Raw genomic sequence first — 288,358 nt, 5'->3', positions numbered from 1 at the left:
TTGACCCAAGTTAAAAAATTTAAAGGCAATGCTACCAAATACTAATTGAGTGTATGTAAACTTCTGAGCCACTTGGAATGTGATGAAATAAATAAATGCTGAAATAAATAATTATCTCTACTATTATTCTGACATTTCACATTCTTAAAATAAAGTAGTGATCCTAACTGACCTAAAACAGGGAATGTTTACTAGGATTAATTGTCAGGAATTGTGAAACTGAGTTTAAATGTATTTGGCTAAGGTGCATGTAAGCTTCTGACTTCAACTCTATCTGACGCCCTGTGGCTGGAGACATTTGAATGGAGTATCTGATTGTGGTTCATTGAGTGGAACAGAACAGAGGAGGGGACTGTCCTCTCATTCCTCCCAGGGTTCCAGGCTACTGAAGCTAGTCACTTCCTGTTCTGGCCTAGCGTGCTCTGTGAACAGTGTGACCGGGCCCATACATCTAATCTCAATCCCTCCACTGTTGCTTGGGAGTAGAGACGGGAGGGTTATCAGTCGAAAGGTCTTGTTTGGATTTTCTTCTCACTCCCACCAGTTCTCTTCACAAGAAAAGGCTCCTTTTTATTCAGAGAGATATCTCTCTGTGTCTCTGCAGTCACAGCTGGGCCACTAAGTCAAGTTATATGACTGCATGACTGCTTGCTGATTGCTTCCTCGGGGCCAAGGCTGACTTGAAAAAGAGACTCCTATCTCAATGGGACTCGCCTGGTTAAATAAAGGATTCATGAACATTGATATTCATACTCAATCCTCTTTGAGATGCTGGACCAGCCTTGATCTTTGTTCCTCTCAGGGTCCCCTGCCTGAAAATCACTATATTGAAATGGGTTTTATGTAAATGTTGTATTGACAAAATGACCCCCTCAAGTTGGACTTGCTGTCCTTTTCCCTGCAGATGTAATCTAATTGAAGGCACAACACTTTTTGTGTTTACTGATCTGAAGTACCATGTCATTATGAGTACAAGAGGATGTAGGTAGATGACACCATCTCATATCCTCTCATTTTCAAGGGAATGGAAACACACAATTCTCCTTTCTGGATTGAGAGTGTGGCTTTAGTGTCTCTTGGAACAAAAGACAGACGAGGACTGCATGAATGTGATTCCCGTGAGGACTATGAGTTGAGAACAACCACTACAAGGCAGGTCAGGGAGAAAAAGGTCAATGGGAATTTTGTGTGTAGGAGGTCTAGGAATTTAATCACTAATGCTTGAAGAGTAGCCTCTATTTTTTATTTTACTTTTATTTAACTAGGCAAGTCAGTTAAGAACAAATTCTTATTTACAATAACGGCCTAGGAACAGTGGGTTAACTGCCCACTGTTCATGGGCAGAACAACAGATTTTTACCTTGTCAGCTCGAGGATTCGATCTAGCAACCTTTCGGTTACTGGCCCAACGCTCTAACCATTAGGCTACCTGCCGCCCCTATCCATCTTAAACTAAAAACCTTTTCCACTCCTCATAGTCCTCACATGGCTGTCAGGCAGGAGCAGTTTTCCTGAGCGGTGGCCGTAGTCCTCCCTAATGCTTATCTGTGAGTGTGAGAGCCGCTCCCTGGGTTCCTCTTCTTCCTCATCAGTCTTATCGAGGGTGCAACTTAAGGTGGCTGAAGACATTCTGCATGCCGTCCTGGGTCCTCTCCAAATACTACCGCTACACCATCGAGAACGTCACGGCCTAGTACGGGAATTGCTCCATCCACAACCGCAAGGCCCTCCACCTGCCAGCGGGTGGTGAAGACGGCCCAGTTCATCACTGGGACCATGCTCCCACCCATCCAGGACATCTACTTGAAATGGTGCCTGAGGAAGGTATGCAGCATCATCAAGGACCCCCACACACCCCAGCCACGAGCTATTCTCTCCCTTACCGTCGGTCAGACCACGCTCAAAAGTCGCTTAGGTCACTCGTTTTGCCCATTCTAACATTCAAGCGAACAGTAACTGGATGCCTGTCTGCTTGCTTTATATAGCAAGCCACAGCCATGTGACTCACTGTGTGTAGGAGCAAACCATTTTTGTGTTGGTGTACCTAATAAACTGGCTACTGGATGTACATTCATGCAGCTGCTACCAGACTCTTATTATACTGCTCAATATATACACTTGCCCCCCCTCCCCAATACATGTGTAAATATTGGACTATTAATTGTCTTCTCTTGTATTATACTTAGGCTAACATGTATTATTATATTTTACTGCCATTTATACTGAACAAAAATCTAAATGCAATATATACAAAAGCTGTCCATAACTTGCGAACTGCTTTTTATACTGTTCAACATACCTTGTGTCAATTGAAGCTTATCCTCAATACTGACAAAACTAAACTAATGGTGTTTTCTAAAGCAAGAAATAGACCTCTGAACTTTTCACCTATTATTACCTGTCAGGGCAATGAGATTGAGACTGTAACCTCATATAAATATCTTGGAATTTTAATTGATGACAGCCTCACTTTTAAAATGCATATTCAACAATTTACAAAACAAAAAAATTGAAGCTGAAATTGGGATTTTATTTTAGGAATAAAGCCTGTTTTACTTTTGAAGCCAGAAGGAGGCTAGTATCAGCTACATTTATGCCTTTACTAGACTATGGGGATATTTTATATATGAATGCTTCCGCTCAGTGTTTGAGATCAATTGACACCCTTTACCATGGCACTTTGAGATTTATTTTAAACTGCAAAACCCTTACGCACCACTGCACTTTGTATACCAGGGTTGGCTGGCCTTCTCTAGTCACTCGTAGGCTCAGTCACTGGTATACTTTTATTTACAAACCCATTTTGGGTTTACTACCTTTTTATTTGGGCATTTTTATTGTTCAGAAATGTGGTGGGTACTCTCTTCGTTCGCTGGACTTTATCCTGCTAACTGTTCCAAATGTCCGAACTGAATTTGGTAAAAGGGCTTTTTTGTACTCTGCGCCATCGTCTTGGAACGCCTTACAAAATACTTTTAAACTGGAGGAACTTGTCTCAATTGGTATTTTTAAATCACTGATGAATGATCTTGAGACTGATTCCCTGACCTGTCAATGTTTTTGATTTTGTTATACTCTAGTGAATTCTATGGGTTTTACTAGATTACTTGTAGTTTTTAATGTTTTGTCTGTAATTTTTGTAATGACTTGGTGCTGCCTATCTTGGCCAGGACGCTCTTGAAAAAGAGGTTTTAAATCTCAATGAGCCCTTCCTGGTTAAATAAAATATGAAACAATTTCAAAGATTTTACTGAGTTACAGTTCATATAAGGAAATAAATAAATTAGGCCCTAATCTATGGATTTCACATGACTGGAGCCAGGCCCAGCAAATCAGAACAAGTTTTTCCCCACATAAGGGCTTTATTACAGACAGAAATACTCCTCAGCACCCCCCCCCTCAGACGGTCCCGAGGTGAAGAGGCAGGATGTGGCGGTCCTGGACGTACTGTAATATTCTCTAAAATGACGTTGGAGGTGGCTTATGGTAGAGACATTAACAATAAATTATCTAGCAATAGCTCTGGTGGACATTCCTGCAAGTCAGGAAAGGGGGACACCTAGTCAGTTGTACACCTGAATGCATTCAACTGAAATGTGTCTTCTCATTTAACCCAAGTTAGCATGCCAATTGCACGCTCCCTCAACTTGAGACATCTGTGACATTGTGTTCTGTGACAACTGCACATTTTAAAGTGGCCTTATATTGTCCCCAGCACAAGGTGCACCTGTGTAATGATCATGCTGTTTAACCAGATTCTTGATATGTCACACCTGTCAGGTGGATGGATTATATTGCAAAGGAGAAATGCTCACTATCAGGGATGTAAACAAATTTGTGCACAACATTTGAGAGAAATAAGCATTTTTGTGCGTATGAAACATTTCTGGGATCTTTTATTTCAGTTCATGAGACCAACTTTACATGTTACGTTTATATTTTTGTTCCGTTTACTTTATCTTCATATTCTTATCTGTTATTTCTTATTGTATTTTCGAGAAGGAACCTGCAGGTAATCATTTTGTTGGATCATGCGTATCCTGTACATTCGACTAATAAAACTTGAAATTTGAATTGTGTGAGCTGAGCAGCAGCAGCCACGCCCTGTGGACTGGAAGCTATACAGCTACAGCTGCATGTTCTGTCCTGTGAGGAGGGACTACATGCCTGGGGTGTATTCGTTAGTGCACACTGAAGCAAAATATTTTGCAATGAAAAACAACCAAGCGTTTCTTATTGAGTAAGACCAGGTAGTTCCTCCCTGTTTGTCTGTTTCCTTCCATTTAGTGCCTAATGAACACAATCCTGCTGTCCTCTAAGCAAATTAAGTTTACCCTGGTCTTCACCTAGAAATCGGTTCATTGATGGGGCCCTCGCCCTAAAATCTGTTATGAAAATGCTAGCCTCTGCCGAGGACCCAACAACCGGATGTTCCGGTTTTCAGGGGAAATTAAAAGAGAGCCTGTGACACGACTTCCGCTTTTGGATGTTAACAAAGCCAACACTCTTAACCTCTCCTCCACATTTACTGGATTGGTGCAGAAGAGAACCTCCCCTGACAGTTTTTTAAATTCTTTTTTATTCTTGTAAAGACCAGTATGTAGGGGATCTAGTTTCAGGCCTTTCTTTTACGCTTGCTATGTTAGGTTATGGAAATAGGCGTGGAGGAGACCTGTTATATTTTAATGATCATGCGTGACGATCACATTTGTTTCATGTAGGGAGGGCCTCAGCTGTTGTTTTATTGTCATCTTGTTTATCTACCACTGACTCTGCTGGAGAAGCATTCCAATCTGTTACAAAGTGCTGAATCTATTGACAAACATTAGAAAAGTGTGGTTCAGCATCTACACCATCAAATGTAGCCATATTGGCTTCCCCCTCCCCCAAATATGTTCATTGTACAGGTCCCAATGGTGCAGTTACTGGCAAGAGAATAGGTCAGGGCTCTCCAACCATGTTCCTGGAGAGACTACCTTACCGTCCTGTAGGTTTTCACTCCAAACCTAATCTAGGTCACCTGATTTTAATAATTAGACATGTATAGCTTTATCTTGGTGCAAATCTATAATGAATGTTTGTACTTTTGTAGAAAGGTAATTTATGTTTTTCTGACCTCTTCTATTCTGCTTAAGGATAGTTCTTGTCTCACTGAGGAAGTGCTCTTGGCAGCCTCAAAAAGGGAAAATATTAAGGAAATGTTTAATATTTCCAGACAAGTGACGAACCAAACACTGTGTCACCTGATTCAGTCGATTCTAAATCCAAACATCCACTAGCCTGAGGAAGTCTGTTGACGAGAACAACAATCAATCTTCTTTTGGTTTAGTACTGCTTATTGGTTTCAGGAATGGAAACACTAACGTCTTTCCTAATCTAGGTTGTTGTGAAACGTCCCTGGCTGACGGTGCGGGATGTTAGGATGTTCTGTGATTGAATCTGTGGCCTGTGGCATCATGAACGTCTATCCACGTCCTGGGTGTAGGGTGCCTCTACCTGCTCTCAGAACATTCCTCGTATGGTGTGTGAGATGGAGTGGTGTCAGGACTTGTCTCATTCTTCACTCTGCATTCCACAGACATGACTGGGGCTCACACTGAAATCACAAACCTGAGTGTACAGACACCTGAGAGTACACATACAGACATGCACATACAGTGTTCCCCTAGGAGTTTTTCCAAAAGCAGTAGCAAAGTTAGTGTGTGTGTGTGGGGCGTGGACAATGGGGCCATCTTCTTGGCCACAGAGACAAAATGGTGCGGTTTTAATGCACATGTTCTGCAATTCTACACATTTTGCCATGGGGCTTAGAGAAAAAAAAAATGTGCAGATAATTTCCTGCATATCTACACATCAGTGACTCAAACGTTATAACAAAATCAATGTGGGACCCATGCCATTCCATTTTTTTGATTTTTGATTATCCGTGACTGCCTAGTTTTTATGTTGGTGATTGTTAGTTCTCAAAGATGGTCTTATTTAAAAAATATATGCTCCATTACTTTTCTATATACTGTATGTGATTTTAGACGTTTAAGCTTGCACTGAAAAAGTTATTTATTTGTTTATCTTATGGAGTGGTGGCAACGATTTAGCAGGGCGGCCCGCTACTGCTAAAGGACTATAGGGGAAACACTGACACGTGCGCGCGCACACACACCAAACCTCTTCAATACACACACACCTGCTTGTCGCATTCCTCATACCTGTAATGGAGACTAATATTTGGACTTGTGTTTACACACACATGATTATGTTTAGAGTTGCTGTGAACTGCCATTTTACATCTATATGGTTTCCTGGTGGGGCCTTAGATTTCAGAGGTACATGGAGTTTTCTTAAATGGTAACAGTACTAGGCACTTCTGCCTAAATCAGAAGTTAAACAGTCAAAGCCCTGAGTTGGTGAAGCATGCAGCCCTCCAGTCTCGGTGGATGCTAGCTGCTTAGAAGTTCCCTCTTTTTAAAATAAGATTAAGAAGAAGGGTCATTGAAGGGCTAGGTTATACTTCAAAGCATCTCAGTGCTTTGTGTAGGTTTTTACACAGAGATTTTGACTGGTTCTCTTCTTTATTATCCTAGTTTCTGCCTCTGACATTTGTTGCATAGTGATCTCATTTTAATCTGATCTGACAGTGTTCAGAATGTGAACAAACAAAACTATAGTGATGAAAACATGTTTTACTTTCAATACAATTTTAACCCAGTGAGTTCCACTGGTGTGATTTAGGACTTCTAACACCTTTTTAAACATGGTTTGTTTCAGCTCCAGACTTCTGGGTTGTACCATTTGGATTAGACTATTTCTTCTGCATCTGTTGGTACCATTGGTCTGTGTGATTAATGGGGGCTGCCCTAGAGCAGTGTTTTTGAGACAAGGGCAAGATCCCGAAGGGGCCGGGACTTTTTTTACAGAAACGTATGTGGAGTCAGAAAGTGTTTTGGTTTGAGCTACAAACTATTACTCTATGAAAAGCTGAGACTCTCACAAACACGCACATGTAACATGTTTTGCTCTATGACGCTCACAAGCTACATGAGTCATTTGAAGGGAAGGGAATGACATGAGTCATTTGAAGGGATGATAGGAAATCCCAGGACATAGTGTCTATAATACTGTAATAAGCTCACATAATTGCTGTCACAAACTCCACACAGTTGGATAATTGGATATTCATTTCCCACTGAGAAAACAATTTATGTTTCTTACATCATTCATATAAATTCACTTTTATCAGATTTTTGCTCTGGCTGACCTAATTGTTTTAATTGACATTTGCCAATAAAACTCAAATTGTTTTGTGTTCTATTTGTAGCCCTGGTTGTCCAGAAAAGAAAACGGTAAAACACTTCATTGTGAGGCTGGATCAATAAAAGTCAGACAAATGAAAATATTTTTGGGGGTGGGGATTTCAGGGACTGATTTAAGAGGATCTGTGTGTTTTCCCAATACTTAGGATTGACTAGTTCAATAACATTTTGGAAGCCGGGAAAGAGGATTTTTTTTTTTTTTTGTCATGTGCCATCATAGGTTGTGGAAGGAATTGGATTATTTTATTTCCATTTGGAAATCTCCTGAAAGGATTGGAGAGGGAGAGAGCGAAGGATAGAGAGAGAGAGAGAGAGAATGGGAGAAAGCTAAACCCTTAGAGGATTATATTTTTCTTCTGTCGCTCTTGCTCTCTATCTACTTGTCCCTCAAACACATGACCATATTTAGATGAAGGGAAAGAGCTGGGAAGGAGATGTGATCGTTTGGGGGGTAATGGCAGAAGAACATAGGGTACCCAAACATTACACAGTTATGTTAGTTCTCAAAGATGGTCTTATTTAAAAAATATATGCTCCATTACTTTTCTATATACTGTATGTGATTTTAGACGTTTAAGCTTGCACTGAAAAAGTTATTTATTTGTTTATCTTATGGAGTGGTGGCAACGATTTAAGGCTTCCAAGATTCAAGTGTGAAGCTATGGCAAAGCAGATTTCAACAATAAATCAACCATTGTATTGTTAGTCTAAATATACCATAGTGGAACAATATGGCGCTTCTTATGGTCTCTATAGAACATAATACACACGCAAAGGTCACTGCAGTGCAGTCACATTGCTGAGGCCCAGATGCTTAAAGAGACAGTTCAGTTATAAATTTCGATGAACCATCCCTTTAACATCTCTCGGGGGTGTGGGACGTAACCGTCCCACCTGGCCAACATCCAGTGAAATTGCAGAGCGCCAAATTCAAAAACAGAAGTACTCATTATAAATATTCATGAAACATACAAGTGTTATACATCTTTTTAAAGATTAACTTCTTGTTAATCCAACCTCGGTGTCAGATTTCAAAAAGACTTTACGGCGAAAGCAAACCATGCGATTATCTGAGAACAGCGCCCAGCAGACAAATCATTACAAACAGTTAGCAGCCAAGAAGAGGAGTAACAAAAGTCAGAAATAGTGATAAAATGTATCACTTACCTTTGATCTTCATATGGTTGCACTCCGAAGACTCCATGTTACACAATAAATGTTTGTTTTGTTCGATAATGTCCCTCTTTATGTCCAAAACCCTCCGTTTGTTGGTGCGTTTTAGTTAAGTAATCTATTGGAACAAAGCGCGGTCACAACAGACAGACGAAAAATCCAAAAAGTACCATAAAAGTTCGTAGAAACATGTCAAACGATGTTTAAAATCAATCCTCAGGTTGTTTTTGTCATAAATAATCGATCATATTTCAACCGGACAATAGCTTCTTCAATAGAAAAGGAGAAACAAAGGTGCGCTTCCGGTCATGCGCTAGACTCATGTCTGGAAATTTCCACTGTCCTCTCATTGAAAGTGCTGTATCTCCCTCATTTTTCAGAGTAAAAGCCTGAAACAATGCCTAAAGACTGGCCACATGTAGGCGAAGCCATAGGGCTCGTGAACTAGGTCATAAGTCTTTGTATGGTGAATAGGCTTTCAATGGAAAAACATCCTTTGAAAAAAATAGGGGAGGTATTCACCTGCCATATCAGTTCTGTTATACTCACAGACATTATTTTAACAGTTTTGGAAACTTTAGAGTGTTTTCTATCCAAATCTACCAATTATATGCATATCCTAGCTTCTGGACCTGAGTAGCAGGCAGTTTACTTTCATCCAAAATTCCGAATGCTGCCCCCTACCCTAGTGAGGTTAAGATCCTTTTACTTTCAGGCAGGAGAAAGTGACTTAGGCTTCGGTTGCTTGCTTCAGTCTCTATATTTATCTGAAGATCTATGGCCAAGATGGCAGCCATGAATCCTGAGGCCAGGACACCGAACACGCTTTTGTATTAACACGGTTTCACAAGATAACTGTAACCTAACAACTGCTCTTTATAACTGTCATTTCTCATATGTAGGAATGGCACAACTGCTCTTATAACGGCTACTTCAAAGCTGTCCTTTAACACAACAAGATGATGAACTGGTGTCACACCTCCCCATTGTCTTCCTTACTGTTAAACAGTAGCCTCTGCTAACTGTAATCTATTTTTAAGAGAGCTGCTGCTCTGAAGCTGTCCACATAAGTTGTTTTTGTTTGCTACCTTTTTATTAGTTCAGCAGTGATTATCACTTTTGGCACCCTCGGATTTATCTCTTTCATAGTCTAAACAGTTTACGCATCATCAGAAAAGGAAAGAGTTATTTACCAAATCCACATCCCGAACTTGTGTAAACTAACCAAGTTGAAGCTGAGGAAAGGATCTTAATTCTCCATGTCTGTCTCTTAAGAGCCTCTTATAAGCCGCTAGGAATGGTACAGCACAGTCTGGGTTGGGATAGGTTTAGGCCTATGGCTCAGTCAGTCAAAGTTGCGTGGGAAACGGTGCTGTTTAACATGTGATTTGACATGCCCACAGAGGTCTAATCTGTGGATGATTCACACACACAGCTGATGTTAGACTTGTTTGTGATTCAGATCAGATGGGCCAGGCTGGGCTGGGAGGCTCACTGCAGAGATGGAGTGAGCCTGGTGTTCTGCACTCTGCTAGCTCTGCTCTGCTATCGTCTTGCCACACTCTCTCATGTTGTCACAGAATAGTTTGAATTGTCCTCTACTGACTTTGCTATGTCTCTGAATCATGGTTGCAGGGAGTGTGATAGAAGTTGCTTTTCTCTGCTCTCGCTAGACTCTCTCATTTTGTCACATGATACTTTGTGATTAAGTATTTGATGTGTCCTATATAGAGGTCGACCGATTATGATTTTTCAACGCCGATACCGATTATTGGAGGACCAAAAAAAGCAATGCCAATTTTTATTTTTTGTAATTGTCATTATTACAATATATATATATATATATATATATATACACACAGTGGGGCAAAAAAGTATTTAGTCAGCCACCAATTGTGCAAGTTCTCCCACTTAAAAAGATGAGAGAGGCCTGTAGTTTTCATCATAGGTACACTTCAACTATGACAGACAAAATGAGAAAAAAAAATCCAGAAAATTGCATTGTAGGATTTTTAATGAATTTATTTGCAAATTATGGTGGAAAATAAGTATTTAATCACCTACAAACAAGCAAGATTTCTGGCTCTCACAGACCTGTAACTTCTTCTTTAAGAGGCTCCTCTGTCCTCCACTCGTTACCTGTATTAATGGCACCTGTTTGAACTTGTTATCAGTATAAAAGACACCTGTCCACAACCTCAAACAGTCACACTCCAAACTCCACTATTGCCAAGACCAAAGAGCTGTCAAAGGACACCAGAAACAAAATTGTGGACCTGCACCAGGCTGGGAAGACTGAATCTGCAATAGGTAAGCAGCTTGGTTTGAAGAAATCAACTGTGGGAGCAATTATTAGGAAATGGAAGACATACAAGACCACTGATAATCTCCCTCGATCTGGGGCTCCATGCAAGATCTCACCCCGTGGGGTCAAAATGATCACAAGAACGGTGAGCAAAAATCCCAGAACCACACGGGGGGACCTAGTGAATGACCTGCAGAGAGCTGGGACCAAAGTAACAAAGCCTACCATCAGTAACACACTACGCCACCAGGGACTCAAATCCTGCAGTGCCAGATGTGTCCCTGCCCGTCTGAAGTTTGCTAGAGAGCATTTGGATGATCCAGAAGAAGATTGGGAGAATGTCATATGGTCAGATGAAACCAAAATAGAACTTTTTGGTAAAAACTCAACTCGTCGTGTTTGGAGGACAAAGAATGCTGAGTTGCATCCAAAGAACACCATACCAACTGTGAAGCATGGGGGTGGAAATATCATGCTTTGGGGCTGTTTTTCTGCAAAGGGACCAGGACGACTGATCCGTGTAAAGGAAAGAATGAATGGGGCCATGTATCGTGAGATTTTGAGTGAAAACCTCCTTCCATCAGCAAGGGCATTGAAGATGAAACGTGGCTGGGTCTTTCAGCATGACAATGATCCCAAACACACCGCCCGGGCAATGAAGGAGTGGCTTCGTAAGAAGCATTTCAAGGTCCTGGAGTGGCCTAGCCAGTCTCCAGATCTCAACCCCATAGAAAATCTTTGGAGGGAGTTGAAAGTCCGTGTTGCCCAGCAACAGCCCCAAAACATCACTGCTCTAGAGGAGATCTGCATGGAGGAATGGGCCAAAATACCAGCAACAATGTGTGAAAACCTTGTGAAGACTTACAGAAAACGTTTAACCTCTGTCATTACCAACAAAGGGTATATAACAAAGTATTGAGATGAACTTTTGTTATTGACCAAATACTTATTTTCCACCATAATTTGCAAATAAATTCATAAAAAATCCTACAATGTGATTTTCTGGATTTTTTTTTCTCATTTTGTCTGTCATAGTTGAAGTGTACCTATGATGAAAATTACAGGCCTCTCTCATCTTTTTAAGTGGGAGAACTTGCACAATTGGTGGCTGACTAAATACTTTTTTGCCCCACTGTATATAAATCGGCCGATCAATCGGTATCGGCTTTTTTTGGACCTCCAATAATCGGTATCGGTATCGGCAGTGAAAAATTATAATCGGTCAACCTAATATACACACACACATTTGTAATAATGACAATTACCACAATACTGAATGAACACTTTTATTTTAACTTAATATAACAATCAATTTCGTCTCAAATAAATAATGAAACATGTTCAATCTGGTTTAAATAATGCAAAAACACAGTGTTGGAGAAGAAAGTAAAAGTGCAATATGTGCCATGTAAAAAAGCTAACGTTTAAGTTCCTTGCTCAGAACATGAGAACATATGAAAGCTGGTGGTTCCTTTTAACATGAGTCTTCAATATTCCCAGTTAAAGCAGTTTTAGGTTGTAGTTATTATTGGAAATATACAATTTGTATTTCATATACCTTTGACTATTGGATGTTCTTTATAAGCACTTTAGTATTGCCAGCCTAATCTCGGGAGTTGATAGGCTTGAAGTCATAAACAGTGCTGTGCTTCAAGCATTGCGAAGAGCTGCTGGCAAACACAGGAAAGTGCTGTTTGAATGAATGCTTACGAGCCTGCTGCTGCCTACCACCGCTCAGTCAGACTGCTCTATCAAATATCAAACAGACTTCATTTTAATATAATAAAACACAGAAATACGAGCCTTATGTCATTAATATGGTCAAATCCGGAAACTATCATTTCGTAAACAAAACGTTTATTCTTTCAGTGAAATACGGAACCGTTCCGTATTTTATCGAACGGGTGGCATCCCTAAGTCTAAATATTGCTGTTACATTGCACAACCTTCAATGTTATGTCATAATTATGTAAAATTCTGGCAAATTAATTACGGTCTTTGTTAGGAAGAAATGGTCTTCACACAGTTTGCAACGAGCCAGGCGGCCCAAACTGCTGCATATACCCTGACTCTGCTTGCACAGAACGCAAGAGACGTGAAACAATTTCCCTAGTTAATATTGCCTGCTAACATGAATTTCTTTTAACTGAATATGCAGGTTTAAAAATATATACTTGTGTATTGATTTTAAGAAAGGCATTGATGTTAATGGTTAGGTACATTGGTGCAACGACAGTGCTTTTTCCGCGAATGCGCTGATTATTTGCAACGCAGGACAAGCTAGGTAAACTAGTAATATCATCAACCATGAGTAGTTAACTATTGATTATGTTAAGATTGATTGTTTTTTATAAGATCAGTTTAATGCTAGCTAGCAACTTACCTTGGCTCCTTGCTGCACTTGCGTAACAGGTGGTCAGCTTGCCACGCAGTCTCCTCGTGGAGTGCAATGTAATCGGCCATAATCGGCATCCAAAAATGACGATTACCGATTATGAAAACTTGAAATCGGCCCTAATTAATCGGCCATGCTGATTTAATCGGTCGACCTCTAGTCCTATAATGAGTAACTTGACTGAGTAATGTCTGTGCCCTTGAGCAAGGCACTTAACCCTAAATGCTCCTGTAAATCGCTCTGCATAAAAGTGTCTGCTAAATGACTAAAATAAAAAAGTAAATGATTAAAGAAAGCAAAAGGAGGAAAGTAGGGAAAGATGAAAATGGTGAGAAATATCCTAACCTTTTTGTTGCTTGATGTGAAGTTAACTTTGAGACTTCAACATTCACTTCTGTTTTGGTTCATTCAGCACTCCCTCCCTCCACGACGCTCCTCCCTCCCTCCATGACGTCACAGGAACTGTCCTCTAAACAAATCCCCTCCTAATACAAAATGGACTAGATATTTTCGAGTTGAGCCTCAATTCCAAAATGATTTCATATGTGTTGCAGTGAGATTCGGCACCGGGCATAACAGGCCTTTAGAAAAACCATGGACCTGGGAACCCTGCCAGACCAGTGGCTCGTTTGTTGATTTTCAAGTCGTAAATATGTAACCTGCCTGTGGAGGGAGAGGGTTTTAAGACAAACCAGCCTCAGCCTTTTTTGAGGGCAGTTTGACTTTTTTATGGTAACACTGAATGGATGTTTTGTTTTGAAAACAGTTAGTGATATGAACTTAGATTGGGTAAAGCAGAAGTATCAGTGCTGCTGACACACACACACACACACACACACACACACACACAGACACACACACACACTTGAACAGTGGAAGGGATCAGGACTCACAGGCTCTGATCCTATTAAGAACCACAGTACAGTAGTCTCCTAAGAGTGAAAATGAAAAAAAGGATAAAGGCTGTGTTTTTCTCTATCTTAGAAGCTTGCTACCATTTTCTGCACGTTTCTCTGACGAATAAGTGTGAGCGTACAAGTGCATCAGAGCTGTTGCTTGTGGAATGCGAGGAATCACCTCCATGGCAACGGCTGGTGTGTTCTGTGTGGAGAGGTAAATATTGGCTCCACTAACTCCCCATCCTGACCTGGTGTCTCTCAGTGATTGGAGAGCAGAGGAGGGTCTCTTTCTGGGCTGACAGCCCTGCTGTCCTCAGGTCAACACTCACTAGGAGCCAGTGTCCTCCTCTCCCTGTGGGTGGATGTTTACCTTTGGCCCTTCCAAACATGGGACAGCTATTTGGCTTTGAGTGTTCCTGGTTTGACTTGATACACACACACTATCATATGAAAAGAGTTTGAACACAACAAGCTTGAGAGTGTTAAATGGTGTGTGTGGATGGACTCCATTGAAACTACATAGAAATAATTAGCCTATTAATGGCTTACTGAATAGGACGCGTGCATAGTGGAGGTAGGCTAGGTCTTGTTACCGAGGTGTAGGTTGGCTGAATCGAATAGAGGAGGGATGTGTAAACACTGCGTGACATTTAACCATTTCAAATAAAATAAAAATTGTCACGTGCTTCGTAGAGTAACAGTGCAATGCTTACTTACGGGCCCTTCCCAACAATGCAAAGAGGGGAAAAAATGAGAAATAGTAGAAAAAGCTTCTTGTTTGTGGGGAAAATAACGAAAAACCCACATTCTGTAACTGAACTTTGTTAAGGGCTATGAACCAGAGCAGCTCTGTCTGAGCAGGATAAGCACGACTTAAGTTACTTAATGAATTCTCTGACTGAGTCCAAGCTCTGTGGAGTCTGTAGGGGAGATTTACTGTAGGGTGCCTGCGTGTATTTAGCACACTGCAGCAGATGGATTTGTCTAGGCAGGATGAGATATGTGCTCGGCTGCAGTAGCTGCCTGGAGTGAGTATTCAGACCCCTTGACTTTTTTCCACATTTTGTTAGGTTATTCTAAAATTGATTAAATTTGTATTTTTCCTCATCAATCTACACACAATGCCTCATAATGACATATCAAAAACAGGTTTTGAGAAATGTTTGATACTTAATAGAAAATAGAAATCACATTTACATAAGTATTCAGACCCTTTACTCAGTGCTTTGTTGAAGCACCTTTGGCAGCGATTACAGCCTCGTCTTCTTCGGTATGACGCTACAAGCTTGGCGCACCTGTATTTGGAGAGTTTCTCACATTCTTCCCTGCAGATCCTCTCAAGCTCTGTCAGGTTGGATGGGGAGTGTTGCTGCACAGCTATTTTCAGGTCTCTCCAGAGATGTTCGATCGGGGTCAAGTCCGGGCTCTGACTGGGCCACTCAAGGACATTCAGAGACTTGTCCCGAAGCCACTCCTGTGTTGTCTTGGCTGTGTGCTTAGTGATGTTTGCCCCAGTCTGAGGTCCTGAGTGCTCTGGAGCTGGTTTTCATCAAGGATTTCTCGGTACTTTTCATCTTTGCATCGATCCTGACTAGTCTCCCAGTCCCTGCCACTGAAAAACCATGCTTCACCGTAGGGATGGTGCCAGGTTTCCTCCAGACGTGATGCATCAGACCACAGTTTCATCAGACCACAGAATCTTGTTTCTCATAGTCTGAGAGCCTTTAGGTGCCTTTTGGCAAACTCCAAGTGGGCTGTCATGTGCCTTTTTACTGAGGAGTGGCTTCCGTCTGGCCACTCTATCATAAAGGCCTGGTTGGTGGAGTGCTGCAGAGATGGAATGTTATCCCAGCTCCACAGAGGAACTCTAGAGCTCTGTCAGAGCAACCATTGGGTTCTTGGTCACCTCCCTGACCAAGGCCCTTCTCCCCTGATTGCTCAGTTTGGTTAGACGGCCAGCTCTGGAAAGAGTCTTGGTGGTTCCAAACTTCTTCCATTTAAGAATGATGGAGGCCACTGTGTTCGTGAGGACCTTCAATGCTGCAGAAATGTTTTGGTACCCTTCCCCAGATCTGTGCCTCGACACAATCCTGTCTCGGACAATGTTTAATACATTTGCAAAAAAATACATTTGCAAAAAAACTTTGTCATTATGGGGTATTGTGTGTAGATTGAGTTTAAAAAAAAATTGATTTAATCCATTTTGGAATAAGACTGAAAAGTAACAAAATGTAGAAAAAGTCAAGGGGTCTGAATCCGGTCCTTTAAAATGTATTGTAACCAATGTTGTTCAGTTACATCTAGTCCTGACTCCCCAGATGGAATGTCATCACGGCATATCCAAATGCAATTACGGAATTGATGTTGATAATCTGGGGAGAACAAGCAGCTGGATTAGGGCTGCAATCGGTGGGCAGTGACGCAGGGAGGGCCAAGGCCAAAGCCTCCCACTTTTCCTGCTTTCCCTGGAGTAATTACATAGAGAGCATTAAGATGAATGAATACTTCAAAGGCCTGATTTGAGGGCTGGGTCTGAAAACATCAAATCCTTGTTTCCTCTGTCCTTGTTTTCAATTCCTCTCAAAGTGCTTTGGATGAGGTCAAAGGTCACTCCCTCGGACCTCATCCAATTAACTTTGAGCGTGCAATGGAGGAAACAAGGACTGGAGAAAGCAAGGATTTTATGGTTAGTAAACTTTTCTGACACAGCCCCACTGGGGTGTTCTACGATGCTAGCTAGATTTACTTAGGATTCTATAAAGCTAGCCAGCTTCAGTTAGCTTCACATTCCTGCTCCAGCTTCATCCATTTTATGAAGGTGGATATTGATCCTCCAGCTGCCGTTACATCCAGTCAGGCTTGTAACTGCACTTGCATGTCACACGTGGATAAGCCCAGCGAGTCAAATGCTGAACTCTTCATTGATCCAATGCTGAGGAAATTACCTTGATAACAGCATATTCGGCTGTTAAATGCAACATCAAAGCACGTGAATGCATCCAACTGATATTTACAACTTCACAAGTGGTAAATTCCCACCTTCCACTTGGTTACGAATGCAGCATTATCCCCGAGTTACCCTGCCCCGGAGCAGGTTAGTTCTGAAGGATTCGTTGCCACTTTCGTGTCAAATGTTATCCCGAGTTGAGTTGAACTCAGAGGAGTTAGAGTTCACCAAAGTTAGCTCGCTATCTCGTGTCATAGTACACCCCTCAGGTTTAATGCGGCCTAGTCTTTGTTCACTTGATGCCCTCCCCCTATGTTTACGTCATTTAGCAGATGCTCTTATCCAGAGCGACTTACAGGTGAAATTAGGGTTAAGTGCCTTGCTCAAGGGCACATCGGCACATTTTTCACCTGGTCTGCTCAGGGATTCAAACCAGAAACCTTTTGGTTACTGGCCCAACACTCTTAACTGCTAGTCTACCTGCTCCCCCTCAACTCTTCTTCTCTATAAGTTGATGTGTACCTTCCGCCTAAATAAGAACATTGAGCAATGACATGAAACCTAACCCTCAGGGATATTTTACCTAGGATCCGATTGGTCGATTCTTGATCTACAGTACCTCCGTTTTTGATATGTCTTTCTCTGAATTTTATTCTTTAGCATCCCTGTTGAGTATATCTGTGGCTCAGACTTGTCTCCAGCTGGTAACGATGGTAGTAGCCTGGGATGCAGGTCACATGTTATGTAACGGGACAGAGTCATTCTGTATGTTGATTTGTTGTCTAGAACCTGTGTGGTTAGATGTACTATAAGTTGCACGCCAAGAGAAGGAAAAAGCACATCTAGAGTACATGTTTGTTTTTCCTGGCCTGATCCTAAAAGCCTCAGTACAGACTGCAGAGCTGTCCAGGGCTCCGATGCATACAGCATATTAAAACAATGTTTCATGTCTGACTCATGCAAATGCAATATAAATGTGATGGCTATCTCGCCAACCTGTTGTTCTGTCACAGGTGTGATGGGAGAAGTCACTACGGAAGGAAGGCTAGTGGATAGGATGGGGCTTTAATGTCAAACCTCACCACTGATGTCAGACTGACTGTCACAGCAAGGCCACAATGACAGCTTTTTTTGCGGGGGGGGGGGGGGGGGGCTCTCTTTGAAGTTCTGTCTCTATTTTCCCACAGGTGATTCTCCTTTCACTGGAATGAGAGTGCAATACTATGTACATATTGGCTTAAACATTCTCACTTACTGTCAACAGCCTATCATCATTATAGTTGGCTATAGTGTTTCAATCTTAGCCTGAACAAATAGAATCAAGCCTGTATGCTGTTTTATTACTTTCATAATATAAGAATATGCCATATGCTATTTTCTCCAAAGCGACTTACAAATGTGCATACAAATTCATTTGGGTGCCCCGAGCGAGAATCAAACCCACAACCCTGGCGTTACACAGGACCACTATTCATGAGTAAATGAAGACTGCTTGATGATCAAAAAGGGGATTCAGGTTTATTTTACAGAAACATTAACTGAATTCATCAGGGAAATGTTATGAATGTGTTATTGAATTAATAGGAAATGTTCAGACAAAGAAGCGATTTAATGCACCGTCTTAAATAGATGAATGACACAATAGCCTTTGAATTGTCTGTTTCACTTTCTTATTCAGAGATTAACATTGTTATCCTTTCAGAAGAAACATAAAAATGAGAGTGGGGAAAAAAACGGAATATACAGAAGACAACCCGGCAGCTAAATTAAAAGATGAATCCCCCGTTCAGCCAAAGCCCATGAGACTTGAAGGATTTTGTATCCGTTGCTGGTTTCTTGTGCATAATTAAGCAAATCCATCATCCCCCCATGCCTTGTTGCCAGAGGGATTTTGCTGGGTTTATTTCTGCCTTGTAGTGGGTGGAGCAGGTGCTGAGTGCTTAGTTACCTCAGGCTTATTAGACCCAATGAGGCACAGACTAGACCTCACTGGTTTATCACACAGAAAGGCAGAATCTGGGTGGTATAGTTCTCGCTCTCTCTCACCCTTTGTTGTCTCTCTCGCTGCCTCACTCTCTCTCGCTGTGTCTCTCTCTCACACGCACTCTCTCTCTCTGTGTGTTTCTGTCGCTCGCTTTGTCTCTCTCGCCGTCTCTCGCTCTGTGTATGTCTCGCTATCTCTCTCTCTCTCCCTTTTTTTCCCTTTTCCCGCCCAAACATGGTGGTCGCTTCATGACTTTAATGATCCATTTCCATATTTCCCGGTGGCTGTCATCCGTGGAGAGGCGGTGTGTGAAGAGACGGTTTGGTCGACCTCAGTCCGTAGCAAGCACAGTGTCTTGCGCATGAGCACAGTGCAGCCTGATTCAAACCATACAGTAGGGCCGAGCCAGCACAGTGCAGCCTGATTCAAACCATACAGTAGGGTCGAGCCAGCACAGTGCAGCCTGATTCAAACCATACAGTAGGGCCGAGCCAGCACAGTGCAGCCTGATTCAAACCATACAGTAGGGCCTAGCCAGCACAGTGTGGTTCGGGTAGGATGTATATGATGTGAATCAGGCATATTGTGTTTGATTGCAGGGTTTGCTGTGAGTGTGAGCTGACAATAGACTTGTTTGTTTGACCAGTAGTGTAATCAAGGATGGGTGGAATGCCCCAGAGCCAAGACTTAGAGACTTTACTCAGCTGTCTGAGACATGGGTAGATTTGGTCAGATCTGACAAACAAGCTTTGTTGGAGTTTTGTTTAGGAGTATTGTGATAGAACACCACTGGCTAGATATTAATGGGATGAAATTCTGTTTTATTTGACGGAAAATGGGGAGAAAGAAATGTAATCACATGGTATTTTAAGCAGCTATTCATGTTGGTATAGTCTAAATTTGATTTAGTATTGAGAAATAACATGGTTTCAGAATATTCACAAGCTATAATGTATATTTAAGCAATAAGGCACGAGGAGGTGTGGTAATGGCCAATATACCATGGCTAAGTGTTCTTATGCACAACGCAATGCGAGTGCCTGGATACAGCCCTTAGCCGTGGTATATTGGTCATATACCACAAACCTCTGAGGTGTCTAAACGCTATTATAAACTGGTTACCAATGTAATTAGAACAGTAAAAATGTACGTTTTGTCATACCTGTGGTATATGGTCTGATATACCACAGCTGTCAGACAATCAGCATTCAGGACTCGAACCACCCAGTTTATAATGCTGAATAAATACCTGCGACATATCGTTCAAATAACAACTCCATCATAAAAGTGCCAGTTGTGTGAAATATGGAGGGTTTATTTGATATGGTGAGATGGGAGAGGAAATGTGTTATTAACCGTGCAACCATTCTATTGGATGAGACACACAAAGACCAGCTTGCTGTGCCACCCGTCCTCTTTGTGTCTGCCTGAGTGTGCTCTCTAACCTGACCAGACTGTTAGCTACTTTACAGTAGAACTATCCCGTTGTACAGACATACCCTTGGGGGACATATCGACCGCCTCTCTATCCTCATTGACCCCCTCTCTCTACCCACCAGCCCCCCTTCCCTCTCAACAACTAGTCCCCTCCCACACCCTGACGCCGGCTGGGCTAGAAATGTAATGAGCCCCGCTGGTTCAGCTTTTCTACCTCATGAAAAGTGTCTGTGTGGGTGTTTGTGAGAAAGATGGCGGATGACAAGCTAGATGGGCTGCTGCTGTAGTGTAATTCTGATCCATATGAATCTCCTCAGCTGTTTGATAAGCAGCAAGAGGCTGGGGGCCTCCGTCTCCAATCTCCGGGGGCCTCCGTCTCCAATCTCCTGGCTGCCTGCCAGGTGTGTGTGTGTCCTCCGACAGACGTGAAGCATGGATGGGTCTCACAAATTGAGAGATGGGTGTTATTCTTTGTGTGCCATACATTTTTCCAGCATGTGTCTTCAGTACATTGCAACTCTCTGGGAAGCTGACTCAGCCTTGCTGTCTTACGCTTCGAACACACCAACAGCGTCATTGCATTTTGGTACACCAGAATTACATTAATTTCCAACGGAATGCTGCGTTTTCCTTGCAGCATTGCATTGCAGACGCAGTGCGTTCTGTATGGCGCATACGTTGGATTTATCGAACGTATGCGTCAAACTGTATGTGTAGACTGCTTGACAGAAATGGTAGCAGAAGGTGAATGTGTAACTTTTGTTGCGTACATATCCAGATGATGCTGCGTACTATTTTGCACATTGATGCTGTCTTGCTGTCTCAGCCTTGCTGTTTCTGTCTCAGCCTTGCTTTCCTGCTTTAGCTTAGCAGGCTTCCAGTAAGACATATGTCCGTCTGTTGAATGAGACCACTACCACACACTGACTGACTCCATAGTTAGATCCACAAAACTGAAAGTAGCTGTAGTAGGGCTGGCACAATAACCGTGTAACCGGCGGTTACAGATGAAGGCTGTCATAAAATTAAAATAAAAACTGTGTGGCACGAACAGCTGACTGAAAACGGGGCGGCCGGGCATTCGTGCGGTTAAGTCCGTTTCTGCTGTAAAAAATAAATAAAATGCTATTCAAAAGGTTATTACGGTGACCCCCGCGGTCATTTGGCTGACCAATAACCGTCATTTAAAATTCCATGACTGTCACAGCCCTTGGCTGTAGTCTCATTAGTATGAATAGCACTAGTAATGAATAGCACTAGGAGTGGCAGGGTAGCCTAGTGGTTAGAGCATTGGGCCAGGTTGCAAGATCGAATTCCCAAGCTGACAAGGTAAAAATCTGTCGTTCGGCCCCTGAACAAGGCAGTTAACCCACCGTTCCTAGGCCGTCATTGTAAATGAATTTGTTCTTAACTGACTTGCCTAGTTAAATAAAGGCCCTGGTGGTAACAGGGCTCATTAGCCCACCTACTGCTACCATAACCATAGAGATGTCTGTTCTAGGTCATAGAAATAGCTGATCCCCAGACAAGCAAAAGCAAAACAAGACGCTACCAGTAATTACCTTATTTCTAGTCAACATGACACTTTCTATTTTAGGTGACTACTGCTAGGACTTTGAAAAAAACATCCCAATCCCTGGCCCTGCCTCTTCTCTCCAAATTAGTATCTATCTGTAGCAAATCCCCACTGCTAGGCCTATATCCATCCATGACAGTAGTGGAGGGTTGGGTCCCTAAATTATCCTGGTGTAATGATTTTGTGCACTAAACTGTGTTTAGAGAAGACTGAAATGCTTCATGTGTTTATAACTGGAGTCTCTAAGAATACAGGCAGGACCCTGAGGAGGAGTAGAGAGCAAGAGTCTTCAAGTGATCTTAGCACCTTACTTTGGGAAACTTCTGTATTTTGGCAATGACTATCTACTTCCCCAGAGTCAGATGAATTCGTGGATAACATTTTTATGTCTCTGCGTGGAGTTTGAAGGAAGTTGCTAACTAACGTTAGCGCAATGACTGGAAGTCTAGCATGCTAGCAGATACCCAGGGACTTCCAGTCATTGCGCTAACGTTAGTTAGCATTAGCTTGAGAAGCTGCCTCTAACTTCCTTCATACTGGACACAGAGACATAAAAATGGTATCTACGAGTTTATCTGACTGGGGATTTTTCTGAAATCCTGATGTATCCCTTTAATTGTGTGTTAAATAGTGTAAACACTCCTCAGTTGTCATTGGTATACTCTTGTCATTGAGAACATCTACTTTTTTAATCCAGGTTATTCTCATTGAGAACATCTTTATCTCAATAGATAACTGTTTTGTGTACAGCTGCTACAGTACTTATACGCACTGATTCAGCAACGTGTAAATATTTATGCTCAATTGAACTCTAGCCCTTTATGTTTATGAGCCCATATGTAGCCGCATGGCCAGATGGACTTAGTCACCTTGGGCAACATGATCACAGCATTCATCTGGAGCAAATGACCTCGAGCGATGACACAGCACCAGGTCACACTATTCACTGGGTGGTAGGAGGGTGTGAATAAGGGGTTAGGTTGGGTACCGTACTGTACAACCAGCCCTTTGATCTGACTAGGAGGGAGTCTATTGATCCTGACTCATTAATAGGCTATCGAGGACGGCACCCTGTACCATCGACTAGTGTTGTAGTGCCACTGCAAAACCATGATGGCGGAGAACAATATGTGCTCTGCCACTGAATTCTGGAGGCCACACAGTGGCACAAAGCTATGATGACAGCCATGATGGCCTACACAGCCATGTCCATATATACAGTGCCTTGGGAAAGTATTCAGACCCCTTGACTTTATCCACATTTTGTTAGGTTACAGCCTTATTCTAAAATTGATTAAATTAAAATAAAAATCCTCAGAAATCTACACACAATACCCCATAATGACAAGAAAAAAATGAAGGGAAAAAAACGATACCTTATTTACTTAAGTATTCAGACCCTTTGCTATGAGACTCGAAATTGATCTCAGGTGCATCCTGTTTTTATTGATCATCCTTGAGATGTTTCTACAACTTGGAGTCCACCTGTGGTAAATTCAATTAATTGGACATAATTTGGAAAGGCGCACACACATGTCTAAATAAGGTCCCACAGTTGACAGTGGATGTCAGAGCAAAAACCAAGCCATGAGGTCGAAGGAATTGTCCATAGAGCTCAGAGACAGGATAATGTCGAGGCACAAATCTGGGGAAGGGTACAAAAACATTTCTGCAGCATTGAAGGTCCCCAAGACCACAGTGGCCTCCATCATTCTTAAATGGAAGAAGTTTGGAACCACCAAGACTCTTCCTAGAGATGGCCGCCGGGCCAAATGGAGCAATCAGGGAGAAGGGCTTTGGTCAGGGAAGTGACCAAAAACCGATGGTCACTCTGACAGAGCTCTAGAATTCCTCTGTTGAGATGGGAGAACCTTCCATCTCTGCAGCACTCCACCAATCAGGCCTTTATGGTCGAGTGGCCAGACGGAAGCCACTCCTCAGTAAAAGGCACATGACATCCCGCTTGGAGTTTGCCAAAAGGCACCTAAAGACTCTGACCATTCTCTGGTCTGATGAAACCAAGTCTCAACTCTGGCCTGAATGCCAAGCGTCACGTCTGGAGGAAACCTGGCACCATCCCTACGGTGAACCATGGTGGTAGCAGCATCATGCTGTGTGGGCGGGAACGATTTTATAAATTTTAGAATAAGGCTGTAACCTAACAAAATGTGGAAAAAGTCAAGGGGTCTGAATACTTCCCGAAGGCACTGTACTTTAGTAGCTGAGTTTTTGCTCTCTTAGCATGCTCTTGACCATTCTGTCATTTCTGTAACACATGTCATGCATTTCATTTTCAATCATCTCTCTTGGGGGGGAAGAAACCTCTCTGTTTGCTATGCTGGGTTGCGTATTTAGTTGTGGGTGTGGTGGCAGGGGGTGGAGGATGGGGGTGGGACAGGTGAGTGGAGGATGGGGGTGGGACAGGTGTATGGGGGTGGGACAGGTGGGTGGAGGATGGGGGTGGGACAGGTATATGGAGGATGGGAGTGGGGCAGGGTCTCATAGCAATGGATTCCTGTGTGGTAGCTAAGGAGTGGCAGCTACAAGCCCATCCTTAGGGAAGCTTAGGTTTAGCATGTATTATTACTGCACATGATAATGCATTGCTGTAGTTAGAACATAGGAACTGTATGACTTCACATGTACTTCAGTTTCCACTCTTGGCCCTGCCCTCTGCTAAGCTGCCTAGGAGGGGAGCCTAGTGTGAGAGGGTAGATGGCAAAAAATACTGTAGCTATTCTAAGCCTTTACCATCCATGTAGAAAGGAAAAGAACTAGGTTTAACTAGCGAACTGTGTTCTATTTCAATAGACACTTTAGTATATATTTTTTTATTGAATTGCAGAAGCTCATTCGTCTCTCTGTTTGTCTTATAGGTCTAGGCCATGGGGGGAACCAAAAGCAAGCCCAAAGACATCAGCTCGGGAGGAGGGGCTGGCAGCCTCAACTTCAGCCCTGCCCAGCACACCCTCACATCCAATCGGAACCCTGCAGTGGACGGGACACGCCAGCCCACTCAGCCCCTGACCAATACCCCGGAGCTGGCCCTGTTTGGGGGTGCAGAGTCCACCAGTAGCGTCACGTCTCCTAACAGAGGGACACTCGCAGGTAAGACACTAGGGCCCAGATACCCCACTAATAACCTAGTATGGCATAGAAATACATTATTAAATCATTTAGTTTCACTAAAGGAATGATTGTTATATAAAACGGCTCAAGCTCCATTGGATGCCATATATTTGATGCTACTGACTAGTATATGCAAATCTTATTTAGTACAATTTGAAACACAGTTTTCGGGGATATCTGAATTGTACATATGGTGTATTTTTAAACATGGTATTGCTATATCACTTAATATTTCATGACCCTCTCCCTTGAGATAAGTGTCTGTCTGCTCTCTCCCCCACAGGAGGAGTGACGACGTTCGTGGCGCTGTATGACTACGAGTCTCGCACTGCCTCTGATCTGTCTTTCAGGAAGGGCGAGCGGCTACAGATAGTAAACAACACGTGAGGCAACACCACACACACACTGGGATGAGGATAATGTCACACCTACATGGATAGACGCATATCAAATTGTATTTTTTACATGCGCTGAATACAACAGGTGTAGTAGACCTTACCGTAAGATGCTTACATACAAGCCCTTAACCAACAATGCAGTTTAAGAAATAGACTTAAGCTGGTGTTTGGAGGATATATTGGAACCGTGCCGATATATCCTCCAAACACTGGCTTCAAGGGCATTATCACTTATACAACAGGTTACCAACATATTCAAAAAATGATTGACATATTTTCATTAAAAGTGATAATTTATTCATACTATTTCATCCTTCCACAAGATATAGTCCCGACACATCTAGGGTTGCTACCCAAGCCGGCTGGTTGTTCTTCCTTCTATCCGTTCGGTTGCCAGATACGCGACCCAGTCGTTAAGTGTTCTGTATCTGGACGCGACCCAGTTGTTCGTTCTAAATGTTCTATTGCCATACTGGCTTGCAACGTTCTTATACCCTGCTTGCTAGCTAGCCAACTACGGCTAACTTACAGTCCCATCAAACAGTGCAGACAGAATAACAGTAGCTGCATTTGCATAGGCTGTTTTCTAGTGACATTTATTTGGAGACATCCATAACAATGAGCTAATGAGGCGTGATTTCACCTGGCATAGAAAATGTGCTCTCTTGTCAGGACGTTGTTGAGAGGAGCTAGCCAACAACACAGCAAACTGAAGCTGGAAAGACTGCAAACTAACTGCACTTCAAAAAGCTGCCTGCCTGTCTGTCTCATCACGTTCATTACTATGGGACAGTTGGAGATCAAATTTGAATATTGAAACAATGTTGCAAATGTTGTAGAGACAGACAGCAAGGTTTATACAAATCTCCTCTGTTGAAAACTAAATGTTACCGGAGTGCCAAGTCTAGGACAAAAAGGCTTCTCAACAGTTTTTACCCCCAAGCCATAAGACTCCTGAACAGGTAACCAAATGGCTCCCCGGACTATTTGCATTGTGTGCCCCCTCTTTTTACGCTGCTGCTACTCTCTGTTTATCATATATGCATAGTCACTTTAACTATACATTCATGTACATACTACCTCAATTGGGCCGACCAACCAGTGCTCCCGCACATTGGCTAAACGGGCTATCTGCATTGTGTCCCGCCACTCACCACCCGCCAACCCCTCTTTTACGCTACTGCTACTCTCTGTTCATCATATATGCATAGTCACTTTAACCATATCGACATGTACATACTACCTCAATCAGCCTGACTAACCGGTGTCTGTATGTAGCCTCGCTACTTTTATAGCCTTGCTACTGTATATAGCCTGTCTTTTTACTGTTGTTTTATTTCTTTACTTACCTATTGTTCACCTAATACCTTTTTTGCACTATTGGTTAGAGCCTGTAAGTAAGCATTTGACCGTAAGGTCTACCTACACCTGTTGTATTCGGCGCACGTGACAAATAAATTTTGATTTGATTTAGTCTAAAAGAAATGTGAGATAATGTCTAGATGCTTTTTATAATGGAGATCACATTTATAAGTTGCCTGGCTGGGCTGATGAGACAGTGGATTACGCAGTCAGATGGAACAGAGTAAATAGGCATTTGAACGTCATAGATTTAGCCGGTGGTAACTTGTGGAATAGACACCGGCTGGAATGCCCTTTTAACCAATCAACATTCAGGATTAGATCCACCCATTGTACACACACACTGTACTCTGCATGACTGATCTCTCACTGCGCTGGCTGGCTGTTCTGCCCCCAAACCGCGTGTCAGTCCCCCCTCTGTACAGCCCGTAACCATAGGAACAGACTCCCTTCATAAGGATCTGTTTTGTGTGAGCTGACAGGGTTTTGTTGTAGATTTACTTTTTTCTCATTCACAAAAGCACAGCTGTATGTCTCACTGGTGCTTCTACTTGGAGGCTGATATTTATTTTGTTGCAACTAGCCCCTTATTTTTTTACCTTAGTTGAATGCACTGATTGCTTGATAAGAGTTTCTGCTAAATAACTAAAATGTACTTGTTCAAATGATAAAAATGACTGTTCATTCATTCTGATAATGTAACCAATCATAGGGAGTCAGTCTGTGATACGTCTCTGATCAATAGAAGTGCAGTGGACCATATTATTCTAGTGAGCCCCCAATACTGCAGCTATAACAAGTGTTGACCTAGAAGGCCTGAGCTGAGGACAATATAATGATAGTTTGTTGTTGTTATTATAATAATAATAATATTTACCACTGAAGCTGATGCAGCTTTACTCTTTGTGTTTACATTTTTATATTTTTGTCATTTAGCAGACGCTCTTATCTAGAGCGACTTACAGTAAGTAGTGAGCGCATGCATTTTCATTCTTTTTCGTACTGGTCCCCTGTGGGAATCGAACAACATTGGCGTTGCAAGCACCATGCTCTACCAACTGAGCCACACGGGACCTACAGTGTTACCAGGTCAAACACATAAAACTAGTGAACCCCCCCGAGATTATAAAAACATAGATAATGTTTCATTATTATTTCTTATTTATGACCCAAACCCATTGTCTTAGCTTTAGGTAGCTTAGGGGCGGCAGGTAGCCTAGCGGTTAAGAGCCAGTAACTGAAAGGTCGCTGGATCAAAATTGGTTGATGTGCCCTTGAGCAAGGCACTTAACGCTAATCGCTCCTTAAAGTCGCTCTGGATAAGAGCGTCTGCTAAATGACTAATATGTCAATGTAAAATGTTATGATTTCTGCACTTGATATGTATCATTAGGCTTTCTTGAAATTGATATTAGGTCTACACCACATTTTTGTGCTTCGAATCACCTCTTCTGTTCTCTGTTTTAAATATCGCTGCTTTTAATCTCTTCTGTCTATAAAATCAATGAAAACCCTGCTTTGATGTGAAAGCTTTAGACCAACTTCTGGTTTAATGGTGAGCTAGGCCTATAGCTTCCTCTGTAGTGTTGGGATGAGGGTGTGGTGGATAACTACTGTTGTAATGATTCTTCTGTTCTGTTCACTGTATCTCTACAAATCGACTTTGCTAACACACTTTCTGTCTCTTTTTTTAACCCAACCCACCTCCTTCGCATCTCCTCTCTATCTCCCCAAACTATTTCTCCATCGCATACCTTCATAATTGTATTTAGGAGAAAGTTGAACAGCAGGTTAGTGATGCTTCTGTTGTCTTTGTGTGTCCATGTAAATGTACTGTGTGTGTTTGTGTGTCCCATTGTGAATGTACTGTGTGTGTTCATGTCACTAACGCATCATAGTAGCTGGTTCACATGATGATAACTTCCCTGCATTTGGTTAATTGTGTCACAGTGCACTTTGGTGTTTGAATCCCTTGTGAATCCATACCATTAGTATTCCTAGTAGTTGTAGGGCTGATTTCCTAGGACCAGTCCTGGAAACCTCCCTGTAATCTATGGATATTGTAAATAATCTCCTCCTGTTGTTGAGTTTACTCATGAGGAATGTGTGTTCGTTTTTCACTGAGTCCTGTCTTTAGAATCACTCCAAGTGAAATAGAATCCCTCTGTGTAAAGTAGAACGTCAGTGATATTCTGTTATCCTTGTCTCCACAGAGAAGGGGACTGGTGGCTGGCTCGATCTCTGACTACGGGAGAAAGCGGTTACATCCCCAGCAATTATGTGGCTCCCTCCGACTCCATCCAGGCAGAAGAGTAAATCTCTCCCTCTCTCTCTCTTATCTATTTATCCTTCCCGCCTTTTCTTCTCTCTCTATGTATTTAATTGAAAATGGAATGCACCTTGAAGGCGTACATACTGTACAAGCTGACATGCATAGACACACATTCCAATGACACAAACAAACTAACCTGTGTAATGATTCCATTTCTCACCTTTATCCTACCAGTCATCTCAGATTGCCTATGGCTTCCAGGTAAGGGGCAGTAATCAGAATGCAATACTTATTTGATTGGGGCATGCACAGAAGGAGTTTACAAGTCACTTATTTTCAGAAACCAGCACGGGCGGTTCTCTCTCTCTCTCTCTCTCTCTCTCTCTCTCTCTCTCTCTCTCTCTCTCTCTCTCTCTCTCAGAAAGACACACCTTTTCCCCTCTCAACCTGGTCCCCGTGTCTCGTGCTCTCTCCCCTCTCTTCCCTAGGTGGTATTTTGGGAAGATCACACGCCGCGATTCGGAGCGGCTCCTGTTGGGTCTGGAGAACAGGAAAGGAACGTTCTTGGTGAGAGAGAGCGAGACCACCAAAGGTGAATGTCTAAGGCTAGCATCTCCAGTGGAAACACATCACAAAGCGTCTCTACTGACAATTAAGACCACATTGAAATGCCGGCCCATTGGCATTGTCCTTTTTCTTGAGATGAAGCGGTGTAGCTGTGTAAACATGTTCTTTTAAAGGTGCTGTTTGCAGCTTTTTTTATCAATAAAAAAACTCTGATTTGTAAGATAAGAATAGAGATTGGGGAAGCACATCTTAATTTAAAATTGACAAAAATGAAAAAAACAGTGCACTGTCTGATAAGACATTGTTCATCACTGTTCTAGTTCTTGTGCCTTGCTGTGCTGTTTGCTTGATGAATGCTGTTTTAGACTAAAGTGAAGCATTAGGGCAACTGGGGAAAGGTTAGATGTGATGCCTCTGATACTGTACTACCATGGTAATATTACACACTCTCCATGGGCTGTGTGCGTGCGTGGCCAAGCTCAACGGAGAGAGGGAGGGTAAAAAGGGGAACGGGGGGGATACCCTGCCGGTAGCTGAGTGGGAGCAGTGGGGAGGCCTCGGTGACTTAGTGGGACAGAAGTAGGTCATTGTAGACCCAGGGGCGTGTTCAGCAGGGAAAATGGAGGGGAACAAGCGTTCAGATAGAAATATGTTATGTAGAACAAACATGCTTCGCGATAACATGTAGAATAAGGAATCATGTTGGCTCTGTTCGACAACCACAAGCCCTTCCGCCTAGTTCAAACAGAGAGGGAAGGAGGGGAGAATTCCCAGGCTTTGAGTTCAATCATCAGGCTGGCTCACTGGGCTGGTGCTGCCCTCTGGTGAGAGACTGGCTACTGCTTAGTTTTTGTGGGATTTGTCACAAGGGAAAGGAACTTGTCAACACAAAAGGACCCATTCAAACTACTCTTCCTTTGGAACTCAGGGAGACTAGAAGTCGCCTAAGGCATCAGCTAATGGAATGAAGAATAAAGGAGGAAGCAATATTTCCACTCCAAGGTTATCTTGCTTTCTTTACTGATTTCCTCTCTTATGTTCCCCTCCCCAGGTGCCTACTGTCTGTCAGTCTTGGACTATGACAACACTAAAGGGCTGAACGTGAAACATTACAAGATCAGGAAGCTGGACAGTGGAGGGTTCTACATCACCTCACGCACTCAGTTTAACAACCTACAGCAGCTTGTCGCACACTACCACAGTGAGTCATTCTTTCTTAACAAAAATAGAAAATGGAGACTCTTTACTGCTGTACATGTGTGAAGAACAACTAACAGTAACACTACCAGAAGATGATATTGGAACTCAACATGTTTCCTTCCCTTCCTCTCAGAGCATGCAGACGGACTATGCCACTGTCTGACAGAGGTGTGTCCCGTACTGAAGCCTCAGACCCAGGGCCTAGCGCGCGATGCCTGGGAGATCCCCAGGGACTCCCTCCGCCTCGACCTCAAACTGGGACAGGGATGCTTCGGAGAGGTCTGGATGGGTAAGACAGTCTCTCTCCACTATCACTACTGTCTTTGGGATTTAATCAGCTACTGTAGGAATCAGTGTGATTCTCCTGATCTTCAGCCGACTCCCTAAACCGATCTGACAAAGCAGGGCGTATTGCCATGTAGAGGACCTCAAATGTCTATGGATTGCATTTATCATTGCATTAAAAAAAAAAAATCCTTGGCAGTTGGCATTATTTTTAAAAACATGATCTGATGACAATTGTTACTTCAACGACATAACTGTGTAACCTTCGTCTGTGAAGGCACGTGGAATGGTACGACGCGGGTAGCAATCAAGACCTTGAAGACAGGTACCATGTCCCCCGAGGCCTTCCTCCAGGAGGCTCAGGTCATGAAGAAGCTGAGACATGAGAAGCTTGTCCAGCTCTATGCTGTGGTGTCTGAAGAACCCATCTATATTGTTACTGAGTACATGGGACAAGGGAGCTTATTGGACTTCCTGAAGGGAGACATGGGCAAGATGCTCCGCCTTCCTCAGCTGGTAGACATGGCCTCACAGGTAAGAGTTTAGATATGGAAAATACTGTCTAGTCAAATTATGTACCCCTCTCTCTCACACACACACACACATACACACACTGTCAGCCAAAGCTAAACCTGTGTCTCCTCTTCAGATTGCTTCAGGGATGGCGTACGTAGAGAGGATGAACTACGTCCACAGAGACCTCAGGGCTGCCAACATCCTAGTGGGAGACAACATGGTGTGTAAGGTGGCTGATTTCGGCCTGGCCCGCCTCATAGAAGACAACGAGTACACCGCCAGGCAGGGTAAGGCCACTAGAGGGCGTTGATTACCATCTCTCTCTTTCTATTGTCTCTCACCTCACTCTTAATCTTTCAGTTTCCAGACAAATTGGAATGCTGTCCTCAGATATTACTGAGATGTCTCTAGTTTAATGTGTGTCTCTCTTGTTGCAGGAGCAAAGTTCCCCATCAAGTGGACAGCCCCTGAAGCTGCGCTGTATGGCCGCTTCACTATCAAGTCTGACGTCTGGTCGTTCGGGGTCTTGCTGACCGAGCTGGCCACTAAAGGCAGAGTGCCATATCCAGGTAGCTACCATGACTCTTCTATAATGTCACTTAGTTAACAGATACCATATTTGATCGAATTGCTTATCCCTCTCGGAGCACGTTCCTTGACTACTTGCCAAAGACACAGTGCTGGCAAGCAAGACTTCCTATGTGATGACACTGTTATCCTTTGAAACCATGAAGGTTGACTGAGTATCTTTGGGGTCATCATTCTGTGCCTGCTAGTGTCCCTGTATATTGATCTTTGTGTTCTCCTCTCTCCCTTCACCCTCTCTCTCTGTCTCCAACTCCCTCGCCCAGGCATGGTGAATCGGGAGGTGTTGGACCAGGTGGAGCGTGGTTACAGGATGCCCTGTCCAGCTGAGTGCCCTGAGTCCCTCCACGACCTCATGTTGACCTGCTGGAGGAAGGACGCTGAGGAGCGGCCCACCTTTGAGTACCTGCAGGGCTTCCTGGAAGACTACTTCACCTCCACTGAGCCCCAGTACCAGCCTGGAGAGAACCTGTAGTGCTGTAGCAGGGCTCAGGGTGGAAGAGAGGAACAGTGCTCTGGATACAACCACACTAACCTCTGAAGCTCTGACCGCTGTTGTGCACCTGGAACTGAACTACCAATTGCCACACACACACTCCTGACTACCATTAGCATTACTCATTGTGATGATATCATGATTTAGTTATCTTATTGATATCCTTCTGATTTGAAAAGAACAGTAGGAATCTACTGGTTTATTTGGAGTTATGTTCATGCCTGTCAGTTACTGTATGCTCCTATTGACGTTGTGCGGTAACTCCAAACGCATCATCAGACATTTGACATGAGTAGCCACCTACTGTATGCACCACTTCAATGCATCTCTTTATAGCTACACCTTTGGAGGGCTAAATAATCGACTGACTTCTCATATTCCAATTGGTTCCTTTCTATAATGAGGATGTTTTCTTGTTGTGGTATGCTGGACGCTGTCTTCCAATCTATACCCACAGACTGCTTGAGAAGTAACTCTGAGGGGTACTTTTTTCAGGATATCACTTACAGTATGTTATGTTTTTGATTAATTTAGTTATCAAACCTGAATTAACTGGAATATTTGACATTATTATCAGGTCATAGGCATTTCAGGTGAATATTTCTCCTCTACATTGTAGCCATTCTTGACTAAGCATTTATGGTACTACTGACAGTTTGAGAAGGTGGGCGGGACTTCGACTTCGCAGAGACTTTCTATACATGGAACACCTCTTCAGGCACTCCTAAAGAAGAGGAGATGGGAATGATTTGATTGTTTATTTGCATTCTCTACAACTTTTCTAGAAGAAGACAAAAGGCTACTGATGAACACAGTCTCCTCTCAGGACTGGGACCATGAATCCTGCTGCAATGTTTTTGTGCCAATGATCAAAACAACTATTTTCTACTCTCTTCTGTTTAAAGTGTATTTTTATTACTCTTGATTAACTTTTATATCTACAAAGTTCAATAAGCGTTTTTCTGTAGTTATATACTTCAATGATAATCAACTTATTTGTGAATCATGCTCAAACACTTGTGTACTGCATACCTAATAATACCTTCCATTTTCCATCCAATATCTAAGGAATGCATTTTACGTTTTTGGTTGTTCAAACATTCAGATTAAAACCCAGTAAATGTTTTGCAATGGTTTTCAGTTATTTTCAGTAAAGGAGTAACCATAAGACCTTTCACAATATATTCTTTGAAAAGTGTTATCAGTGCAGCTGCTGGTCATTTTGGAGGTAATTAATGTGGTTTTGTTTTCATTGAATGATGGAGAGATGATTCTGAAGATATGAGGACTGAGCTTTCCAGTTGCTTGGGAAGCTGAATTGGCATTTTGAATATCCACTGTCATTGGGAAATTGTACATAAATATCCTCATTGCTAATATTTTTGTATATATCCTGTTGGTAATTTATTAATTTTAAAGATACTTTTGGTTTGTCTTGTCTATTTTCAGCATCATTGTACCACTGGCCATCATGTCTATGGTACATCTTTCACTGAAGAAAGTGGTGTATTTTCTTTATATAATTACATCCTTATTTGTTCCACTTTTATCTTTATACGTTGTGTTCATATTGTGTCCATCTATCTGTAAAACTAAGCTCTGTGGTACTCTGCAATCAAAAAAATAAATAATGACTCGTATTGAAAACAATCTCTTCATCTTGTCAGAATAAGAGAACACCTTTTTATATAACCTATAAAGGTGTGTCTGATTATATTTTTGCTATCAAAAACTGTAGTCAACTCAATTGCTCAACTGCTATCAAAACTGAATCATACAGTTGGGACCAAATATATTGGCACCCTTGCACTTTTCTTAACTTATTCCCTATTTCTTCCTAAATAAGTTTAAATTGAAAAAAAGATTTGTCTCCACAACTTGTTATTTTCAACATTGCAGAACCCATTTAATTTTTGCAAACTTAAGTTTACAATTTTAATTTAGAAAATAAAGAAAAATGGAATTGACAAAATTGTCACCCATAGCTAGTACTTGGTTGCACAGCCATTGCCAACAAAGGCTTCTTGTAGTTTGCTGCATCTATCTACTGGCAATTTGGCCCAGTCTTCAGCAGCAAACTGCTCTAATTCTTTCATGTTTGATGGGTGCCCTCCAACTACTGATGATTTCAGCTTTCGCAGTAGGTTATGGATGCGATTCAGACTTGGGACTCTTGACTGACCACTCCAGGGCAGTCCAGTGTTTCTTCTTGGTGCTTTTTATGTGTGTTTGTTGTGGTTGTCATACTGGATGACCCACAACATTTAACAGAGAGACAGTTTTTCAAACATTGCACTCCAAAACACCTTGATTTCATGATGTCTTGCACACTTTTAAGTCCCCCAGTACCAGAGACCGCAAAGCAACCCCACAGTATGATTAAACCTTCCCATATAATTGATATTAGGGAGTTTTTTTTTCTTTGAATGCTTAATTTTTGTCATTGGTAAATATAGAAAGACCCCACTGCTGAAAGAGACAAAAGAAAGCCCTATTGAACAAAAACCCACCTAAACAAGCATAAATCCTGGGGGAAATGTTCTGTGGACCAATGAAACAAAATCGGAGCTCTTTGGCAATAGAGATTATCAGGTGTTTTTTTTTTTGTTCCACGTTCAACCCATTGTCCAAAAACTGGGTCTCCATTGAAGGTTCTGGGTCTTCCCAGCAGGACAACAACCCCAAACACCCACATCAAAAAGCATCCAGGAATGGTTAAGGGATGCTGAACTGTTCTGGAGTGGCCAGCGAAGAAGAGTCCAGATCTGAAACATCACATACCTATGGCAAAATCTGATTGAGGGCACCCCTCAGCATTTGGTTGAGGGTTGAGGGCATTTGGTTGAGGGCACCCCTCAAATATTGAAGAATTAGAGCAGTTTGCTGCTGAAAAGTGGGCCAAATGACAATTTTGTCGATGCCATTTGTCTTTATTTTCTCAATTAAAATTGTAAACTTAAGTTTACAAAAATATGATTGGTTCTACAATGTTGAGTTAGTGGTTACTAAATGTTTTTTTTTTTTTTTTAATTGAAGAAATTGGGAATTATTTAAGAAAGTGCAAGGGTGCCAATATATTTGGCCACAACTGTACATTTACATGTCGACATCTCCTATTTCTAAGGACATTGATGGGGAGGCTGGTTTATGAACTGTTCCTCTGTTATTGTTACAATGAATGTCAGTGTTTTTATAGAAGACATCTGATGTACTATGGTACAGCATAGTGTATATCTAACTTTGGATAGAAGACTTACATTATAAATGCAACCTTTTTTATTTAGGTAAGACCAACTCCTGGAGAATGCCAAGATTTCCTAAACCACTATAAATGCATACACTGTTTTTCCTCAGACATGAATTATTAATCTTCTATAAGACTGCTATTATTAATCTGACTTGTTATTTCATGTCCTGTGAACATATGGAGCAGCAGATTGACTAGGCTGTTGTCTTAATCCTAATGTAATCCCTATTGTTCCATCATCGTGAAAACCAAGGACATGTCTCCATTGGGTTCTTTGGGTCTTTCTCCTCAACCTATGCAGTTTTAGGATTTGTGATATTCCTGTGTATATTCTTTTTCACTGCATTCAGTGGAACATTTTAGAATTTCAGGCAATGTTTTTGCTATTGTATAAATACTAATGTACATTGTTTAAAATTCAAATGGCAATGTTGGGATAACATTTTTAAATTGCCAACTGTAATCTGTCACGTTGTAATTTGTTGAAAACGCAATAAATTATGTTTCTTATATTGATGGTAACCGGACAGTGAGTCAATTGATGCTTACCCATTGACAGGAAATGGTGTCTAGCTACACATGGAGAGAAATAGTAATGGTGTATTTTTGTGGGCCCTAACTCTGCCATGGTTTGTTGTACAAAGCCTATAGGAAAATACTTTTTTTGGAGGGTTTTTAGATAAACTCAGAAAATAAGGTCTATGAGAACACAGGCTTATGAGATCTTATACGGTTTGTTCTATGAGATCATTTTTTATCAGTTACCGTCACTTTTTGTGAATTTGAAAGCATTTATGTAATTTTAAAAAAGCACATAAAGAACATAATTCCTAAAGGTCATGATTGATTATCTCATAGAACAAAACATATAAGATGTCCTAAGTCTGTGTTAACCTCAGACCTTATTTTCATCGTTTATCCCAAAACCCTATTATTTTCCCATTCATTTTCCCCGTAGGAATGGCTGAAAGAACCAGAGGTAACTCATTTCCAGTTTTTAGGACTACAAGCCGGCGAGCTCTGTTCTCCTTATCCATAACAGACTGGATGGCAAATTGAACTTCAGGCCTACAACTCGAGCCCATTAGGCTTTCGTTTCAGTCTGAAGTGATGGCATCCTTTCAGTGAGCTTATACAGGGTGGAGGTAAAGGTGCAGTGACTCACTGTCATTATATCCTAAACTTACTTTGAGCTAGATTGGTCTAATTGCATATCTTTGAGATACTAACCTGATATCATTTTTAGAGGTTTTGAACATAACATTCCTGATGTCATGTGTTGTAAACATTTTAAACAAATAATGTGAAATACATATTTTATGTTATTGAGTAGCCTAGAATAGATATTATAGTAGGCTATTGTAGGCCTGTTTGTCACATCTTCATTCAATATACGATATGATAGAGAACAACATAAAAACAATGACGTGAAAATTTTAGTGTTATATTACTTTAAGTGAAGCAATACCCTGACATTGCATAATTGGCAGAAACTCACGGAAAAGTTATCATGATATCTGCTGGGCGCGCGTACAGCCGTAGGTGAGCAAATGAACGATTTCGGGTTTTCACTTCCTGATTTCAATGGTATAACCAATGAACGGACAATACACGGACCGATTTCTTTCGGAAATTAACCTCCACTGAACAAAAACTGATTGACCGAACAGTTCTAACTTCATGATTACGCTCTATTTATACCTTTACTCGACAAGGTAATGTATTCATCTGTTTTTAAAATGTGTCAACACGTTGTGTTGATGCATTTTATTCGAAAACGTACTGACTGAATTCAGGGATAGACACAACCGAGTCCAGTAATTTGGGGCGGCAGAGAGCCTAGTGGTTGTGCGGCAGATAGCCTAGTGGTTGTGCCATTAACCGAAAGGTTGCTGGATCGAATCCCCGAGCTGACAAGGTAAAAATCTGTCGTTCTGCCCCTGAACAAGACAGTTAACCCACTGTTCCCCGGTAGGCCGTCATTGTAAATCATATTTTGTTCTTAACTGACTTGCTTAGTTAAATAAAGGTTCAATTAAAATTTTCAGATACTGGGCTATTTATAAATAGTAATCAGAATGTTCTGTTGTGGAGGATTGGCACACACCATATTATTCAGCAACACCATTAACTATTATTTTTAATCTCTCTCTACCCCCCTATCTCTCTTTACCCCCCTATCTCTCTTTACCCCCCTATCTCTCTTTACCCCCCTATCTCTCTTTACCCCCCTATCTCTCTTTACCCCCTATCTCTCTCTACCTCCCTCCCTATCTCTCCCCTTCCTCTCGCTCTCTACTGCCCCCCCTTCCTCTCTGTCTTTCCCTCCCTCCCTTCCTCACCCCCTCTTTCCCTTCCCCTCTCTCCCCCTTCTCTTTCCCTCCCTCTCCCCCCTCTCTTTCCCTCCCTCCATCCCCCATCTCTCCCTCTCTCCATCCCCCATCTCTCCTTCTCTCTCCTCTCTCTCTTTCACTTTCTCTCTTGAATTTATATTGTGGCTACTGTTCTGCTGTCATGGCCCTTTCTGGTTCCAACTTTCGGCTGCTCTGTCATGTTACAGAGGCATCCAGCATCCTGACAATATACACAGCATTGGCAGACCCTTTGTTCTCAGCCGACCTTGTGACAGGGTAAGTCAACAAACATTTTCCACTGTTGTTTTCTCAAAAGTATTGAAATAACTTGATCATTGCTCTGTCAGTCTACTTCATAAGGAAGATTCTTCCTCACTCTTCAGGTTTTTTCTCTCTTGGCTATGTTCATATTTGTCATGCCAAGATGTGTTTCAGTAGAACCTGTAATGGTTAATTCCTGACTCTAAATGGTGTGTTTGTACCAGTCAGATTCTCTGTGTTTTGTAGTGTAGAATTCTTACCCACATCACCACAATAGTTAAGAACAGGTAAGACCGGTCTGCTTTTTATCTTCCACCACAGTAGCCAACTCTACATTGAGGATATCATCTGTCTTTCGACAGTATGAGCAAGTATACTACTGCTCTTCTCTCTTAAATTATATAATCCGGATATTGAGTATGAAGAAGAATGAAATAGCTTTATCAAATCAAAATCAAGTAAAATTTGATTGGTTACACTGTATTTAGCAGATGTTATTGGGGTGTAGCAGAATGCTTGTGTCCCTGGTGCCAACTGTGCAATAATATCTGTTAGAAGTCTGCTGCATGACCAATAACAAGTACCACAATATGACATCCCAAATCAGGCTGAGCAAACAGTCATAAGAGTGTGACAGACACATGACTGAGAGAAGATGAGATGACGATGAAAAGCTGGGGACAGTAGGATGGTAGGACATTGAAGTTGCACACCACTATTTACTGTTACTGTATTTGACACACTTTTTTTTATTTGTTTCCCTAAGGAGGTCTATTGAGAGATGGACTTTAACCTAGACTTTTTTGCCCACATGCAAGCTGTTAATCATCAATGAAGCATTAATCATTGTCTGAACACGACCATTTCATTTACATTTACATTTAAGTAATTTAGCAGACGCTCTTATCCAGAGCGACTTACAAGTTGGTGCATTCACCTTATGATATCCAGTGGAACAACCACTTTACAATAGTGCATCTAACTCTTTTAAGGGGGGGGGGGGGGGGGGTTAGAAGGATTACTTTATCCTATCCTAGGTATTCCTTAAAGAGGTGGTGTTTCAGGTGTTTCCGGAAGGTGGTGATTGACTCCGCTGACCTGGCGTCGTGGGGGAGTTTGTTCCACCATTGGGGTGCCAGAGCAGCGAACAGTTTTGACTTTCAGTTTGTGTGTGTGTGCTTCTCGGGTAGTGCCAGCTGTATGGCATGTACCAGTGTGATATACCAGTCACTACTGTTTTAATGCATGACTTGTCAAAGAGCTTTTTGGTTATGAATTGAATCATTACTGGGTAATGATGTTGGTCATGATTTGATTGTGGTTAGTCATCTCCAGTGCAGCAAGTTCCTGAGTAATTTGATAGATGGCATTTCTTTCTGTGTGACTGTTGGTCACAAAACTGAAGATGTGGATCTGACAGCTATAGGGTTTCAACTGTAAATTCTGCAGTCATTGCAGTGGAACTAATAGGTCATTTTTTGAATGCAAAATCTGACTTCAAAGTCTTCTTTCTCGACAGACAGCAATTTTTGATTATCCATGATATATTCTGATCAACTGGCTTGTTCTTGTGTCAGGAAACTAAATACCACATTAATCAGATAATATACCTGACCATTACAACCGATCAAAGATTTTGACTAAATTCATAGTTACTGCGTTTTGCCTTTTGTAGGGCAGTTAATTTACTCTATGTGTCACGATCGTCTTTACGTGAATGAGTGGACCAAGGCGCAGCGTGAGAGAAATACATCTTCCTTTTTATTTGACGAAGACGTAACACGAAACACTCTTACAAAACTATAAACGACCGTGAAGCTATAAACGAAAGTGCACACACAAGCTACTAACGTTCAACATAGACAATTACCCACAACAGCCCAATGCCTATGGCTGCCTTAAATATGGCTCCCAATCAGAGACAAATGAATGACAGCTGTCTCTGATTGAGAACCATTCAGGCAACCATAGACATACCTAGAAACCTACACTCAACACAAACCCATACACTCTAACAAAACCCCCTAGACACTACAACCACCCAAGACAAGACAAAAACACAAACATCACCCCTGTCACACCCTGACCTAACCAAAATATTACAGAAAATAAAGATAACTAAGGCCAGGGCGTGACACTATGCTAGATCAATAGATAACATCAAGCTGTTGACGAGCTGTCCTTTAGGTTTCAAACACGACACACAGCTACACAGCCAGACCAGTTACACATAGGTTGGCAGGAGTGGGACTGTTGTCGGATATATTGGCCAGTCAATTGCAAGTCATCTAAGCTGTGAACAGCAGTAATAATTTGATGGTGTAAAATGAGGCAGGGTTGAGGACAGGCCATGGTAGTTAGATTTAGCTCTATGACAGTGCAACTATATGAGGGCCAAAGAGAAATCAGGAAAGACATGGTTGCCCTGTTTCTAGCACCTAGCCAACAGCATGTTTGTTGTTGTTTCTCACATTATTTACTCAGAATGTTTTTTGCATTATTACCTACAGCCGAAAATAACTTTTGGATATTAGATCGGCGGTCAATAGAAATTCTACCAGAAATTAGACTTCTCTGAATTGGATCCTGTGTTTGAACTACCAGAGGCAGTTCCATTCATCCCGGGGGCTGCACTAAAACCCTTATTCTGGAGAAGAGGAATAAGGAGCTCCTAGTCAGACTCGGGAGGCGTGCATACCATTCACTTCTGCCCAGCATATTACTCGCTAACGTTCAGTCCCTGGACTATAAAGTACACATTCTCCAGGAGAGGATCTCCTACCAAAGAGACATCAAGGACTGTAACATACTCTGTTTTACTGAATCATCTCTCTCCCCAGATATATTTTCTTGTCCATTCAGCCAATAGGGTTCTTTGTCCATTGTGCGGACAGGAAGAATGAACTCTCCTGGTGTATGTTTCATGATTACCTACTCATGGTGTGATTGTGGTAACGTACAGGAACTCAAATCCTTTTGTTCTCCCGATCTGGAATACCTCACCATTAAATGCCGACCACATTACTTCCCCAGAAAATTTTCTTCGGTCAGCGTCACCTCCGTGTATATTCCCGGGGTCTGCAGGGGTGTGTACTACGCCACTGCTTATAACTATAAGTTAAGTATAACTATAAGAAATCTAAGATGTGTCAAATAAATTATATCCAGCTTAGGGCTCCAGCTATGCATTTAAAATCAAATCAAACTTTATTTGTCACATGCGCCGAATACAACAAGTGTAGACCTTACCGTGAAATGCTTACGTACAAGCCCTTAACCAACAGTGCAGTTCAAGAAGAGTTGAGAAAATATTTACCAAATAAACTAAAGTATAAGAAATAATATATACAGTAGGGCAAAAAAGTATTTAGTCAGCCACCAATTGTGCAAGTTCTCCCAATTAAAAAGACGAGAGAGGCCTGCAATTTTCATCATAGGTACACTTCAACTATGACAGACAAAATGAGAAAAAAAATCCAGAAAATCACATTGTAGGATTTTTAATGAATTTATTTGCAAATTATGGTGGAAAATAAGTATTTGGTCACCTACAAACAAGCAATATTTCTGGCTCTCACAGCCCTGTAACTTCTTCTTTAAGAGGCTCCTCTGTCCTCCACTCGTTACCTGTATTAATGGCACCTGTTTGAACTTGTTATCAGTATAAAAGACACCTGTCCACAACCTCAAACAGTCACACTCCAAACTCCACTATGGCCAAGACCAAAGAGCTGTCAAAGGACACCAGAAACAAAATTGTAGACCTGCACCAGGCTGGGAAGACTGAATCTGCAATAGGTAAGCAGCTTGGTTTGAAGAAATCAACTGTGGGAGCAATTATTAGGAAATGGAAGACATACAAGACCACTGATAATCTCCCTCGATCTGGGGCTCCACGCAAGATCTCACCCCGTGGGGTCAAAATGATCACAAGAACGGTGAGCAAAAATCCCAGAACCACACGGGGGGACCTAGTGAATGACCTGCAGAGAGCTGGGACCAAAGTAACAAAGCCTACCATCAGTAACACACTACGCCGCCAGGGACTCAAATCCTGCAGTGCCAGACGTGTCCAGGCCCGTCTGAAGTTTGCTAGAGAGCATTTGGATGATCCAGAAGAAGATTGGGAGAATGTCATATGGTCAGATGAAACCAAAATAGAACTTTTTGGTAAAAACTCAACTCGTCGTGTTTGGAGGACAAAGAATGCTGAGTTGCATCCAAAGAACACCATACCTACTGTAAAGCATGGGGGTGGAAACATCATGCTTTGGGGCTGTTTTTCTGCAACGGGACCAGGACGACTGATCCGTGTAAAGGAAAGAATGAATGGGGCCATGTATCGTGAGATTTTGAGTGAAAACCTCCTTCCATCAGCAAGGGCATTGAAGATGAAACGTTTCCTGGGTCTTTCAGCATGACAATGATCCCAAACACACCGCCCGGGCAACGAAGGAGTGGCTTCGTAAGAAGCATTTCAAGGTCCTGGAGTGGCCTAGCCAGTCTCCAGATCTCAACCCCATAGAAAATCTTTGGAGGGAGTTGAAAGTCCGTGTTGCCCAGCAACAGCCCCAAAACATCACTGCTCTAGAGGAGATCTGCATGGAGGAATGGGCCAAAATACCAGCAACAGTGTGTGAAAACCTTGTGAAGACTTACAGAAAACGTTTGACCTCTGTCATTGCCAACAAAGGGTATATAACAAAGTATTGAGATAAACTTTTGTTATTGACCAAATACTTATTTTCCAATTTTTAATTTGAAAATAGATTCATTAAACATCCTACAATGTGATTTTCTGGATTTCTTTTTCTCATTTTGTCTGTTATAGTTGAAGTGTACCTATGATGAACATTACAGGCCTCTCTCATCTTTTTAAGTGGGAGAACTTGCACAATTGGTGGCTGACTAAATACTTTTTTGCCCCACTGTATATATATATACACTGCTCAAAAAAATAAAGGGAACACTAAAATAACACATCCTAGATCTGAATGAATGAAATATTCTTATTAAATACTTTTTTATTTACATAGTTGAATGTGCTGACAACAAAATCACACAAAAATGATCAATGTAAATCAAATTTATCAACCCATGGAGGTCTGGATTTGGAGTCACACTCAAAATTAAAGTAGAAAACCACACTACAGGCTGATCCAACTTTGATGTAATGTCCTTAAAACAAGTCAAAATGAGGCTCAGTAGTGTGTGTGGCCTCCACGTGCCTGTATGACCTCCCTACAACGCCTGGGCATGCTCCTGATGAGGTGGCGGATGGTCTCCTGAGGGATCTCCTCCCAGACCTGGACTAAAGCATCCGCCAACTCCTGGACAGTCTGTGGTGCAACGTGGCGTTGGTGGATGGAGCGAGACATGATGTCCCAGATGTGCTCAATTGGATTCAGGTCTGGGGAATGGGCGGGCCAGTCCATAGCATCAATGTCTTCCTCTTGCAGGAACTGCTGACACACTCCAGCCACATGAGGTCTAGCATTGTTTTGCATTAGGAGGAACCCAGGGCCAACCGCACCAGCATATGGTCTCACAAGGGGTCTGAGGATCTCATCTCGGTACCTAATGGCAGTCAGGCTACCTCTGGCGAGCACATGGAGGGCTGTGCGGCCCCCCAAAGAAATGCCACCCACACCATGACTGACCCACCGCCAAACCGGTCATGCTGGAGGATGTTGCAGGCAGCAGAACGTTCTCCACGGCGTCTCCAGACTCTGTCACGTCTGTCACATGTGCTCATGTGCTCAGTGTGAACCTGCTTTCATCTGTGAAGAGCACAGGGTGCCAGTGGCGAATTTGCCAATCTTGGTGTTCTCTGGCAAATGCCAAACGTCCTGCACGGTGTTGGGCTGTAAGCACAACCCCCACCTGTGGACGTCGGGCCCTCACACCACCCTCATGGAGTCTGTTTCTGACCGTTTGAGCAGACACATGCACATTTGTGGCCTGCTGGAGGTCATTTTGCAGGGCTCTGGCAGTGCTCCAACTGCTCCTCCTTGCACAAAGGCGGAGGTAGCGGTCCTGCTGCTGGGTTGTTGCCCTCCTACGGCCTTCTCCACGTCTCCTGATGTACTGGCCTGTCTCCTGGTAGCGCCTCCATGCTCTGGACACTACGCTGACAGACACAGCAAACCTTCTTGCCACAGCTCGCATTGATGTGCCATCCTGGATGAGCTGCACTACCTGAGCCACTTGTGTGGGTTGTAGACTCCGTCTCATGCTACCACTAGAGTGAAAGCACCGCCAGCATTCAAAAGTGACCAAAACATCAGCCGGGAAGCATAGGAACTGAGAAGTGGTCTGTGGTCACCACCTGCAGAACCACTCCTTTATTGGGGGTGTCTTGCTAATTGCCTATAATTTCCACCTTTTGTCTATTCCATTTGCACAACAGCATGTGAAATTTATTGTCAATCAGTGTTGCTTCCTAAGTGGACAGTTTGATTTCACAGAAGTGTGATTGACTTGGAGTTACATTGTGTTGTTTAAGTGTTCCCTTTATTTTTTTGAGCAGTGTATATATATAAAATAAAAAGTAACACACTAACATAACAATAACGAGGCTATATACAGGGGGTACCGGTACCGAGTCAGTGTGCGGGGGTACAGGTTAGTTGAGGTAATTTGTACATGTACAATTGAAAAATGGAAGTTTACATACACTTAGGTTGGAGTCATTAAAACTCGTTTTTCAACCACTCCAAAACATTTCTTGTTAACAAACTATAGTTTTGGCAAGTTGGTTAGGACATCTACTGTGTGCATGACACAAGTATTTTTTCCAACAATTGTTTACAGACACATTATTTCACTTGTAATTCACTGTATCACAATTCCAGTGGGTCAGAAGTTTGCATACACTAAGTTGACTGCTTTTAAACAGCTTGGAAAATTCCAGAAAATTATGTCATGGCTTGAGGAGCTTTTGATAGGCTAATTGACATAATTTGAGTCAATTGGAGGTGTACCTGTGGATGTATTTCAAGACCTACCTTCAAACTCTGTGCCTCTTTGCTTGACATCATGGGAAAATCAAAAGAAATCAGCCAAGACCTCCGAAAACAATTGTAGGCCTCCACAAGTCTGGTTCATCCTTCGGAGCAATTTCCAAACGCCTGAAGGTACCACGTTCCTCTGTACAAATAATAGTACGCAAGCATAAACACCATGAGACCACACAGCCGTCACACCGCTCAGGAAGGAGACGCGTTCTGTTTTCTAGAGATGAACGTACTTTGGTGCGAAAAGTGCAAATCAATCCCACAAAAACAGCAAAGGACCTTGTGAAGATGCTGGAGGAAACGGGTACAAAAGTATCTATATCCACAGTAAAACAAGTCCTATATCGACATAACCTGAACAGCCGCTCAGCAAGGAAGAAGCCACTGCTCCAAAACCGCCATAAAAAAGCCAGACTACGGTTTGCAACTGCACATGGAGACAAAGATCATACTTTTTGGGAGAAATGTCCTCTGGTCTGATGAAACAAAAATAGAACTGTTTGGCCATAATGACCATCCTTATGTTGGGAGGAAAAAGGGGGAGGCTTGCAAGCTGAAGAACACAATCCCAATCGTGAAGCACGGGGGTGGCAGCATCATGTTGTGGGGGTGCTTTGCTGCAGGAGGGACTGGTGCACTTCAAAATAGATGGCATCATGAGGCAGGGAAATGATGTGGATATATTGAAGCAACATCTCAAGACATCAGTCAGGAAGTTAAAGCTTGGTCACAAATGGGTCTTCCAAATGGACAATGACCCCAAGCATACTTCCAAAGTTGTGGCAAAATGGCTTAAGGACAACAAAGTCAAGGTATTGGAGTGGTCATCACAAAGCCCTGACCTCAATCCTATAGATCATTTGTGGGTAGAACTGAAAAAGCGTGTGCGAGCAAAGGAGGTCTACAAACCTGACTCAGTTACACCAGCTCTGTCAGGAGGAATGGGCCAAAATTCACCCAACTTATTGTGGGAAGCTTGTGGAAGGCTACCTGAAACGTTTGACCCAAGTTAAACATTTTAAAGGCAATGCTACCAAATACTAATTGAATGTATGTAAACTTCTGACCCACTGGGAATGTGATGAAATAAATAAATCATTCTCTCTACTATTATTCTGATATTTCACATTCTTAAAATAAAGTGGTGATTATAACTGACCTAAGACAGGGAATTTTTACTTAGATTAAATGTCAGGAATTGTTTAAATGTATTTGGCTAAGGTGTATGTACACTTCTGACTTCAACTGTAGATAATAAACAGTGAGTTGCAGCAGTGTACAAAACAAATGGGGAGGGGAGGATATAATAGTCTGGTGGCCATTTGATGAAGCTGTTAAGGAGCATTTTGGTCCTAGGCTTGGCGCCCCGGTTCCGCTAGCCATGTGGTAGCAGAGAAAACAGTCTATGACTTGGGTGACTGGAGTCTCTGACAATTTTATGGGCTTTCCTCTGACACTGCCTATTATATAGGTCCTGGATGGCAGGAAGCCTGGCCCCAGTGATGTACTGGGCCGTACGCACTACCCTCTGTAGCATCTTAAGGTCAGATGCCGAGCAGTTGCCATACCAGGTGGTGATGCAACCGGTCAGGATGCTCTCGATGGTGCAGCTGTAACTTTTTGAGGATCTGGGGACCCATGCCAAATCTTTTCAGTCTCGTTAGTGATGTGGACACCAAGGAACGTGAAACTCTCAACCCGCACCACTACAGCCCCGTTGATGTTAATGGGGGCCTGTTCGGACCCCCTTTTCCTGTAGTCCACGATCAGCTCATTTGTCTTGCTCACATTGAGGGAGAGGTTGTTGTCCTGGTACCACATTGCCAGTTCTCTGACCTCCCTATAGGCTGTCTCATCATTGTCGGTGATCAGGCCTACCACTGTTGTGTTGTCAGCAAACTTAATGATGGTATTGGAGTTGTGTTTGGTCACACAGTCGTGGGTGAAAATGGAGTACAGGAGGGGACTAAGTACACACCCCTGAGGGGCCCCAGATTTGAGAATCAGCATGGCAGACGTGTTGTTGCCTACCCTTACCACCTGGGGGTGGCCCGTCAGGATGTCCAGGATCCAGTTGCAGAGGGAGTCCCAGGGTCCTTAGTTTAGTGATGAGCTTCGTGGGCACTATGGTGTTGAACGCTGAGCTGTAGTCAATGAACAGCATTCTCAGATACTGTAAGTGTTCCTTTTGTCCAGGTGGGAAAGGGCAGTGTGGAGTGCGATTAGATTGCATCATCTGTGGATCTGTTGGGGCGGTATGCGAATTGGAGTGGGTCTAGGGTATCCGAGAGGATGCTGTTGATGAGAGCCATGACCAGCATTCATAGCACTTCATGGCTACCGGTGTGAGTGCTACGAGGCGGTAATCATTTTGGCAGGTTACCTCCGCTTACCTTAGCTTCCTTGGTTTGCTTCCTTTGATTTAAGTGGCTAGATGTGAAGATCAAGCTTCTTGGTTACAGCAGAGATATTCAATCGCCTCCTGCATCAAGGTACCTGTTGCCTAAATAGTTTTGTGCGTCACCCCCCCCCCCCCCCCCCCCCCCCCAAAAAAAAGATAGCACCTCTTGTGTGCACTTCTGGTAATACTGTATATGGTACAGAAATGGTATGACAGTAGAGGTCGACCGATTATGATTTTTCAATGCCGATACCGATACCGATTATTGGAGGACAAAAAAAGCCGATACCGATTTAATCGGCCGATTTATATAATAAAAACATTTTTTTAATATATATATCATACACACACACACATTTTTGTAATAATGACAATTGCAACAATACTGAATGAACAATGAACACTTTTATTTTAACTTAATATAATACATAAATACACACACGCACACAGCTCTGAAGTGACAATGATACTGAAGAGTCTGCTTAGGAGACAAATACTCTCAACTGTTTGAATAAAAATAGAGTTTAAGTTACCTGTGATGAATGTTGAAAACAAAAACTTTAATTTCTATATGCAGGAAATCCTATTTTAATAATGGGCATGGTAAGAATTGACAACCAAAGTGCGAGTCATAATTCCCATGACACCTTCTAGCAAAATCTGAAAAGCGGTTCCTTCATTTATTCCATAGGATATTTTTAGATTCACTTAAAATAAGGTCTGTGTTTCGTGTAGGCTTACATCACCGTGCCAATTTTATAACTGTGTAGATATCCATAGGACAAGGTACCTCTGATCAATATTGGCTAAATATAAGCGAAGATAAACTTTTTTGTAGAGTGGATTTATGAAAATATGTTGACAAACGTTACCTTATCCTAGTGAGATTTACACGGGTATCAAAACGTCGAGGCGGTTTAAGCCTGCACGAAACACAGACCTTATTTGAAGTAGATCAAGACATTCTCTATGGAAGACATGAACGGTAAAATAACGAAGGAACCCCTTTCAAATTCAGCCGCAAGTTATTACAGGAATTATAACGCGTCGACTATTTCTCTCTAAACCATATACCTTTGACTAATCCGGAAACTATCACCTCCAAAACAAAACGTTTATTCCGTTCCGTATTTTATCTAACGAGTGGCATCCATGAGTCTAAATATTCCTGTTACATTGCACAACCTTCAATGTTGTCATAATTACGTAAAATTCTGGCAAATTAGTTCGCAAAGAGCCAGGCGGCCCAAACTGTTGCATATACCCTGACTCTGCGTGCAATGAACGCAAGAGAAATTACACAATTTCACCTGGTTAATATTGCCTGCTAACCTGGATTTCTTTTAGCTAAATATGCAGGTTTAAAAATATATACTTGTGTATTGATTTTAAGAAAGGCATTGATGTTTATTTTATGGTTAAGTACACATTGGAGCAATGACAGTCATTGATTGATTGTTTTTTATAAGATAAGTTTAATGCTAGCTAGCAACTTACCTTAGCTTACTGCATTCGCTAACAGGCTGGCTCCTCGTGGAGTGCAATGTAATCAGGTGTTAGAGCATTGGACTAGTTAACTGTAAGGTTGCAAGATTGGATCCCCCGAGCTGACAAGGTTAAAAATCTGTCGTTCTGCCTCGTTGAAAATAAGAATGTGTTCTTAACTGACTTGCCTAGTTAAATAAAGATTAAATAAAGGTGTAAAAAAATAAAAAAAATAAATAAATAAATCGGCAAATCTGCCCCCAAAAATACCGATTACCGATTGTTATGAAAACTTGAAATCGGCCCCGATTAATCGGCCATTCCGATTAATCGGTCGACCTCTATATGACAGTATAAAAAAATGGGGATGCCGCCCAACCCTAAACTGCACTGGACTTTGTGCAGACTGGAAGCTGCATACCATGAGGCCGCATTTATTTTAATAAAGGAAATCTGAGGAAAACGCTACCGAAATTCTATCAACACATCTCCTGTGCCACTCGCGCATTGAACACCCTGGATCATTGCTACTCCTTGTCCCGGGTTGGCTCTGAGAATAGTATCGACGTACACTATATATACAAAGTATGCGGACACCCCTTCAAATTAGTGGATTCGGCTATTTCTGCCGCACCCTTTGTTGACAGGTGTATAAAATCGAGCACATAGCCATGCAATCTCCATACGTAAACATTGGCAGTATAAATCCTTGCTGAGCAGCCACACACAAGCCTAAGATTACCATGCGCAATGTCATGTAAATAAAGTATTTCTGTTTTTTATTTGTAATAAATGTGCACATTTTCCCCAAAAAATGTTTTCGCTTTGTCATTATGAGGTATTGTGTGTAGATTGATGAGGAATTGTTTTTCTTGAATACATTTTAGAATAAGGCTGTAACGTAACAAAATGTGGATAAAGTCAAGGGGTCTGAATACTTTCCGAATGCACTGCAAATTTTTCTAAAAAACGTTTTTCACTTTGTTATTATGGGGTATTGTGTGTAGATTGCTGAGGAAAACACATTTTTTTAAATAAATTTTAGAATAAGGCTGTAACATTGTAAAATTGATTAAATCATTTTTGTAATAAGGCCTTAACGAAACAAAATGCAGAAAAAGTCAAGGGGGCTGAATACTTTCCGATTGCACTGTAAATTCTGGACACTGACTGATCATTCTGATGTTTCTCAATTTTTATTTTGGGGATTTATATTACTGCATTGTTGGAGCTAGAAATACACGCATTTCGCTGTACCTGCTACATCTGCAAATATGTGTACGCAACCAATACAATTTGATATGAAAAAGGCTACAGTATAGAGTTAGAGGGAGTTACTGTACAGAGAGGATGAGGATTTTCCACTCAAGGCCTACACACATTAGAGTAGAGCCTGTGATATTACCCTATTCTCTACATCCACAGAATTCACATGGACAATCTCAGTCCATTGAATGAATAGCTCTTGGTTTATGTTTGATTAACAGTAGCCTATATTTCTCTCACAAGCACATCTTTTTACAGCTCTCTGTGGTTTTAAAAAGCCCTTCACCCACTCTGACCAATAGGGTTTGTCTATCTGTCTCAGGTGTGTAGCAGATGATGCTGAATGTCATGTCACAACCAGGAAGTTATAGTATGTGTAAATGTTATCTCATTGACATGTCAATGTTTTTCCAGTATGTGATACTAAGGAAGAGCTTTTCAAATCTCTTGACATCACTCTGTTCAGAGCAAATGTGATTTATTTCTAACCAGTTGTTTAAATAGGGCGGATAGCTTCTGTATAGTGTGTGTGTGTGTGTGTGTGTGTGTGTGTGTGTGTGTGTGTGTGTGTGTGTGTGTGTGTGTGTGTGTGTGTGTGTGTGTGTGTGTGTGTGTGTGTGTGGCCAGTGAGGCTGAGTTTATCACACATCTGATCAGTGTGATGTGGCTAACCACTTTTGTCTCTGTTCCCTCTGGCAGATACAAAAGTGGTTGGACCACAGATACAGGAAGTGTTTATTTTAGAGTAGTATCCTCACAATTGAGAGAGAACACTTGGCCTGAGACTGATTGGCACATGTCCTCCATTGTACTGTATATTTGTCCTCAAAGTGAATGTTGTGTTTTGTTCGTACAGTGAAGTGGACAGGCAAAACATCTAGAGTTTCTAAATAAAATCAATTTGTCACATACACATGGTTAGCAGATGTTACTGCGAGTGTTACGAAATGCTTTTGCTTCTAGTTCCGACAGTGCAGTAATATCTAACAATAATATCTAACAAGTAATCTAACAATTCCCCAACAACTACCTAATACACACAAATCTAAAGGGTGAATGAGAATATGTACATGTAAGTATATAGATGAGTGATGGCGAAGGTGCAATAGATGGTATAAAATCCAGCATATACATGTGATATGAGTAATGTAAGATATGTAGACATTATTAAAGTGGCATTACTTAGAGTGCATTGTATAAAGTGACTAGTGATCCATTTATTAAAGTGGCCAGTGATTGGGTCTCAATGTAGGCAGCAGCCTCTCTGAGTTAGTGATTGCTGTTTAGCAATCTGATGTCCTTGAGATATAAGCAGTTTTTCAGTCTCTCGGTCCCAGTTTTGATGCACCTGTACTGACCTCGCCTTCTGATTGGTAGCGGTGTGAACATGCAGTGGCTCAGGTGGTTGATGTCCTTTTTAGCCTTCCTGTGACATGGGGTGCTGTAGGTGTCACAGAGGGCAGGTAGTTTGCGCCCGGTGCAGACCGCACCACCCTCTGGAAAGCCTTGCGGTTGAGGGCGGTGCAGTTGCCGTACCAGGCTGTGATACAGCCCGACAGGATGCTCTCAATTGTGCATCTGTAAAGTTTGTCAGGGTTTTGGGTTACAAGCCAAATTTCTTCAGCCTCCTGATGTTGAAGAGGCGCCATTGCGCCTTCTTCACCACACTGTCTGCGTGGGTGGACCATTTCAGTTTGTCTGTGATGTGTACGGCGAGGAACTTAACTTTACACCTTCTCCACTGCTGTCCCTTCGACGTGGATAGGGGGGTGCTCCCTCTGCTGTTTCCTGAAGTCCACAATCATCTCCTTTGTTTTGTTGACGTTGATTTCTACTTGTGAGGTTCAATCCTGAGCAAACCTGTTTAATGCAATAACAACAAAAAGATCGGGTTCATGTTTTGGATAAAGGGACGTATTTTACTTTCAAATGTCCACTAACCACTATCTTAGTTGTGTGAAATATATTGTCACTAAGTTCAAACACCCATCATGGTATCATTCACAACCTTAGGGAGGTGTCATAAAGACCACAAATGTACTGTACACAGAACACATGTTTGGGGAAGTTAGTGATGATGTGGACTCAGGTGACTTTGAAAACATCTCATTTCAGTGTTATATTTTCAGACAGAGGGAATTGTCACCAGTCGTGTCTGTTATTTAGACCTCAGGAACACCTCCATATATAACCTCAACGGCAATATTGCAGGACTAATCTTTCATTATATTAAGTGAGATAACTGAGCTCAGTTATTTTTTCTTCAGAGGACAACTTTATTACTATAACAAATATAATTTTTATAATATATTTGTATTCACAGAAAAGGAAAGATGACTACAATATATATTGTAGTTTTCTCATGGTGTTGGTATTTGCTTTCTCCACAGTAAACTCCAGAGATTCTGAGCCAAGGCACCGGTGCGCCTCACCATCCACTACCATGGCCAACCAGGACTCTACCAACCCGTCCCATGCCTTGTTTGAGCAGTTCGTCCAAGCCCAGACCTGTAAGGAGGTGCAGCGTATTTTCTCAGAGCTTTGCCACCACCTACAGGTGGACCCCAGGGACTACCAGAGCTTCTACACCAAGCTCAAGGAGAGGCTCAACTACTGGAAGGCCAAGTCCCTCTGGGTCAAGCTGGACAAGCGGGCCCAACACCAAGACTACCAGCAAGGCGAAGTCTGTGCCAAAAACAAGGCGTGTATTTATTTATTCTCATTTAAGAGAAGAAAAGAAATACTCAGGAAGTTCTCTGAAGTAAAATATGTTTGTACAAGGACGGTGGCTATGTAGTGGTTAAGGTTTCTACATCAGTGTTGTGGATCTACTTTGGCAGAGTACCGTCTCTCCTTTTAATACTGTCAAGGTGCATTCATCCCTGCAGAGCTTAGTCTCTCCTTCCTCATTTCTTCCTCCTTTTTTATTTCTCTTCTGTCTCTCCCCATCTCTCTCTCTCTCCCCTCTCCTCAGTGCCTGGTGCTAGGTGCAGGGCCGTGCGGGCTCAGGACAGCCATAGAGCTGGCTCTGCTGGGGGCTCATGTGGTGGTACTAGAGAAGAGAGACTCTTTCTCCCGGAATAACGTGCTGCACCTGTGGCCCTACACCATCTATGACCTGCGTGGGCTGGCTGCCAAGAAGTTCTACGGCAAATTTTGCACGGGAGCTCTGGATCACATCAGTATGTCCACCAGTACCATACGAGATCAACCTGATTTCTTGGTGTCATAATGCCAATCAAATTTCTTTATTTATTACGTATGACTAAATCAAACCAGTCTCTAATCAGTTTGCTATGATGCTATTAAGGTTCTTGAACATAGTGTCTGAGTATGTCTGTATTATCGTACATCAGTCAACTGTTTGAATTGAAGAGGATTGTTTTAATTCCCTGTGTGACAATATCATACATATTTGTACGCGTCTGTATCTTTCAGGCATCCGTCAGCTCCAGCTGATACTGCTGAAAGTGTGTCTTCTCCTGGGGGTGGAGGTTCAAACAGGGGTGGAATTCAAAGGATTTGTGGAGCCCTCAGGAGCCACAGGTACATCTAGACCCGTTCCCCCCATGTATTAAAGGAATAAAATACAAAATATTTCTGTGGTAGTAAAAGCTTGTAGAGCAGTTTTAAATATTTGTCCGGAGTGTCCACTGTGAGTGGAAATATACCTTAACTCTTTGCTCTTCCTGTCTCTCTCCCTCTGTCGTTGTATGTCTCCATCAGGCTGGATGGCAAAGCTGTTTCCTGACAATCACTCTGCTGGGAAGTTCCAGTTTGATGTCTTCATATCTGCAGGAGGAGGAAGCTTTGTCCCGTATGGTGAGGAGAGAGGACACACTCACACTGTCCTCCTACCGAACCGACTGTACACACTTTAGACCAGTATGTTATCATATGACTTCATCCCTGATGGTGAGGAGAGAGGACACACTCTACTGTAGCTCCGATAGAACAGATGTATTCAACCGAAACACTCAATTATATGAACCTGATTTCAGGCTGCATGTGCTTCTGTCCTTGTCCCCACTCCCCAGGCTTCAAGAGGAAGGAGCTGCGAGGGAAGCTGGCCATTGGCATCACGTGTAACTTCATCAACCGTCACACTGCAGCCGAGGCCCAGGTGGCAGAGATCAGCGGTGTGGCACGTATCTACAACCAGAAGTTCTTCCAGGACCTGCTCACAGAGACGGGTAGGATTCTATTCTATTCTACGTCCCGGGTTTGGGGCTACGAGTGCCAACACTTCTACTGGTGGTTGCTATGGTGTCAGCGACTGGGGATCGGAATAAAGAATAACATACAGGCTGGGTGGGCATGGTGACAGAGAAGGAGTGACAGTGCTGTCTTTTAATTGCTGTCCCTCTTCCTCTTTTTGTCAATTTCCTGTGTTCCATTGCTGTTTCACTTGTCCTGTCATTGTCTTGTAACTAGTTTATTTCACTCATTCAGTCCCTCTTTATCCTCCTCTCAATCACTCTCTCTCTGTGTCTGCTCTGTGTGTGTGTCTCTCTTCTCTTTCTCTCTCTCTCTTTCTTTCTCTCTTTCTCTCTCGTTATCTCTTTCTCTCTCTTACTCTCTCTTTCTCTCTCTTACTCTCTCTTTCTCTCTCTTTCTCTCTCTCTCTCTCTCTCTTTCTGTCTCTCTGTCTCTCTGTCTTTCTCTCTCTGTGTCTTTCTCTCTGTGTGTGTGTCTCTCTCTCTCCCTCCAGGTATTGATCTGGAGAACATAGTCTACTATAAAGACGACACCCACTACTTTGTCATGACTGCCAAGAAGAAGAGCCTGTTAAAGATGGGGGTCATTAAACAGGTGAGGAAAATGCATCCATTAGTACCAGCAGCAGCACCTCCATACTAGGCCTCTAGAGGTCAGATAGCTAGCAACAATGACAAGAATCTGCCATGTGGGGAATCATAGGTGGCTCATATCTTGTTATTGATACCGTGTCTTGTTTTGACTGATGTCACATCTATGCTAATATGGCTAGAATTCGCTAGCTAGCTAACCAACAACTATAACGATGTATTTGAGAGACAACAAATACTCATTGTGCAAATGTATTTTAGACTAAATATAGTTTACATGTTGTCAACAGTCTAAGCCAGCTCCGTCTGTTTTGCCCCATAGTTGCTCATGTCGGTTTTATTACTAAACCACCAACCCATCTATTTCTCTAGTCTATTATCCATCTCTGGCTCCTCTGACCTTTGGTTCCCAATATAGTCCTCCCCAGACAGGCTGGGGGCCTTTCCTGCTGTAAGGGATTAGATGCTAATAAACACTTGTAATGGAATGGATGTCTGTGCAGCACAGGGTCAGCACTGGGTCTCCCCAGCCATGCTACTGTATACCTGCTCACTCCCTCTTCTCACACTACAAGTCTGGAGGGACTAAGCTAGATCATCTTGTTTTGTCTTCAATGATTAGAGCTCAAACTGACTTTCCCCAAAAAAATATATATATTTCCTCTGTGTCCTCTTGTTCTGCTCAATAACTGTTTAGTAATCATTCTATATACAGTATTTGTGCATGATTATGTTTTTATTTTTTATTTTTTAGTTCTTGTCACTGTTCCATTTTGTTTAAAAAAAGCATATTGACATACCAGTAGAGTATTCTATTTTTTCCAATTGATTCACTGTGTATGCTAATTTCTTTATGTGGAGCATATAATGCTTGGCTAGACTACGTGGAAGGATTATACCCAATGTTTTCACATAAAGCAGCATCTAGATTCTAGTCAGTGATAGACATCTCTCAGATGTGTGCCACCACCACCCCAGTGCTTGAATTAGGCCTGTCTGTTTCAGTTGTACAGAGTACCAGCTCCTCCAATTTTATTCTGCTTGAGTACTGGCACTTCTTATAGATTATTTGCTAGTAACAACACCAGTACTGTAAAAATGTAAATGAGTACCAGCCCCTAAAATAAGTACTGGGTGGCAGGTAGCCTAGTGGTTAGAGCGTTGGGCCAGTAAACAAAAGGTTGCTGAATCGAAATCCCTAAGCTGACAAAGTAAAAATCTGTCGTTCTGCCCCTGAACAAGGCAGTTAACCCACTGTTCCCCGGGCCTTGTGGATGTCGATTTTAAGGCAGCCCTCCACACCTCTCTGATTCAGAGGGTTAAATGCAGAAGACACATTTCAGTTGAAGGCATTCAGTTGTACAACTGACTAGGTATCCCCATTTTATTCCACTTCAAGCACTGACCACTTCCAATATGTCCCCTATAGAGATGTATTCATTTACGATTTCTATTCTATTTGATGATATGTTGTTCAGTGGTGTAAGAAATACTTTAAAGTACTACTTAAGTCGTTTTTTGGTGGTATCTGTACTTTACTTTACTATTAATATTTTTGACAACTTGTACTTTTACTTCACTACATTCCTATAGAAAAGTATGTACTTTTTACTCCATACATTTTCCCTGACACCCAAAAGTACTTGTTACATTTTGAATGCTTAGTAGGAGAGAACATGGTCCAATTCACACACTTATCAAGAGGACATCCCTGGTCATCCCCACTGCCTCTGATGTGGCGGACTCCGTAACACAAATGCTTTGTTTGTAAGCAATGTCTAAGTGTTGGAGTGTCCCCCTGGCTATCAGTAAATGTAAAGAAAACGCAAACATTGTGCCTACTGGTTTGCTTAATATAAGTAATTAGAAATGATTCATACTTTTACTTTTGATACTTAAGTATATTTTAAACCAAACATTTTTAGACTTTTACTCAAGTAGTATTTTACTGGGTGACGTTCACTTTTACTTTAGTCATTTTCTATTAAGGTATCTTTTACTTTTACTCAAGTATGACAATTGGGTACTTTTTCCACTACTGATGTTGTTCCCTCTGTGACCACCATAGATATAAAACAGTTATATATCTCTTTGGTGACCACCTCCAATATGTTCCCTCTGCCTCCAGGACTTTAGTGATGCCGATAAGCTTCTGGCCCAGGTAAATGTGGACCAGGAGGCCTTGTTGCGTTACGCCTACGATGCTGCCCAGTTCTCCACGGGCCACTGCCTGCCCGACATGCAGTTTGCCCAGAACCACGCGGGCCAGCCTGACGTGGCCATGTTCGACTTCACCTGCATGCACCGAGCTGAGAACGCCTCTCTGGTCAGGGAGAGAAAGGGCAAGAAACTACTCATGGGCCTGGTGGGAGACTGCCTGGTAGAGGTGAGAGGTCATGTCAGTGTGTTGTAGGACTTGATTCACTTATGCGTACACATGCTCCGGCACAGACATGGACGTGTGTGTGTGTGTGTGTGTGTGTGTGTGTGTGTGTGTGTGTGTGCGTGTGTGTGTGTGTGCGTGTGTGCGTGCGTGCGTGCGTGCGTGCGTGCGTGCGTGCGTGCGTGCGTGCGTGCGTGCGTGCGTGCGTGCGTGCGTGCGTGCGTGCGTGCGTGCGTGCGTGCGTGCGTGCGTGCGTGCGTGCGTGCGTGCGTGCGTGCGTGCGTGCGTGCGTGCGTGCGTGCGTGCGTGCGTGCGTGCGTGCGTGCGTGCATACAGTTGAGGTCGGAAGTTTACATGCACCTTAGCCAAATACATTTAAACCCAGTTTTTCACAATTCTTGACATTTAATCCTAGTAAAAATTCCCTGTCTTAGGTCAGTTAGGATCACTACTTTATTTTAAGAATGGGAAATGTCAGAATAATAGTACAGAGAACGATTTATTTAAGCTTCCCAGTGGGTCAGAAGTTTAAATACACTCAATTAGTATTTGGTATTATTGCCTTTCAATTGTTTAACTTGGGTCAAACATTTCAGGTAGCCTTCCACAAGCTTCCCACAATAAGTTGGGTGAATTTTGGCCCCTTCCTCCTGACAGAGCTGGTGTAACTGAGTCAGGTTTGTAGGCCATGCTTTTTCAGTTCTGCCCATACATTTTCTATGGGATTGAGGTCAGGGCTTTGTGATGGCCAGTCCAATACCTTGACTTTGTTGTCCTTAAGCCATTTTGCCACAACTTTGGAAGTATGCTTGGGGTCATTGTCCATTTGGAAGACCCATTTGCGACCAAGCTTTAACTTCCTGACTGATGTCTTGAGATGTTGCTTCAATATATCCACATAATTTTTCTGCCTCATGATGCCATCTATTTTGTGAAGTGCACCAGTCCCTCCTGCAGCAAAGAACCCCCACAACATGATGCTGCCACCCCCGTTCTTCACGGTTGGGATGGTGTTCTTTGGCTTGCAAGCCTCCCCCTTTTCCCTCCAAACACAATGATGGTCATTATGGCCAAACAGTTCTATTTTTGTTTCATCAGACCAGAGTACATTTTTCCAAAAAGTATGATCTTTGTCCCCATGTGCAGTTGCATACCATAGTCTGGCTTTTTTATGGCGGTTTTGGAGCAGTGGCTTCTTCCTTGCTGAGCGACCTTTCAGGTTATGTCGATATAGGACTTGTTTTACTGTGGATATAGATACTTTTGTACCTGTTTCCTCCAGCATCTTCACAAGGTCCTTTGCTGTTCTGGGATAGATTTTCACTTTTCGCACCAAGGTACGTTCATCTCTAGGAGACAGAACGCGTCTCCTTTCTGAGCGGTATGACGGCTGCGTGGTCCCATGGTGTATATACTTGCATACTATTGTTTGTACAGATGAACGTGGTACCTTCAGGTGTTTGGAAATTGCTCCCAAGGATGAACCAGACTTGTTGAGGTCTACACATTTTCTCTTGAGGTCTTGGTTGATTTCTTTTGATTTTCCCATGATGTCAAGCAAAGAGACACTGAGTTTGAAGGTAGGCCTTAAAATATATCCACAGGTACACCTTAATTTGACAAATGATGTCAATTAGCCTATCAGAAGCTTCTAAAGCCATGACATAATTTTCGGGAAATTTCCAAGCTGTTTAAAGGCACAGTCAACTTAGTGTATGTAAACTTCTGACCCATTGGAATTCTGATACAGTGAATTGTAAGTGAAATAATATGTCTATAAACAATTGTTGGAAAAATTACTTGTGTCATGCACAAAGTAGATGTCCTAACCGACTTGCCAAAACTATAGTTTGTTAACAAGAAATTTGTGGAGTGTTTGAAAAACGAGTTTTAATGATTCCAACCTAAGTGTATGTAAACTTCCGACTTCAACTGTACACTGTACAAAACATTAAGAACACCTGCTCTTTCCAAGACATTGACTGACCAGGTGAATCCAGGTGAAAGCTATGATCCCTTATTGATGCCACTTATTAACCTCTAACGCCTCCCTAACCCGGATCCGGGATCCCCCCCCAACACAAAAGCTGACTAGCATAGCCTAGCCTAAAGTTACAGGGATATCATAAAAAAAAATGTTCATGAAATCACAAGTCCAAGACACCAAATGAAAGATACAGATCTTGTGATTCAAGCCATCATCTCTGATTTGTAAAATGTTTTACAGGGAAGACACAATATGTAAATCTATTAGCTAACCACTGTTAGCAAAAGACAACCATTTTCTTACTGCATCAGTAGCTATCACCAATTCGGCCAAATAAAGATATTGATAGCCACTAACCAAGAAAAAACCTCATCAGATGACAGTCTGATAACATATTTATTGTATAGGATAGGTTTTGTTAAAAAAATGTGCATATTTCAGGTATAAATCATAGTTTACAATTGCACCCACCATCACAACTCGACTAGAAAAAATACAGAGAGCAACGTGTATTCCCTAATTACTAATCATAAAACATTTCTTAAAAATACACAGCATACACTAATTGAAAGACACAGATCCTGTGAATCCAGACAATATTTCAGATTTTCTAAGTGTCTTACAGCGAAAACACAATAAATCGTTATATTACCATAGCACATGTGCAAACATTACCCCAGCATTGATTCACGGCAAAGAGAGCGATAACGTTATCATCGCCAAAATATATTAATTTTTTCACTAACCTTCTCAGAATTCTTCAGATGACACTCCTGTAACATCATATTACAACATACATATAGAGTTTGTTCGAAAATGTGCATATTTAGCCACCAAAATCATGGTTAGACAATGAGAAAAGTAGGCAAGCTGGTCAGAAAATGTCGGGCGCCATATTAGACAGTGATCTAGTCTTATACATAAATACTCATAAACTTGACTAAAAAATACAGGGTGGACAGCGATTGATAGACAATTTAATTCTTAATGCAATCGCTGAATTACATTTTTTAAATTATCCTTACTTTTCAATACAGGTTGCGCCAAGCGAAGCTATACCAAACAAAATGGCGGCATAAGCGTTTAACATTTTTCGACAGAAACACGATTTATCATCATAAATTGTTCTTACTATGAGCTGTTCTTCCATCAGAATCTTGGGCAATGAATCCTTTCTCCGGTCTAATCGTCTTTTGGTCGAAAGATCTCCTCTTGTCCGGTCGAAATGGTCACTAACGTTCACCATGCACTCAAAGTGCCCAGCGCTTCAAAGTGTATTACACAGAAATGCCATAAAATCGCCCTAAACGGATATAAATTGCTATAAAACGGTTCAAATTAACTACCTTATGATGTTTTTAACACCTATAACGAGTAAAAACATGACCGGAGAAATATTACTGGCTAAACAACAGCTTGGAAGGAGGCAAGTCCGACGTCCTTCGTGCGTCAGGCGCAGGCAGCAAAAGAAAGCTACTTCCGGTATTTGGTGTTTTATACAGGCCCTGATTGCGCAATCGACTCCATTCAAAGCGTCACCACGTACTGACATCCAGAGGAAGACGTAGGCAGTGTCTGTTTCTCCATAGCATTTACAGGGACATTACAACCGACCTGGGAACAGGGGCCAAGATGTCTGAAATCTCACTCCCTGTCATGAAAAGTGCTGTAGAAGGAGTTCTGTTTCACTCAGAGACAAAATTCCAACGGCTATAGAAACTAGAGAGTGTTTTCTATCCAATAATAATAATAATATGCATATTGTACGAGCAAGAATTGAGTAGGAAGCCGTTTAATCTGGAGCCCGATTTATGCTAAGTCGAAACAGCACCCCCTATATTCGCAAGAAGTTAAATTCACTTCAATCAGTGTAGATGAAGGGTAGGTTAAAGAAGCCATGAGACATGGATTGTTTATGTCTGACAAAATATTGAATTGCCTTTGAACGGAGTAGGTGCCGGCACACCGGTTTGAGTGTGTCAAGAACTGCAACACTCCTGGGTTTTTCATGCTCAACAATTTCTTGTGTGCATCAAGAATAGTCCACCACCCAAATTACATCCAGCCAACTTGACACAACTGTGGGAGGCATTGGAGTCAACATGGGCCACTATCGCTGTGGAATGCTTTTGACACCTTGTAGAGTCCATGCTCCGACGAATTGAGGCTGTTCTGAGGGCAAAGGGGGGTGCAACTCAATATTAGGAAGGTGTTCCTAATGTTTTGTACACTTAGTGTACACCGTGCATTCGGAAGGTTTCAGACCCTTGACTTTTTCCACATTTTGTTACATTACAGCCTTATTCTAAAATGGATTAAATGTTTTTTTCCCCTCATCAATCTACACGCTACCCCATAATGACAAAGCAAAATTGTTTTTTTAGAAATGTTAGCCAATTTAGAAATAAAAAAACTGAAATCACAATACTTTGTTGAAGCACCTTGGGCAGCGATTACAACCTCGAGTCTTCTTGGGTATGACGCTACAAGCATGGCACACCTGTATTTGGGGAGTTTCTTCCATTCTTCTCTGCAGATCCTCTCAAGCTCTGTCAGGTTAGATGGGGTGCGTCGCTGCACAGCTATTTTCAGTTCTCTCCAGAGATGTTCAATCTGGTTCAAGTCCGGGCTCTGGCTGGGCCACTCAAGGACATTTAAAGACTTGTCCCGAAGCCACTCCTGCATTGTCTTGGCTGTGTGCTTGGAGTTGTTGTCCTGTTGGAAGGTGAACCATTGCCCCAGTCTGAGGTCCTGAGAGCTCAAGGATCTCTCTGTACTTTGCTCCGTTCATCTTTCCCTCGATCCTGACTAGTCTCCCAAGATCTTCCGATGGAAAAACATCCCCACAGCATGATACTGCCACCACTATGCTTCACTGTGGAATGGTGCCAGGTTTCCTCCAGACGTGACACTTGGCATTCAGGCCAAATCTTGGTTTCATCAGACCAGAGAATCTTGTTTCTCATGGTCAGTCCTTTAAGTGCCTCTTGGCAAAATCCAAGCGGGCTGTCATGTGACTTTTACTGAGGAGTGGCTCCTGTCTGGCCACTAGCATAAAGGCCTGATTGGTGGAGTGCTGCAGAGATGTTTGTCATTCTGGAAGGTCCTCCCATCTCCACAGAGCAACTCTAGAACTCTGTCAGTGACCTTTAGGTTCTTGGTCACCTCCCTGACCAAGTCCCTTCTCCCCCGATTGCTCTGTTTGGCCCAGCGGCCAGCTCTTGGAAGTGTTTTAGTGGTCCCAAACTTCTTCCATTTAAGAATGATGGAGGCCACACAAAATATTTTGGTATCCTTCCCCAGATCTGTGCCTCGACACAATCCTGTCTCTGAGCTTTGCGGACAATTCCTTCCACCTCATGGTTGGTTTTTGCTAAGGTACCTTATATAGACAGGTGTGTACCTTTCCAAGTCATGTCCAATCAATTCAATTTACCAAAGGTGGACTCCAATCAAGTTGTAGAAACATCTCAAGGATGATCAATGGAAACAGGATGCACCTGAGCTCACTTTCGTGTCTCATAGCAAAGGGTCTTATTTAAATAAGGTATTTGTTTTTTATTTTTAATACATTTGCAAACATTTCTAAAAACCTGTTTTTGGTTCATCATTATGGGGCATTGTGTGTAGATTGAGGATTTGTATTTATTTAATCAATTTTAGAATAAAGCTGTAACGTAACAAAGTGTAAAAAGTCAAGGGGTGTGAATACTGTATGTGTGTATACAGTATATAGACACAGAGCTCTGTTAAGAAATGGGTCACTAAATCAACTTAATGCAGCAGCTTGTGGGTATTAAATCAGCACAGAGCATCATACCTTTATTTCCTTCCTTTTAAATCTGACAAGTTATCATGTCAATTAATAATTCTAAAGGGGGGGGGTGTGTGTGTGTGTGTGTGTGTGTGTGTGTGTGTGTGTGTGTGTGTGTGTGTGTGTGTGTGTGGACGTGTTTAACTATTCTTATGGGGACCAGAAGTCCCTACAAGAATAGTAAACTAACAAAAAGTTGACCAGCTGGGGACATTTTTTTAGTCCCCACAAGGTCAAATGCTATTTCTAGGGGGTTTAGGGTTAAGGTTAGAATTAGTGTTAGGGTTAGAATTAAGGTTAGGAGCTAGGGTTAGTTGTATGGTTGGGGTTAGGAGCTAGGGTTAGGTTTAGGGTTAGGATAAAGTTTAGGTTTTTGGGTTAAGGTTAGGGTTAGGGTAAGAGTACGGGTTAGGATTAGGGTTAGGTTTAGGGTTAGGGGTTAGGGAAAATAGGATTTTGAATGGGACTGAATTGTATGTCCCAACAAGGTTAGCTGTACAAGACTGTGTGTGTGTGTGTGTGTGTGTCCATAGCCGTTTTGGCCTCTGGGAACAGGTATTGCCCGTGGGTTCCTGGCTGCCTTCGACACAGCATGGATGGTTAGGAGCTGGGGCAAGGGAAGACCCCACATGGAAGTCCTTGCTGAACGGTAAAGAAGCGTTTTCCTATATGATCAATAACACCACCTTTAAAAGCATGTGACCATCCCTCTTCACTGTATAGAAGGGACTACCCTGGCTGGGCCTTTCAGAGAGAATTCTTCAACTAGTAATGCCACTCTAGTCTTGTAACTGTATATCTTTGAACATCCATTAATTCACAAGCAGCTGCTTGTAAAAAATCTTACTGTACAAACCCATCGGAATCTTCTGTTCCTTAGTTTGAGCTTCTTCAGTTCCATAGTGAGTTTCTGAGGTAGAACTATCTTTTAAAATGTCTTTCCCTCTGACTGAATAGAGAGAGTATCTACCAGCTCTTGTCCCAGACCACGCCAGAAAACACCAGTAAGAAATATAGCGCCTTCAGCATAGACCCGGCTACACGCTACCAGCACGTCAACCTCAACTCCGTCAAGGCCATCCAGGTCAAAAACATAAATATAATCTATTCCTTCTATTTCTATAGTCAGGGCCGACACAAAGCTACACTCATGCCTGATTCACATTATTGGGCTGCCTAGAAATGCACAGTGCTGGCTTTGACATTTCCTTTTTTCAGCATGGTTACAGCAACTATAGGGGATGCATAACCAGGTCAGCTCAGTAAGGTTTGGGTTGATACGATAGTACGAAACGGTATGACTGCCTCACTGTATCAACGCTAGTAAAATAAATATACTGTATATTGTGCTGTGTAACATTGTAAACACGTTTTGAAATAGATCAGTGCTGCTCCCCCATTTTGGTGTATATTTCCTATAGTATTCATGTATTGTCAGGAAACTGCTGTGTGTTTGTATTTTGTGGTGAGCCGAATGGGAAAGGGTTTTTAACCCCCCCCCCCCCCACTAGAGGAGTATTGATCTAAAAGGCTTTGGAGAGTTTTCACAAGCTACCAGATCAATTACACTGCATCAAACCAAAGCCCAGCTTCTGCCTTTATGAAGCCTGCTGTGTTCTTAGCCTAGTCCCAGATCTGTTTGTGCTGTATAGCCAACTCCTATGCTTGTTGCTTGACAATGACCATAGAAGTTGGCAAGACAGCACAAACGCATATGTTACCAGGCTACTATGTTCTGGCTTCAGTGTGAAGTTGATCTCAACTCTATTGTTTCTTGATATTCCCTCTCTTTGCATGCATTACGAAGGTGAAACGCCTCTATGACGTGGAAGAACACCTTAATCCTGGCCGACCCACCAAGAAGCCGAAAGGCAAGTGGTCTCACCTGCGACAAGGTCAGTCTGGCTTCACATTACTAAAGCAATAATGCATGAGGGGCAGCAGGGGTGTGATTCATTTTGGTTTTGACACGGCTGTGCTGTGCTGAGATCATGGGCACGCAGAGACTACAACCCATTAAATACATGTAAAAAAACAAATTCAATGATGTTTCCTGATCTTAGTTATATCTCTCAAATAGATATAGGTCAGACACTTCAGGTCAAACTGCCCTTAGATTTTTGTTGGGGGGGGGATTATCTGTTCCATGTAGTGAATCTGTTATTCAATGCGTTTGTATGGGCTAATAGCAGTAAATCAAATCAAATTTTATTTGTCACATTCTCCGAATACAACCTTACCGTGAAATGCTTATTTACAAGCCCTTAACCAACAATGTAGTTCAAGAAAGATCTGAGAAAATATTTACTAATTAAACTAAAGTAAAAATAGTTAAATAAAAAATAACGAGGCTATTTACAGGGCATACCGGTACCAAGTCAATGTGTGGGGGTACAGGTTAGTCGAGTTATTTTGTACATGTAGGTAGGGATAAAGTGACTATACATAGATAATAAACAGCGAGTAGCAGCAGTGTGAAAACAAAGGGGGGGGCGTGTCAATGTAAATAGTCTGGGTGGCCATTTGATTGATTAATTGTTCAGCAGTCTTATGGCTTGGGGGTAGAAGCTGTTAAGGAGCCTTTTGGTCCTAGGCGCTCCGGTACTGCTTGCTGTGCGGTAGCAGAGCGAATAGTCTATGACTTGGGTAACTGGAGTCATTTACAATTTTTGGGGCCTTCCTCTGACACCGCCTAGTATATAGATCCTGGATGGTAGGAAGCTTGGCCCCAGTGATGTACTGGGCCGTACCCACTACCCTCTGTAGGGCCTTACGGTCAGAAGCCAAGCAGTTGCCATACCAGGCGGTGATGCAACCGGTCAGGATGCTCTCGATCGTGCAGCTGTATAACTTTTTGAGGATCTGGGGACCCATGCCAAATCTTTTCAGTCTCCTGAGGGGGAAAAGGTGTTGCTGTGCCCTCTTGTCAACTGTCTTGGTGTGTTTGGACCATGATAGTTTGTTGGTGATGTGAACACCAAAGAACTTGAAACTCTTGACCCGCCTCACTACAGCCCGTCGATGTTAATGGGGGCCTGTTCGGCCTGCCTTTTCCTATAGTCCATGGTCAGCTCCTTTGTCTTCGTCACATTGAGGGAGAGGTTGTTGTCATGGCACCACATTGCCAGGTCTCTCGTTGGCGGTGATCAGGCCTGTGTCGTCAGCAAACTTAATGATGGTGTTGGAGTCGTGTTTGGCCACGCAGTCATGGGTGAACAGGGAGGGGACTAAGCACGCACCCCTGAGGGGCCCCAGTATTGAGGATCAGCGTGGCAGATGTGGCCCGTCAGGAAGTCCAGGATATGGTTGCAGAGGGAGGTGTTTAGTCCCATGGTCCCAGTAATAACCTTTGTGGGCACTATGGTGTTGAACGCTGAGCTGTAGTCAATGAACAGCATTCTCACATAGGTGTTCCTTTGGGAAAGGGCAGTGTGGAGTGCGATTGAGATTGTGTCATCTGTGCATCTGTTGGGGCGGTATGCGAATTGGAGTGGGTCTTGAGTTTCTGGGATGATGGTGTTGATGTGAGCCATGACCAGCCTTTCAAAGCACTTCATGGCTACCGACGTGAGTGGTACGGGGCAGGAATCATTTAGGCAGGTTACCTTTGCTTCCTTGGGCACAGGGACTATGGTGGTCTGCTTGAAACATGTAGGTATTACAGAGTCTGTCAGGGAGAGCTTGAAAATGTCTTTGAAGACACTTGCCAGTTGGTCCGCGCATTATTTGAGTACACGTTCAGGTAATCCATCCCTAGCAAACACAGCTGATTAATCAAATTGCATTCTAAACTGAAGATCATGATTAGGTGATTTATTTGAGTCAGGCGTGTTAGCTGGGGCTTGGGCTAAACTGTGACACCAATCAGGCCCTCGAGGACTGGAATTGCCCACCCCTGGCATAGCGGCCAAATAATTGTTTTAATCAAATAATTTTTGTATATATTTTTTTAGATAATTCAAGGGGTGTTAAAATTCCGAATTAAATAGCAATGGCTGAGACCTTTCTGTTGCATCCTTAGATGCCCAACTTGGAATGGAAACTGTCTGTGTATGAATCACAGCATTATTTCAATGCCTGCCTTGATGCAATGTCACTATGTTTCATCGTCCTAATGCAGTGTTCCTATGTGTGTTCATGGCCCAGATTCGGTTGGAGCGTTTGAGGTGCTTTTGAAGTGGTGCCAGCAGCACACTGCAGGGTACGACAGGGTGAAGGTGAAAGATCTGAACCAGTCCTGGAGGTCTGGCCTGGCCCTGTGTGCCCTCATCAACACCTTCAGACCCCGTGTCATGTGAGTCTCTGGGCTTTACAAGGGGGGCAAGTCAACGTATCCACCACCTATGTAGCAAAGCAAATGCACAAGTAGTACTACAGAAGGAAAAACTTACCCATAAGCCTAGTCAAATTTAATTGGTCTGAAGGACTTTTCCTGTTCAAGTTATTCATGGTACTAACTGTCCAATAAGAAAACAAACTTCTGTGTTCTGTTACAAATAGTTGTTCTATTGTGTGCCCTCCTGAACATGCCCTCGGTCAACATAGTAGCTATCCCTAACCTCTCCCTTCACAGTGACATGTCCTCTCTGGAGGAGTCTAATGCAGTCTACAATAACCAGCTGGCCTTCAACTTCCTGGAGAGAGAGCTGGGCATCCCTCCCATAATGTCAGCCAGTGAGATGTCTTTCAAGGGACAGCTAGACAAGCTCTCCATGGTGCACTACCTCACACAGATCCACGATGCATTCAATGAAAGGACACCTACTAAAGGTATGCATTAGGGCAGTGGTTCCCAAACTTTTTATAGTCCCGTACCCCTTCAAACATTCAACCTCCAGCTGCATACCCCCTCTAGCACCAGTCTCAGCGCACTCTCAAATGTTGTTTTTTGCCATCATTGTAAACCTGCCACACACACTATACGATACATTTATTAAACATAAGAATGAGTGTGAGTTTTTGTCACAACCCGGCTTGTGGGAAGTGAGAAAGAGCTCTTATAGGACAAGGCACAAATAATAATAATCAATAATTTTGCTCTTTATTTAACCATCTTCCATATAAAACCTTATTTGTTCATTGAAAATTGTGAATAACTTACCACAGGTTAATGAGAAGGGTGTGCTTGAAAGGATGCACATAACTCTGCAATGTTGGGTTGAATTGGAGAGAGTCTCAGTCTTAAATCATTTCCACACACAGTCTGCCTGTATTCAGTTTTCATGCTAGTGAGGGCCGAGAATCCACTCTCACATAGGTACGTGGTTGCAAAAGGCATCAGTGTCTTAACAGCGCGATTTGCCAAGGCAGAATACTCTGAGCGCAGGCCAGTCCAGAAATCTGGCAGTGGCTTCTCATTAAATTCAGTTTTCACAGAACCGCTTGTTGCAATTTCGATGAGTCTCTCTTGTTCAGATATCGATAAGTGGACTGGAGGCAGGGCATGAAAGGGATAACGAATCCAGTTGTTTGTTCTGTCCGTTTCGGGAAAGAACCTGCGTAATTGCGCACCCAACTCACTCAGGTGCTTCCCTACATCACATTAGACATTGTCCGTAAGCTTGAGTTCATTTGCACACAAAAAAATCATAGAATGATTGAAAGACCTGTGTCTTGTCCTTGTTAATGCAGACAGAGAAGAGCTCCAACTTCTTAATCATAGCCTCAATTTTGTCCCGCACATTGAATATAGTTGCGGAGAGTCCATGTAATCCTAGATTCAGATCATTCAGGCGAGGAAAAAACATCACCCAGAAAGGCCAGCCGTGTGAGAAACTCATCATCATGCAAGCGGTCAGACAAGTGAAAATTATGGTCAATAAAGAAAACTTTAGGCTCGTCTCTCAATTTAAAAAAATGTGTCAATACTTTGCCCTTTGATAACCAGCGCACTTCTGTATGTTGTAAAAGCGTTACATGGTCGCTGCCCATATCATTGCATAGTGCAGAAAATACACGAGAGTTCAGGTGCCTTGCTTTAACAAAGTTAACCATTTTCACTGTAGTGTCCAAAACGTCTTTCAAGCTGTCAGGCATTTCCTTGGCAGCAAAAGCCTCTCGGTGGATGCTGCAGTGTACCCAAGTGGCGTCGGGAGCAACTGCTTGCACACGCGTTACCACTCCACTATGTCTCACTGTCATGGCTTTTGCCCCATCAGTACAGATACCAACATGAGCAGCAGCTACGTTTAGCTACATACTGACCGTCAGTGGAATTTCCGCGAGAGAGTAACAGTTAATGTGATTGGATGTTCATTATTTGACTAGGTTACCTGTATTTAACATTGTGTTGTTATTTTTCTGAACACTAGATGGTTTAATTTTATTTTTGGCAGTGAAACGAGGCTACTCAGGCGAGAAGAAAAACTCACCCAAATGTATAGCCCCATTGTTTGTTTTTACATTTAAAAATAAATGTGAATCACATTTTTATATTGCGTACCCCCGACGTAATTTGGCGTACCCCCTACAATGCCCCAGTTTGGGAATAGCTGCATTAGGGCAATGATTGTCGTACATGTTACGTAATAATCACTGTGATTGTTTGTTTGATCACTTGTAGCCTTGACTCCAGCTATCTGGAACAAGAAAGTGGTGTTGGTCTGTTTTCACGAGACTACATTATGTATATTTATATACTTTTCTGTTACTGTGACATTGTTATCTTGTCATTGAGCATAGTTGTATTCATTACATGAAGATGTTTATTGGGATATTTCTAGTTGGCATTTCTTAAAACGCTGGACCAAGATTAACTGTATCAATAGTGTATTATTAGTGAGAGGAATTGAATCTGGTCCCAAGTCAGTTGTTTAGACAGTACACAGCTTATGTAACCCCGTTTGTATAAGGGCTCAGGTGTTTTTCCCTCTGAAATGTGTTTGATGTTGATAAAAGGGAGAGGGCTGTCATTGTCACTTTAAGAGCATTACCCAGCATGCCTATGGTTAGAGTAGCTGGGGCTGAGCTCATAACCAGCCCTGATTGGCTGCCAGGGTTGTGCCACTCTCCTGCGGTCGGTGGGTAAGCCAGGCAGCAGCCAAAGCAAACAGCATCAGCCTCTGAGGAAATGGCTTATCAGGCTCGGGTGGGACTAGCCTCAGCCTCACCTAAAAGAGATCTAGCTACTATTCCTGTGAGGAGTACAGATTTTCCCGGGCTGTTTTTGCTGCCGGAGCTATTTCTGGTAAATACTAGCAGAGTGTGTAGGAGAGAGATTTTCAGTGGGGATCCAGCATTTGGAAGCAGGCTTGGAGAGCGGTTGCTCCGCTTGGCTTTGTCTTGTCTCTGTGATGCTGGAGGTAGAGTATCACTATGCAAGGGGATCGGCTGGCTGGCTGACACACAGATGAGCATGTTTGTTGTTCCGCCAGAACAGAGCAGGAGGACACTAAAGCTTGTGTGTATTTCTCTCTCTGCTGCAGAACCTCAGAGCTTTCCCCTGAAGCCATCCAAGACCCTGTCTTTTCGGGCTGCTGTGGTCTTCCTCAACAACCTCAAGCACAACTCTCTGCAGCGACGCAAGGTAAGGTTCAGGCAAGCAGCTGCATATTGTCACTGAGACCACTGTAGTTGGCTGTTTAGTGTTTATTTAATATCAGGGATCGACTGGATAAGAACATTTGTGCAAAACCAGTTGTCTTTTGGGTGAAAAGGGGAGTAGGCCAACCTCAAGTTCATATGGACGTCATTCTTTTTCATGCAACTCCCCGCAGAGCCGCGAGGTGAGCTAAAACAAGCAGCTGCATGTTGTTGCTGAGACTACTGTAGCTAGATTATGTACTTAATATCAGAGTTTTCTAGATGAGAACCTCAAATTCTTATGCCTTGTCATTTTAGTTTGTTTCTTGTGATTATACTTTCATTGTACATTCAATTTTCACTAGTTACAGTATTTTTAATGATCATTTGATTGTTTTAGTTCTGTATTATAAATAAGACCATACTGCATGAGGTTTACAATTTATTTGGGCCTTTTTTTGGCCTTTTCCAAAATCAACTGTAATGGCAAAGATACTTTTTAAACATGCAAGATAATATCTAAAGCATTGGTCATTTTGAGGTTATTCAGTTACTGTAATTTAAACCATAAACGTGGTCACATGACTGTTTTCTCTTTTACACAGGAGAGACTGGCAAGCAAGAAAGAAGAAAAAAGGATGATGGGAGAGGAAAAGGATGTGAGTAGTGTCTAGAATACAAATTATATCCTTATTATCAGAGGCTCACATACAGTACAGAGCTTACCTTTCCCTTTATTGATGGATGTATCTGCAGACTTCAGGACTACTCCAACTGCTATACTATAATGTGTTTCTGTGCTTTGTTCCTCTATTTGATTACTACTGGGATACAGAACCCAGAGACATGTACAGAGTGAAGAGTTGTTCAGCCCATCAGATTTGTCATTTTGTATTGTGCGTCTTTCTTTGGCCTTCAGGACAACTCCCTAATGTTGAACCATAAGCAGGTGTTTTTGTGCTATGTTATTGAACTACTGTAAAAATATTACCGTTGCTCTCAATTTCTTTCCCCCCAGCCTTTAGCTCCTCTCTCAGCCCCTACGGTGAACCCTGACCCTGTGAACCCTGACCCTGAACCGAGCCTGACGCCAGGCATCCGTAGCAATGAGGAGTGTTACTTCTGTTGCCAGCGGGTCTATGTTCTGGAGAGGATCAGTACTGAGGGAAAGTTATTCCACCGTAGCTGCTTCACCTGCCATCAGTGCGGCACCACCCTTAGACTGGGCGGGTATACCTTCAACCAGCACACTGGTGAGTAGTGAGCACCGCTTGTACCACAGGCTATACTCGGGTACTCTTTTTCGGGGTAATAGACTAGTGGGTAATCTGCAATTTTAGTAACAAATGTTATTTATAGGGTCCCAATGAGCCTTTTGAATCTTTTAGAAGCAGGATATTTTTTTTAAACAAGATTCTATAATAGAACATCATGTTACTGTACAATAGAACAATAAAACATGTTACTGTACAGTAGAACATCATGTTACTGTACAGTAGACCATCATGTTACTGTACAATAGAACAATACAACATCATGTTACTGTACACTAGAACAATACAACATCATGTTACTGTACAATAGAGCATGTTACTGTACAGTAGAACACCATGTTACTGTACAGTAGAACAATAGAACGTCATGTTACTGTACAGTAGAACGTCATGTTACTATACAATATAACGTCATGTTACTGTACACTAGAACAATACAACATCATGTTACTGTACAATATATCATGTTACTGTACAGTAGAACAATAGAACATAATGTTACTGTACAATAGAGCATGTTACTGTACAGTAGAACAATAGAACGTCATGTTACTGTACAGTAGAACATCATGTTACTGTACAGTAGAACAATAGAACGTCATGTTACTGTACAGTAGAACGGCATGTTACTCTACAGTAGAACAATAGAACGTCATGTTACTGTACAGTAGAACATCATGTTACTATACAATAGAACGTCATGTTACTGTACAGTAGAACATCATGTTACTATACAATAGAACATCATGTTACTGTACAGTAGAACAATAGAACGTCATGTTACTGTACAATAGAACATAATGTTACTATACAATAGAACGTCATGTTACTGTACAATGGAACATCATGATATTGTACAAGTGGGACTTCCATGGTCATTATTTACTCAAGCATGGAAGATATTTTGTGTGAAATGTTATGTTAAATTTGGTCTGTTCGCAAAAAGGCTGCAAATTACTCCCTCTTTTGTCAATACAGAAACAGAATATAGCTATGTCTATTCCAAAAGCTGTCGTACCTGTAGGAAGTTAAAACTTACATTTCCGGGTGATAAATACAGCACAGTTTTATTTATTTATGCACCATATGAAAGATTAATGAAAGATACCCTTTTACATGTTTTATGGTTCATGTGAAAAGGGGAACAGGAGAAAGGGTTATCAAGTAGCGTCTCTCTCTAACGTGATCCAGACTCTCTGAAAGCTGTTTTCCTTCTCATGTGCCCTCAGGGAAGTTCTACTGTGAGCTGCACTCTGAACAACTAGAGATGGAGAACGGGGAACAATGCCCATCCGTTCAGGTGGGTCTCTGTTCTGAGTTTGAGCAGATGGGAAATTAAACCGTTCTGTTGCATACCATGTTGCCAGCTTGTGGCTTACTTGTCTATGTAATACATTGCTTTTGACTCACAAGACGAGTTCATTTCACAGGACATTGTGCTTTAACCATTCATTTATAGAGGAATGTTTAATCACATAATACAATGCCAATGATACAGTGCTTCTTCCATTCATTGAATTTCTTCCCTTCCAGGATACAATAGAAGATCACAATGAGAAGGAGAGAGGTGTGAATGGGATCTCCAGTGAAGAGCACTCACCTTGTCCCTCTGAAGATGATGATGAAGAGTACTCTCTAGACTTGGGTCTTCCTAAACCAATGGCTCCTCAGGGTGAGGAACACCCCAGCAGCAAACAATCGAATCCTGTAGAGGAGCCCCATGTCCCACCAAATCCACCCATAGACGTTTTCCTGGAGAAAGGGTTTAAGGCCAGTGAGGTGGAGGAAGAAAAGGAGGGGAAGGAGAGGGTCAAGGATCCCCCCTCATACCCCCCGACCCCTGTCCCAAAACCTCGTCTGTCTTGTTCGGAAATCCCCAGCCCTCAGGCCTCCCCTCCTGTACCCAAACCACGCACCGTCCTCCCCACCCCAAAAAGGGACATGTCACCGGCCCATGTAGGGGAGAAGGGGTCCCTCGGCGCAGCAGGAGAGAAAGGGACCCCTAAGTCAACCCCAGCCCCTGACTCCAGGGCGAAGCAGTCCCAGCGGAAGCTGCAGCTCACTGACAAGGAGAATAACCAATTAGTCAACCTGAGCTTCAGCCTGGACTCTGACTCAGAGACACCTGGTTCTTCCTCCTGCTCCTCTTCAACAGCCACAGCAGGGGGTCCCAGCCCACCCAAATCTCCAGGTATTCCTCCTCTCTATTATTGCTTTTGTTTGTTTTGATCTCTTCTACTGTGTTTTAACTGTAAGTGTTAGGATTTTAAATGGGGAGGATTGAATATACAGTGCATTCGGAAAGTGTTCAGACCCCTCCACTTTTTCCACATTTTGTTACGTTACAACCTTATTCAAAAATGTATTAAATAGTTGTTTTTTTCTAATCAATCTACACACAATACACTGTAATTACAAAGCAAAAACATTTTTCTTTACATTTTTGCAAATGTATAAAAAATGAAAACTGATCACATTTACATAAGTATTCAGACCCTTTATTCAGTACTTTGTTGAAGCACCTTTGGCAGCGATTACAGCCTCGAGTTTTCACGGGTATGACACTACAAGCATGGCACACCTGTATTTGGGGAGTTCTTCGCTGCAGATCATCTCAAGCTCTGTTGGGTTGGACTAGCTCAGGTTGACTGCACAGCTATTTTCAGGTCTCTCCAGAGATGTTCGATCGGGTTCAAGTCCGGGCTCTGGCTGGGCCAGTCAAGGACATTCAGAGACTTGTCCCTAAGCCGCTCCTGCGTTGCCTTGGCTGTGTGCTTAGGGTCGTTGTCCTATTGGAAGGGGAACCTTCCCCCCAGTCTGAGGTCATGAGCGCTCTGGAGCATGTTTTCATCAAGGATCTCTGTAGATTGCTCAGTCCCTGCTGCTAAAAAAGATCCCCACAGCATGATCCTGCTACCTCCATGCTTCACCGTAGGGATGGTATTGGCCAGGTGATGAGCAGTGCCTAGTTTCCTCCAGACATGCCGCTTGGTATTCAGGCCAAAGTGTTCAATCTTGGTTTCATCAGAACAGAGAATCTTGTTTCTCATGGTCTGAGAATCCTTTAAGTGCCTTTTGGCAAACTCCAAGCGGGCTGTCATTTCCCTTTTACTGAAGAGTGGCTTCCGTCTGGCCACTCTACCATAAAGACCTGATTGGTGGAGTGCTGCAGAGAAGTTTCTCCCATCTCCACAGAGGAACTCTGGAGCTCTGTCAGTGGCCATCAGGTTCTTGGTTTGGCCGGCGGCCAGCTCTAGGAAGATTCTTGGTGGTTCCAAACTTCTACCATTTAAGAATGATGGAGGCCACTGTGGTCTTGGGGACCTTCAATGCTGCAGAAATGTTTTTGTACCCTTCCCCAGATTTGTGCCTCGACATTATCCTGTCTCTGAGCTCTATGGACAATTCCTTCAACCTCATGGCTTAGTTTTTGCTCTGACATCCACTGTCAACTGTGGGACCTTATATAGACAGGTGTGTGCCTTTCCAAATCATGTCCAATACATTTAATTTACCACAGGTGGACTCCAAGTTGTAGAAACATCTCAATGAGGATCAATGTGAACAGGATGCACCTGAGGTCAATTTCAATATTAATCAATATTAGAATAAGGCTGTAATGTGGAAAAAGTTAAGGGGTCTGAATACTTTCCGAATGCACTGTAACTCCTTTGGAGGTATGATGATAAGTTATGTTCAAAATTACCACAGTTGGTAGCTTGAGGGTTAAATCGAGTTTGATTTGAGGTGCAGATTGCCAGGAGGAGGAGGGCTACTGGATTGGGGGCCCGAGGCCGGCGGGACACATCCGGGAGCTCAGGAACCGCCGCTGCTTCAGAAGGAAAGAGGAGCCTGAGGAGGGCCAGGGTCAACACGGCAGGGTCCGCTCCAAGTTCTCCCCCTGGAACCTTTCCTCCCCTCGGCCGAGGAGGGACTACCGCTTCAGCGTCCTCAACAGCCAACCAGGTAAAGCTCCCTGTAAAGTGGTGTGGTTGGACTGTCTCAGCTTTGCCACAGTATTTATCTATCTATTAAATAAATAGCATGTATTTGTATAGGCTTTGTACAGCAACAGTTGTCACAAAAGTGCTTTCCAGATACCTGACCTGGACCCCCAAAGAGCAACCAGCAGTTGTTGATTCCCATGTTCTTCATATCTGTCCTGAATGAATTGTTTTATTTCTCTATCTTCACAGAAGTACACTATCACCACAGTGTATCCGAAGATGTTGGTGCTGCTGCTGCTGATGATGATGATGATGATGATGATGATGATGATGAGTTGGATATGTTTGGAGTAGATGGCATGGATTTATATGATGATAAGGTAAGGACTGGGACTTGTTTAGCTGGCATTTTAATTCCATCTATGGAATTTCATTATATATACAGTACCAGTCAAAAGTTTGGACACACCTATTCATTGTAGAATAATAGTGAAGACATCAAAACTATGAAATAACACATATGGAATAATGTAGTAACCAAAAAGGTGTTAAACAAATCAAAATATATTTTATATTTGAGATTCTTCAAAGTAGCTACCCTTTGCCTTGATGGCAGCTTTGCACACTATTGGCATTCTCTCAACCAGCTTCATGGGGTTGTCACCTGGAATGCATTTCAATTAACAGGTGTGCCTTGTTAAGTTGTGGAATTTATTTCCTTCTTAATGCATTTGAGACAATAATTTGTGTTGTGACAAGGTAGGGGTGGTATACAGAAGATGGCCCTATTTAGTAAAAGACCAAGTCCTTATTATGGCAAGAACAGCTCAAATAAGAAAAGAGAAATGACAGTCCATCGTTACTTTAAGACATGAAGGTCAGTCAATCTGAAACATTTCAAGAACTCTGAACGTTTCATCAAGCGCTATGATGAAACTGGCTCTCATGAGGACCACCACAGGAAAGGAAGACCCAGCGTTACCTCTGTTGCAGAGGATAAGTTAATTAGAGTTAACTGCACCTCAGATTGCAGCCCAAATAAATGCTTCACAGATTTCAAGTAACAGACACATCTCAACATCAACTGTTCAGAGGAGACTGCGTGAATCAAGCCTTTATGGTCGAATTGCTGCAAAGAAACCACTACTAAAGGACACCAATAATAAGAAGAGACTTGCTTGAGCCAAGAAACACAAGCAATGGATATTAGACCAGTGGAAATCTGTCCTTTGGTCTGATGAGTCCAAATTTTCGATTTTTTGTTCACAAGTGCTCAGCATATGTGGGAACTCCTTCACGACTGTTATAAAAGCATTCCAGGTGAAGCTGGTTGAGATAATTCCAAGAGTGCAAAGGTTTTATCAAGGTAAAGGGTGATTTGTTTTTTTAGTTACTACATGATTCCATATGTGTTATTTCATAGTTTTGATGTCTTCACTATTATTTTACAATGTAGAAAATATTAAAAATAAAGAAACACCCTTGAATGAGTAGGTGTGTCCAAACTTTTGCCTGGTACTGTATATTATTATTAGTATTATTATTATTGGCTAAACACACACTCACACTTAGTCTGCTGTGTCTAGTTCCAGATCGTCCCTTCAGACCCTGTGAAGGCTGAGAAGCTACAGCTGATGAAGATGAGGACTTTGGCGCGTCGGGCCAAGACATCTGAGATGCAGCGCTTCCACAAAGCCCAGGTCAGTTCACAGTTCACAAGTTATCTAATCAGCTCTGCTTTGGGATAGTTAAAGGGATACTGCGAGATTCTGGCAATTAAGCCATTTTTCTACTTACCCAGAGTCCTATGAACTCGTGGTGGATACAGTTTTTATGTCTCTGCGTGCAGCCATTGCGCTAACACTAGTTAGTATTGGTTCGTGAAACTACCTCTAACTTCCTTCATACTGCATGCAGAGACATCAAATGGCTACCCAGACTATTTTCATTGCCCCCCCCCTTCTATGCTGCTGCTACTTTTTGTTATTATCTATGCATAGTCACTTTAATAACTCTACCTACATATTACCTCAATTACCTCAACACCGTTGCCCCCGCACATTGACTCTGTACCGGTAACCCCTGTATTTAGCCTCGCTATTGTTATTTTAATGCTGCTCTTTAATTATTTGTTACTTTTATCTCTTACTTTTTTAGGTATTTTATTAAAACTGCATTGTTGGTTAAAGGCTTGTAAGTAAGCATTTCACTGTATGGTCTACACTTGTTGTATTCTGCGCATGTGACAAATAAAATTTGATTTGCCATACAAATGGTATCCACGAGTTCATCTGACTCTGGGTAAGTAAAAAAAATTGTCAGAATCTCGCAGTATCCCTTTAAAACTTCTTATGGCTGCAATCCCGCTACAGGGATCGATATGACAACAGCCAGTGAAAGTGCAGGGCGCCAAATTCAAACAACAGAAATCTCATAATTAAAATTCCTCAAACATACATGTGTCTTATATCATTTTAAAGGTAATCTTGTTGTTAATCCCACCAAAGTGTCGATTTCAAATATGCTTTTCAGCGAAAGCACTACAAACGATTATGTTAGGTCACCACCAAACCACAATAAGCACAACCATTTTCCCAGCGAAAGATAGCAGTCAGAAAAAGCAGAAATAGAGATAAAATGAATCACTAACCTTTGATTATCTTCATCAGATGACACTCATAGGACTTCATGTTACACAATACATGCATGTTTTGTTTGATAAAGTTCATATTTATATTAAAAAAATCTGAGTTTACAGTGGCGCGTTACATTCACTAGTTCCAAAAACATCATCGTTTCAACAGAAATACTCATCATAAATGTAGATGATAATACAAGTTATACACATGGAATTATAGATATACCTCTCCTTAATGCAACCGCTGTGCAGATTTCAAAAATACTTTACGGAAAAAGCAAATCATGCAATAATCTGAGACGGAGCTCAGAACAATAGCCAAATTAGCCGCCATGTTGGGGTCAACAGAAACCAGAAAAGACATGATAAATGTTTCCTTACCTTTGATGAACTTCATCAGAATGCAGTCCTAGGAATCCCAGGTCCACAATAAATGTTTGATTTGTTCGATAATGTCAGTTATTTATGTCCAATTAGCTACTTTGGTTAGCGTGTTTGGTAAACAATTCCGAAGTCACAAAACGCGTCCACTATAACGTGACGAAAATGTCCAAAAGTTCCAAAACAGTCAGTAGAAACATGTCAAACGATGTACTGAATCAATCTTTAGAATGTTTTAAACATACATCTTGAATAACGTTCCAACCGGAGAATTAGATTGACTTCAGTTGAGCGATGGAACGGAGATGCCTATCACGTGAATGTGCGTGGTCAAAGCATGGTCAGCTCGTGGCAGTGGTGACTAATTCCTGTCTCCTTCGGCCCCCCTTCACATTAGAGTCATCAGACAAAGTTCTATTGACTGTTGACATCTAGTGGAAGCCGTAGGAAGTGAAAACTCATCAATATCTCGCTGTAATTTCAATGAGAGCTTGGTTGAAAATCTAGCACCCTCAGAAAAAATCCAAACAGGAAGTGGAACTTAGGTTTTTTCCTGCCATATGAGTTCTGTTATACTCACAGACATAATTCAAACAGTTTTAGAAACTTCAGAGTTTTTTCTATCCAATACTAATAATAATATGCAAATATTAGCAACTATGACTGAGGAGCAGGCCGTTTCCTCTGGGCACCTCTGTGCACCTTTCATCCAAGCTACTCAATACTGCCCCTGCAGCCATAAGAAGTTAACACTGGACGCAGTATTGACGATTGCTGCTTATCCAATATTACCCATCTTCTGCTTGTACTCTCCAGTCTATCCAGAGGCGACTGGAGGAGATCGAAGTGACGTATAAAGAGCTGGAGGATAAAGGTGTGGTGCTGGAGCAGCTACTCAGAGGAGAGGAAGGTGGGAACCCAGACAGATCCATTTGCTCGAACTAACACAATGACCACTAACAATAACTAGGAAAATACTGACCTGAGCTTGCCCTGAACAACAGGGATTTGACTTTTCATCTTTGATCCTTTGATATTCTGATGGAAGTAATTACACCGAAACATTGGTATTTGGTTAACTTTAGTAAGCCAGCAATGTACAGCTGGACTTTTTATTCTTTCAATCTTCAGCAATCATATACAGTGCCTTCGAAAGTATTCAGACCCCTTGACTTTTTCCACATTTTGTTACGTTGCAGCCTGAAATTAAAATTGATTACATTTAGATTTTGTGTCACTGCATGTGTGGGGTACAGAGATGAGGTAGTCATTCAAAAATCATGTTAAACACTTATTGCACACAGAGTAAGTCAATGCAACTTATTATGTTACTTGTTAAGCACATTTTTACTCCTGAATTTGTTTAGGCTTGCCATAACAAAGGGGTTTAATACTTATTGACTCAAGACGTTTCAGCGTTTCATTTTTAATTTATTTATAAACATAATTCCACAGCAAAAAGGTGCAATACCTCATAATGTCGAAGTGGAATTATGTTTACAAATTAATTAAAAATGAAACGCTGAAATGTCTTGAGTCAATAAGTATTAAACCCCTTTGTTATGGCAAGCCTAAATAAATTCAGGAGTAAAAATGTGCTTAACAAGTCACGTCAGTTAGCATGGACTCATTCCGTGTTCAGTAATAGTGGGTAACATGATTTTTCAATAAATACCTCATCTCTGTACCCCACACATACAATTATCTGTAAGGTCCCTCTGTCGAGCAGTGAATTTCAAGCACAGATTCAACCACAAAGACCAGAGAGGTTTTCCAATGCCTCGCAAAGAAGGGCACCTATTGGTAGATGAGTAAAAAAAATAACAGCAATATACCTTTGAACATGGTACAGTGCATTCGGAAAGTATTCAGACCCCTTGACTTTTTCCACATTTTGTTATGTTACATCTTTACTCTAAAATGGAATAAATAGGTTTTTCCCTCGTCAATCTATACACAATACCCCATAATGACTCAGCCAAAATGTGTATATATATTTTTGGGGGCTGATTTATAAAAAATAAAATAAAAACATATCACATTTACATCAGTATTCAGACCCTTTACTCAATACTTTGTTGATGCACCTTTGACAGTGATTACAGCCTCGAGTTTTCTTGGGTATGATGCTACAAACTTGGCACACCTGTATTTGGGCAGTTTCTCCCATTCTTCTCTGCAGATCTTCTCAAGCTCTGTCAGGTTGGATGGGGAGCTTTGCTGCACAGCTATTTTCAGGTCTCTCCAAAGATGTTAGATCGGCTCTGGCTGGGCCACTCAAGGACTTTCAGAGACTTGTCCCGAAACCACTCCTGCATTGTCTTGGCTGTGTGCTTAGGGTCGTTGTCCTGTTGGAAGGTGAACCATTGCCCCAGTCTGATGTCCTGAGCGCTCTGGAGCAGGTTTTCATCAAGGATTTCTCTGTACTTTGCTCCGCTCATCTTTCCCTCGATGTGGAGTAGTATTCCAGTCCCTGCCACTGAAAAACATCCCCACTGCATGATGCAGCTACCACAATGCTCCAAAGTAGGGATGGTGCCAGGTTTCCTCCAGACGTGAGGCTTGGCATTCAGGCCAAAGAATTCAAGCTTGGGTTCATCAGAACAGAGAATCTTGTTTCTCATGGTCTTAGAGTCCTTTAGGTGCCTTTTGGCAAACTCCAAGCAGGCTGTCAGGTGCCTTTTTACTGAGGAGTGGCTTCCATCTGGCCACTCTAGCATAAAGGCCTGATTGGTGGAGGGCTGCAGAGATGGTTGTTCTTCTGGAAGCTCCTCCCATCTCCACAGAGGACCTCTGGAGCTCTGTCAGTGACAATTAGTTCTTGGTCACCTCCATGACCAAGGCCCTTCTCCCCCAATTGCTCAGTTTGTCCGGGCGGCACTGTGTTCATAGGGACATTCAATGCTTCCCCAGATCTGTGCCTCGACACAATCCTGTCTTGGAGCTTTAGGATAATTTCTTCGATCTCATGGTTTGATTTTTGCTCTGACATGCACTGTCAACTGTGGGACCTTATATAGACAAGTGTGTGCCTTTCCAAATAATGTACAATCAATTGAATTTATTACAGGTGGCTCCTATCAAGTTGTAGACACAACTCAAGGATGATCAATAGAAACAGGATGCACCTGAGCTTAATTTGGAGTCTCGTAGCAAAGGGTCTGAATACTTATGTAAATAAGGTATTTCTGATTTGTATTTTTAATAAATGTGCAAAAATGTCTAAACATGTTTTCGCTTTGGCATTATGGGGTGTTGTGTGTAGATTGATTTTTGTAAAATTAATTTTAGAATAAGGCTGTAATACTTTCCGAATGCACTGTATTAATTACGCTTTGGATGGGGTATCAATACACCCAGTCACTACAAAGATACAGGTGTCCTTCCTAACTCAGTTGCCAGAGAGGAAGGAAACCGCTCAGGGATTTCCCCATGAGGCCAATGGTGACTTAAAAACAGTTGCAGAGTTTAATGGCTGGGATAGGAGAAGACTGTGGATGGATCAGTAACATTTTAGTTACTCCACAATAACCATAATGACAGAGTGAAAAGAAGAAAGCCTGTACAGAATAAACATATTCCAAACATGCATCCTGTTTGCAATAAGGTACTAAAGTAAAACTGCAAAAACTGTGGCAAAGAAATGAACTTTATGTCCTGAAATACAAAGTGTTATGTTTGGGTCAAACACAACATATCTCTGAGGACCACTCTTCATATTTTCAACCATGGTGGTGTTTGCATCATGTTATGGGTATACTTGTCATCGGCAAGGAATAGCAAGATGGCGCCGACAGAGATGGTCGCCTCGCTTCGCGTTCTTAGGAATCAATGCAGTATTTTGTTTTTTATATATTATTTCTTACATTGTTACCCCAGGAAATCTTAAGTATTATTACATTCAGCCGGGAAGAACTATTGGATCTAAGAGCAACGTCAACTTACCAACATTACGACCAGGAATAACCACCACCCAGGACAATGGATCTGATCCCAGTAGGCGACCCAAAACAACGGCGCCACAGAAGGGGCAGACGGAACGGTCTTGTGGTCAGGTTTCATAGACAGGCACATCGCTCACCGCTCCCGCCAATGTCCAGTCTCTTGATAACAAGGTAGACGAAATTCGAGCAAGGGTTGCCTTCCAGAGAGACATCAGAGATTGTAACATTCTCTGATTCACGGAAACATGGCTCACTCGGGATATGTTATCAGAGTCGGTACAACCACCCGATTTCTTCACGCATCGTGCCAACAGAAACAAACATCTCTCTGGTAAGAAGAAGGGCAGGGGTGTATGCCTTATGATTAACGACTTGTGGTGTAATCATAACAACATACAGGAACTCAAGTCCTTTTGTTCACCTGACCTAGAATTTCTTACAATCAAATGCCGACCGCATTATCTACCAAGAGAATTCTCTTCGATTATAATCACAGCCGTGTATATCCCCCTCCCAAACAGATACCTCGACGTTCCTGAAATAACTTCACTAGACTCTATGTAAACTGGAAACCATATATTCTGAGGCTGCATGTATTGTAGCTGGGGATTTTAACAAAAGCTAATCTGAAAACAAGGCTCCCTAAATTTCATCAGCATATCGAATGACTCGAGCTAGCAGCATTATTGGTCATTGCTACTCTAACTTCCGTGATGCATACAAAGCCCTCCCCCGCCCTCCTTTTGGGCAAATCTGACCACGACTCCATTTTGTTGTTCCCAGCCTATAGACAAAAACTTAAACAGAAACGCCCGTGCTCAGGTCTGTTCAACGCTGGTCCGACCAATTGGATTCCACGTTTCAAGATTGCTTCGATCATGTGGACTTTGATATGTTCCGAATAGCCTCAGGCAACAACATTGATGTATACGCTGACTCGGTGAGCGAGTTTATTAGCAAGTGCATCGGTGATGTTGTTCCCACAGTGACTATTAAAACCTTCCTTAACCAGAAACCGTAGATTGATTGCAGCATTCGCACAAAACTGAAAGCGCAAAGCACTGCTTTTAATCATGGCAAGGCGACCGGAAACATGACCGAATACAAACAGTGTAGCTATTCCCTCCGCAAGGCAATCAACAAGCTAAGCGTCAGTATAGAGACAAAGTAAGATTACAAAAAGAAAACCAGCCCCGTCGCAGACACCAACGTCTTGCTCCCAGACAAATTAAACAACTTCTTTGCTCGCTTTGAGGACAATACAGTGCCACTGACACGGCCCGCTACCAAACCTGTGGGCTCTCCTTCACCATGGCCAACGTGAGTAAAACATTTAAACGTGTTAACCCTCGTAAGGCTGCTGGCCCAGACGGCATCCCTACGTCAACAAAGCAAAGGAGATGATCGTGGACTTCAGGAAACAGTAGAGGGAGCACCCCCCTATCCACATCGATGGGACAGTAGTGGAGAAGGTGGAAAGTTTTAAGTTCCTCGGCGTACACATCACGGACAAACTGAAATGGTCCACCCACAAAGACAGTGTGGTGAAGAAGGCGCAACAGCGCCTCTTCAACCTCAGGAAGCTGAAGAAATTTGGCTTGTAACCGAAAACACTCACAAACTTTTACAGATGCACAATCGAGAGCATCCTGTCGGGCTGTATCACCGCCTGGTATGGCAACTGCACCGCCTTCAACCGCAAGGCTCTCCAGTGGGTAGTGCGGTCTGCACAACGCATCACCGAGGGCAAACTACCTGCCCTCCATGACACCTACAGCACCCGATGTCACAGGAAGGCCAAAAAGATCATCAAGGACAACAACCACCCGAGCCACTGCCTGTTCACCCCACTATCATCCAGAAGGCGAGGTCAGTACAGGTGGATCAAAGCTGGGACCGAGAGACTGAAAAACAGCTTCTATCTCAAGGCCATCAGACTGTTAAACAGCCATCACTAACATTGAGTGGCTGCTGCCAACATACTGACTCAAATCTCTAGCCACTTTAATAATTAATAATTTGATGTAATAAATGTATCACTAGTCACTTTAAACAATGCCACTTTATATAATTATTATATAATGATTATATAATGATTACTACTACATTACTCATCTCATATGTGTATATACTGTACTCTATACCATTAACTGCATCTTGCCTATTCCGCACGGCCATCGCTCATCCATATATTTATATGTACATATTCTCATTCATACGTTCACACTTGTGTGAATAAGGTAGTTATTGTGAAATTGTTAGATATTACTGCACTGTTGGAACTAGAAGCACACGCATTTCGCTACACTCGCATTAACATCTGCTAACCATGTGTATGTGACCAATAAAATTTGATTTAATTTGACTATGGAGTTTTTTTTAGGATAAATAGAAATGAAATGGAGCTAAGCAAAGGCAAAATCAGAGAGGAAATTCTAGACCAATGCACCTTTCAGCAGGACAATAACATAAAACACAAGGCCAAATATACACTGGAGTTGCTTACCAAGACAATGAGTGGCCTAGTTACAGTTTTGACTTAAATTGACTTGAACATGGCTGTCTAGCAATGATCAACAACCAATGAATAATTGTTTTTAAGAATAATGTGCAACTATTGTATAATACAGGTGTGCAAATCTCTTAGAGAATTATCCAGGAAGACTCACAGCTGTAATCGCTGCCAAACGTTGATTCTAACATTTATTGGCTCAGGGGTGTGAATATTTATGTAAATTAGATATTTCTGTATTTTTCAATAAATTAGCAAAAATGTCTAAACATGTTTTCACTTTGTCATTATGGGGTATTGTGTGTAGATGTATTTAAAAAAATAAATATAATATTTAATCAATTTTTTATTCAGGCTGTAACACAGAATTCAAGGGGTATGAATACTTTCTGAAGGCACTGTAATCCTCGTCCATATTTTCACCAACAAATGGTGGAAAATACTTTTGACATTCACCCTCTGTTTCCTCCCCCAGACAGCTGTGGTTCTCCTGGGATGATCGACCAGTGGGTCCATCTGGGTCACCAGAAGAACACTCTGGTCTCTGAGGAGTCAGACCTTATAGTGGCGTAAGTATATAGCCCTGTTTTATCTTTTTGTTTGTTTTTATTCATCACATTTCAATACATATTGAGTAAAGCTTTGTTTTCTGTGTAGCACATAAGTTCCCAGCAAGCCAGTGGGGACACAGCAGCAGACGTCCCTCTCTCCACACTGTCACTATTGTTTATGCTGACCCTTATTCAACAGTTACTTCCTTGTATTGTTGCCTCATGAGCTGTTGGCAGTGTGGGAGTTTGCTCACAGCTTACTTTAAGGCTCCATTGACTGTAAACAGCCGGAAGCAGTCTTCTAGGTTGAGTCACCCTGTTCTTATCCAGCTGGTGTTTCCTTCTCTTGGCCCCTCAGGTCTCGACAGCTAGAGCTGGAGGACAAACAGAGCACGCTAGAGATGGAGCTGAGACAATACGAGCTGGATGGTAAATTAGCCTACACAAACAGTTTATTTTCTTTATATTCATGATGTTCACTGTATTTCAATGTGAAACACAGACCGAAACGTTGCATTTGTGTCACTAACCACATTTTCATCCAGTTTTTATGCGATTAAAGACATACAATATAAAATAAATCACAAGAGCTGTGATGGTTTCGGTACAATTTTATAAAAGCAGACAGATAATTTGTTCGTTCAACATGGTGGGATCTTTTTTGTGTAAAAATGTACTATGCGAGAAATGGCAGTGTAAATGCCTTTATGCGCAAATATTTATATAATAACCATTATATCGAAGTAAACTTGGAGTCACACGATGACATGGTGTGTGGTCCTCACACTATGACTCGGAAAACCATGCAGTTTAAATTAGGCTACAGATTAAATAAGTGATGATGAACTTCACAGTGGCTCCCGAGTGGCGCTGTGGTCTAAGGCACTGCATCTCACCAAGGTTGTATCATATCCGGCCGTGATTGGGAGTCCCATAGGGCTGCGCACAATAGGCCCAGCGTTATCCGGGTTTCTTCGGGGTAGGCCGTCATTGTAAATAAGAATTAGTTCTTAACTGACTTGCATAGTTAAATAAAGGTTCAATCAAATAAAAAACAGTGGTGAAACTGCATGGTATGAGCTTGATGCCCCTTTCCAATCAGTGTTGAATGTCTTATTTTGGTGACATGATGATCGATGCTTGACTGCCGTTTTGACAGTCATAATCCATAATCTCATCATGTCGTTTCCATATGTTTGATGTGTTTGATACCGTTCCATATATTCCATTCCAGCCATTACAATAAGCCTGTCCTCCTATAGCTCCTCCCACCAGCCTCCACTGCCGCAGAGCCTACCTGCACTATCTGCCAGCTGTTGGCTAGAGCACATGTGCCATGACCAGAGTAGGCACATTTGCTATTTAACACACTGCTAGAGTAGAAAATGTGATAGAAACACATTGAACTTTAGATTTTTATTCGCTACATGAAAACTTACATTTTTTGTGCACTACATCATCATGCACTGATTTTTTATCTGTAACAAGTCCGTTTTTTGGGAAATACACCACTAGTGGGAAAATGCACATATTTTCTTTATGCGGATTTGAGAATATTTGCATGAAAGTCTGTCGCCAATTGGATGGAAACCTAGCTACTGATAGCATTGTTGAAAGATCACTTATCGGGAGCAGCAAACAGTGTGCGGATAGACTTCTTTCTGTTCAGCTCCTGTTCAAAGTTTGTCATTTTCGTTCTGTCCGTGTCCAACCCAGATTCTGAGAAGACTGTGGAGCAGCAGGCAGAAGAGGAGCGTGTGCTGCAGGATATGCTGGAGGTGGTGGACATGAGGAACTCTCTGGTGGCCTTCCTAGACGAGAAGAGACTACAAGAGACGGAGACTGATGAGCAGCAGTCCACCTCGCTGCTAGAGGTCAAGAGACACCCTACAGCCTCAGCGGGGGCACAGGTGTACTGGGCGTGAGGGTGACTTGGACTGTAATATACACCAACTGTACAAAACATTAAGAACACCTCAGAACATACTACATTTGTTGGTGCATGGACTCTACAAGGTGTCAAAAGCGTTCCGCAGGGATGCTGGCCCATGTTGACTCCAATGATTCACACAGTTGTGTCAAATTGGCTGGGTGGTGGAGCATTGTTGATACACACGGGAAACTGTTGAGCGTGAAAAACCCAGCAGCGTTGTGGTTCTTGACACACTCAAACCGGTGCGCCTGGCATCTACTACCATACCCCGTTCAAAGGCACTTAAATCTTTTATCTTGCCCATTCACCCTCTGAATGGCACACATAGACAATCCATGTCTCAATTGTCTCAAGGCTTAAAAATCATTCTATAACCTGACTACTCCCCTTCATCTACGCTGATTGAAGTGGATTTAACAAGTGTCATCAATAAGGGATCATAGCTTTCACCTGGATTCACCTGGTCAGTCTATGTCATGGAAAGAGTTCCTAATGTTTTGTACACTCAGTGTATATGCACAAACACACGTACAGGTACACCCACTGCCACACACACACACACACACACACACACACACACACACACACACACACACACACACACACACACACACACACACACACACACACACACATGAATACATGTGCAGTTATATACCCACTTAAATATATTAGTAGAGACTTGCTGCTTACAGACACACCCATAACGTTGCATTTGCGAAGCCAAAGATTGGTGAAGGTATTTCTCAACAAGTGTTGTGCTCAGTGTTGAGGCACAGTATACTGACCAGAGGCAACGACACAGACCCTGGCCTGGAGAACTGGCTGTCCTTCCTGGCCTGTCCCCATGGGCAGTCCATCCGCAGTCAAGGCAGTCCTGCTCCAGCAGCAGCCCCAGGATAGAGAGACCACCACAGCCAGCTGAACTCACACCAACCTCACTGAGGACCTGCTGACAATACAAAGCCAAGGACCCAAAGTCGCATGTTCTTAACACATGGTGGATTGTGGAGATATTATATTCTGTGGGTTGGACAGTATTGTTTCAAATGGATTCTGGATTCATGTTCATTTATTTTGGTAAACCTAAATCAGCTAGTTCTGCTAAGCACAAAGGCAATGAGATTATCGCAATTCTACTTTTGTATAATGTAGTGACAAAATTAGATAAAAAACAAAAAAAATTGTAGTTTGAGATTGGACCATAAAAATGTGTTTTGAAATGTCCTTATTTTCCATGAAAACATACATGAAATAAGTTGCAAAATGAACAGGAAATATAGTCGAGGTGTTGACAAGGTTATTAATAATGATTTTTAATTGAAATAATAATTGTGTCCTTCAAACTTTGCTTTCTTCAAAGAATCCTCCATTTGCAGCAATTACAGCCTTGCAGACCTTTGGCATTCTAGTTGTCAATTTGTTGAGGTAATCTGAAGAGATTTCAACCCATGCTTCCTGAAGCACCTCCCACAAGTTGAATTGGCTTGATGGGCACTTCTTACGTACCATACGGTCAAGCTGCTCCCACAACAGCTCAATAAGGTTGACTGGCCACTTCATTATTGACAGAATACCAGCTGACTGCTTCTTCCGTAAATAGTTATTGCTTAGTTTAGAGCTGTGCTTTGGGTCATTGTCCTGTTGTAGGAATAAATTGGCTCCAATTAAGCGCCGTTCACAGGGTATGGCATGGCGTTGCAAAATGGAGTGATAGCCTTCCTTCTTCAAGATCCCTTTTACCCTGTACAAATCTCCCACTTTACCACCACCAAGCACCCCGAGACCATAACATTGCCTCCACCATGCTTGACAGATGGTGTCAAGCACTCCTCCAGCATCTTTTCATTTTTTCTGCGTCTCACGCATGTTCTTCTTTGTGATCCGAACACTTCAAACTTAGATTAGTCTGTCCATAACACTTTTTTCCAATCTTTCTCTGTCCAGTGTCCGTGTTCTTTTGCCCATCTTAATCTTTTATTTTTATTGGCCAGTCTGAGATATGGCTTTTTCTTTGCAACTCTGCTTAGAAGGCCAGTATCTCGCCTCTTCACTGTTGACGTTGAGACTGGTGTTTGTGGGTACTATTTAATGAAGCTGCCAGTTGAGGACTTGTGAGGCATCTGTTTCTCAAACTAGACACTCTAATGTACTTGTCCTCTTGCTCAGTTGTGCACCGGGCCTCCCACTCCTTTTTCTATTCTGGTTAGAGCCAGTTTGCACTGTTCTGTGAAGGGAGTAGTACACAGCGTTGTATGAGATCTTCAGTTTCTTGGCAATTTCTCGCATGGAATAGCCTTAATTTCTCAGAACAAGAATAGACTGACAAGTTTCAGAAGAAAGTTATTTGTTTCCGGCCATTTTGACCCTGTAATCGAACCCACAAATGCTGATGCTCCAGATTCTCAACTAGTCTAAAGAAGGACAGTTTTATTGCTTCTTTAATCAGCACAACAGTTTTAGTGTGTTTTCAGTGCTAACATAATTGCAAAAGGGTTTTCTAATGATCAATTAGCCTTTTAAAATGATAAACTTGGATTAGCTAACAGAACGTGCCATTGGAACACAGGAGTGATTGTTGCTGATAATGGGCCTCTGTACGCCTATGTAGATATTCCATTAAAAATCAGCCGTTTCCAGCTACAATAGTCATTTACAACATTAACAATGTCTTCACTGTATTTCTGATCAATTTTATGTTATTTTAATGGACAAAAAAGTTATTTAAAAAACAAGGACATTTCTAAGTGACCCCAAACTTTTGAATGGTTGTGTGTGTGTGTGTGTGTGTATATATAATATATTATTATATATTATATATATGCAGTTAATGTGATTTTTTCCAGTTTTTTTTAATGATATTTCCACACTGATGTCAAAATTACACATTGAAATTATGAAATGATAGTGCCCTTTTTGTGTAAGAGCTGTTTGAAAAACAGGACGGTAGCTCTCAAGGAACAGGGTTGGCGAGCCCTTGTCTAGACGATGCTATCCACCAATCAGGGCTATGTATGTAAATATATTTGTATCAAACATTTGTATCAACACGATCAGACTGAGCATATAAAAAAAAAAAAATTATATTCATGAAATAAAAACAGTGATTTTATTAGACGTACAGTAATGATTTAAAAAAAAATAACATTAAGACTGCATGGGGGCTTTAAATATATGATATTATTACTATATATATTTTTTTTTTTACTTCGTTAGCACTTTTCAGTGGCTCATGTTGTGGATTGCTAGATAAAAACAGTGATTTTATTAGACGTACAGTAATGATTTAAAAAAAAAATAACATTAAGACTGCATGGGGGCTTTAAATATATGATATTATTACTATATATATATATTTTTTTACTTCGTTAGCACTTTTCAGTGGCTCATGTTGTGGATTGCTTTGCATGTTACATTGATAGTTGATGTTATTCTCCCGAGTGGCGCAGTTTTTTAATTTGATTTATTTAACCTTTATTTAGCCAGGTAGGCTAGTTGAGAACAAGTTCTCATTTCCAACTGCGACCTGGCCAAGATAAAGCAAAGCAGTTCGACACATACAACGACACAGAGTTACACATGGAATAAACAAACATACAATCAATAATACAGTATAAAAACTCTATATACAGCATGTGCAAATGAGGTAGGATAAGAGAGGTAAGGCAATAAATAGGCCATGGTGGCAAAGTAATTACAATATAGCAGTGGTCTAAGTCATTGCATCTCAGTGCTAGAGGCGTCACTATAGACACCCTGGTTCAAATCCAGGCTGTGTTACAACCGGCTGTAATTGGGAGTCCCATAGGGCGGCGCACAATTGGCCCAGTGTCGTCTGGGTTTGGCTGGTGTAGGCCGTCATTGTAAATTAGAATTTGTTCTTAACTGCCTTGTCTAGTTAAATAAAAAATAAATAAAATATTCTCAGGGGTTAATGGTGCTCTCTAGAAGTCCATGTTGGATGGATTTTATATATTGGTCATTTCGTGGATATGTGTGGTACTAAGACTCAATTCTGACCCTTTTTCCAATAATTCGTTTTTTGACCAATCTTTTTTAGAGCTGATCTGATTGGTCAAAAGATCAGAATTTGTCTGCCTGTCTAAACGCAGCCTATGATAGTGTATGGGTGAAATACATTCTGAAGTGACCGGGTATTTTTTTGTTGTTGACTATAACCATTAGCCATAATTTGTCATTTGCAAATCTCTGTAAATAAATATATGTTAACAGTATGGCCAAGTTTAATACAGGGAAAACTGTTGTGAGTGAGACCCAGGCTTAGGCCTATGTATCTTATTATGCTGCCAGGACAGTACTTTGCAGAAAATCAAATAAAGATAATGCAGTTTCAGCTCCTTTTACTAAGGGCTCTATGTATCGCTGAAGCGTTACAGATTGTTTGATAGAAATGTAAAGGTAATTTCCGATTTAGCGGACATATGCAGCGTTTGCCGTGAATGCAGTCTCCGCTAACGCGGGAACCTTGCCTTTAAATGTCAATCATGCTGTAATGCTGAACTTCCACACAATACAGATTGAATAGACTAGAACCCTTAGTTATTAGATTATACTTACAGTATTGGAGTTGTTTGCTGTATAAGACGTGTGTTGACTGTTTTTCCATCATGTTTCCATGTTTTGTTGTTGTTCCTAATGGTTACCACTAGAGAGCATACATACACTGTGTGACAGAGTTTGTAGAGACGTGACTTCACAAATTGCCCATGAACTATAAATTCAGCGAGTGTTGGCTGTAATCTACAGTTTATTCTGATGGCACTGGCATTGAATTGACTTTCAAGACATAATCTAGTATAAAGAAGTATTGTATTTTGTTTCACAGCAAATTGAACATGCTCAGTGATGCCTGCTAGCAGTGCAAAACAACTATATCCAGCCTCTTGGACTCTTTTTAATAACCTGAATATAATACTGGAAGTAATAAAAGAGGTTATGCCACTTACTGAAGGAGCTGGTGCTCTGAGGTGCAGAGGTGAGCTCAAAGTGGACCAACTCACTTAGCCACACAATACGAGCACCCTGCAGAGAAATAGGCCTCTTATTAAAGTGTTATGCAAATGTCTCCACTCTCTGCAACCAAACTAAATGAACCGACCTGAAGCCTTAATGAGTTAGATGCTCAATTATTGTATGTGCCAGATTCACCAAGGATGCGTTTACACAGGCAACCCAATTCTGATCTTTTGCCCAATTATTGGCATAATGTTGATCTGATTGGCCAAAAGAGTTGATCTGATTGATCAAAAGACAAATTATTGGAAAAAGATCCAAATTGTGTTGCCTGTGTAAACGCAGCCTAATTGATGCCAAACAAAGCTCAATTTGCAGGCCAAACAAAGATGGCAGGTGAAGCATTATACTACAAATGTTTCTTTATTATTATAACCTTTATTGCTAATTGTCTTTCCTTGCAAAATCATGTACATTTACCAAGGTGAATTTCCTACATGTACCTATTTTTTTAATCTCATGCAGGTTTTATTAGTATAAATATGAACCCTCATCCTCTATATTTATTATTCAGCAAAGGGAGAAGAGGTCATGAGATTAATTTGATGTTAACAGGAACCCTTGATTACAGTGCTTGCGAACAACACTTACAATATACATTACCTGGCCAAAGTTACAAAGGGTCCTCCAAAGTATTAACCTTGGGCTCTAAGTATGAATGGGTGAGTATGGCAAGCTGGGCAAGTGCGTATGATGCCATCTTGGAAATCTGGGCGAGGAAGGATGCAAAACGTTCCAAAAATGTTATGACAATTTCACAATATGAGGTCGACATAACACTGAAATTGTGAAAATTATGATGATACACAAAAAGGGTAAGAGCTGTTTGAAAAAAATGGCTGTAATTTCAGCCTGTTCAGGTGGGATGGAGTTCTTGACCCAGATCATGACATCACAATATGATCTGATTATAATAGACCAATGACTTTTCATCTGCCAATCAGAACGGTGTATGTAAATATCTTCAAATGTGTTTCCTAACACCCACACGATAAGACTGAGCATTTGAATGGCCAAAATAGGCTAAGTGAAATAAATGAAACAAAATATATGCTGGAGTTATTTTCATTAAATAAACACACAGTGGATTTATTAGGCATACAGTGATGATTTTAAAACACAATTTAGGGACTGCATTGGGACTTTAAGCATAGTTTACTAGTACACAAGTGATGGTCATTTTTGAGTCAGTGTTATTAGGTACAGATGAGCTCTAGAATGGACCTTTGGTTTGATTGTCAGTGAGGTTGTACAACAGATTTATTTTAGGGTGAACTTCTTCGTCAGGTCTTGGGTAACTTGGTATGGCTTGAGTGTGAGCCCTTCAGCTGAGGTGAGCTCAGTACAGGATAATACTGTACCCTCATCATTATTATCATGTAACAGCTCTTCAGTACTCATCTCTGCAACCAAGTACTCATCTCTGCAACCAAGGTTAAACCTATATACAGGTGGCCATGGTTGTATGAGGGCCCGCTTGGGAATTTAGCCAGGACACTGGGGTTAACACCCCTACTCTTACAATAAGTTCCATGGGATCTTTAGTGACTACAGATAGTTAGGACACCCTTTTAACGTCCCATCCGAAAGAGGGCACCCCTACACAGGGAAATATCCCCAATCACTGCCCTGGGGGAGTGTGATATTTTTTTTTGACGAGAGAAAAGAGTGCCTCCTACTGGCCCTCCAACACCAATTCCAGCAGCATCTGGTCTCCCTTCCAGGGAACATCCCTGCTTAGCTTCAGAGGCAAGCCAGCAGCATCTGGTCTCCCTTCCAGGGAACAACCCTGCTTAGCTTCAGAGGCAAGCCAGCAGCATCTGGTCTCCCTTCCAGGGAACAACCCTGCTTAGCTTCAGAGGCAAGCCAGCAGCATCTGGTCTCCCTTCCAGGGAACAACCCTGCTTAGCTTCAGAGGCAAGCCAGCAGCATCTGGTCTCCCTTCCAGGGAACAACCCTGCTTAGCTTCAGAGGCAAGCCAGCAGCATCTGGTCTCCCTTCCAGGGAACAACCCTGCTTAGCTTCAGAGGCAAGCCAGCAGCATCTGGTCTCCCTTCCAGGGAACAACCCTGCTTAGCTTCAGAGGCAAGCCAGCAGCATCTGGTCTCCCTTCCAGGGAACAACCCTGCTTAGCTTCAGAGGCAAGCCAGCAGCATCTGGTCTCCCTTCCAGGGAACAACCCTGCTTAGCTTCAGAGGCAAGCCAGCAGCATCTGGTCTCCCTTCCAGGGAACAACCCTGCTTAGCTTCAGAGGCAAGCCAGCAGCATCTGGTCTCCCTTCCAGGGAACAACCCTGCTTAGCTTCAGAGGCAAGCCATCAGCATCTGGTCTCCCTTCCAGGGAACAACCCTGCTTAGCTTCAGAGGCAAGCCAGCAGCATCTGGTCTCCCTTCCAGGGAACAACCCTGCTTAGCTTCAGAGGCAAGCCAGCAGCATCTGGTCTCCCTTCCAGGGAACAACCCTGCTTAGCTTCAGAGGCAAGCCAGCAGCATCTGGTCTCCCTTCCAGGGAACAACCCTGCTTAGCTTCAGAGCCAGCAGCAGGATGCAGGGTGGTATGCTGCCGGAAAATACATACTTAGCTTCCAGTCAATGTCTCTATACCAAGTTGAGAGTCTCATCTTTCAGATACAATTGGAACTGATTTGATAGCCCATAGCGTTCCAAAGTGTCTCTTTTCAATCATTACCAATTTGGGGTAAAAAAATATATATGTTGCTGCTTTTAGAGTTAAAGTGTGTTAAACCGAGTTCTGATGTTGAACAGGAAAGAAACAATGGTTAATATGTGTTATAATCATTGCATAGAAATGTGATGGTATGCCTTGTTTTCCTTACATGACTAATTGATGCTGTGTTTGACATTGCTTCTCCTTTGTCATTGCATAGTGCTATGACAAGTTGTCAAATGATCCGTACCGGATAAGCCTATGAGAGATTAATGTATACTATAAACCTGTGAAGGGTCAAGGGCATGAAGGAGTCCTTCACATCTGCAATATGCTGTTATAATCCAGTGTGGTCATTAACAATTTGCATCCTGTTTCTTGTGAGTGCTGTGCTTGCATTGTGGTGTTGTGTGAGCACATAGGCTATGGCTAGCTGTAAAGCTTGATATATAATTTATAATTATCAAATAATACTTACTGATATTCAATGTCTGACAGTAATATTAATGTTTGCCAAATCAACATGCACTGAGAGCATGCATAAACCCATTGCGATTTGGCTATGCAGTGCCATTTTCAGTATTCTGCATGTGTATGAAAAGTATAGATGAATGCATCAACAGTAAAATACTAAACATACATTTGCATGATGTAACCTTGATGAAAAGTAATAAATCCTATTCCTATTTCAATGAATAGGCTACTGCACATGTTGGTCTGGTAATACAAATGTATAGATCAAAGATACAATCTGTAATTGTAACAGCATGACCCTGCCACTTTGTTTGGTAAACTGATGGATGGAAAAGTAACCAATTTGACAAAAATGATCCCATTATTTGTTGTTCAACACCAGCACGATGTTAGAGAGACAGGACATAATGTTGACTACAGTCTGCACTTCTCTCTCAATCAATAAATGAACAACCGTGAGATCTCGGCCCCTCCCCATAAAACGGGGATTTAACCACGGGATGCTGACCAGACTGTACACGTCGCGTGCGCGAGAGTCGCAAAATAAATGTAGAAATCCATGTTATTCAATTATTGCACCCACACTGCTCGCGCGCGCCAACGAGCGTCTGCGAAGCCAAGGACTAAAATAGAAGTCATTCCTATTTCTGACGCAGATCACGCTGAAAAGCCTGCCTCTCCCATCTCCTCATTGGTTTATAGAAGCAGGTACCCACGTGGGTGATTGAAAGACGAACTTTGTTGCCAGTTGTCGTGGTAATACAATGAAAGTATAGATGCGATCACCATATAAACCTGGAAGGAGGAGAGATGACTAGAAACTATTCGGTTGGCTGTTTTATGTGTGGATTAATTGTCAGAGTAGAGGTCCTTGTGCATTTCAGGTAAAATAACAACTCAATGTTTATATCCCAGGACAAATTAGCTAGCAACAGCAAGCTAGCTAAATAGGACAAATTAAAGTTAGCTAGCAAGTGCAAGCTAACTAGCTAAATTGCCATACATGTTTAATGCTTTTAGACCTGTCCCCAAATTAATGTCATTGGTTCAGAGTTTGTTTTGATATTTTAACCTGCGTGTCGTGATCGCGTTTGGTGTAGGGGGACAAAATACATTTATGCACGATAGCGCGCGCGCGTGCGCGCGCAGCCGGTTTGGGTTCCTAAAACCTGAAAAATATTGTTATTTCCGTGGCTGCCGACAGTAATCTGTCCAGTCTTCAACGAGTTTTTGGCAGGAGATCAGAGAATCGCTACCTACATCACCTACAGCAGCCTCACAGGAAAGTCAAAGAGAAATCAGCTACGCCCGTGTAAACTGCTTCTAGGGTATATATAGGCCTATCTCATTCATTCAAAAGTCGGTCCATCAGTGCTTCTCGGTCTGAATTGAAGGATTGTAGCCACGTCCTATGATATAGTTGCTTTTTTTATTTTAAAAAGGTAATTTCAGCAAGCAACTTTTTAGCCTAATTTCTAGGCTATTCTGCGCTGGATGACATTCAGATTCTGAAAAAAGTCCATAACCCTACAACTAAATTTAAGTAATGTAGCTTATCTGTAAATATATTTTTGAGATTGTTTTACAATCAGAATCGTGGAAAATAATATCATTTTTAACAGGCTAATTCGAGTGATTGCGCAGGGAATGCAGCAGCCAATTTGGTCCCTCCGGGGGCTTTGTGTATAGAACCATAGGAAGAAAACACTGGACCAGTTTTTAAACGTCTAACAATCTGAGAATTGTTTTTAAAATTTAAACTAGCCTGAAGTAATGATCAAAATATGAAAAAATATCTAAAGATGTTGTACTTCTTCTGAACTATGGATAGCAACACTTGAACACGGTATCCCGGAATGTATTTTCCTCTGGGGAAAATAGTCTATTCTATTCAGTTGTGTCTAGCCTAGGCTATTGCACGTGTCTGAAGCTATCATCTATGCTATGATGTGGTATTCTTCTAGCATGTTATGCTCTGCTCTGCACCTGGATGATTTGATCTGGATATGCATATGAATCTGGATTTACTCTATATGTACATTGATCTGGATTACTGAATATGCACAATCATCTGGATTTACTCTATATGCACATTGATCTGGATTACTGAATATGCACAATCATCTGGATTTACTCTATATGCACATTGATCTGGATTACTGAATATGCACAATCATCTGGATTTACTCTATACGCACATTGATCTGGATTACTGAATATGCACAATCATCTGGATTTACTCTATATGCACATTGATCTGGATTACTGAATATGCACAATCATCTGGATTTACTCTATATGCACATTGATCTGGATTACTGAATATGATCCACTGCTGAGTTGCATTTTCTGCTGCTTGTGGTGTAGATTGACAACAGATTGATAACAGAATGACAGAACATTGATGTGGGTAGAGAGAGATATACACTATAATATCAGAGAGATAAGTAATTAGCCATGACAGGTTGCTGTGGAAGAGAGACTGAGCTGGACCAGACAGGTACAGAGCTGGTAGGTAGCCTAGTTTGCTGGGGAAGAATGTGATTCAATGTTTTACTGTAGTTATACAATTATTTGACTATAATAGTTTCTTTGGATAAAAGTGCCTGCTAAATGACATATTAATTGTCAGTTATAACTGACAGTGATTCATTGTGTTTTTCCTTTTCTATGAAAGTTTTTTGACTGTTTGGATATCCATGATGAAGCCTATGTTGAAGCATAGGAGGATGAGGCAGTGGTGCTTAACTGCTTCAACCTTTCAAGATGTTTCTCTTGGCTTTCAATCTTGGTTGTTTAGTTACCATCTTCAGGATGTGGTTTTTCTTCAGCTACGCTTTATTTCCCAAAGTCTGTTTTACATGAAAAAATGTGGATTGTTAATTCTGTCAAGAACACTAGACATGTTCCATCAATTCTTTAATCCTTGGCTTGGTTGGCCTCTTATGCTGTGACTGTTCCTGGCAAGGTCAGGGTCTACATATCAGGAGTCAGTAATCTCTTACATAAGGGAAATGATGCCAAGGAAATGATGCCCACCTACCATAAGACCACAGGGTAACTTGGCTGCCCCATCTATAACCTGTCTGGCTCTGGCGTTCCGCCAGCGGAACTCCTCCCACATTCCACTGAAAAGGCAGAGCACGAAATTCAAAAGATATTTTTTAGAAATATTTAACTTTCACACATTAACAAGTCCAATACAGCAAATGAAAGATACACATCTTGTGAATCCAGTCAACATGTCCGATTTTTAAAATGTTTTACAGCGAAAACACCACATATATTTATGTTAGCTCACCACCAAATACAAAAAAGGACAGACATTTTTCACAGCACAGGTAGCATGCACAAAGCCAACCTAACTAACCAAGAACCAACCAAACTAACCAACAAACAACTTCATCAGATGACAGTCTTATAACATGTTATTCAATAAATCTATGTTTTATTCGAAAAATGTGCATATTTCAGGTATAAATCATAGTTTACATTGCAGCTACAATCAGAAATTGCACCGAAAGCAGACAGAATAATTACAGACACCAACGTCAAATACCTAAATACTCATCATAAAACATTTCTGAAAAATCGATGGTGTACAGCAAATTAAAGACAAACATCTTGTGAATCCAGCCAATATTTCCGATTTTTTAAGTGTTTTACAGCGAAAACACAATATAGCATTATATTAGCTTACTACAATAGCCTACCACACTACCGCATTCATTCATCAAGGCACGTTAGCGATAGCAATAGGCACGTTAGCGATAGCGAATAAACCAGCAAGATATATAATTTTGACTAACCTTGATAAGCTTCATCAGATGACAGTCCTATAACATCAGGTTATACATACACTTATGTTTTGTTCGAAAATGTGCATATTTAGAGCTGAAATCAGTGGTTATACATTGTGCTAACGTTGTGCTAACGTAGCATCTTTTTCCCACAACGTCCGGATATTTTTCTGACACTTTTTCTGACACACATATTCTGACCAAATAGCTATTCATAAACATAACTAAAAAATACATGTTGTATAGGAAATGATAGATACATTAGTTCTTAATGCAATCGCCGTGTTAGAATTCTAAAAATAACTTCATTACGATATGCAGTTTACGTTATGGCGAGAGAGTACCCAAAAGCTGGGCGCAAACGACTAGTTCACATGTACGACATATATATGAAATAACATCATAGAATGGGTCCTACTTTTGCTGATCTTCCATCAGAATGTTGTACAAGGGGTCCTTTGTCGGGAACAATCGTTGTTTGGTTTTAGAATGGCCTTTTTCCCTCTCGATTTAGCAAGCACACTTGCCAAGTGGCACGAATCTCTCCATCGTCAACAAACGGAAGAGAACGGAACACGGCAAAACTCCCGAAAAAATTGCAATAATCTGATTAAACTATATTGAAAAAACATACTTTACGATGATATTGTCACATGTATCAAATAAAATCAAAGCCGGAGATATTAGTCGTCCATAACGTCAGCTTATCAGAAGGCAAATCCAGGTCCCTCCTCGCGCTCTCCAGAAAACAGGAAACTGGTGACACATCATGCCAAGAGCTATGATTCGAGTCCAGATCAAGTTACACACTCAATTTCTTCTCTCACTGCTTGTCGACATCTAGTGGAAGACGTATGAAGTGCATCTAAACTAATAAATATCAAGGACTTTAATAGGCAGCCCCTAGAACAGTGCATCGATTTCAGATTTTCCACTTCCTGTCAGGAAGTTTGCTGCAAAAGGAGTTCTGTTTTACTCACAGATATAATTCAAACGGTTTTAGAAACTAGAGAGTGTTTTCTATCCAATAGTAATAATAATATGCATATTGTACGAGCAAGAATTGAGTATGAGGCCGTTTAAATTGGGCACGATTTTCCCCCAAAGTGAAAACAGCGCCCTCTTTCCTCAACAGGATAAACTAGGCCTACCATAGTTTAATCTTTCCCAATTACCATTGTATGTGTCCTTCTCTCAATCAGCTAACTAATGATTGATCAGCCCTGTTAGACAGACGGACAGTTCTGTAAGACTGTCTGGCATTATGGTGTGCTGTACACGGGCCAATGGAATACAGTTCTGTGTTACCTGTTAGCTGCAGACTGGCTTAGAGCAAAGGTGACCTCATCGGTCTGTCTGTCTGCCAGACAAAGTCAGTTGTCTAGTCCGTGTCCACCAGGCGCCATACTGTGAGCTATGTGCTAATGTGATGACAATACTGGTGACTGACCTTCATGTCTTCTTTCTCATGACTCTGGGATTTCATTTAATAATCCAAGAGGACATTGTGAGAGTGTATGGGTGTAGATGCAGAGAGGATTATTATCGATTTTCGTAATAGCACTTCAGAACACACAGTATGTGAGTAGAAATCTAGGCAACACTCCTCCCATAGCCTATGAGATGGAAGTATAATCATCTCTGAAAACTGGTGTTTAATAACATTCCTCTCTTTTCTTCCCATTGTTACAGAAATCACTATTAACGAAGCAGACATGGGTCGTAAAGAAGCCGACTTTGACTGGAATAAGACCACTGACAACATCCAGGAGGTGTTTGACTTCATGGAGGTGCTTGGATCGTAAGTACAGCCCACACCTGACCCACCTACCATAGGACCCCCCACCTACCATAGGACCCCCCACCTACCATAGGACCCCCCACCTACCATAGGACCATTGAACCCACAACCTACCATAGGACCCCTCACCTACCATAGGACCCCTCACCTACCATAGGACCCCTCACCTACCATAGGACCCCCACCTACCATAGGACCCCCCACCTACCATAGGACCCCTCACCTACCATAGGACCATAGGACCCCCCACCTACCATAGAATCCCTCACCTACCATAGGACCCCCCACCCACCATAGGACCCCCCACCTACCATAGGACCCCTCACCTACCATAGGACCATAGGACCCCCCACCTACCATAGGACCATTTTCACTACCTAATTAGAACATGCATCTCAGGAAAAAAGAGTGCAAAGATGCTTTGCAAAGACATGACTAGTTGAACATCTGGAAAGGATCTGCTAAAAGGTTTCGTTTGTTTTGTTTTGTTTTGAGTTACATTTGACCTCATTGGGGAAGGAGAGGCCCTCATATCCACTGGCTGAGGTGGTGGTAGGATTATGCAGTAGGTTTGATTGGTTTGCATGAAACCTACTTTATTGGTGTCTTATAGACAAGTCACTCTGGCAGCACTGAAGGTATCAGTCCTAAACCTCGTGATAGCGTCAGGTGATCATTAAAACGACTAAAAGCAGTCCTCAATGGAGCTATATTTAGCTTGAGATTCATTGAGATTTTGATTTCTTTGGTACAATCTTGGCAAACAGTGAGAAGCCCACAAGATTCCATAGGAACTTTTCAAATAGTTTTTTCAGAGGTTTTTGATGGTGTTGTAGAAAATGTGTTTTATTGTAACTAAGTCATTTGAGTAAGCACAACTATGCAGTTTCAAAAGATTTAGATCGTAAATAGTAATGCAACACACACTACAGTGCCTTCAGAAAGGATTCACACCCCTTTACTTTTCCCACATTTTGTTTTGGAAAAATTAAACATTTACTAAATTGAGATTTTGTGTCGCTGGTCTACACATAGTACCATATCATTTCAATGTGGAATTTTGTTTGTAGAAAATGTTCGAAATGAATACAACATTAAAAGCCGAAATGTCTTGAGTCAATAAGTACATAACCCCTTTGTCATGGCAAGCTTAAATAAGTTCAGGAGTAGAAATGTGCTTAACAAATCACAAAATAAGTTGCATGGACTCATTCCATGTTCAATAATAGTGATTAACATGATTTTTCAATAATTACCCCATCTCTGTACCCCACACATACAATTATCTGTAAGTTCCCTCAGTTGAGTAGTGAATTTCAATCACAGATTCAACCACAAAGACCAGGAAGGTTTTTCAATGCCTCGCAAAGATGGCCACCGATTGGTAGATGTAAAAAATTGAACAGCAGATGCTGAATATCCTTTTGAGCATGGTGAAGTTATTAATTAGGCTTTGAATGATGTAGCAATACACCCAGTCACTACAAAGATACAGGCGTACTTCCTAACTCAGTTGCTGGAGAGGAAGGAAACTGCGCAGGTATTTCACCATGAGGCCAATGGTGATTTTAAAACAGTTACAGTTTAATGGTTGTGATATGAGAGAACTGAGGATGGATCAACAACATTGTAATTACTCCACAATACTAACCAAAATTATAGAGTGAAAAGAAGGGAGCCTGTAAAGAATACAAAAATATTCCAAAATATGCATCCTGTTTTCAACATGGCAATTAATTAAAACTGCAAAACGTGTGGCAAAGAAATCAACTTTCTGTCCTGAATACTAAGCGTTGTGTTTGGGGGCAAATCCAACACAACACATCACTGAATACCACTCTTCATATTTTCAAGCATGGTGGTGGGCAGTGGTGTAAAAACTACCCAAATGTCATACTTGAGTAAAAGTAAAGATACCTTAATAGAAAATGACTCAAGTAAAAGTGAAAGTCACCCAGTAAAATACTACTTGAGTAAAAGTCTAAAAGTATTTGGTTTTAAATATAGTTAACTATCAAAAGTAAAAGTATGAATCATTTCAAATTCCTTATATTAAGCAAACCGCACGGCACCATTTATGTTTTTTCTTGTATTTACGGATAGCCAGATGCACACTCCAACACTCAAGACATCATTTACAAATGTGTGTGAATTAGAACATTTTCATTTCCTGCATAGCATTCCGAATGTATCAAGTAGTTTTAGGTGTCTTTGAAAATGTTAATTATTTAATTAGCATACACACTATATTTGATGATAAATATATCAGCATAACAAATGACTGCAATCCCTACTGTACTTCCTTCCTATGTTCTATCATAAAGATCTATCTAGGGGAATTAGGGAGGTCCATTGGATTAGGCTTTATAAAGTTAAACCCACATGGCACCATCAACAAAAACAGACTGTTGTTACTCTCTGGTGTAGATATCATTCCTATCATGATCTTACCCTTATCATGGTTGGAAAATATTAACTTTATTTCAACAGTTAATGGTGTATTTTGTCTCACTTTTGTGTTTTCAAACTGTGCGTGAGGAGAGTGTCTGACAACAAGCTTACTAATAGCTGCCTTGCATTCCAATGGATTGCCACGGATGATGTTTGATTGATAATACCCCTTGAAGGTCATAATGAGAATCATGGGATTCTCTGGGAGAATATGCAGTGGTTTTTGGAAAACATAAAGACATCAGCATGTCTGACCTTGGTCCTGGGGCTCTGTGCACTACTGAGTTAATGAGACAATGTGAAATGATGTCATAATAACTCCACCTGCCTTCATGCAGTGAGACTTGTTCGGACTTGTATTGACTATTTTTAGGCTGCCGCAGTTGAAGCAATGTTTGCTAATTATCTTTCTAATCAAGTTAGGTAATGTAACCTAAACCTTGCAGTGCACTCATCTTGAACAGTTATTCTCAGACAATGCTGAAGATAGCTGGGAAACTGTACAGGACACAACATTGAGTGAGCCCTTAAGCCACTCAACCCCATCTAACACCTTAATAGGACATTTTTCACAGTATTAACTTATGTTTTCTTGATATCACGCAGCTCTCTCCGATGTAATATCAAAGGGTGCATGTACTGGAGGCCACCTGATATAGATGTAGGATCTTAATTTGATCACCCTGTTGCAGGATATTTGTCGTGTACTTGAGCTTTAAAAAGGCTTCTGAACTTTGTAATTTCCACTTTGAAATTTCAGATTTGATTTTCCATGACGAAAAAAAGAAACCTACAAAATCCATGAATTATAATCCACATAATAATTCACATTTCCTGTTGCTGCAGGACTATTTTCCTGCTGTAGCAAACTGGCTCAAATTAACATCCTACATCTGTACCTGAAGTGCAACAGAAACCATCAAAAATCAAATCAAATCAAGTTTATTTTATATAGCCCTTCGTACATCAGCTAATATCTCGAAGTGCTGTACAGAAACCCAGCCTAAAACCCCAAACAGCAAGCAATGCAGGTGTAGAAGCACGGTGGCTAGGAAAAACTCCCTAGAAAGGGACAGTGTATTGCAAACATGTATAACCTCCTGCAGGTCCATAAGAACTGTAGCCTACACCACAGCAAAAATAATTCATTTGTAAGAAATTACAGAAAAATAGAAAAAAAGGAATGTCAAAATTACATTTAATCTCATTTCACATATCACCTCAGTTTCATGACATCAATCAACTCCTATGAGTGCATGACCCACAGTGTCTTCCTAAAGGGGAAAGTGGATGAGTTTTTCTCAGCAAGAGACTTGATTATGTTTTCACAGATCCTGTGTAGTAATTGCACCATTATAATAGTTGAACTAACCCTTTGGCTATGTGTTTGTGTGTTCTCCCAGGGGGGCGTTCTCCGAGGTGTTCATGGTGAAGGAGAAGAAGACAGGCAAGCTGTTTGCCATAAAGTGTGTGAAGAAGAAGCAGAAGAGTATTCAGAATCTGGAGAATGAGATTGCCGTGTTGAGAAAGTAAGAGTTGCAAACTAGTTTTAATTCATTCCCCATTTCAACTGAATGAGTCATGACTTTAACTACTGTATGTTTCATTGTATTTTCATCTCACATGTTAAACATGATCTTCTCTCCCAGGATCAAACACGATAACGTTGTTGGGTTGGAGGATGTCTATGAAAGTCGCTCTCATTTCTACCTTGTCATGCAGCTGTAAGTTCAATACGTTTTACCTTATAATACAGTAGAAGGGGGAAAATATCATGTTAATTATGTCCTGTAAATACCCTTGAGTAGCCTACACACACTCCACAAATAATAGTTATTTCCACTTTTAATGACAGCCACAATTGCCTGTCAGAGTTTGGGATCAGACCGCAACTTAGCACTCAAGTCAAATGCAGAAGCATAATGCTGAATGTTCCCAACTTTGAGCCTGAACATGAGCAGAAGCTCATGGATAGAGTTTAGAGTTAGGCTGACTTGACTTAGTTGACTTAAACTCCTTTACTTCATGAGGGGCATATGACTGTGCTTGTACAGGCAGCCCAATTTGGATCTTTGTCCGACTAATTGGTATTTTGACCAATCAAATCATCTCTGAAAAATATCTGATGTGAAAAGATTGGATGTGATTGGTCAAAAGACCAATTAGTGGAAAAATATCAGAATTGGGCTGCCTGTGTAAATACAGCCTTGGTCATCCAAACATTTTAGGCTGAGTAATGTTTCCATGCTTAGCTCATGGTTGGAGTTTAATGGTTGGAGTTTAAGATTAGGTTGAGCCAGCTTTAAGGGCTAATTGTTATCGGTTGTTGTTGTTGTTCTCCCAGTAGCGTTGCTGGGGGTGAACTGTTTGACGTATCCTGGACCGGGGGATGTACTCAGAGAAGGATGCCAGCAGGGTTGTCCAACAGGTGCTCCAGGCCGTACAATACCTCCATCAGAATGGCATCGTGCACCGCGACCTCAAGCCGGAGAACCTACTGTATTACAGCCAGGATGAGAACTCCAAGATCATGATCAGTAACTTTGGCCTGTCCAAGATGGAGGATAATGGTGTCCACAGCCTGCGGCACTTCAGGATATGTGGTTAAGGAAGGAGACATGTTTGGCCTTACAGATAGTTAACTGTGTGAATGGGTGAGAAACTGGGTCAGAGGAAACACATTCAAAAACATAGGGGAGACAAGAAGAACATAACAAAACCTACATAGTTAACCTATACCTATCATCTAGCTGTCAAACACAGAGTATATAACACTAGTTGAGTTAAATTATCTGAACTTGGAGAATCGTTCTTACTTACTCTAATGTTTCCCAACCTCCAGCCCCTGAAGTTTTGGCCCAGAAACCCTACAGCAAGGCAGTGGACTGCTGGTCTATTGGAGTCATCACCTATATCCTGTGAGTACTGCTATCATTGAAGACCTCAGGATATGTATAGGCTACTGTAGTGAATAGTTGATTTCATGTAAAGACTATGTATGTCACCAGGTCTTTGCAGGCAAAAATGCATTTGTTGTTCTCCAAGCTTGTTCATCTAATCAAGGGTTATTTTCAGAATGATGACTCGTTAGGATGATCAACGTGGTGGGGTTAGAGCTCCACCTTGCGGACATTTAACGATGACACACACACACACACAGTCTATAATTTCTTAATGACACATTTACACAGCATTATTATTTGGTCTCTCTAGGGTCTGTGGATATCCCCCTTTCTATGAGAACACTGAGACACAACTGTTCTCTAAGATCATGAAGGCGCAGTACGAGTTTGACTCTCCCTTTTGGAATGACATCTCTGAATCAGCCAAAGATTTTATCCGTAACATGATGCAGAAGAACCCTAAGATGCGCTTCACTACAAAGCAGGCTCTCAGGCATCCCTGGCGAGTGCCTTGATTAACAACATCAATTGCCTAGATCTGTTTTGTCTGTAACATCTACAACAACATGCACTCTGAGGTGTCCAGTGTGAGGTGTATTCAGGCTGGCCTGGAAACAGTTTCAGTTTCTATGACAGAAATGCCAGACTGAATTAATGAGTGATTTAGTCTGGATTTCCAGGCTAAAACCATCAGGAGATTACAATGTTCTTTTCTGTTGTCTCTCCTTCAGGATCATTGGAAAGATGGCACAGAGCCATGATATCTACCACTCAGTCAGTGAACAGACCCAGAGACATAAAGAGCCACCAGCCCCATAAGATCAGCCAAAGCGAGCCAGCACAGGCCCATACCCTCGCCGAGACGGGCAAACACACCTATCACTTTGAGCCTGCGAACCTTAATACGTAAGCACTAACCCTAACCCTGACTCCCATATTTACTTAAAAAGATGACTAGCCTCCATTCACTGTGCCTGAATGACCATTGAACAGTGTGGAATATCCAAGATTGTGGGGAATAGCCCAGATTTAAACCATCCTCTGTCTGTGTGACTATGTGATCTCTAATGGATGACTTCTTGGCCTCTCCTTGTTTTAGGTACAGGGTGATGGCCAACTGCAACGGCCAGGCTCTCCAGACTGGAGTGTGCTCTGTCATGTGAAGGGTCTATGGACGGTGCTTGCGTGGAAAACTTTTACTAGGTAGATATTTAAATACTACACATTAGATTGTATGTTACAGTGCTATACAGTAATTATTATTTGACCCTGTTGGTCATCTATGAACGTTTGAACATCTTGAAGAACGAGCTGGCCTTAATGGCCATGTGCTCTTATAATCTCCACCCGGCTCAGCCAGAAGAGGACTGGCCACCCCTCGGAACCTGGTTCCTCCCTAGGTTTCTTCCTAGGTTCCAGCCTTTCAAGGGAGTTTTTCCTAGCCACTGTGCTTCTACATCTGCATTGCTTGCTTTTGGGGGTTTTAGGCTGGGTTTCTGTATAAGCACTTTGTGACAACTGTTGATGTACAAAGGGCTTTATAACATTTATTTGATTGATTCATTGAATGTAATAATGTATCTTACAGGACATCTTCCTTATTAGATATGGATAATGTACATAACCTATTAGATATAGATAATCTCAACTCAAGGTGTTGTTCCATTTGACTAAGCGTATGTCTCTTCTCTGCAGGTCAGTCAGCTGACTTGTTCATGGCTGCTTTCTTTGTGTGGGCCAGCCCAGGCACTGTGACTGGCAAGTGGATTCTCAGGACGGTCAAGGGTGGCCAGTGAGATCCAGAATCCAAAGAATTCTGAACAGTGCCTAGAGAATTCACTGAACACACACATTCTGTACACCGCCAGATGCACATATACATACATGTATATTCACAAGGTATTCTATGATGTCCAGCATCCCTGGGAGGAGGGGCAATAACCTCACTAGGGACTGGGGGTTGTATGTATTATACCAAGGACAAACAATTCGTCACATAAGAATTAGTGTTATAACCCCTGAAGAAGGATGTCAGGGATGGTTTGTTTGCGTCATGATGATGCGATGTGGTGCCATGTTGTTTAAAGACAGGTAAAGAAGAACTAGGACTACTGTACATGAATAAAGCAAAGCCAGTTCAGAGTGTTTGTATCAGCTGATTTTTCGCCAATTGGATGACTCACTCTACCTTAATATGGCGATCTATTTAGTTGACCACGTTCTCCACACACATTCCCTGATGGCTTCGGCACGCAAGCCATACGCTGGGTTTTCTTGGTGACATGCTGTTGCTGTAACATGCGTTACTCGCTATGCATGTCTGTTATCCCATCACCACCCCAGCCTCCATCTGTTTGGGTCTGCATTTGTTTCAGTCAGCGGGATTGGTATTGCTATACCGCACTCACTGCCTGTAGGTTATCATGATGGTAATGGTTTCGCTTTGATATAGACGGGTTGGCTGACAACGTCACGAAAAAGATGCACGCACATCGATGAGGCAGGAGGGCCGTGTGTTGTTATGATTCTGAATGGTCAGATAGCTAGCAACAATGACAAGAAGCAGCTATGTGGGGAATCCTAGGTGGTTCGTTTCAGCTGTCTTGTTTTGAGGTGTTTTGACTGATGTCATGTCTCTGCTAATATAGCAAGCTAGCTAACTAACAACTGCAACGATGTGTTTGAGACAACAAGTGCTCATTGTGCAAATGTATTTATGTTTTAAATAAACATTGGAGAGGAAATATATGCTGAAGAAAAATATAAACACACCATACAACAATTTCAAAGATTTTACTGAGTTACAGTTCATACAGTATAAGGAAATCAGTAAATTGAAATAAATTCAGTAGGCCCTAGTCTGTGGATTTCACATGACTGGGAATACAGATGTACAGTGCATACGGAAAGTATTCAGCAACTGCAACTGGATCCTGAACTTCCTAACGGGCTGCCCCCAGGTGGTAAGAGTAGGTAACAACACATCCACCACGCTGATCCTCAACTCAGGGGTGTGTGCTCAGTCCCCTCCTGTACTCCCTGTTCCCTCATGAATGCATGGTCAGGGACGACTCCAACACCATCATTAAATTTGCCGATGACACAACAGTGGTAGGCATGATCACCAACAACGATGAGACAGACTATAGGGAGGAGGTCAGAGACCTGGCCATGTGGTGCCAGGACAACAACCTCTCCCTCAACGTGATCAAAACAAAGGAGATGATTGTGGACTACAGGAAAAATAGGACTGAGCACACCCCCATTCTCATCGACGGGGCTGCAGTGGAGCAGGTTGAGAGCTTCAAGTTCCTTGGTGTCCACATCACCAACAAACTAACATGGTCAAAGCACACCAAGACAGTCGTGAAGAGGACCACAACAAAACCTATTCCCCTTCAGGAGACTGAAAAGATTTGGCATGGGTCCTCAGATCCTCAAAAGGTTCTACAGCTGCACCATCGAGAGCATCCTGACTGGTTGCATCACTGCCTGGTATGGCAACGACTCGACCCCTGACCGTAAAGCACTACAGAGGGTAGTGCGAAAGGCCCAGTACATCACTGGGGCCAAGCTTCCTGCCATCCAGGACCTCTATACCATGCGGCTTCTGTACCATGCGGCTTCCAAGAGGCTTCTAAACAGCTTCTACCCCCAAGCCATAAGACTCCTGAACATCTAGTCAAATGGCTACCCAGACTATTTGCATTGCCCCACCCCCACCCCCTCTTTACACCACTGCTACTCTCTGTTGTCATCTATGCATAGTGACTTTAATAACTCTATCTACATGTACATACTACCTCAACTAACCGGTGCCCCCGCACATTGACTCTGTATCGATACCCCCCTGTCTATAGTCTCGCTATTGTTATTTTACAGCTGCTCTTTAATTACTTGTTACTTTTATCTCTTATTCTTATCCGTATTTTTTTGAAACTGCATTGTTGGTTAGGGATTCGTGAGGAAACATTTCACTGTAAGGTCTACACCTGTTGTATTCAGCGCATGTGACTAATACAATTTGATTTGATTTTAAATATCATTCATACTTAGTTATTGACTTACCAACTCCAGCACTCACATTAATGAAGGGTGAGATTGTAAATATCATTGCAAATATAGTGTGCTGAAGAGATTACGATAATAGCAATATTATTATGATTTTATTACTTTATTGATAGTATTATTTCTCCTTTAAAACAAGGTAGTGAGTTGCTTCTGTCCCAAGCTCAGTGGAGCTTGTTTTGTATATATTCTATATGTCCTCATAGTTTTTTTCTCTGTGGCTTTATCAACAAATAAAATGTGTACATAAACAATCCTACATCATTGCTTTTGCTTGTATATCTTCTGTCCCTCTAAGAAAAGCAGAAAGTTCTCTCCACTTGCCTGCCCTGACACTAAGTCCGCCTGCCTGACCATTCAGCCTGCCCTGACCTCGAGCCTGCCTGCCGCCCTGTACCGTTTGGAACTCTGACCTGGTTTATGAACTTTTGCCTGTCCTCGACCTGCCTCTTGCCTGCCCCTTGTTGTTCAATAAATATCAGAGAATCGAACCATCTGCCTCATGTGTCTACATCTGGGTCTTGCCCTGTGTCGTTATAATTTGACCCAATTCAGACAGTGACCTAGATCTGGGTTTTCCAATCTCGGTCCTGTTGTGAATATATCTATATATGTGTGTATATACAGTGGGGCAAAAAAGTATTTAGTCAGCCACCAATTGTGCAAGTTCTCCCACTTAAAAATATGAGAGAGGCCTGTAATTTTCATCATAGGTACACTTCAACTATGACAGACAAAATGAGAAAAAAAAACAGAAATTCACATTGTAGGATTTTTAATGAATTTGTTTTCAAATTATGGTGGAAAATAAGTATTTGGTCAATAACAAAAGTTTATCTCAATACTTTGTTATATACCCTTTGTTGGCAATGACAGAGGTCAAACGTTTTCTGTAAGTCTTCACAAGGTTTTCACACACTGTTGCTGGTATTTTGGCCCATTCCTCCATGCAGATCTCCTCTAGAGCAGTGATGTTTTGGGGCTGTTGCTGGGCAACACAGACTTTCAACTCCCTCCAAAGATTTTCTATGGGGTTGAGATCTGGAGACTGGCTAGGCCACTCCAGGACCTTGAAATGCTTCTTACGAAGCCACTCCTTCGTTGCCCGGGCGGTGTGTTTGGGATCATTGTCATGCTGAAAGACCCAGCCACGTTTCATCTTCAATGCCCTTGCTGATGGAAGGAGGTTTTCACTCAAAATCTCACGATACATGGCCCCATTCATTCTTTCCTTTACACGGATCAGTCGTCCTGGTCCCTTTGCAGAAAAACAGCCCCAAAGCATGATGTTTCCACCCCCATGCTTCACAGTAGGTATGGTGTTCTTTGGATGCAACTCAGCATTCTTTGTCCTCCAAACACGACGAGTTGAGTTTTTACCAAAAAGTTCTATTTTGGTTTCATCTGACCATATGACATTCTCCCAATCTTCTTCTGGATCATCCAAATGCTCTCTAGCAAACTTCAGACGGGCCTGGACATGTACTGGCTTAAGCAGGGGGACACGTCTGGCACTGCAGGATTTGAGTCCCTGGCGGCGTAGTGTGTTACTGATGGTAGGCTTTGTTACTTTGGTCCCAGCTCTCTGCAGGTCATTCACTAGGTCCCCCCGTGTGGTTCTGGGATTTTTGCTCACCGTTCTTGTGATCATTTTGACCCCACGGGGTGAGATCTTGCGTGGAGCCCCAGATCGAGGGAGTTTATCAGTGGTCTTGTATGTCTTCCATTTCCTAATAATTGCTCCCACAGTTTATTTCTTCAAACCAAGCTGCTTACCTATTGCAGATTCAGTCTTCTCAGCCTGGTGCAGGTCTACAATTTTGTTTCTGGTGTCCTTTGACAGCTCTTTGGTCTTGGCCATAGTGGAGTTTGGAGTGTGACTGTTTGAGGTTGTGGACAGGTGTCTTTTATACTGATAACAAGTTCAAACAGGTGCCATTAATACAGGTAACGAGTGGAGGACAGAGGAGCCTCTTAAAGAAGAAGTTACAGGTCTGTGAGAGCCAGAAATATTGCTTGTTTGTAGGTGACCAAATACTTATTTTCCACCATAATTTGCAAATAAATTCATTAAAAATCCTACAATGTGATTTTCTGGATTCTTTTTTCTAATTTTGTCTGTCATAGTTGAAGTGTACCTATGATGAAAATTACAGGCCTCTCTCATCTTTTTAAGTGGGAGAACTTGCACAATTGGTGGCTGACTAAATACTTTTTTTGCCCCACTGTATATCTATATAGTTATACACAGTACCAGTCAAAAGTTTGGACACACCTATTTCACATATTCTACATTGTAGAATAATAGTGAAGACATCACAACTATAAAATAACACATGGAATCATGTAGTAACCAAAAAAGTGTTAAACAAATCAAAATATTTTTTCTACTTGAGATTCTTCAAAGCAGCTACCCTTTGCCTTGATGACAGCTTTGCACACTATTGGCATTCTCTCAACCAGCTTCATGAGATAGTCACCTGAAATGCATTTCCATTAACAGGTGTGCCTTGTTAAAAGTTAATTTGTGGAAATGATTTCCTTAATGCATTTGAGCCAATCAGTTGTGCTGTGACAAGGTATACAGAAGATAACCTGGACTTGGTCTTATATCATATAGGGCTATGGCAAGAACAGCTCAAATAAGCAAAGAGAAACAACAGTCCATTACTTTAAGACATGAAGGTCAGTCAATCCAGAAAATTTCAAGAACTTTGAAAGCTTCATCAAATCTAACTGTATTTGTCACATGAGCCGAATACAACAGATGTAGACCTTATGGTGAAATGCTTACTTACAGGCACTTAACCAACAAGAATTTAAGAAGTTTTAAGGAAAAAAGTAAAAAATATAAAATAAAAGTAACAAATAATTAAACAGCAGTAGTAAAATTACAATAGCGAGGCGATATACTGGAACAGAGTCAATGTGTGGGGCCACCGGTTAGTCGAGGTAATTAAGGTAATATGTACATGTAGGTAGAGTTAAAGTGACTATGCATAGATAATAAACAGAGAGTATAAGTGGTTAGTTGTGGTAGTATGTACATGTAGATAGAGTTATTAAAGTGACTATGCATAGATGACAACAGAGAGTAGCAGTGGTGTAAAGAGGGGGTGGGGGAGTTGGGCAATGCAGGGTAGCCATTTGACTAGATGTTCAGGAGTCTTATGGCTTGGGGGTAGAAGCTGTTTAGAAGCCTTTTGTCCAGGTGGGAAAGGGCAGTGTGGAGTGCAATAGAGATTGCATCATCTGTGGATCTGTTGGGGTGGTATGCAAATTGGAGTGGGTCTAGGGTTTCTGTGATAATGGTGTTGATGTGAGCCATGACCAGCCTTTCAAAGCATTTCATGACTACAGACGTGAGTGCTACGGGTCAATAGTAATTTAGGCAGGTTACCTTAATGTTCTTGGGCTCAGGGACTAGGTTGGTCTGCTTGAAACATGTTGGTATTACAGACTCAGTCAGGGACAGGTTGAAAATGTCAGGGAAGACACTTTCCAGTGGGTCAGCGCATGCTCGGAGTACACGTCCTGGTAATCCATTTGGCCCTCTGGCCTTGTGAATGTTGACCTGTTTAAAGGTCTTATTCACTTCGGCTACAGAGAGCGTGACCACACAGTCGTCCGGAACAGCTGATGCTCTCATGCATGCTTCAGTGTTACTTGCCTCGAAGCGAGCACAGAAGTTACTTAGCTCGTCTGGTAGGCTCGTGTCACTGGGCAGCTTGTGGCTGTGCTTCCCTTTGTAGTCTGTAATAGTTTGCAAGCCCTGCCACATCCGACGAGCGTCGGAGCCAGTGTAGTACGATTCAATCTTAGTCCTGTATTAATGCTTTGCCTGTTTGGTGGTTCGTCTGAGGATTTCTTATAAACTTCCGGGTTAGAGTCCCGCTCCTTCAAAGCGGCAGCTCTACCCTTTAGCTCAGTGCGGATGTTTCCTGTAATCTTGTTGCAGTATGTAGGTACGGTCACTGTGGGGACGACATCATCGAAGCACTTATTGATGAAGACAGTGACTGATGTGGTGTACTTCTCAATGCCATCGGAAGAATCCTAGAACATATTACCAGTCTGTGCTAGCAAAACAGTAATGTAGCTTAGCATCTGCTTCATCTGACCACTTTCTTATTGACCTAGTCACTGGTGCTTCATGCTTTAGTTTTTGCTTATAAGCAGGAATCGGGAGGATAGAATTATGGTCAGATTTGCCCAATGGAGGGCGAGGGAGGGCTTTGTACTGTGTTCACACACTCTGTGTGTGAAGTAAAGGTGGTTTCAAGTTTTTTTCCCTCTGGTTGCACATTTAATTCTTAAGAATCGGTGTCCCGCTAGCGGGACAACTTCCGGTGAAACTGGAGGGTGCGCAATTCAAATAAATAATCATAAAAATTATGGATATTGAACATTTAGATACATATAAGTGTCTTATATCGGCTAAAAGCTTAAATTCTTGTTAATCTAACTGCACTGTCCGATTTACAGTAGGTATTACAGTGAAAACATGCCATGCGATTGTTTGAGGATGGTGCCCCACATCAAAGTATTTTTCCACTGGCACAGGTTTCATACATTCACATATAACGATTAAATGTTCACTTACTTTTTGAAAGTCTTCCGCTGATTTGTCATACAAAGGGTCCCAGCTATGACATGTAGTGTCGTTTGGTTAGATAAAATCCTTCTTTTATATCCCAAAAAGTCTGTTGAGTTGGCGCCATCGATTTGAGTAATCCACTTGTTCAACTTGCAGAGAAAAGAATCCGAAAATCTACCCTTAAACTTTGTTTCAACAAGTCAAAATACATTTATATTTACTCCTCAGATACCCTAAAATGTAATAAAACTATATTTTTTTTTTTCGGAAAGAAGTATGTTCAATAGAAAACCGATTTTAGCAGGTGCGTAATGTCTTCATGGCGCGCGCAAACACGAAACCTTCTACCAAAACTGATATTTCTTATTAGTTTTTGAAATTACAAGCCTGAAACGTTGAACATAGCCTGCTGACACCCTGTGGAAGCCATAGGAATTGCATCAAGGGAGCTATTTCCAATATGACCTTTGTCTTGCATTTCTAAGAGGATGATCTCTCAAAAGAAAAACATTTTCTCCTACCATATCTATTGTTATATTATCCTACATTATTTTAACATTTCTACAAACTTCAAAGTGTTTTCTTTCCAATGGTACCAATTATATGTATATCCTGGCTTCGGGAGCTACAGGCAGTTTACTTTGGGCACGTCATTCAGGCAGGAAGTGAAGAAAAAAGGGGTCTAGCCCTTTGAAGTTTTTAACATGCTGGTAGAAATTGGGTAAAACGGTTTTGAGTTTCCTTGCATTAAAGTTCCCGGCCAGTAGGTGCGCCGCCTCTGGATGAGCGTTTTCCTGTTTGCTTATGGCCGTATACAGCTCATTGAGTGCGGTCTTAGTGCCAGCCTCGGTTTGTGGTGGTATATAGACAGATATGAAAAATACAGAGGAAAACTCTCTTGGTAAATAGTGTTGTCTACAACTTATCATGAGATACTCGACCTCAGGCGAGCAAAACCTTGATACTTACTTAATAGTAGATTTTTCGCACCAGCTGTTATTGACAAATAGACACAGACTGCCACCCCTTGTCTTACCGGAGGCAGCTGTTCTGTCTTGCCGATGCATGGAAAAATCTGCCAACTGTATATTATCCATGTCGTCGTTCAGCCACGACTCAGTGAAACATAAGATACTACAGTTTTTAATGTCCCATTGGTAGGATAGTCTTGAACGGAGCTCATCCAGTTTATTCTCCAGTGATTGGACGATGGCCAATAAGAAGGATGGTAGAGGTGGGTTACCCACTCACCGAAGAATTCTCACAGGGCACCCAGACCTGCGTCCCCTGTATCTGTGTCTTCTCTTCACGCGAATGACAGGGATGAGGGCCTTGTCGAGTGTCTGAAGTAAATCCTTCCTGTCCGACTCGTTAAAGAAAAAGTATTCATCCAGTACGGGGTGAGTTATCGCTGTCCTGATATATAGAAGCTCTTTTAGGTCATAAGACACGGTGGCAGAAACCTTATGTACAAAATAAGTTACAAATAGCGTGAAAAAAACACACACAATAGCACAATTGGTTCTTCGGCGCCATTATCACTAACTGCAGTCGCAAAAACCATCTATGATGAAACTGGCTCTCATGAGGACTGCCACAGGAAAGGAAGACCCAGAGTTGCTTCTGCTGCAGAGGATAAGTTCATTAGAGTTAACTGCACCTCAGATTGCAGCCCATATAAATGCTTCACAGAGTTCAAGTAACAGACACATCTCAACATCAACTGTTCAGATGAGATTGGGTGAATCAAGCCTTCATGGTCAAATTGCAGCAAAGAAAACACTCCTAAAGGACACCAATAAGAATAAGAGACTTGCTTGGGCCACGAAACACAAGCAATGGACATTAGACCGGTGGAAATCTGTCCTTTGGTCTGATGAGTCTAAATTTGAGAATTTTGGTTCCGACCGCCATGAGACCGTAGGTGACCGGATGACCTCTGCATGTGTGGTTCCCACCGTAAAGCATGGAGGAGGAGGTGTGATAGTGCTTCGCTGGTGACACTGTCTGTGATTTCTTTTTCGAATTCAAGGCACACTTAACCAGCATGGCTACCACAGCATTCTGCAGCGATATGCCATACCATCTGGTTTGCGCTTAGTGGGACTATCATTTGTTTTTCGTTCAAATATTTTTTATTGAACACACACAGGAATGGTGTATAGGTATAAAAGGCAGGTATACAATTTTTATCTAAACATGAAAGAGTGGACAGAAACAACAAGACCCAGAGTTCTGGGTACAAAACAAATAATACAAGACATACAGAACAAGGACAGGTAGAAAGAAAGAGGCTAGATGTCACCCCCACTTCTTCCCCCCCCTTTATCCCTTCCCGACTGCTCGGGTGGCGGTGCCAGCACATGCTGCCCAAAGGTGGATTAAAATATTACTATTGAGAGTGCGTTAAAAAGTACAAATTCACAGCGCCGAATGGTCCAAGTAAGAGAGGAAAGGCTGCCAGATTTGATCAAATGTTGATAATTTATTGTTCAGAATATATCTAATCCTTTCTAAGTGTACAGTGTTTGCCAATTCGCTGAGCCATAATTTGGTAGTGGGCGCTTCCTTCTTTTTCCAAAACAACAAGATTAGTTTTTTTGCCGAAATGAGACTGTAAGAGATGAGTTGTTTTTGAGGGTTGGTTAATCCGTTTAGGGAATCAGACACTCCCAGGATTATCAGAAGCGGGTCTGGGTCAATTGAAGTCTCCAGAACTTCAGAGAGGATCCTAAAAATTCCACACCAGTAACCATACAAGCTAGAGCATTGGGCAAAGCAGTGGAGTAGTGTACCCTGTGCAGCCTGACATTTATCACACATAGGGGATGTATCAGGAAATATCCTATGCAGTTTGGTTTTGGAATAGTGTAATCTGTGTAATACCTTGAATTGTATGAGACGATGTCTGGAGTTAATGGAGCAGGTGTGGATATACTCCAAGCTATCTTCCCAGTCTGCCACCGAAATGTCAGTCCCTAGTTCTTCCTCCCATTTTGCCTTAATGGCATCTGTAGAAGGTGTGCTAACCGATTGAAAAGCATCATATAAACAAGATATCAGTTTGTCTGAGGTGGGGGATGTTTTTATGCATCCGTCAAACATGGAAGGCTTAGCTATCATTTGTTTTTCAACAGGACAATGACCCAAAATACACATCCAGACTGAGTAAGGGCTATTTTACCAAGAAGGAGAGTGATGGAGATTAATTAATTACTTAAAAATCATACAATGTGATTTTCTGGATTTTTGTTTTAGATTCCGTCTCTCACAGTTGAAGTGTACCTATGATATTACAGACCTCTACATGCTTTGTAAGTAGGAAAACCTGCAAAATAGGCAGTGTATCAAATACTTATTCTCCCCACTGTATATACTGTATATACACACGATATATATATACACACTATATATATATATGTCACGTTCTGACCATAGTTCTTTTGTTTTTTCTTTGTTTTTAGTATGGTCAGGGCGTGAGTTGGGGTGGGCAGTCTATGTTTTCTGTTTCTATGTGGGGTTTCTTGTTTGGCCTGCTATGGTTCTCAATCAGAGGCAGGTGTTAGTCATTGTCTCTGATTGGGAACCATATTTAGGTAGCCTGTGTTCTATTGTGTGTTGTGGGTGGTTGTCTTCAGTCTTTGTGTGTCTGCACCAGATAGAACTGTTTCGGTTTTCACTTTTGTTGTTTTGTAATTTGTAGTGTTCAGTTTTTGATTATCATTAAATTAAGATGAACACTAACCACGCTGCGCTTTGGTCATCTCCTTCTTCCACCGACGAAAGCCGTTACAATATATATATATGTAAGCGGTGCGTAACTGGCTGCAGGGAAGTCAGGCGCAGGAGAGCAGAAATGGGTAACAACTGGAGCACTTTAATAATGCACAAAACAAGCTGTACCCAGAACAATAAAATACAGGTAAAATAACCCGTCGCAAAACCAGACATAAGTGCACATGTCCTTACAACAAACAATCTCACACAAAGACATGGGGGAACAGAGGGTTAAATACACGACAAGTAATGAGGGAATAGGAACCAGGTGTGTGGGAAAACAAGACAAAACAAATGGAAAATTAAAGGTGGATCGGCGATGGCTAGAAGACCGGTGACGTCGACCGCCGAACGCCGCCCGAACAAGGAGAGGACCCGACTTCGGCGGAAGTTATTAAAGAAGCTAGCTAATCCAATGTTATTAAATCAGCTATCTAGTCCAATGTTATTAAATCAGTTAGCTAATCCAATGTTATTAAATCAGATACTGTTGAAGTCGGAAGTTTACATACACTTAGGTTGGAGTCATTAAGACTCGTTTTTCAACCACTCCACAGATTTCTTGTTAACAAACTATAGTTTTGGCAAGTCGGTTAGGACATCTACTTTGTGCATGACAAGAGTAATTTTTCCAACAATTGTTTACAGACAGATTATTTTACTTATAATTAACTGTATCACAATTCCAGTGGGTCAGAAGTTTATATCCACTAAGTTGACTGTGCCTTTAAACAGCTTGGAAAATTCCAGAAAATTATGTCATGGCTTTAGAAGCTTCTGATAGGCTAATTGACATCATTTGAGTCAATTGGAGGTGTACCTGTGGCTGTATTTCAAGGCCTACCTTCAAACTCAGTGCCTTTTTGCTTGACATCATGAGAAAATCAAAAGAAATCAGCCAAGACCTCAGAAGAAAAATTGTAGACCTCCACAAGTCTGGTTCATCCTTGGGAGCAATTTCCAAACGCCTGAAGGTACCACATTCATCTGTACAAACAATAGCACGCAAGTATAAACACCATGGGACCACGCAGCCGTCATACCGCTCAGGAAGGAGACGTGTTCTGTCTCCTAGAGATGAACGTACTTTGTTGCGAAAAGTGCAAATCAATCCCAGAACAACAGCAAAGGACCTTGTGAAGATGCTGGAGGAAACACATACCAAAGTATCTATATCCACAGTAAAACCAGTCCTATATCGACATAACCTGAAAGGCTGCTCAGCAAGGAAGAAGCCACTGCTCCAAAACCGCCATAAAAAAAGACAGACTACGGTTTGCAACTGCACATGGGGACAAAGATCATACTTTTTGGAGAAATGTCCTCTGGTCTGATGAAACAAAATAGAACTCTTTGGCCATAATGACCATCGTTATGTTTGGAGGAAGAAGGGGGACGCTTGCAAGCCGAAGAACACCATCCCAACCGTGAAGCACGGGGGTGTCAGCATTGTGTTGTGGTGGTGCTTTGCTGCAGGAGGGACTGGTGCACTTCACAAAATAGATGGCATCATGAGGCAGAAAAATTAGGTGGATATATTGAAGCAACATCTCAAGACATCAGTCAGGAAGTTAAAGCTTGGTCGCAAATGGGTCTTCCAAATGGACAATGACCCCAAGCATACTTCCAAAGTTGTGGCAAAATGGCATATGGACAACAAAGTCAAGGCATTGGAGTGGCCATCACAAAGCCCTGACCTCAATCCTATAGAAAATTTGTCGGCAGAACTGAGCTTTTGCGAGCAAGGAGATCTACAAACCTGACTCAGTTACACCAGCTCTGTCAGGAGGAATGGGCCAAAATTCACCCAACTGATTGTGGGAAGCTTGTGGAAGGCTACACAAAACGTTTGACCCCAGTTGGTGTACTTTTGTCCTTTCTTCTCATGTGGTATGGATGAAAAGGTCCCCACATGAGCGCTACATGCAGCGTGTTATCCCTCTTTCCCACCCCAACTCCCTCCCCTCCCAACCCCAAGATAGTTGACTTGGAGCACAGCAAGCGAGACAGACTTCCTATTCAGGCAAAAGAGCGTGGCACAGAACCCAGAAATATGGGTCAATGGTCCCCAGTCTCCCAGTTTCTTCACAGTCACATACATGCCAGTTCAGAGCCACTACTAAAACAGAGAGTCTGTGTAGAGTTTGTGGAGCTCTCCTCTTACACGTAGGGGTATTTCTGACAGCATAATTGCAGCCACATTATGCAACATTACTTATAGGGAGTTTACCATTGCCAAAAACCAGTGAGAAGGGAAAGGTTGAGTTTACTGTGCACATAGCATGAGAATAAAGAACATGAGTGTGCATCCCAGGATTCCAGATAGCAATGTGTGACAACGCAATTTTACAGTGGACTTTATACCTTTGGTCTGACTGGCAGTCACATTTTGAAGAATGTCAGTGGGTCTGGAGTGTGAAAAAGCCTTTTCAACAGTCACCCAGGTCTGACAATATGATCCGTATTTTATTATCGCCATCAGTGCCATTTCAGTAATGCTGAAATGACAACACATGGCCCTCTGTGACGAGTGATAGGGAACAGACTATTTCACAACAGAACCAGACGACTGCCTTCCTCCTCTTGTCCTCCTTTTGGAAATCATGTCAAAGGGCATGGTTCTTCACACACATCCAACGTAACCTCATCGATTTATCATCAATGTCAATATATACACCCATTTATTGTGGACACCCATAGGCTAAGGCACTGACACAGGAGGTCTCAGAAGCATTGGGACTTACACAAAGCTATCTGTACAATTTTGTTTGATTAGGAATGAACCTAACACTGCAGCTGGGGCTTTCCAACCAATAAAGGGGTAGCCACAGAGATAATTTGATTTATCTTTATGGGGGAGGTACTTTAACATCAAATAATTCTCATTGGATACAAGTCAACCTCTCCTGGTGGTGTTTAATGTACAAGACACTGGACACAAACCACCCAACCACACATGATGGTCAATGTTCAGCAACCAGACACTGGACACAAACCAATCAACCAAATGCACATGATGGTGAATGTTCAGCAACATGTGTAGTGTTAGTCTAACCTCTCTTTTGTTACGTCTAGGTTAGACTACTGCATAGCTCTATTTTCCGGCAACCGGATAAAGCATTAAATAAACTTCAGTTAGTGCTAAATACGGCTGCTAGAATCCTGACTAGAACCAAAAAATTTGATCATATTACTCCAGTGCTAGCCTCCTTACACTGGCTTCTTGTTAAGGCAAGGGCTGATTTCAAGGTTTTACTGCTAACCTATAAAGCATTACTTGGGCTTGCTCCTACCTATCTTTCCGATTTGGTCCTGCCGTACATACCTACACCTACGGTACGGTCACAAGACGCAGGCCTCCTAATTGTCCCTAGAATTTCTAAGCAAACAGCTGGGGGCAGGGCTTTGTCCTATAGAGCTCCATTTTTATGGAATGGTCTGCCTACCCATGTGAGAGACGCAGACTCGGTCTCAACCTTTAAGTCTTTACTGAAGACTCATCTCTTCAGTAGGTCATATGATTGAGTGTAGTCTGGCACAGGAGTGTGAAGGTGAACGTAAAGGCTCTGGAGCAACGAACCACCCTTGCTGTCTCTGCCTGGCCGGTTCCCCTCTCTCCACTGGGATTCTCTGCCTCTAACCCTATTACAGGGGCTGAGTCACTGGCTTACTGGTGCTCTTCCATGCCGTCCCTAGGAGGGGTGCGTCACTTGAGTTGGTTGAGTCGTTGACGTGATCTTCCTGTTTGGGTTGGCGCCCCCCCTTGGGTTGTGCCGTGGCTGAGATCTTTGTGGGCTATACTCGGCCTTGTCTCAGGATGGTAAGTTGGTGGTTGAAGATATCCCTCTAGTGGTGTGGGGGCTGTGCTTTGGCAAAGTGGGTGGGGTTATATCCTGCCTGTTTGGCCCTGTCCGGGGGTATCATCGGATGGGGCTACAGTGTCTCCTGACCCCTCCTGTCTCAGCCTTCAGTATTTATGCTGCAGTAGTTTATGTGTCGGGGGGCTAGCGTCAGTCTGTTATATCTGGAGTACTTCTCCTGTCTTATCCGGTGTCCTGTGTGAATTTAAGTATGCTCTCTCTAATTCTCTCTTTCTCTCTTTCTTTCTCTCTCTCGAAGGACCTGAGCCCTAGGACCATGCCTCAGGACTACCTGGCATGATGACTCCTTGCTGTCCCCAGTCCACCTGGCCGTGCTGCTGCTCCAGTTTCAACTGTTCTGCCTGCGGCTATGGAACCCTGACCTGTTCACCGGACGTGCTACCTGTCCCAGACCTGCTGTTTTCAACTCTCTAGAGACAGCAGGAGAGGTAGAGATACTCTCAATGATCGGCTATGAAAAGCCAACTGACATTTACTCCTGAGGTTCTGACTTGTTGCACCCTCGACAACTACTGTGATTATTATTATTTGACCATGCTGGTCATTTATGAACATTTGAACATCTTGGCCATGTTCTGTTATAATCTCCACCCGGCAGAGCCAGAAGAGGACTGGCCACCCCTCATAGCCTGGTTCCTCTCTAGGTTTCTTCCTAGGTTTTGGCCTTTCTAGGGAGTTTTTCCTAGCCACCGTGCTTCTACACCTGCATTGCTTGCTGTTTGGGGTTTTAGGCTGGGTTTCTGTACAGCACTTTGAGATATCAGCTGATGTAAGAAGGGCTATATAAATACATTTGATTTGATTTGATCTTTATTCTTCATTGTGGAGTTGTCAATTCCAGAATATAAAAGAATAGTAGGCAACACAAGTTTCACTCTTATGATTAACTATTTGCTTAGTTCAACTTCAAAGTTTTGCAGGCAGATGAGACCCACAAAAGAGGGTCAGGACTTTCACCGTTGACATTATTTAATATTTAACTTAATTTTTTTCTGATGACACGTCAGTGTAGAACTAACAGGCCACACTCGTAGCAGTGTTTAAAAGCAGCAGGATCAATGAGTTTCTGTAGTTGTATTACGTAGCATCATACACTGTCAAGCTGACACTCAGGGCTTAGTGATGACTGCTTTTCATGTGATAAGACTGCAGTAATACAGTACCCTTTTCAGCACTACTACACTTAATAAAGATGCAGTCCGGGATCTTAAGTACTTACAAATTCGTAACATATCATACAAATTGGAATTCATAGCATATCATATTTTGCAGGATGTAGCATATCATATGAAATGGATGACGAAGTACACAATTGTGCACAATTTTCAGGGACCCTTTTTGCCTCGTGAGCGCTACTTTCAAAACTACTAGCTGAAATTATACAAAACCTCTAGAGCATCACTTTAACTTGTCCAACCACACCATTGCATCTATGTTGCATGACCCAAACACATTTGACTCACGTGATATTACTTGCACAATATATTTTGGCAAGATGGGGTTTTTCGATGACCTTGCCTTTGTACCCACTCCTGGCTGTTTCTAAAACAGCCCTGAACAAATGCCAATTGCACCAGACATTGAAGACATTGCCTCAAAGCAGTTGCCTCCACCACTGCACTTGCTCTAAACACCCAACGTCATGAATATTCATAATTTGACACTATTTGGGAGTTGACATGGATCTCATTGTGTATAAAACCCAGCACATCTCATTGCATCTTCGTTTGTGGATGCTCGACTAAGACGAAATCTAAGGAAATCATTTAACAGGTTCCTATACAAGTAAGTATATTAAAATATTTTCTGCTCTTTTCTGTGGAATCTTCATTCAATCTAATTTAGAATTATACAGTGGAATATACATTGTCAGAATATTTGAGATATTTTCACTGATATATTACTTAATGCATTATGATGATCATAAAATGATCGGCGGTCAATACTAATCATTTAGCAAATTAGTTATTTTTTCTTTGCAGAGCCATGAATAGCCTATTAATTATTAAATGTAATTTTTTTCTCCATAGACTCAACTTAAGACAATGGAGACCATGAACGAGATCATTCCATTCGCTAAAGAGATCTTGAGTCAGAGGCCGAGTCGGGGCATGATGAAGGTGTACCTGCTGGGTTCTACCCTGGCATTGTTTGGAGTGGTCGGTGGGCTGGTGGAAACAGTCTGCATGCCATTTTGTGAACAGGAACCATTAGACGAGGAAATTATGAAGTTGATCACAGAGGAGAAGAAGAGGCAAATGCTGGAGCCAGAGATAATCACTGACGAGCCTGATGTTGTGGATGAGTTGCAAACGGAGATTGATGCTAAGAAGCCACTGGAAAGTCGTCAGAGGAGGGCATCTATTAGGTCACATGCCTGTTGAAGATGCACTGCATCTCCCTCTCATGTTGTTTGAACTCTACACACACTAATGAAACCAACACTTAGAACACAAAATGTTGTGAAATAAGCTAAATCCACCTGGCAATCAAAATGGATTGCACTTGGTGATTTTATCATGATAATTTGGCCATGTTTAGGGACACCTTGACGTATTAGCAATGAGAAGAGAAGAGACTGAATGGATGGATGGATGGATGGATGGATGGACTGATGCAACAACAGGCTACAGTTATGACTGGCTGCTGGGCAGCAGAAGCTCTATGACTGATTGAGAATTTGTATTTTCTTTTGGCAACCTAATAAACCTATTTTATGTTACCACTGGGTCATGATGTGGTTCATGTCAAACAGTGTTTTGAGTAACCCAAGGTAGCCTTCCCAATAATGTATATATACCCTAGATGATTGACATGGGGCTCTGTTTTAAGGCCACTGCACAGGCATTTTTGTACTCCTCCACTAGTGTAAAAAGTTATAGAAATGCATTTATAAATGTCTACATTCGTTTTTGCCAAGTATATTCTATTACAGACACCTTCATGCATACTTATATGAACTGAACATAAATAAATAAAAAGATATATAAAAAAATCTTAAGATTGATTTTTTTAGAGAGGTCCAATGTTACTGTTCCCCCTACAAGAAAGAAATACATAAAAACATGTAATTCTGTCCTTGAAACATTTAATTTAAATATTGTAGAATTCCATCCATTGCATTGAAGGACTGCTCCTTCTGATGTGTACCAATATGGAGGTCAGTGGCTTCAAAGACTATCATTGGCTAATACATAGCATCAGCAATCCAATGTTTATATACTATAGGTTTCAGAGAGGACACACATTTTGAAAAGGGACAGGAACGCTGAAGGTGTAGTGTATGGCCAATAAGAGGGCTTTTCTTACGCACGACGCAACGCGGATTGCCTGGACAGAGCCCTTAGTCGTGGTATATTGGCAATATGTCACAACCCCAGAGGTGCCTAAATGCTATTATAAACTGGTGACCAACGTAATTAGAGCAGTAAAAATAAATGTTTTGTCATAAGCGTGATATACCACGGCTGCCAGTCAACATTCAGGGCTCGAACCACCCAGTTTATAATTGCTTTTAGACAGTTCATGCAGTAGGTGGCAGCAAATCTATTTTATAAGCAGAAACTGCCTGTTCTGCCGGAAATGACGTCAATGTTTTTTTTCTGGCTGTACCTAACTAGCTACAGTAACGTTAGCTAGATAATTTATTAGTTAGTCAGAAAGGCGTACATTTGTGAAGTCTGTAGCTTTTTGATAGCAAATAATCACCATATACCGTGCAGATGGCAGACCCTGCAGTGATGGCGGGTGGATTCAGTGCTGTAGTAGGGGTAAATAAAATATTTTGTCATAGCTATGTAACGCCGATAGCTAACTAGCAAATTAAAATACGCTATAATTTGGGGGGGCTCATCAAATGAAAGCCATTCACTAGCTAACGTTACGTTTAAACGAATGTTGTAGGTAGCTAAGGTGGCTGACTTGCTGTTTTGTAAACTGGCGTTGACGTCAACAATGCTGACTAAACGTATAACTAGCTATTGTAGTTTGCTATCCCTGATTGAAAGGGTTTTCTCACTCACCACATATGTTTGTTTTACAGCGTTCAGGGGGTGGTAAGGCGACGTCCAGTCCGGCAGAGAACTACCAGCTTGCCCGGCGTCGCACCCTCCAAGTGGTGGTGAGCTCGCTGCTGACAGAGTGTGGATTCGAAAGCGCAGAGAAGGCGGCCGTGGAATCACTCACTGAGATGATCCAGAGCTGTATGCAACCATTGTTTTGTTGTTATTGATAATGTTATAAATGTTTTCAGTTTGGGATTAAACTAACAATAACCTTTTGCTGGCTTGAATTAAACAACAAGCCATGTCAAGCGACTAGGCTTTTTAAGAAATAATCAGAATTGTATGTATTACTGACCACTAATTGGTGTCTATTCCCTATGCTTTTTGAGACATATCTGAAGTGGGACGTTGTGCCAAGGCGTACTGTGAACACACAGCCAGAATCACTCCCACCCTTTCTGACACTGTTGTCACACTCATTGAAATGGGTGAGTTTAACTTAAGGAAAGATGCTAATTGCAGCTTGAAAATGAAATCTCTATTTAATTTGCCTTCATCAACTTATCTCTCATGTATCACAACAGGTTTCAATGTGAACACTTTGCCAGTGTATGCCAAGAGATCACAGAGGATGGTTATAACTGCCCGTGAGTATGTCTTTACTGTTAGGAATCATTTGGTTGTGTTTATGAAGTTCTTAGGTAACATTGGCCTCTCGAGTGGTGCAGCGGTCTAAGGAACTGCATTTCAGTGCTAGAGTCGTCACTACAGACCCTGGTTCGTTCCCAGGCTGTATCACAACCGGCAGTGATTGGGATTCCCTTAGGGCGGCACACACTTGGCCGAGCGTCTTCCGGGTTAGAGGAGGGTTTGGCCGGGTGGTAGGCCGTCATTGTTAATAAGAATTTGTTGTTAACTGACTTGCCTAGTTGAATAAAAAAAATAGAAAAAACATAAGAATACGATATGTATAAAAAAATATATAAAATACGTGTTCAATCAATGTTATTCATGGAGTGCCATTGTTAAAAACTATGAGACAGAAAGCATATGCGTTGGAACACAGTAAGTTAATTTTTATAACGCCCCAAAAATACCCCAGCCACCAGAACGCACAGTCAAAATACGCGGCGAAAACATCAGTGGCTTAAACACCATTATAAGTGCCAAGTGGCCTTAAATAAATAGTGAAACTCAACACAAACAATAATAGCATTAAAATGAATGTCGATATGACAGCAGTCAAAAATAGTCAATTATTGTCAGCTCGTGCTTATATTGTGTGCATTTCTATGCCGTGGCAAAAGTTAGATTCCTAAAATGGCAACGGAAGAAATGACAGCAGTTTTATGGGCGCCCAACCAATTGTGCTATTATGTGATTTTTTTCCCCCGTGTTATTTGTAACTTATTTTGTACATAATGTTTCTGCAACTGTATTTTACGGCAAAAGAGAGCTTCTGGATATCAGGACAGCGATCACTCACCTCGGATTAGACTGAGCTTCTGGATATCAGGACAGCGATCACTCACCTCGGATTAGACTGAGCTTCTGGATATCAGGACAGCGATCACTCACCTCGGATTAGACTGAGCTTCTGGATATCAGGACAGCGATCACTCACCTCGGATTAGACTGAGCTTCTGGATATCAGGACAGCGATCACTCACCTCGGATTAGACTGAGCTTCTGGATATCAGGACAGCGATCACTCACCTCGGATTAGACTGAGCTTCTGGATATCAGGACAGCGATCACTCACCTCGGATTAGACTGAGCTTCTGGATATCAGGACAGCGATCACTCACCTCGGATTAGACTGAGCTTCTGGATATCAGGACAGCGATCACTCACCTCGGATTAGACTGAGCTTCTGGATATCAGGACAGCGATCACTCACCTCGGATTAGACTGAGCTTCTGGATATCAGGACAGCGATCACTCACCTCGGATTAGACTGAGCTTCTGGATATCAGGACAGCGATCACTCACCTCGGATTAGACTGAGCTTCTGGATATCAGGACAGCGATCACTCACCTCGGATTAGACTGAGCTTCTGGATATCAGGACAGCGATCACTCACCTCGGATTAGACTGAGCTTCTGGATATCAGGACAGCGATCACTCACCTCGGATTAGACTGAGCTTCTGGATATCAGGACAGCGATCACTCACCTCGGATTAGACTGAGCTTCTGGATATCAGGACAGCGATCACTCACCTCGGATTAGACTGAGCTTCTGGATATCAGGACAGTGATCACTCACCTCGGATTAGACTGAGCTTCTGGATATCAGGACAGTGATCACTCACCTCGGATTAGACTGAGCTTCTGGATATCAGGACAGCGATCACTCACCTCGGATTAGACTGAGCTTCTGGATATCAGGACAGCGATCACTCACCTCGGATTAGACTGAGCTTCTGGATATCAGGACAGCGATCACTCACCTCGGATTAGACTGAGCTTCTGGATATCAGGACAGCGATCACTCACCTCGGATTAGACTGAGCTTCTGGATATCAGGACAGCGATCACTCACCTCGGATTAGACTGAGCTTCTGGATATCAGGACAGCGATCACTCACCTCGGATTAGACTGAGCTTCTGGATATCAGGACAGCGATCACTCACCTCGGATTAGACTGAGCTTCTGGATATCAGGACAGCGATCACTCACCTCGGATTAGACTGAGCTTCTGGATATCAGGACAGCGATCACTCACCTCGGATTAGACTGAGCTTCTGGATATCAGGACAGCGATCACTCACCTCGGATTAGACTGAGCTTCTGGATATCAGGACAGCGATCACTCACCTCGGATTAGACTGAGCTTCTGGATATCAGGACAGCGATCACTCACCTCGGATTAGACTGAGCTTCTGGATATCAGGACAGCGATCACTCACCTCGGATTAGACTGAGCTTCTGGATATCAGGACAGCGATCACTCACCTCGGATTAGACTGAGCTTCTGGATATCAGGACAGCGATCACTCACCTCGGATTAGACTGAGCTTCTGGATATCAGGACAGCGATCACTCACCTCGGATTAGACTGAGCTTCTGGATATTAGGACAGCGATCACTCACCTCGGATTAGACTGAGCTTCTGGATATCAGGACAGCGATCACTCACCTCGGATTAGACTGAGCTTCTGGATATCAGGACAGCGATCACTCACCTCGGATTAGACTGAGCTTCTGGATATTAGGACAGCGATCACTCACCTCGGATTAGACTGAGCTTCTGGATATTAGGACAGCGATCACTCACCTCGGATTAGACTGAGCTTCTGGATATTAGGACAGCGATCACTCACCTCGGATTAGACTGAGCTTCTGGATATCAGGACAGTGATCACTCACCTCGGATTAGACTGAGCTTCTGGATATCAGGACAGCGATCACTCACCTCGGATTAGACTGAGCTTCTGGATATCAGGACAGTGATCACTCACCTCGGATTAGACTGAGCTTCTGGATATTAGGACAGCGATCACTCACCTCGGATTAGACTGAGCTTCTGGATATCAGGACAGTGATCACTCACCTCGGATTAGACTGAGCTTCTGGATATCAGGACAGTGATCACTCACCTCGGATTAGACTGAGCTTCTGGATATCAGGACAGTGATCACTCACCTCGGATTAGACTGAGCTTCTGGATATCAGGACAGCGATCACTCACCTCGGATTAGACTGAGCTTCTGGATATCAGGACAGTGATCACTCACCTCGGATTAGATGAAGATTTTTTTCTACAACAAGCAGGACGCACAAGACATTCTCCAAACACCCCACAGGGCCGACATCCCCGTTATTTGCAAGAGGAAGCGACGCAGGTACAGAGGACACAGAGCGGGATGCCTCGTGAGGACCCGGAGAAGGCAAGTGGGAAAGCTTCCGTTACTGTCAATACTACTCGCCAACGCGCAATCATTGGACAATAAATTAGATGAGGTACGATCACGAATATCCTACCAACGGGACATCAAAAACTGTAATATCCTCTGTTTCACGGAATCGTGGCTGAATGACGAGATGGATATTCAGCTAGCAGGATATATGCTGCACCGGCAAGATAGAACATCACACTCCGGTAAGATGAGGGGGGTGGTTTGTGCATATTTGTAAACAGCTGGTGCACGAAATGTAAGGAAGTCTCTAGATTTTGCTCGCCTGAAGTAGAGTATATTGTGATAAATTGCAGGCCACACTACTTACCTAAAGATTTTTCAGCTATATTTTTCGTGGCTGTTTAGTTACCACCACAGACATATGCTGGCACTAAGACAGCACTCAGTCAGCTGTATAAGGAAATAAGCAAACAGGAAACCACTCACCCCTAGTGGCCGGAGATTTTAATAGGTAGCAACACATCTGCCACCACCACTACCCACCCCTCTTTTACGCTACTGCTACTCTCTGTTCATCATATATGCATAGTCACTTTACCATATCTACATGTACATACAAACTCAATCCGCCTGACTAACCGGTGTCTGTATGTAGCCTCGCTACTTTTATAGCCTTGCTACTGTATATAGCCTCGCTGCTGTTATTTTTCACTGTCATTTTATTTCTTTACTTACCTATTGTTCACCTAATACCATTTTTGCACTATTGGTTAGAGACTGTAAGTAAGCATTTCACTGGAAGGCCTACACCTGTTGTATTCAGTGCACGTGACAAATAAACTTTGATTTGATTTCATTTAGCTGTTATCCCTTGTCCTAACAGTTGACACAATTTTTGTAACTTTTGCTTGACATAACTTTTTTGTAATTTAGCAGACGCTCTTATCCAGAGCGACTTACAGTAGTGAGTGCATACATTTTTGTACTGGTCCCCCGTGGGAATTGAACCTACAACCCTGGCGTTGCAAGCGCCATACTCTACCACATGAGCTACACAGGACCGTTCTTTGGTTGTAGTGCGTAATAGTCTCCGGTTTTCTCTTTATTGTGTTCCAATAGTTTTGCCGTTCTTCAGCACCGTTGTAACAACAGCTGTGCTGGTGCCTTATTTTGCGCAGAGGGAGGTCCCATCTCACTTTGTTCATGGTGCTGGACAGACTTGTTTTCTTTGCAAGCATATTGTTATCCAATCATAGTGAAGTTAAGAAATGTCCATGGTGACATTTCTCGCCTTGCCAACGTAAGGTCTCTGACACTCGCTCACCTGCTGCCAGATGTGGATATTTTCCCAGATATTGAAAGCTGTTCAGCGTGTACAATTATGCACGCTCTCACTATGTAATCTACTCCAAGCAGGCCAGAGTAGACTGATAACTGCCTTGATTCGGTGGACTGATATTGGGTACACACCATTTTAAGACTATAATTAGAATGGATCAATACAATAGAATGGCCTGCCCTGTTCTTCATTCACAATTGGTGATTACATAATTATGCATCGTTCGTATCACCTCGCTCATCAGCTCACCCATTCTCCCCTTCATAATTTACTTTATTTTTTCTTTATGTGTGAAATTAGTTTCAGTATAGTTTAGGTTCACTTTCGAGGCAATATCAGCTGGGCACTGCACTTTCAACTGTCAGAAGGAGCAGAGCAGGCCCTGCTGTTGGGAGAAGGAGGGGCAACGGAGAAAAAACATAAAGAGATATATGTGTGTGTGTGCGTGCATGCATTCCTCAAACTGGTTATAACTCCAGATCTTACATTTATATATAGACTTATTTAGGAAAAGTCAAGGACAGAGTTTAAAAAAAGAAAAAAAAGGGTATATATATATATATATATATATATATATATATATATACACACACACACAGTTGAAGTTAGAAGTTTACATACACCTTAGCCAAATACATTTAAACTCAGTTTTTCACAATTCCTGACATTTAATCCTAGTAAAAATTTCCTGTCTTAGGTCAGTTAGGATCACCACTTTTTTTTAAGAATGTGAAATGTCAGAATAATAGTAAAGTGATTTATTTCAGCTTTGATTTCTTTCATCACATTCCAAGTGGGTTAGAAGTTTACATACACTCAATTAGTATTTGGTAGCATTGCCTTTTAAATTGTTTAACTTGGGTCAAATGTTTTGTGTAGCCTTCCACAAGCTTCCCACAATAAGTTGGGTGAGTTTTGGCCCATTCCTCCTGACAGAACTGGTGTAACTGAGTCAGGTTTGTTGATCTCCTTGTTCGCACACGCTTTTTCAGTTCAGCCGACAAATTTTCTATGGGATTGAGGTCAGGGCTTTGTGATGGCCACTCCAATACCTTGACTTTGTTGTCCTTAAGCCATTTTGCCACAACTTTGGAAGTATGCTTGGGGTCATTTGTCCATTTGGAAGACCCATTTGAGACAAAGCTTTAACTTCCTGACTGATGTCTTGAGATGTTGCTTCAATATATCCACATAATTTTTCTTCCTCATGATGCCATCTATTTTGTGAAGTGCACCAGTCCCTCCTGCAGCAAAGCACCCCCACAACAACATGATACTGCCACCCCCGTGCTTTATGGTTGGGATGGTGTTCTTCGGCTTGCAAGCATCCCCCTTCTTCCTCCAAACATAACGATGGTCATTATGGCCAAAGAGTTCTATTTTTGTTTCATCAGACCAGAGGACATTTCTCCAAAAAGTATGATCTTTGTCCCCATGTGCAGGTGCAAACCGTAGTCTGGCTTTTTTATGGCGGTTTTGAAGCAGTGGCTTCTTCCTTGCTGAGCGGCCTTTCAGGTTATGTCGATATAGGACTCGTTTTACTGTGGATATAGATACTTTTAGAAAAAGATATTGGTTCCTTTCTAAACTTAGCAATGTGGATGCAAATAGGACTCGGACCACAAAATGGGTGTAGTTGCAAAAGAGTTGAGTCCTCATTCAAAGGCAAGGACAGTGTGAATACAAAGAGAACAGGTATTTTGCCTTTTTTAAGCGGAAAAGTTAACACTAAGAGGACTGAGATCAGTTATTTTAAAGAAGACTATGTGAACACCCTTGGACTAGAACTGAGCACAAAACACAAGAACACTATAGAGCACTAGTGACTGGTCCTAGAATGAAAGTAATTGTGATGCCTAGTTGCCTACCTGACAATTTGTGTGTATTATTCAGCTCCAGTAACGAATGCTCCTGTGATCCCGAAGGCCTTGATCGCTGGACAGAAACGCACTCATCCCTCCCACATACCCAGCCACTTCCCTGAGTTCCCTGATCCCCACACCTACATCAAAACTCCAGTGAGTTAACCACACTTCTTAGTTTTCCCAGCCAGAAACATACTTATCTTAGTATTAATATACTTTTACACTTTTTTCAGTAGTCTAGTGAAAAGATTTGAAAGATGAGTGAGTTTCCTCCCTGTTGTCTTTCTGTCACAGACGTTTCGGGAGCCTGTGTCAGATTACCAGGTGGTGCGAGAGAAGGCAGCCTCTCAGAGGAGAGACGTGGAGCGAGCTCTCACACGCTTCATGGCCAAGACCGGAGAAACACAGAGCCTTTTCAAGGATGACATCACTGCCTTTCCTTGTGAGCGAGCGCTCGTCGTTGTGGTCACACGTGATTCTAATTCTGTTATATGTTTCCCTTCATTCTTTCTCAATCTGTAAAAAAAGTTTTCAGTTCCCACTAATGTAATTTCTTAGTACATACAGTGTTGTGTGCCTGTGTTTGCATTGGTAATAATACTTGTGCCTTTGTTATTGTGATTGCCAGTGATCGCAGCGCGGCCCAGCTCCATCCCGTATCTCAGTGCCCTACTGCCCTCAGAACTGGAGCTGCAGACTTTGGAGGAGACGGACTCCTCTGAACAGGACGACCAGACCGACAGCGAGAACACGCCAGGCAACAACCTCAATGTGAGTCGGGGCCAAGGGAAATATTTAACCCAGAGTTATATTATCTGCTGTGCAATGTGGTTACGCCTAAACAGAATGAACCTTTCATGAGAAAAATCAAGGAACACCTGCTTTCCCTGACGTAGACTGCCAAGGTGAATCCAGGCAAAAGCTATGATCCCTTATTGATGTCACTTGTTAAATCCACTTCAGTCTGTGTAGATGAAGGGGAGGAGACTTGTTAAAGAAGGATTTTTAAGCTTTGAGATATGGATTGTGTTTGTATGCCATTCAGAGGATGAATGGGCAAGATTTAAGTGCCTTTGAATGGGGTATGGTAGTAGGTGCCAGGCGTACCAGTTTGTGTCAAGAACTGCAACGCTGCTGGGTTTTTCATGCAGTTTCCCGAGTGTATCAAGAGTGGTCCACCACCCAAAGGACATCCAGCCAACTTAACACAACTGTGAGAAGCATTGTAGTCAACATTGGTCATTATCCCTGTGGAACGCTTTTGAAACCCCAATGAATTAAAGCTGCTCTAAGGGCAAAGGGGGTGGGGAGGTGCAACTCAATATTAGAAAGGTGTTCCTAATGTTTGGTATACACAATGTATGATTCAACTGTAGCTGGTGTTGATTGCTACATCCTTATTGGGATGACACTGCTAGTATCCATCTCTAATATGGAGTCCATGGCAAGGCTAGTTGTAAATTAGTTTCTATTTTTTTAATTAAGTTCATTTCCCTCATCTATACCTTTATTCAAATTCAGGATGATCCTGGAGCTGATAAGGAGAATTCCATGTTGCCCCCTGGGGGTGTGGTTCCCTCAGTGAAGGCCAGTGAAGAAAACATGATTGACAATCCATACCTGAGGCCGGTCAAGAAACCCAAAGTGAGGAGGAAGAAGTGAATGTTTACTACACTTAGCTACTAATTCGGACTTCTATCTGTCAGACACAACAAAGGATCAATTGTAAGAAGCAGTCAATGCCTCTGTGAGAAGTGGACATCTGGAGTGAGGGACTCTCACCTCTCAGCTTTCTACAGGGCAAATACTGCTCAATATGACATTCTTCACTAGTTACATTCATGAGAAAAAAACATTTTGCTATTCATTTTTTTCAAATTTGTGGAGTGGTTCTGTCGTGAAAGAAAATATGTAACATTTCCAAATTATGAGTTCAGTCATTGATAAATAATGAGTAGGAAATCAATGTTTTGATTTGTACTTGAACATGAAAACCTTTAATTTACCCAAGTGACACATTTTAGCCAATCACCAAATACACATGAGGGCAAAAATCCGGCAACTTTGTTGTCTACTTTGTATACCTGGAGAGAATGGTGAATATCTATATTAAAGCTGATATATAAAAACACTTTATTTATGCTTGTGTCAGGTTGACCCCCTGCAGAGTTAGGAGTACAACAACTGTAGATATGTCCTTTGCTTGGCAAACTCCTTGTCACAAAGCAGCTATGTAAGACAAACATGCAATGGCATTAGATGTTATTGCTGAAGATACATTTACAAGAATCTCTATTACTTTGTATAGTAATGCAGAGTAAAATAAGCCCACTTCTGTCCTCAAGGATTTCCTCTTGAGTCGGGGGAAGTCTACCCCAGTCTGAGGAGCCAAAGTTCATAGGCCAAAAAATCTTCTGGCTCTTGAGTAGTATCATGAGCATATGCCCAAGGGCTGCATCAGAAAAAACAGCTGTTAGTGGTCAATCTATTTGAAGGTTGATACATGCAATGCATTTATACAATAGATAATCAGTGTTTTCTTATCATGGACAGTTTGGAGAGTGCCATTGCCAATAACCACACACTCACCCTGGGTTGGAGTCAGCTGTAACAGGCTTGGTCCTGAACCTCTTTGTGGTGTAGTTGAAGGGGGTTCTTCCAAGAGGGTACACTACACCAGGTTCTGTCCTGCTGATACTTCTGAGGGGAAGGAGTGATTATCTGGGTGGTGGGAAGAAAACACATTTACAGAGAAGGGTATTCAGAGACCTGAAAATGTACGGAAAGTAGAGGTTACAATCTGCATCACTCTCAGGTCTCTTCTGTACATCATACAGAATGGTAGCAACTTGATGGGACAATGACCAACATGAAACGCTTCACAATAAAATGTATTTTGTATTATTTTAACTGGCTGTTTGAGTAGTTTCTGCAATGCATTAGGTATTACAATGCTGAAAACAACCAAATTGGTTTATTTGAAAACAACAGTATAACAGGTATAGGGGATAGAGGGTTGTTGAAAGAACATGACAGTATAGGACTGAGAAACTCACAACATGATTGTCATAGCAGCTGGGGCCAGGTGTGGGGCTCCCTGAAATGACAGGTTGTTGCCCAGCCGGTTAGGTGCACAGTGGGTCGGAAATGGCTTGCGCTCTTGGTCGCTGCCTAATGCGACGCTTCGCAGGGGAGCTATAAATTAAACGATAAGCTCCCAACATTTTTATTGATGCAAATAGATAATCACTGCGACATAAAAATGCAATGTGGACTGATGCTAATAACTGTCAATGTGGACTGATGCTAATAACTGTCCCTTCATCCCGCGCTGCCATGTTTGTCTTTTGTTTACCTTCTTATCGGGTAACCAGGTGAATGGATGCACGTAAATTATGCAAATTCTTGTCTGGGAACTTCAGGTTGACATGATTGGTTGCTCTGTTCTCCACGTTCAATGAATGAGAATTAACTTGTGTTTACTTCACTATAGCAATTTAATTGTGTGACCATAATGCAATATTCCTGTATATAATGACAATCAAAAATGTTTTTTTTTGGGAGACAATGTTTGGACAGTGTGGCCCGTTTAAGCAGGGTGTGGGATTTTAAGGATAGTGTAAGAGTCCAATATTTTACAAAAGTGCATTTGGCAAGTATTAAGACCCCTTCCCTTTTCCCACATTTTATGTTACAGCTTTATTCTAACATGTATAAAATAATTGTTTTCCTCATCAATCTACACACAATACCCCATAATGACAAAGCAAAAACAGGTTTTTAGATTTTTTTTAGGGGAAAAAAATGGATACCTTATCTACGTAAGTATTCATACCCTTTGCTATAAGACTTGAAATTGAGCTTAGATGCATCCTGTTTCCATTGATCATCCTTGAGATGTTTCTACAACTTGATTGGATTGTGTCGAGGCACAAATCTGGGGAAGGGTACCAAAACATTTCTGCTACATTGAAGGTCCTCAAGAACAGTGACCTCCATCATTCTTAAATGGAAGAAGTTTGGAACCACCAAGACTTCCTGGAGCTGGCCGCCCAGGGACTGGGAGACTAGTCAGGATCGAGGGAAAGATGAATGGAGCAAAGTACATAGAGAGATCCTTGATGAAAACCAACTCCAGAGCGCTAAGGACCTCAGACTGGGGTGAAGGTTCACCTTCCAGCAGGACAATGACTCTAAGCACACAGCCAAGACAACACAAGAGTGGCTTAAGGACAAGTCTCTGAATGGCTCAGCCAGAGCCCGGACTTGAACACGATCGAACATCTCTGGAGAGACCTGAAAATAGCTGCGCAACAACGCTCCCCATCTAATCTGACAGCTTGAGCAGATCTGCAAAGAATGGGAGAAACTCCCCAAATAGAGGTGTGCCAAGCTTGTAGCCTTACACCCAAGAAGACTTGAGGCTGTAATCGCTGCTAAAGGTGCTTCAACAAATGACTGAGTAAAGGGTCTGAATATGTATGTAAACAAGGCTGTGATGTAACAAAACGTGGAAAAAGTCAAGTGGTCCGAATGCACTGTTACGATAAAATGGCAAAGCATTGGATTTTAGCACTATTTTGTATCTATAGAGGCATGAGGGTCACTGATAGTTTTGACATTTTATTTCAACTTCACAGATGTCAATGAAAAAATGCCAGCATTGAGTAAAACTGTCTTTTTGAAACAAAGCATAATTTGCACAGCATTCTTTTCTCACATTTTGTCCTACTATGCATTTCCAACAGCAATATTTAGGGTAGGCATTCTCAAACACCCACAAACGTCAAGTCTGCACACATAAATTCAACTTAATATTTACAGGCAATTCTTGCATTAGTCTTTAAATTACACAGATGAGAAACGTACAATGCAAGCAAAATAACCAAAGTCAGTCCCACAAAATGCTGCAATCATATTTCAGTCACTGAATTGGCATCAAAAGCTTTCCTGTACAAACAAACCCCTTTTATTGGCACATGCGTGAGCTGATTAGGTATCAAGGGAAAAGGGAGGCATTTACAGTACATTATGCAGTTCTTTGGGCAAGTGCAAATGAAGAGAGGTAATGGAACGTACCCCCTTGGGCGGCAGGTAGCCTAGAGGTTAAGAGTGTTGCGCCAGTAACCGAAAGGTAGCTGGTTCAAATCCCAGAGCCAACTAGGCAAAAAATCTATCTGTGCCCTTGAGCAAGGCACTTAACCCCAATTGCTCTGGATAAGAGCATCTGTTAAATGACTGTTTGTGTAAGACAAACAGAATTAAGGGGATGGGAAGTCTGAGCTGGTAATCAGAACGGGGAGGTGGCTAAAGCAACTGACAATAGAATTTATTTAACAAATCAAAGTGGAGGGAACATTGTCACATGACAATGGGAAAGACAGCACGAGCAGTCTAGAGGGCATTGTCTCGTCTTCATTACTCCGACTGAGGCACTGAGATGCAGGGGCCTTTAGGGTCGTCAAAGCGGTCCATGGAGCGTAGCTGCATGATCATGTGCAGGCCGTAGGTGAGGATCAACAGCATCAGCAGAGAGGTGATCAGGCCCATCCAGATCCCTGGTGTGAAGAAGCCAGCACAGTCACTGGCATAGGAGAAATCTGTTGTCCCGTTCAGTATGCTGAAGCCTTGGATCTAGATGGAAACAGATGTCGGCAAAATTATTAACAATGGATTGGAGCAGGGGCTCACTTGAAAAAGATATGTCAAGCTCAATGTGACTTCCCTAGTTAAATATAGGATGCATAAAAAATATTAACTTTTTTGTTATAAGAAGTTCAGAACCCTCTAGAAGTTAAACCCTGTTTATTGAAAGGCTCTTTGCCTTTGCGTGGCTGAAATTCAAGCAATCGTACCTGGAAGTCAGTGAAGAGGATTCTCCACTGGGTGGCATTCTGAGTGCGGGGCACTAGAAGTGCATTGCGGAAGTTGTTGACATTCTGGCAGTGGAAAGAGTATTCTGCCGGGGCATAGATTCCGTGGCTGCCATTGTAGGTGGCTGTTAGGGTGTTGAATACCAACTCCACAGTGTCCAGGGTGAACCAGTTCCGTGCAGACACAGGATAGCGCCGCTGGCTCATGGAGAAGCTGGAAATGATAAGACTCTAGTAACCTCACACTTGACATAGGAATGGGAAGGTCCAGGAATTAACTGTTCATGCATTGAAAATATAGATAAAGAAGGTAGAGGAGACAGGTGGTGTCATAGGAACAGATGGTGTACACTTTGTTGGTATAAGCTGCTATGATATTTGACTTGCATCTCATTAATACAAAAAATATTTTAAATGTTAACATTATATACTTACATGAGACGGAAGGGATTGTAAGGTGAAACAGAACTCCCATAATCAAGGACAAGCCTGAGAAAAACAAAATAGGATTCATATCCAAATCCTCCACCACAGAGCTCTGATTCCCTATTGCGGTCAACACACAACTGGGTAATTTGATAGTGCTAAAATATGCAACACATGTAACATAAGGCAACTAATCAATGATGTTATTATACTGCTACAATACTGTAGTATCAATTATGTTACTATATTGCAGTATCAATGTTACTATACTGCTACTATACTGTAGTAGCAATGATGTTACTATACTGTAGTATCAATAGTGTTACTATACTGCAGTATCAATCATGTCACCATACTGTAGTATCAATCGTGTCACTATACTGTAGTATCAAAAATGCCACTATACTGTGGTATCAATGTCACTATACTGTGGTATAAAAGTCACTATACTGTAGTGTAAATGATGTTACTATACTGCTACAATACTGTAGTAGCAATGGTGTCACTATACTGCAGTACCAATGATGTCACTATACTGCAGTATCAATGATGTCACTATACAGCAGTATCAATGATGTTACTATACTGCTACTAAACTGTAGTATCAATGATGTCACTATACTGTAGTATCAATGATGTTATTATACTGCTGCTATACTGTAATACATAGCAAAAAGTGGCATATCATAGTAAAAAGAGAGTATCAGGCTCACTTTGAGTTGGTTTCATTACAGAAGGACCCAGACGTGCTCACAGAGCCACCAGAAGCAAAGGTCGATGGACCGAGATCAATCCATTCCTTGTCACTAAAGCTGACGTTTAGATTCTGGGCCCAGAGCATGATGCAAGGGCCTCTGGTGGAATTGAACATCAGAGGAGGTTTGACCTCATCCACAACTGCCTGCAGCAAGGAACGACTCATAGAAGACTGGCCAATAAGGGACGGCTCCTCAATCACCTAGAGAGCAAGGAGAGAACACAATCAAAATACAGCTACAACGTTATTGAGAAGATAATTTACAAAAAGTAAACCACGGCACTTTATTTCAAGTCAGGTGAAGGGACAGTAGAAACTACAATTCTGAAAAAGTGCTGATACATGGTGTAGATTAGAAGCATTTGTTAAGCATATTTTTATGTTTCTTACTCTTGAGGGCTTGAGCCCAGTGTAAATGGCAACGTAGGGCACACTCTGGGCTTTCATGATGTTCAGAACCTTACCAATGACCTCATCTAGGGAGAGAGAAAAATGCATCACTCAGACATACTGCATGACACATTGTTGAGTCACAGAAATAGTTTTTGAATACATACATACCAATACATATAATAACAAGGTTTTGACAAGAACAATAAATGGCCAAAACTTAAACGTACCATTGTTACGCAGGACATCCTTACAGGACAGGTAAGCACTGGAACATAATCAAAGAACATTAGTATACAATACATGTTCAAGTTACTGTGGGATTGTGAACAAATCAATCAAAAAGTATTTTTCCAGAACCCTGGACTCTAGAAACATTTGCTTTAATTGTATTACCCAGAAGAATATGGCAGGTTGATAACCAGCAGAGTGTTTTCTGAGGCATTGAAGCGGAGATGCTCCAGTGTGTCTGGGTCTACGCTGAGTGGGGAAACACCCAGCTTCTCCTGTAGCAAGCTTGGGACCGCACTAGCTCCTAGCCATGACAGGGCAGGCAGCACCAACGGTGAAGACGAAGACTGTAACGCAGACTGGGAGAGAGAAATGGAATCCAAATGAGTTGTCAACATACATCCGGGTCTAAATTCACAAAGTAGGAGTGCTGATGTAGGATTAGATCCCCACTGTCCATGCGATCTTATTCACCACTCCTACGCTGAGATGATTTATGGCCCTGATCATATTAGCATCTCAATACCATGCCCCACCTCAACAGACAGAATATTTACCTCAAGGTTAGGAAAGGCACTGTCTTGCTTGTTTCCAAAAACTCCTCCATACCGTGTAAAGTCATCTTTGCTCAACTATGTAGAAAATGAATATATCAACAACAATGTCAGTGTCATCTGCTTCACAGAGTTTGAGATGAATTAAAAACAGTACAATATAACAAGCTAAAATCCATTTACATGGCTAGTCTCATTATTACTACATATCTGAAATTCCAGCCTGCAGAAACATGTCAGTCTGAGAATAGGAAGAAGTAAGGAGGAAGTGGGGCTGAGACGCATTGTCACACCAGAGAGGGAAACACCAGGACAGAACACCAGAGTGGGAAACACCAGGACAGGACACCAGAGTGGAAAACACCAGGACAGGACACCAGAGTGGAAAACACCAGGGCAGGACACCAGAGTGGGAAACACCAGGACAGGGAATCACAAGTGGGTTACTATACTGTAGCTGGCCAAGCTCTGCACTACTGGTCCCTAAAGCAAAAGCACAGTAGGCTATTCAGCTTTGACATTACAGTATATAACGGTCATTGCATACTATGTGACACAGCTTTAAATAGTCTTTGCCAAGTAGTAGACAATTGTACGTGGTACAACTGAATACAATGATATGATTAATATCAGGCCCGACCTTGTCCTGTAGGAAGAGCAGCACATTGTGTGGGGCAGACCCGAGAGCAGAGTTTAGGTAGGCCATCAGCTGGACATTAGATATTATGTGACCAGCTGCGGGAGATGACAGCTGTGGTAAGGTGTACCTGGAAAGATGTACAACATCTTAAAATTACCTCAATAGAATAACAGTACATCTAACTACTCAAATCAACAACTAACACGGCAATGATTAGCAATGCATAATAACCCAATGATATCCAAAAGGGAGTTAATGCCTTGACCATTATAACGTTGTCTTATAAAAGTGAGTATAGCTATGCTAACTAGCAATACAGCTGGATTGGTTAGCTTACAGCAAGTAGCATGATAGATAAAGTTAGCACAGTGCTAAAAATCCCTTCGCTTTCAAACTAATAATACATATTTACCCTTCACTGGACCACATTACAAGTGGTACCTGACTGCTACAACTTCCAGTCGATAATAAGGCGAATAAAAGAGCAATAAAGGCCATTTTAGTACGCATTTTACTTAACGACTCGGATCCTGCCATCGTCAGTTTGCTTTTCCGCAAAGTCCAAGTCACGTGGGGTAAAACGATTTCATTACATCAGCTGACTGTCATGTGCGTGGAACACTTCCTGCTCATGCAGCCTGGGTTGCATTCAGTATGTCAGAACGGTGTGCAACGTTGAATTCAACGGAACCGGTACTCGACTGAACGACCAGTTGAAAAACGTTGTAATTATGGTCACCCAGAGGGCATTTACCATATGGTTCTTATTATACCTCAGTGTGTAAGTATACCATATGTATACCATATGGCTCCCGAGTGGTGCCGTGGTTAAAGGCACTGCATCTCAGTGCTAGAAACGTCACTACAGACCCTGGTTCGATCCTGGGCTGTATCACAACCGGCCGTGATCGGGAGTCCCATAGGGCGGAGCACAACTGGCCCAGCGTCTTTCAGGTTAGGGGAGGGTTTGACTGGGATAGGCCTTCATTGTAAAGTAAGAATGTGTTCTTAACTGACTTGACTAGTTTAATAAAACCTTTATTTAACTCAGGCTGTTAAAGAACTGTGCGCACTGTTTTGGGGAAACGTGTCGTTAAGTAAACCGTCACGCAACGTCGCAAACGTTGCCTCGAATGGAACGCACCCCTGCCCTGCCCTAGAGCAAAGACAGGTACAAATGCAACATCAAGCTTCTTTTTTTTGCCAAGCAATAACACTAATTACAGTAGACAAATAAGAAAATATCTCAAAATAGCTAGATTATTTTGCAATTGATTTACCACCACAATATTTGAGATTTTATCAAATTAGATAAGGATCTGTGAGATTATATAATCATTATGTTAGGATTAGCCTTTGATTCCTAGCAACGAAGGCCTATTGATTGTAGGCCTATCAATTGTCTATCTGTGAACATCTGATAAAGTAATTGAAAGGCTATTTATTATAGACCCCTCATTAGGCCTAATCTCAGAATATTGTTGAATAATATGGGACTTTTAAAGTAAACCGGGCGCTTTGTTGTCCGAGAAACCTGCGGCGCTCTCCTTGGTCCTGAAACGAGGACCTGAGTGGACCGTCAGAGCGGGTCACGTTAATGTTGATATGAGTGACAGCTAGCGTGCACATATTTCCGGCCTTCGTTTTCGTTGCTGTCAGTCATCGATATGGTCAATATGTAGGGGGCACCTAGACCTAGTCAAATATGGTGGTCTTATAAATAAATTGGCAGTTGGACATTTTCATGTGTGTCTAATCTTGAGGAAGAATTAGCCTATAGGGCTAAAATGAATGTTTTTTTATATGCCACCATGAATAGGCTACACAAAGTAACCAACATAATGCCTCCATGAGCAAGATTAATATTATGTCATTCTTAAGTTTACACAGCTGATGTTACCTTGAACCTATAAACACGCCTAGTTGACTAGGCCCATAGAAGACATAGCTACTGGTAACTATTTTCAGTCTTTTATCAGTCTTCTGAGCTTTTTCATAACAGCAGTGTTGGCGGAGGAATACCACTGCATCCGCAATTGCTGCGCCTACCGCAATGAAAAGGACTGAAGGGGAAAACAAAATAAAAACGCACACGTTAGTGTCTAATCAGACAATAGAAGATAATTGAAAAATGTAAAAAAAGAAATCTAGCCTTTTTATGAATAGCGTAAGCATACAATAACATAACTGTTTAAATGTGAGGAGGGACGGTTTCTCTGTTTCGTCTGTTGTGAGACTAGGGGTGTAGCCTAGTGTGAGGCGCAGACGCAAGGGATGTGCCCTACTTTCCGACGCGAATGCATCATTGCTGTTCCACAGCGTTCCATGGTTAGGGCCATCTTTGGTCGTTCTTGCCGGTGACAGTGTGTGGACCATATTCCACTTTCAAATTATAACTGATTATAAATAAATAAATACTAACTTAAAACGGCATCTAACCAACATACACTTGCTAAAAAGAAACGGGGACAAATTGCGTTCGTTCTTCCACTTGGTTTCCTTTCCTGCCAATTCCCTGAAATTTCACAAGGCAAAAGAGGGCGAGACAGGAGAGGCGGTGATACAACATGGATGAGGAATATGATGTGATCGTTTTGGGCACCGGACTCACGGTAAGTAGTCTAATCAATTGTATTTGCTTCACATTAAGGCTTGGCTTGGTGATATAACATACTCAACTTTACATTTATGAAGTTTGCCTATGTTTCCTTATTCATCCAATAATGCAATTGATAGGAGCATCTGCATCCCTGGCTGACTTTAGGAAAATGGGATGGTAAATAGCCTATCTGCCCCAAAGCTAATAAGATATCTTTGAATAATGGATACAAGTAGGCAACACTTTATTTGGATACATTTGTGTTGTCAATGCATTGTTCATTCGTTGTGCAGCATCTTTAGGCGTAGCCCCAGAGTGATGGTGTAGTGGCCTTCATTGAACAGCATTTGCGCAGGTCTGAGAATGGTTTTAAATAAATAGAACCTCTCCCTAGTACTGTATAATGTTTCGTAGACTCGCCTCAGTCATTACACCCTGTTCCATATTCGAGGCACATGTGTACAGAGTTTACAATAAGACAAAGCCAACATTTTACGAGTACGATGGATATACATACAATTTATATTTTTTTAGTGCAGACAGTTAATGATTTAGCCTGGATATGAACAATATCCACTACACTCATTTCAATTGGGGTGGCAGATGCAAAGAGAAAAAAAAGTGTATTTGCTTTATTTATACTACAATTGTTCGTTTTTTTTTATGAATAGTATTATTTTTATTATTAGTACAGTATTATTGTTATGGCTCAGACATCCGCTCGCGCTTGCGTACATCTTGTCCCTCCCTCTTACACCCCCCCCCCCCCCCCCCCCCTCCTCCTCCTCTCTCTATCTCTCCCTCCTGATACACACACACACACAATTGCTTTTTTAATACGAATTTTGATTCATATTTTGCCTTTCGTTTTAGGAATGCATCCTCTCTGGGATCATGTCTGTGAATGGAAAGAAAGTTCTGCACATGGACAGGAACCCCTACTATGGAGGTGAAAGCTCCTCCATCACCCCTCTGGAAGAGGTAAGGGCGTAGAACATTGTGGATCTAATGGTCATCATTTTGTGTCAATATCCACTCAAATATTCAATCATATTTAATATATTCCAAAGTTCCACCCAGCCCTCCATGGTTTAAGTCAGATATTTTATTCTCCTGTATTTTCCTTTCACTTCACTGCCCCAGGTTAATGGTTTGGCATTTGTAAGAGTATTTATTGATGTTTTCACTCGTGCATATATTTCCCTTCCACAGCTGTACAAGCGGTTTGAGCTGCCTGACAGCCCTCCAGAGTCTATGGGTCGTGGAAGAGACTGGAACGTGGACCTCATCCCCAAATTTCTTATGGCCAATGGTCAGTTGTGGGATTTGTTTTTTGTTTGCAAATGAGACCTATTAGATTAATGAATATTCCTGTTACCAGTCGATACATACAGAACCAATCGGTACACCAATAGCCTCAATCATAAATCATGTTGCTCAGTTACTCAACGTATTCATGTATGCAGACCATCACCACATCATGAGTATAAGTAGGAAGCAGAATTTACCCAAGAAAAAATGTAAATCGCCATCATGATACCAATAAAGCAAAATATGGCATGGCTGTTGATGAAACATGGTGATACCTTGAACTTATTAAATGAAAACCATCCTTTCTGTCTGACAATCCAATAAAACAGGTCAGCTTGTGAAAATGCTGCTATACACAGAAGTGACACGATACCTGGACTTCAAAGTAGTGGAGGGTAGTTTTGTGTACAAGGGAGGAAAGATCTACAAGGTGCCCTCAACTGAGACTGAGGCTCTAGCTTCAAGTAAGTTTGAATATACAGTAAACTATACTTTAGATTATGTTGTGAGTTTGCTATATGTACCATCAAAGTTGACATTTATTAACGTTTTCCTGCTATATATACAGTATAGTGTCGTATATGAGGCAGAGCTTTCACTTTTGTTTTTGTCACGTGTCCTCCAGATCTTATGGGTATGTTTGAGAAGAGAAGGTTCCGGAAATTCCTCGTGTTTGTGGCCAACTTTGACGAGAACGACCCTAAGACCTTCGAGGGCGTCGACCCCAAAGTCACCACCATGAGAGATGTGTACAAGAAGTTTGACCTGGGTCAGGATGTCATCGACTTCACTGGCCACGCCCTGGCCCTCTACAGGACAGACGAGTAAGAGCACTTAGATTGATTACCAATTGCTAATAAGATTTAGCCTGGGCCAGGGCCTATCAGGAAGTAAACTGAAATTCCAAATTAATGCTGTGAAATGCATTGAGGAAATGTGAATTTCCTCAAAGCACACCCTGACTCCTATTGATCATGTGTCTCCCTTTCTCCAGCTACCTTGATGTGCCCTGTTTGGAGACCATCAATCGTATCAAGCTGTACAGTGAATCCCTGGCCCGATATGGGAAAAGCCCCTACCTGTACCCCCTCTATGGCCTGGGGGAGCTGCCTCAAGGATTTGCCAGGTCTGTGTGTTACATTTGTAATCCCTAAATCTCTATGTCCTTTCTTTAGTAAGACAAAGCTGTTCATGTTGAATTCTGATCTTAAGTCACTCTGGATAAGGATAAGAGTCTGCTAAAGCTAACTGACTAAATTGTAAATGTAAAATGTATTCAATAGTGTATTAGCATATTATTAGCATATTTATAATAAAGTATAATTCATAGACTCTCTCTCATACATTGTTAGGTTGAGTGCAATTTATGGAGGAACCTACATGCTCAACAAACCAGTGGAGGAGATAGTGATGGAGGATGGCCATGTGGTGGGAGTGAAGTCTGAGGGAGAGGTAAAATCACCATCTAATCAGTTCTATAAAATCACAATGTAATCTATCTATAAAAATCACTCTAAACTATCAATAAAATCACATTCTAATATGTCTATAAGATCCAATCTCTTTACCTTATAGTAAAGTAGTCAAGACTGCTGATAATGCACTGAAGAAAAGTGAACAATACCTGCACATTTACAATTGGTAGAAGAGAGAAAGTACAGTATGTTAGATTGACATTGTTATCTTCTATATTGTCCTTCCCTTGTCAGGTGGCTCGGTGCAAACAGCTGATCTGTGACCCCAGCTACATCCAGGACCGCGTGCGTAAGGCAGGTCAGGTGATCAGGGTCATCTGTATCCTCAGCCACCCGATCAAGGACACCAACGACGCCAACTCCTGTCAGATCATCATCCCCCAGAACCAGGTCAACCGCAAGTCAGGTGAGGGGTGGACCAAATACAGGTTTACTAAGATGGGATGTTTCTGACTTCCTGTTGTCAGATGTTCTCTCTACCAGTAAGTTTGCCTCACATAAAGTACAATAGCAGTGTTGTTGGAGAGTGAAAAAGTCTGGAATAGTCCAGAAAAGTAAAACTAAAATCTCAATCGAATACACAATTAGGTATCAGAAAAGCAAAGTGACTGCCACATAACATATTTTTCAGGCATATTTTATACTTAAGCAATAAGGCACGAGGGGGTGTGGTATATGGCCAATATACCATGGCTAAGGGCTGTTCTTATGCACAGCGCAACGCGGAGTGCCTGGACACAGTCCTTAGCCGTGATATATTGGCCATGTATCACAAACCCTCTTTTCCTTATCCCTAAACTGATCTAACTTGTATTCTGTCCTCCAGACATCTACGTGTGTATGATCTCCTATGCCCACAATGTGGCGGCCCAGGGGAAGTACATTGCCATTGTCAGCACCACTGTGGAGACCAACGAGCCTGAGGCTGAGATAGAGCCTGCTCTGGAGCTGCTGGAGCCCATTGACCAGAAGTGTGTCTCTACTCCCTCTTCTCTACTACCTCTTCCTCCTCTTTACTACTCTCTTCTCCCTCTTCCTCCACTCTGCTCCCTCGTCCTCCTCTCTGCTCCCTCCTGTCTTCTCCCTCTTCCTTCTGTCTTCTCCCTCCAACTTCTCTGATTGTCTTGGTTCTCTGTAGTTCAGTTGGTAGAGCATATGGTGCTTGCATCACCAGGAAAGTGGGTTCAATTCCCGGGACCACCCATACATAACATTTATGCATGCATGACTGTTTTGGATAAAAGCGTCTGCTAAATGGCATATATTATAATTTACATTTTAGTCATTTAGTAGATGCTATTATCCAGAGCGACTTTCATATTATGTAACTATATATATTATACTGTATATTTTGTGTTGTTTCATCACTGTCCAAAACTCAGCTTGTACGATGTGTGCTATCACAAATGAATAAAATGAATAGCAGTAAGGAGGCTTTTGTAAGTCAATAACTGACATCTTCCCTCTTTATCTGTAGGTTTGTGTCCCTCAGTGACCTCTATGAGCCCACAGACGACGGTACTGAGAGTCAGGTGAGTCAAACACATCTAGATATACCTCCTATATTGCTAAAACACCACCTTTGAGACATGTTTTAGGACAAGGCAGTGGAGTGAAACATTTTTTGTGTGATTTTATGTCTCGTTCAGATATTTTCCTCGTCGGCCTACGACGCCACCACTCACTTCGAGACCACCTGCAACGACATCAAGGACATCTACAAGCGTATGACTGGAAGCGACTTTGACTTTGAGAACATGAAACGCAAACAGAACGATGTGTTTGGGGAGGATGAGCAATGAGGAGGGAGGGGCATCAGGGAGAGGGCGGGGCAGAGAAGGGAGTGAAGAGGGGGTTAATGGAAGAAGGCAGAACATATGGATGAGGTGGTAGAGGGCAGGGTAAAGAGTACAAAGGGTAACGAGTTAGATAATTTACAGATTTTAGGGGCAGGGTACCTTATATGGGAGATGGTGGGAGTGTTCAGGGGAGTTCTAGAAGGTTCTAGAGTAGACAGTGAGGTTCTGCCTTCCAGTTGTCCTCCTTTTCCCCCCCTCCTTCTGAGGTCTCCGTACTCAAACATAATTAAAACACACACAGCACATTGTTCCAAGACTCACATTCCCTATTTCTATCTCTCACTGAAAGGCAGGGTTGATATGGTCTCTCATTCCATTTTAAACTACATATAAACTATGATCATTAGCGGTAGACCGATTCATTGTCGTTGCAATTTCAAAAGCCTTTTCACTTTGACATGCATGAATACACAGTAGTATTGCACATAGAACATGATGACGCGGCAGCGTTCTGAACGCTGGGCCATTCTCACACTGATCATTCCCTCCTGTCAACCCTGCTTTCACCCTGTTCTCTTCCTACTATTTAACCTGTGTTACGTATTTACATAGACAACTGCTCTTTTTTCGGCAAATCTCTCTCTCGGTCAGACAAAATGTTTTAAAATTAAAAGTTATAATATCAATAGGCTGTTCTGTCAAACTGATAATGCTCACTTTGCAGTGCTGCTGTGTTCTCTGTGCTAGTAGTTAAGCTAACCGGTGGCTAACTGTTCTGTTGTCCCTAAAACCACGTTTTATTTCTCTGTTGTGTGATGTCAAAGTTACGATTTTAATGGTTTCCGTTCTTTATTTTTTAATTGTTTAGAGTTTTTATTTCTCAACATTTGGTGCACATTTTCACTTGCTGAAGTTATGAAGTTTACTGAATTTGAAATGGAAACATGGACTGTAATACTCTGAAGTGGACTTTGAGGTCAAACTGAAAAGGGAATGTGTTGTGTAGAAGAGTGAGAGAGGGCGGTTACAGTGAGGGTCTGTCTGGAGGCTAGGCATGTTGGTGAGGTTACATGAATATATTTTTCATGAAATGAGAAAGTCTAAACAGTGTCCTTGGGATGTCCGAACTGATGTCACCCCATTGAAGTTGAAAATGGTTAAGGTAAGGGTTATGGTTAAGGTTAGGTTTAGGGTAGGGACGTCCCAAGGATAGCACTGAGTTGTACTCAAATAGGAAATCAGATCACTACATGTTGAGATACGATGAAGCAAGGTGATAAAAACGAATGTAGTTAGGGACTGTCGCAGATTTGAGATCAGGAAAGTATTGCTTTTGTGTAAAAGAAGGAAGACTGAACTCTCGGCTTGTAGTGAAAGGAAGCTCCAGATCATTGTCGTGGTCTAACTAACCCTTGTTGTGTATGTCACAGAGAGAGACAAATTCCCTTTGGACTCCTGCTAAGCAACCTTACAGTAGCAAGTGGAGGGAAAAGCGGACACTCCCAAAATGTAAAACACTTAACAGAATGCACCATTACGAAAGGTTCTGAGGCCTCGATATGAAGTGCCTCCCCAGAATATGAACCAATTGCTTTTACTTGGTTTTAGCCTTAATTTGGGGTCTTATTCAATATGTTTGGGTTCTCAAATAATTTCAGTATATTTAAAAACAATGTTATCTGCCAATCATTCCTCTGCTTATTGATGTCAGTTGGTTGACTTGATGCTGCAAATGTCTTGTGTCTTTCATGACTGCTAACTGTGAACATTGTATTTCCACTAACTACCACCCACAGTCTAATATAACAGCGATAGAATCTCAGAAATTCTAGTCATTATATTTCTATGTTCTAGTAAATCCTGGGGTTCTGTGGACTTGGCTGGGCCCTAATGTGAATCTCCTCCATTGTAGAAACCCTTAACCTACATTCTGTCTGACCCTTTGAGGTTAGCCGTGTTCTCTTCATCTATATATGTTTCCAGGCATGACATTGTTTTGAGATTTGGATCTGCAGCTTGGTTAGTTATTTACAGTACATATCAATTGTGGGCAGCAATGCTGAGAGATGCCACAACATTTCCCTTCAAATACGATTACAGTAACATGGAAGACGTTAGTGGGAATTATTGCCTATCCCTTCATGTAGTCCCTCATATCTCTAAATGCCTCAGTTTTTACGTATTTGGGGTGGCTTTGTGTGTCTTAGTACAATGCTCATTTATTTGATTTCACTGATGTTATGGTGATGGAAGGTAATGCTGAATATACTTCTCTGCTATTAGTTTGTTATATTATCATAACTGATCTCAAAGTGATGCATATGTGCCGACTTCATTGTTTTAGTTTTGTTGTATCATGTTTGACCTGATTTACTGGTTATTACAGTTTTACATGGGTTAAACATTAACAGGTCTTATAACAGGTTGTGATGAAGGACAGTGGGACGATAGCAACAGTCTGGTCCTCAATCATAGGGTTCAATTAAGCTTTCAACCCAGTTATCTTTTAGACTCATTTATACAGTTTCAGACTGTGCACAGTTTTAACATTGTGTGAATTTCATACTGGAATTATGTTACCTTGGTGAAGTGTTGAGTTTACTCTGCAAGCGTAGCTAGTTATATTTGGGCATTTTTTCCCTTCCTCGACACCAGACGCTGTCTTCTCTTTATTTATTTAAAAGAAAGCCTAAAATGTGGTTTACTGTATTCATTTAAGAGTTTTGGCCTTTGACTAATATTATTGATGACATCCCTTGAAATTGCAGAAAACATAGGGCAGACAGAGAAGTAAACAACTTACAGTCCTTTGTTTGATCACTAGTATGTGAATAATGTCTTGTGTAACAAATAAAATGAATTCAACTATGAACAAAATGATAGAAAAAAATTAAAAGCACATGGCAAACCTGAAAAGTCAAATCCAAAGTGTCTGAGAGTCCATGTGTTTTAACAGAACTAAATCATTTGTGTAAAACTACCTACCCCAATAAGACCAAAACAAGTTCCATAGACAATTTATAAGATTTAGTCATTTTAGGAATATACATACTGTATATACACACAACTCTGACACTTTATAAAATTCCACACTGCTCAAATCATCTATTCATATATTTGTTATAACATTGGAATTATAAAAGTACTTATGAAACATGATTTGTGTGAAGGAGAGTTTGGAATTAGCTGTATGTGAAGATCAAGCAGCATTTGTCTGCAGAAGTATACAGAAAATTAAGATCTTACTGTTGCAATGTTAACGGAAGTCTGTCACTATTGTTGTTTCAGAAAGGACTGGTGCAATGACATCATCCCATCTCCTTTATTTATTAATGTCTGACACCTGTGTGAATTACCTCATCATACTTACTGGACTCTCACTCTGTCTCTCACGCTTTGTATCGGTTTCTCTTGTTTTCTCTTTTGCATCTGTCTCTTGTTCTCTTTTGCCCTCTCTTTTCTCTGTCTTGTATTTGTCTCTCTTTTTCCTCTCATAATCATGAATATGCATTCATGCACACTGCCACCGGTGCTCTCAGAGAGTAATAACTCACTATGTGACATTGGTATTGAAGGCTAGCCAGCAGCACCCTAGTCCCAGTGCTGTTTGTCCTTACAGAGTTTCCCATGGCCTGAGCTACCCAGCTTTGAGGTGGAGGGGATAGCTAGATGAGTGTCTCGGTTCCAATCTCCATTCCACTTAATATAAAGCAATGCATTAGGCATGTATAGTATTCTAACTAGTGTGCTAGGATGGACATTTGATAAGAGCCAGTGAGTATTTACAGGTGATCCACCACATAGCTCTGGTAGGGATGCCCCAGCAGTCTCTCCACCTGCGCCTTGGGCACGACCCAACAACTTGCCAGGTGACCTTTCCTCACCGTGTCCTTCAGGGTCTTGTCCTGTAGGGTGACGGGCATGTGTATCACCCCCCACCTCAGCACCCCCTCTTTTTTGGGCTGACGCAGTGTGTCACGAGGGTCCTTCATCAGTGTGACACGCATGTCAGCATGCTGGAACTGGCCTGTTGGGACAAGAGAACAATCACTAAATCATTACATATTTTTCTAAATCCCTTTATACAGCAGGGGCTTTAGGGTCAGGTGCAAAAAGACAAAGAAACCCATTTAAAGTAATTGAAGAGTGATAAAGGAATGTACCCAGTAGGCCTTTGGTTGAAGGAGAGAGGCCCTGTCCATCAGTGATGTAGAATCCGAGGTGTGCCATCTGCAGGTAGCTGGGGTGTTTGTAGTGGTGGAAGAGAACCAGGAAACGAATGTCCTTCGTCAGCTCGATCCAACAGCTTTGATGGAAGTCATCTCTGCTTTCAATGGAAACCATCACGCCCTGCCTTGTCACAGATCCTTCCTGATTGGTGTGTAGGGTGTCCCGCCCCTCCCCCTCCACCACCACGGCATCCAATGAGAGGGTGATCATTATGGCGCCCAGCACACCTGTCCCGCCCCTGGTGGAGATGGTTATCTGGTCAAAGTACGTACGGGAACGGTCTTCGACGTCTTGTTTGGACGGAGCCCACATCAAATGACCATCCACCATGATACCTTAAGCGAGAGGAAGGCAAGGGTTAAGTGTGTGAGATATATATTTATTATATATGCATGGCAGCATTAACAGGATTAATGTGTTCGTATTAATAAATTCCCATTCAATTCTGTTCCTATACAATGTCAGTGTGCTTGTAACGGCTGTCTAATTCCTCCTCCTCGGATGAGGAGAAGGAGTAAGGGTTGGACCAAAACGCAGCGTTGTATGATGACATACTGATTTATTTAAATAAAGACGAAACAGGAAGAACACTTGAATTGATTACAAAATAACAAACGACGTAGACTGACCTGAACATAAGAACTTACATAAACACGAAGAACGCATGAAACAGGAACAGACTACCCAAACGAACAAACGAAACAGTCCCGTGTGGTAGACACAGACACAGGAACAATCACCCACAAACAAACAGTGAGAACAGCCTACCTTAATATGGTTCTCAATCAGAGGAAACGTCAAACACCTGCCTCTAATTGAGAACCATATCAGGCAACACATTTAACCCAACATAGAAACACATAACATAGAATGCCCACCCCAACTCACGCCCTGACCAACTAAACACATACAAAAACAAGGAAAACAGGTCAGGAACGTGACAGTGCTTCTCAAATTATACAGCACATTGCTAAAATGAAATTGCATGCAAGTAATATAATATGAGAGTTCTGGACTTGTCTTGGTAGTCTGTGCTGACTAACCTCTCTCTGGGTCTTCCAGCAGTCTCAGTACATCGTTGGCCCTGCCGTCCACCGTGAAACACAGATTCTGTTTCAGTTTAGGGAGCTGGACCACAAAGTGAGGGTCTCCATCAACTTCAGAATATAACATGTTGGACATTAAGAAAAACAGGTGAGAAACATTAACTTTCAGTCATATGTTGTGTTGTGCAGGCCCCTTACCAGAAGAGGAGAAGACTCTGACAGAGATCAGTCTGGAGGGGGGGCCCAGCCCTGGAAGGACAACAGTGTCAATCTCATCTATCTGAAGCACTGAAACCAATGACAGGTCAGAGCCTGGCTCTGAAGTACATTAATCTTATGCTAGACTACATAGAAATACTTACGAGGATTTGATGCTGATTCATCCCCTGTAAACATTCAATTCCCAAAAAGATGTTAAACATCTGTATCAACTTAGAAACATACAAAGTATCCACATGGCCAACACAACTAAACAGTTATATACACACACATTTATGTATATGCATCTATCAACTATGACTTACATGAGTCATAGTCGAGGTCATAGTCGTAGGTTGCATCATAATCTGAAAGATGAAATCAGACGGACATCATTAGACACCAGACAGTTAAAACATACCCTCTCCCTGAGCTGGTCTGGGGGCTGTCATCAGAATCTCTATAGGGGAAACAGATTTTAATATACAACATTCATGTTGTTACAGTGAATCTATTTTTCATGGCAGGGAAGTAAGAGAGAACTCACCTTTAACCACCTCCATATCTAAAAGAAAACCCGGGAGAAAAAAAAGATTACAGTTTAAAGCACCACTTCATCACTTAATACATTTTGTGCAATAGAATGATTAAATCTACTGGCACACTCTTACATAAAAAGGTTTCCAAAAGGATTCCAGCAGTCCCCAAAGGAGAACCCTTTTTGGTTCCAGGTAGAACCCTCTGTGTAAAAGGTCCTACATGAAACTCATAGGGGTTCTACCTAGAACCAAAAAGGGTTCTTCAAAGGGGTCTCCTATGGGGACAGCCTAAGAACCCTTTTAGGTTCTAGATTTAAAAAAGGGTGCTAAGTGTGTGCTTGATTCACCTTTTCTATGGAGCTGAATGGAAGTAGAGACATCTGGTGGAGAGAAGTGGAACATGTCACAACTAAGGGCAGATTGATAGTACAGTGCCCGTGGTGCATTCGATTGTACATTTACATTTTAGTCATTTAGCAGACGCTCTTATCCAGAGCGACATACAGTTAGAGTCAAGAAGATTTTTGAGAGAGAGCGAGAAAGTTGATCAGAGACAGCACACAAGTGTTTGGGAAAGAAAAGGGATACAGGTCTATAGTTTAACATCAGAGGAGTCGAGTATTGGTTTCTTGAGGAGGGGAGCAGCTCAAGACATTTTGAAGTCAGAGGGGACGCAGACAGTGGTCAGGGATGAGTTGATCAGAGAAGTGAAGAATAGGAGGTCTCCAGAAATGGTCTGGAGAAGGGGATGGGGTCGAGCAGGCAGGTTGTCGGGTGGCCAGACCTCACTCGTTGCAGGATAAAAAAAATAACCAGGAAAAGCCCATGATACCCAGTCTCTTTTTCAAAGGAGACCTGGCCAAGAAAGCAGCAACAATCAATACATTACAACATTAAAACGTACAACATGTTCCAGCCTAAAAAAAAAGCATTTACACTCCTCCGTAACAAAGTCTCCCATCAATATTTTTTATTAATTCAGTGGCACTAACATATCTAGATGAAGCATGGATTGTAGACTATTCCATGCCGCTGGTGCACAAGAAGAAAAGGCAGTGTTGCCTAATACTGTGAATGTCCTGGGGACTTTAATAGCAACCACCTAGCAGACCGGGTATGTAACTGCTGGTGGTGAAGGAGGCCAGACTACAGAGGGAGTTTACCCAAAAGGGCTTTGTAGATGAACACATACAAATGTATCTTTCTGCACATATAAAGTGAGGTCCAACCTACCATTTGGTACAAAGTGCAATGGTGGGTGAGTGACTTGGCATTTGTAATAAAATGCAAGGATGCATGATAAACAGAGTCCAGTCTCTGTAAGACAGAGGAGGCTGCATGCATATACAACAAGTCACCATAATCAATTACAGAGAGAAAAGTGGCCTGAACAAGCTTCTTTCTAGCCAAAAGAGGGAAGCAAGCCTTAAGAAAATAAAAACCCAGTTTCAATTTAAGCTTTTTTACAAGATTATCCACATGAACTTTAAAAGACAAGTTGTCATCCAACCAAATACCTAGGTATTTGTAGGATGACACTTTTTCAATGGATAAGCCACCAGATGTGACAATGCTAACCTTCTCTGGCAGAGTTCTATCTCTGGTAAAGGTCATGAATTTAGTTTTTTGTACATTGAAGACCAGTTTGAGACCATAAAGGGAGGCCTGCATTGACTGAAAAGCAGTCTGGAGCTCTTCATCAGCCTGAACCAGAGAAGGAGCACATGAATATATGACTGTATCATCTGCATATAGATGTAACTTTGCTGGTTGCATCCCATTTCCCAATTCATTAATAAAAATTGAGAACAATGGAGCTAAAATGGAACCCTGGGGCACACCTATATTAATCTCAAGAAAGTTAGACTTGTGATTGTCAGTATATACACACACACATTGTGTTCTGTCAGAAAGATAGTTCCTAAACCAATTTACTGCCTCTTCACAGAGACCAATGTTTCTGAGTCTAGCTAGCAACATTTCATGGTCAACTAAATCAAAGGCCTTTGATGAATCCACAAACGGAGCAGCACAATGTTGCTTTTTATCAAGTGCATTAATGTCATTTGCCACTGCCATAGCTGCAGTTGTGGTGCTGTGCCCCGATCTAAAGCCAGACTGAACCCCGCTCAGTATGTTATTTTCAATTAAGACGTTTAACTGTGAGTTCACTAGGGATTCATAGACTTTGGCCAGGATAGGGAGTTTGGAAATAGATGCTAATAACTAGCGTCCTGAGGGATCGCCACCCTTTAGCAGTGGGAGGACATAAGCTGATTTCCAAATGCTGGGTATGGAATTGGTCAAGAGACTCAAGTTGAAAATGTGAGCCACAGGTTCACCAGTTGCTATCTTTAAGAGGTAGGGGTCCAGGTTGTCTGAACCTGCAGACTTTTTAGTGTCTATTGCCTTTAGTGCTTTATAGACCTCAGCATAAGAAACAGGCTCAAAATTAAAATGGTTCACATGAGGGCCTATATCATAGTTGACTGTAACAGAGCTTACATTAGAGGTCTGGGCCCCACCATTATTAAAAACTGAACTAGCAGATATGAAGTGCTTGTTAAAAACCCCTACAATATCAGCTTTATCCTTCACTTCATTAGAATCCATCATTAATGGTCAGGAAGGCCTGAGGATACATTAGAACCTGACACTGATTTGATTAGCTTCCAGAACTTCGTAGGGTTGTTTAGGTTCTCTGTGACTGCATTTAAATAGCAATCTGATTTGGACTTCCTGATCAAACCTGTGCATTTGTTTCTTAGTGCTCTGAAGGAGGCCCAGTCAACATGAGCATTTGTATGTCTAGCTTGAGCCCAAGAGATATCTCTTTCTAATTAATTCTGCCAAGTTATCTGAAAACCAGGGATTGTCCCTTCCACTGATTAAGGGGAAAAGGGGTATGCTTTTCACAAATGGACACAAATTTCATATAAAAACAAACAAAAGAATTGTCCCTGGCATTGTCAACATCGGGAATCAGACTTACTCGGTCAATACTTTGGTACAGATCACGTAAGAGCGCTTGCTCATCAAACTGTCTAAAATGTATTTTAAAAATATAACTGGGTTTGGTTTTGGTCATTTTTGTATTTCTAACACAAGCAATTGCACAGTGATCACTGACATTACATAATATCCCAGTCGATGTGTATTTGTGAGGGGTCTTCGTTAGAATAATGTCCAATAGAGTTGATTTGTTAGGTGCTCTGGGATTCGGTCTTGTCGGCGCATTAATTAATTGAGCGAGATTCAGAGAGTCACACAGTTTAAAAGAGTCCGATACAGATGTAAGCATGTCCCAGTTCAAATCTCATAAAAAACTAATTCAGAGTCATTTAACTTGTGCAGGACATCAGAAAGAGTTTTGTGCGTCTCCCAAAGCTGGTCTGTAGCAGCCGACTACAGTATTGTGGTAGTCCTTACATAAACTCAGCAAAAAAAGAAACGTCCCTTTTTCAGGACCCTGTCTTTCAAAGATAATTAGTAAAAATCCATATCTTCATTGTAAAGGGTTTAAACACTGGTTCCCATGCTTGTTCAATGAACCATAAACAATTAATGAACATGCACCTGTGGAACGGTCGTTAGGACACTAACAGCTGGACCTCCCGGGTGGTGCAGTGGTCTGTGTCACCAGAGACTCTGGGGTCGCGCCCAGGCTCTGTCGCAGCCGACTGCGACCGGAAGGTCCGTGGGGCGACACACAATTGGCCTAGCGTTGTCCGGGTTAGGGAGGGTTTGGCCGGTAGGGATATCCTTGTCTCATTGCGCACTAGCGACTCCTGTGGCGGGCCGGGCGCAGTGCGCGCTAACCAGGTCGCCAGGTGCACGGTGTTTCCTCCGACACATTGGTGCGGCTGGCTTCCGGGTTGGATGCGCGCTGTGTTAAGAAGCAGTGCAGCTTGGTTGGGTTGTGTTTCGGAGGACGCATGGCTTTCGACCTTCGTCTCTCCTGAGCCCGTACCGGAGTTGTAGCGATGAGACAAGATAGTAACTACTAACAATTGGATACCACGAAAAAGGGGGTAAAAATTAAAATATATAAAATTCAAAAAAGACACTAACAGCTTACAGACGGTAGGCAATTAAGGTCACAGTTATGAAAACCTAGGATAATAAAGGAGGCCTTTCTACTGACTCTGGAAAAACACCAAAAGAAAGATGTCCAGGGTCCCTGCTCATCTGTGTGAACGTGCCTTAGGCATGCTGCAAGGAGGCAGGACTGCAGATGTGGAGAGGGCAATAAATTGCAATGTCGGAACTGTAAGACACCTAATACAGTACTACAGGGAGACAGGATGGATAGTGGCAAACCACGTAACACCTGCACAGGATTGGTACATCCGAACATCACACCTGCAGGACAGGTACAGGATGGCAACAACAACTGCCCGAGTTACACCAGGAACGCACAATCCCTCCATCAGTGCTCAGACTGTACGCAATAGGCCGAGAGAGGCTGGACTGAGGGCTTGTAGGCCTGTTGTAAGGCAGACATCACCGGCAACAACGTCGCCTATGGGCACAAACCCACCGTCGCTGGACCAGACAGGACTGGCAAAAAGGGGTTTTGTCTCACCAGGGGTGATGGTCAGATTCGCGTTTATCGTCGAAGTAATGAGCATTACAGAGGCCTGTACTCTGGAGCGGGATCAATTTGGAGGTGGAGGTCTGCCGTCATGGTCTGGGACGGTGTGTCCCAGCATCATCGGACTGAGCTTGTTGTCATTGCAGGCAATCTCAACGCTGTGCATTACAGGGAAGACATCCTCCTCCCTCATGTGGTACCCTTCCTGCAGGCTCACCCTAACATGACCCTCCAGCATGACAATGCCACCAGCCATACTGCTCGTTCTGTGCGTGATTTCCTGCAAGACAGGAATGTCAGTGTTCTGCCATGGCCAGCGAAGAGCCCGGATCTCAATCCCATTGAGCACATCTGGGACCTGTTGGATCGGAGGGTGAGGGCTAGGGCCATTCCCCCCATGTAACGATTCTCTAGCTCTTCCTCCTCCTCGGACGAGGAGAGGCGAGACGGATCAGATGACCAATATGCAGCGTGGTAGTTTGACATGATTTATTTAAACAAGACAAAAAACGAACTATACTTGATACTAAACAAAATAACAAAACGAATGTAGACTGACCTGAACGTAAGAACTTACATGTAACGAAGAACGCACGAACAGGAAAAACAGACTACACAAAACAAACGAACGAACAAACAAACCGAAACAGTCCCGTGTGGCGCAACATACACAGACACAGGAGACAACCACCCACAACAAACAATGTGAAAACACCTACCTTAATATGGCTCTCAATCAGAGGAAATGAAAACCACCTGCCTCTAATTGAGAACCATATCAGGTCACCCTATAACAAACATAGAAACACATAACATAGACTACCCACCCAAACTCACGCCCTGACCGTCAAACACATACAAAATAACAGAAAACCGGTCAGGAACGTGACATAACCCCCCCCTCAAGGTGCGTACTCCGAACGCACCACCAAAAGTCTAGGGGAGGGTCTGGGTGGGCGTCTGACCACGGTGGTGGCTCAGGCTCTGGGCGAGGTCCCAACCCCACCATAGTCAATCCCAGCTTACGTCTCCCCCTTAGAATGACCACCCTCATATTACACCCACTTAATTTAAATGGTAACCTTAAGATAAGGGGCAGCACCGGGACAAGGGGCAGCACCGGGATAAGGTAGCTCAGGACAGAGAGGTAGGTCAGGATAGAGAGGTAGCTCAGGATAGAGGGGCAACTCCGGACTGAAGGGCAGCTCCGGACAGAGAGACAGCTCTGGACTGAGGGGCAGTTCTGGATAAATGGCACCTCTGGGCTGAGGGGCAGCTCATGACTGGCTGACGGCTCTGGACGCTCATGGCTAGCTGATGGCTCTGGACGCTCATGGCTGGCTGACGGCTCTGGACGCTCATGGCTCGCTGACGGCTCTGGACGCTCATGGCTCGCTGACGGCTCTGGACGCTCATGGCTGGCTGACGGCTCTGGACGCTCATGGCTCGCTGAAGGCTCTGGACGCTCATGGCTAGCTGACGGCTCTGGACGCTCATGGCTGGCTGACGGCTCTGGACGCTCATGGCTGGCTGACGGCTCTGGACGCTCATGGCTCGCTGACGGCTCTGGCAGATCCTGTCTGGTTGGCGGCTCTGGCAGATCCTGTCTGGTTGGCGGCTCTGGCAGATCCTGTCTGGTTGGCGGCTCTGGCAGATCCTGTCTGGTTGGCGGCTCTGGCAGATCCTGTCTGGTTGGCGGCTCTGGCAGATCCTGTCTGGTTGGCGGCTCTGGCAGATCCTGACTGACGAATGGCTCTAGCGGCTCCTGACTGACTAACGGCTCTGACGGCTCGGGACAGACGGGCGGCTCTAATGGCTCGGGACAGACGGATGGCTCAGACGGCGCTGGGGAGACGGATAGCTCAGATGGCGCTGGGGAGACGGATGGCTCAGATGGCGCTGGGGAGACGGATGGCTCAGATGGCGCTGGGGAGACGGATGGCTCAGATGGCACTGGGGAGACGGATGGCTCAGATGGCACTGGGCAGACGGATGGCTCTGGCCGGATGAGGCGCACTGTAGGCCTGGTGCGTGGTGCCGGAACTGGAGGCACCGGGCTAAGGACACGCACCTTCAGGCTAGTGCGGGGAGCAGGGACAGGGCACACTGGACTCTCAAAACGCACTATGGACCTGGTGCGTGGTACCGGCACTGGTGGCACCGGGCTGAGGGCACGCACATCAGGACGAGTACGGGGAGAAGGAACAGTGTGTACAGGGCTCTGGAGACGCACAGGTGGTTTAGTGCGTGGTGCCGGAACTGGAGGCACTGGGCTGGAGACACGCACCATAGGGAGAGTGCGTGGAGGAGGAACAGGGCTCTGGAAACGCACTGGAAGCCTGGTGCGTGGAGTAGGCACTGGTGGTACTGGGCTGGGGCGGGGAGGTGGCGCCGGAAATACCGGACCGTGCAGGCGTACTGGCTCCCTTGAGCACCGAGCCTGCCCAACCTTACCTGGTTGAATGCTCCCCGTCGCCCGCCCAGTGCGGGGAGGTGGAATAACCCGCACCGGGCTATGAAGGCGAACCGGGGACACCATGCGTAAGGCTGGTGCCATGTAAGCCGGCCCAAGGAGACGTACTGGAGGCCATATATGAAGAGCCGGCTTCATGGCACTTGGCTCAATGCCCAATCTAGCCCTACCAGTGCGGGGAGGTGGAATAACCCGCACCGGGCTATGAACACGTACAGGAGACACCGTGCGCTCTACTGCGTAACACGGTGTCTGCCCGTACTCCCGCTCTCCACGGTTAGCCTGGGAAGTGGGCGCAGGTCTCCTACCTGCCCTCGGCCCACTACCTCTTAGCCCCCCCCAAGAAATTTTTGGGGTTTCTTCCCGGGCTTCCGTGCTAGCCGCGTAACTTCATATCTCCGCTCCTGGGCTGTGGCTGCCTCCTTCTCCTCCCCAGAGCGGCGATTCACTCCCACCTTAGCCCATGGTCCTTTTCCTTCTATGATTTCCTCCCAACTCCAGAAATCCTGCAATCCTTGTTTCGTGGACCACTGTTCGTGGTCCCGCTGCTTGGTCCGGGTTTGGTGGGTGGTTCTGTAACGATTCTCTAGCTCTTCCTCCTCCTCGGACGAGGAGAGGCGAGACGGATCAGATGACCAATATGCAGCGTGGTAGTTTGACATGATTTATTTAAACAAGACAAAAAACGAACTATACTTGATACTAAACAAAATAACAAAACGAATGTAGACTGACCTGAACGTAAGAACTTACATGTAACGAAGAACGCACGAACAGGAAAAACAGACTACACAAAACAAACGAACGAACAAACAAACCGAAACAGTCCCGTGTGGCGCAACATACACAGACACAGGAGACAACCACCCACAACAAACAATGTGAAAACACCTACCTTAATATGGCTCTCAATCAGAGGAAATGAAAACCACCTGCCTCTAATTGAGAACCATATCAGGTCACCCTATAACAAACATAGAAACACATAACATAGACTACCCACCCAAACTCACGCCCTGACCGTCAAACACATACAAAATAACAGAAAACCGGTCAGGAACGTGACATAACCCCCCCCTCAAGGTGCGTACTCCGAACGCACCACCAAAAGTCTAGGGGAGGGTCTGGGTGGGCGTCTGACCACGGTGGTGGCTCAGGCTCTGGGCGAGGTCCCAACCCCACCATAGTCAATCCCAGCTTACGTCTCCCCCTTAGAATGACCACCCTCATATTACACCCACTTAATTTAAATGGTAACCTTAAGATAAGGGGCAGCACCGGGACAAGGGGCAGCACCGGGATAAGGTAGCTCAGGACAGAGAGGTAGGTCAGGATAGAGAGGTAGCTCAGGATAGAGGGGCAACTCCGGACTGAAGGGCAGCTCCGGACAGAGAGACAGCTCTGGACTGAGGGGCAGTTCTGGATAAATGGCACCTCTGGGCTGAGGGGCAGCTCATGACTGGCTGACGGCTCTGGACGCTCATGGCTAGCTGACGGCTCTGGACGCTCATGGCTGGCTGACGGCTCTGGACGCTCATGGCTCGCTGACGGCTCTGGACGCTCATGGCTCGCTGACGGCTCTGGACGCTCATGGCTGGCTGACGGCTCTGGACGCTCATGGCTCGCTGAAGGCTCTGGACGCTCATGGCTAATTGACGGCTCTGGACGCTCATGGCTGGCTGACGGCTCTGGACGCTCATGGCTGGCTGACGGCTCTGGACGCTCATGGCTCGCTGACGGCTCTGGCAGATCCTGTCTGGTTGGCGGCTCTGGCAGATCCTGTCTGGTTGGCGGCTCTGGCAGATCCTGTCTGGTTGGCGGCTCTGGCAGATCCTGTCTGGTTGGCGGCTCTGGCAGATCCTGTCTGGTTGGCGGCTCTGGCAGATCCTGACTGACGAATGGCTCTAGCGGCTCCTGACTGACTAACGGCTCTGACGGCTCGGGACAGACGGGCGGCTCTAATGGCTCGGGACAGACGGATGGCTCAGACGGCGCTGGGGAGACGGATAGCTCAGATGGCGCTGGGGAGACGGATGGCTCAGATGGCGCTGGGGAGACGGATGGCTCAGATGGCGCTGGGGAGACGGATGGCTCAGATGGCGCTGGGGAGACGGATGGCTCAGATGGCGCTGGGGAGACGGATGGCTCAGATGGCGCTGGGGAGACGGATGGCTCAGATGGCACTGGGCAGACGGATGGCTCTGGCCGGATGAGGCGCACTGTAGGCCTGGTGCGTGGTGCCGGAACTGGAGGCACCGGGCTAAGGACACGCACCTTCAGGCTAGTGCGGGGAGCAGGGACAGGGCACACTGGACTCTCAAAACGCACTATGGACCTGGTGCGTGGTACCGGCACTGGTGGCACCGGGCTGAGGGCACGCACATCAGGACGAGTACGGGGAGAAGGAACAGTGTGTACAGGGCTCTGGAGACGCACAGGTGGTTTAGTGCGTGGTGCCGGAACTGGAGGCACTGGGCTGGAGACACGCACCATAGGGAGAGTGCGTGGAGGAGGAACAGGGCTCTGGAAACGCACTGGAAGCCTGGTGCGTGGAGTAGGCACTGGTGGTACTGGGCTGGGGCGGGGAGGTGGCGCCGGAAATACCGGACCGTGCAGGCGTACTGGCTCCCTTGAGCACCGAGCCTGCCCAACCTTACCTGGTTGAATGCTCCCCGTCGCCCGCCCAGTGCGGGGAGGTGGAATAACCCGCACCGGGCTATGAAGGCGAACCGGGGACACCATGCGTAAGGCTGGTGCCATGTAAGCCGGCCCAAGGAGACGTACTGGAGGCCATATATGAAGAGCCGGCTTCATGGCACTTGGCTCAATGCCCAATCTAGCCCTACCAGTGCGGGGAGGTGGAATAACCCGCACCGGGCTATGAACACGTACAGGAGACACCGTGCGCTCTACTGCGTAACACGGTGTCTGCCCGTACTCCCGCTCTCCACGGTTAGCCTGGGAAGTGGGCGCAGGTCTCCTACCTGCCCTCGGCCCACTACCTCTTAGCCCCCCCCAAGAAATTTTTGGGGTTTCTTCCCGGGCTTCCGTGCTAGCCGCGTACCTTCATATCTCCGCTCCTGGGCTGTGGCTGCCTCCTTCTCCTCCCCAGAGCGGCGATTCACTCCCACCTTAGCCCATGGTCCTTTTCCTTCTATGATTTCCTCCCAACTCCAGAAATCCTGCAATCCTTGTTTCGTGGACCACTGTTCGTGGTCCCGCTGCTTGGTCCGGGTTTGGTGGGTGGTTCTGTAACGATTCTCTAGCTCTTCCTCCTCCTCGGACGAGGAGAGGCGAGACGGATCAGATGACCAATATGCAGCGTGGTAGTTTGACATGATTTATTTAAACAAGACAAAAAACGAACTATACTTGATACTAAACAAAATAACAAAACGAATGTAGACTGACCTGAACGTAAGAACTTACATGTAACGAAGAACGCACAAACAGGAAAAACAGACTACACAAAACAAACGAACGAACAAACAAACCGAAACAGTCCCGTGTGGCGCAACATACACAGACACAGGAGACAACCACCCACAACAAACAATGTGAAAACACCTACCTTAATATGGCTCTCAATCAGAGGAAATGAAAACCACCTGCCTCTAATTGAGAACCATATCAGGTCACCCTATAACAAACATAGAAACACATAACATAGACTACCCACCCAAACTCACGCCCTGACCGTCAAACACATACAAAATAACAGAAAACCGGTCAGGAACGTGACACCCCAGAAATGTCCGGGAACTTGCAGGTGCCTTGGTGGAAGAGTGGGGTAACATCACACAGCAAGAACTGGCAAATCTGGTGCAGTCCATGAGAAGGAGATGCACTGCAGTACTTAATGCAGCTGGTGGCCACACCAGATACTGACTGTTACTTTTGACCCCCCCTTTGTTCAAGGACACATTATTCAATTTGTGTTAGTCACAGGTCTGTGGAACTTGTTCAGTTTATGTCTCAGTTGTTGAGTCTTGTTATGGTCATACAAATATTTACACATGTTAAGTTTGCTGAAAATAAACGCAGTTGATAGTGAGAGGACGTTTCTTTTTTTGCTGAGTTTGCGTTCACTTTAACCGCAAGCAATTCAAAATCTTTGGCTTTGGTAATCGAGAGAATTGCAGAGGTGTTATACTCGGATTTAACATGAATTGCAACCCCTCCTCCTTTACTCATCCGATCTAAAAACCGTGTACCCATCAATAGAAATCGAGTTATTTGACACAGATTTCTTTAGTCAAGTTTCTGATAAAACCCATTGTCTGCATTTGTCATTTTGGCCCATATTCTAATCATTTCTATTTTTGGAAATAGACTTCTGACATTAACATGCAAGAGGCCAAAACCTGCTCTGTTTTTGAAATCATAGGGAGTCGGTAGAGATTGCATGGTATCTACCCGCCCAGGGTTTGGTCACACGTTACCAGAGATCAACAATAAAAGCATAACAATATATCTGTTGCCCAATGCGTGAGGACTTGGCGGAGCCAGCACCATTGTCAATAAAACAAACAGAGTCTTTCGACACAGAAAAAAATTGTCATTCAATAGTTTGAGATTTTGGAAGTATGCCATCAAGTGTAGGTCCAGTTGTGTTTGAGAGTGGTACAAATGCAATTGCAGAGAGAGACCAAGTTCCTGGTGGTATTGACATGATGGTCTCGGAGCGTTTGCAAATTGTAGGGCATAAGGCGAAGATAATTCACTCACCTATTGATCATTCAGCCTATTTAATCCATGATGGCATTGAGTAAAGAGCAGGCACAGTAACAGATACCTCTAAAAACCAACATTATGTATTTCAGCACAGGTGTGCAACGACCTGTAAAAGTTGTGCACAGTCGTGGCCAAAAGTTTTGAGAATGGAAATTAATATTTGTGTCACAAAGTTTGCTGCTTCAGTGTCTTTAGATATTTTTGTCAGATGTTACTATGGAATACTGAAGTATAATTACAAGCATTTCATAAGTGTCAAAGGCTTTTATTGACAATTACATGAAGTTGATGCAAAGAGCCAATATTTGCAGTGTTGACCCTTCGTTTCAAGATCTCTGCAATCCACCAAGGCATGCTGTCAATTAACTTTTGGGCCACATCCTGACTGATGGCAGCCCATTCTTGCATAATCAATGCTTGGAGTTTTTCAGAATTTGTGGGGTTTTGTTTGTCCACCCGTCTCTTGAGGATTGACCACAAGTTCTCAATGGGATTAAGGTCTGGGGAGTTTCCTGGCCATGGACCCAAAATATCAATGTTTTGTTCCCCGAGCCACTTAGTTATCACCTTTGCCTTATGGCAAGGTGCTCCGTCATGCTGGAAAAGGCATTGTCCGTCATCAAACTGCTCCTGGATGGTTGGGAGAAGTTGCTCTCCGAGGATGTGTTGGTACTGTCGTGTCTTTACTATCATTAAATTGAAGACTTAGTTTTTATCAAAGATTCCTGTAATTAGTATTACGCGATTAAACTGAATAATCATGTAACTGTAATTAACTAGGAAGTCGGGGCACCAAGGAAAATATTCAGATTACAAAGTTATAATTTCCTAATATAACCTTTCAGATATTTTCATATCTGATCAATAGTCTTCTGATTAATGAATTATTTATTTTACCTCACGTTAGTCTCATTCCAAACGTCGTAAATTGTTGGTTATCTGCACGAACCCAGTCTTCCCTATGAGTCATCCATACATCAATTGTCTTAAATAATTCATTTATTACTAACTAAGTAATTCACAGAAATGCATAAACAAACAAACAAAGTAAATATGGTTACAAGAAATGATAGGAGAATGTGCCCTAGTGGGCTAAACCAGCATGGCGGCTTGTTAGACCAAAGGGAAGTGGGGGTCGACTGAGAAGTCACTACAGAGTTAATAATTATAACAATTGAAATGCTAATCCTTTGCACATGAACGCTCACTCATTCGGGAACAATTGCAATCAATATATATATTTACGCTCAGTGTGTCGTCTTGATCGCTGTTGAAAAGTTAGTTTCTGTTGGAGAGTTTCCGTCCTCTCTCTCTCTCTCTGTCGTGGTTAGAGTGGATAGTTCAGAGTGACATTCATTCGTGTTGTTGTAGAATGGATGTTTCGGCGGTTGTCGTTCTTCGCGTTCAATGATACCGAATTCCTAGCTCATATCTGAGTCTATTATATAAACAGCGTTATGGTAATGTGGCCGCACTGTCTCCCAAGAGCTTCCCCAAGTTGTAACAAACGGACCAGATCGTAGCTGGATTCTTCACCGATCTTTTATACCTTCTCCGGAACGTAAATGTTGTTTGGAAGAAATTCCTTTGTTTTCTATGAAAGCTCACTCTGTCTCCTCATGCAAACAGTATAGAGGCAATCTCTTCCAGGAATTTACGACCTCTCTGACCACAGCAGCCTAGTTGTAGGGGGCAGGGAGAGGGGGATGGGGCTTGCTGTACCCAAATAGGGAAACGTCATGACAGTACCGTTCTTTATTCATGGCTGTGTTCTTAATGTTCTTAACTTCTCTAGGATATGTGGGACGCTACCGTCCCACTTGGCCAAAATTCAGAAAAAATGTAGCGCCAAATTCAAATATGTTACTATAAAAATCTATCTTTCATGAAATCACGCATGAAAGACACCAAATTAAAGCTACACATTTTGTGAATCCAGCCAACATGTCTGATTTCAAAAAGGAAAGCACACCAAACAATTATGTTAGCTCAGTACATAGCCACAGAAAAACACAGCCATTTTCCCAGCAAAATATAGTAGTAACAAAAAGCTTAAATAGAGATAAAATGAATCACTAACCTTTAAACATCTTCATCAGATGACACTCATATGACATCATGTTACACAATACATTTATGTTTTGTTCGATAATGTGCATATTTATATCCACAGATCTCGGTTTACATTGGCGCCATGTTCAGAAATGCATCCAAAATATCCGGAGTAATTACTGAGAGCCAAGTCAAATAACAGAAATACTCATCATAAACTTTGATGAAAGATACATGTTTTACATATAATTAAAGATACACTTGTTCTTAATGCAACCACTGTGTCAGATTTAAAAAAAACTTTACGTAAAAAGCACACCATGCAATAATCTGAGACGGCGCTCAGATTTAACAACATTTCTCCGCCATGTTGGAGTCAACAGAAATACGAAATTACATCATAAATATTCCCTTACCTTTGATTATCTTCATCAGAATGCAGTGCCAGGAATCCTAGTTCCACAATAAATCGTTGTTTTGTTCGATAATGTCCATTACTTATGTCCAATTAGCTAATTTTGCTAGCATGTGTAGTACACGTGTCCAAACGCTCGCGCAGCTGCAGGCAAAAGTCAGAGGAAAACTTCAAAAAGTTATATTACAAGTAGAAAAAAGTGGTCAAACTTAGTAGAGAATCAATCTTCAGGATGTTGTTATCATATATATCCAATAACGTTCCTACCGGAGCATTCTTTTCAGTCTCTATAAGTAATGGAACGCATGGCGATATCATGAGAAAAGTGCGTCACCAAGAACTGGCACTCTGCCAGACCACTGACTCAAACACCTCCCATCCGGTCCCACAACACAACATAAGCTTCATTCCACGTTCTACTGACTGTTGACATCTAGTGGAAGGCGTAGGAAGTGCAAACAGATCCATATATTACAGGGAATTGAATAGGCGATGACTTTAACATCGACCACTCTCAGAATTCTCACTTCCTGTTTGGATTTTTTCTCAGGTTTAGAAACTTCAGAGTGTTTTCTATCCAATAGTAATAACAACATGCATATATTAGCATCTGGGACAGAGTAGGAGGCAGTTCACTATGGGCACGCAATTCATCCAAAAGTGAAAATGCTGCCCCCTATATCAAAGAAGTTAAGCAAAAATGTGAGTGAGCCCACTCCCTTGGCTGAGAAGCAACCCCACACATGAATGGTCTCAGGATGCTTTACTGTTGGCATGACACAGGACTGATGGTAGCGCTCACCTTGTCTTCTCTGGACAAGCTTTTTCCCGCATGCCCCAAACAATCGGAAAGGGGATATATCAGAGAAAATTACTTTACCCCAGTCCTCAGCAGTTCAATCCCTGTACCTTTTGCAGAATATCAGTCTGTCCCTGATGTTTTTCCTTGAGAGAAGTGGCTTCTTTGCTTGACACCAGGCCATCCTCCAAAAGTATTCGCCTCACTGTGCGTGCAGATGCACTCACACCTGCCTGCTGCCATTCCTGAGCAAGCTCTGTACTGGTGGTGCCCCGATCCCGCAGCTGAATCAACTTTAGGAGACGGCCCTGGCGCTTTCTGGACTTTCTTGGGTGCCCTGAAGCCTTCTTCACAACAATTTAACCGCTCTCCTTGAAGTTCTTGATGATCCGATAAATGGTTGATTTAGGTGCAATCTTACTGGCAGCAATATCCTTGCCTGTGAAGCCCTTTTTGTGCAAAGCAATGATGATGACACGTGTTTCCTTGCAGGTAACAATGATTCCAAGCACCACCCTCCTTTTGAAGCTTCCAGTCTGTTATTCGAACTCAATCAGCATGACAGAGTGATCTCCAGCCTTGTCCTCGTCAACACTCACACCTGTGTTAACGAGAGAATCACTGACATGATGTCAGCTGATCCTTTTGTGGCAGTGCTGAAATGCAGTGGAAATGTTTTTTGGGGATTCAGTTAATTTGCATGGCAAAGAGGGACTTCGCAATTAATTGCAATTCATCTGATCACTCTTCATAACATTCTGGAGTATATGCAAATTGCCATCATACAAACTGAAGCAGCAGATTTTGTGAAAATTTATATTTGTGTCATTCTCAAAACTTTTGGCCACGACTGTAGAACGTAGAATTTCCCACCGCCCAAGGTGCATCAGGTTTTCCAATCTGATAACCGCTTCTCCCCTCCTAGCCTTCAGTGCGCACCTGCGCTCGCGTAGCAGGCCTTGTGCGCAGACAGACGCTCCGGACTCAGCGAGTTCCAACTCCAGAAAGGTGTAGATAAAAATAAAGGCCTTTTCAATGCAAAATCTTTGTACAAGTATATTTTGTAAAATAGTTATATAAAAATAGTTATATACAGCATCCACCTTTACATCAAAAGTATTTGCTTCTGTAAACAGGATCAGGGTCATTAAAACGTAACTCTTAAAACTTTGATCTCAAGGATCACACGGACAGACTGATTGGATACCATCTTTGATTTGCTCAATGGCGCTTTCTCCCCTCTCTCTGTCATCTGGAGAGAGAGGGGAGAAAGAGGTCAAGGCGTAAGGTAGTTCTGTGTGAGTGAAACCAGTGGACTCAATAGGCTGAGTGAATGAGTAGCGGATGTGGTCCACCTTTTTTTCCAAAGTGGTTGACAAAGTTGTCTGCAGATAGGGAGGAGGGAGACTCACAATGAGTCACCCAGCCATGGAGCAGGAGAGGAGGGCCGAGCCGGCCGGGAGGAAAGGGGACAGTGTGAGTCGTAGTATGCGGAAAGGGCAAAGAGGCGGAATCAGGAGACAGAAGGGAGAAGGATTTAGCAGAAGGGAGAGATGATAGGATAGAAGAGGAGAGAGTAGTGGGAGAGAGAGCGAGAGAGAGATTGTGAAGGCGCATGACCATCTGGGTAGGGACTGAGTGGTTAGGGTTGGAGGAAAGGAGACAGAAAAGTAAAAAGGAAATTAGTGATCAGAGACCTGTGGGGGGGGTTGCAGTGAGATTAGTAGGCAAACAGCCTCTAGTAAAGATGAGGTCAAGCGTATTGCCTGCCTTGTGAGTTGGAGGTGATTGTGAAAGGGTGAGGTCAAGAGGCAAGGAGGGGAAAGGGAGATTTGGAAATAAATTAACTGAAGGCAGACGTCGGGAGGTGGAAGTCACCAAGTACAAAGAGCAGTGAGCTATCGTCAGGAAATTAGCTTATCAAGGTGTCAAGCTCATTGAGGAACTCTCTAAGGGCACCTGGTGGGCGATAGATGACAAGTGACAGTGACAGCATGGAATTCAAATGAGAAGATTGACAGGTCAGAGAGGGAGAACAGAGAAAATCTCCACGGCCAGATGCTCTCAGACTATGAGAGAAAACATAGTCAGGTGAAGAAAGAGCAGCTGGAGTAGCAGTGTTCTCTGTGATGATCCATGTCTCCCTCAGGGCCAAAACGTCAAGGGTCTGAAGGGCAGCATAGGCTGAGATGAACTCAACTTTCTTGACCACAGATCAGCAGTTCCAAAACTACCAGACCCGGAATTCCACATGGATTGTGCGCACAGGGTACACTAAATTAGAAGTGTTGCAGCCAAGGGGTCGGGAACATCTGTAAAGCCTACAGGGAGTGGTGCGAACAGGTATAGGAAACACACACATAGTTGACAAAGCTACAAAAGAGCAAAATTAGATAATCGGTAAATAACTAGGTAAGATACTCAAGTGAGAGAGGGGTGTAGCGCCTCCCTCTCTTTCCTTCCTCCAACAACTCCACAGAACAATTAGTCAAAACCACCTTTGTTTCCTTGTCTAACGCGCCACTGACACGCCCGCCGCTTAGAGCTGCTGCTGTGAAACCAGGGGAGACTGAAGAAGTAACAATAATTGCTAATTGCCTAGAAGAGGTGGAGAACACAACACCCTGTACTAATTGCTGATTGCCTAGGAGAGGTGAAACCACTCCCCCCCAATACAGCCACTGATAACAAAACAAGTCACAAACTGCCCTGCCCCTTGATCCTGGTTGATGTGTGAAAACTATCTGAAAAATATAAGCAGTCAGCAGTTCACACACCAAGTATTCTACTGGGAAAACAGGCAGCACTTAAAGTAGATGGCCATAGCTAGCAAAAAGACAGTACTAGACCACAACAGATAAAGACAAAACAAATTATACTTATGACTCCTGGCGATATCAGGAGTCCTCTAGCTATCCTCTAGCTATTGTACTAGTACTTCTCTGATAGACAGGTACAAAATATGGACTGTAAGTTTTATACCCGATACAAAGAAATGTATTTAATATGCAATACTGGTATTCAGTAAAAATGTATCCTCGCCTATACTTTGCATACTGCTTTTTGGAGTTCCAAGTGAAATAGACAGTAGAGAGTGGACTTATCTCTCGTGCACAGATGCACATAATTGATATTGTAGCATCTGTCAACAGACTGTGGGATGCCACGACTAACAAAGAACATTGTTCCAGTGAGCTGTTTTTTTGTCACTGATCATTTGGACAAATCACGATTTTGCAGGTGCTCGCATCTTTACAATTTTGGAAGGGGAGGGACATTTGACCCATAGACTTGCACGGAATTTGAGAGAGAGGGGGGAGGAGCTACCATTCTAGTTTCTTTTCTAAGATCTGGCACAATTACGCAAGATTTTAGTTCTGGTTTCCGAGATTAGTGGAAGACCTACCCAATAGTCCTGCAGCCTCCCACAGTTTTGGTCCGTCTGTAACGCCTGGCATGGGGGCAAACGTGGCAGAGACAAAGGTGGCAATCTGGTCCACATCTGGGTCTGTGTCTGTGTTACTGCCCTGTGGAGCTGGAGTAGGGGGGACATACTTAAGACTGTACAGGTTTGTGGTGACCTGACGTTGGTTGGCATCAGCGGCAGACATGGTGGCGTTTTCTGAGGAAGAGGAGGATGAGAGGGATATTCTAACTGGCGGGAGGACTGTTCTAACAGAGATGGGCAGGGGCGTAGTGGGTTTCCCAGGCTGTGGAGCAGGGGTTGGGTCGGCTCTGACTGAGGTGGTGGTGGTAGTGGAGGTAGTGGTATTCACAGTTGTAGGGACTGTAGTCTTTACTGTTTTGCTTTGGGTGGTAGTGGTGGTGGTTGTAGGGATGGTCTTCACTGTGGTGGGTGGAGGGGTTGTGGTGGTGGTTTTCCCAGGTGCAGGAGCGGTGGCTGTTTTGAGCGAGTTGGGTAGGGGGGTACTGACTATTCTGGCAGGAGGGGCAGGAGCAGTTTTAGGAGAGCTGGGAGGAGGGGTAGGGGTTTTCCCTGAGAGAGGGACAGGGACGGTTTTGACAGCACTGGGGCTGGGGGTGGTAGTTGTAGTGGTTTTCTTGGGGGATGGTGGAGCCACTGTTTTCGCTGGGTTGGGTTTTGTTGCTGGGGTGGAGCCCTTTCTGGGTTGAGGTGGTTGGACAGGTGAAGGCTTTGTGACAAGAGGATCTGGTTTAGCTTTGATCATCCTGGTCTTTTTCACAGGGATTGGGGAGGCTATGTTGGTGGCAGGTGTGTGGGCTACTGTGGTTGTTGTAGTAGCTCTGGTGGTGGTGGGTCGAACCGTCGTAGTTGACGCTGAGGTAGGAATTTCATCGGCATCAGGCTTAACTACAACGAGGGAAGTAACAGGCGTGACAAAGTTGTACTTGAGGGAGAGGTTGGTGGCCTTCTCTCCCAGCAGTTTCTGTATGTTCGGGTCAGTGGTGTTCAGTTTGGCCAGCAGCAGCTCTTTGATAGTGAAGTAAGCCCAGAGACGCCGTACGAAGCTGGGGATTCCATCCATGCCCCCAGGGCAGCCCATAGAGAGCACTGTCCTATTCCCCTCTCCATTAGACACCAACACCTCATTCTCCACATTCACCTTCTGCTTGGAGCCACTGGCCGTCAGAGACACCTGAGAAGAAAATACAAAAGTAGAGAAGAGAAGATAAGACAAGATACATCTTTATTTGCCATTACAATATGAATAATTCAAGTGGACATTTCCTTTCATCTTATGGCATAAACAATTGACAAACACAGATCAAGCAACATGATCTAAATGATACAAACCTTCAGGTCCCTGACCCCTGGCTTGACCTTCCCAGTGACCACCAGCTCGGAGCCCTGGAAGTAGTTAGGGAAGAGGGAGCGTGTGACGTCAAAGGCCTGGTCGTCCATGTAGGTCAGCTGGATGTCTGACAGTAGCGGGCTGGCCACCTCATCGTAGAATCCCTTCAGCTGGAGTGCGGCGTCCGCATCCTCGTACACCATCCTCGCCACGCCACGGTTGTCCAGTGCCAGGCGCCGTAGCAAAGGGAAGTCGGCGTCGTCCCCGAAAGCCAGGCCGAACAGAGAGGTGGCCCCCAGGGCGCTCTTAGCATTGCTCAGGATGAAGTCACCGGATGTCACACCGATGGTAGCCTCACCGTCCGTCAGGAAGATGACCAGAGGGACCCGGCGGGTGCCACCGGAGGAGGAGGGAGGGTTGACCAGCTGGGCGGCTGAGAGGAGGGCTGCATTGATGTTGGTCCCTGGAGGATAGAGGGACAAATGGGAAGGAGACGTGGAGCAGAGAGGTAGGGGTGGAGGTGGAAGGAATGGAGGATGCAGAAGAAGAGGGAGAAGAGGAGACAGAAGAGGAGGAAAAAGGGTAGGCAGAAGATGGAATGAAATAAAGAGAGAAATACCGACAGTGTTTTCATGGTCTTGTCAGGTTGCGGCAGATATAATGCAATTCAAGTACATCAGACTCAATCCCACTCACATCCTTCAGCGATGATCCTCTTGACAAAGTCCTTAGCGTCTCGTATGTTACTCCGCGTGGCCCTCACTGTGCGACCCTTCTTCCAGGTGTGGACCTTGTCTGAGAAAGTGATGATGTTGAAGTGGTCCTCCTCACGCAGGTCTCCCAGGATTGTGGACATCGCCTGCTTTGTCTGGTCCACACAAATGCAGAGAGAAGAGAAAGGATCAATTATTGATCTATATAATGTAGAGTCAATGTTGTCATTCTTGTCTAAATGAATGAGGTGCAGCTGGGTGCAATGTGAAAGAGGTACAGTTGTAGGATCTTAATTTGATCACTCTTTGTAGCTGAGAATTTTGCAGAAAATGCAGATGAGCTTCGTGATTTACACAAATTCACTGAAAACCCACACTAACACACGGTTATATTAACAATATTTCAATTTTCATGTAGCCTACTTTTGTCAAGCTAATAGCCTAACCACCGATCAAGCAACATTATGGACTAAATGTTCAAATCCTTTTGCTGCATTATTTTGCTGTGACAATATAGGTCAAATAAAGAAATACATCTGTAATACTTCTACTGTACCTGTTTGATCTTGGTGCCAATCATGGAGCCACTGACATCAATGACAAAGATGACATCCTTGGGGACAACAGGAAGCCCCCGAGGTGCAAAGTAGTGGACAAAGTATCCATCAAACACCTGAGAGAGGCCAAAAGAAGAGAATAATAACTCACTTGATTAGATTATTGTCTCACTAGATACTGTCATTTGTACAGTATTTGTTGTGTAGGACTTTGGTCCTAGACAGTGTGTAGTGCTTGTGCAAGCGTGTATGCATGGGTGTGTGTGTGTGCTGACCTGTATGTCCCCTATAAGGTCACTGAGTTCTACATCGTACTGGATGATGTAGTCAGCATTGAGTCCCTTAGAAGAGGCACTGCTCTGCTGCTGCAGGCTGGGGCTGTAGTGCACATGGGCACAACGAGGGTTCTGTTGGACCTGGGTGGAGGCTGGAGCCTCAGACTCACCTGGATGGAAGAGAAGGGAGGCCAGAGAACACCCAGTCAGTTCACAGACAGTCATTGTGCATGTTTGAGATATACTACAGTATGTTGAAGTTGGACTGCACACAATCACACAACTACAAATCACCCTACTATACAATAACTACTCATTATTTTTTTTAAAGTGTAATTGTCACTGATAGATTTGGTTTCTGAGCTTTCACTATTATTAATCATTAGTTATAAAAGAGACAAGAGGGGTGCCATAATGAAGCTTGGGAGGGGCTGAGTGCAGGGAACACGGTCACATGTGGAAGTACTGACAAGGGGAAGAACCGTTTAAGGCCCATATCACTCAGCTCCCTGACTAGCAATAATGATGCAATGTTTAGCGATAAGGAGGAGACTCCACCCAAAGTGGGGTATTCATACTACCACGGGGGAAACCATGTTTTTTGTCTAATGCAGCTGTATTGACCCTCTGGGCAGAATAAACTTGGTTTGAAGCTTCCATCGTGTCCGTTGAGTTTGTACTCTGAAAATTAGAACCTAACATCACACACCGGATAGGTGGAGTGAAACGTGTTGTTTTACAGGGTCAGCCATAGTAGTACAGCACCCTTGGAGCAATTTAGAGTTAAGTGCCTTGCTCAATATTTTTCACCTTGACGGCTCAGGTATTCCAACCAGCAACATTTCGGTTACCGTCCCAATGCTCGTCCCAATGCTCTAACCACTAGGCTACCAGCCATTAGTGATTCTGTGCCTTGACTTGCTCAAACTGATGCCCTAAACATGCTGATTGTATTACAACTAGTACTACTACTTTGACAATGAACATTGATGGTTGTCTTTTCCTATGTTACCTGTGACAGTGTTGGAGAGCAGTCGACTGGTCTTCAGCGGGAGGACCTTGATGAAGCTGAGTCCTGTCCTCTCTGCAATACTGACGTCCAGGGTGAGGTTAGTGACCAGTCCGCCAGGCCTCAGACCCAGGGTCAGTTCATAGCGACCCAACCTGCGGGGCAGCAGCTCCTCGTAGGACAGAGAGAAGGACATCCGGGTCCCCGAGGGAACACTCATCGCCACGCGGAACTTCTCGATCTCCCTCTCTCTGAGACCACAGCAGAGGAGAAACAACAGAGAGAGACAGTATTGGAGTGATGGTGTCAGTGGTCTATGGTGAACCTGAAAGAATGGCTGAGAGAGCATTGAGGGAATGGAGTAGGATCCAGACTAAAGTGATAGAAAGATGTGAGTGGATGTGGTGGGTGGGTGATGGATGTCTGATTTGTACTGCAGAAAATCTAGAGAAAAATGGAAGTAGTTTGTTACTCTTTCACACAAAACATAGAAATCTGAATAAAACACATATCAAAGAGTGAACGTGGTATCAAATACTTTTTCAGACTGACTTGGTGGCAACAAGTCCAGCTGTTTTTCCTTGTTTCTTGGCTGCGTCATATATCTTCCTGGCGGCGCTCCGTTCCTTCACCTGGGCGATGTACACTTTGTCATTGGAGGTGCTGTGGGATAAGAGGACAGAAATAAAGTAAAATAGCCCTCTGGGTAACTCACAATGGTCAGACTATGTGATCAAACATGCTTTGGTCTCATAGATTGAAAACGTCAAGGTTTATTGACAGTAAATAGACTTTCCTTTACCATAAATGTACTTTCCTTAATGGTAACTATTTGTATTATCAGTCACGTGTTACAAAACAATAATATACTGTACTTCACAGTATTCGAGTTGGACTAAGATGGGGGAAATACAGTACCAGTCAAAAGTTTGGACACACGTACTCATTCAAGGGTTTTTCTTTATTTTTACTATTTTCCACATTGTAGAATAATAGTGAAGACATCAACACTATGAAATAACACATATGGAATCACGTAGTAACCAAAAGTGTTAAACAAATCAAAATATATTTTAGATTTTAGATTCTTCAAAGTAGCTACCCTTTGCCTTGATGACAACTTTGCACACTCTTGACATTCTCTCAACCAGCTTCATGAGGTAGTCACCTGGAATGCATTTCAAATAACAAGTGTGCCTTGTTGCAAGTTCATTTGCGGAATTTCTTTCCTTCTTAATGCATTTGAGCCAATCAGTTGAGTTGTGACAAGATAGGGGGGTATACAGAAGATAGCCCAATTTGGTCAAATACCAAGTCCAAATTATGGCAAGAACAGCTCAAATAAGCAAAGAGAAACGACAGTCCATCATTACTTTAAGACATGAAGTCCAGTCAATCCAGAACATTTCAAGAACTTTGAACGTTTCTTCAAGTATTCCGCAAATAAGTGCAGTCGTAAAAACCATCAAGCGCTATGATGAAACTGGACTCATGAGGACCGCCACTGGAAGTTACCTCTGCTGTTCATTAGACTTACCAGCCTCAGAAATTGCAGCCAAAATAAATGCTTCACAGAGTTCAAGTAACAGACACATCTCAACATCAACTGTTCAGTGTGAATCAGGTCTTCGTGTTCGAATTGCTGCAAAGAAAACAATACTAAAGGACACCAATAAGAATAAGAAACTTGCTTTGGCCAAGAAACACGAGCAATGGACATTAGACTAGTGGAAATCTGTCTTTTGGTCTGATGATTCCAAATTTTTGATTTTTGGTTCCAACCGTCGTGCCTTTGAGATGCAGATTAGGTGAACGGATGATCTCTCCAGGTGTGGTTCCCACCGTGAAGCATGGAGGAGCTGTGATAGTGTTGGTGTGCTTTGCTGGTGACACTGTGGGTGATTTAATTAGAATTCAAGGCACACTTAACCAACATGCCTACCACAGCATTCTGCAGCGATATGCCATCCCATCTGGTTTGCGCTTAGTGGGACTATCATTTATTTTTCAAAAGGACAATGACCAAACACACATCCAGGGTGTGTAAGGACTATTTGACCAAGAAGGAGAGTGATGGAGTGCTGCATCAGATGACCTGGCCTCCACAATCATCCGACCTCAACCCAATTGAGATGGTTTGGGATGAGTTGGACAGCAGAGTGAAGGAATAGCAGCAAACAAGTGCTCAGTATATGTGGGAACTCCTTCAAAACTTTAGGAAAAACATTCCTGGTGAAGCTGGTTGAGAGAGTGCCAAGAGTGTCCAAAGCTGTCATCAAGTCAAAGGGTAGCTACTTTGAAGAATCTCAAATATGAAATATATTTTGATTTGTTTAACACTTTTTTGGTTACTACATGATTCCATATGTGTTATTTCATAACTTTGATGTCCTCACTATTATTCTACAATGTAGAGATGTGTCCAAACTTTTGACTGGTACTATATGTATCATGTTGGTTTACATATTAAGTTCAAAACATGCTAGAGAAGGAAGATGGTGTCAGACAAAGGGTGAGAGGAGGGAGTCATTTCTCTCTGAAAACATAATGGTCTACCTATTCCCTATAGTGCACTTTTGACCAGGGTACAAGGGATTACTGGAAAGAGATCCAGTAACCCCCTAAAACCCCCTCATTGGCACCCTACAACCTACACCCAACCCTTTCTCAGCCATATGGGTCCTGGTCAAAAGTAGTGCACTACATTGCATTTGGAAAGTATTCAGACCCCTTTACTTTTTCCACATTATGTTACTTTACAGCCTTATTCGTTGCTGCACAGCTATTTTCAGGTCTCTCCAGAGATGTTAGATCAGGTTCAAGTCCGGGCTCTGGCTGGGACTCTCAATGACATTCAGAGATTTGTGCCGGAGCCACTCCTGTGTTGTCTTGGATGTGCACTTAGGGTCGCAGTCCTGTTGGAAGGTGAACCTTAGCCCCAGTCTGAGGTCCTGAGCGCTCTGGAGAAGGTTTTCAAATCAAATCAATTGTATTAGTCACATGCGCCGAATACAACAGGTGTAGACCTTAAAGTGAAATGCTACTTACGAGCCCCGAACCAACAATGCAGTTTAACCCTCCTGCTGTGTTCCGGTCAAATTGGACTGATTTACAAGTTCTCTCAGAAAAATGTAGTTAATTGAATCTGATTGTCATAAGGTTCCATGACTTTGTCCACAAAGGGCATCTGAACACACAAAATACATTTTCACGATTTTCATAAAATGTTGGGTGTTTTATTTAACTTTTGTACAACTGTGGTGTTCCCGGCCAAAAATGACCGGTCATTAGAAATGAATGGATGAGACTACAGTTAGTGTATAAAATTGAGCTCAGGCACATGCCCATTCATAAGACCGACACACTTCCTCTCCCAGACCCCCACATGCATGTGTGTTTGAGCACACACACACAATGCCATACAAGATGGTGTAGCAGTCGGACGTGTGTTTGTCTTTGTTTTATCCCGTGTAAATAGCCGGTCTTTTCGTATATATCTTAATCTCACTTTCTATCTATGAACTAAATATACTTTCCTGCAACCCGCCTCACCCAATGTGGTACGGATCTGCTATTTTTATTCTTATAACTGGAACTTCCATCAGGAGCTAGCCAGCTAACTAGCTACTAGTCTTTGTTAGCCACGGCTAGCGGTCTTTGGATGTTTGCACTCACGAGACTCCCAGTTACACAATAAATGTTATTTTTGTTCGATAAATATTACTTTTATAACAAAAAAACGCCATTTGGGTTGCGCGTTATGTTCAGAAAACTACAGCCTCGTTCCGTTCGACGAAAATTCCAAAAAGTATCCGTAATGTTCATAGAAACATGTCAAATGTTTTTTATAATCAATCCTCAGGTTGTTTTTAACAAACATAATCGATAATATTTCAACCGGACCGTAACCTATTCAATAAAAGAGAGAAAGAAAATGGAGAGCTACCCCTCTCGCGTGCAGGAACTAATCAAAGGACACCTGACTAGTTTAGAAAAATTTCGCTCATTTTTCAAAATAAAAGCCTGAAACTATGTCTAAAGCCTGGTCACAGCCTGAGGAAGCCATTGGAAAATGAATCTGGTTGATACCCCTTTAAATGGAAGAAAGACGGGAAATGAAACACAGATAAAAAAAAATAATAATCACTTCCGGGTTAGATTTCCTCAGGTTTTTGCCTGCCAAATCAGTTTTGTTATAGTCACAGACAATATTTTGACAGTTTTGGAAACTTTGGAGTGTTTTCTATCCTAATCTGTAAATTATATGCATATTATATGATCTGGACCTGAGAAATAGTCCGTTTACCTTGGGAACGTTATTTAAAATTAAAATTAAAATCTGGCCCCTAGCGTCAAGAAGTTAAATAAGCACTCCCCATTCAAAAAGTGTAGAACTAAGAACAGATATAGCCCTTGGTTCACTCCAGACTTGACTGCCCTTGACCAGCACAAAAACACCCTGTGGCGTACTGCATTAGCATTGAATGCATTAGCATTGAAAATCTGAAGAAAAAAATAAATAATTTATCACCCTCTAAAAAAGTGCTTTCTGGACAGTTTTTCGAAATTCTGTCAATTTCTTTGTCAATTATACATGTATAAGAACTGTATGAACATACCATTGTCATATTGTATTGTCATATTTTTTTTAACTTGTCCATAAGGCATATGTTTTGTCCATTTGCAATATGAGGAAGTCAAAAGTCAAAGTCAAAAGTCAGTGAACCATTGCCAAATGCCATAAGAAACGTCCAAAAGCAATATGAAAGTATTAAAAGTGCCAAATCAGGATGTTATGTCCATTTGCCATGTACGATCACAGGAAGTCGGTTTCCAAACCCAAAAGTCAGTGAACCGTGTCCAAATGGCATTCATACTGCCCAAATGAAATATAGCACTATGTTAAGCCATTAATCAACCTAGATGGTCTATTTGTCATGTATGATGAGGGAGAAGTGAGACTCTGTTGTTTTTTAACAATATTTTGAAAAATGTCCAAAATGACCAGGGGCGCCCCCTATTGGATGGGCCCTGGTGGGGGGTGCTCCCTACCCAACTGTAGACCCCTTGCTCCCCCCTAAAGGCATTAAAAAACATTTTAAAATGTGCTCCTGGTAACACATTCCAATCACCAGGTGCACGGCTGTCCATTTGCAATATGTTACAATGGGTATTTACCATAACGAATTTGACATGCTCAAAAGTACTGCAGAAATGCTAAATTGACTGGCCCGATGAACTCGGGATGGCCGGGCAGTGATAGTGGTTCCTCTCCATCGCTCGTTGTGTTGATTTCATCATGTCCATTTGGTGATGTTTTTTCACTGTTGAATCTTATTGCAAATGTACTGTCCATTTGCAATATGTTTCAATAGGCATTTACCATCACGAATTTGACATGCTCAAAAATACTGAAGAAATGCAAAATTGACTGGCCCGATGAACAAAAACAATGACAAAAACAAAGTGATTAACCAGTCATAACTAGCCAATGGCAATGCAGATTACACAGTAAGCAACCAATCGATTAAACACAGGATATGACATCATGGAACACCCTGCTTCTTCGCTTCTAGAAACTTTTTAAAAACACAAATTAACCTGTTGAGGACAGAGGGCGCTGTTTTCACTTTGGGGGAAAATCGTGCCCAATTTAAACGGCCTCGTACTCAATTCTTGCTCGTACAATATGTATATTATTATTACTATTGGATAGAAAACACTCTCTAGTTTCTAAAACCGTTTGAATTATATCTGTGAGTAAAACAGAACTCATTTTGCAGCAAACTTCCTGACAGGAAGTGGAAAATCTGAAATCGATGCTCTGTTCTAGGGCCTTTCTATAAATGGGCTTCATATATATCAGTATACATGCACTTCATACGTCTTCCACTAGATGTCGACAGGCAGTGAGAGAAGAAATGGAGTGTATAACTTGATCTGGGGTCGAATAAAAGCTCTCGGCATGACGTGTCACCAGTTTCCTGTTTTCTGGAGAGCGCGTGAAGGGACCTGGTTTTGCCTTCTGTAAAGCTGTTGTTATGGACGACTAATATCTCCGGCTTTGATTTTATTTGATACATGTGACAATATCATCGTAAAGTATGTTTTTTCAATATAGTTTTATTAGATTATTGAAATTTATTCGGGACGTTAGGCGTGTTGCGTTGTGTGCCTTTGTTCAGGAAGGAGAGCTTCGCGCCACTTTGCTAGCTTTCCGTGCTAATTGACTGGAGAAGAGGACATTCTAAAACCAAACAACGATTGTTCCCGACAAAGGACCCCTTGTACAACATTCTGATGAAAGATCATCAAAAGTAGGACCCATTTTATGATGCTATTTCATATATCTATCGAACATGTGAAATACTCGTTTGCGCCCAGCTTTTGGGTACTCTCTCGCTATAACTAAGCTGGATGTCGTAATGAAGTTATTTTTAGAATTCTAACACGGCGATTGCATTAAGAACTAGTGTATCTATCATTTCCTATACAACATGTATTTTTTAGTTATGTTTATGAATAGCTATTTGGTCAGAATATGTGAGTGTCAGAAAAATATCCGGACGTTGTGGGAAAAAGATGCTACGTTAGCACAATGTATAACCACTGATTTCAGCTCTAAATATGCACATTTTCGAACAAAACATAAGTGTATGTATAACCTGATGTTATAGGACTGTCATCTGATGAAGGTTTATGAAGGTTAGTGAAAATTAATATATTTTGCTGGTTTATTCCCTATCGCTAACGTGCCTATTGCTATCGCTAACGTGCCTTGATGAATGAATGCGGTAGTGTGGTAGGCTATTGTAGTAAGCTAATATAATGCTATATTGTGTTTTCGCTGTAAAACACTTTAAAAAATCGGAAATTTTGGCTGGATTCACAAGATGTTTGTCTTTCATTTGCTGTACACCATCGATTTTTCAGAAATGTTTTATGATGAGTATTTAGGTATTTGACGTTGGTGTCTGTAATTACTCTGGCTGCTTCGGTTCTATTTCTGATGGTAGCTGTGATGGTAGCTGCAATGTAAAACTGATTTATACCTCAAATATGCACATTTTTCGAACAAAACATAGATTTATTGTATAACATGTTATAAGACTGTCATCTGATGAAGTTGTTTCTTGGTTAGTTTGGTTGGTTCTTGGTTAGTTAGGTTGGCTTTGTGCATGCTACCTGTGCTGTGAAAAATGTCTGTCCTTTTTTGTATTTGGTGGTGAGCTAACATAAATATATGTGGTGTTTTCGCTGTAAAACATTTTAAAAATCGGACACGTTGACTGGATTCACAAGATGTGTATCTTTCATTTGCTGTATTGGACTTGTTAATGTGTGAAAGTTAAATATTTCTAAAAAATATCTTTTCAATTTCGCGCTCTTCCGGTACCACGCACCAGGCCTATAGGGCGCATCGAGAGTCCAGTGTGCCCTGTTCCTGCTCCCCGCACTAGCCTTGAGGTGCGTGTCTCCAGTCCGGTACCACCTGTTCCGGCACCACGCACCAGGCCTACTGTGCGCCTCAGCAGGTCAGAGTCGGCCGTCTGTCCAGCGCCGTCTGAGCCATCCGTCTGCCCAGCACCGTCTGAGCCATCTGTCTGCCCAGCGCCGTCTGAGCCATCCGTCTGTCCAGCGCCGTCTGAGCCATCCGTCTGTCCAGCGCCGTCTGAGCCATCCGTCTGTCCAGCGCCGTCTGAGCCATCCGTCTGTCCAGCGCCGTCTGAGCCATCCGTCTGTCCAGCGCCGTCTGAGCCATCCGTCTGCCCAGCGCCGTCTGAGCCATCCGTCTGCCACGAGCCATTAGAGCCGCCCGTCTGTCCCGAGCCATTAGAGCCGTCCGTCAGTCAGGAGCTGCCAGAGCCGCCAGCCAGTCAGGAGCTGCCAGAGCCGCCAGCCAGTCAGGAGCTGCCAGAGCCGCCAGCCAGTCAGGAGCTGCCAGAGCCGCCAGCCAGTCAGGAGCTGCCAGAGCTGCCCTACAGTCATGAGCTGCCCTCCAGTCATGAGCTGCCTTCCAGTCATGAGCTGCCTTCCAGTCATGAGCTGCCCTACAGTCATGAGCTGCCCTACAGTCATGAGCTGCCCTACAGTCATGAGCTGCCCTACAGTCATGAGCTGCCCTACAGTCCGGAGCTGCCACTCAGTCCGGAGCTGCCACTAGTCCAGAGTTGTCCCTCTGTCCTGAGCTACCTCTCTGTCCTGAGCTACCTCTTTGTCCTGAGCTACCTCTCTGTCCTGAGTTGTCTCCTCTATTTAGGAGGGGCGTTGGTGAAGGTTCCTGGACCATGGTCGGGGGCGAGGGTCGCCACTCAAGGGACGCTAAGGAGGGGGACAAAGACAGTGGTGGAGTGGTGTCCTCGTCCACCGCCGGAGCCGCCACCGCGGACAGATGCCCACCCAGACCCTCCCCTTGAGTTTTAGGGGTGCGCCCGGAGTTCGCACCTTGAGGGGGGGGTTCTGTCACGTTCCTGACCTGTTTTCTGTTGTTTTGTATGTGTTTAGTTGGTCAGGGCGTGAGTTGGGGTGGGTAGTCTATGTTATGTGTTTTCTATGTTGGGTTAATGGTTTGCCTGGTATGGTTCTCAATTAGAGGCAGGTGTTTGACGTTTCCTCTGATTGAGAACCATATTAAGGTAGGTTGTTCTCACTGTTTGTTTGTGGGTGATTGTTCCTGTGTCTGTGTTTACCACATGGGACTGTTTCGTTTGTTCGTTCGTTTTAGGTAGTCTGTTCCTGTTCGTGCGTTCTTCGTCTATATGTAAGTTCGTTTGTTTCAGGTCTGTTGACTTCGTTTATTGTTTTGTAGTTTGTTCTAGTGTTTTGTCAGTGTTTCGTCTTTATTGAAATAAATTAGTATGTATTCATCACCCGCTGCGCCTTGGTCCGTTCATTCACCACAAGACGAACGTTACAATATTTCCGATTTATTAAGTGTTTTACAGCGAAAACACAATATAGCGGTATATTAGCTTACCACAATAGCCAGAAACACAAGCCCTTCCCCAGTAGCAAAAGTTAGCGATCGTAACAAACCAGCAACAGATATATAATTTTTGACTAACCTTGATATTCTTCATCAGATGACAGTCCTATAGCATCAGGTTATACATACACTTATGTTTTCTTCGAAAATGTGCATATTTAGAGTTGAAATCAGTGGTTATACATTCTGCTAACGTAGCTACTATTTCCCACAACGTTCGGATATTTTTCTGACACTTTTTCTGACACACATATTCTGACCAAATAGCTATTCATAAACATAACTAAAAAATACATGTTGTATAGGAAATGATAGATCCATTAGTTCTTAATGAAATCGCAGTGTTAGAATTCTAAAAAATAACTTAATTACGACATCCAGCTTCGGTATAGCTAGAGTACCCAAAGGTTGGGCGCCGACGACTAATTCACATGTACGACAGATATATGAAATAGCATCATAAAATGTTTCTTACTTTTGCTGATCTTTCATCAGAATGTTGGACAAGGGGTCCTTTGTCGGGAACAATCGTTGTTTGGATTTAGAACGGCCACTTTCCCTCTTGAATTAGCAAGCACACTAGCCAAGTGGCACGAATCTCTCCATCGTCAACAAAGTCAGAGAACGGAACACGGCAAAACTCCCGAAAAAATTTCAATAATCTGATTAAACTATATTGAAAAAACATACTTTACGATGATATGGTCACATGTATCAAATAAAATCAAAGCCGGAGATAGTAGTCGCCTATAACGGCAGCTAAACAGAAGGCAAATCCAGGTACCACCTCGCGCTCTCCAGAAAACCGGAAAAGAGCTTGTATTCCACTTCAGACCAAGATAAACACTAAATTTCTTCTCTCACCGCCTCTTGACATCCAGGGGAAGGTCTATGAAGTGCATGTATACTAATACGTATCATGCCCATTTATAGGCAGGAAGTAGAACAGAGCCTCGATTTCAGACTTTTCACTTCCTGGTCAGGAAGTTTGTGCCAAATGAGTTCTGTTTGACTCACAGATATAATTCAAACGGTTTTAGAAACTAGAGAGTGTTTTCTATCCAATAGTAATAATAATATGCATATTGTACGAGCAAGAATTGAGTACGAGGCCGTTTGAAATGGGCACCTTTTATCTGGCTACTCAATACTGCCCCTGCAGCCCAAACAGGTTAACAAACTTAGTTGTGCCCATCCATCCATTTAAAAAATAATTTCATCTTGGTGAAATGGCCGGGCAGTGATAGTGATTCTCCATTGCTCGATGGTGACATGAGAGAAGTGGGACTATGTCGTTTTTTAAAGATTTTTTGAAAAACGTCCAAAATGACCGCTTGCCATGCAGTAGAAGAGAGAACAATCTATGACTAGGGTGGCTGGAGTCTTTGACAATTTTTAGGGCCTTCCTCTGACACCGCCTGGTATAGAGGTCCTGGATGGCAGGAAGCTTAGCCCCAGTGATGTACTGGGCCGATCGCACTACCCTCTGTAGTGCCTTGCGGTCGGCGGCCGAGCAGTTGCCATACCAGGCAGTGATGCAACCAGTCAGGATGCTCTCGATGATACAGCTGTAGAACATTTTGAGGATCTGAGGACCCATGCCAAATCTTTTCAGTCTCCTGAGGGAGAATAGGTTTTGTCGCGCCCGTCTCACGACTGTCTTAGTGTGCCTAGACCATGTTAATTTGTTGGTGATGTGGACACCAAGGAACTTGAAGCTCTCAACCTGCTCCACTGCAGCCCTGTCGATGAGAATGGAGGCGTGCTCGGTCCTCTTTTTCCTGAAGTCCACAATTATCTTCTTTGTCTTGATCACGTTGAGGGGGAGGTTGTTGTCCTGTTACCACACGACCAGGTCTCTGACCTCCTCCATATAGGCTGTCTCGTCATTGTCGGTGATCAGGCTATTATGTCATCGGCAAACTTAATGATTGTGTTGAAGTCGTGCCTGGCCGTGCAGTCATGAGTGAACAGGGAGAACAGGAGGGGACTGCGCAAGCACCCCTGAGGGGCCCCTCTGTTGAGGATCAGCATGGTGGATGTGTTGTTACCTACCCTTACCACCTGGGGGCGGCCCGTCAGGAAGTCCGGGATCCAGTTGCAGAGGGAGGTGTTTAGTCCCATGGTCCTTAGCTTAGTGATGAGCTTTGAGGGCACTATGGTGTTGAAAGCTGAGCTGTAGTCATTGAATAGCATTCTCACATAGGTGTTCCTTTTGTCCAGGTGGGAAAGGGCAGTGTGGAGTGCAATAGATATTGCATCATCTGTGGATCTGTTGGGGCGGTATGCAAATTATAGTGGGTCTAGGGTTTCTGGGATAATGGTGTTGATGTGAGCCATGACCAGCCTTTCAAAGCACTTCATGGCTACAGACATGAGTGCTATGGGTCGGTAGTCATTTGGGCAGGTTACCTTAGTGTTCTTGGGCCCAGGCACTATGGTGGTCTGCTTAAAACATGTTGGTATTATAGACTCGAACACTGAGAGATTGAAATGTCAGTGAAGACACTTGCCAGTTGGTCAGCGCATGCTCACAGTACACGTCCTGGTAATCCATCTGGCCCCGCAGCCTTGTGAATGTTGACCTGTTTAAAGGTCTTACCCACATCGGCTGCGGAGAGCGTGATCCCACAGTCTCCCGGAACAGCTGGTGCTCTCATGCATGTTTCAGTGTCATTTGCCTCAAAGCGAGCATAGAAGTAGTTTAGCTCTGCTTCCCTTTGTAGTCTGTAATGGTTTGCAAGCCCTGCCACATCCGACGAGTGTCAGTAGTATGATTCTATCTTAGTCCTGTATTGACGCTTTGCCTGTTTGATGGTTCGTCTGAGGGCATAGCAGGATTTCTTGTAAGTTTCCGGGTTAGAGTCCAACTCCTTGAAAGCGGCAGCTCTACCATTTAGCTCAGTGCGGATTTTGCCTGTAATCCATGGCTTCTGGTTGGGGTATGTACGTACGGTCACTGTGGGGACGTTGTCATCTATGCACTCATTGTTGAAGCCAATTACTGATATGGTGTACTCCTCAATGCCATCGGAGGAATCCCGGAACATATTACAGTCTGGGCTAGCAAAACAGTCCTGTGGCTTAGCATCTGCTTCATCTGACCACTTGTTATTGATCTAGTCACTGGTGCTTCCTGCTTTAATTTTTGCTTGTAAGCAGGAATCAGGAGGATAGAATTATGGTCAGATTTGCCAAGGCGAGGGAGAGCTTTGTATGCGTCCCTGTGTGTTTTATTCTCCAAAGAAGATCGATCCTAATGGTTGTCCTTCTGGAAGGTTCTCCCATCTCCACAGAGGAGGATGGAGCCAGGTTTCCTCCAGACGTGACACTTGGCATTCAGGCCAAAGAGTTTAATCTTGGTTTCATCAGACCAGAGAATCTTGTATGTCATGGTGTAAGAGTCTTTAGGTGCCTTTTGGCAAACTCCAAGCGGGCTGTCATGTGCTTTTTACTGAGGAGTAGCTTCCGCCTGGCCACTTTACCATAAAGGCCTGATTGGTGGAGTGCTGCAGAGATAGTTGTCCTTCTGGAAGATCTCCCATCTCCACAGAGGAACTCTGGAGCTCTGTCAGAGTGACCATTGAGTTCTTGGTCACCTCCCTGAGCAAGGCTCTTCTCCTCCAATTTCTAAGTTTGTCCGGATGGATTCTGGTGGTGGATTCCAATCAAGTTGTAAAAACATCTTAAGGATGATCAATGGAAACAAGATGCACTTGAGCTCAATTTCGAGTCTCATAGCAAAGGGTCTGAATACTTATGTAAATAAGGTATTTCAGTTTTTTCTAAAGGGCCTGTTTTCGGATTGTCATTATGGGGTATTGTGTGTAGATTTATCAGGAAAAATAAGGCTGTAATGTAACAAAATGTGAATAAAGTCAAGGGATCTGAATACTTTCCAAAGGCACTGTATATAGGGAATAGAGTGGTATTTGGGACCCACACCTGACTACTGGAAAGAGATCGAGTAACACTCGGAAACCCCATCCATGGCCCCTGGAGAATCTACACCCAACAATTTCCCAATCAAACTGGCCCAGAGCTCACACATAGACCTTAATCCCAATCATACAGTTTATGTGCTAAAATAAGGTCCTTTGAACAAATATATTAAAATAAAAACCAACAGGGACCAACCGAAATAAACTGCAGCCTTGAAGCAAGTCTTGTTTCAGACACAGAGCAGAATGGAATGTTGGTTTTATCAGGGTGGAAAATATAGCGGCCTGTATGTATGTGTAGCTGAGAGGGAGTGGGAACTGGGAACGGCTGCAATTGATTGACCTACACACAGAACACAAGGCCCTCAGTCCCACGTTGAGAAACGCCACTGAACTAAAGAAATAGAGTCGCACGGCTATTTTCCGAGTTAGTTGGTGACGAGCAGGCGAGTGTGTCGAGAGTGTGTCGAGTGTGTGTTGTGTGTGTGTGTGTGTGTGACTGACAGTAAAAGAGATTATGAGATTATATGCATGTTAAACTAAAACTACATGTAAATGGGTCTGTGCGTGACGTGTGTAGGCTGTGTGTCAGTATGTAGTTGTATGTGTGAGCGTGCACCTTGGCTCAGTGCCTTGGTAAACTCCGCAGGAGAGAGAGGGGGAAGAAAACAGACCAACCTCATGTCATTTTTTTTATAACTTTCTGACGTACATTTATAAAGCCGGGTATTCATCTGCTTCGAAGGTCCCTCCGACTCTTCCCCCTTCTGAGCCGCTTCTCCTCCCAAACCCAACTACAGACTACGGTTCCTCGTTGGGTCTGTAATGTTGACTTTTTTAATCTTGTTTATATTTCTAGTTTTTTTTAAAGGAGAGTGGGAGAGTAGTTTTCTGCCCTCTTAGTAATCAAATTATGTGTCTCCTTTCCACACTGAACGGAATGTCAGTTCCTGACATAATTCCTTTGAAGTTTTTATTTGGAACCACTGACCTGACTGGTATTCAGGATTTGTTTAGTTTATTTACTACCTTATTTTACCCTGCTTTTTCTATATTTCTATGTACTAATTGAATGTTATACTCTCTGAGGTGAGTCATACTGTCTCCCGCATGTGAACGATCCCCTTCACAGTTGAAAATAAAAGTCCTTTTGATCCTGAAGGACAATAGCCTGAGTGCCAGTCTTTGTGCTATAATGCCAACTCCTCGTCCCTCATTGTCAAGCATAAGGAGTTGGCAAGGGAGCAGAAACAAACTGGGACCCAGGCAAGAAGGATATCATTCCAAGGGAAAGAACAATTAATTTGATTACATGCCCACTACCTGTGATGGGGTGTCTTATAAGAACACAAGAGGGGAAAGAGGGAGAGAGAGAGAGGATAATAAAGTAAACTTGACTTGAAGCGTGTGATTCTGACTCACATGGTGAAGTTGGAGATGAATGCAGCAGACGGCAGGTCCACCTCAAAGGCTGCCTCCTTGGTGACAGGTAGCTGGTTCCACACAGAGCTCTGGATTGTGGTGTGGGCATAGCGAGACACGACAGAACACCTCACATGGTAGTCTGTCACCTTCAGCTGTGAACACACAAGACACACCAAACCTTCAGCAAGGAACATATACATTTGATCTGATGAAATCTTCATATAGCTACCCTAGTACAAAACCAATAGCGACCTCATGAAGAGCTTTGGACTTCTTGGTGTAATGGCTGTTTGACTGACAGTTGAGAAGACCCAGGTTTGAGTCCTGGTCAGGCTCTTTTGGAATTGGAAATCCAAGTATTACTGGGCTTTTTACCCTGGCTTCAGTGGCTTGACAAGTTTAGACAAATGATACAAAGCCACACTCTGCAAGATATCCCTCCCACCCCCTTGTTTACTTGGCTAATTCTGGGCCCTGCTGAGACCAATCTGGTCAGCTGGGCCACATTACTGCTAGGCCAGGACACAGACAGACAGACAGACCTGAGGTACTGACAGACAGACAGACAGACAGACAGACAGACAGACAGACAGACAGACAGACAGACAGACAGACAGACAGACAGACAGACAGACAGACAGACAGACAGACAGACAGACAGACAGACAGACAGACAGACAGACAGACAGACATGGACAGACAGACCTGTTTCTCGTTACTCACTGGTATCAAAGACAGTGGACAAGATTTCTGACACATCAGAGACCTATCACGTTGGAGTAATAATGGATGATACATTCTGTCACTGGCAACATTCAAAGCGTCAAATAAAGTGTTGCCTCCATTGAGTACTGCATGGTTTCTTACTCTGTGTGGCACAGAGGTTATAACTACAGATTGCAATGAGAGTGATAGGTAGATCGTCACTTGCAGCATGACTTTTTCCTAACCTAATACTAGTGTCTTTAATCATTATGTTGCTATCCATTTCCTGATGTGGCCTTGTTTTAGATTTGGTTCATTAAGAAACTGAATTCAAATATGAGTTGGTTCAGGGTTTGGTTTGATGTGGGTGTCTCTTGTGTGTGTTCGCAGGTGGGAAGCGTAAGCCAAATTATTTAGCCAATTAGCTTCAGCCGGCTGGTGGGCGACCGTGGCAAAGTTGTTTTGACTTTGAATAGCCTAGCTCTGGGGCTAGTTAGGAACAGTCAATGAACTACACAATGTAAATGGGACAACATTTTCATGTTGCACATTTGTCAGTTGTCTCATTAAATGCTTTCAATATTTGAATATGCATTTCTACAATTTGTAGTTGGTTTGAGGTTTTGAAGTCATTGTTATTTGTAGATATTGACCTTTAACAATATTGTCCCATGTACAGTGTGTAATTTACTGATGGTCCCTCACTAGCCCCATAGGGATATTTATTGGGTGCTGCCAGCTGTGAGCAGGTGGGCAGGATTAAAACAAACCCAACCAATGGAAAACTGTTATGAGACCATTCATTGCGTGACATAAAATGTTTCCCTATCATCTCGCAAATCTCAGTTTTGACGAGACTGACTTTATGACCAAAATTATCCTATTTTACACTTTGTAGTCAATTTTGACACTAGAATTTTCAAAAAGAAAAGTTCTTTCCACAAAATTACGTTGAACCAATATGGAATAGCATGGGGCGTTGAGAAAAATGTTTTAAAGGAACATTTCTGCAACTCTACAAATGCCTCCATGGGGCAGAGAAAACATTTTGCAGTTTTAAATCTAATTTCATGCAATTCTATTCATTTTGCCATGGGTCTGAGAGAAAGAAATTCAGTTTTAAAGCATATTTAATACAGTTCTAAACATTTTCCTATGAGATGGAGAGAAAATGTTGCACTTTTAAAGCTAATTTCCTGCATTTCTTCACATTATGCCATGAGACGGAGAGAACATTTAGCAGTTTTAAAGCCATCTATAAAATGTTGCTGACATGGGCTAGTGGTGGAAAAAGTACTCAATTACTATACTTGAGTAAAAGTAAAGATACCATAATAGAATATGACTCAAGTTAAAGTGAAAATCACCCAGTAAAATACTACTTCGGTAAAAGTCTAAAAGTATTTGGTTTTAAATATACTCAAGTATCAAAAGTAAATGGAACTGTTAAAATATACTTAAGTATCAAAAGTCAAAGTAAAAGTATAAATTCCTTATATTAAGCAAACCAGACGGAACAATTACATTTTTTCATTTACAGATAGCCATGGGTACACTCCAACACTCAGATATTATTTACAAATGAAACATTTGTGATTAGTGAGTCTGCCTGATCAGAGGCAGTAGGGATGACCAGGGAGGTTCTCTTGATAAGTGCGTGAATTGGACCATTTTCCCGTCAGGGAAAATGTATGAAGTAAAAAGTACATTATTTTCTTTAGGAATGTAATGAAATAAAAGTAAAAGTTGGCAAAAAAGTCCAGATACCCAAAAAAACTACTTAAGTAGTACTTCAAAGTATTTTTACTTAAGTACATTACACCACTGGCTAATTGAGTGACTGTCAGCAGGGACGTAGCTACTTTTTTGGTGGGGGGACTCGATTTACTGATGAGTTTTCCTCTTGTTATATGTCACTCACTGACAGTCACTCAATTACCCGGTTAGTAAAAAATAAAAATGGATTGGTAAATTAGTCTAGTTAGTCTAGCCAGCGACAGTATCTACAGTAAACTTGTATTAATTGTGGCTGAATTATCGACCTGGCAGGCAGGGCACGTGCCCAAGGGCCTTGACCTCCAGGGGGCCCAATTGATTTTGTTAGTCACGCGGGGCCCTAAGTCGCCACTTTTGTCGCTAGCCAGATATCCCTGATTTGAATGTTTTGTTTTGCTTATGACACATTCCACTGGGACTGGGTCATGAACAACAGGCTGTTTCATGTAGCTCATACTCACCACAGATTTAGCTGCTTTGCTCTGGCGTCTCACTCTCTGGAGAGAAAATAACAGAGAGAAAGTTAATAAAAGTGTAATGAATCCTAACTATGGGATTGAGCGCAGCAGTAAGGAACATTTATTCACACCAGTGCCCTGACAGTAACAGATTGCTGGAGTCCTGTAGTTTTGAAAAATGTAATCAAAACAAGCTGATGCCTTCTGAACATTGTGCAAAGCTTTAAAATCTTAATAGATTCATAAAAGCTTGCTTAGTAGTGACTTAAGACCACAGAGTTGCCCTAAATCCCTGTATGGGAAAGAAGATGATTTAAAATGTAAGTTAGTACATTTAGGTCCTTATCTACAATAATAAGTTGTATTAAATAGGAGAACTTGACTTGGAAAAGTGACTAAATTCTAACAAGTATTTTAGTTACCTTACAAAATCCCCTCCTTTTGGCACAAATGTCAAAGTAGAATTACACTACATTGCCAAAAGTATGTGGATACCTGCTCGTCGAACATCTCATTCCAAAATCATGGGCATTAATATGGAGTTGGTCCCCCCTTTGCTGCTATAACAGCCTCCACTCTACTGTGAAGGCTTTCCACTAGATGTTGAAACATTTCTGCGGGGACTTCCATTCAGCCACAATCGCATTAGTGAAGTCAGGCACTGTGGGTGATTAGGCCTGACTCGCAGTCAGCGTTCCAATTCATCCCAAAGGTGTTAAATGGGGTTGAGGTCAGGTCTCTGTGCAGGCCAGTCAAGTTCTCCCACACTGATCTCGACAAACCATTTCTGTATGGACCTCGCTTTGTGCACAGGGGCATTGTCATGCTGAAACAGGAAAGGGCCTTCCCCAAACTGTTGCAACAAAGTTGGAAGCATAGAATCTTCTAGAATGTCATTGTATGCTGTAGCGTTAAGATTTCCCTTCACTGGAACTAAGGGGCCTAGCTCGAACATGAAAAACAACCTCAGACCATTATTCCTCCTCCAACAAACTTTACAGTTGGTTCCATGCATTGGGGCAGGTAGCTTTCTCCTGGCATTCACCAAACCCAGATTCGTCCGTTGGACTGCCAGATGGTGAAGCGTGATTCATCACTCCAGAGAACACATTTCGACTGCTTCAGAGTCCAATGGCCGTGAGCTTTACATCACTCCAGCCGACGCTTGGTGATCTTAGGCTTGTGTGCGGCTGCTCGGCCATGGAAACCCATTTCATGAAGCTCCCAACTAACAGTTTGTGTGCTGACGTTGCTTCCAGAGACCGTTTGGAACTCGGTAGTGAGTGTTGCAACCGAGGACAGACGATTTTTACACGTTATGCACTTTTGCACTCGCCGGTCCTGCTTGTGTGGCCTAGACGTTTCCACTTCACAATAAAAACACTTACAGTTGACCGGGGCAGCTCTAGCAGGGCAGAAATTTTACAAACTGACTTGTTGGAAAGGTGGCATCCTATGACGGTGCCACGTTGAAAGTCACTGAGCTCTTCAGTAAGGCCATTCTACTGCCAATGTTTGTCTATGGAGATTGCATGGCTGTGTGCTCAATTATCAGCAACGGGTGTGCCTGAAATAGCCAATTGACTCGCATTGACTCACTCTGTGTGCAATAATAGTGTTTAACATTATTTTTGAATGACTACCTCATCTTTGTACACCAGTGTATTTCAAACAACGATTCAACAACAAAGACCAGGGAGGTTTTCCAATGCCTCGCAAAGAAGGTCACATATTGGTAGATGGCAACAAAAAAATAAAAACAGAAATGGAATCTTCCTTTCAGCATGGAAAGTTATTTATTACACTTTGTCACTACAAAGATACAGGCATCCTTCCTAACTCAGTTGCTGGAGAGGAAGAAAACCACTCAGTGATTTCACCATGAGGCCAATGGTGACTTTAAAATAGTTACAGAGTTTAATGGCTGGGATAGGAGAAAACTGAGGATGGATCAACAACATTGTAGTTACTCCATAATACTAACCCAGAATAAAATATTCAAAAACATACATCTTGTTTGCAATAAGGCACTAAAGTAAAACTGCAAACAATTTGGCAAAGAAATGAACTTGTCCTGAATACAAAGCGTTATATTTGGGGCAAATCCAACGAAACACATCCCTGAAACGGAATAGAGCTAAGCACAGGCAAAATCCTAGAGGAAAACCTGCTTCAGTCTATATTCCAACAGACACTGGGAGACAAATTCACCTTCAGCAGGACAATAACCTGAAACACAAGGCCAAATATACACTGGAGTTGCTTACCAAAACGACATTGAATGTTCCTGAGTGGCCTTGTTACAGTTTGACTTAAATCAGATTGAAAATCTATGGCAAGACTTGAAAATGGCTGTCTAGCAATGATCAACAACCAACCTGATAGAGCTTGAATATTTTTTTAAGGAATAATGTGCAAATATTGTACAATTCAGGTGTGCAAAGCACTTAGAGACTTACCCAGAAAGACTCACATGTGTAATCGATGCCAAAGGTGATTCTAACATGTATTGATTCAGGGGTGTGAATACTTATGTAAATTAGATATTTCTGTATTTCTTCTTCAATACATTTGCAGAACAATTCTAAAAACATGTTTTCATTTTGTCATTATGGGGTATTGTGTGTAGATGGGGTAGAAAAAAATATATTTAATCTATTTTGAATGTAGGCAGTAACACAACAACATGTGGAATAAGTCAAGGGTATGAATAGTTTCTGAAGGCACTGTATCCCAAAGTAATGTGCAGTAAAGTTACACCCTCACTTGAGTGCAAAAATTACATATTGAGTGCAAAAAGGAATGTAGCATAGTATAAGGGGGGAAAGCTGACCATGGATAAATTATGAAGAAAAAAAACATGATTTTTGAGGCTGTCTTGACTGAGTAACCTGTTTTTCAAGTTTCCAATATTAATTCAGTCCCATAGAAATATAAAATAATTTCCAATATTAGTCCAGTCCCATAGGAATTTTCAATCATTCTCACCTGTAAAAGTATATCTTTTGCTCCCTGGTGTGCTCCAAATTCCTCTGAAAATCCCCACTGGACTGAGATGATGATGAAAAAGAAAATACAACGGATTTTTAAATCCACTTTCCCCATGGTCATTTACTTTTGTCTCCGAGATAAAAAACGTTATGTTGCCAGTGGTCTCACGTTGCCAGTCAGTGAGAGAGATCCAGTGCGTATACACAGCACGCAGTAGGAGTACAAGCTTCACATATTACACAAGTTAGTTTTGCAAGGCGCAGTCGACTCGTTCCCCTCCGCTTTATTTTAATCGTTTTGAAACCTATGAAAAAATAACCGAAAATAAGTTGAAGTATAATTTATAACTGACAGATAATCAGATGAAAACGCAAAAGAACATCAGTGGGCGCAAAGTTGCAAGAGTTGAGTTCGGTAGGGTATCCTCGAGTGTACATAACTGGATATTTCGCGCACTGTTGCCATCAGCAGCATGAGAAGAAATGACAAATTATTAACCCATGAATGTCGACAGTTTGACAGAAAAACATCCCAAACTCTCTCTGCTCTTGCCCCTTTCTCAATTCCAAAATGGGACCCTATAAAAGACGCTATACCACCCTGACATACAAATAAATAAGCTACAACATAGGCCGACAAATGTAAAACAAGTATCTTTCATTTTTATACATGACTATCTGACATCTAGGCTCTAATGAAAGTTTGCATGATCTGTAAAACATTTTTAAAAATTAGTGGGGCAATTATTTTAATTTCACAATTTATTTCATAAATCTAGTTCCACTTATTCAGTACAATAAACTCTTTGTCTTAACTAGTGGTTATTGTATACCTTTGTCACAAATGTATTTATTGTCAACAGGTTTTCTTAAAAAGATGTAATCAGTAGTGTCGCACATCTAGCCAAGCCAAGAGACTCCTTTAGCAAAGCTTTTTCACATCCAACAGGTCCTGTATGGCTCGGTTGGTAGATCATGGTGCTTGCAATGCCAGGGTTGTGGGTTCAATGCCCATGTGGGACCAGTATGGGGAAAAAAATCTAAAATGTACTCACTCACTACTATAAGACCAGAGAGTCTGCTAAAATGAAAACACTTTGTTTGTTTGGGAACTGTTCATGATGTTGACACTTAGTCAGACATGTATCATCAAGAAACACAGAATGACTACAAACAGAAGATGTGTTTATTAATCTACCAGTTCACTAGAATGGAGGACATTTTACTTTCGTCATCCTGTAGCCTAATGTCAGAATTGTTTGGCCACTTTCACACTCTAGTGACAATACCATGCCAAACCACCTCTGACACAGCCTGTCCGACTGCACTTCACCATGAGACTCCAGGGTCAGACAGAGCAGACTGATGCACATTTATTGGATGTTATAGGTCAGTCAACAACACTCATACAGTACTGGGCTTTAGCCGTCCCATGTTGGAGGCAGAAAGTCCATTTCCCCCTCACTGTTTCCGTAGGCAGTGGGGTATGTCATTTTTGATCTTCTATTCATCTAGTCTTCTTCCCTATCTTTTTCCCTTTTGACATTTGCTGATTTTGACAAGTTTAATCGGGAAAAGGTACAAAGACATAATTGATCGAGCAATAAAGTTAAAACTTGAAAATATAATATTGCTGGTTCAGTACGGTCCTAGAGTCCATATCCTCTAAATCATATTCAAAAGTGGTCAGGAATAGTCTTCAGCGCCTCTTCTGGGTTTCTGGTTACGTCCACATTCTACAACAACAACACAAATGGAGTCACACCGTTAGATTTGTGGAATCTCCTATGACATTTTCCTATTGTGCTTGGAATAAATGGATATGTTTTGTAAAGCTTACCCCAGGTCTCTCTCTGTGCGTGTTGACTGCCTCAATGTTTAGGCAAATGTGCTCCACTCTACACCCTGTACCAGGAGAAAGAGATATGAGTGAAATTGTTGGATAAAATTACAGCAGGTGAATTTGTTAAAGTCCAATTGGACAACAACTTACCATAGGCAACCGGTGTAAGTTTGAGCACAGTATGAAGAGGACATTTTAGGTATGGTAACTCATCTGTGGAAAGAAAAGTTGAACATGTCTTAGACCTAGTCTCTAGTCCAGTGCGCATGCGAGATTTGGTTCTGAGTGCTGAGATAGTCTTAGACATGACCAACTTCATTACCACAAGACAATGCCAAATGAATCCATGTCTTTTGGACTGTAAAGTACCTGCGGTTTTGTCTAGTAAGTAGGCCAGCAGACAACGCATGACAGCTTGGTGACACACGACCAGCACATTCTCCTGTCTCTCCAGCTCCATGATCACTGGCTCCAGACGGTGGACCAGGTCTTCATACGACTGTGTTAGAGAGAGGAAAATGAATCGCTCCAGGAAATGTACCTTTTCCATTCTTCATTCTATTGCACCAGGAAATTTACCTTTTTCATTCTATTGCACCAGGAAATGTACCTTCTTCATACTTTTGCACCAACCTGAACCACACCATGCTGTCTATTTTCTTTCTTTCCTTACCAGCTCGGCTTGGTTCCAGCTGGAAACGTTTGAATTCTTGAGCCGACAAGGTCAAAAATCTGTTGTATGTGCCCTTGAGCAAGGCACTTCACCCTAATCTGTTCCAGGGGCGCCGTACTACTATGGCTGACCCATACATTTCACTACACCTATCCGGTGTATGTGACAATAAAGAAGATCATATTTAATTATCTTTCCCAGTCACTCAAATCCACCTCTACTAGGGTAGCTAAGATGTACTAAGATGACTAGGTGTTGTACTAAGATGACTAGGTGTTGTACTAAGAGAACTAGGTGTTGGACTAAGATGACTAGGTGTTGTACTAAGAGGACTAGGTGTTGTACTAAGAGGACTAGGTGTTCTACTAAGATGACTAGGTGTTGTACTAAGATGACTAGGTGTTGTACTAAGATGACTAGGTGTTGTACTAAGATGACTAGGTGTTGTACTAAGATGACTAGGTGTTGTACTAAGATGACTAGGTGTTGTACTAAGATGACTAGGTGTTGTACTAAGATGACTAGGTGTTGTACTAAGAGGACTAGGTGTTGTACTAAGAGGACTAGGTGTTGTACTAAGAGGACTAGGTGTTGTACTAAGAGGACTAGGTGTTGTACTAAGAGGACTAGGTGTTGTACTAAGAGGACTAGGTGTTGTACTAAGAGGACTAGGTGTTGTACTAAGAGGACTAGGTGTTGTACTAAGATGACTAGGTGTTGTACTAAGAGGACTAGGTGTTGTACTAAGAGGACTAGGTGTTGTACTAAGAGGACTAGGTGTTCTACTAAGAGGACTAGGTGTTCTACTAAGAGGACTAGGTGTTCTACTAAGAGGACTAGGTGTTCTACTAAGAGGACTAGGTGTTCTACTAAGAGGACTAGGTGTTCTACTAAGAGGACTAGGTGTTCTACTAAGAGGACTAGGTGTTCTACTAAGAGGACTAGGTGTTGTACTAAGATGACTAGGTGTTCTACTAAGATGACTAGGTGTTCTACTAAGATGACTAGGTGTTCTACTAAGATGACTAGGTGCTGTACTAAGAGGACTAGGTGTTCTACTAAGATGACTAGGTGTTCTACTAAAATGACTAGGTGTTCTACTAAGATGACTAGGTGCTGTACTAAGATGACTAGGTGTTCTACTAAGATGACTAGGTGTTCTTCTAAGATGACTAGGTGTTCTTCTAAGATGACTAGGTGTTCTACTAAGAGGACTAGGTGTTCTACTAAGAGGACTATGTGTTCTACTAAGAGGACTATGTGTTCTACTAAGAGGACTATGTGTTCTACTAAGAGGACTATGTGTTCTACTAAGAGGACTATGTGTTCTACTAAGAGGACTATGTGTTCTACTAAGAGGACTATGTGTTCTACTAAGAGGACTATGTGTTCTACTAAGAGGACTATGTGTTCTACTAAGAGGACTAGGTGTTCTACTAAGAGGACTAGGTGTTCTACTAAGAGGACTAGGTGTTGTACTAAGATGACTAGGTGCTGTACTAAGAGGACTAGGTGCTGTACTAAGAGGACTAGGTGTTCTTCTAAGAGGACTAGGTGTTCTTCTAAGAGGACTAGGTGTTCTTCTAAGAGGACTAGGTGTTCTTCTAAGAGGACTAGGTGTTCTTCTAAGAGGACTAGGTGTTCTTCTAAGAGGACTAGGTGTTCTTCTAAGAGGACTAGGTGTTCTACTAAGATGACTAGGTGTTCTACTAAGATGACTAGGTGCTGTACTAAGAGGACTAGGTGCTGTACTAAGAGGACTAGGTGTTCTACTAAGATGACTAGGTGTTCTACTAAAATGACTAGGTGCTGTACTAAGATGACTAGGTGTTCTACTAAGATGACTAGGTGTTCTTCTAAGATGACTAGGTGTTCTTCTAAGATGACTAGGTGTTCTACTAAGAGGACTAGGTGTTCTACTAAGAGGACTAGGTGTTCTACTAAGAGGACTATGTGTTCTACTAAGAGGACTATGTGTTCTACTAAGAGGACTATGTGTTCTACTAAGAGGACTATGTGTTCTACTAAGAGGACTATGTGTTCTACTAAGAGGACTATGTGTTCTACTAAGAGGACTATGTGTTCTACTAAGAGGACTATGTGTTCTACTAAGAGGACTATGTGTTCTACTAAGAGGACTAGGTGTTCTACTAAGAGGACTAGGTGTTCTACTAAGAGGACTAGGTGTTGTACTAAGATGACTAGGTGCTGTACTAAGAGGACTAGGTGCTGTACTAAGAGGACTAGGTGCTGTACTAAGAGGACTAGGTGTTCTTCTAAGAGGACTAGGTGTTCTTCTAAGAGGACTAGGTGTTCTTCTAAGAGGACTAGGTGTTCTTCTAAGAGGACTAGGTGTTCTTCTAAGAGGACTAGGTGTTCTTCTAAGAGGACTAGGTGTTCTTCTAAGAGGACTAGGTGTTCTTCTAAGAGGACTAGGTGTTCTTCTAAGAGGACTAGGTGTTCTACTAAGATGACTAGGTGTTGTACTAAGATGACTAGGTGTTGTACTAAGATGACTAGGTGTTCTACTAAGAGGACTAGGTGTTCTACTAAAATGACTAGGTGTTGTACTAAAATGACTAGGTGTTGTACTAAGGTGACTAGGTGTTCTACTAAGAGGACTAGGTGTTCTACTAAGAGGACTAGGTGTTGTACTATGATCGCTAGGTGTTGTACTAAGATGACTAGGTGTTCTACTAAGATGACTAGGTGTTGTACTAAGATGACTAGGTGTTGTACTAAGATGACTAGGTGTTGTAATAAGATGACTAGGTGTTGTACTAAGATGACTAGGTGCTGTACTAAGAGGACTAGGTGTTCTACGAAGATGACTAGGTGTTGTACGAAGATGACTAGGTGTTCTACTAAGAGGACTAGGTGTTCTACTAAGATGACTAGGTGTTGTACTATGATCGCTAGGTGTTGTACTAAGATGACTAGGTGTTCTACTAAGATGACTAGGTGTTCTACTAAGAGGACTAGGTGTTCTACTAAGAGGACTAGGTGTTCTACTAAGATGACTAGGTGTTGTACTAAGATGACTAGGTGTTGTACTAAGATGACTAGGTGTTGTACTAAGATGACTAGGTGTTGTACTGAGATGACTAGGTGTTGTACTGAGATGACTAGGTGTTGTACTGAGATGACTAGGTGTTGTACTGAGATGACTAGGTGCTGTACTAAGATGACTAGGTGTTCTACTAAGATGACTAGGTGTTCTACTAAGATGACTAGGTGTTGTACTAAGATGACTAGGTGTTGTACTAAGATGACTAGGTGCTGTACTAAGAGGACTAGGTGTTCTACTAAGATGACTAGGTGTTCTACTAAGATGACTAGGTGTTGTACGAAGATGACTAGGTGTTGTACGAAGATGACTAGGTGTTGTACGAAGATGACTAGGTGTTGTACGAAGATGACTAGGTGTTGTACGAAGATGACTAGGTGTTGTACTAAGATGACTAGGTGTTCTTCTAAGAGGACTAGGTGTTCTACTAAGAGGACTAGGTGTTCTACTAAGAGGACTAGGTGTTCTACTAAGAGGACTATGTGTTCTACTAAGATGACTAGGTGTTGTACTAAGATGACTAGGTGTTGTACGAAGATGACTAGGTGTTGTACGAAGATGACTAGGTGTTGTACGAAGATGACTAGGTGTTGTACGAAGATGACTAGGTGTTGTACTAAGATGACTAGGTGCTGTACTAAGAGGACTAGGTGTTCTACTAAGATGACTAGGTGTTCTACTAAGATGACTAGGTGTTGTACGAAGATGACTAGGTGTTGTACGAAGATGACTAGGTGTTGTACGAAGATGACTAGGTGTTGTACGAAGATGACTAGGTGTTGTACGAAGATGACTAGGTGTTGTACTAAGATGACTAGGTGTTCTTCTAAGAGGACTAGGTGTTCTACTAAGAGGACTAGGTGTTCTACTAAGAGGACTAGGTGTTCTACTAAGAGGACTATGTGTTCTACTAAGATGACTAGGTGTTGTACTAAGATGACTAGGTGTTGTACGAAGATGACTAGGTGTTGTACGAAGATGACTAGGTGTTGTACGAAGATGACTAGGTGTTGTACGAAGATGACTAGGTGTTGTACGAAGATGACTAGGTGTTGTACTAAGATGACTAGGTGTTCTTCTAAGAGGACTAGGTGTTCTACTAAGAGGACTAGGTGTTCTACTAAGAGGACTAGGTGTTCTACTAAGAGGACTATGTGTTCTACTAAGAGGACTATGTGTTCTACTAAGATGACTAGGTGTTGTACTAAGAGGACTAGGTGTTCTACTAAGATGACTAGGTGTTGTACTAAGATGACTAGGTGTTCTACTAAGAGGACTAGGTGTTCTACTAAGAGGACTAGGTGTTCTACTAAGATGACTAGGTGTTGTACTAAGATGACTAGGTGCTGTACTAAGAGGACTAGGTGTTCTACTAAGATGACTAGGTGTTCTACTAAGATGACTAGGTGTTGTACGAAGATGACTAGGTGTTGTACGAAGATGACTAGGTGTTGTACGAAGATGACTAGGTGTTGTACGAAGATGACTAGGTGTTGTACGAAGATGACTAGGTGTTGTACGAAGATGACTAGGTGTTGTACGAAGATGACTAGGTGTTGTACTAAGATGACTAGGTGTTCTTCTAAGAGGACTAGGTGTTCTACTAAGAGGACTAGGTGTTCTACTAAGAGGACTAGGTGTTCTACTAAGAGGACTATGTGTTCTACTAAGATGACTAGGTGTTGTACTAAGATGACTAGGTGTTGTACGAAGATGACTAGGTGTTGTACGAAGATGACTAGGTGTTGTACGAAGATGACTAGGTGTTGTACGAAGATGACTAGGTGTTGTACGAAGATGACTAGGTGTTGTACTAAGATGACTAGGTGTTCTTCTAAGAGGACTAGGTGTTCTACTAAGAGGACTAGGTGTTCTACTAAGATGACTAGGTGTTGTACTAAGATGACTAGGTGTTCTACTAAGAGGACTAGGTGTTCTACTAAGAGGACTAGGTGTTCTACTAAGAGGACTAGGTGTTCTACTAAGATGACTAGGTGTTGTACTAAGATAACTAGGTGTTGTAATAAGATGACTAGGTGTTGTACTAAGATGACTAGGTATGACTAGGTGTTGTACTAAGATGACTAGGTGTTGTACTAAGATGACTAGGTGTTGTACTAAGATGACTAGGTGTTGTACTAAGATGACTAGGTGTTGTACTAAGATGACTAGGTGTTGTACTAAGATGACTAGGTGTTCTACTAAAATGACTAGGTGTTGTACTAAAATGACTAGGTGTTGTACTAAGGTGACTAGGTGTTGTACTAAGAGGACTAGGTGTTCTACTAAGATGACTAAGTGTTGTACTAAGATGACTAGGTGTTCTACTAAGAGGACTAGGTGTTCTACTAAAATGACTAGGTGTTGTACTAAAATGACTAGGTGTTGTACTAAAATGACTAGGTGTTGTACTAAGAGGACTAGGTGTTGTACTAAGAGGACTAGGTGTTATACTATGATCGCTAGGTGTTGTACTAAGATGACTAGGTGTTGTACTAAGATGACTAGGTGTTGTACTAAGATGACTAGGTGTTGTACTAAGATGACTAGGTGTTGTACTAAGATGACTAGGTGTTGTAATAAGATGACTAGGTGTTGTACTAAGATGACTAGGTGCTGTACTAAGAGGACTAGGTGTTCTACTAAGATGACTAGGTGTTGTACGAAGATGACTAGGTGTTGTACTAAGGAGACTAGGTGTTCTTCTAAGAGGACTAGGTGTTCTACTAAGAGGACTAGGTGTTCTACTAAGAGGACTAGGTGTTCTACTAAGAGGACTAGGTGTTCTACTAAGAGGACTAGGTGTTCTACTAAGATGACTAGGTGTTGTACTAAGATGACTAGGTGTTGTACTAAGATGACTAGGTGTTGTACTAAGATGACTAGGTGTTGTACTGAGATGACTAGGTGTTCTACTAAGATGACTAGGTGTTCTACTAAGATGACTAGGTGTTGTACTAAGATGACTAGGTGTTCTACTAAGAGGACTAGGTGTTCTACTAAAATGACTAGGTGTTGTACTAAAATGACTAGGTGTTGTACTAAGGTGACTAGGTGTTCTACTAAGAGGACTAGGTGTTCTACTAAGATGACTAGGTGTTGTACTATGATCGCTAGGTGTTGTACTAAGATGACTAGGTGTTCTACTAAGATGACTAGGTGTTGTACTAAGATGACTAGGTGTTGTACTAAGATGACTAGGTGTTGTAATAAGATGACTAGGTGTTGTACTAAGATGACTAGGTGCTGTACTAAGAGGACTAGGTGTTCTACGAAGATGACTAGGTGTTGTACGAAGATGACTAGGTGTTCTACTAAGAGGACTAGGTGTTCTACTAAGATGACTAGGTGTTGTACTATGATCGCTAGGTGTTGTACTAAGATGACTAGGTGTTCTACTAAGATGACTAGGTGTTCTACTAAGATGACTAGGTGTTCTACTAAGATGACTAGGTGTTGTACTAAGATGACTAGGTGTTGTACTAAGATGACTAGGTGTTGTAATAAGATGACTAGGTGTTGTACTAAGATGACTAGGTGCTGTACTAAGAGGACTAGGTGTTCTACGAAGATGACTAGGTGTTGTACGAAGATGACTAGGTGTTGTACTAAGGAGACTAGGTGTTCTTCTAAGAGGACTAGGTGTTCTTCTAAGAGGACTAGGTGTTCTACTAAGAGGACTAGGTGTTCTACTAAGAGGACTAGGTGTTCTACTAAGAGGACTATGTGTTCTACTAAGAGGACTAGGTGTTCTACTAAGAGGACTAGGTGTTCTACTAAGATGACTAGGTGTTGTACTAAGATGACTAGGTGTTGTACTAAGATGACTAGGTGTTGTACTAAGATGACTAGGTGTTGTACTGAGATGACTAGGTGTTGTACTGAGATGACTAGGTGTTGTACTGAGATGACTAGGTGTTCTACTGAGATGACTAGGTGCTGTACTAAGATGACTAGGTGTTCTACTAAGATGACTAGGTGTTCTACTAAGATGACTAGGTGTTGTACTAAGATGACTAGGTGTTGTACTAAGATGACTAGGTGCTGTACTAAGAGGACTAGGTGTTCTACTAAGATGACTAGGTGTTCTACTAAGATGACTAGGTGTTGTACGAAGATGACTAGGTGTTGTACGAAGATGACTAGGTGTTGTACGAAGATGACTAGGTGTTGTACGAAGATGACTAGGTGTTGTACTAAGATGACTAGGTGTTCTTCTAAGAGGACTAGGTGTTCTACTAAGAGGACTAGGTGTTCTACTAAGAGGACTAGGTGTTCTACTAAGAGGACTAGGTGTTCTACTAAGAGGACTATGTGTTCTACTAAGATGACTAGGTGTTGTACTAAGATGACTAGGTGTTGTACGAGATGACTAGGTGTTGTACGAAGATGACTAGGTTAGGTTGTACGAAGATGACTATGTTGTTGTACTAAGATGACTAGTGTGTTCTTCTAAGAGGACTAGGTGTTCTCTACTAAGAGGACTAGGTGTTCTACTAAGAGGACTGAGGTGTTCTACTAAGAGACTATGTGTTCTACTAAGATGACTGGTGTTGTACAGATGACTAGTGTTTTCTACATAGAGGACTAGGTGTTCTACTAAGATGACTAGGTGTTGTACTAAGATATGACTAGGTGTTCTACTAAGAGGACTAGGTGTTCTACTAAGAGGACTAGGTGTTCTACTAAGATGACTAGGTGTTTGTACTAAGATGGACTATGTTCTGTACTAAGAGGACTAGGTGTTCTACTAGATGACTAGGTGTTCTAGCTGAAGATGACTAGGTGTTGTACGAAGAGTGACTAGGTGTTGTACGAAGATGACTAGGTGTTTTGTACGAAGATGACTAGGTGTTGTACGAAGATGACTAGGTGTTGTACTAAGATGACTAGGTGTTCTTCTAAGAGGACTAGGTGTTCTACTAAGAGGACTAGGTGTTCTACTAAGAGGACTAGGTGTTCTACTAAGGACTATGTGTTCTACTAAGATGACTAGTGTTGTACTAAGATGACTAGGTGTTGTACGAAATGACTAGGTGTGTACGAAGATGACTAGGTGTTTACGAAGATGACTAGGTGTTGTACGAAGATGACTAGGTGTTGTACTAAATGACTGTGTTCTTCTAAGAGGACTAGTGTTTCTACTAAGAGGACTAGGTGTTCTACTAAGATGATAGGTGTTACTAGATGACTAGGTGTTCTACTAGAGGACTAGGTGTTCTACTAAGAGGACTAGGTGTTGTACTAAGATAACTAGGTGTTGTACTAAGATGACTAGGTGTTGTACTAAGATGACTAGGTGTTTACTAAGATGACTAGTATGACTAGGTGTTGTACTAAGATGACTAGTGTTGTACTAGATACTAGATGTTTACTAAGATGACTAGGTTTTGTACTAAGATGACTAGGTGTTGTACTAAGATGACTAGGTGTGTACTAAGATGACTAGGTGTTGTACTAAGATGACTAGGTGTTTACTATAGAGGACTAGTGTGTACTAGATGACTGTTGTACTAAGATGACTAGTGTTTTACTAAGAGACTAGGTGTTCTACTAAGATCCTAGGTGTTCTACTAAGATGACTAGGTGTTGTACTAAGATTGACTAGGTGTTGTACTAAGATGACTAGGTGTGTACTAAGAGGACTAGGTGTTCTCAAGAGACTAGGTGTTCTACTAGATGACTAGTGTTGTACAAGATGACTAGTGTTGTACAAGATAACTAGGTGTTGTAATAAGATGACTAGGTGTTGTACTAAAGGACGAGGTGTTTGTACTAAGATGACTAGTATTACTAGTGTTGTACTAAGATGACTAGGTGTTTGTACTAAGATGACTAGGTTGTTGTACTAGGATACTGAGGTGTTGTACTAAGATGACTAGGTGTTTGTACTAAGATGACTAGGTGTTGTACTAAGATGACTAGGTGTTGTACAAGATGACTAGGTGTTTCTACTAAATGACTATGTGTCTCTACTAAGATACTAGGTGTTCTACTAAGATGACTAGGTGTTGTACTAAGATGACTAGGTGTTGTACTAAGATGACTAGGTGTCTGTACTAGAGGACTAGGTGTTCTTCTAAGGGACTAGTGTTCTACTAAGATGACTAGTGTTGTACTAAGATGACTAGGTGTTCTACTAAGAGGACTAGGTGTTCTACCTAAAATGACTAGGTGTTGTACTAAAATGACTAGGTGTTGTACTAAGGTGACTAGTGTTGTACTAAGAGGACTAGGTGTTCTACTAAGATGACTAGGTGTTGTACTATGAATCGCTGAGGTGTTGTACTAAATGACTAGGTGTGTACATAAGATGACTAGGTGTTGTACTAAGATGACTAGGTGTTGTAATAAGATGACTAGGTGTTGTACTAAGATGACTAGGTGCTGTACTAAGAGGACTAGGTGTTCTACTAAGATGACTAGGTGTTGTACGAAGATGACTAGGTGTTGTACTAAGGAGACTAGGTGTTCTTCTAAGAGGACTAGGTGTTCTACTAAGAGGACTAGGTGTTCTACTAAGAGGACTAGGTGTTCTACTAAGAGGTCTAGGTGTTCTACTAAGAGGACTAGGTGTTCTACTAAGATGACTAGGTGTTGTACTAAGATGACTAGGTGTTGTACTAAGATGACTAGGTGTTGTACTAAGATGACTAGGTGTTGTACTGAGATGACTAGGTGTTCTACTAAGAGGACTAGGTGTTCTACTAAGATGACTAGGTGCTGTACTAAGATGACTAGGTGCTGTACTAAGATGACTAGGTGTTGTACTAAGATGACTAGGTGCTGTACTAAGAGGACTAGGTGTTCTACTAAGATGACTAGGTGTTGTACGAAGATGACTAGGTGTTGTACGAAGATGACTAGGTGTTGTACGAAGATGACTAGGTGTTGTACGAAGATGACTAGGTGTTGTACTAAGATGACTAGGTGTTTTTCTAAGAGGACTAGGTGTTCTACTAAGAGGACTAGGTGTTCTACTAAGAGGACTAGGTGTTCTACTAAGAGGACTATGTGTTCTACTAAGATGACTAGGTGTTGTACTAAGATGACTAGGTGTTCTACTAAGAGGACTAGGTGTTCTACTAAGATGACTAGGTGTTGTACTAAGAGGACTAGGTGTTCTACTAAGAGGACTAGGTGTTCTACTAAGAGGACTAGGTGTTCTACTAAGATGACTAGGTGTTGTACTAAGATAACTAGGTGTTGTAATAAGATGACTAGGTGTTGTACTAAGATGACTAGGTGTTGTACTAAGATGACTAGGTATGACTAGGTGTTGTACTAAGATGACTAGGTGTTGTACTAAGATGACTAGGTGTTGTACTAAGATGACTAGGTGTTGTACTAAGATGACTAGGTGTTGTACTAAGATGACTAGGTGTTGTACTAAGATGACTAGGTGTTCTACTAAGATGACTAGGTGTTCTACTAAGATGACTAGGTGTTCTACTAAGATGACTAGGTGTTGTACTAAGATGACTAGGTGTTGTACTAAGATGACTAGGTGTTCTACTAAGAGGACTAGGTGTTGTACTAAGATGACTAGGTGTTGTACTAAGATGACTAGGTGTTGTACTAAGATGACTAGGTGTTGTACTAAGAGGACTAGGTGTTCTACTAAGATGACTAGGTGTTGTACTAAGATGACTAGGTGTTCTTCTAAGAGGACTAGGTGTTCTACTAAGAGGACTAGGTGTTCTACTAAGAGGACTATGTGTTCTACTAAGAGGACTAGGTGTTCTACTAAGATGACTAGGTGTTGTACTAAGATGACTAGGTGTTGTACTAAGATGACTAGGTGTTCTTCTAAGAGGACTAGGTGTTCTACTAAGATGACTAGGTGTTGTACTAAGATGACTAGGTGTTGTACTAAGATGACTAGGTGTTCTACTAAGAGGACTAGGAGTTGTACTAAGATGACTAGGTGTTGTACTAAGATGACTAGGTGTTGTACTAAGATGACTAGGTGTTGTACTAAGATGACTAGGTGTTCTACTAAAATGACTAGGTGTTGTACTAAAATGACTAGGTGTTGTACTAAGATGACTAGGTGTTGTACTAAGATGACTAGGTGTTGTACTAAGATGACTAGGTGTTGTACTAAGATGACTAGGTGTTGTACTAAGATGACTAGGTGTTGTACTAAGATGACTAGGTGTTGTACTAAGATGACTAGGTGTTGTACTAAGATGACTAGGTGTTGTACTAAGATGACTAGGTGTTGTACTAAGATGACTATGTGTTCTTCTAAGATGACTAGGTGTTGTACTAAGATGACTAGGTGTTGTACTATGATCGCTAGGTGTTGTACTAAGATGACTAGGTGTTGTACTAAGATGACTAGGTGTTGTACTAAGATGACTAGGTGTTGTACTAAGATGACTAGGTGTTGTACTAAGATGACTAGGTGTTGTACTAAGATGACTAGGTGTTGTACTAAGATGACTAGGTGTTGTACTAAGATGACTAGGTGTTCTACTAAGAGGACTAGGTGTTCTACTAAGAGGACTAGGTGTTGTACTATGATCGCTAGGTGTTGTACTAAGATGACTAGGTGTTCTACTAGGAGGACTAGGTGTTTTACTAAGATGACTAGGTGCTGTACTAAGATGACTAGGTGTTCTACTAAGATGACTAGGTGTTGTACTAAGATGACTAGGTGTTCTACTAGGAGGACTAGGTGTTTTACTAAGATGACTAGGTGCTGTACTAAGATGACTAGGTGTTCTACTAAGATGACTAGGTGTTGTACTAAGATGACTAGGTGTTGTACTAAGATGACTAGGTGTTCTACTAAGAGGACTAGGTGTTCTACTAAGATGACTAGGTGTTCTACTAAGATGACTAGGTGTTGTACTAAGATGACTAGGTGTTGTACTAAGATGACTAGGTGTTCTACTAAGATGACTAGGTGCTGTACTAAGATGACTAGGTGCTGTACTAAGATGACTAGGTGTTCTACTAAGAGGACTAGGTGTTCTACAAAGATGACTAGGTGTTGTACTAAGATGACTAGGTGTTCTACTAAGATGACTAGGTGTTGTACTAAGATGACTAGGTGCTGTACTAAGATGACTAGGTGTTCTACTAAGAGGACTAGGTGTTCTACTAAGAGGACTAGGTGTTGTACTAAGATGACTAGGTGTTCTACTAAGATGACTAGGTGTTCTACTAAGATCACTAGGTGTTCTACTAAGATGACTAGGTGTTGTACTAAGATGACTAGGTGTTGTACTAAGATGACTAGGTGTTGTACTAAGATGACTAGGTGTTGTACTAAGATGACTAGGTGTTCTACTAAGAGGACTAGGTGTTCTACTAAGATGACTAGGTGTTGTACTAAGATGACTAGGTGTTCTTCTAAGAGGACTAGGTGTTCTACTAAGAGAACTAGGTGTTCTACTAAGAGGACTATGTGTTCTACTAAGAGGACTAGGTGTTGTACTAAGATGACTAGGTGTTGTACTAAGATGACTAGGTGTTGTACTAAGATGACTAGGTGTTGTACTAAGATGACTAGGTGTTCTTCTAAGAGGACTAGGTGTTCTACTAAGATGACTAGGTGTTGTACTAAGATGACTAGGTGTTGTACTAAAATGACTAGGTGTTGTACTAAGATGACTAGGTGTTGTACTAAGATGACTAGGTGTTGTACTAAGATGACTAGGTGTTGTACTAAGATGACTAGGTGTTGTACTAAGATGACTAGGTGTTGTACTAAGATGACTAGGTGTTCTACTAAGAGGACTAGGTGTTCTACTAAGATGACTAGGTGTTGTACTAAGATGACTAGGTGTTCTACTAAGAGGACTAGGTGTTCTACTAAGAGGACTAGGTGTTCTACTAAGATGACTAGGTGTTGTACTAAGATGACTAGGTGTTGTACTAAGATAACTAGGTGTTGTAATAAGATGACTAGGTGTTGTACTAAGATGACTAGGTGTTGTACTAAGATGACTAGGTATGACTAGGTGTTGTACTAAGATGACTAGGTGTTGTACTAAGATGACTAGGTGTTGTACTAAGATGACTAGGTGTTGTACTAAGATGACTAGGTGTTGTACTAAGATGACTAGGTGTTCTACTAAGATGACTAGGTGTTCTACTAAGATGACTAGGTGTTCTACTAAGATGACTAGGTGTTGTACTAAGATGACTAGGTGTTCTACTAAGAGGACTAGGTGTTGTACTAAGATGACTAGGTGTTCTACTAAGATGACTAGGTGTTCTACTAAGATGACTAGGTGTTCTACTAAGATCACTAGGTGTTCTACTAAGATGACTAGGTGTTGTACTAAGATGACTAGGTGTTGTACTAAGATGACTAGGTGTTGTACTAAGATGACTAGGTGTTGTACTAAGAGAACTAGGTGTTCTACTAAGATGACTAGGTGTTGTACTAAGATGACTAGGTGTTCTTCTAAGAGGACTATGTGTTCTACTAAGAGGACTAGGTGTTCTACTAAGAGGACTAGGTGTTCTACTAAGAGGACTAGGTGTTGTACTAAGATGACTAGGTGTTGTACTAAGATGACTAGGTGTTCTACTAAGATGACTAGGTGTTCTACTAAGATGACTAGGTGTTCTACTAAGATCACTAGGTGTTCTACTAAGATGACTAGGTGTTGTACTAAGATGACTAGGTGTTGTACTAAGATGACTAGGTGTTGTACTAAGAGAACTAGGTGTTCTACTAAGATGACTAGGTGTTGTACTAAGATGACTAGGTGTTCTTCTAAGAGGACTTTGTGTTCTACTAAGAGGACTAGGTGTTCTACTAAGAGGACTAGGTGTTCTACTAAGAGGACTAGGTGTTGTACTAAGATGACTAGGTGTTGTACTAAGATGACTAGGTGTTGTACTAAGATGACTAGGTGTTCTACTAAGAGGACTAGGTGTTGTACTAAGATGACTAGGTGTTGTACTAAGATGACTAGGTGTTGTACTAAGATGACTAGGTGTTGTACTAAGATGACTAGGTGTTGTACTAAGATGACTAGGTGTTGTACTAAGATGACTAGGTGTTGTACTAAGATGACTAGGTGTTGTAATAAGATGACTAGGTGTTGTACTAAGATGACTATGTGTTCTTCTAAGATGACTAGGTGTTGTACTAAGATGACTAGGTGTTGTACTAAGATGACTAGGTGTTGTACTATGATCGCTAGGTGTTGTACTAAGATGACTAGGTGTTGTACTAAGATGACTAGGTGTTGTACTAAGATGACTAGGTGTTGTACTAAGATGACTAGGTGTTGTACTAAGATGACTAGGTGTTGTACTAAGAGGACTAGGTGTTCTACTAAGAGGACTAGGTGTTCTACTAAGAGGACTAGGTGTTGTACTATGATCGCTAGGTGTTGTACTAAGATGACTAGGTGTTTTACTAAGATGACTAGGTGTTCTACTAAGATGACTAGGTGTTCTACTAAGATGACTAGGTGTTGTACTAAGATGACTAGGTGTTGTACTAAGAGGACTAGGTGTTCTACTAAGAGGACTAGGTGTTCTACTAAGAGGACTAGGTGTTCTACTAAGATGACTAGGTGTTGTACTAAGATGACTAGGTGTTCTACTAAGATGACTAGGTGTTGTACTAAGATGACTAGGTGCTGTACTAAGATGACTAGGTGTTCTACTAAGAGGACTAGGTGTTCTACTAAGATGACTAGGTGTTGTACTAAGATGACTAGGTGTTCTACTAAGATGACTAGGTGTTGTACTAAGATGACTAGGTGCTGTACTAAGATGACTAGGTGTTCTACTAAGAGGACTAGGTGTTCTACTAAGAGGACTAGGTGTTCTACTAAGAGGACTAGGTGTTCTACTAAGAGGACTAGGTGTTCTACTAAGAGGACTAGGTGTTCTACTAAGATGACTAGGTGTTCTACTAAGATGACTAGGTGTTCTACTAAGATGACTAGGTGTTCTACTAAGATGACTAGGTGTTGTACTAAGATGACTAGGTGTTGTACTAAGATGACTAGGTGTTGTACTAAGATGACTAGGTGTTGTACTAAGAGGACTAGGTGTTCTTCTAAGAGGACTAGGTGTTCTACTAAGAGAACTAGGTGTTCTACTAAGAGGACTATGTGTTCTACTAAGAGGACTAGGTGTTGTACTAAGATGACTAGGTGTTGTACTAAGATGACTAGGTGTTGTACTAAGATGACTAGGTGTTCTTCTAAGAGGACTAGGTGTTCTTCTAAGAGGACTAGGTGTTCTACTAAGATGACTAGGTGTTGTACTAAGATGACTAGGTGTTCTACTAAGAGGACTAGGTGTTGTACTAAGATGACTAGGTGTTGTACTAAGATGACTAGGTGTTGTACTAAGATGACTAGGTGTTCTACTAAGAGGACTAGGTGTTGTACTAAAATGACTAGGTGTTGTACTAAAATGACTAGGTGTTGTACTAAGATGACTAGGTGTTGTACTAAGATGACTAGGTATTGTACTAAGATGACTAGGTATTGTACTAAGATGACTAGGTGTTGTACTAAGATGACTAGGTGTTGTACTAAGATGACTAGGTGTTGTACTAAGATGACTAGGTGTTGTACTAAGATGACTAGGTGTTGTACTAAGATGACTAGGTGTTGTACTAAGATGACTAGGTGTTGTACTAAGATGACTAGGTATGACTAGGTGTTGTACTAAGATGACTAGGTGTTGTACTAAGATGACTAGGTGTTGTACTAAGATGACTAGGTGTTGTACTAAGATGACTAGGTGTTGTACTAAGATGACTAGGTGTTCTACTAAGATGACTAGGTGTTCTACTAAGATGACTAGGTGTTGTACTAAGATGACTAGGTGTTCTACTAAGAGGACTAGGTGTTCTACTAAGATGACTAGGTGTTGTACTAAGATGACTAGGTGTTCTACTAAGATGACTAGGTGTTGTACTAAGATGACTAGGTGCTGTACTAAGATGACTAGGTGTTCTACTAAGAGGACTAGGTGTTCTACTAAGATGACTAGGTGTTGTACTAAGATGACTAGGTGTTGTACTAAGATGACTAGGTGTTGTACTAAGATGACTAGGTGTTCTACTAAGAGGACTAGGTGTTCTACTAAGAGGACTAGGTGTTCTACTAAGAGGACTAGGTGTTGTACTAAGATGACTAGGTGTTCTACTAAGATGACTAGGTGTTCTACTAAGATGACTAGGTGTTGTACTAAGATGACTAGGTGTTGTACTAAGATGACTAGGTGTTGTACTAAGATGACTAGGTGTTGTACTAAGATGACTAGGTGTTGTATTAAGATGACTAGGTGTTCTACTAAGAGGACTAGGTGTTGTACTAAGATGACTAGGTGTTCTTCTAAGAGGACTAGGTGTTCTACTAAGAGAACTAGGTGTTCTACTAAGAGGACTATGTGTTCTACTAAGAGGACTATGTGTTGTACTAAGATGACTAGGTGTTGTACTAAGATGACTAGGTGTTGTACTAAGATGACTAGGTGTTGTACTAAGATGACTAGGTGTTGTACTAAGATGACTAGGTGTTGTACTAAGATGACTAGGTGTTCTACTAAGAGGACTAGGTGTTGTACTAAAATGACTAGGTGTTGTACTAAAATGACTAGGTGTTGTACTAAGATGACTAGGTGTTGTACTAAGATGACTAGGTGTTGTACTAAGATGACTAGGTGTTGTACTAAGATGACTAGGTGTTGTACTAAGATGACTAGGTGTTGTACTAAGATGACTAGGTGTTGTACTAAGATGACTAGGTGTTGTACTAAGATGACTAGGTGTTGTACTAAGATGACTAGGTGTTGTACTAAGATGACTAGGTGTTGTACTAAAATGACTAGGTGTTCTTCTAAGATGACTAGGTGTTGTACTAAGATGACTAGGTGTTCTACTAAGAGGACTAGGTGTTCTACTAAGATGACTAGGTGTTGTACTATGATCGCTAGGTGTTGTACTAAGATGACTAGGTGTTGTACTATGATCGCTAGGTGTTGTACTGAGATGACTAGGTGTTGTACTAAGATGACTAGGTGTTGTACTAAGATGACTAGGTGTTGTACTAAGATGACTAGGTGTTGTACTAAGATGACTAGGTGTTCTACTAAGAGGACTAGGTGTTCTACTAAGAGGACTAGGTGTTGTACTATGATCGCTAGGTGTTGTACTAAGATGACTAGGTGTTCTACTAAGAGGACTAGGTGTTCTACTAAGATGACTAGGTGCTGTACTAAGATGACTATGTGTTCTACTAAGATGTCTAGGTGTTGTACTAAGATGACTAGGTGTTGTACTAAGATGACTAGGTGTTCTACTAAGAGGACTAGGTGTTCTACTAAGATGACTAGGTGTTGTACTAAGATGACTAGGTGTTGTACTAAGATGACTAGGTGTTCTACTAAGATGACTAGGTGCTGTACTAAGATGACTAGGTGTTCTACTAAGAGGACTAGGTGTTGTACTATGATCGCTAGGTGTTGTTCTATGACTGCTAGGTGTTGTACTAAGATCTCCACAGTTTGTCTGAGTAATGTACAGTGTATGTATATTTTGTGTGTATTTCGTAAGCAGTGTGTGGTAAATTAAGACAGGTCCTACCTCACCCTTGGGGTAACGGTACCGGTACTTGTCCTGGTCTCTCAGTGCAAACTCTTCTGGGTGGTTCTCCTGGATATCTTCATATGTCAACTCCTCACACACACCCTGAGGAGGAAATGGCGGTGCAGGGAAGATGTCAATGAGTGGTACGGGCATGTACAGTGATGAGTAACCTATCCCGAGACCGAAAGATTTGCATTAGCTCTTCAGGGCAATGCATTGACTTTAGCTCAGTAGGCTACTTACCCCAGTTGGTCACGCATTCACTGCAAACTGTATACATGCTTTACACACTCACATAAAATGTATGCTTAAACTCAACAGTAAACAGTGGTTAAATGCATCAATCTCATTTAAACTCAGTAGTAAATAGTGACTTACTGTATAAATCTCGTTTAAACTCAGCAGTAAACAGTGACTTACTGCATCAATCTCATTGAGAGCCTTCCACTGTTCGTATGGAATCCCCAGATGCTCTGCAGTCTGGATGGTCCTCTTCATATGGCTGGTCCACACCTTCAGATCCTTTATATGCTGGCCCTTGATGAAGCCCCCCAGAGCAGTGGCATACTACAGGGACAGACCATGTTCACAGGGAGTGGGTGGGGGTGATTTTTTACTCAATAATTTACTATAGAAGAATGCTTTATTGTCCACTTTCTTTGCGGAGAATGACATTTTATATTTCTGCTTTCAACCCAACCCCCGAGACACATATACTTTATGCTTTATGTTTTTTTCTTTTCTACATAAGGGAGGGCCCAATACTTTACGTCATTGGGTGGGACAATAGCATTATATCTGGTTTAAAACAATTATGTTTTCATTTTTTCCCTCGCTCTACTTTTTTCATTCAACTTTTCCCCCCCGGACGCTTTATCTGGACATGGTTCTACAGGACCTCCACCAGCCGAAGCTAAGTAGTAACATTAACATTATGCCTTCTAATAGCAGTCACTGTACTCATAATATACAGGAGAGCGATCGCCTTCTGGTGAGGATAGCCGTGCTGCAAGCCCAGCTTCAGATGCAATCGTTAGGCAAGGGTCATTTAAGTGTAGGAATAAGTACAGATAGTAGTATAAACCCCCTCGCACAGTCCCCACAGCCGGACAATTTTCTCATGGATTCTGGAAGGAAATGCTGTAGGAATGCTCAACCGGTGTCGCTCATTCAGCCGACAGAAACTTTCAACCGGCTCTCCCCATTAACTTCTACTTCATCACAATCCCGGATCCGGGAGCACCCCCATCAGTAAAAAAGCTGACTAGCATAGCCTAGCATAGCGTCACAAGTAAATACTAGCATCTAAATATCATTAAATCACAAGTCCAAGACACCAGATGAAAGATACACATCTTGTGAATCCAGCCATCATTTCTGATTTTTTAAATGTTTTACAGGGAAGACACAATATGTAAATCTATTAGCTAACCACGATAGCAAAAGACACAACTTTTTTTTCCCACCATTTTTTTCCTGCATAGGTAGCTATCACAATTTCGACCAAATAAAGATATAAATAGCCACTAACCAAGAAACAACTTAATCAGATGACAGTCTGATAACATATTTATTGTATAGCATATGTTTTGTTAGAAAAATGTGTATATTTCAGGTATAAATCATAGTTTACCATTGCAGCCACCATCACAACTCTCACCAAAGCAACTAGAATAACTACAGAGACCATCGTGTATTACCTAAATACTCATCATAAAACATTTCTGAAAAATACACAGCGTACAGCAAATGAAAGACAAAGATCTTGTGAATCCAGCCAATATTTCCGATTTTTTAAGTGTTTTACAGCGAAAACACAATATAGCATTATATTAGCTTACTACAATAGCCAACCACACAACAGCATTGATTCAGGCCAACAATAGCGATAACGAATAAACCAGCAAAAGATATTAATTTTTTCACTAACCTTCTCAAACTTCTTCAGATGACAGTCCTATAACATCATATTACACAATACATATAGAGTTTGTTCGAAAATGTGCATATTTAGCGGCACAAATCGTGGTTATACAATGAGAAAAGTAGCCAAACTGCCAACAATATGTCGGGAGAAATCTTTGGAGAGGCACCTAGTCTAATCAGTAACTAATCCTAAACTTGACTAAAAAATACAGGTTGGACAGCAAATGAAAGATACATTAGTTCTTAATGCAATCGCTGTGTTAGATTTTTAAAATTAACGTTACTACGACATACAGCGTGCGTTAAAGCGAGACCGCACTGAGATTAATGGCGGAATATGAATTTTAAATTTTTCAACAGAACAACGAATTAACATCATATATAGTTCTTACTATTTGATGAGCTCCCATCAGAATCTTGGGCAAGGTGTCCTTTGTCCAAAAGAATCGTTGCTCGGTTGTAGATTGTCGCCTTCAACGTTGGAATTAGCAGTAAACATTAGCCATGTGGCAAAGACGTGTCCAACTCCCTAAAACGCAGCATAAATAAATATCCGAAAATCGCAATATAATGATATAAACTGATATAACTCGGTTTAATATAACAACATTATGATGTCTTTAACACCTATATCGAATAAAAACAGAGCCGGGTATATCTAAGGGCTATAAAGGGAGCTTTCTATAACGACAGCCAGATGTCCTTTCTGCGTCCTGGCGAAGTGAACAAAGGACGGACCCCACGTTCCCAGCCCATTTATAAGCTCTCAGATCTGCCTAGCAACACCATTTCAATTCTCACTATTTGCTGACATCCAGGGGAAGGCGTATGCAGTGCATCTCAACCAATAAAAGACAGGCAGATTTATAAACGGATCTCAGAACAGCCAGCAGAATTCAGCATTCTCACATCCTCATAGGAAAATTGCTCTAACTCCAGTTCTGTTTTACTCACAGATATAATTCAAACGGTTTTAGAAACTAGAGAGTGTTTTCTATCCAATAGTAATAATAATATGCATATTGTACGAGCAAGAATTGAGTACGAGGCAGTTTAATTTGGGAACGAAATTATTACAAAGTGCCAACAGCACCCCCTATTGAATTAAGCAACGAGTCGGAGTCAGAGGCCGAGCCTTCTCTGGTCTCTCCTCCACCAGTTACGGAGTCTGAGACGCCGAATCCTCCCACCATTAGCTCTGACAAATTGAAAACCCTAGTCATTGTCGACTCCATTACCCGCAGTATTAGACTTAAAAATAATCCTCCAGCGATCATACACTGTTTTCCAGGGGACAGGGCTACCGATGTTAAGGCTAATCTGAAGATGGTGCTGGCTAAGGCTAAGACTGGCGAGTGTAGAGAGTATAGGGATATGGTTATCCATGTCGGCACCAACGATGTAAGGATGAAACAGTCAGAGGTCACCAAGTGCAACATAGCTTCAGCGTGTAAATCAGCTAGAAAGATGTCGGCATCGAGTAATTGTCTCTCGCCCCCTCCCAGTTAGGGGGAGTGATGAGCTCTACAGCAGAGTCTCACAAATCAATCGCTGGTTGAAAACTGTTTCCTGCCCCTCCCAAAAGATAGAATTGTAGATAATTGGCCCTCTTTCTGGGACTCACCCACAAACAGGACCAAGCCTGGCTTGCTGAGGAGTGACGGACTCCATCCTAGCTGGAGGGGTGCTGTCATCTCATCTATGAACATAGACAGGGCTCTAACTCCTCTCGCTCCACAATGAGACAAGGTGCAGGCCAGGCAGCAGGCTGTTAGCCAGCCTGCCAGCTTGGAGTCTGCTACTAGCACAGTCAGTGTAGTCAGTTCAGCTATGCCCATTGAGACCGTGTCTGTGCCTCGATCTAGTTTGGGCAAAACTAAACATGGCGGTGTTTGCCTTAGCAATCTCACTGGAACAAAGACGTCCTCCATTCCTGTCATTATTGAAAGAGATTGTGATATCTCACATCTCAAATAGGGCTACTTAATGTTAGATCCCTCACTTCCAAGGCAGTTATAGTCAATGAACTAATCACTGATCATAACCTTGATGTGATTGGCCTGACTGAAACATGGCTGAAGCCTGATGAATTGACTGTGTTAAATGAGGCCTCTCCTGGTTACACTAGTGAGTATATCCCTTGCACATCTCGCAAAGGCAGAGGTGTTGCTAACATTTACGATAGCACATTTAAATTTACAAAAAAGAAAATGACTGCATTTTTGTCTTTTGAGCTTCTAGTCATGAAATCTATGCAGCCTACTCAATAACTTTTTATAGCTACTGTTTACAGTCTTCCTGGCCCTTATACAGCGTTCCTCACTGAGTTCCCTGAATTCCTATCGGACCGTGTAGTCATGGCAAATAATATTCCAATTTTTGGTGACTTTAATATTCACATGGAAAAGTCCACAGACCCACTCCAAAAGGCTTGCGGAGCCATCATTGACTCAGTGGGTTTTGTCCAACATGTCTCCAACCAAGGATCCTCAAAAGCCGTGCTATAAATTCTCGGACAACACAAAGATTCCTAGATGCCCTTCCAGACTCCCTCCACCTAACCAAGGACATCAGAGTACAAAATAATTGGTTAACCACCTAACTGAGGAACTAAATTTAACATTGCGTAAAAGCCAAGACGCAGTCACACCCCTAAAAACATTTGTCATAAGAAACTAGTTCCCTGGAATACAGAAAATACCCGAGCCCTGAAGCAAGCTTCCAGAAAATTGGAATGGAAATGGCGCTACACTAAACTGGAAGTCTTCCGACTTGCTTGGAAAGACAGCACCGTGCAGTATCGAAGAGCCCTCACTGCTGCTCGATCGTCCTATTTTTTCAACTTAATTGAGGAGAATAAGAACAATCCCAAATGTATTTTTGATACTGTCGCAAAACTAACTAAAAAGCAGCATTCCCCAAGAGAGGTTGCCAGGTCGCAATTGTAAATGAGAACTTGTTCTCAACTTGCCTACCTGATTAAATAAAGGTGAAATAAAAAAAATAAAAAAGAGAGGATGGCTTTCACTTCAGCAGTGATGAATTCATGAACTTCTTTTACGAAAAGATCATGATCATTAAAAAGCAAATAAGGACTCCTCTTTGAATCTGCATATTTCTCCAAAGCTCAGTTGTCCTGAGTCTGCACAACACTGCCAGGACCTAGGATCAAGGGAGACACTCAAGTTTTTTAATCCTATATCTCTTGACACATTCATGAAAATTGTAATGGCCTCTAAACCTTCAAGCTGCATACTGGACCTTATTCCAACCAAACTACTGAAAGAGCTGCTTCCTGTGCTTGGCCCTCCTATGTTGAACATAATAAATGGCTCCCTATCTCCCAAATGTGTACCAAACTCACTAAAAGTGGAAGTAATAAAGCCTCTCTTGAAAAAGCCAAACCTTGACCTAGAAAATATTGAAAAACTATTGGCCGATATCGAATCTCACATTCCTCTCAATTTTTTTAGAAAAAGCTGTTGCACAGCAACTCACTGCCTTCCTGAAGACAAACAATGTTGCGAAACACTTCAATCTGGCTTTAGACCCCATCATAGCACTGAGACTGCACTCATGGAGATGGTAAATTACCTTTTAATGGCGTCAGACCAAGGCTCTGCATCTGTCCTCGTGCTCCTAGACCTTATTATTCTCATGAAACCATTGAAATACCACGGCAGTAATGATTTTAAATATAAAACATGTAATTTAGTAATATACCAAAATATTATAATAAAGAAAGTGTTCTCTTGCACAAACAGTAATTTCAACGTAGGAATTAATTATTTTTGTATTTTCTGCTGAAATACTCATTACCGCAACGCGTCCAGCGTCCAGAATGTATGTCATGTTTTAATTTGAACAGAGTAAAATGAAAATATTCTGAAAAAAATAAATGGATGTTCTACCAGATGTTTTCAAATGACATAAAAAATATTAACTGAATATTCATGTATAATAATAATAGGACTGATTTTCTCATCCTCCGCAACATTTTTGAAGGACTGTTTACACACACAGAGAATTTTAAACAAAGTTTGACTTTGAATGAAGCAACACATCTGCCAGTACCTTCAATATGGCTACGAGGTAAGAAGATCTCTTTATATTTCTCCAGTTAAAAGTTAAACATTCTCTTGTCAGACTGCGTACAAGACAGAATTGATTATCATTACTGATACAAGTAGGTTTCCACATTTAGAAAAACGTTAGATTTCAAATTTTCGATGAAAATATACTTCATTAATGTCTAATTATGCACATTGAGTAAAAATTTGCTTAGTCATCATGTCTTCTCCATTGTTAGCAAAATATGCCAAGGTTCCTCATCCTCCTCAACACCATTCTCACTTACCGCTGCAATTTAAGGCCAGTTGCGATAGAGAGAACTTCTGTTTCGGTAATGAGAATTTAATCATACTGTCACGCCCTGACCTTAGAGAGCCTTTTTATGTCTTTATTTGGTTTGGTCAGGGTGTGATTTGGGGTGGGCATTCTATGTTGTGTTTATTTCTATGTTTTGGCCGGGTATGTTTCTCAATCAGGGACAGCTGTCTATCGTTGTCTCTGATTGGGAACCATACTTAGGTAGCCCTTTTTCCCTCCTTTCAGTGTGGGTAGTTGACTTTTGTTAGTGGCACTATAGCCCTTAAGCTTCACGGTCGTTTTGTATTGTTTATTGTTTTTTGTTGGCGACATTTCTTCAATAAAAAGGAGAATGTATGCTCACCACGCTGCACCTTGGTCCACTTCCTTTGACGGCCGTGACACATACAGACTATATTTTTAAATATAATTAACTATTAATTTAAATATTATTTACTGACTGTTGATATTTTGCCTTATGTCCTGTTTAATTGCAGACAGTCAGCAAGGGACAAAATTACATCTTTAGCGAAGGCTGACAAAATTCAGAGAAAAAGTTTACACCAACCCAGAACTGCAGGAAGAGTACAGAAGGAAGGAGAGAGAGGTTAGGGGTTGGAGAGGTTACAGCAAGAGTAATTAGCATATATATATAGTCTATAGGAAGCCTATGCCCTTATACAGTCTCTATAGGAAGTCAATACCCTACAGTGTTAGGAAGTCTACACATGCGCAAGCACACGTCCACCACACACACACACAGACACAGACACACACACACACACACACACACACACACACACACATATCCAGTAAGCCATTTAGTTTGTACTATAGAATGTCCACACAAAGTCTGTAAGCCATGCAGTCCCTACTGTAGGATGCACACACACACACACACACACACACACACACACACACACACACACACACACACACACACACACAGTCTGCAAGCCATTCAGTCTCTACTATAGGATGACGTGTCCATAACAGTAAAATTTTTCCCATGTTTTGAGACATGCTCATTTCATTTCATCTTCCTTTCCAGTTCCAGATATAAATATCGAAATCAAAATTGTAAAATCAAGAAAACTCAAGATCTGACAAAGAAGCAACATGAAAAGAAGAAAAGAGTGGCGGGAAAACTCAAAAAGGTATTACAGACGAAAGAAACAGCTAAAGGCTGTATTGGACATAACACCATCAAGCCAGGAAGATGATACACTTCAACATGTTCAAAAAGCAAAATTAAGAAGTTATTCAAAATCTTCAAGAAGACACATCCTCCTCAAGAGAACAGCCATTCTCACCTCAGCAGGTAAATGTCCCTGCCATCAACTCAACTCCTAAAAGAAGAGAGACATCTATACAGACACCAGGACCAATTAAGACATCTACCCCAAAGGAATCACCCAAAAAGAGGAACAGAAGAAAAAAAACACTATTAAAATTGAGGTCAAAGTTGCGTTACACAGAAGAGAAGCTGCTGGAGAGGACCAAAGAGATGGGCAACCTAAAGAAAAGACTGAAAAGACTTGAGATGAGGGCCAAGAGGAAGCAGGTAATTGTCAACATGGAAGGCAGATAGGTCCAGAAGAAATCTACAAAGAGAGGTCATCAGAGAACATTACCCAGTAACAGCCAGAGAAGACTAATGCGCAAACTTGTTAGCCGCTTCCTTCATCAAGATTAAGTCTCCATTGTAATAAATGGGAAATCTCGAGAAATTCGGAAAAAGGTCCAGATATTCCGTAAGAGAGCCTTAACGGTCACTATCTTCATTGAAGATTTGTCTGATGAGGCACAACCTCTCCAAGCCTTAATTATTTAAACTTAAGCCATTTTGGATTGGCCAGCGAAGAGTCACAGACAGAGAACATGTGCTTGCAAAACGCATGAAAACTTTGGCTTAAAGATAAAGAAGCTGCACCAGCTTGGGGTCATAGAAACATCATCCCCAAGGGACACTATACAGGCCAGTGTGTGTATTGACGATGATGTATTGTTCTAATGTTTTTGTATGTGTTGTTTTTATGTATTCTCTGTTTTTAGCCTACAGTGGCTTGCGAAAGTATTCAACCCCTTGGCATTTTTCCTATTTTGTTGCCTTACAACCTGGAATTAAAATAGATTTTGGGGGGGTTTGTATCATTTGATTTACATAACATGCCTACCACTTTGAAGATGCTAAATATTTTTTTTTGTGAAACAAACAGAAAACTTGAGCGTGCATAACTATCCACCCCCCCCAAAGTCAATACTTTGTAGAGCCACCTTCTGCAGCAATTACAGCTGCAAGTCTCTTGGGGTATGTCTCTATAAGCTTGGCACATCTAGCCACTGGGATTTTTGCCCATTCTTCAAGGCAAAACTTCTCCAGCTCCTTCAAGTTGGATGGGTTCTGCTGGTGTACAGCAATCTTTAAGTCATACCACAGATTCTCAATTGGATTGAGGTCTGAGCTGTCACTAGGCCATTCCAAGACATTTAAATATTTCCCCTTAAACCACTCAAGTGTTGCTTTAGCAGTATGCTTAGGGCCATTGTCCTGCTGGAAGGTGAACCTCCGTCCCAGTCTCAAATCTCTTGAAGACTGAAACAGGTTTCCCTCAAGAATTTCCCTGTATTTAGGGCCATCCATCATTCCTTAAATTCTGACCAGTTTCCCAGTCCCTGTCGATGAAAAACGTACCCACAGCATGATGCTACCACCACCATGCTTCACTGTGGGGATGTTGTTCTCGGGGTGATGAGAGGTGTTAGGTTTGCGCCAGACATAGCGTTTTCCTTGATGGCCAAAAAGCACATTTTTTGTCTCATCTAACCAGAGTACCTTCTTCCATATGTTTGGGGAGTCTCCCACATGCCTTTTGGCGAACACCAAATGTGCAAGCAATTACTTTATTCTGGCCACTCTTCCAGTAAAGCCCAGCTCTGTGGAGTGTACGGCTTAAAGTGGTCCTATGGACAGATACTCCAATCTCCGCTGTGGAGGTTTGCAGCTCTTCAGAGTTATCTCTGGTCTTTTTGTTGCCTCTCTGATTAATGCCCTCCTTGCCTGGTCCTTGAGTTTTGGTGGGCGGCCCTCTCTTGGCAGGTTTGTTGTGGTGCCATATTCTTTCCATTTTTTAATAATGGATTTAATGGTGCTCCATGGGATGTTCAAAGTTTCGTATATTTTTTTATAACCCAGCCCTGGTCTGTAATCTCCACAACTTTGTCCCTGACCTGTTTGGAGAGCTCCTTGGTCTTCATAGTGCCGCTTGCTTGGCGGTGCCCCTTGCTTAGTGGTGTTGCAGACTCTGGGGCCTTTCAGAACAGGTGTGTATATACTGAGATCATGTGACATATCATGTGACACTTAGATTGCACACAGGTGGACTTTATTTAACTAATTATGTGACTTATGAAGGTAATTGGTTGCACCAGATCTTATTTAGGCGCATAATAGCAAAAGGGGTGAATATATATGCACGCACCACTTTTCCATTTTGTATTTTTTAGAATTTTTTGAAACAAGTTCTTTTTTTCATTTCACTTCACCAATTTGGACTATTTTGTCCATTCCATTACATGAAATCCAAATAAAAATCAATTTAAACTACAGGTCGTAATGCAACAAAATAGGAAAAATGCCAAAGGGGTGAAAACTTTTGCAAGGCACTGTATGTGTGTTATGTACTTTTGAAGCACTGCAAAATGAAATTGATTGAACTTGAATCCCATCTGTAAATAGCCCACCCAACTACCCTCATCCCCATATTGTTATTTATTTTTGCTCTTTTGCACCCCAGTATCTCCACATCATCATCTGCACATCTATCACTCCAGTGTTAATGTTAAATTGTAATTATTATCAAAAATATCAAAAATATTAGGTTGTAGATTGCGGAAGGTGTTGCGGTAATGAGAGAAATCAGTCAAAATCAAATAAAAATGTTAATTTAAAAATCTATATTATTTCAGAGTTTCAAGTAACTGTGCATGACTGTTAATAATCTTTAAAATTATGGTCTGAATGTTTTCAGACCATTGCGGTGAAAATATGTTCATAAAGGTGTTAAATTGTCAGTAAAGGTTTTTAAATTAATGCTCACAAACACAAACACAGACCTTGTTATTTATGCCTAAAAGGGACATTTTTTGATGCAAGTCTTTTTAAAGATTTCATGTTTGAAATCTTTGAAACCAAGATTTCGTGAGAATCACCCTAGTGCTGCTTTTGATACCATCGATCACCACATTCTTTTTTTTTTTTTTTTTTTTTTTTTTTTTAAGGGGTGGATCAGCTTAATATTGCGGAAAGAATGTTGCTTCCAATGTAATTGTCTGCATCATTTCCAATCCCCCATATTTTTTGGGGTAAATATATATATCCATACACGCATGCATACATATACACATATATACATACACATACCTATATAGACATACATACTTTTTTAAAGAATATACCTTTATTATTATTCCCCGCAACCCTACCACCGCTCCCCCAATTGGAGTAAACTAATAAACACTTCTGCTTTTACCTTCAATTTATACATCTTATACCTATTTTACAGACACAGTCTACTTTATAATAGTTCTCTCTTGTTTGTTCTTAGTCCTTCCTCTATTTCTGTTGTCCATCCAATTTTATTTCCACTTGTAACTGTGCTATTTCACAAAAGCTCCGCACCTATACACATTTCACAGATCCCGTATGCCCTACATTGTTTATCTTGTTATTAGTCCCACCCTTCAGTTCCACTCAACCCTTCCCATCTATCTTCCAACATCATCCATTTCGGATTTTTATTTGCCATATATTTTTCAACTGTGCTGTGATGCTTCACAAAAGATTTGAACCTTCCTATTCTCATAGCTTCTACAGATTGTAAATTAAAAATAAACATTTTTGCTAAAATAATTATTATATTATTGATTGATTGACTATGGCTTTTCAAATCCCCCAGTATTGCTATCTGTAGCGTTAGTTCTAGGCAAATGTTGCAATTCTTCAGCCATTCCTGGACCTGTGACCAAAAACGAGCTACATATGGACAATACCAAAATAAATGATCTAATGACTCTGCCTCCTCACAACAGAATCTGCAGAGCTGGGAAGATTGTATACCCCATATATATAACATTCTATTAGTTGCAAGAATTTTGTACAGTAATTTAAATTGAAAAATTCGAAGTTTTGAATCCGGCGTTGTTTTGCGTATCAATTCATAAACCTTGTGCCATGGAATGGGTACATCGAAAATCTCTTCCCAACTATTTTGCAATTTATATGGCACAGCTGTCAGTTTTTTGGTCCTTAAATGAAATTGGTATATGTTTTTATTTATCACACTTTTCTTTAACCATTTATGTTCTTTAATACAGGGCCGACATACAAGTTCCTTACTTTTTTCCCCTTCTACTTGCCTCTTCCATTTTTGTGGTAATGCTGCAATTAATTGGTTGTAATTTTGGGTAGAGCAGACATTTCCATATGTCTGTGTTAGCTGCATGTGTGACATAACTCCACCAGTCCTATTTATGATATCATTCACAAAAATTATACCTTTTTTAAACATTTCTTCGATAAATACAGTTTTTTTATCAATTACTATATTTGAATTTAACCACAATATTTGTTGTACTATTTGTTCCGTCCTTTCAGGTGGATTAAACTGAAATTGCAACCAACTTTCTAAGGCTTGTTTAAAAAATAAGGATATTTTGGAGATTATTTCCTTTTCAAACAACCGAAAGTGAGCAGGTGTAATCTGAATAAAGGGAAAAAGGCCCTTCTTGAACATAGGATGAGACATTCGTACCAATTTACTAGAGAACCAGTTTGGATTTAAGTATAACTTTTGTATGACTGATGCCTTTAGTGAGAGGTCTAATGCTTTAATATTTAATAATTTCTGCCCTCCGAATTCATATTCGTTATATAAATAGGCCCTTTTAATTTTATCTGGCTTGCCGTTCCAAATAAAATGGAATATTTTTTGTTCATATAATTTAAAAAGCAGGTCACTAGGTGTAGGCAAAACCATAAGCAAATAGGTAAACTGTGATATGACTAAAGAGTTAATCAGGGTGATTTTTCCACAAATAGACAAGTATTTTCCTTTCCATGGTAGCAAGATCTTATCTATTTTTGCTAACTTTCTATAAAAATTTATTGGAGTGAGATCATTTCTTTCTTTTGGGATTTTTATACCGAGTATGTCCACATCTCCGTCAGACCATTTAATTGGTAAACTACATGGCAATATAAAATGTGTATTTTTTAGTGATCCAATACGTAATATGGTACATTTATCATAATTTGGTTTTAATCCAGAGAGGATAGCAAAGGTATCTAGATCCTCTATGAGGCCGTGGAGCGACTCTAGTTGTGGTTTTAAAAGAAAACATGAATCATCAGCGTACAATGACACCTTGGTTTTTAAGCCACAGATTTCTAATCCATTAATATTAATGTTTGATCTAATTTTAACAGCTAACATTTCGATGGCAATAATAAATAGATATGCCGATAGTGGACAACCTTGTTTTACTCCTCTAGATAGTTTAAAATTTTCTGAGATGTAGCCATTATTTACTATTTTACACCTAGGGTTACTATACATAATTTTAACCCATTTTATAAGAGATTCCCCAAAATTTAAATATTCTAGGCATTTATATATAAACTCCAGTCGTACTTTATCAAAAGCCTTTTCAAAATCAGCTATGAAAACCAGACCTGGTGTCCCCGATATTTCATAGTGTTCTATTGTTTCCAGTACTTGCCTTATATTATCTCCAATGTATCGTCCATGTAAAAAACCTGTCTGATTAGGATGAATAATATCTGACAAAACTTTTTTTATTCTATGCGCCAAGCATTTTGCTAGGATTTTTGCATCACAACACTGAAGTGTAAGAGGTCTCCAATTTTTTAATTGGACTGGATCTTTATATATACCACTTGGGTCCTGTTTCAGTAATAACGATATCAGACCTTCTTGTTGCGTGTCTGATAATCTACCATTTATATAGGAGTGGTTAAAACAAGCTAATAATGGTCCTTTGAGTATATCAAAAAAAGTTTTGTATACTTCCACTGGTATGCCATCCAGCCCTGGAGTTTTCCCATCCTTAAAGGCCCCAATTGCATCAAGCAGTTCCTCCTCTGTAATTGGGCCTTCACATGAGTCTTTCTGTACAGATGTTAATTTTACATTATTAATAGGAAAAAAATCCATACAATTAGTTTCAGTTAGTGGAGATGGAGGAGCCTGAAACGAAAACATATTCTTAAAGTACTTTACTTCCTCTTTCAAAATATCATTTGGTGAATCATGCGTGACTCCATCATTTGTAACAAGTTTTAATACATTTTTTTTGGTAGCATTTCTATATTGAAGATTGAAAAAGAATTTGGTGCATTTTTCCCCATATTCCATCCAGTTCGCTTTATTTTTATAATATATTACACTGGATCTTTCTTGAATAAGTTCCTCCATTTCTTTTTGTTTTTCCTCTAACTTATTCTGTGCCTCTATGGTACCGTTTTTATTGCTATCTAACTGTACTGTTAGTCCTTCAATTTCCTTTGTTAATATGGACTCTTTTGATCTAAATTCCCTTTGTTTTATAGATGAGTACTGAATTGCATGGCCTCTAAAGGCACACTTAAAAGTGTCCCATACAATAAGGGGATCTGCTGTACCTATGTTATGTCTGAAAAAGTCAGTTATAAAATCTTCTGTCCTAGTTCTAAACAATTTATCATCTAGTAGACTTTGATTAAATTTCCAATATCCTCGCCCACGTGGAAATTCTGTAAGAGAAATATATATGCCAATTATGTGATGATCCGACCGCATTCTGTCCCCTATCAACACTTTTTTAACTTTTGGTGCCAGAGAGAATGGTATAAGAAAGTAGTCAAGACGACTAGCTTGATTCAGCCTCCGCCATGTATATCTCACTAAATCAGGGTATTTAAGTCTCCATATATCCACTAATTCCAATATATCCATGACATTCATGATTTCCTTAAGTGCCTGAGGGTGATAGTTTGTAGTGTGATTTCCTTTCCGGTCTATAGAGGTATTTAAGACCGTATTAAAATCTCCCACTATAATAATAGAGTCTAGTGTTGCTTGTAGAGTTGATAAATTCTTATATATATTTTCAAAGAAGCTTGGATCATCATTATTCGGACTGTATAGGTTAACAAGCCATATTTGTTTATTGTCCAATAACATATTTAAAATAATCCATCTACCTTGAGGATCTGTTTGGACAATTTGCACATTTGGATCAAAATTATTGTTAATTAAAACCATCACCCCTTTTGAATTTCTTTGCCCATGGGAGAAATATATTTTGCCCCCCCAGTTCTTTTTCCACAAAACTTCATCTAAAATTGTTGAATGGGTTTCCTGTAAACAATAGATATTATAATCCTTCTCTTTTAGCCAGGTAAATACTGATCGTCTTTTCTTATTATCTGCTAAGCCATTACAATTGTAACTGGCTATACTTATTTCACCACTTACCATAATGAGACACACCTTTCATTCTTTTAATCAGAATATATTTTTGTAAACGTACTATTAAAAAGTAACATAATGATTGAGTGTCTATATAGTTGTACCATGATATTTGCATTTCTACTAAGTAAACCTCCAATTGGTCCCTACTATTCCACCCGCTAAAAGGCCTCATCTCGAGATGGCTTGTCATCCCAATGCCCGGCAGACCACCCTCGACCCCCTGTATCCCATAGCCCTGAACCGACTGGGATCCATTCTTTGAAAAGAGCATACAGTGCCATTTACCGAATTGAAGTAGATCAATTGCCATATGCATTTCCATTGCCCTCACCTCGATTTGTATTATATATATCTGTGGATCATCCTCTATTGTCCCTAACATCTTTTACTTTTTCCTTCGCAACAGTTGTGGGATACACACATACACCCACACACACTCAGCCCTTACCCCCACACAACCATAAGCTCACTTTCTCAACAATTGCACCATCCCAGAGCCCAACTCAAGATGGGTCATGATTTACAAATGCACTTGCAGTTGCAGCTACATGAGAAGGCCTGCAAGACCGCACAAAAAATGAGCAAAAATTGAGAGATTTATTTACCATTGTCACATCCTAGATAATGGAGGTCAAATGTACACCTTATTCCTGAAACACCCACAATACGGCCACCCGTCATGACCATGTCCCCACGCATCTCCATGCAGTCCGACTTTGATTTTGTGCCGCCAGGGCCACAATAATATACCCCCTCTCTGAATGTCCGAGTGTGACCCCCTCCCCATGGGTTACTGCAGCTAGTGTTGCCAGCACTGCCACTGCCTGGGTGGGGGCACCCCACCGGAATCCCCACCGGCTAGGTACAAGGTCGTCAAGGTTCTCATTAGCAGCTTTGAGAATTTCCTTGTATATTATGCTCTCCCTTTAGGGGGCTTTGGCTTTGCAGGACCAACCCTGCCAAGCAGGCTCAGAATCTTGAGGGGGCAGTGCTGCTCTTGGTCTCTGACCTCATTTTAGCTGCATACAGAGACCGCTTACAGCGAGCACATAAAACAGTTAGGGACTTCTCCTTAGTATCTGGGTCATTCAGGTGGGTGTCTAGGGTATAGTGCCATGGACCGTACCATTAAAATAGGATAATAAATAATTAGATATAATTTATAAAAAAATATAAAAAAAATGTAGTTCTCCATGATAGGACAATAAATAAATAAGACGTATAATTCATTATAAAAGTATATCCATCATCTGAACAACATTGAAAGCCCTCTCATACCCGGCTCACAGCAATACATTGGCTCTGGGATATGCAACCATTTCCTTACTCACTCACTCAACTTTCCAAACATAACAAATAAAATAAAAAATAAACACAAACCATACCATCCACACATACTGTGCCTTCTGTTTACTTAGTTTTTATCTTCACTATGTTGAATTAGTGCTTGTGTGTTCAATTAGTTATATGTGAAGATTTATAGAAAAGCTATATTTTTTATTGTATTGTTACAATCAGTAACCGGGCTTGAATTGTGTTTATTTCCCTCGTCTATGAGAACTTTGTAATTTTTAAAATAACCATGGAGTAGTCTTTGTGTCTCTGAACAACTGGTTATCAATATATAGTTTATCAACGACGAGAGCTACTCGTTTCGCTTTTAATCTATTTTCTTTGAAAATTGGATACAGAACTTTACGCCGTTCTGCAATTTCCTTCGGAAACTGATCATTCATGCCAATTTTGGTCCCAGCAAGTCTTTTACCCAGGCTTTTAACCATTATTTTATCTTTAAATGAAGCAAATTTGGCAACGATTGGGCGTTCGTACCTCTGCCCTCTCTGTCCGAAGCGGTGAACGCGTTCAAGTTGGATTTTGTCGATAACTTCGCGTGGAATCTGAAGCGCTGTAAGGAGGAACTCTCTAACTATAGATTCAGGAACTTCTCCTTCTTTTTCTTGGATACCTGTAAGTACCAAATTCTCTCTCATGGATCTAGTTTGCATGTCCAGTAAGGCTTCCTTCAGAACGGTGTTCTCCTTTTTAATTCCATTCATTTCGGTTTCAATCTTATTGACTGTCGCTTTTAGCTTGTGTGTTTCCTTCTCCAATATCGCAGCTTTTTCATCACTCATCTCTAGGCTTGCCTTCAACTCTTTTATATCCTTACTAACTAATTCAAGTATACCCAGTTTGTCATTTATTGATTTTAACAGATCGGTTTCGACCTTTACCATTCCCGGTGGTGAGAATATTAAATCATCAGTGTCTGTAGAAGAGTCACGTTTTCGTTTTGTAATCGGTTCCCCTGTCTTACTCTCCGTCATGTTTGGTTGTTGCCTGTTTTCGTAATATTTGTCGATAAATGTCTCTAGTTTTAGGATTTGTTTTGTGTTATTGTCCAGATTGAAGGTTATCACTCACCAGATTATGTAGTGCTAATATTTTAGTCTAATTTAGCAGATATTTAGAATATTATGTTTTATCTTGAGGTGCTCTACATAAATAACTTCAGTCCGCCATTACCCTTACGTTACCTTTACGTCATACGTCACCCCTCTATCACGATCACCACATTCTTTGGGAGAGATTGGAAAACAAAATTGGTCTACACGAACAAGTTCTGGCCCGATTTCAGATCTTATCTGTCAGGAAAGATATCAGTTTGTCTCTGTGGATGGTTTGACAAATCAACAGTAAGTTTTGGTTTTCCTCAAGGTTCCGTTTTAGGACCTCTATTGTTTTCATTATATATTATTCGGAAACATAATGTTAACTTTCACTGCTATGCGGACGACACACAGCTGTACATTTCGATGAAACATTTCCTACCTGGAAACCTGTGTTTCAGACATAAGGAAGTGGATGGCGGCAAATGTATTACTTTAAAACTCAGACAAAACAGAGATGCTAGTTCTAGGTCCGAAGAAACAAAGAGATCTTCTGTTGGATCTGACAATTAATCTTGATGGTCATACAGTCGTCACAAATAAAACTGTGAAGGACCTCGGCGTTACTCTGGACCCTGATCTCTCTTTTGACGAACATATCAAAACTATTTCAAAGACAGCTTTTTTTCCATCTTCGTAACATTGCAAAAATCAGAAACTTTCTGTCCAAAAATTATGCAGAAAAATTAATCCATGCTTTTGTCACTTCTAGATTAGACTATTGCAATGCTCTACTTTCCGTCTACCTGGATAAAGCACTAAATAAACTTCAGTTAGTGCTAAACACGGCTGCTAGAATCTTGACTGGAACTACATTTTTTAAATCATATTACTCCAGTGCTAGCCTCTCTACACTGGCTTCCTGTTAAGGCAAGGGCTGATTTCAAGTTTTTACTGCTAACCTACAAAACATTGCATGGGCTTGCTCCTACTGTACCTATCTCTCTGATTTGGTCCTGCCGTACATACATGTACCTACACATACGCTACAGTCACAAGATGCAGGACTCCTTATTGTCCCTAGAATTTCTATGCGAACAGCTGGAGGCAGGGCTTTCTCCTAGAGAGCTCCGTTATTATGGAATGGTCTGCCTATCCATGTGAGAGACGTAGACTTGGTCTCAACCTTTAAGTCTTTATTGAAGACTCATCTCTTCAGTAGGTTCTATGATAGAGCGTAGTCTGGCCCAGGGGTGTGAAGGTGAACGGAAAGGCACTGGAGCAACGAACCACCCTGCGGTCTCTGCCTGGCCGGTTCCTCTCTCTCCACCGAGATTCTCTTCCTCCAACCCTATTACACTGGCTTGCTGGTGCTCTTCCATCCCGTCCCTAGGAGGGGTGCGTTGCTTGAGTGGGTTGAGTCACTGACGTGATCTTCCTGTCCAGGTTTGGCGCCCCCCTCAGGTTTGTGTCGTGGGGGAGATCTTCGTGGACTATACTCGGCCTTGTCTCAGTAAGTTGGTAGTTGAAGATATCCTTCTAGTGGTGTGGGGGCTGTGCTTTAGCAAAGTGGGTGGGGTTATATCCTGCCTGGTTGGCCCTGTCTGGGGGTATTGTCGGACGGGGCCACAGTTGTCTTGCAAACCCTCCTGTCTCAGCCTCCATTATTTATGCTGCAATAGTCTATGTGTTGGGGGGCTAGGGTCAGTCTGTTATATCTGGATTATCTCTCCTGTCTTACACGGTGTCCTGTGTGAATTTAAGTATGCTCCCTCTAATTCTCTCTCTCTCTCTTTCTCTTTCTCTCTTTCTCTCTCTCTCTTCTCTTGGAGGACCTGAGCCATTGGACCATGCCTCAGAACTACCTGGCCTGATGACTCCTTGCTGTCCCCAGTCCACCTGGTCGTGCTGCTGCTCCAGTTTCAACTGTTCTGCCTGTGACTATGGAACCCTGTGGCTATGGGGTGGCAGCGTAGCCTAGTGGTTAGAGCGTTGGACTAGTAACCGAAAGGTTGCAAGTTTGAATCCCTGAGCTGGCAAGGTACAAATCTGTGTTTCTGCCCTTGAACAAGGCAGTTAACCCACTGTTCCTAGGCTGTCATTGAAAATAAGAATTTGTTCTTAACTAACTTGCCTAGTTAAATAAAGGTAAAATAAAAATAATAACCTTGATGTGTTTGATGGATGTGCCACCTTGTCCCAGACCTACTGTTTTGACTCTCTCTCTCTACCGCACCTGCTGTCTCTAAATCAGAATGATCGGCTATGAAAAGCCAACTGACATTTACTCTTGAGGTCCTGACCTGTTGCACCCTCTACAACTACTGTAATTATTATTATTATTTGACCCTGCTGGTCATCTATAAATGTTTGAACATCTGTTATAATCTCCACTCGGCATAGCCAGAAGAGGACTGGCCACCCCTCAGAGCCTGGTTCCTCTCTAGGTTTCTTCCTAGGTTCCTGCCTTTCTAGAGAGTTTTTCCTAGCCACTGTGCTTCTGAATTTACATCTGCATTGCTTGCTGTTTGGGGTTTTAGGATGGGTTTCTGTATAGCACTTTGTAACATCGGCTGATGTAAAAAGGGCTTTATAAATACATTTGATTGATTGATGTAATATTAGTCTCAGTGACAGGCAAAAAAAATTGAATGTTAGCTGATTAGATTCTGGGAGCCGAGATCCATGCCTGTGTTGCCTACTGACCTTGTGACCCCTGGGAGAGAGTCCTGAGTCTCCCCCAATGCGACCCAGCAGGTTCAGCTCGCTCTCCCCGTGGCGGCTCAGGAAGATAGAGCGCGGTGTGACGTGGATGTTCATAAGGTAGTACACGATCCGGCTCTGTATATGGTCTTGCACAAGGTTCACCAAGTACCTAGAGCCCACGTTGAAGATCTTGATGTAAGACAGATGCCTTTGTATAGGAAATATAGAGAGACACATAGGGAGACAATTATTATTCAAGACAGGTGCCGACACAATAACATGTAGGGGAAATACAGGAAGACAGAACGAGAGATGGATTTTGGATAACCAACTATTTTTTGCAGTTTAGTTTTTACTCTTTCTCTCATTCAGGGAGAGGAGCTGTTGGCATAAAGCCTGATCCCAGATTAGTTTTTTTGACAATGACTATAAAGGAGTTGGCAAGACAGCACAAACAGTTCTGGGACCAGGCTAGTTGGCACAGTCTGTTGAACTCTACCTGTCTTTCTCATCGTCCAAAGGCACATAGGTTTGCTTGTAGCACTCGATACGTTTCAGGAAGTCTGCCTGCGCCTCATCCTTGTCACAGTTCACATAGTCTGGGCTGCTCACTTTCACTTCCTGGGACAAAGGTCAGTGTCACAGTGTAGAGTTTAACATCTTGCAGAGTTTGGCATCTTAGAAACAGAGAGCCCTCCGGTAAGGTTTGAGAATAGACTTTCTCACCGTGATATTCTGTGCAATGATGTCTGGATCATCACAAATGGACTCCACAAAAAATACCTGTAAGGACAATTCAGTTGTGTTCATTATACCAAAGGGGTTTTGTCCAGTTTAAATTGAACTTTAATGCATATCACCATCTGAGTTTGTATTTAGCTGTTGCAGTGGTAGTAAAGTGTTTATTCATTATGTATAGTAGCAGCTACAGGACTGTCAGTTGGCCTGCCCTTGAACCTGCCTTGTAGCCTTTTTCCTTGGAAAAGCTCACAATGGATATCCTCCTCTCCCGTGTTGTGTTGGTGGCATCAAACACCTGGAGGGAAGAGGATAGAAATTTGAGAGAAAATATATTTTAATCGACTGTACAGATGTAGGATTTTAATTGTTTCACTATTTTGTTGCTCAGCATTTTCCTGTGTATTTGATTTAAAAAAAAAAGCTTATATAGTTTGTCATTTCCACCACGAAAAATGTATCAACCCCTACAAAAAGGTCCATTAATTATAACCCCACATAAAAATTCTAATTTCCTGTTGCTTCAGAATTATTTTCCTGCTGTAGCAAACTGGCTCAAATGAAGATCCTACATCTGTACATTCCAGTCAATGTAGCAGAACGTGGGCACTGTGGGCACAGTGCAATGTTCCCTCAAAATGATTTTGGCGCTGAGCAAATTTCAGGTCTTCTGAGCGCAAACTTGAACTTTGTAAAAGAACTGTGTAACTTCCAGCAAAAGTTTACTGTGAACACTGAGCCTGTACCCATTTTAAGTTACAGTTTTAAGAGGGGCCAAGTAGGCCACTGTGGCTATTTGATCATAATGTAGGCTGGGTGGTCAACCATCAAAAACAATGGAGAAAATGCATCCCATAACATTTTAACATGGAAATAGCTGTTCTATCACTCAGCCTACAGTAGCAGCCAATGTGTTGTGTTCAATGTAGGCCTACATTCCATGAGACTTTTGAAAAAAATGCAGGGCTTGACATTAACCTGTTTATCCACTTGTCCATCAGACAAGGAGGTGACTGAACATTTTGTTGTGTTGTTTGATGTAAGAAACCACTTTACAAAGTAAAATACATTATTATTCCCATACCATTATTACAGAGAATCATACAAATTATGCTACCTTCTGCCTATTGGCTACTTAGCTTATTCAAACCTGTCTCAAAATAAAACACTGCCCCTTTAAGACAAAAAAAGCTCTTTACCTGAATCGCTTTTCAAAGATGTCTGGAAATGTACATGTTTTGTGGTCTTGTAGGAAGCAATCACTCCCTATCTATAACTGGGCTAATAACTCACTAACTAGCAAAGGATATGAACAAAATGTACACACGTTGCTACATGCAGCTCTCACTTTGATCTCAAAACAAGCGCATCTACTCAAGACCCCTCATGCTGTAAACACAGTCAAGTTCAAAGTAAATTCCACAGATTGGTCTGTGTAGAGTACGGACTGAGTAGTGCGTGTCAATGCAATAGAATCCTACTCTGATGCTTTCTGCCAACAACAAAATCTCTTGCATAGTTTGTTTTGTTTTGTTTCGATATGTTGCATTAAAAGTGGCTAATAATGCATAGATTCGATCACAATTGCCATATTAAAGGGAAACGTTGATAGTGTTAACAGGGAAAACTCTAGAACGGTGGTCACCAACCTTTTCTGAGTCAAGATCACTTTCTGAGTCAAAATGTTAGCCGAGATCTACCGCTCAGTTTTTTTTAACATGACTTAAAAAACGTAAGCCTATGCAACATTAACCAATTAAAAACAGTACTGTAGCAATGAGGTTTGTGCAGTAAGCTATAGGCCCAATACATTATCACCACGTATACAGTTGAAGTCAGAATTTACATACACTTAGGTTGGAGTCATTAAAACTTGTTTTTCAACCACTCCACAAATTTATTGTTAACAAATTAGAGTTTTGGCAAGTAATTTTTCCAACAATTGTTTACAGACAGATTATTTCACTTATAATTCACTGTATCACAATTCCAGTGGGTCAGAAGTTTACATGCACTAAGTTGACTGTGCCTTTAAACAGCTTGGAAAATTCCAGAAAATTATGTCATGGCTTTAGAAGCTTCTTATAGACTAATTTACAGCATTTGATCAATTGGAGGTGTACCTGTGGATATATTTCAAGGCCTACCTTCAAACTCAGTGCCTCTTTGATTGACATCATGGGAAAATCAAAAGAAATCAGCCAAGACCTTAGAAAAAAAAGTGTAGACCGCCACAAGTCTGGTTCGCCTTTGGGAGCAATTTCCAAATGCCTGAAGGTACTTATCTGTACAAACAATAGTGCGCAAGTATAAACACCATGGAACCACGCAGCCGTCATACCGCTAAGGAAGGAGATGCATTCTGTCTCCTAGAGATGAACGTACTTTGGTGCGAAAAGTGCAAATCAATCCCAGAACACCAGCAAAGGACCTTGTGAAGATGCTGGAGGAAACAGGTACAAAAGTATCTATATCTGTCACGCCCTGGCCGTAGAGAGGCTTTTATTCTCTATTTTGGTTAGGCCAGGGTGTGACTAGGGTGGGCATTCTAGTTTCTTTATTTCTATGTTTTCTATTTCTTTGTGTTTGGCCGGGTGTTGTTCTCTATCAGAGGCAGCTGTCTATTGTTGTCTCTGATTGGGAATCATACTTAGGCAGCCTTTTTTCCTTTTGCATTTGTGGGTAGTTATCTTTGTTAGTGGCACTATAGCCCTGTTAAGCTTCACGGTCGTTTCTTTGTTTCTTGTTTTGTTGGCGACATTTACAATAATAAACTAAAATGTACGCTCACCACGCTGCGCCTTGGTCTCCTTATCCACAGTAAAACGAGTCCTATATCAATATAACCTGAAAGGCCGCTCAGCAAGGAAGAAGCCACTGCTCCAAAACCACCATAAAAAAGCCAGACTACGGTTTGCAACTGCACATGGGGACAAAGATTGTACCTTTTGGAGAAATGTCCTCTGGTCTGATGAAACAAAAATACAACTGTTTGGCCATAATGACCATCCTTATGTTTGGAGGAAAAAGGGGGAGGCTTGCTAGCTGAAAAACACCATCCCAACCGTGAAGCACAGGGGTGGCAGCATCATGTTGTGGTGGTGCTTTGATGCAGGAGGGACTGGTGCACTTCACAAAATAGATGGCATCATGAGGAAGAAAAATGATGTGGATAAAGTGAAGCAACATCTCAAGACATCAGTCAGGAAGTTTAAGCTTGGGCGCAAATGGGTCTTCCAAATGGACAATGACCCCAAGCATACTTCCAAATTTGTGGCAAAATGGCTTATGGACAACAAAGTCAAGGTATTGGAGTGGCCATTACAAAGCCCTGACCTCAATCCTATCGAACATTTGTGGGCAGAACTGAAAAAGCATGTGCGAGCAAGGAGGTCTACAAACCTGACTCAGTTACACCAGCTCTGTCAGGAGGAATGGGCCAAAATTCACCGAACTTATTGTAGGAAGCTTGTGAAAGGCTACCCGAAACGTTTGATCCAGGTTAAACTATTTAAAGGCAATGCTACCAAATACTAATTGAGTCTATGTAAACTTCTGACCCACTGGGAATGTGATGAAAGAAATAAAAGCTTAAATAAATTATTCTCTCAACTATTATTCTGACATTTCACATTCTTAAAATAAAGTGGTGATCCTAACTGACCTAAAACAGGGTATTTTTACTAGGATTAAATGTCAGGAATTGTGAAAAACTGAGTTTAAATATATTTGGCTAAAGTGTATGTAAACTTCCGACTTCAACTGTATTATCACCGCATTGTTGTTCCGGCATTTTTTTAAATGATCTAAAGAAATTTGAGGTAGGCTATATGATCATACCCGTAATAGATCCGTTGTTGTATTACTTGTGAGGCACAGCTGAGTGAGCAAACATTTAAATATTTTACTGGGCTGATTTATCTGATCTTCAGTCTCAATGGAGGCAGAGAGCAGCAGATTTAGGGTCCGCCTCTCAACATCCCTCCGCTCTCCCTTTCCTCCACTGACACTGACCAAAAGGGACACCATCTTCCAGCTGATGGTGAAACTGGAGTTGCACCGCACCTCATCCACAAATGTATGTTGTTACTCTTATGAACAGATTAAGTGAAATATTCCTTAATGTTAAAAAGACCCAAGCCGCTAATAATAACAACAACCCAAGCCCATATATATATAATTTCCTACTCATTCCTTACTGCTACAGTGCTTATTGTAGCGCTGAGGAAAAACACACTTTTTATGTTGAATACAAAGTGTTGACAGTGCTGAGTAAGAACTTAAACATCAACTCACTCGTAAAACAGCAGCTCTTTGCTATATTCATTGACAGTCTCTTTCTAATCATGGTTTTAAATGTTTTGAAATCTTACAGTATCAATTTTGCTGTAGCTTTCTTTTATGCCTGCTACGTTACTGCAGACACGTGATCTGAGCCATCCGATTGGCCCATGGTAGGCCTATAGTGCACTTGATTTGCTCTCCGGTCCTGCCAACAGGCAGAGTTTGTACCTTCAGACACATGAAATTGTTCAAAATCGCAAAACAAAATAGGAACACAAGGCTTTATCTTTGTTTTTTTTACAGAAATATTTGGCGATCAATTAGGAATGCCTTGGAGATCAATCAGTCGAGTTTGATGACCACTGCTCTAGAAAGTTGAGGGAAGTTCAATCTCGTACTTCTCTCTGTGGGCTGATATTTCTTCTGCTTGGCAGTCCAGGGGGAGCTGAGCAGCAGTCTTGGGGCTACTGTGCACCCGCAGCTTAGAGGGAACATTGGCACAGTGTATATTTCTTTAACCTTTATTTAATCTGTAAATCCATAGAGGTCAAAATATATTTCTACCCATGGAGACCTGGAAGTATCCAGTATATCATGTACAGTGTGTTTGAAGTTCAATGTCCTGTCCACCCTGAGTACAGTATGTCTCAGTCATGTGTAAGAGGTATGGTGTGTTTGCCCTATTGACAGTCAGCTCAGAGGGGCAGTTTTAAATTGTCCTCTTACTCACGGCTACTTGTCCATGTTCCTTTGAGAAGTAGATAACTACATCTTTAAGGGCATTTGTAGCGCAGGCCCTGAGAAAGAAAATTCAATGAGAAATCATTGGATTAACCACAGAAAGATAATTCACAGCACAAAAGGACATAGCATGTCAGTTGTTACGTAATACTTTACACAAACCACCACTAGCCTGCACCTGAAATGTCACCCTATTCCCTATACAGTGCACTGCTACTTTGACCATGAAAGTAGTGGGGAAGTAGAGTGCTATGGGGAAAAAAGTGCTATTTCAGACGCAGCCCCACTCATAGCTTCATCACATAGATAGAGCAACCCCTCAAACCTGAGGAATCTCTTACCTGCGAATCTGCATGGCCTCCTCATTGTCCGGTCTGAAGAACTCAAAGTTCTTGTAGCTCTGGACTGCTTCCCTGCGATACTGGCCCAAGTTGAAGACTAGACGATAGGTGATTGATGATAGATGATATAGGATAGATAAGGGAAAGACCATCAACTCCAATCCTCAGCGACCTGTATGAGTACTCAAGCACACCTCAGGCCATTTAACGTGGCTAGTGTGTGGGTGTGAACTGACCCTTTGTTGGAACCCCTATCCAGTTGAGGTAGCGGGTGAGCTTCTTGGATATGTATGTCTTCCCCCTGGCAGGCAGTCCAACCATCACAATCAGAGTGGGGGAGTTGGTGAGCTGGGGCACGGAGGCTGGGGAAAAACAAGACAGACCGTAGGAATCTACTGTACATGCCTGGTGGGTAAATAGAATGGTTCTCTGTGAACACTTTTAACAAGGCACAAATCAATGGTGAGAGTAAACACTTACACACACAGTGAGTATGTGTGTGTGTGTGTGTGTGTGTGTGTGTGTGTGTGTGTGTGTGTGTGTGTGTGTGTGTGTGTGTGTGTGTGTGTGTGTGTGTGTGTGTGTGTGTGTGTGTGTGTGTGTGTGTGTGTGTGTGTGTGTGCGTGCGTGTGTGTACCAAGTGCCGAGGTAATCCTCACCATCTCCTCAAGAGAGAGGACACCAGGGGACAGAGAGATCAAATATCTGTTAACCAGGGCACACCTATCAGATGAGTCATCTCCCAATAGGCAAGGATTGGTTGAGCCCTCATTGTTACCATGTTATGTCTTACTTACCTCGTCAACAGGATCGCCAGAGGTAATGTGTTCTGCATAATAATCCTAGAGTAATTAGCCAACTCCTTTAAGAGTGTAAGACTCTTCAGAATATATCCTGAGAACCACAGAGTATCCCATGCAGCCAGTCACATCGGTGACAACACACTGGGACATGGGTGCCATTGCAGACAGTACCAGTATGCAGTACCTCTTGTTCAGCATGAGATTTCATCATAGAAACAAAATAACTGTCAAAGCATGTGGAACAGAATCATTCCACAGGCTACATCAGACCTCTCAATAAAGTAATGTTCAAACTGCATATCCACACACTGCACCAGATATCATTTCACATGTCAGGAAGCACTTAACTGAGACTTTAGAAGAGCGTTACAGTACAATAGGTAGTATGAGGGAGGATATAGGAGAACCAGGACGTATTGCAGGATATAGAAGCTGGTAGTCTGTATGAATGATGACTGACTGCAGCGTCAGTATACAGCATCCATGCATTAAAGGTCACAGGACAATGTTAGAGTAGGATTAATCTTGTTCTCGCACATGGAGCATGGAGGAGGTGGGAGGGAAGCCATTCAACAGATCTAAGATTTACACTAGGAAACAATCAATCATAGTCTTAACATGGCAACAAGATCAAAACTTGAGCACTCATCCACCTGTTGTTGAAGATAACTTTCCCGTGGCTTATACTAATGAATGAATTAGGAAGTTAAGAGGAAAGAAGAGACAGAGAAAACAGACAGGAGAAGAGAAGGAGCGAGAGACAGAGAGAGAGACAGAGACAAAGAGAGAGCGAGCAAGAAACAGACAGAAACAGACGGAAACAGGCAGAAACAGACAGAAACAGGCAGAAAAAAGAGAAAGAGAGCACTAGACAGAAATTGGTTCTTCACACTTACAGCCTCTCCGGCGACTTAGCTTGCAGCTTCCCATCCCCAACCATGGCACCCATATCTTGAGCAGAGGAGTCTGCGTGAGCTCATTCTTCTCCTGTTCTGTGGTCATGTCAGCACTCGGCAGCGCCCAGACAGACAGTCATGCAACACAGCACAGTCCCCCTGGCCCTGTTCAGCGGAGCGAGTGTGAGTGAGGGAGACAAGAGGAGCAACACAGCCGCTTGCTTCAGTGAACTCCGGCGGGGTCACCTGACTGTTGCCAAGGAGCAGAAGGCGGAGGGGACGCTGGAAGGGGAGGACCTCTAAATGGCATCCGATTCCCTAAATAATGCAATACTTTTGACCAGGGTCCATAGGGCTCTGGTTCCTTATATAATGCAATACTTTTGACCAGGGTCCATAGGGAATTTGGTGCCATTTGGGACACATGTTAGCTCACTGATGCCATGCTGTTTCACTGCTACTCAGCAGTTAGCGTAGAACATGGTCAGAGGCCAACTACTTTAGAGGGATCTAAAATATCCTGGGATATCAGCCAGTAGGGATGAGGAATCACAAAGTTACACAAGTCTGTGTTGTTGTGGTGACATGGCACTAAAGCATTAAATATATCAGTCCTTTTGAAGAACAAGCTCATCACAGAGTAACAGTTTTCCATAGTTAACTGTTATGATGAACTGATCAAAACAATATATGTTGTGAGGCTATAGTACAGCACATATATGTTGCTTGATTTGTATTTGGCAACGGTGTGGTGTTGCTCAATTACACCACAAGGTGGCAGTTGGAAGTCAGAGTACACAGTTCCTTTTGAAATGCTAATCCAGAGGAAAGATCAACTGGCTCTGTCATTACATACACTCTCACTGTCTGTAGGTAGCAAATAAACTGACAAAACAGCTCCTCCCTATGTTCTCTGCTGTCTTTCTGCTCATTCTCATTCAGAAAATATCTGACTTTGTTGACAGTACTTCAAGAGGTTACCAAGGCAATGAGGCATTAACCTGACTAAGGAATTAGACATCTGACAACCTATGAGACATGGACAGTCCCTGATCTGATCTCATTACAACTTAATGCAGTAGAGTATTAAAGGGAAGAGGCGTCATGGGTTAGATAATGTCATCAATACGTAATGTAGCCTCCCAGCAGGCGAGCAAAACTGGTTGAAATTATATCATTACTACACCATTACAACCTGGTTGCAAACTAGTTGTATTGACGTCATTTCAACCAGCTTTGTCCACTGGGCCCACTGGGCATTGTTACCCCCGCAATTCTTATTTATGTTATATCCATACATTCTTAGAAAAAAGATTGCTATCTAGAACCAAAAAGGCTTCTTCAGCTGTCCAAACAACTTTTTGTTTCAAAAGAGTTCTTACAAGGAACCAAAAAGGGTTCTCCTACGGGGATAGCCAATTAACCCTTTTGGAACCCTTTTTTCTACGAGTGTAGGCCTACCGTATAGTATCATGTTTTACATGCAGTGGCAACATTGTTTAGACATTTCCACTGTGGGGTTTGCTGAAACACGTTTACTTAGACCTGCAGTAACTTATCAAGGCTGAAATGGGCATTGGAACAGGATACTTTGAATAAAACTTTGTGGTCAAATTCTAACAGAGACAGACAGTTCGTTTGGCAGTTAGTCTTACAGTGTCTTGGCCTCTGCCATTACTCTGCAACAGAAAATGTAATTCCCATAACACAGCAATACAATCTGTATCTAAGTGTCAGACCTCATACCAACTGTTAAGTTACCTAACTGACCACATTCTGGGCAAATCGTACCGTAGGCCTATGTTGGCATATGTTAAAACGGTTAAGTATCTAACCTGATATTCTGCAGTACAGACAATGTTTATGCCTTTCAGCAACAGTAATGACCACAGAGTCTAGATCTGTTTTTGTTAGTAGAGCCCAGGAGAAGCGAGAGAGGAACATGCTATCCCTGCTGGCTGAGAGTTTGGCCTGGCAGGAATTTAGCCCGGCCTCCCTGCTCCAAATAGAATGACAGGGATTGACTGCACTGTAGCTGCTGAGCAATGAGCTATGATTGGGCAGCTGCTGTAAACCACAGCTAAGTGTAAGTGTGTTCCTGAAAACATCTCTCTCTCTCTCTATCTCTCTCTCTCTGAGGAACTGTTAACTGCATAATAAAAGTTTACATGGAACATACTGTACTTAAAGGTCCAATGCAGAAATGTTTATCTCAATATCAAATCATTTTTTGGTAACAATATATTTCTTACTGTGATTGTTTTCAATTAAAATGGTCAAAAATAAACAAAAACAGCTTCCTAACAAAGAGCAATTTCTCAAGCAAGAATTTTGCTGGGACTATCAGAAAACTAGCTTTTATGGCAGAGACATGGCAGAGAGGTTTGAAACTCTCTTTCTTATTGGTCTATTAACTAATTTTCCACCTTGTGATGTCACCAGTCTGGCCAAAATTCCATCCCATCAAAAACAGGCTGAAATTTCAAACAGTCTTTTCAAATAGTTCTTGCACTTAAAGGGCATTACCATAATTTTCAAAATTTCACAATATTATTCCAACCTCATAGTGTGGAAATATATATAAAACACAGAAAATCACGTTTTTCACTGCGCTGGGCCTTCAAGGTGGTTGAGGTTACATTCCATATGAAGATGGAATGAGATATTAAGATGGCAAGAGGGTACATGACATTTTGGAGTTGGTTTATGCTTGAGCAAGATTCCTTCAGAAGACAGACCGTCCCGTTCCGTAACAGGTCCCAAAGATCTGGTCAATTGGAGGTTTTCTGGAATTTTCTGGAATTTTCCAAGCTATTTGAATGCACAGTCAACTTAGTGTATGTAAACTTCTGACCCACTGGAATTGTGATACAGTGAATTATAAGTGAAATAATCTGTCTGTAAACAATTGTTGGAAAAATTACTTGTGTCATGCCCAAAGTAGATGTCCTAACCGACTTGCCAAAACTATAGTTTGTTAACAAGACATTTGTGGAGTGTTTGAAAAACGATTTTTAATGACTCCAAGTTTTAATGACTGTTGTGGGGGTGCTTTGCTGCAGGAGGGACTGGTGCACTTCACAAAATAGATGGCATCATGAGGAAGAAAAATGATGTGGATAAAGTGAAGCAACATCTCAAGACATCAGTCAGGAAGTTAAAGCTTGGTCGCAAATGGGTCTTCCAAACGGACAATGACCCCAAGCATGCTTCCAAAGTTGTGGCAAAATAGCTTAAGGACAACAAAGTCAAGGTATTGGAGTGGCCATCACAAAGCCCTGACCTCAATCCTATAGAAAATGTGTGGGCAGAACTGAAAAAGCATGTGCGAGCAAGGAGGCCTACAAACCTGACTCAGTTACACCAGCTCTGTCAGGAGGAATGGGCCAAAATTCACCCAACTTATTGTGGGAAGCTTGTGGAAGGCTACCCGAAACATCTGACCCAAGTTAAACAATTTAAAGGCAATGCTACCAAATACTAATTGATTATATGTAAACTTCTGACCCACTGGGAATGTGATGAAATAAATAAAAGCTGAAATAAATCATTCTCTCTACTATTATTCTGACATTTCACATTCTTAAAATAAAGTGGTGATCCTAACTGACCTAAGACAGGGAATTCTTCTAGGATTAAATGTCAGGAATTGTGAAAAACTGAGTTTAAATGTATTTGGCTAAAGTGTATGTAAACTTCCGACTTCAACTGTATATATACTGTGTACAACAAATTAAGAATAGTTTCCTAATATTGAGTTGCACTCCCGATTCGGCGGGGCATGGGTTTCTACAAGGTGTCAAGCGTTTCACGGGAATGCTGGCCCATGTTGACGCCAATGCTTCCCAAAGTTGTGTCAAGTTGCCTGGATGTCCTTTGGGTGGTGGACTATTCTTGAGACACACATGAAACTGTTTAGCATGGAAAACCCAGCAGTGTTGCAGTTCTTAACACAAACCGGTGTGCCTGGCACCTACTACCATACCCCATTCAAAGGCACTTGCATATTTTGTCTTGCCCATTTACCCTCTGAATGGCACACATACACAATCCATGTCTCAATTGTCTCAAAGCTTAAAAATCCTTCTTTAATCTGTCTCCTCCCCTTCCTCTACTTCGATTGAAGTGGAATTAACAAGTGACATCAATAAGGGATCATAGCTTTCACCTGGATTCACCTGGTCAGTCTATGTCATTAAAAGAGCAGGTGTTCATAATGTTTATACACTCAGTGTGTAATGGTGTGTATAGAAAGTATATGAATAGAAAAGGTGTGTGCAGGTGTAGTTATATAGGATGTGCCTTGACTAGAATACAGTATATACATCTGAAGTTTATAAAACAGTATATAAACATTTCCTCCACATCAGGAAATGTTAACTTCTAGTGTATTCAAGGTTAAAAAAGGCTTCCTTTTTGTGATACAAAAAATGCATCAACCCCTACAAACAATGTCCTTTATAATGACCTGACCAAGATCCGCTTCAGATGGAAACGCTGTCAATAAAGCGGTGAATTCGGAGCTTTAACAGTGTGCGGGCCTTCTTGTTCTATACCATTTTTTATAATCCACATAATAATTCACATTTCCTGTTGCTGTAGAATTATTTTCCTGCTGTAGCAAACTGGCTCCAATTAAGATCCTACAACTGTAGCATTCATTCAGTGATAGGTTACTACTATACTTGACTGTGCTAATCATACTGTAACAGAGCACAAAGAGGATACCACTAATGTATAAGGAAATAGAGGGAAACAACAGAAGATATTAGAGTTACCAGAGTGACAGACAGACCTTCCCAAGTCCTTTCCCATTTCGCCTGTGTGTCCATCCTTTCTAAATCAAGGCAGCTTTCTAAATCAAGGCAACTTGAAACCCAGAGAAGACGTTGTCCGGTCTGTAGCAGTGTCTGCAAAACTGTCTGAATCATAGTGTAACACCAATCCACCAAGTCTATTTTGCTTGCGTGTATTTCTGTGCTGCTGCACTTAGCCCCCTGAACAACATGTGCTCGTAACAACATGTGCATAGACAGAACTGAACCAAGTCCAGTAAAGTTGGACTTTACTACACCATCTTAGCACTTCCTACTCCTCTCTCTCAAGAGAGTGCATGTTCATCAAGGAATGCTCTCACCTGCGCTGTCACAGCGGCGCCTCATTATGTATTCCATATGGAGCAGTTCTATCCCTGCAGGGTGCACGGTCTGAAGAAGACTTACTAATGCCCATGGCTCTGCAGTCAGATGCTCTTATTAATGTAACCAAATCCCTCGGCCAAAGCATTCTTTCCCCCCTCACCACCTTCTCCCTCTTTCTACGACACATGGACATACGCTGGGCTTGTCCTTTAATGTTTGCCAGGTCTTGGGTTCACCATTCACAACTTACACACACACACACACACACACACACACACACACACACACACACACACACACACACACACACACACACACGCACACGCACACGCACACGCACACGCACACGCACACGCACACTCACACTCACACTCACACATACGCACACTCACACACACACACACAGCCAGAGGAGTGAGCTCATAACAGGAGCAAAGGTCACCGAGGGGATTTGAATCTTTACAACTCTGTGGCTTCGCTTATCATTCAGACCTGGGTTTGAATAGCATTTGAAATCTTTCAAATACTATTAGCTTTAGCTTTAGCCTGCCTGTAGTGCCAGGCGGGCTGGTTTTACACTTCTGTGACTCTTCTATTGGTTCAATTGCACCAGGCACGCTTAATCAAGCCCAGCTAAACTATTTGAAGTAATATCAAATAGTATTTGAGCCCAGGTCAGCCACTTATCATGCACACACGTGTCAAAGAGGGTTAATACAAAGTAATTACTAGATGAGAATGTGACAAGTAAGGACTTGTAGGCCATGTCTTGAACTCTTGTTATTGTGTTCCATATACTACAGTTTATCTGGCAAGATGGCACTGACAGACACGGACACCCTTCTAGCTCCTAGACAACTTTGCAGTATTTTGTCTATTACTGCATTGTTGGAGCTAGAAACAGAAGCATTTCGCTGCACCTGCGATAACATCTTCACATCTGTGTACGCGACCAATACATTTTGATTTGATTTGATTTGAAAGGGTGTGTAACATTAAAAGTTTCAACAAATATGTTTTTAATGACTGGAGCTTACTATGTGCTGCATTCATAAAACCAACAAAACACAATAATATGTTCTATCCAACCAATACCGACTGTGTTATGCAGCAGACAAATTCAAAAATATGTCACATACAGCATATTACTGCATGCACATCAAAATGCATAGCCTACCATTAGCTGTACGTGTAACGTCTGCTACAGAAGCATGGTATTGCTGCAGTCAGTACCATACCCAAGCTCCATTCTTGAGGCCCCAAAAGAATCCAGTGAAATCTTGGCATGTCTCAAAATACAGTGGTAATGTAAAAAGCAATGGATGTTAATTTGGCAGCAAAACAAAGCGTCTAGCCATGCCTTATTTTATAACCAAGCCCCAAATGATCTGCTCCTATTGTAAATAGTTTAGTAAGGTACCATCTCATGTTACCCTTTTGGATTGTAAAGGGGCATTTTCCTTCACTAAACTTTTTCACTTCCTTTGTCAGGATCAACTCATTTACCACTATCCCTATCTCTCACACAGCCATGGATGGCAGCCAGGAAAACTCAAACATATCACTACAGCTCATTTACTGAGTAAAAACCTTAGCGCACCAAAACAATAGGAAAATAATCATCTGTTTGATTTTAATCACAATCAGTACTCCCTCAGGACGTTGCCTCCCTAATCTCAATAAGACTGTTGGGTGTATTTTGTTGTAATGAGTTGCTGCCTGCACAGTGTGTTACAGTACTGTATTGATCCTTTGGGTCACCACACAAGCGTGGCCTTTCATATGGTGCAGGTTGATTTCATATGACGAGGGTTGTAAGCGAACGAAAGGTATTCTTTATCTGGATCCCAGACTCCTCGGCGAGCGCTAGACTTTCTTGGGTCCGCAATATACGTATATCAACAGGGAAACTGAGAAGAGACCCTTTGTTAAGAAACCTTGAAGTCTGACAACTAGAGTAAAATATTTTTAAAAAAACACCCACCCAAGAAAGCAAGAAAAATAGGCAGAGTAGAGGGCAGAGAGAGGGAATGACTGATGGGCTGCTCTGTGCTCTCTGACCGTCGGGTTTATTAACGAGGACCCTCATGAGTGATGGACTCCTCAGCAAAGTACAATGGTACAGTATCCTGTATATGAAGCTCGGACATAGGATAAGCATAGAGACAATGAATTTTCAGAGGTGTTCTAGTATTTATGCCATAGGCATAAACACTATTGATGGTTTCCATTTCTAAAACAAACAGATCCAACTACTTAAATGGTTGATGATACTCAATTGATAATTGACCTCACTGCACAGTAATTGACCTCAATGCACAGTAATTGACCTCAATGCACAGTAATTGACCTCAATGCACAGTAATTGACCTCAATGCACAGTAATTGACCTCACTGCACAGTAATTTACCTCACTGCACAGTAATTTACCTCACTGCACAGTAATTTTCTCACTTCACAGTAATTGACCTCAATTCACAGTAATTGACCTCAATGCACAGTAATTGACCTCACTGCACAGTAATTGATCTCACTTCACAGTATGTAGTTTTGTTCTTGTAATATTACACCACTATTTTTGCTTGAGGTCATGACATTGATTTATCACATTTTCAGAGAAAATATATTTGTACAGTGACATTTGAAAAGCACTGGTTCCCATAGTTTTTGCCATCAATCATTTTTAATCCCTTTTATGAAGCTTTTCCTGTGCTGTATCTGGTCTTGCACTTCTCACTCTAATATAGGAGATCTTTGTTTAAACTTAACATAGTATGCTATACAATACTACCGTGCGTCATTAGAGATCGTTTGGGACCTTGCCACATCCTGCAGCGTAAATAGGTTGTGTTCCTGTCTGCTGCTGAATGACTGCTAAGCACTAGAGTGTGTTCTTTACCGAATGTTCTTACTGAGGAACACAAGGCTATTCTTGGCAGAACAACTATGTCACATCAAATTGCAGAACATTTCTAAGCAAAATGTGAAGCGAAGTGATAAGGAACTCTGGTGTGTGAAGTACTGTACATTCTTAGTTTATGGATTCAAATGTATTCCCATGTATCAGTTCTGATTTGAATGTATTGATTGTAGTGACAGTGGGCCTGTCATTCCTGTTAAGTAACGCAGTGTATTTCAGATATAGCGAAAGCAATTGAAAAAACCTGAAGGTTGATATAATGGGATTTCCAAAGTGTCTGGTATTTTATGTAGAGAATCTTTCTAATATGTAAAAAATGTAAGTCATATTTAATTATTACATTTATCTTTTGAATCAAGTTTTTATTGGGTTATTGTAATTAAGTACCTCCGCCATGTATTTGAACTAATGTTATACATTTTGTAATACAGTATAAATTGTAACATTTGATTCCATACATTCAAAGGATGAGATATATGTTTCATGAAATAAGAATATATTCAAAAGTCTTCTTTAAATTAACATTTTCACTTTAGAATATATACAGTATCATGCATTCTTTTTAAACCTTCACCACATTTAAAGCCGATCACCACATTATAATAATATTCTATATTGAATGGAGTTTCACACCTATATTAAAAACTCTGCTGGCAGTTAGTGTCAGCGATTGGGTGCAGAGATGTAGCGCAGGACACAGGTTTGAGCAACACAACTGAGTTTACTCACAAAAATCAAGCAATATTCCAAATAGGAAAATACATACAAACTAACACCTACAACAACCACTAAGACCCCAACAATCACGGACAGAACAGAAAGGTATGCCAGAGGGTTAAATAAGGAACATGATATGGGAATTGAAACCAGGTGTGTGTAATACAGACAAAACAAAACGAAAATGAAAAACATGGATCGGTGGTGACTAGAAAGCCGGTGACGTCGACCGCCGAACACCACCCGAACAAGGAGAGGGGCCGACTTCGGAGGAAGTCATGACAGTTAGTCTGTTTCCTGTTCCTCTGCACATGCATTATCTTTTTACTGCAGTCGGCTAAATCAGGGTCACAAAGAGTGCTTCCTGGTAGTCTTAAACAAATCTACTTTGAAACGAAAGTATACACTTCACTTACATGGTTATTGCTTTAAAAAAAAGAAGACACCGATATCATGTCAGATATAGCGTTGAAATGCATTCAGTTATGAGTTTGCATCCCAATATTACACTTCATATATATCACAGAAGACTGAAATAGCACAAAACCGTTTGACAAAGAAACATAGGATTTTAAGCTTTTAAATAAAAATAAATAAAAAAATCCTTATACAAACGGTAACTCAGTCAAATCTTTGAAGTTGTTGCATGTTGCGTTTATATTTTGGTTCAGTGTAGTTTTGAACGTATCATAAGCTATCTATTAATTATGAAATTATGAAAAATATGAATAACATTCCACCAATGAGGCCACTAGGTCATTTAACTGCAGGAAAGGGCTACCAGCAAAGATTTCACATTGCTCTGTAACCTCAATACCATGTGCCATAAACCAATACAGTCTACACTTTGCTTTAAATCAGTTTAACATATTATATATTTAACACAATTGGCACTTTAACCTAACCTATGGAATTGTTTTAAGATGGTCATACCATGCATCATGTAGCTATTTGATTTAGATAACCCTTTTGTCACACCCTGATCAGTTTCACCCGTCCTCGTTGTTGTCTCCACCCCCTCCAGGTGTTGCTTGTTTTCCCCAGTGTATTTATCCCTGTGTTTCCTGTCTCTCTGTACCAGTGTATTTATCCCTGTGTTTTTCCCATTCTCCTGCATTTTGCATTTTCCTTTTTCTAGTCCTCCCGGTTTTGACCCATGCCTGTTTCTGGACTTTGTACCCGCCTGCCTTGACCACGAGCCTATCTGCCACTGTACCTCCTGGACTCTGATCTGGGTTTGACCTTTTTGCCTGTCCATGACCATTCTCTTGCCTACCCCTTTGGATTAATAAACATTGTAAGACTCCAACCATTTGCATCCTGTGTCTGCGTTTGGGTCTCGCCTTGTGCCTTGATACCTTTAGGTATCAATTATTTATTTTTTAAATGATTTTATAAAATATTGAATTTGACCTTTACTACTATAGGCCGTAGGAACGCATTGAATAACACACTCATAAATGGCAAAAAATACAAAAAATAAAGAAATCACAAGGATGAAGTGTCTGTCCTATATCTAGGAGACATAAGAAAGCTCAGGAAATATTTTTGTTTTTTGGAATATTTAACCCCTTATTTTTGTTGGCACAAAATTACCTCCATACTTTCATTTTTTTGTATGGGTTACCTTCAGACGAGTCCAATGACACTTGTGGGGGTCGTAGAGCACAATGGAGAACCATCGTGTTGAGAGTCTCCCCCTTTCATAATATACTTTACAAAAATATAAACACAGCATGTAAAGTGTTGGTCCCATGTTTCATGAGCTGAAATTAAAGATAGTCCTCCCGGTTTATTCCAGACATTATTATGAGCTCGTCCTCAGCAGCATTATTATTCCAGACATTATTATGAGCCCGTCCTCAGCAGCATTATTATTCCAGACATTATTATGAGCTCGTCCTCAGCAGCATTATTATTCCAGACATTATTATGAGCCCGTCCTCAGCAGCATTATTATTCCAGACATTATTATGAGCTCGTCCTCAGCAGCATTATTATTCCAGACATTATTATGAGCTCGTCCTTAGCAGCATTATTATTCCAGACATTATTATGAGCTCGTCCTCAGCAGCATTATTATTCCAGACATTATTATGAGCCCGTCCTCAGCAGCATTATTATTCCAGACATTATTATGAGCCCGTCCTCAGCAGCATTATTATTCCAGACATTATTATGAGCTCGTCCTCAGCAGCATTATTATTCCAGACATTATTATGAGCTCGTCCTCAGCAGCATTATTATTCCAGATATTATTATGAGCTCGTCCTCAGCAGCATTATTATTCCAGACATTATTATGAGCTCGTCCACAGCAGCATTATTATTCCAGACATTATTATGAGCCCGTCCTCAGCAGCATTATTATTCCAGGCATTATTATGAGCTCGTCCTCAGCAGCATTATTATTCCAGACATTATTATGAGCTCGTCCTCAGCAGCATTATTATTCCAGACATTATTATGAGCTCGTCCACAGCAGCATTATTATTCCAGACATTATTATGAGCCCGTCCTCAGCAGCATTATTATTCCAGGCATTATTATGAGCTCGTCCTCAGCAGCATTATTATTCCAGACATTATTATGAGCTCGTCCTCAGCAGCATTATTATTCCAGACATTATTATGAGCCTCCCCTCAGCAGCATTATTATTCCAGGCATTATTATGAGCTCGTCCTCAGCAGCATTATTATTCCAGACATTATTATGAGCTCGTCCACAGCAGCATTATTATTCCAGACATTATTATGAGCCCGTCCTCAGCAGCATTATTATTCCAGGCATTATTATGAGCTCGTCCTCAGCAGCATTATTATTCCAGACATTATTATGAGCTCGTCCTCAGCAGCATTATTATTCCAGACATTATTATGAGCTCGTCCACAGCAGCATTATTATTCCAGACATTATTATGAGCCCGTCCTCAGCAGCATTATTATTCCAGGCATTATTATGAGCTCGTCCTCAGCAGCATTATTATTCCAGACATTATTATGAGCTCGTCCTCAGCAGCATTATTATTCCAGACATTATTATGAGCCTCCCCTCAGCAGCATTATTATTCCAGACATTATTATGAGCTCGTCCTCAGCAGCATTATTATTCCAGACATTATTATGAGCTCGTCCACAGCAGCATTATTATTCCAGACATTATTATGAGCCCGTCCTCAGCAGCATTATTATTCCAGGCATTATTATGAGCTCGTCCTCAGCAGCATTATTATTCCAGACATTATTATGAGCTCGTCCTCAGCAGCATTATTATTCCAGACATTATTATGAGCTCGTCCTCAGCAGCATTATTATTCCAGACATTATTATGAGCTCGTCCTCAGCAGCATTATTATTCCAGACATTATTATGAGCTCGTCCTCAGCAGCATTATTATTCCAGACATTATTATGAGCTCGTCCTCAGCAGCATTATTATTCCAGACATTATTATGAGCACGTCCTCAGCAGCATTATTATTCCAGACATTATTATGAGCCCGTCCTCAGCAGCATTATTATTCCAGACATTATTATGAGCTCGTCCACAGCAGCATTATTATTCCAGACATTATTATGAGCCTCCCCTCAGCGGTATCATGTGATTTACAATATATTTACATCTATTAGATACAATGAATAACCAGGAACGTCAATTCATGCATATTACCATACACGGAAAACAATGTTTATTCTGTTTTATTTCACCTTTATTTAACCAGGAAAAGCTCATTGACACCCAGTCTCTTTTGCAAGGGAGACCTGGCCTAGAAGGCAGCAGTAATCATTACAACATTACTACATGTAAAACATACAATACAATCAGCACATCAACAGCACAATCCAGTCTACAGGAAATATTTACACTCCTCATGAACAGTCTTGCATCAGAGTTTTAAACCCTTTCAGGGCACTAATACATCTAGGTGAAGCATATATTGTAGACTATTCCATGCCTCTGGTCCACAATAGCAGAAGGCAGTCTTGCCTAACTCAGTGAAGGCCCTGGGGACTTTAAGTAGCAACCACCTAGTAGACCGGGTCTGGTAACTGCTAGTGGTAAAGGTGAGCAGGCTACAGATGTAGAGAGGGAGTTTATCCAATATGGTTTTGTAAATGAACACGTACCAATGTAGCTGTCTGCACATATAAAGATAGGTCCAATCCACCATTTGGTACAAGGGGCAATGGTGGGTGAGTGACTGAGCATTTGTAACAAAGCATAAGGATAGATGATAAACAGAGTCAAGTCTCTTTAACACAGAAGAGGCTGCATGCATATACAGTGGCTTCAGAAAGTATTCACACCCCTTGCCATTTTCCACATTTTGTTGTCTTACAGCCTGAATCTAAAATGGAAAGACATTTAGATTTTTTTTGTCACTGGTCTACACACAATACCCTATAACGGCAAAGTAGAGTTATGTTTGTAGACATTTTTTCTAATTAATAAAAAATTAAAAGCTGAAATGTCTTGAGTCAATAAGTATTCAACCCTTTTATTATGGCAAACCTAAATAAGTTCAGGAGGAAACATTTGCTTAACAAGTCACATAATAAGTTGCATGGATTCACTCCATGTACAATAATAGTGGTTAACATGATTTTTGAGTGACTATTTAATTTCTGTACCCCACACATACAATTAACTGTAAGTTCCCTCAGTCGAGAATTGAATTTCAAACAAAGATTCAACCACAAATACAAGGGAGGTTTTCCAACGCATCGCAAAGAAGGGCATCTATTGGTAAATGGGTAAAACAAAAGCAGACATTGAATATCCATTTGAGCATGGTGAAGTTATTAATTACACTTTGGATGGTGTATCAATACACCCAGTCACTACAAGGACACGGTACAGGAGTCCTTCTTAATTCAGTTGCGGGAGAGGAAGGAAATCGCTCAGGGATTTCACCATGAGGCCAATGGTGACTTTAAAACAGTTACAGAGTTTAATGGCTGTGATAGGATAAAACTGAGGATGGATCAACAACATTGTAGTTACTCCACAATAGTAACCTAATTTACAGAGTGAAAAGAAGGAAGCCAGTACAGAAAAAAAAACATTACAAAACATGCATCCTGTTTGCAACAAGGTTGCAGTAAAACTGCAAGAAATGTGGCAAAGAAATTAACTTTTTGTCCTGAATAGAAAGTGTTGTGTTTAGGGCAAATCCAATAAAACACATTGCTGAGTACCACTCTCTATATTTTCAAGCATGGTGGTGGCTGCATCATGTTATGGGTATGCTTGTAATTGTTAAGGAGTGGGGAGTTTTTCAGGATAAAAAATAAACAAAATTGAGCTAAACACAAGCAAAATCCTAGAGGAAAATCTGCTTCAGTTTGCTTTCAAACAGACACTGAGAGATTAATTCACCGTTCAGCAGGACAATAATCTAAAACACAAGGCCAAATCTACACTGGAGTTGCTTTCCAAGAAGACAGTGAATGTTCCTGAGTGGCCAAGTTACAATTTTGACTTTAATATACTTAAAAATCTATGGTAAGACCTAAAAATTGGTTGTCTAGTAACGATCAACAACCAAATGACAGAGCTTGAAGAATTTTGAAAAGAATAATGGGCAACTGTTGCACAATCCAGGTGTGTAAAGCTCTTAGAGACTTACCCAGAAAGACTCACAGCTGGAATCGCTGCCAAACGTGCTTTTACAGTTAATCAATGCACAGTAATAAACACAGCAGAAATATATAAATGAGTGTGGGAGAAATGAGAATACGCAAACAAAGCTCCTCTGTCTGGTATTGCAATGAGAATGCTGTGCTGAACTCATAATGGTGCTGAAGCTTGTCCCTGGATGCGATGGTTGAATATCTGAGGGACAGACTGTTAAGCTAGTTCTCAAAGTCTGGTGATCTGCATGAGAAGATCAGCATTACTGTGGAGGTAGACCAATGGGTTGATGGCACTGTTTAGACATACAAGGGCTCGGCTGACTTGGTGAGCAATGTAGATGCCTGTGAACCAATCCTGACACATGCGTTCTCTTTTCAAAATCCTAGTTTTCAGGTTTAGATTCCTGAATATATGCTACGGTGTGTAACAAACAAAGAAGAGTAAAGTCACAAGGAACACCAGTTTTAGGCTTCTCAGCTTCATCACTTGGTTGATGTTGGTTTTGGTGGAGAGAACCACAGTCACGTGTTCATAGCAACCCAATATGATGGCAGTGGGATGCAGAATCCACATACTGTCCATGCAATACTGTAGTTCAGGTAATCATTGGTAAAGCAGTCCGAGGTGGTGTCAAAGCTTGTTTCTGTCCCTGAAGAAAAGTTGGGGACTGTTTTGTTAAAATACACATCAGGAAGACTCTGAATGCAGACTAACACCCAAACTACAGCAGTGATAACTACAGAGACCCCCAGTTATCCTGCCCATCACTCTCAGTGGGTAGACAATGCTCAGGTACCTGTATACGCTAATACATGTGAGGAAACCAATACTTCCATACAAGTTCAAATTGAAGCAGAATCGTATCATCTTGCAGAAGACTTGTCCGAAGTTCCAGTGATTGTCTGCTGAGTAATACGCAACCAGAAATGGAAGTGTCATCAAATATAGAATATCTGCCACTCCAAGGTTCAGAACAAAAACATTGATATTTACGAATTTCTTCCAGTTCGCAAACAATCATTTTAGTCCCAAACAGTTAGCAACAAGACCAATGATGAATACTGACATATACACTGCAGGTAAGAATTTGTGTGAAAAGGCCTTGTTAACTTGTCCACAGGAAGAGTTTGTCTTCATTTTCTCTCCCCCACAGAAATTGATCTTATACGGGTGAGAATAACCTGAATAGAGGTTGAATGAAAAAAAAGTATTTCCTTCAAGATGAATGAAGAAGTCAGTCGCTCAGTTTCCTAGCACTTCTCAGTTATTCTCAGCTCCACATTGAGATTGCAAAAGGTGGAGGTAGGTGTTCTCTCACAATGTTTTGTGTGAAAGTGCTATTTGCTCTATGACAAGCTGTATCACTGACTCTCTATACAGAATAATTCAGAAATTATCAGTAGGGACTCATTTCCTGACTACAAACAGGAAATCATACATGTCTAGACACACACACACACACACACACACACACACACACACACACACACACACACACACACACACACACACACACACACACACACACACACACACACACACACACACACACACACACACACACAGTGACCCCTTATTTCGTTCAGTTTTGTAACGGTGGTTTGAAACAAGATGCTTTTTGAGGAAAGCCTAGAACAGAACATTTTGATCAAGGTCAACATTGTCATTTTACATCAAAATAAATGACATCAATTTAGAGCCGGTCAGTTTCCTATTCAGTTTTATATCACACAACTATTTGCACTGATACTGTGAGTCCAATAGAGGCCAGTAGATGTCAATGATGTTACATGGCTTTCTGATTTTGGGACTCTACATTGTGTATGTTGAAATATCAGCACACAAATCACTAATCAATTATAAGGAGTTTTATCCGAAAGTTACAGAAGAAATTACAACAACATCTCAATATAGCAATATAATTATTGAATAATACGCAATGTACAAATGAGCTCAAGCTTTACACAAAAGGCATTGTGAATGGAAAACTGTTTGGACAATGCATACAATCAGCGATACAATTGTACGTTTCAAAAAGCATAAGAATGGTTTATATTTACAGCAACATAGAAAATAAAAGTACAATTTCATCTGACTAAGAACACAAAATAGACACATTTATAAACAAACAAACAAACTGATATAACAGATGGAATTTGCATGTCAAGTACAGTATATATCGACTCAAAAGTTGGTGTCATTCTGTAAAATAAATTCACGAAAATGTAAGTAACAACACTTATTCACTTAACTAAGTCAGGGCACGAGTCCAGGAGAAACACTAGGACCTAAGATGAGTCAAGAAAGGCAACAAATGACTCTGGTCAGGTGTCGTCTAGTCTAGTCATATGATACTACAGTTGGTCAATCAGTAAACAAGACGTGTTGTGTTACAGTAGTTCACTTCCATATGCTAAACAGTAGCTCTATCGGTCTGTTTCTGCTCACTTGCCAACTCCTTATGGAAACGTCATGCTAAATTTTTGGCTTGACAATGTCCATGTAGTAGAGAAAAACACAAACAGACCTGGGACCAGCCTAGCTAATTAGGGTTTATTGACCTATTCTACTCCTCATGAGGTCACCCTATGACAGGTGATAAAATGGAATAGAGTAGAGGTCTTAGTGCAGACTGAGCTTGTCCAGTCATGTCAGGGCTTTATCCCCCAACTCAGTCCCAGTTTATTACCCAGAAGACCATTTCACTTCCCCTATCTATCCTAAGAAGTATAGGTTACACCTGCTGGATCCAGCCGTGATAGAGAGAGGCTCTGTTCCAATATCCATACTTGTATACCACTTAGAAGGAAGCAATGTAATTGGCATGTATTCAGCAATGTATTTGGCAAGTAGTGTACCAGTATGGACATTGGGATACAGAATAAGTGTTGCTCCCATGTCTCAGTATGGGAGTGTCAGTGCATGAAGGGGGGTAGGATAGGGCTCTAGATCTCTACAATAGTAAAGTGGAGATCTCCTGGGCAAAAGCCCTATGCGGACAATATTGAGGTGGAGAGCCACGGTGGACACCCTAGGTTCTCAAGGGGGCCTAGAGGATTGAATCGAAATGCAAGTCTAGCCCCAAATGGCAGGGCTCCTGTATGAGCGTGAAGGGCCTGTGTAGGGTACAGCTGCATAGGGGCCTGAAGCTGAGTAGGGTACAGCTGCATAGGGGCCTGAAGCTGAGTAGGGTACAGCTGCATAGGGGCCTGAAGCTGAGTAGGGGCAGTTGTAGTGACAGACACAGGACTGGATCATCATGACTGCCCGGTGTAGGAGCCTGCCTGTGGGGCACCGGAATGCCACGGTGGCCGTGCTGGTCCGGTAGGGGGTGCAGCAGCGGGCGTCGGTACACTGGCCACAGTACCGGGGCCGGTAGACTCGTGTGCTGTAGCAGCCCTGGTGCACCAGTCTCACTGGCACCACTGACCTGTAGCTCGGCTCGCAGCGCCGGCCCGACTGAAAAAACACACACAGATCACCAATGTTAGCCTACTAGATGAGCTCATGGCTGCTGAGAATAGAGGTTCATGTATGTTTTATTAAATTAGGAATGAACTCAAATGAACTCCAACACAAGCATACTCCAGACCATACAGTACGGCCATTTAATAAAGGACTGCACACTTTACATTAGAGTCGATGTGACAGGAGCACACATTTTAGCACATATATGAGGCATATGCATGACATGGGTCCTGTTGATCTTATCTAATATCCCTGTTGACATAACCTAATACCCCCATTGACATAACCTAATATCCCTGTTGACATAAACTAATATCCCTGTTGACATAAGCTAATATCCCTGTTGCCATAACCTAATATCCCTGTTGCCATAACCTAATATCCCTGTTGCCATAACCTAATATCCCTGTTGACATAACCTAATATCCTTGTTGACATACCTAATATCCCTGTTGACATAACCCAATATCCCTGTTGACATAAACTAATATCCCTGTTGACATAAGCTAATATCCCTGTTGACATAACATAATATCCCTGTTGCCATAATCTAATATCCCTGTTGACATAACCTAATGTTCCTTTTGACATATCTAATGTTTCTGTTGACATAACCCAATATCCCTGTTGCCATAATCTAATATCCCTGTTGACATAACCTAATATCTCTGTTGACATAACCTAATATCCCTGTTGACAGAACCTACTATCCCTGTTGACATAACCTAATATCTCTGTTGACATAACCTATTATCCCTGTTGACATAACCTAATATCCCTGTTGACATAACCTAATATCCCTGTTGACAGAACCTAATATCCCTGGTGACATAACCTAATATCCCTGTTGCCATAATCTAATATCCCTGTTGACATAACCTAATATACCTGTTGCCATGACCTAATATCCCTGTTGCCATAATCTAATATCCCTGTTGACGTAACCTAATATCCCTGTTGACATAATCTAATGTTCCTTTTGACATATTCTAATGTTTCTGTTGACATAACCTAATATCCCTGTTGACATAATCTAATGTTCCTGTTGACATAACCTAACATCCCTGTTGACATAATTTAATATCCCTGTTGACATAACCTAATATCCCTGTTGACATACCTAATATCTCTGTTGACATAACCTAATATCCCTGTTGACATAACCTAATATCCCTGTTGACATAACCTATGACATGTGAGGTAGGCCGGTTGGGGAGTGGGTTACGAGAGGTTATATGGGCAGGTACGGGCTCACCATGGGGCTTCTGCGTGGCTGGAGTGCCTGACAGGGCCAGACCTTACAAAGACGGCTCTGCATCTCGAGCCGGCAGGCTGGGTTCTTGTTGGAGACCCGAGTGGAGACCCCGGCGTCACAAGTCCGGGAGCAGACACTCCACTCTGTACTCTGGTCTATACAGTTAAAGGCTGGGTTTTGCTGGGGACCAGACATGCCTGGCCACAACCTGTCTGATCTGGAGGCTGGAGAGAGGAGGCCAGGAGAGAAATGAGACTGAATGGTGAATTTCCTCAAGAAGATTTGATTGCTTGCTTCAGCTGTCTTAAAAAGAAGAATAAGTATGGGGAATAATAGCAGTGCGCTTCGAGCAGGCACACAAACAGGACAATGAGGAATGAGTGACTTGTCACGACATCCAGCTGTTAACAACTCAATCAGAGCCAAAAAACTAATCTGACATCAATTCCCAGTTTTATTTGAAAAAAATGTATCAGTGTGTTTCAGATGTCATAATGTCTCTTAATGACTCAATTGGCCTCAAATTGGACAGGAACTTTTTGTCTTTTTGTATCAAAGAAAAGCAGTGTTATCGACGGAGAGCACTCCCTAACTCTGGTTGGATCTGTGAGTCATAATAACCAGCTGTGTTTTTGGTCCGCTGTGACCAGAACGATATCGGTTTTGGTCAAAAGTAGTCCACTACATAGGGAATAGGGTGCCATATGGGATGTATATGGGAAACATGGTCCACTGGAAGAGGACTTATTATTTAAAAAATAATGTGAATCTTCATCTGGCCAGACTTTCCATTGAAATGCTGTGGTTATATTTGGACATTGTGTCTTTTCATTTGGCCAAACTCACCCCAATTAAATGCTAAACATCCATCAATAAAAGACAATGAATGTCAGTGACATAGCTCAAATCAAATCAAATTTTATCTGTCACATGCGCTGAATACAACAGGTGTAGACCTTACAGTGAAATGGTTACTTACAAGCCCTTAACCAACAATGCAGTTTTAAGAAAAAAATTGATAGTAAAATCTCCCGGGTGGCGCAGTGGTCTAGAGCACTGCATCGCAGTGCTAGCTGCGCCACCAGAGTCTCTGGGTTCGCGCCCAGGCTCTGTCGCAGCCGGCCGTGACCGGGAGGTCCGTGGGGCGAAGCACAATTGGCTTAGCGTCGTCCGGGTTAGGGGAGGGTTTGGCCGGTAGGGATATGTGGATATTGTAAAGTGTGTAAAGTGTAAAGTGGATATTGTAAAGTGGTTGTTCCACTGGATATCATAAGGTGAATGCACCAATTTGTAAGTCGCTCTGGATAAGAGCGTCTGCTAAATGACTTAAATGTAAATGTAAAATAGATAGTAAAAAAATAGATATAATTTCAAAAATGATTAAAGAGCAGCAGCAAAACAACAGTAGCGAGGCTGTATACAGTACAGGGGGTACCAGTACAGAGTCAATGTGCGGGGGCATAGGTTAGTCCAGGTAATTGAGGTAATATGTACATGTAGGTAGAGTTAAATTGACTATGCATAGATTATAAACAGAGAGTAGCAGCAACATAAAAGAGGGGGGGCGGGGGTGGACAATGCAAATTGTCTGTGTAGCTATTTGATTAGCTGTTCAGGAGTCTTATGATTTGGGGGTAGAAGCTGTTAAGAAGCCTTTTGGACCTAGACTTGGCGCTCCGGTACCGCTTGCCATGCGGAAGCAGAGAGAATAGTCTATGACTGGGGTGTCTGGAGTTTTTGACATTTTTAGGGCCTTTCTCTGACAGGAAGCTTTGCCCCAGTGATGTACTGGGCCGTACGCACTAAGTGCCTTGCAGTCGGAGGCCGAGCAGTTGCCATACCAGGCAGTGATGCAACCAGTCAGGATGCTCTCGATGGTGCAGCTGTAGAACTTTTTGATGATCTGAGGACTCATGCCAAATCTTTTCAGTCTCCTGAAGGGGAATAGGCTTTGTCGTGCCCTCTTCACGACTGTCTTGGTGTGTTTGGACCATGATAGTTTGTTGGTGATGACACCAAGGAACTTGAAGCTCTCAACCTGCTCCACTACAGCCCCGTCGATGAGAATGGAGTCGTGCTCGGTCCTCCTTTTCCTGTAGTCCACAATCATCTCCATTGTCTTGATCAAGTTGAGTGAGAGGTTGTTATCCTGGTACCACATAGCCAGGTCTCTGACCTCCTCCCTATAGGCTGTCTCATCGTTGTCAGTGATCAGCCCTACCACTGTTGTGTCATTGGTAAACTTAATGATGGCGTTGGAGTCGTGCCTGGCCATGCAGTCAGGAGTGAACAGGGAGTACAGGAGGGGACTGAGCACGCACCCCTGAGGGGCCCCCGTGTTGAGGATGAGCGTGGCAGATGTGTTGTTACTTACCCTCACCACCTGGGGGCGGCCCGTCAGGAAGTACAGGATCCAGTTGCAGAGGGAGGTGTTTAGTCCACTATTGTGTTGAACCCTGAGCTGTAGTCAATGAATAGCATTCTCACATACTGTAGGTGTTCCTTTTGTCCAGGTGGGAAAGGGCAGTGTGGAGTGCAATAGAGATTGCATCATCTGTGGATCTGTTGGGGCGGTATGCAAATTGGAGTGGGTCTAGGATTTCTGGGATAATGGTGTTGATGTGAGCCATGACCAGCCTTTCAAAGCACTTCATGACTACAGACGTGACTTCTACGGGTCGGTAGTCATTTAGGCAGGTTACAGTACCTTAGTGGTCTTTGGCACAGGCACTATGGTGGTCTGCTTGAAACATGTTGGTATTACAGACTCAGTCAGGGACATGTTGAAAATGTCAGTGAAGACACTTGCCAGTTGGTCTGCGCATGCTTGGAGTACAAGTCCTGGTAAATCCGTCTGGCCCTGCGGCCTTGTGAATGTTGACCTGTTTAAAGGTCTTACTAACATTGGCTACGGAGAGCGTGATCACACAGTCATCCGGAACAGCTGATGCTCTCATGCATGCTTTGGTGTTGCTTGCCTCGAAGCGAGCATAGAAGTAATTTAGCTCATCTGGTAGGCTTGTGTCACTGGTCAGCTCGAGGCTGTGCTTCCCTTTGTAGTCTGTAATAGTTTGCAAGCCCTGCCACATCCAACGAGCATCGGAGCCAGTGTAGTACGATTCAATCTTAGTCCTGTATTAATGCTTTGCCTGTTTAATGGTTCGTCAGAGGGCATAGCGAGATTTCTTACAAGCTTCCGGGTTAGAGTCCCACTCCTTGAAAGCGGCATCTCTACCCTTTAGCTCAGTGTGGATGTTGCCTGTAATCTATGGCTTCTGGTTGGGGTATGTACATACAGTCACTGTGGGGACGACGTCATCGATGCACTTGTGGGATGTTAATATTGTCCTACAGCTTGATCAACAAAATAACATTTGTCATTGTGCTATCCAATTGTGTGAACAATTCCTTATATATGTCAAGTAGCTGTCTAAAACCAGAAAATAACGTTTGGAATCCACAGTGGCTTTTAAATATGGTCCAGTTTAAAGATGTAGCAGAAACCTGCGTCAGAACAGAGGATGACAAGCCTGGTGCCAGATCTGTTTGTATTGTATTGCCAATGACAACCACCATATAGTGGGCTATACAGCACAAACAGATCTTGGACCAGACTAGTGTATGACTGTTATCCAAGCTAGATGTTACCTGTGATGGCATCCTGAAGGATGGTATTGTCCGTGTTCTCACACACCCACTCCTTGCAGCACTTCCCAGGCAGCTGTACCCGCTGGGGGTGTGGACAGTCTGGGCTGGGCAGACGGATGTCCTCAGGGCACAGGGGCACGCAGGTCACACCTCCCCCCAGGCAGCGGCACTGGGTGGCACAGGAGGGCTGGAACACCTGGCCATCCAGGTAAGAAACCCCATTCATCTCACAGCCCAACTCCTCCTGACCTGTACGGGTATGAACAGAACAGAGCTGGGTTCAAATTCTATTTGAAATCTATCAAATAGTTTTAGTGTTTGTTCTAGCATGCCTGGAGTCCAGATGGGCAGAGTTTGTATTTTTGGGACTATTCTATTCTCCATCAAGCCAGGCAAGCTCAATCAAGCACAGATAAAGTATTTGAAAGGATTTCACATAGTATTTGAACCCCAGTATGATGTGGGAACAAGACAGAGAGATCCTCTTAGGCTCCTTACCCTAGACTGGCATCCCCACCCTAATCCTAACCCATACCCTGGAACATGGCCCCTGCTCTGGTCTGAAGGAATACAATTAGGAAAGGAAAACCTCAAACAGAGAGAGACATAGAGAGAGAGAGAGAGAGACATAGAGAGAGTGAGAGAGAGAGAGAGAGAAAGAGAGAGAGAGAGAGAGAGAGAGAGAGAGCGAGCGAGCGAGCGAGCGAGAGAGAGAGAGAGAGAGAGAGAGAGAGAGAGAGAGAGAGAGAGAGAGAGAGAGAGAGAGAGAGAGAGTGACAGAGCTTATGAAAGAGCGAGGTAAGGACACAAGAGGCCCATGTCTACTGCCAAGCCTGTGGGCTATTATGTGATGTTATGGGAAACCAGCCTGTGGCCCAAATGGCACCCTATTCCCTATTAAGTGCACTGCTCTGGTCAAAAGAGGTGCACCATGTAGGGAATAGGGTGTCATTTGGAACACAACTCAGGCCTGGGGAGACTGAGAAGTCTGTTTTGCAATCCATGTGTGTTGTCTCTGCAATCTATCATTCTCAATGGGAAGTGTGTCAACACCACCACTGAAAATAGAGGTTGAGGTGTTTTGAAATACAGGCAAACTAAAGCCCCTCTGCTTTGCGGCTGGCTAGCTGGCTGAGTATCTGCCCTAAACAGAGTGTATGTTTGTCCCTCTCTTACATACAGACAGTCTAACAGAGTGCAGCTTCAAACCCTCTCCCTTAATTTGCTAATTGTCATGGGCAGAGGTTGGTTGTTTAGTGTTAGAAAAGAGTTGTCTATTTGTCCCACCCACACAGACACAGACTGCAAAGCCAAAGCCACACCTGGTCTAAACTGACTCTGAATCTTTCAGACCTGGGTTTGGCTAGGGCAGAGGCTGCTTGTTTACTGTTAGGAAGGGTGGCACTGTTGCGTTTGTTTATGACTGAAAGTCAATAAACAATTGGTACTCACTGGAACACGCTCCAGGGTCGCCGGGGAAGCTAGTGCTGTAGTCACACTGCAGTCCTCGCTGGCTGTCACACACATACAGATCACTGCAGGCCTCACCCTGCTGCCGGGCACACACCTGGCAGCACTGGCAGCCGTCCAGGACCAGAGGGACTCCAGCTGGGCACAGGGGCACGGGGCTGGGGCACTGGCATGGTCCCAGGCATAGCTGACACCACACCTAGAGTAACACGGGGGCAAAGGTTAGAGGTTAGAGCAGGTAGAGATTAGAGCAAGAGGAGTAGGAAGTCAATTGTTGGTCAGTTGTTGTTGTTGTTGTCGTCATAGTCGTCATCATTATCTTCGTCATCATCGTCATCATAATCATCTTCATCATTATGATTATCACCATCATAAGTATCAACAATATCTTCATTGACGCCATCATCATAATCGTCATCAACATCATCATAGTTAAAACAATGCTGCAGTTATGTTCTGAAATAAAACATCCTTTCTTTGACCAACTGTAAGCATGTGTATTTGGTAGAAGTAATGTCTACTATGTCCAACACTGTCTAGTCAAAGTACACTATCTAGTACACTATGTCCAACACTGTCTAGTCAAAATACTCCTGTTTTCAATTACAGGCAGATAATGGAGCCAACCCACAGCAGGCAATCTTTGGACATACTGGCCTCAATTATTCACTGACGGAGCAATGTCATCCCCCCTGGACTCTACCATTGTTTTAAACATAATTTGTCATCTCAAACTATTCTCTATGGCAACTATACAATTTAACATCAAACATTCACAATATTCTTAATACATCAATATTGATCATTATTATTCATGATGATCAAAGTGTACAAAAATTGTCTTTTTTTTGTTGCCCATTTCTAGATAACAAAAAACAAAAAAATCTGAATATGCAATGTACAATACTGGTACATCATGCAATGAACAGCTTATTGTACAAATATTACAAATTGTATCTAGAGTAATTTACAAATATTACAAATTGGCTCTAGAGTAAGTTACAAATATTACAAATTGGCTCTAGAGTAAGTTACAAATATTACAAATTGGCTACAGAGAAAGGTACAAATATTACAATCAATGGAATGTAGTCACATTGATCTCCACAGACAGTCCACATCCTGAGAAACAGGTGTAAGATACAGGTACAGTTCACCTCCCCATACACACAACGAGAAAAGCAGAAAACCAGTGTGGCCTCACCTGCAGTGCACCCATACAGAGCAGTAAAGCCAAGGCTATCACATTGTCACTGAGTTGTCTTGAAATTTCCATTGAAACGACTGTAGGTTGATTGGACTGCTCTGTTGTGTCTGTCTGTCTAACCTCTAAGTGATGAAGTTGTTGCTAGCTAGCTACCAGTGCTGCTTGCTGTTGGCTAACTACTCATTCCTTTGCATGGCTGTCATTTATAAAGTCTCAGCTGTGATGTCACAGAGCTGACCGCCGTGTAAACAGTCACTGGAGCGAGATCAGAAATGTTTCACATTCCTCCTACTCCATGTCATCCATTTACACTTCCAGCCCTTTCTCCCCTTCTTTTCTCCCTCCCTCCCTCCCTCCCTCCCTCCCTCCCTCCCTCCCTCCCTCCCTCCCTCCCTCCCTCCCTCCCTCTGTCTGTTGGTGTGCTGCTAAGTTTACACAGCTTAACACAAGTTGAGGGGAGAAAAATACATTATCCTCCTGGATGTCTACAGGATGTTAAATAGCCTCTAAAACTTATTTGCGGTGTAAAGTTTCCTGCAGGGGTACTCAAGTACGATTTGAGAAGGTCCGGTCACACAAATTTCCTAGGTGGCAAAGGTCCGGATTGATATTGTCATTTATCGGCGTAGTAACAGACCCCCACCTCGCAACCCATGCGACCCCAAACTGTTCACACCCTTCTTGTAGGCGGAAATAACATTTTGCAGTTTCAAAGCCAATTTCGCAAAATTCTACACATTTTGCATCGGAAAGAGATTTTTTGTTGTTGTTTTAAAGCTAATTTCCTGCAATTCTACAAATGTTTCCATGTCTTACGTGTGTTTATCTCACCGCGGTCCGCAAGTTGAGTACTGTATAATAGACTACTATGAATTAGCACATTTTCATCTTCCTTATGTTTTGAGATAGTGGTTTCGCTTTTCCTTTCCATAACATATATATGTATATATACACATATATATGTGACATAACACATATATATATACATACATATATATATGTTTGGGAAAGGAAAAGCGAAACCACAATCTCAAAACATAAGGAAGATGAAAATGTGCTAATTCATAGTATATATATATATATATATATATATATATATATATATATATATATATATATATATATATATATATATACAGTACCAGTCAAAAGTTTGGACACACTTACTCATTCAAGGGTTTTTCTTTATTTTTACTATTTTCTACATGGTAGAATAATAGTGAAGACATCAAAACTATGAAATAACACATATGGAGTCATGTAGTAACCATAAAAAGTGTTTAAAAAGTATAATCAGTTGTGTTGTGACAAGTTAGGGGTGGTATACAGAAGATAGCCATATTTGGTAAAAGACCAAGTCTATATTATGGCGTGAACAGCGCAAATAAGCAAAGAGAAACGACAGTCCATCATTAATTTAAGACATGAAGGTCAGTCAATCCGGAAAATATCAAGAACTTTCAACGTTTCTTCAAGTGCAGTCGCAAAAACCATCCAGCGCTATGATGAAACTGGCTCTCATGAGGATCACCACAGGAAAGGAAGACCCAGAGTTATCCTCCTCTGCTGCGGAGGATAAGTTCATTAGAGTTAACTGTACCTCAGATTGCAGCCCAAATAAATGCTTTACAAAGTTCAAGTAACAGACACATCTCAACATCAATTGTTCGGAGGAGACTGCATGAATCAGACCTTCGTGGTCGAATAGCGGCAAAGAAACCACTACTAAAAGACACCAATAATAAGAAGAGACTTGCTTGGGCCAAAAAACACGAACAATGGACATTAGACCGGTGGAAATCTGTCCTTTGGTCTGATGAGTCCAAATGTAAGATATTTGTTTCCAACCGCAATGTCTTTGTGAGATGCAATGTAGGTGAACGGATGATCTCCGCATGTGTGGTTCCCACCGTGAAGCATGGAGGAGGGTGTGTGATGGTGTGGGGCTGCTTTGCTGGTGCCACTGTCTGTGATTTATTTAGAATTCAAGGCACACTTAACCAGCATGGCTACCACAGCATTCTGCAGCAATACGCCATCCCATCTGATTGAACAAGACAATGACCCAACACACCTCCAAGCTGTGTAAGGGCTATTTAACCAAGAAGGAGAGTGATGGAGTGCTGCATCAGATGACCTGACCTCCACAATCACCCGACCTCAACCCAATTGAGATGGTTTGGGGTGAGTTGGACCGAAGAGTGAAGGAAAAGACAGCCAACAAGTACTCAGCATATGTGGGAACTCCTTCGAGACTGTTGGAAAAGCATTCCAGGTGAAGGTGGTTGAGAGAATGCCAGGAGTGTGCAAAGCTGTCATCAAGGCGAAGGGTGGCTATTTTGAAGAATCAAACAATTAACCATTTTTTGGTTACTACATGATTCCATATGTGTTATTTCATAGTTTTGATGTCTTCCCTATTATTCTACAATGTAGAAAATAGTAAAAATAAAGAAAAACCCTTAAATGAATAGGTGTGTCCAAACTTTTGATTGGTACTGTATATATAAACAGCTGTTTATAGTGAAAGAGACAGAGAGGTTCCACTCCTGAGGAACCATGAGGAAACAAATTTGTCTGAAATGACACCTTATTCACTATATAGTGCACTACTTTTGACCAAACCCATAGCAGGGCTATGGTCGAAAGTAGTGCACTATATAGAGTGCCATTTGGGATGCTGCTTTCTGTAGTGAAGAGTAGCATTGCCCAGCAACCACAGCAAAGCAGCAGAGAATGCTAACATCTAGTCTAAATAAGAGGCTGTGTTACTATAACGGTCAACATAACAGTATGACTGGAGAGATAGAAATATCTTCTTGGGGTGGGTGAAGAATTCTGCAAAAGTCTGGACCATTCACTTAATGTATTAATTAAATAGGCCTACCATAACCGTTACATACCATTGAAACATTTTTGGTTAAGAAATGGATCTAATAAAGAACAATACATTGAGTATTACTTGGGCATCATTATGCCGTTTAATTGCCTTGGTCCAACATTCCATTCAATTATGAGAATTCTTGATAACAGTTCACATGGAGAAAGAAGGCTGGGACAGGGGAGTGAATGGAAAAGAAAAAACAGATTGTTTGAAAATAGAATGAGACAGATGAAATTATGCATGTCCAACACAGGTGCGAGTCATGTGGTTAGCCAGGTACAGCAGACCAAAAGTGAACTCCAGTTTGCTCTAAACTTTGTTTTCAACACCTTTTTATTTTATTTTCACACTGTCCAAGAAATACAGGATTTGCAATGCCCCCAAGCTAATAGGCAAGGCACTAGCCCTGCTGTAACCCACAGTGTACACTGGACATTTGGAGGAGACATTGACTGCGTCTCAAATGGCACCCTTTTCTATATTTAGTGCACTACGTTCGACCAGAGCACAATGGTCCCTGGTCAAAAGTAGCGCACTTCATAGGGAATAAGGTCCCATTTGGGACCCATTTCACAGTGTACATTGGACATTTGGAGGAGACCTTGCTTCAGTGCAGAAGACAACGGGCCTACAGTAACCTGAGGCAATATTGTTTTGTTATGGAATAGAGTATGCATACTTCATACCATGCTTGTTCAAACATACAGGTAGAGCAAAGATATTACAAAGATCAAGTTCACGTTTATTATGAATATAAATGTAATGTCATTATTTGTCCTACTGAAAGCATTCGTTAAAGTAATAAGAAAAAATGATTGCTTTATTTATCCAAAGGAGCAAAACAATCAATGACAAACAGAGCATCAGATCATCAATGATATTTTGGAAGAAATCCAGTCTGAATCGCTCTCTGAATTTCAATGTACACTACTGTGCAAAAGTTTGGGGTCACTAATAAATGTCCTTGTTTTACATGAAAACATACATGAAATTAGTTTCAAAATTAATAGGAAATATAGTCAAGACTTTAACAAGGTTATAAATAATGATTTTTAATTAAAATAATAATTGTGTCCTTCAAATTTCCTCCATTCGCAGCAATTACAGCTTTGCAGACCTTTGGTATTCTAGTTGTCAATTTGTTGAGGTAATCTGAAGAGATTTCAGATCATGTTTCCTGAAGCACCTCCCACAAGTTGGATTGGTTTGATGGGCACTTCTTACGTACCATACGGTCAAGCTGCTCCCACAACAGCTCAATAAGGTTGACTGGCCACTCCATTATAGACAGAATACCAGCTGATTGCTTCTTCCCTAAATAGTTCTTGCATAGTTTGGAGCTGTGCTTTTGGTCATTGTCCTGTTGTAGGAGGAAATTGGCTACAATTAAGCACCGTCCACAGGGTATGGCAAGGCGTTGCAAAATGGAGTGATAGCCTTCCTTCTTCAAGATCCCTTTTACCCTGTACAAACCTCCTACTTTACCATCACCAAAGCACCCCCAGACCATCACATTGCCTCCACTATGCTTGACAGATGGCGTCAAGCACTCTTTCAGCATCTTTAAATTTTTTCTGCGTCTCAAGAATGTTCTTCGTTGTGATCTGAACACCTCAAACTTAGATTCGTCTGTCCATAACACTTTTTTACAATCTTCCTCTGTCCAGTGTCCGTATTCTTTTGCCCATCTTAAACTTTTATTGGCCAGTCTTTGTGTCAGGATGGTGTATTGGAGGCGAAGTCAAGTGCAGGAGAGCAGATTATAATGAACAGGCGCACTTTATTGTAGTTCCAAAAAATGAGAGCACTACATGAAACAAACGTGCTCAAAAACGGAACATAAAAGTAGAGCGCGTAAACTAACACCACCTAACATGAAAACAATTACACACAACACATGATGGGAAACAGAGGGTTAAATACAAGTAGCTTAATTGGGGAAATGAAAACCAGGTGTGTATGGAAACAAGACAAGACAAATGGATATACGAAAAATGGAGCGGCAATGGCTAGAAAGCCGGTGATGTCGATCGCCGAACGCCGCCCGAACAAGGAGAGGGGCTGACTTCGGCAGAAGTCGTGACACTATGGCTTTATCTTTGTAACTCTGCCTAGAAGGCCAGCATCCCGGAGTCACCTCTTCACTGTTGGCGTTGAGACTGGTGTTTTGCAGGTACTATTTAATGAAGCTAGTTGAGGACTTGTGAGGCGTCTGTTTCTCAAATTAGACACTCTAATGTACTTGTCCTCTTGCTCAGTTGTGCACTGGGGCCTCCCACTCCTCTTTCTATTCTGGTTAGAGCCATTTTGCTCTGTTCTGTGAAGGGAGTAGTACACAGCGTCTTGGCAATTTCTCCCATGGAATAGCCTTCATTTCTCAGAACAAGAATAGACTGACGAGTTTCAGAAAAAAGTACTTTGTTTCTGGCTATTTTAAGCCTGTAATCGAACCCACAAATGCTGATGCTCCAGATACTCAGCTGGTCTAAAGGAGGCCAGTTTTATTGCTTCTTTAATCAGAACAACAGTATTACTGTAACTGATGGGAGACGGCACAGTTGGAGAAGTCCCTCAAGGCTAAATACAATGACCCCATTCAGTTTGAAAGGGATACTGTTTAGCTATGTAATGGTATGTGCAGGAACTCTATTTGATTCCATGTTGATTCAAACACACATGGACTGTAGGGCAAAGCCAGGAAAATATTATGGGTCCTATTAATGTAGAAAAGAAAGCAATGATCAAAGTGTTGAGAACTAAAAAGAAATGGAGCCTACTATACCAAATCTGTCACTATGGAGCAAGAATGGCTAACATACTGTATGTTAAAGGAAAATGTCTATCCAACATTAATAAAAATCTAAAAGTGGCTTCAAATATTAAATAATGGTCCAACATAACAACACTGTAACTTACAGAGTTGATGTTTTGTCTGTCCTCACAATGAAAAAGAGTGTTGCAGAAGCCATAATTTCATCTATCAACTCACCTCTCATATTTCTCTCCTCAGCTAACTGAGAGAGTTCAGGTCTGCCAGTTTTATGGTTAATGGGTTTGGGTCAGGGGCACCCTAAAAATCTGAGGGGGCACAAAGTATGTAAAGACACCGGGGGGGTGGGGGGGAGTCCGGAGAGGGTCAATCTAGAGACATAATCAAATTATGCTTAAATATATGTTTTAAAAAAAGCATACCTCTTGAACTATCTGTATCCTCCGGACTGGTATTACTTTTTTAAAGAAACAACACATCCTACTCTGCTAAAATCTGGGTGAAAGATTGAAAGGAATGTGAGTATTATTCAGTACATTTAGTTATTGTTTCCTTTTCTAAAATGTATCAACCTAGCCAGAAGGCATGCCAGCTCAGATAGTTAGACAAAATTGCTAAGTGACTAGTAGTATAAACATACAAAATTACAGGACAAATCTGAGGTGGCACGCTATGGGCACGATGCTGCTGGTTTGGGTGACAGTCAGTTAGTGTGCTCTGTGTGATCTGAATGTGACTGAAAGTCAACAAGCTGTGGCCAGCAACCGTCACAAATAATACACCCACCTTCTCCCCCTGGGGCAGTATCTGACACACACACACACGCAAGCACACACACACACACACACACACACACACACACACACACACACACACACACACACACACACACAGCGCCAAGTGCACCATGTAATTGGTGTCTGAGGTTTTAGCACAGGGGCGCCTCTAAACCAACAGCGTCAGGCGTCCGAGCAGTGCCATAATAAAACTGTCATGACTGCCAGATCTTATTGTATCTTCAAAACAAGGAAGACACATCACCTCTGACAGTGCGTGCGTGCGTGCGTGCGTGCGTGCGTGCGTGCGTGCGTGCGTGCGTGCGTGCGTGCGTGCGTGCGTGCGTGCGTGCGTGCGTGCGTGCGTGCGTGCGTGTGTGTTAATATGAGTTTAGAAATAACTAGAGTGATCCAACTTCGCAAGTTAGGTTTGTAAAATAAATGGTTTAGCTACAGTATGTTTCCAAAATCCAAAGATAGATTGATGTTGTGATTTACATTGACTCATTATTCCAGTAAAACTCATGGCAGAGACGATGCCCAACATCGCAGTCTTACTGCCAACTTCTAAACTCAAAGTAAAACTCACAGGCTGAATATAGAGCCATAGCTCTTCCACAATCCTCACTCAGTCTGTAAGAATAAAGCACAATGAATGATGTGAAAGATGTTTTTCTCCTAAGGTTTACAGTAGATTCATCCAACATCAACATTGAAACAATGTGTTCTTTCTTAACTGAGAAGTATCAGCTCTGAAACGTTACCAAATGATTAAGGCTAAATCACTATCGACTAAGACTGTGTAATATAAAGTGCATTCGGAACGTATTCAGACCTGTCACGCCCTGACTTTAGTTATATTTGGTTTCTTTATTATTTGGTTAGGTCAGGGTGTGACATGGGTGGTTTGTTTAGTTTTTGTATTGTCTATGGGTTTTACATTGTCTAGGGTTTTTGTTATCTATGGGGATTTTGTATTGTCTAGGGCACAGGTGTCAAACTCATTCCACGGGGGGCCGAGTGTCTGCGGGTTTTCGCTCCTCCCTTGTACTTGATTGATGAATTAACATCACTAATTAGTTAGGAACTCCCCACACCTGGTTGTCTAGGGCTTTATTGAAAGGAAAAACCCAAAACCTGCAGACACTAGGCCCTCCGTGGAATGAGTTTGACACCCCTGGTCTAGGGGTAATTAGGTTGATGGTGGCCTGGATGGGAGACAGCTGTTCATCGTTGTCTCTGATTGGGGAGCCTATTTAGGTTGCCATTTTCCAAGTTGGTTTTGTGGGTAGTTGTCCTTGTTTAGTTGCCTGTGAGCACGACGTTGGCTTCACGGTTCGTTTTGTGAGTTTGTTAAAGTGTTCTTTGTTTAAATAAATAGAGGAATGGATTCTAATCACGCTGCTTAAACGGCCGTGACAAGACCCTTTGACTTTTTCACATTTTGTTACGTTACAACCTCATTCTAAAATTGATTAAATACTTTTTTCCCTCATCAATCCCTCAGCAAAAACAGTTTTGTAGAAATTTTAGCAAAACAAATAAAGATATCACATTTACATAAGTATTCAGATCCTTTACTCAGTACTTTGTTGAAGCACCATTGGCAATGATTACAGCCTTGAGTCGTCTTGTGTATGATGCTCAAGCTTGGCACACCTCAAGGACATTCAGAGACTTGTCCCGTAGACTCATGCATTGTCTTGGCTGTGTGCTTAGGGTCGTTGTCCTGTTGGAAGGTGAACCTAAGCCCCAGTCTGAGGTCCTGAGCGCTCTGGACCAGGTTTTCATCAATGATCTCTCTGTACTTTGCTCCGTTCATCTTTCCCTCGATCCTGACTTGTCTCCCAGTCCCTGATGCTGAAAAACATCCCCACAGCATGATGCTGCCACCACCATGCTTCACCGTAGGGGTGGTGCCAGCTTTTCTCCAGACGTGACGCTTGGCATTCAGGCTAAAGAGTTCGATTTTGGTTCCAACAGACCAGAGAATCTTGATTCTCATGGTCTGAGAGTCCTTTAGGTGCCTGTCGGCTGTCATGTGCCTTTTACTGAGGAGTGGCTTCCGTCTGACCCCTTCACCATAAAGGCCTGATTGGTGGAGTGCTGCAGAGATGGTTGTACTTCTGGAAGGTTCGCCCATCTCCACAGAGGAACACTGGAGCTCTGTCAGAGTGATCATGGGGTTCTTGGTCCCCTCTCTGACCAAGGCCCTTCTCCCCCGATTGCTCAGTTTGGCCGGGCGGCCAGCTCTAGGAAGAGTCTTGGTGGTTCCAAACTTCTTCCATTTAAGAATGATGGAGGCCACTGTGTTCTTGGTGACCTTCAATGCTGCAGACGTTTTTTGGTACCCTTCCCTAGATCTGTGCCTCGACAAAATCCTGTCTCAGCGGTCTACGGACAATTCCTTTGACCTCATAGCTTGCTCTGACATGCTCTGTCAACTGTGGGACCTTATATAAACAGGTGTGTGCCTTTCCAAATCATGTCCAATCAATTGAATTTACCACAGGTGGACTCCAATCAAGTTGTAGAAACATAGCAAGGATGATCAATGGAAATAGGATGCACCTGATCTCAATTTCGAGTCTCATAGCAAAGGGTCTGAATACATGTAAATATGGGATAATCTATTTTTCATTTGTATTACATTTGCAAACATTTCTAAAAACCTGTTTTCGCTTTGTCATTATAGGGTATTGTGTGTAGATTGATGAGGATATATATATATATATATATATATATATATTAGAATAAGGCTGTAACGTAACAAAATATGAAAGAAGTCAAGGGGTCTGAATGCTTTCCGAATGCACTGTACATGATTACTACAATACATTGCATGAAGCCTCTCTTCATGTTCCACCAAGCCAAAAGGTTTACTAAGTAGACACCAGCAGGAAAGGTGGCAATCAAAGACTGCACATGGTTTTCAACTGCATGGTTAGGAAACCTGGGATGAGGAGGATGAGGAGGTCGCAGGTGAATAGTTTGGATAATGTAATGCTCACCAGCCAGACAGAGACACTATTTTAAGTTGTTGATGTACTGTACTTTACAGGTGTGTCCATGAAAATATTTGCGTGCACAAGGATTTGCGTGCTGACCTCTTGAAACCCGTAGGAAAATGCTACAGGTGCATATTTGGAACATCATGCTAAAGTATATTGTCTGAAATTGGGAGAATACTGTCAGAAAACACAAAGAAATACTTTTCAAGTAACTAATATATAAAAGCAAAAATGTTCTCAGTCCTTTCATGTGCAACAAGATGCTTTGTCTATCTTTAATCCCAGCTGTGGTCCAGATGTGCTAAGACAGTTCAACTATGTAGACACAGAGAGCTCTCCAACTCTCCAACATGGAGGGATAGTCTCCGGCAGCCAAGATGTTTTGCTATTGGAGGAAATGGCACCTAGATTCCAGGCATTCCAGGTGGATGTGTGAAAATCTCATAGGGCTGTCAGAGACTCTCCGGAACAACCAAACACTCCGATAAGGACAGTGTCCTGACCAGAAGGTCACCTGATGACGTCAGCAGGGTGAGGCACTACACTCTCTCCCAGGCTTCGTCCCCAATGGCATCCTATTCCCTATTTTGGCCCTGGTCAAAAGTAGTGCATTACATAGGGAATGGGATGCCATTTGGGACACAGTTCCTGTCTGTCTGTCTGTCTGTCTGTCTGTCTGTCTGCTAAATAGGAAACTTCTGTAGACTACCGGGACACACCCACCCACCTTGACAGCTGCAGTGACAGGATTATTAGCTAGGAAGGTAGGAAGACAACACTGTCTGAGTAGCAACATGTGTGGAAATATTCATTTCTGGCCAGTTAATGACAATCTGTGTAAACTATGAATTTTCTGCTAATGTTCTGTTAGCCATGGCAGTGTAAGGTTGACCTTGAGGTTTGATGTGACTTGACTGATAAATTCAGGGAATGTCAGTACGTGAAATGAAATTCGTTTTCCTGTATAGACGGGTTCAAAATGGAATACACCTTCAACCCTGTTCTGATAATCCAGCATGGTCTTTCTTGAGTACCAGGATGGCGCAACCTCAACCTGGACCATTTATGTTACACGGTGCATACAGAAACAGGTTTGGTAGAACTTCAGTCTCTTCCAAAAATGGACAAACAACATGTATGGCAACCCAGTGGCAACAGTGAGTAGATGTTCAGAGGGACCAAAGATCTTCCAATATGTTGTATCAAACTCTATTTTTTTTTTTAAAGTACAGAAAACATAGAATCACTTAATGCGCCTGTTATTAGGCTATATCTTCTATAGTCGGACCATTCCAGCTTTAGTTAAAGAGGAGGAATATTTTTTGTTGTTGTTGATGACATTATGAATTAACCGCTGCAACCTGGTCTCAGAGCATTTCGTATTATTTGGTATGTAAATCCGAGACACTCCATTTAGTGTGATATGTTACGTTTCGTATGGTATGTATTCATTTGTAGATGTCCATCACCCAGAACACCTACTCATTCAAGGTTTTTTCTTTATTTTGACTATTTTCTACATTGTAGAATAATAGTGAAGACATCAAAACTATGAAATAACACATATGGAATCATGTTGTCACCAAAAAAGGGATTTTTCCAATAGCCACCCTTTGCCTTGATGACAGCTTTGCACACTCCTGGCATTCTCTCAACCAGCTTCATGAGGTAGTCTCCTGGAATGCATTTCAACCACCAACTTACTACCCTGAGACAAGGCTGAGTATAGCCCACAAAGATCTCCCCCATGGGACGAACCCGAGGGGGGCGCCAAACCCGGACAGGAAGATCACGTTAGTGCCAAAGGTGCTTCAACAAAGTACTGACTAAAGGGTCTGAATACTTATGTAAATGTGATATTTTATTATATATAATTAGCAAACACTTCTAAAAAACAATTTTTGCTTTGTCATTATACGGTATTATGTGTAGATTGATGAGGGAAAAAAACTATTTAATCAATTTTAGAATAAGGCTGTAAAGTAACAAAATGTGGAAAAGTGAAGGGGTCTGAATACTTTCTGAAGACACTGTATATTTTATCACGTTCATCACACTAACCGGTGATCTGAAGTTTAAATGCAACAATGTTTCACAGTCATTAGCTAACAGAAAGCGAGCTGCAACAAAAAAGAGTGCCACCAACCAGATGATGATCATTTGTAAGCAAAGTTTGAAAGAAGTTTAAAAGTGAATCTTATAAAGGGTGATGCTAACAAATTAGCAACAAAATCCACCTTGAAGTTGATAAGAGCTGCTGCTGCTGCTGCCATTGCCGTTGTCACCCTAATACAACACAAGCTAGCCAACTTTACTAGCGTTAGCATGGGAAAACTACTGCTCGCGCCACTGATTATTTGCTGTTGCCTGTATGCAGTACATGTAGTGACATGTTTAGGCCTTCACTTTTTTTTACAGTTCCACCCATTGTAAGCAACTGATACAGTTTAATGGCATTAGCCTTCTGTCCAGCTTCTGAAGGTCTAGCTAAAGGCTGGCTGAGTTAGCTAGAATTTTCTACCCAGAGACTACCAAAGAAAAATCATGACTGCATATTTTTTTTATCTTCAATACTGAAGTGATGAAATCAGAAGATCATACAAATTATTACGAAGATGAAATAGAAATTATAACGAAGGCCTTCACTATTCCCCACTGCGGCATCTCAACTTGTCAAGTCAAGTTCGCTCTTCTTTGCTCATTGAGTTCATTTGGTCAGACAGGATTCACAAAGGTAGCTGTTAATGGAAAAATCATTGCAGCAACAACATACTGTAAAAATAGCCATGTGCAATGCATTCAGACACACCTAAAACAACAACACATCCATTTCTAGTCGCGTTACTAAAAATAACTTGACAACAAATAAATATGGTACAAGGACTGACTTCATCTATGAGACCACTTCCTTACATGTCATGAGCCGTGTCAATATTTTTAGTTGAGATTGTGCCCTTTACTTCAGTGGTGGTTATATACTCTACTGCATACAGCATATTGAGCATGTCTAACACACTGCGAATCACTGAGAAATACTGAGAACTCAACTGGGATTTAGCCTTTTTACAATGCAAACCACTGCTAAAATTAATGAATAATGTGTTGACAGATGTGAATACTAACGTGTTGCTGTGAAAACGTCTGATGACAGCTTGTGTGTGACACAATACACGTGGAATATTATGGGAATGTTTAAAGCAACAACGTTACTGTGAGAGAAGCTCAGCTCGGAACATGTGTGATTGATCACACCTCTTTTGTTTCTGAGGCCCCAGGCAGAAATAATCTAGCACTAGATACACCCAGCAAACCAAAATTGGTTCTGTGAAGGTTCCCAGAACATTCATTAAGTCGTGGAAAATGTTCTCATAACACAAAAATTGTCCAGTTTTGGTGATGTTTGTATAAAACTTTGGCCTGATGTTGCAACAACGTTCCTAGAACACATTTAATCGGTTCTTTAAAGGTTCCCAGAATGTTTCATTAGCTTGTGGGAAAAGGCTGTTGGGAACATTGGGTGGATGTTTTCTGTTGAACACAGCTAGTCCCTGGTTTTACAGAGGGTTAAATATCTGGCTGCAGTTCTGAAGATGGCAGGTTCAATCCTAAATACTCTGTAACCATGTCTATTTGGAAAAAATAAGTGAAATTGAGGCTCAGATATCCTCTACCTAAAGAGAAGATGTCTTTATTTCATCCAGATTTATAAATCCAGTCAGAAATGCAGAATTTAGACTAACTGTAAAAAATAAAACTTTGTGTAAAAAAGTACTGTTCAACTTTAAAAAACGCATCTTATATCATTCTTACTTTGAAACGCTTGATATGTTCCCCCTGGCTTATTTTTCATGATCTGAAAAGCAGAAATGATTCTAGATCACCACTCATAGTCTTGGATACCTTGTAAATGTGGGCCATGAAGTATGCAGCATATAAAGAGGATGGGTGGAGTGATGGTGGATAACCCAGTTAACAGTATTTCCCTGGGTTAGTTATGTGTAATGCTGAAAGGAAGCATGAAATTTCTAAGTGACCATACTGCCATGGCTATATACTGAAAAAATATAGTGCAAAAGAGCTTCTGTGGTGGCGCAGAGGATAAAAGACCTGGCATGGGAACCAAACATTGCAGGTTCAAACCCTACATGTACAGAATGTCCACAGATGAACTTTAAAAAAATGACTGATGTTTGTACAATTAAATGTCCTATAGCTGAAATACTGTGGAATTCACATAGTCTAGACCAGTCATCAAACGTGAATTGCTATAAAATCTGGTGAGCAACATAGTGTACTTTGTTGCTGAGAATGTTAGGTAAAGGTAAATATAACATTGTTTTATGTTCTTGAAAGGTAAATTGTGTGAACATCAATGGAATATTATGTTAAACCTAAAACAAATACACTATGAATGTCATGAAAACGGATTTATTTTATTCTTACAACATTAATGGGAATGTCCTGTGCAACCTAACTTAAACATTGCATGAAAGTCATCAGAACTGAACATATTTTGTTTGTAATGTACCCACACTGTTCCCACAACATAATTACAAGTTCTGGGAACCTTTAAGTAACACAGAAAAGCTTAACTGTCAACATTCTTGCAACATCAAAGGAATGTTTTGTGCACCCTGATACAAGCATTATCTGAATGTCAGCACAACTGGTGTTTTGGGAACCTCTCTCGTCACGTCCCCACAATATTTCCACAGCCTAATGAAACATTCTGAAAACCTTTACAGAACAGATGAAATGTGTTCTGGGAATGTGCTTGTAACATCAAATGAATTTTATTTGCACCCTTAAAGAAACATTGTAGAATAATCTGCACAACTGGACAGTTTTGGGGTTTTGGGAACATATCTTTTGTGACGTCCCCACCAGACTGTTCCCACAACCTAATGAAACATTCTGGGAAACTTTAAAGAAGAGATTAAATGTTCTTATAGGAACGTTTTTGCAACATCAGGCAAATGTTTTATACAAACATACACACTTCTGGGGAATGTTCTGTGGTGGTTGTTACAGATGTTGTGCACAACATTTTAGTGAATGTTAAGAGAACATTCCAAGGATATTTCATCTAAAACATTTTTGATAAATAAATGGGGATGTTATCATGCTAATGTTAGATAAAATTCTTCTCAAAAGTATTTTCACTGACACCAATGAGATTAGTCAATACGGAAATCTTAGAATTCTCATCCATCAAAACTATTTTATTTTCTGAAAAATAAGAAATAAATGACTTATGATTATGCTCATAGTTGTGGCTACAGAACAAGCTGTTCTTAAACTAAACTAAACAAGATCCACTAGATGACAGATGAGGTCCTTCTTGACTTTTGCCATGTTTTGAATAATATTCTCATAAAATTATAGTGTAATCGATTTGGCAAAATTATTCACAGAAGTAGTATCAACAGCCATAATACTTAAATATCCAGATTGTGTGAGGTTTTGGTTCTCTCTTGTATCAGCCCCCGCTCCAAGGATGAGCGGGTGCTCATCCTTGGATGAAACAATTGCTTTAAGGGACAGTTCACTTCTTTGAAGTTTCAGCTTATGTTAGATTTTTTTTAAGTGGTTAAAAAGTGGTTAAAATAGTCATTTGACAGCTAGTCTTTAAAAAAATACATTATTTTAATTTTAAGTCACATTCAATAAATCAATGGTGCAACATTTAGAAGGTTGGATAATGATGATTTAAATGTTTTCACTATTCAGATCCA

General features: G+C 41.9%; 9 protein-coding genes and 2 pseudogenes across 11 annotated transcripts in view; 6 read left to right on the top strand and 5 right to left on the bottom strand.

The window, feature by feature from the left end:
• Positions 1 to 34,476, top strand: part of LOC120059156 (proto-oncogene tyrosine-protein kinase Src) — a 40,748-nt gene extending 6,272 nt beyond the window's left edge. Inside the window, exons 2-11 of the mRNA XM_039007993.1 lie at positions 24,903 to 25,134; positions 25,439 to 25,538; positions 29,129 to 29,227; positions 29,676 to 29,779; positions 30,806 to 30,955; positions 31,088 to 31,243; positions 31,517 to 31,773; positions 31,889 to 32,042; positions 32,193 to 32,324; positions 32,607 to 34,476. Of these exons, the coding sequence (XP_038863921.1) occupies positions 24,912 to 25,134; positions 25,439 to 25,538; positions 29,129 to 29,227; positions 29,676 to 29,779; positions 30,806 to 30,955; positions 31,088 to 31,243; positions 31,517 to 31,773; positions 31,889 to 32,042; positions 32,193 to 32,324; positions 32,607 to 32,815 (1,584 nt within the window). The 5' untranslated portion in view covers positions 24,903 to 24,911 and the 3' untranslated portion in view covers positions 32,816 to 34,476. The remainder of the gene's footprint in view (positions 1 to 24,902; positions 25,135 to 25,438; positions 25,539 to 29,128; positions 29,228 to 29,675; positions 29,780 to 30,805; positions 30,956 to 31,087; positions 31,244 to 31,516; positions 31,774 to 31,888; positions 32,043 to 32,192; positions 32,325 to 32,606) is intronic.
• A 3,158-nt stretch (positions 34,477 to 37,634) lies between these two features.
• On the top strand, positions 37,635 to 88,724 carry LOC120059155 (F-actin-monooxygenase mical1-like). Its single transcript, XM_039007991.1, has 26 exons — positions 37,635 to 37,798; positions 38,644 to 38,713; positions 53,257 to 53,567; positions 53,841 to 54,048; positions 54,305 to 54,412; positions 54,593 to 54,688; positions 54,904 to 55,059; positions 55,578 to 55,678; positions 57,803 to 58,060; positions 64,392 to 64,507; positions 64,816 to 64,942; positions 65,666 to 65,753; positions 68,005 to 68,152; positions 68,432 to 68,628; positions 71,283 to 71,383; positions 71,985 to 72,038; positions 72,398 to 72,632; positions 73,883 to 73,953; positions 74,187 to 74,844; positions 76,401 to 76,619; positions 76,850 to 76,980; positions 78,187 to 78,300; positions 80,436 to 80,529; positions 86,551 to 86,644; positions 86,985 to 87,055; positions 88,343 to 88,724. The coding sequence occupies exons 3-26, from the start codon at positions 53,310 to 53,312 to the stop codon at positions 88,549 to 88,551; spliced, it is 3,912 nt and encodes a 1,303-aa protein (XP_038863919.1). The 5' UTR covers positions 37,635 to 37,798; positions 38,644 to 38,713; positions 53,257 to 53,309; the 3' UTR covers positions 88,552 to 88,724.
• A 13,525-nt stretch (positions 88,725 to 102,249) lies between these two features.
• On the top strand, positions 102,250 to 108,572 carry LOC120058847 (annotated as a pseudogene).
• A 17,034-nt stretch (positions 108,573 to 125,606) lies between these two features.
• On the top strand, positions 125,607 to 126,729 carry LOC120058846 (G0/G1 switch protein 2-like). Its single transcript, XM_039007585.1, has 2 exons — positions 125,607 to 125,797; positions 126,043 to 126,729. Exon 2 carries the CDS (start codon positions 126,058 to 126,060, stop codon positions 126,394 to 126,396), a length of 339 nt encoding a protein of 112 aa, XP_038863513.1. The 5' UTR covers positions 125,607 to 125,797; positions 126,043 to 126,057; the 3' UTR covers positions 126,397 to 126,729.
• Positions 126,730 to 127,611: 882 nt separating this feature from the next.
• LOC120059154 (transcription initiation factor TFIID subunit 8-like) lies at positions 127,612 to 137,993 on the top strand. The gene is made up of 8 exons (XM_039007990.1): positions 127,612 to 127,782; positions 128,055 to 128,214; positions 128,406 to 128,504; positions 128,601 to 128,663; positions 135,112 to 135,236; positions 135,378 to 135,525; positions 135,712 to 135,854; positions 136,605 to 137,993. The coding sequence occupies exons 1-8, from the start codon at positions 127,735 to 127,737 to the stop codon at positions 136,743 to 136,745; spliced, it is 927 nt and encodes a 308-aa protein (XP_038863918.1). The 5' UTR covers positions 127,612 to 127,734; the 3' UTR covers positions 136,746 to 137,993.
• A 1,700-nt stretch (positions 137,994 to 139,693) lies between these two features.
• Positions 139,694 to 144,514, bottom strand: LOC120059153 (V-type proton ATPase subunit S1-like). The gene is made up of 10 exons (XM_039007989.1): positions 144,367 to 144,514; positions 143,955 to 144,081; positions 143,318 to 143,392; positions 142,926 to 143,119; positions 142,760 to 142,797; positions 142,530 to 142,615; positions 142,096 to 142,340; positions 141,392 to 141,445; positions 140,939 to 141,170; positions 139,694 to 140,717 (listed from the first exon to the last, which is right to left on the bottom strand). The coding sequence occupies exons 1-10, from the start codon at positions 144,489 to 144,491 to the stop codon at positions 140,502 to 140,504; spliced, it is 1,392 nt and encodes a 463-aa protein (XP_038863917.1). The 5' UTR covers positions 144,492 to 144,514; the 3' UTR covers positions 139,694 to 140,501.
• Positions 144,515 to 146,276: 1,762 nt separating this feature from the next.
• Positions 146,277 to 154,241, top strand: LOC120059151 (rab GDP dissociation inhibitor alpha-like). Its single transcript, XM_039007988.1, has 11 exons — positions 146,277 to 146,566; positions 147,427 to 147,534; positions 147,766 to 147,865; positions 148,194 to 148,328; positions 148,490 to 148,688; positions 148,859 to 148,990; positions 149,217 to 149,316; positions 149,574 to 149,745; positions 150,166 to 150,310; positions 150,817 to 150,871; positions 150,989 to 154,241. The coding sequence occupies exons 1-11, from the start codon at positions 146,522 to 146,524 to the stop codon at positions 151,139 to 151,141; spliced, it is 1,344 nt and encodes a 447-aa protein (XP_038863916.1). The 5' UTR covers positions 146,277 to 146,521; the 3' UTR covers positions 151,142 to 154,241.
• A 574-nt stretch (positions 154,242 to 154,815) lies between these two features.
• Positions 154,816 to 198,085, bottom strand: LOC120059612 (inter-alpha-trypsin inhibitor heavy chain H6-like; the record flags this gene model as incomplete). The annotated part of the gene is made up of 15 exons (XM_039008740.1): positions 154,816 to 155,165; positions 155,302 to 155,703; positions 156,412 to 156,525; positions 156,613 to 156,663; positions 156,939 to 156,980; positions 157,160 to 157,177; positions 175,625 to 176,837; positions 176,996 to 177,456; positions 177,690 to 177,861; positions 178,263 to 178,379; positions 178,539 to 178,708; positions 179,551 to 179,798; positions 180,100 to 180,210; positions 193,897 to 194,045; positions 198,068 to 198,085. Coding segments are annotated over 15 exons (3,531 nt in total), but the record flags the coding sequence as incomplete, so codon positions are not given.
• A 2,907-nt stretch (positions 198,086 to 200,992) lies between these two features.
• On the bottom strand, positions 200,993 to 252,985 carry LOC120059150 (6-phosphofructo-2-kinase/fructose-2,6-bisphosphatase-like). Of its 2 annotated transcripts, XM_039007987.1 has the most exons (15): positions 252,860 to 252,985; positions 247,723 to 247,887; positions 246,260 to 246,385; positions 246,024 to 246,120; positions 245,672 to 245,738; positions 240,881 to 240,955; positions 240,646 to 240,702; positions 240,419 to 240,540; positions 239,920 to 240,127; positions 220,416 to 220,562; positions 219,993 to 220,097; positions 202,041 to 202,170; positions 201,822 to 201,884; positions 201,669 to 201,733; positions 200,993 to 201,564 (listed from the first exon to the last, which is right to left on the bottom strand). In XM_039007987.1, the coding sequence occupies exons 2-15, from the start codon at positions 247,826 to 247,828 to the stop codon at positions 201,505 to 201,507; spliced, it is 1,428 nt and encodes a 475-aa protein (XP_038863915.1). In that variant the 5' UTR covers positions 247,829 to 247,887; positions 252,860 to 252,985; the 3' UTR covers positions 200,993 to 201,504. The 2 variants fall into 2 exon arrangements, with proteins under 2 accessions (XP_038863915.1, XP_038863914.1); XM_039007986.1 differs by lacking the exon at positions 252,860 to 252,985 and having other exon boundaries at positions 247,723 to 248,034.
• Positions 252,986 to 262,359: 9,374 nt separating this feature from the next.
• LOC120059611 lies at positions 262,360 to 263,271 on the bottom strand (annotated as a pseudogene).
• Positions 263,272 to 263,987: 716 nt separating this feature from the next.
• On the bottom strand, positions 263,988 to 273,347 carry LOC120059149 (CCN family member 2-like). Of its 2 annotated transcripts, XM_039007984.1 has the most exons (5): positions 273,180 to 273,347; positions 271,958 to 272,174; positions 270,506 to 270,754; positions 266,858 to 267,081; positions 263,988 to 265,593 (listed from the first exon to the last, which is right to left on the bottom strand). In XM_039007984.1, exons 1-5 carry the CDS (start codon positions 273,249 to 273,251, stop codon positions 265,210 to 265,212), a joined length of 1,146 nt encoding a protein of 381 aa, XP_038863912.1. In that variant the 5' UTR covers positions 273,252 to 273,347; the 3' UTR covers positions 263,988 to 265,209. The 2 variants fall into 2 exon arrangements, with proteins under 2 accessions (XP_038863912.1, XP_038863913.1); XM_039007985.1 differs by lacking the exon at positions 266,858 to 267,081.
• Between the last annotated feature and the right edge of the window lie 15,011 nt (positions 273,348 to 288,358).

Source organism: Salvelinus namaycush, chromosome 14 (genome assembly GCF_016432855.1).
Source record: "Salvelinus namaycush isolate Seneca chromosome 14, SaNama_1.0, whole genome shotgun sequence".
Lineage (NCBI taxonomy): Eukaryota > Metazoa > Chordata > Actinopteri > Salmoniformes > Salmonidae > Salvelinus > Salvelinus namaycush.
The sequence above is the reverse complement of the archived record's forward strand: the minus strand, read 5'-3'. Positions and strand labels throughout refer to the sequence as shown.

Bases quoted from the DNA above. Each gene is read 5' to 3' on its own strand.
- LOC120059149 (XM_039007984.1), bottom strand. From the start codon at position 273,251: ATGGAAATTTCAAGACAACTCAGTGACAATGTGATAGCCTTGGCTTTA. The intron at 270,755-271,957 runs GTGAGTACCAAT...ATACCCGTACAG, and splicing joins CGACCCTGGAGCGTGTTCCA to GTCAGGAGGAGTTGGGCTGT. The intron at 265,594-266,857 runs GTGAGCCCGTAC...GTGTTTTTTCAG, and splicing joins AGCCACGCAGAAGCCCCATG to TCGGGCCGGCGCTGCGAGCC.
- LOC120059154 (XM_039007990.1), top strand. From the start codon at position 127,735: ATGGCAGACCCTGCAGTGATGGCGGGTGGATTCAGTGCTGTAGTAGGG. The intron at 128,505-128,600 runs GTGAGTTTAACT...GTATCACAACAG, and splicing joins TGTCACACTCATTGAAATGG to GTTTCAATGTGAACACTTTG. The intron at 135,855-136,604 runs GTGAGTCGGGGC...ATTCAAATTCAG, and splicing joins CGCCAGGCAACAACCTCAAT to GATGATCCTGGAGCTGATAA.
- LOC120059151 (XM_039007988.1), top strand. From the start codon at position 146,522: ATGGATGAGGAATATGATGTGATCGTTTTGGGCACCGGACTCACG. The intron at 149,317-149,573 runs GTAAAATCACCA...TTCCCTTGTCAG, and splicing joins GAGTGAAGTCTGAGGGAGAG to GTGGCTCGGTGCAAACAGCT. The intron at 150,311-150,816 runs GTGTGTCTCTAC...CTTTATCTGTAG, and splicing joins CTGGAGCCCATTGACCAGAA to GTTTGTGTCCCTCAGTGACC.
- LOC120059150 (XM_039007987.1), bottom strand. From the start codon at position 247,828: ATGACCACAGAACAGGAGAAGAATGAGCTCACGCAGACTCCTCTGCTC. The intron at 246,121-246,259 runs GTCAGTTCACAC...CCTATCGTCTAG, and splicing joins GATAGGGGTTCCAACAAAGG to TCTTCAACTTGGGCCAGTAT. The intron at 240,703-240,880 runs GCAGGTTCAAGG...TTGTCCTTACAG, and splicing joins CCAAGGAAAAAGGCTACAAG to GTATTTTTTGTGGAGTCCAT.
- LOC120059155 (XM_039007991.1), top strand. From the start codon at position 53,310: ATGGCCAACCAGGACTCTACCAACCCGTCCCATGCCTTGTTTGAGCAG. The intron at 78,301-80,435 runs GTCAGTTCACAG...TGTACTCTCCAG, and splicing joins AGCGCTTCCACAAAGCCCAG to TCTATCCAGAGGCGACTGGA. The intron at 87,056-88,342 runs GTAAATTAGCCT...TGTCCAACCCAG, and splicing joins GAGACAATACGAGCTGGATG to ATTCTGAGAAGACTGTGGAG.
- LOC120059153 (XM_039007989.1), bottom strand. From the start codon at position 144,491: ATGGCAGGATCCGAGTCGTTAAGTAAAATGCGTACTAAAATGGCCTTT. The intron at 143,120-143,317 runs GTAAATATTCTG...TCTCTCTCCCAG, and splicing joins GTGCCTTTCCTAACCTTGAG to TCTGCGTTACAGTCTTCGTC. The intron at 142,616-142,759 runs GTACGTTTAAGT...CTCTCTCCCTAG, and splicing joins GGATGTCCTGCGTAACAATG to ATGAGGTCATTGGTAAGGTT.
- LOC120058846 (XM_039007585.1), top strand. From the start codon at position 126,058: ATGGAGACCATGAACGAGATCATTCCATTCGCTAAAGAGATCTTGAGT.